This window comes from Hemitrygon akajei, chromosome 9 (genome assembly GCF_048418815.1).
Source record: "Hemitrygon akajei chromosome 9, sHemAka1.3, whole genome shotgun sequence".
Classification (NCBI taxonomy): Eukaryota; Metazoa; Chordata; class Chondrichthyes; order Myliobatiformes; family Dasyatidae; genus Hemitrygon; species Hemitrygon akajei.
The window spans coordinates 61350745-61622134 of record NC_133132.1 but is presented as its reverse complement, the minus strand read 5'-3'; the positions used below and the strand labels follow the sequence as shown (position 1 = coordinate 61622134).

Below are 271390 nucleotides of genomic sequence, written 5' to 3'. Positions count from 1 at the left end.
TGTCATAAGGTGGGCGTTGATGCCGGACCCAAATACAAGACACAGGCACTGAAGTACTGAGAACTGGACTAGGTTTATTGAGAAAGCAAGGGAAGTCGGGAGGAAACGATGCTGGACATGGACACAGGCCCTGGATGAGACAAGGACACCGGGCCTGGGCAAGGACTGAGGCTAGGAAAGTGGGACCTGGACGAGTAATGTGGAATTAGGAGCCTAGACTAGGACTGCAAGCCAGAGACTGGACAGGGACCCGGAATATGGTCTTGACTCAGGCACGGAACCCAAATCCAGGCGAGGACTTGGGACTAGGAACAGACTAGACACAAGATAGTACTGGGAATACGAAGCCTTGACTTGGACTGGATGAGGTTCTAGGACTAGGCTTGGATGGGATGAGGTACAGGGATGTGGCTTGGAATTGTACGAGGTTCTTGTATGTGGCTGGGAACTGGACAAGGTTCTCCAGCACAGGACAAGGAATCTCCAGCACCGGGCTGGGTGAGGTACTCCTGAGCTGGGCGAGGCACCAGAACTGGATGAGGACACGAAGCTCAGACTTGGATAGGGCTGGAACTCAGCGCCTGGACTAGGTCGTGGAACACAGGGACACAGACCCTTGGTCTGGGAGCACAGGGACACAGAACACAGAGCCAGGACCCCTCCTTGGGAACAGGACCTAGGGCCGGGACTCTTCTTTGACACGGACACTAAACACAGGGGCACAAAGAGACAGTTCCAAGCTCAACGATAGACAGTTCCTTCTGTTGGCGTGGCAAGGCTCTGGGCTCACTCCAGCAGTTGAACTTGATGGCGATACAGGCAAGGTAGCAGGTGAAAATAACAGATGAAGACCACAGACAAAGATTAGTGCCAAAGTAACTGCCAGGGATTCAGAAGTGAGGGGAGAGAGAGATGAGAAAACAGTCCAGCAGGGAATCCCTGGTTTGCTGAGGTATTTATGTGCCAGTCCAAAATGAGAATCGGGTGTTTCAATTAAGGCACCCAACGGAACAAGGGAAAAAGACAAAAACCCCAGAATACTGAATCAACGTACCGGACCGTGAACTGGAATGCAGATTTCACGGACCGGCCCATGACAGGAGGAACTCAGCAGGTCAGGCGGCATCTATAGAAATGAATAAACAGAAACGTTTTGTGTCACCAGATTCAGATAAGGCACAAGTGTGGAGCAAGAGACACGGAAGCTGGTTGATAGTTCACAGACATTATGCGACCAGAGTTAAAGGGAAAAGAAAACAGTAAATGCTAGGCCAAACAGGGCTGTTAATTAAAACTCTGAAATGGAAAATGAAGCCTACACTGCAGCTGAAAGGAATAACCAAATATAAAACAAATACCGCTAGTCTAATTTCTCAGGCAAGGCCAACTGCAAGCAGGCAGCAAAGCGTTGCTGTGCTGGGTTCAAGTCTTGATGAGCACCACGATGGAAAGAATGGAGTTGAATACTACCACAATGAAATAATAATTAGCTGACTCATGCATATTCATGAGCACAATCGCTGTACCTGCTGCGCTGCCGAATCCATGGTTGTGACATATTGAGCCGAGACCCTTCATCTGTACTGAAAAGGAAGGGGGTAGATGTCAGAGTAACAAGATGGGTGATGGGGAGGAGTACAAGCTAGAAAGTGATAGGTGAAGCCAGGTGGGTGGGGAGGGGGGATGAAGTAAGAAGCTGGATTGTAATAGGTGGAAAAGGTAACAGGCTGGAGAAGAAGGAATCCAACAGGAAAGGAGAGTGGCATATGAGAAAGAGAAGAAGCAAGGGCACCAAGTGGAGGTGATAAGTAGGTGAGGAAAAGAGGTAAGAGACTGGGGTGGGGAGGGGGAAAAAAGAGAATAAAAAATTACCAGAAAGAGAAATCAGGTTGGAAGCTACCCAGACGGAATACAAGTTGTTGCTTCTCAACCTGACCAAAAGATTTGCAGGCGAAGTGTTGCCTCTCCTGGATGGACTGTTTGAGGCTCTGAATGGAGGCAAGGGAGGGGGTGAATGGACAGGTGTAGCATTTCTACAGTGCCAGGAGGGAGATTAGTGGAGAGGGACGAATGGACAAGTGAAATCGTGGAGGGAGCGATCCCTGTGGGAAGTGGAGAGTGGGCGGGGAGAGGTAAGGATGAGTATGGAAGGGGAGTCCCATTGAAGATAGTGGAAATTGTGGAATAAATTGTTACATTTATGGAGAAAGTGCAGTCCAAGCAATAGCAAGGAGGATAATTGTGAAATCAAGAATCCATACTAGGGGACTGTTTGATGGACTTATAACAGCAGGATAGAAGCTGTCCTTGAGATTGCTGGTACGTGCCTTTGGGATTTTGTATCTTCTACCTGCTGGGAGGGGGAAGAAGTTATGGTAATTCATAAGTGAAATATTATTGTATAACACAGGAAGGCGGATAGAATCTCATAAGCTGGCCAATGCCTATCAATTCTGTAGTGCAAATGTTACTTATACTGAATTGAGTTATGATTGAACATGAACAACATTATTACCTGTAAACACACTCACTACTAATGTCCAAAAGCAAAATACTGTAGATGTTGAAAATTGAAAACAAACACAAAACTGCTAGGTGTAACCTGGTAGGTTAAGAATGTGTCATAACTTGGAAGAAGAATCCATGTCAGTTGTTTCTCTGTATCCATATGCTGCCTACATTGTTGAGTATTTCCAGTATTGCCATGACTTGAGGGACTGAGTTATAGGGAGAGATTGGACGAGCCAGGACTTTATTCCTTGGAACACAGGACTCAGAGAAGAGATCTTATAGAGGTGTAAGCAATCATGAGGGGCATAGATAGGTTGAATGCACTCAGTCTTCATCCAGTATTGGGGAATCAAAAACAAGAGGGCATAGCTTTAAAGTGAGAGTGGAGAGGTTTAATAAGAACTCAGGGGGCAGCTTTATAACACAGAGTGTGATGTGTGTATAGAATAAGCTGCCAGAGGAAGTGGTTTGGTCAGGTACAATGACAACGTCTAAAAAACTGTTGGATAGGTACATAGATTGGAAAGGTTTAGAAGGTTATGGGCCAAATGCTGGCAAATGGACTTAGCTTGGACCAGCATAATGGTTGACATGGACCAGTTGGACAAGGGGCCTGCTTCCAAGCTGTATGACTCTATCACTATGATTTATTCTCTCATCCTAACTTTTCAACATGGTGGAAGACTGTTGATGAAGCTGCTGAAGATGGTTGGACATAGATCACTGACATGATTAGCTCTTGTAGTGATCTGATATCCTGAAGCTGACATAATTGATCTCCAGCAACCAGAACTATTGTCCTTTATATGCGATGGAGAGAGATTTCCTCCCAATTCCCATTGACTTGTTGACGTGTTGTAAAGTGTTCGGATGAAGGTTCATGGCCATGATGAAGGTTGGTGGAACACAGACTAAGTATCATTGAGCAGGTCAAGTCATATTTATTGTCACATGCACAAGTACATGTGTGCATAGGTGCAATGAAAAAATTACTTGTAGGGGTATCTCAGGTGCATAACATCAGTTAAACAACATGCACAAGAAAATCACAAATTATAGTCTTGATGAGAAACAACACAATTATGACAAATAAAAGCAAGGTCTATTTTAGTGCAAAATGGTCAAAATGTCAGTGTTGGCTACTGAGGTAGTGATTAAGCTTGTGTTGGTTGGTTCAAAAGCCGAATGCTTCAAGGGAAGTAGCTGTGTTTGAATCTGGTGATGTGGGACGTCAGGCTCCTGTACTGCTTGCCCGATGGCAGATGTGAGAAGATGGCCTGGTTGGTGGAGATTTTTGATGATGGATGTTTCATTCTTGAGACAGTGTCTTCTGTACATACTGGTGATGGTGAGGAGCATGGACCCATGATGTATTGGGCTAAGTCCACTACCCTCTATAGCTTCTTACATTCCAGCACATTCTGATTACCATACAAGACCATGTTTCAACTAGTCGGGATACTTCCAACAGTACATCTATAGAAGTTTGTCAGTGTATGGTAGTAGTGGTAGTCCTTCGGATTCAAAGAAGACATGCTGTTGTTCAGTTCATCTGTGAACACAGAGGTGGCTCTGCAGTCCCAGTTTGGAAGCGCAGAGTCTAGCACAATGGGGGCAGTGGAAGTCTGTTGTTGTAGTAATTGTGACTGCTGTTCTGTGATGCCGCTCACGGTTTTCCATCAGTTTTTGGCAGTGCCCGTCTTCAAAACTGGTGTAGGCTTCATAGCACAGGGCTCGCCAGTGGGTTCTGCCAGCAGCCACAGCTTCTAGTTCCCTTGGCTGGATGTCACAGTAGCGTAGGGTTTCCTTCACAGCGTCTTTGTAGTACTTGCGTGCACGACCTTGAAGTCTCTTTCCATTCTCCAGTTCACCATAGAGCAGCTGGAGAGGCATACGGTGGTCGTCCATTCTGATGACGTGTCCCACCCACCGCATCTGGGCTGTGATGATCAGGGAATCAATACTGGTGGACTCCGCGCAATCCAAGACCTCCAGTTTAGAGACACAGTCTTGCCAATGAATGCCAAGGATGAAGCGAAGGGCGCATGTGAAATTTCTCCAGCTGTTTGATGTGTGATTGATACAGAATCCAGGTCTCACATCCATATAGGACAGAAGGGATAACCACAGCTCTGTAGACTTTCAGCTTTGTGGAGATGCGGATGTTGTGTTGATTGAGCACTCTGGTATGCATTCTCCCCAGAGCCTGGCTGGCCTTGCCGATCCTGGAGTCAATTTCTTTTTCCAAAGACCCATCACGCGAGATGATGCTTCCTAAGTATTTGAAGCTGTTTACATTTGTCGGCTGGGTGTCGTCAACAGTGATTTTTGGTTCTATGGGGTTGGTGTTTGGCATGGGTTGGTGAAGTACTTCAGTCTTGTTCAGGCTGATAGTCAGTCCAAAGGGTGTAGCAGTGTCTGAGAATTTGTTCAATATCAACTGTAGATCACTGTCTTTGTGTGCCAGGACTTAAGAACTTTTTTAAAAGCTATTATTAATGCTTTTTGAGATAGTGATTTAGATGCATATCATATTTTTTACTGAGTTAAGTATTGTATGTAATTAGTTTTGCTACAACAAGTGTATGGGACATTGGAAAAAAAAAGTTGAATTTCCCCATGGGGATGAATAAAGTATCTATCTATCTATCTATCTATCACAGTCATCAGCAAAGAGGGTTTCTTGAATGACTGTATGGAGGCACTTCGTCCATGCATTCAAGCGACGAAGGTCAAAGAGAGAGCCGTCCAATCGGTACCTGATGTACACTCCCTCCTTCAGACCTTGGACATGACGTGACAACATGCAAGTGAAGAACAGATTGAACAGAACTGGGGCCAGTACAGAGCCCTGCTTCACCCCATTGGACATGGCAAATGGAGCTGACGTATCACCACTGCAAAGGACCTGACCTGTCATTCCATCGTGGAGCAGCTGAATCATCTTCACGAATTTCCTCGGGCATCCGTAATGACTCAGAATGATCCAGAGAGCCTCCCTGTTTACAGTGTCAAATGCCTTTGTCAGGTCAATGAAGACCGAGTAAAGAGGCTTGTTCTGCTCGATGCACTTCTCCTGGACTTGCCTCACTGTACTCCATCCTGGCCGAAAGCCACATTGCGCCTCCGGGAGGTTCTTTTCCGAGATAGTGACAAGTCTGCTCAGGAGAATGCGGGCAAAAATCTAGCCTGCAATGGACACCAGAGAGATACCCCTGTAGTTTCTGCAGTCTGATTTGCTTCCCTTGTTGTTGTAGAGAGCCACAATGAGGGCATCGCAGAAGTCATCAGGCATCTCCCCTGTGATCCAGATGTCTTGGAACACCTGTAAGGTGTTTGGGCCTAATGCTTTGTAGATCTTGGCAGGAATGCCATCCTGCCCTGTTACTTTATTTTGAGTTCATCTGCAAGATCGCTTTCTTGAACTCATCAGTAGAGGGTGGCAGGTCTAGGCCGTCCAGGACTGGCTGCTGAGGGATCTGCTGTAAGAGTCAGGATCAACTGTGGACAGCCTATTGAGTAGGTTGGAAAAGTGTTCAACCCAGCAGTTTTTCAGTCCTTTCTGGTCTTTGATCAGGCTCGAACCGTCAGATGACGGCAAGGGGGAGCATCCTGATTTAGGAGGACCATAAATTGACCTTATGGCGCTGAAGAACTCTCTGGTGGCATGCATTTCTGCATAGCGTTCCACCTGCTCAGCCTTTCTCTGCCACCACTCGTTCTGCATTTCTCGCAGCTCCTGCTGTACTTTGGACTGCAGGTGTTTAAACTTGTCTTTCTTTGAGAAAGATGACAGGTCATTCTGCCAACACATACAAACAAGCTGGATGAACTCAGCAGGTCGGGCAGCATCCGTTGAAATGAGCAGTCAACGTTTCGGGCCGAGACCCTTCGTCAGGACTGAAGAAGGAGGGGGCAGGGGCCCCATAAAGAAGGTGGGGAGAAGGTGGAAAACCAATCAGAGGAAAGGTCAAGGGGTGGGGGAGGGGAAGCAGGGAGGGGATAGGCAGGAGAGGTGAAGAAGGAATCTAAGGGGAAAGCACTATGGATAGTAGGAGAAGGCAGAGTCATGAGAGAACAGTCATCAGCAAAGAGGGTTTCTTGAATGACTGTATGGAGGCACTTCGTCCATGCGTTCAGGCGGCGAAGGTCAAAGAGAGAGCCGTCCAGTCGTACCTGATGTACACTCCCTCCTTCAGACCTTGGACAGCATGTGACAACATGCAAGCGAAGAACAGATTGAACAGGACTGGGGCTAGTCATGATTCTGCCTTCTCTCATCTTCTGCCATCTCTCATGATTCTGCATTCTTCTACTACCCATAGTGCTTTCCCCTTAGATTCCTTCTTCACCTTTCCTGCCTATCCCCTCCCTGCTTCCCCTCCCTCACCCCTTGACCTTTCCTCTGATTGGTTTTCCACCCTCCCCCCACCTTCTTTATAGGGCCCCTGCCTCCTCCTCCTTCAGTCCTGACGAAGGGTCTCGGCCCGAAACGTTGACTGCTCATTTCAACGGATGCTGCCCGACCTGCTGAGTTCATCCAGCTTGTTTGTATGTGTTGATTTGACCACAGCATCACCAGTATATTTTGTGTTTAGGGTCATTCTGCCAGTCTGCATACGCCTTGTTCTTGGCTGGAGGAGCTGCTGAAATGGTCTCATGGTTTTCACCAGTCTTGATACACTCGGGTTTTCAGTCTGAGTACAGTTGTTGCAGTCTGCATGATAACATCATTGAACTGTGTCCACTTTTCAGAACAGGTTCCCACAAGCGGTGAATTGCCCGAGAGTTTTTCATTAAGTACATCTTGAAAACATTGGATTTGACCTGGGTCTTGCAGTCTGCCGATGTTGAATGACACTGTGACAGTCTTTGGTTGCTTACGATGCAAAGGGGCTATGTGCAGGTTGAGGACCGACCGAACCAGCCTGTGACCTGTCCAACACTCAGCACCTCGCATAGGCCGGGTGATGGTGATATTTTGAAGGTCACACTGGCGTACAATGACATAGTTGAGTAGGTGCCAATGTTTGAATCCAGGTTGTTTTGTACTTGTTTACAAGTCTGAACATCGTGTTAGTGATGCACAGGTTGTGCTCGGCACACTTGGTCAGAAGCAGCAGGCCGTTACTGTTTAGTTTTCCCACCCCATGTCTCCCAAGGACTCTGTCCCAGTTGCTGCTGTCTGTCCCCGCCCTGGTGTTGAGGTCGCCTAAGATGAAGCGTTTGTCACTGGCGGGGGTTATCCGAATAGTCTGGTCCAGGTCCTCATGGAAACTTTCCTTGTCTTCGTCTGGACTCACAAGAGTTGGCGCATCGACACTGACAATGGTGATATACCGGGACATGCTGAGAGGAAAGCGGAACTTCATGATGCGTTCATTTATTCCAGTGGGTAGAATAGGGATCTTCTTCAGCAGAGCAGTTTTGGTTGTCCCTGGATCCCGTCGTCAGTCTGTGGTTTCCCTTTCCAAAAGAATGCATATCCACTCACTGCTTCCTGTAATGAACCCTCGTCTGCAAGCCTGGTCTCACTGAGTGCAGTGATGTCAATGCGATAACGGCGAAGTTCAGCTGCTATGAGTGCTGTTCGTCTTTCAGGCCTTGCCACCTTGTCTCTATCCATCAAGGTGTGGACGTTCCAGGCTCCAAAGATGAGTTTTCTTTGATTTGTTTTTCTCGATGCATGTCAACCGCTAAGGAGATGATCCACCAGCCGTGGTTAGCTACCCAGATGTTGTGGGGCAGGCAATATTTAGGGTACCTTTTCTAACCCCCTCCCTCATGCGAGGGTGAGCAGTGCTGTCCTAAAAAGGGCTGCCCAGTTGCCCTGGATGCTGCCGGACATCTCTGCTGCCCCCGGTACAGAGACGAACAACCGCTGGTCCAAAGGCCGCCTACGTGCAGGTTTGTGACTACAACTGCCAGTGGTCATCTCCACCTGTTGCTTCACCACTCCCCCATTCGCGCAGACTTGACGAGGTGAGTTTGGACTGAGATGAAACCTGTGTGTGATGGAGTTTTAAGTTGAACAGCCATTGCACAGGGACAATCCTACTCTCTCAGCAGAAGAGACCTTGATCCAGTAGTGTGGACAACCGTTACAGCTGGAGACCTCTTCTGCTGTAGTGGATGACCAGGATGTCTAAGTGTCTTGTCATGCTCTTAGTGCTCCACAACGCCTCCCGGGCCTGCCTTCTTGACTTTTGGACCATTAATCGGTCTCCTCCGCTCAATCTGCTAGGGCCAGACTTCACATGCTGGGACAGACAGATCCCCTACCTCACCGAGGGTCGAAGACCCATCGGCAACCCTCACCTGGTTTGGCCAGTCTGCCGAGATGGTTTACCGGGGTGTGGCCGCTGCGCGTGTTACAGCTACTTGGAGCCACGGGTGAGAGCTGAGTGCCAGGTGGGGACCAAAAAGTGGATGAGCTGCCCTGAGAAAGGGCACGGTAGGCCCCCCCTACCAGAGGTGCTACCCCTCCCTAGACACCCCATACACCCCAGTGTATGATAGACAAGCTGAATTTACTTAACCTTCTATGAAAGAAATGGCACTGCTGTGCCTTCCTTGTGATCTTTAATGCTGCTATATAATCCCTTCCATTGCTGATCAGCAAAGCTTTGATTTCTTTGTGGATGGATGTACCCAGGCAACTTTCCCAGTGTCAATAGGTCCCGCTGCTGTGGATGTTATGGAACAACTCAGCTAGAAAGGCAGCTTGTCATGGAGAGCACCGCTTTGGTGATACAGCTGGAGTGGTGCTGAGACTGGTAAACTTTGCTTTATTCCACGGTGTGGAGACTGATAAACTTCGTTTATTCCATGGTGCAGAGATTGATAAACTTCGCTTTATTCCATGGTACGGAGATTGATAAACTTTGCATTATTCCATGGTATGGAGATTGATAAACTTTGCATTATTCCATGGTACGGAGATTGATAAACTTCATTTATTCCATGGTGCAGAGATTGATAAACTTCACTTTATTCCATGGTACGGAGATTGATAAACTTCGCATTATTCCATGGTACGGAGATTGATAAACTTCGTTTATTCCATGGTGCAGAGATTGATAAACTTCATTTATTCCACTGTGCGGAGACTGGTAAGCTTTGCATTATTCCATGGAGCGGAGACTGATAAACTTCGCTTTATTCCATGGTGCGGAGACTGGTAAACTTAATTTATTCCATGGTGCAGAGATTGATAAACTTTGTTTATTCCACTGTGTGGAGACTGGTAAGCTTTGCATTATTTCATGGAGCGGAGACTGATAAACTTCGCTTTATTCCATGCAATCAACCTTGAATCAAAGTGCCTGAAGCTGTCATCAGGATTGCTGAGGAACCGGATCTTGAGAAGAGCCTGAAGTGAACCAATAACTTTCTATCAGCACCTTAATTCAGGCCATATTCCTTTACTTGAATAATCTGTGTTCTTTTGAGCATGTAGTTCCATCCTTTGTAATAGCAAAACCAACCAATATATTTGATCTGCACACAAAAATTTAACACAAAGACATGGAATCCTTATCCCACCCCAACACATTGTGATCCTCAGCAACACACTAAGCACAATCACAGAGATATACAATCCTTCACAAACTCAAAACCCACCACACAGTCGTACAACCTTCACCAAGCCCACAACAGTCACACAACCTTCACAAAAGCCACAACACAGTCATATAACCTTCACAAACCCAACATGGTCATATAATATTCACTACACAGACAACACAGAGTCACACAACCTGCATAAACCCCACAACACAGAGTCACACAACTTTCACCAAACCCACACGCAAGTACACAACCTTCACCAAAGCCAACACACAGGCATGCAGCCTTCACCAAACACAATACGCAGACAAGACAACCTTCACCAAATCCCAAGTACAGACAAAACAACATCATACTATACCCAACATACAGGTGTACAACCCTCACACAATTCACCAGATGCATGCAAGTCTTCAACACACAGGAACAAACACGTGCATCACCACCTCTGATGGCTCACTTAAGTACCAGGTTTTCAACCGGAATGTGACCATTCATCTTATCTGCAGTCTATAAACCATTGATCCAATCCAGCTTTACTCTGTCTGAACCCACAAGAACAATCATGGGATCCCAATTTCCAAACCCGGTACTTTTTTTCTGAATTATCAAGTGAATTGAAATGCTATTGCCATGAGTAACCTACCTCAATATCCATTAACAACAGAGAAACAGGAGTCAGAATAATCCCATTCAGCTCCAACATTTTGGATGAAGTTTTTATGGTTAGATACATAGAGTCATACAACACTGAAACAGGCTATTCAGCCACTATATCCATGCCAACCAGTGGGCGTTCATCTATATTAATCCATCTTCCCAGTACTTGGCCTGTAGCATCTATGTCTAGGTGATTTAATGCTCACCTTGACATTTTCTACAAGTGTCCGTGGCTCTGCTTCCACCTCTCTCTCCAATACTGCATTTCAGCTATTCACCACTCTTTGGGTAAACCTCTCTAAATCTCCTACCACTTACCTTAAATCTTGCCTTCTACTTTTATTCAGCTCTGAAAAGGAGGAAAGCTTTCTGTAATATATCCTGTATGTACCCCTCATAATTTAGTATACATTAATCATGCACCCCTTTAACCTCCTCTGCTCCAAGGAATACAGATACAGCCCCATCTACCTCTCCTCATGACTTAAACTCTCCTGCCAGGCACCATCTGGTGAATCTCCTCTGCACCTTCTCCAGTGTTAGTTGCCTGTTAGTATGTGGTCCACCAAAGCAAAGGTTGACACATGGCTGTTTTTGGCATGTGTGCTTGGGTTTGCTGGACATGCATTACGTCTTGGTCTTGGGTTGGGTCCCAATGAAAACCATCTGCCGATCCTTTACCTCTTTCCTGATTGATACCTGCTGCAGGATTCTGGGAACCAAATCTGGCCTTCCTCATTGGCAGAACTTGGGGCCCAGTGAAGTCTATATTCAGGGTGTTTCAGATGCCTCTGTACGGGAATACAGGGGAACAAAGACCCAAGAGAAAGCCCAAAGCTAATCAAAGTCACAAGACCTTGAAGCATTGCAACTGAAGCAATGCTATGCAGAAGTTGTTTGCCTTTTGTCTGAAGGGATGGCTTGGTGATGGAGATATGACGTAACGGATCAGAGCTTGCAACCTCCCACCAACCCTGCCAAGGCCACATCTTTGCTAAAAATTTACCTCTCTGAAAGAACTCATACCAGGCATGCCAGCACTTCAACCTTGGTAGGAAAATCAAACAACCCAGGTAGCAAGGTGATAACAGATGTATTAACACTGGTCTGCTCAACAATAAATAACTGATAAATGTCCCAGGTCACACCAAAGGGAATTTGTGGTTCTCCTTCTTTGTCACAAGGTGATTTGATGTGTGATCAATCAACCACCTTCACTTTATTCCCACCTGACACTTACGCAACAGGGGCTACTGATATTTATCACCATACAAAGTCTGGCACTATTTAAATGCACTTTGTCTGCAGTTGCCAAGCTGGTGACTGTCACAAGATGCTGATAAATAAAGTTGCAATAGAAAAGTTATCATTTCAAGAAAGCAACTCTGAGACATGACAGGCATGTCTTACTCACGTGAACTGCTGAGGACCCTGTTAAACCTGTGTGTAATGTGTGAAAGTATTTCATCTTGATTTTTCCTTTTGATCTATTGTAAGAGTCAGTTGCCAGTAGAAAGTAACATTTTACACAGTCTGGGTGTGGGAAGTATGGGGAGAGACAGTGTGTGACACATTGTATTCCTCAGTCCTGGGGGAAAAGATAGTGTGTGACACACTGTACCCCCTGTCCTAGGGGAAGAGATAATGTCTGACACACTGTAACCTCAGTCGGGGAGTGGGGTTGATAGTTTGTGACATTCTGTACCCTAGGTCTCGGGGGAGAGAACAGTCTGTGATACAAAACAGAAAATTGTTTTGAATTTTTTGCAAAGTATGTGTGAAAAGATAGTTTTAGTTTATTTAAGTTTATACACAAGGGTATCACAGCTATAGGCTGATTACCAGAAATATCCTCTGAAGATTTAACCCTTTATGTGATGGTAATAGTCATAGATTCTTAGAGTCATAGGCCTTTAAGCCCAACTCATCCATGTGAACCAAGGTTCACATCTAACCTGTCCCATTTGCCTGTTTAGCCATATCCCTTTGAACCTTTCATGTCTATGTACTGTACCTGCCCAAGTGCCCTTTAAACATTGTAATTGCACCGACTTCTGTCTCTTCTTAAGGCAGCTCATTCCACAAATGCACCACTCTCTGTGAAAAAGATTCCCCCGCCCTCAGGACCCTTTAAAATTTATCCCATATCACCTTAACCTGATGCCCTCTAGTTTTAGACTGCCCTACCCTAAAAAAAAGAATGACTATCCATTTTATTAATGTCCCTCGTAATCCTATAAGCCTCCATATGGCCACTCCTCGGCTTCCTTTACTGCAGGGAAAACAATCCCAACCTATCCACCCTCAAGCCCTCCAGCCCTGGTAACATCCTCGTGAATCCTTTCTGTACCCTTTCCAGCTTTAATGATATTCCATCTATAACAGGATGACCTGAACTATACCCAGTACTCCAAGTGTTGTCCCTTCAACATATTGTACAGTTTCAACACCATGTCCCAATTCCTGTGAGCCTTGCCCTGATTAATAGCACAGCCATTCATTTCATTTATTTTTGCTGTATTTTTACATTGATGTTGCTTAGCCTTAAAGAATTGCAGTATAAAACGTTTTTATTTAAACAGGTAAGGAAGGAATCGACACATAACTTGGCAATTTATTTAAAAGCTTATGAATAGAGTTCATATGGGATATTCTTGAGAAATTCTCATGCATCTGGCATTCACCTATTGCCAATGGAAGCTGGATAGCTGAGAGAAAACTGTAAATCAAAGTGGAGTTTATTGTCATATGTACAACTACATGTATACACAGGTGCAATGAAAAACTTATTTGCAGCAGCACCACAGACACAGAGCATCAGAGAGGCAGTATTGGCAAGAAAATCTTAAATAAGAATACAGCTTTTATAAGAAAGGGCACAATTGAAACAAAAGGAAAACAAAATCCATTGGAGTGCAAAGTGATCAAAGTGGTCATAGTATTGTTATACTGAGGCAGGGATTAGAATTGTGCTGGTTGGTTTGGGAACTGAATGGTTGAAGGGAAATAGCTGTTCTTGAACCTGACAATGTAGGACTTCCGGATTTTGTACCTCCTGTACTTCCATCTTTCAGAGTTGGGTGGGTCTGTCATTATGAAGCAGTAGAAACTACAGAGAAGTATTAACCGTAGCCTTTCTAACCACTTAACAGTGATCTACCCCTCAACACCTCTTCCCCAGGATTCCACTGGTTGCCACAGATGGTAGCAACAGGGTGAAGGGGAGAAAAAAGTCTATTGTAGAGGTATAATGAGGCAGTGACAAGGGTTATGCATGTTGGTTCAAGAGCCAAATGGTTGAAGGGAAGTAACTGTTCTTGAAACTGGTGATGTGGGCCTTCAGGCTTCTGCCCCTTCTGTTCAGTGGTATCTGCAAGAAGATGGCTTGGCCCAGACAGTGGGGGTCCTTGATGATGGATGTTGCACTTCTTGTAGATCCTGTGCGTGGTGGAGAGGATGTGCCCGTGATGTATTGGGTGTCATCTGTATCATGCTTTTCTTGTGTTTAGGATTTCATGAAGAACTTTGCTTTTGAAATGTAGACGCTGTTGTACTCTAATAAGATAATACAGGTGGTGTTATGGTAATGCAACCTGGCTGTGATGAATGAGGATTAACCATTAGGTGGGATACTGTTGTATGTTTTCACAAATAAAATGGTGGAGGCATATTATGTTTTAAGAAAAATCATAGCAACTTATCTATTGAACACCAAAAACAGAACACAAAGTGTGGTAAAAGTCCTTTATGTAATTACCTCATCACATCAGACCAGCCTCTTTAAGTGAACTCCAACCCAGTGTCGGTGGTTGTGAATTCTGTACATTTCCACCAATTATGTTACCCTACGCAGGTCCCAGCAGAATTCATTAAAACCGACATCCCTCAATCCTCCATGTTGTAAAGAATAAACTCCTAGCTTGCCCAACCTGTCCTTGTAACTCATGTCCTCAGGTCCTGGCAGCATCCTCATAAATCTTGTCTGGATTCTTCAGGATACTGATGTCTTTCTTGTAACAAACAAGAAACCAACAACCTTTGACTGCCCTGTAGCCCATCTAATTTTGCTTTGAGCTACTTTAATCATTTAGCCTTTGTAAATCTCCGACACAGAAAATTTAAAAGATTTACAACTGTTTGTGAGATAAAAATGCCTCTATTCAATTCCACCTTAAATGAGCAAACTGTTCAATTATTCATCTGATCTAGTCCCGTTCTTAAAATACTGACTTCCTGTGTAGGAAGGCTTGCTCTGTTAGAGAACTCAAGGTCCCTCCAATTCAGAGCTCTGCCAACACAATCCTTACTATGCTATCAGTCCGGTAGGGACTTTATTCCCTGGAACGTGGGAGAACAAAGGGAGATGTGATAGAGGCACACAAAATTATGAGGGGTATAGATAGGGAAATGCAAGCAGGCTTTTTCCACTGAGGTTGGGTGAGACTAGAACTGCGGTCATAGATGAAGGGTGAAAGATGAACTACGTATGGGAATCTGAGGGGGATCTTCTTCACCCAGAGGTGATGTGAGTGTGGAACAAGCTGCAGCGGAAATAGTGGATATGGGTTCGATTGCAACATTTCATAGAAAATTGGATTATTACATGGAAGGGAGGGGTATGGTGGGCAGAAACACAGCCCGGCACCCACTGGATGGGCTGCAGTGGAAGTGGTGGATACAGGCATGTTTATGTGCTGTGGTGCTCTGTGACTGTGTAGAACAGAACAGTACATGAATAAGGTCTAACACGAGGAAATCTGCAGATGCTGGAAATTCAAACAACAACAACACACACAAAATGCTGGTGGAACACAGCAGGCCAGGCAGCATCTAGGCAGCATCTAGATGCTGCCTGGCCTGCTGTGTTCCACCAGCATTTTGGATGAATAAGGTCTTGGGCCCACAATGTCTTCACTGAACACAATGCCAAATAAAACCAAATCCCTTCATGCAGATACACAGTATATGATATAATACCACTACTATTTAAAGACATCCCCAGCATAGTAATTTTTAAATTGTCCTATTCAGGCCTGAACAATTAATCGCTGTGGAGGATTTCTTACTCTTGTGGGATAATGCCTTTCCTGACAAGGGGGGCTACCCTGCTTGGCAGGTGAGGCTTGTGGCTTTGAAACAACCTCAGGTTCTGGGGCCTTCTCTGGTGGTGGTAGGAGTTGACTCTGAGCCCCTGGAGGTGGTTCTGACAGCCATAGCTACCTCCTTCTCTAACAAGTGACTCTGCTGTCCTCAAATGATTGATGTGTTGTCTCCAGATGATATCAGAAATCTCCACTGCATTGGAGAGTGATCCAGTTCTGTCCTTAATCTTTCCGCGTATCCACTTCTGATCACCACTGTAGTCCCCCTTCTGAGTTTGGGTTTGAGGAGCATTCTATGCTTTAGCAATTTGAGTACTTTGGACTCCAGGTGCATTGGGCTCTGGGCTAAGATCTGATCCCATTGACCTTCTGACACAGATTCTGAGAACTGACTGGTTTCATATTTTAACAACAGCTGCAGCATTCACATGTACAGTATATATATATATATATAAAAAACAAAGGCACCGCAACACAGACTGCTGCATGAGCCTGAAATCAACTCGGACACTCAACAGTGCAGCTTACCACAGAAGGTTCTTTCCAGGAGCCTGCAACAATGGGCTCTGATGTTTGTCATGGAAAATCCAGAACATCGCAGACTCACAACATGAGCTGCAATCTGTGGTCAGTAAATCCTTCCAGTACTCAACCCTTTGGACAGCATGCTGCTGAGTCATCTCCTCCAGGAGATTAATGAAGACTTGGAAGCCTTCCTAACTGTACGTGCATCCTGGCTTATAGATCACAGTGTCTTTTGATGTACAGCTGCTCTGGATAAATTCGAAATCAGAATGTTAATCACAATCAGGTTTATTATCAGTGACATACTGTATGTCATGAAATTTAGTGTTTTGTGGCAGCAGCACAGTGCAAGGCATCAAATTACTGCAAGTGACAATAAAAACAAAACAATAGTGCAAAAGACGAATGGTGAGGTAGTTTTCCTGGGTTCATTGACCGTTCAGGTGACAGAGGGGCAGTTGTTTCTAAAATATTGGGTGTGATTTTTCAGTCAGCTGTACCTAGGTTCCCGCTGGTAATAATGCGAAGGGGGCACATCCAGGGTGGTGAGGGCCCTGAACGATGGATTCCGCCTTCCTGAGACACTGCCTTTGAAGATGTCCTCGATAGGGGGAGGGCAGTTCCTGTGATGGAGATGGTTGAATCCACAACCCTCTGCAGCCTCTTGTGATCCTGTGCATTGGAGCCTCCATAGCAGATTAGAATGCTCTCCACTGTCCACGTTAGAGTCTTTGGTAACACGTTGAATCTCAAACTCCTGATGAAGTATAATAAAGTTGTCAATGAAGTTTCTATGAATAGTATGACATATTGAAGCTGTTATTTTACCTTCTAATGACTAAACACAGTAAACTGATACGACTAACACACACAAAATGCTGGTGGAACACAGCAGGCCAGGCAGCATCTATAAGGAGAAGCACTGTCGACGTTTCGGGCCAAGACCCTTCGTCAGGACTAACTGAAAGGAAAGATAGTAAGAGATTTGAAAGTAGTGGTGAAGGGGGAAATACAAAATGATAGGAGAAGACCGAAGGGGGTGGGATGAAGCTAAGAGCTGGAAAGGTGATTGGCAAAAGTGATACAGAGCTGGAGAAGGGAAAGGATCATGGGACAATAGGCCTCGGGAGAAAGAAGGTTGGGGGAGGGGGAGCACCAGAGGGAGATGGAGAACAGGCAAGCAACTAAATATGTCAGGGATGGGGTAAGAAGGGGAGGAGGGGCATTAACGGAAGTTAGAGAAGTCAATGCTCATGCCATCAGGTTGGAGGCTATCCAGCCGGTATATAAGGTGTTGTTCCTCCAACCTGAGTTTGGATTCATTTTGACAGTAGAGGAGGCCATAGATAGACATATCAGAATGGGAATGGGACTTGGAATTAAAATGTGTGGCCACTGGGAGATCCTGCTTTCTCTGGCGGACCGAGCGTAGGTGTTCAGCGAAAGGGTCTCCCAGTCTGCGTCGGGTCTCACCAATATATAAAAGTCCACACCGGGAGCACTGGACCCAGTATACCACACCAGCCGACTCACAGGTGAAGTGTCGCCTCACCTGGAAGGACTGTCTGGGGCCCTGAATGGTGGTGAGGGAAGAAGTGTAAGGGCAGGTGTAGCACTTGTTCCACTTACAAGGATAAGTGCCAGGAGGGAGATTGATGGGAAGGGATGGGGGGGACGAGTGGACAAGGGAGTCACGTAGGGAGCGATCTCTGCGGAAAGCAGAAAGAGAGGGGGAGGGAAAGATGTGCTTGGTAGTAGGATCCCGTTGGAGGTGGTGAAAGTTACGGAGAATTATACGTTGGACCTGGAGGCTGGTGGGGTGGTAGGTGAGGACAAGGGGAACCCTATCCCGAGTGGGGTGGCGGGCAGATGGGGTGAGGGCAGATGTGCGGGAAATGGGAGAGATGCGTTTGAGAGCAGAGTTGATGGTGGAAGAAGGGAAGCCCCTTTGTTTAAAAAAGGAAGACATCTCCTTTGTCCTGGAATGAAAAGCCTCATCCTGAGAGCAGATGCGGTGGAGACGGAGGAATTGTGAGAAGGGGATAGCATTTTTGCAAGAGACAGGGTAGGAAGAGGAATAGTCCAGGTAGCTGTGAGAGTCTGTAGGCTTATAGTAGATATTAGTAGATAAGCCGTCTCCAGAGATGGAGAAAGAAAGATCAAGAAAGGGGAGGGAGGTGTTGGAAATGGACCAGGTAAATTTGAGGGCAGGGTGAAAGTTGGAGGCAAAGTTAATGAAATCAACGAGCTCAGCATGCGTGCAGGAGGCAGCGCCAATGCAGTCGTCGATGTAGCAAAGGAAAAGAGGGGGATGGATACCTGTATAGACTTGGAACATGGACTGTTCCACAAAGCCAACAAAAAGGCAGGCATAACTGGGACCCATACGGGTGCCCATGGCTACACCCTTGGTTTGGAGGAAGTGGGAGGAGCCAAAGGAGAAATTATTGAGAGTAAGAACTAATTCCGCTAGACGGAGGAGAGTGGTGGTAGAGGGGAATTGGTTAGGTCTGAAATCCAAAAAGAAGCGAAGAGCTTTGAGACCATCCGGGTGGGGGATGGAGGTATATAGGGACTGGACGTCCATGGTGAAAATAAGGCGGTGGGGGCCAGGGAACTTAAAATCATTGAAAAAATTCAAAGCATGAGAAGTGTCACAAACATAGGTGGGAAGAGATTGATCAAGGGGGGATAAGACAGTGTCAAGGTATGCAGAAATGAGTTCAGTGGGGCAGGAGCAAGCTGAGACAATAGGTCTACCTGGACAGGCAGGTTTGTGGATCTTGGGTAGGAGGTAGAAATAGGAAGTGCGGGGTGTGGGAACTATGAGTTTGGTGGCAGTGGATGAGAGATCCCCAGAGCTGATAAGGTTGGTGATGGTATAGGAGACAATGGCCTGGTGCTCCTCAGTGGGGTCATGATCAAGGGGTAAATAAGAGGAGGTATCAGAGAGTTGTCGTTGTGCCTCGGCCAGGTAGAGGTCAGTACGCCAGACAACAACAGCTCCCCACTTATCAGCAGGTTTTATAGTGAGGTTGGGATTGGTGTGGAGGGAGCGGAGAGCAAAGCGTTCGGAAAGAGTTAGGTTGGAATTGGAACAGGGTGCAGTGAAGTCGAGACGGTTGATGTCCCTTCAGCAATTAGCAATAAAGAGATCCAGAGCAGGCAGAAGACCAGAGTGGGGTGTCCATGAAGAGGAGGAGGATTGAAGATGGGAGAAGGGGTCATCGGTGGGGGTAGGAGAGTCCTTGTCAAAGAAGTAAGCTCGCAGACGGAGCTGGCGGAAGAAGAGTTCAGCGTCATGGCATACGCGGAACTCAGTGAGGTGTGGGCGAAGGGGGACAAAGCTGAGACCCTTACTGAGGACAGAGCGCTCTGCCTCAGAGAGTTGAAGGTCGGAGGGAATGGTAAAGACCTGGCACAGATGAGAGATGGGATTGGGGGGGGGGGGGAGGGAGGCTGGTAGTGTCAGTGGAGAGGGAAGGGTTGGAGTGAGAGGAAGATGGAGCCTCTGAGGGCCCAGGAGCTGACGATGGGATCTGAGAGAGAGGGGATTGCAGAGTGGTGGTGGGGGAAGGGGAGACGGGAGTCACAATCGCAGCATGTGAAGACCCGGCCTGGAGTTCAAGGCTGGAGTCGCAGTCGGTGGTCCCATGATCCTTTCCCTTCTCCAGCTCTGTATCACTTTCACCAATCACCTTTCCAGCTCTTAGCTTCATCCCACCCCCTCCGGTCTTCTCCTATCATTTCACATTTCCCCCTCCCCCCACTACTTTCAAATCTCTTACTATCTTTCCTTTCAGTTAGTCCTGACGAAGGGTCTCGGCCTGAAACATCGACAGTGCTTCTCCTTATAGATGCTGCCTGGTCTGCTGTGTTCCACCAGCATTTTGTGTGTGTTGTTTGAATTTCCAGCATCTGCAGATTTCCTCATGTTTGCTCTTTAAACTGATACGACTGCTTTTTAAGGCAAACAATATGTAACCTGAAGAATTGTGTTCCATCAAAATATTAGTGAATTAATGTTTTGAACGAGCTAATTCTGCCTGAGTAGTAACAAAGTATTAACATAGTTTTTGATGATTCCTTCGCTCACTAGCTGTGGATCACCTGGTTTCCATTTGACTGTCGAGCAAGGTCCAGCAGACAGACATTCTCTTGAGATGAAGGATGGAAAAATGATTGCCTCCTGCTACAGGGGTGGTCTGGTGAGTGGGGCGTAGAAAAATGCAGTGGCTGGTAATGGATTACTCATGCAGCTTGGCTGATGGCTGCGAGGAGTCAGAACCAGGGTCAGGAACCACTTTAATATCACTGCTCATGTTGTGAAACTGGTTGTAATGTGGAGGCAGTATAATGCAACGATGATGATAAAAACTGTGAACTCCAGTAATTTTATATATATAAAATAGTTACATTAAATAAGTAGTGCAAAAACATTAGTGGGGTAATGTTCATGGGTTCAACGTCCATTCAGAAATCTGATGGCAGAGGAGAAGAAGCTCTTTCTGCATTGTTGCGTGTGTGCCTTCAGGCTTTTTTACCTCCTTCCTCATGGTAGCAATAAGAAGCAGGCATGACCTATGTGGTGAGGGCGAGGGTCCTTAATGATGGACGCTGCCGTTTTGAAGCATCGCTCCTTGAAGATGTCCTGGATGCTATGAAGGCTAGTGCCCACGATGGAGCTAATTTCACAACTTTCTGCAGCTTCTTTCAATACCAGACGGTGATGCAGCCAGTTAGAATGTTTTCCATGGTACATCTGTAGAAATTTGGAAGTGAGGAAGGAGTCCAGCATTCCACTGACAGTGCAGTCTTCTTGCTGAGATGGACAATAGTTGCAGGACTTCCTTGCCTGTATTGGATTTATAGTGCACTGGTTATCCTGCACTCCTCCACCCTTGTCTCACACTGGTGACACAGCCGTGTTTCAGATTCTTCCCATGAATACATGGGTTTCCCCAGTTGCTTTTATTCCCTCCCTTTGACGTGCTGGTAGGTCAGTGAACAGGTTGCAAGTCATTAATTAGGCCATATTTGGGTATTACGTGCAGCTCCGCTTGCCTTGCTTGTGATGAAGCTAGAGAGCATGCAGAAAAGATTCACAACAAAGTGGAGGACTTGAGTTATAAGGAATGACTGAATAAACTGGTAAATTGATAAATTGGTGTATTATTATCACATATACTGAGAGGTATAGTGAAAAACATGCCTTGTTTATCTTTAGTAATGATCAATTCATTACTGTTGTGCTTTGACGTAGTACTAGGCAAAACAAGACAGTGCAGAATAAAGTGTAATAATTTCTGATAAAGAGCTGTGTAGGAAATAAAGTACAAAGTTATAGTGATGTCAAGTGTCCATCTTATTGTTCACCATTATTGTTCAATAGTCTTGACAACAGTGGGATAGATACTGTCCTTGAGCCTGGGGATATGTGTTTTCACGCTTTTGTATCTTTAGTTCAGTGGGGGGGGGGGGACAGAACGTCCAGGGTGGATGGCACCTTTGATCACACTGGGTACTTTGCTGAGGCAGTGAGAAGTATCAGTGGAGGGGAGGCTAGCTTCCATGATGTGTTGAGCAGTGTCCACAACTCTCTGTAGTTTCTTATGGTTATGGGCAGAGCGGTTGCCATAACAAGCCATGGTGCATCCAGATAGAATGGTTTCTTTAGTGAATTGATTAAAACTTGGTGTGGATCTAAAGGGGCATGCTAAATTTATTTAGCTTCCAGAGGAAGTAGAGGCAATGGTGAGCTTTTTTACCCATGGTGTCAACGTGTTTGGGCCAGGACAGGCTATCGGTGATGTTCATTCCTAAGAACTTGAATCTCTCAACCTTCTCAGTCTCAGCGCTGTTGCTGTAATCAGGATAGGCTGGGAATGTCTTCCCTAAAGTGAAGGACGGAAAGGGGTAAAATATAAAGACTTACAATGTTATGAGAGGCATAGATTGGGTTGTAATCATAGCTGTTTGCCTAGGATCGAGGAGTTTAAAACTATAACATATACCATAGGCTTAAGATTAGGAGGAATAGATTTAAGGGGAACCTAGGGAAAGGTTTTTCACTTGAAGGGGTAGCCAGAGGAAGGGGTGGGGTGGATAAAATTGCAACATTTAAAATTACATTTGGAGAGTTACAGTATATGGATAGGAAATGTTTAGAGAGGAGAGATATGGGCTAAAGGCAGGCAAATGAGATTAGCTCAGGATGACTGCTCAATGTCCTCTGAAAGCCATTCAGTTCAGGGGTAACTTGGATGAGTGAAAACCACTGGTCCAGACAACTGCCCACACCCCTCAGGTTCGGACAACTGCCCACACCCCCTGGTCCAGACAACTGCCCACACCCCTCAGGTTCGGACAACTGCCCACACCCCCTGGTCCAGACAACTGCCCACACCCCTCCGGTTCAGACAACTGCCCACACCCCCTCGTCCAGACAACTGACCACACCCCCTGGTCCAGACAACTGCCCACACCCCTCAGGTTCGGACAACTGCCCACACCCCCTGGTCCAGACAACTGCCCACACCCCTCAGGTTCGGACAACTGCCCACACCCCCTGGTCCAGACAACTGCCCACACCCCTCCGGTTCAGACAACTGCCCACACCCCCTCGTCCAGACAACTGACCACACCCCCTGGTCCAGACAACTGCCCACACCCCTCAGGTTCGGACAACTGCCCACACCCCCTGGTCCAGACAACTGCCCACACCCCTCAGGTTCGGACAACTGCCCACACCCCCTGGTCCAGACAACTGACCACACCCCCTGGTCCAGACAACTGCCCACACCCCTCCGGTTCAGACAACTGCCCACACCCCCTCGTCCAGAGAACTGACCACACCCCCTGGTTCAGACAACTGCCCACACCCCTCCGGTTCGGACAACTGCCCACACCCCCTGGTCCAGACAACTGACCACACCCCCTGGTTCGGACAACTGCACACACCCCCTGGTTCAGACAACTGCCCACACCCCTCCGGTTCAGACAACTGCACACACCCCTCCAGTTCAGACAACTACCCACACCCCCTGGTCCAGACAACTGCCCACACCCCTCCAGTCCAGACAATTGCCCACATAATCTTGGTCCAGACAACTGCCTACACCCACTCCCAGTCCAGACAATTCCCCACATACCCTGGTCCAGACTACTGCCCATACCCCTCTGGTCCAGACAATTGCCCACATATCTTGGTCCAGACAACTGCCAATACCCCTGATGCACCATCAATAACTCTGAGACGTGGGTTAAGGTAGGCTTTTATTGTCTGGAAGAAAGAACAAGCAGCAAGTGACCATCACACAACATCCTGGAGACTGAGGAAGGGGCTGTGCCTCCAATCGCCTTTATACCGGGGTCTGTGGGAGGAGCCACAGGAGCAGTCAGCAGGGGGGGCGTGTCCAGACAGGTATATGTAGTTCACCACAACCCCTCCAGTCCAGACAATTGCCCACATACCCTGGTCCAGACAACTGTCCATACTCCCCAGTCCAGAAAACCACCCATATTTCCCAGTCCAGACAATTGCCCACACCCCCCAGTCCGGACAACTGGCCACACCCCTCCGGTTCAGACAACTGCCCACACTGCCAAGCAAAAACAACCTATGGACGGGTGAAACACTAAGGAGACAGTTATACAGGAGAAACCTCTCATAGCTTGATTCAGCTAGAGGTAGAAATTTCCCTTTGCCCCCACAGAGGGTTCCTACCCTCTGTGAAAACCAGTGGAATCCTGAGGAAAAGGTGTTGTGTGGATGGGCCACTGGCAAGCGGTTAGGAAGGCTACAGATAGCACATCTCTGTTGTCTCTGCTGCTTCACAATGAAAGACCCATCCAACTGTGATTGATAGAGCTACAGGAAATACAGAAACCTGAACTCCCTCACCACCAGGTTCAAGAACAGCAACTTCTCTCCAACCATTCAGTCTTGAGCCAACTGGCACAACCATAACCTCTACGTCAGTATAGCATCAGTATGACTGATGGATCGCTTTGCACAGAGATGGATTTCAGTTTTTTGTTCTAATTGTGTTCACTCTTGTAAAAATGTCAGTTTAATTTCTGTTTTTCTTATGAATCCTGCTCTTACGATGTTACATGTTTGTAAGCAGGTTTTTAATTGCGCTGACGCACACATAATCGTACGTATGACAATAAACTCATTTTTAACTTTGAAAAGAGGTCGTGAGGTTGTGCTCCCCTCCACTCTATCCAGCGTCAGACCACCATGCACTCAGCAGGGGTGTGACTTTTTTCTACAAGCTATCTTGTAAGACATGTTTTCCTGAAGATGGCGGTCAAGATGGTGCCAGCAAATGACTCCTCGGGCGACATCTACCAGATAGTCAATCATTTCAATTTTTCTACGTCTTCTACTTATTCTTTTTATCATGATTTTGTTTATGGAATTGTTGGAGCCTGTGACCTACAGTCCACAGTTCGATGGAGTGAGCTGTCTCCGAGAAAACTCCAGGAGAGCAGCGCGAGCATAAGCTACTGCAAGAAGCTGAGAGAGGAGGTGACGGGCCATAATTGACTGCACGTCTCACCAATTAAAGTGAGGCAAATGCCGAGGTAGGTGAGCAGTCGCTCTCCTCGGAGTCTTGGCAGGACCCCTGGATTCAATTTGCTCTTCTTAGAAAAGGCCTCTGGATTCGAGTCGCTCTTCTCCAGGAGGCTGCTGTGTTCATTCGCTTCCGTTGGAGGGTCCGCTGGGTTCAAATATAAGACACAAGAGCAGAATTACACCATTCAGCCCATCAAGTCTCTCTCCGCTATTTCATCATGGCTGATCCTGGATCCCACTCAACCCCGTACATTTGATGCTCTGACCAATCAGGAAACTTTAAATGTATCCATGGACTTGGCCTCCACTACAGTCTGTGGCAGAGCATTCCACAGATTCACTACTCTCTGGTTGTTAAAATTCCTCCTCACCTCTGTTCTAAAAGATCGCTGCTCACTTTTGAGGCTGTGCCCTCTAGTTCTGGACACCCCTACCATAGGAAATATCCTCTCTGCATCTACCTTATGTAGTCCTTTCAACATTCGGTAAGTCTCAATGAGATCTCCTCACATTCTTCCAAATTTCAGTGAATACAGGCCCAAAGCTGCCAAATGCTCCTCATTCCTGGAATCATTATCGTGAATCTCCTCTGGACTCTCTGCAATGACAACACATCCTTTCTGAGATATAGGGCCCAAAACTACTGACAATACTTCAAGTGCACCTGACTGGTGACTTAGAAAGTCTCAGCATTATCTCCTTGCTTTTATATTCTATTCCCCTTGAAATAAATGCCAACATTGCATTTGCCGCCTTTATCACAGACTCAACCTGTAAATTAATCTTACGGAGTCTTGCACGAGGACTCCTAAATCCCTCTACAGCTCTGATGTATGAACCTTCTCCCCGTTTAGATAATAGTCTGCACTGTTGTTCCTTTTACCAAAATATCATACATTTCCCAACACTGTATTCCACCTGCCACTTTTTTGCCCATTCTTCCAATTTGTCTAAGTCCTGCTGCAATTCCTCAGCACTACCTACCCCTCCACCTATCTTCATATCATCCACAAACTTTGCCACAAAACTATCAATTCCATTATCCAGATCATTGACAAACAATGTAAAAAGCAGCGGTCTCAATACTGACCCTGAGGAACACCACTAGTCACTGGCAGCCAATCAGAAAAGGCTCCTTTAATCTCCACTCACTGCCTCCTGGCTGTCAGTCATTCCTCTACTCATGCCAGTATCTTTCTCTGGAGCAGCTGAGGCTGAGAGGGGACCTGATAAAATTTTATGAATGGCATAGTTAGAGTAGAGACTAGTATCTTTTTTTCCTATGATTGAAATGTCTAACACAGGAGGGCATTTAAGCTAGAGGGGCTTAAGGCTAAAGGAGATGTGGAGGGCAAGTGTTTTACACAGAGAGATGTGTACTTGGAGTACCCTGCCAGGGATAGTAGTGGAGGCAAATCTGACAGAGGCCTTTAAGATGCTCTTAGCTAGGCATATGACTGTGCAGAGAATGAAGGAATATGGGGATTTAGTAAGTAGAAGCAATTAGCTTAGTTAGACATTTAATTACCAGTTTAACTACCAGCATTTTGTGTGTGTTGTTTGAATTTCCAGCATCTGCAGATTTCCTTGTGTTTGTTAATTAGTTCAGTACAAAATTATGGGCCAAAGCTGCACATACAAGTCAAGTCAAGTTTATTGTCATTTTGACTATAAACTGCTGGTACAGTACACAGTAAAAGCAAAATAACATTCCTCCAGGACCCTGGTGCTACATGAAACAACACAAAACTACACTAGACTATGTGAGACAGCACAAGGCTACACTAGACTACAGACCTGCACAGGACTACATAAAGTGTACAAAACAGTGCAGGGCAGTACAATAATTAACAAACAAGACAATGGGCACAGTAGAGGACAAATTACAATGTCAGTCTAGACTCTGAGTATTGAGAAGTCTGATGGCTTGGAGGGAAGAAACTGTTACCTAGTCTGGTTGTGAGAGCCCAGATGCTTTGGTGCCTTTTCCCAGAAGGCAGGAGGGAGAAGAGTTTGTGTGAGGTGTGTTGGGTCCTTCAAAATACTGTTAGCTTTGCGGTTGCAGCATGTGGTGTAAATGTCTGTAATAGCGGGGAAGAGAGACCCCGATGATCTTCTCAGCTGACCTCACTATCTGCTGCAGGGTCTTGCGATCTGAGATGGTGCAATTCCCGAACCAGGCAGTGATGCAGCTGCTCAATACAACCTCTGTAGAATGTGGTGAGGATGGGGGGTGGGATTGGGAGATGGACTTTCCTCAGCCTTCGCAGAAAGTAGAGACGCTGCTGGGCTTTCTTGGCTATGGAGCTGGTGTTGAGGGACCACAAAATGCTGGAGGAAATCAGCAGGCCAGGCAGCATCTCTGGAAAAGAGTAAACAGTTGATGTTTCAGGCCAAGACCCTTCAGCAGCACTGGTAAGAAAGAGAAGTCACAATAGGGGGTGGGAAGGGGAGGAAGAAGTACAAGGTGGTAGGTGAAGCTGGGAGAGGCGGAGGGGTGAAGTAAAGAGCTGGGAAGTTGATTGGCAAAAGAGATAAAGGACTGGAGAAGGGTAAATCTAATAGGAGAGGATAGAAGGCCACGGAAGAAAGAGAAGGAGGATGAGCACCAGTGGGAGGTGATGGGCAGGTAAGTAGATAAGGTGAGAGAGAAACAGGAATAGAGAATGGTGAAGGGGAGGGGCAATTGCGGGAAGTTTGAGAGATCAATGTTCATGCTGGTTGGAGGCTATCCAACTTGAATATTATTCATGAGGGGAATAGATAGGGTGAACGCACACATTTTTTGCAGAGAAGGGGAACTAAAAAGCAAAGGATCCAGGTTTAAGATGAGAAGTGAAAGATTTAAAAGAGACCAGAATGGGCAATTTCTAAACACAGAGGATAGTAAGTATATGGAACGAGCTTCCAGGCAGAGTATACAATAACAATGTAGAGAAAATATTTGGCTAAGTATATGAATAGGAGGAGTTCAGATGTATATGGTCCAAATGTGATACAATCTTCGTGGGGCACTATGCCTGAGCCATCTGGGCCAACAATCCTGTTTCTAAGCTGAGAAACTGAGAGGGATTTGTGGCCTGAAGTGGGTCTGCAATTGAAGGGTGTTGTGCACTAGGCTGGATCTACAGCTGAAGGGGTTTATGTTCTGAGATGGATCTGAAGTAGAAGGGGTTTGTGCCCTGGGGTGTATCTACAGTAGAAGGGGATCGTGCCCTGGGATAGATCTACAGTTGAAAGGGTTTGTACCCTGGAGTGGGTCTGCAATAGAAGGGGTTTCTGCCCTGGGGTGGATCTGCAGTAGAAGGGGTTTCTGCCCTGGGATGTATCTGCAGTAGAAGGGGTTTCTGCCCTGGGGTGGATCTGCAGTAGAAGGGGTTTCTGCCCTGGGATGTATCTACAGTAGAAGGGGTTTCTGCCCTGGGGTGGATCTGCAGTAGAAGGGGTTTGTGCTCTGGGGTGGATCTGTGGTCGAAGAGGTTTGTACCCTGAGGTGTATCTACAGTAGAAGGGGATCGTGCCCTGGGATAGATCTACAGTTGAAAGGGTTTGTGGCCTGGAGTGGGTCTGCAATAGAAGGGGTTTGCACCCTGGGGTGAATCTGCAGTTGCAGGGGTTTGTACCCTGGGGTGGATCTGCAGTAGAAGGGGTTTGTACCCTGGGATGTATCTGCAGTCGAAGGGGTTTCTGCCCTGGGGTGTATCTGTGATGGAAGGGGTTTCTGCCCTGGGGTGGATCTGCAGTAGAAGGGGTTTCTGCCCTGGGGTGGATCTGCAGTAGAAGGGGTTTGTACCCTGGGATGTATCTGCAGTCGAAGGGGTTTCTGCCCTGGGGTGGATCTGCAGTAGAAGGGGTTTGTACCCTGGGATGTATCTGCAGTTGAAGGGGTTTCTACCCTGGGGTGTATCTGCACTACCCGCTCCTGCTCCTATTTTCTTGCATGCGATCTCATCCTGCAAAGATCCTGTGTGTGAGCACGTTCAATTTCAGAATGTGAACGTGTTTGCACACAGGATGTTTGCCTGTTCCTGCACAATGCTCTCTTCAATGAACATTGTTGTGCTTGGAATCCAGTGGGAGTGCTGTTGACACTGTATTATATCGCCAAGGTCTCTGGTGAAAGGCACGTCTAACCTTCTCCCTGAGCTCGATCACGTAGCTGTCCTCGGCTGCTCATGCCTTTCCTGCAGCCCCTATCCATTTCTCATCTGACCTGACCGGGGGAGAAGATGAAATTCTGTTCCTCAAACTTATGGTATATTGTGTATTCATGGAGTCATTTGGGAGTTCAGAGACCTACAGAGTGTGATTTAACATGACAAGTGACAAGAACTGCAGGTTTGGACAGAATGGAGATGTACTTCAAAGGGAAACCCAGTATGCATTTGGCTTCTCTAGGTTAGGTGAGGCCACATTGGGAGCACATTTTTGGCAAAGATTTTATGGCTACTGATGTAGAAAATGAGATTTAGACTGAGAATTACTCAAAGAGGCCAGAAACAGTGCTGATGATTACCAAATAAATTAATGGAGTTATAGTTGTCCATCACAGAAACAGGCCCTTCTGCCCAACTCATCCATGCTAACCAAGGTACCTATCTATGCTAATCCCATTGCCTGTGCTGGGCCCAGATTCTAAACGCTTTCCAATCCATGAACCAGTTCAAATGTACCTTCCTTTAACCCCTCGTTCCACATACCCACCACCCTCAGGGTGAAAAAGCTGCCCCTCAGATCTCCTTTAAATCTTTCCCCTCTCACCTTAGATCTATGCCCTGGGGATGGGACTGTGACCAGGGGCAAGGAAAAGAGTGAGAGAAGGGAAATTAATATTAAATTTTGAGTGCAAAGACTGAAAGAAGATATAATCCTGATCAAATTTATCCATCCTGTTTTCTTATCCCTATACCTCAAATGGTCCAGCTCAGGCCACAGGAAGGACATGATTACCCCAGAGAAGGTGCAAAAAGGTCTGGAGGGCTTGAGAGACTAGATGAGCTGGAATTGTTTTCCTAGGAGCAGGGTGACCTACCTGATAGACATATCTAATAATCAGAGGCATAGAGAGGCTGAATGGTCAGTCTTTTCCTCAGGACAGAGGAGTCTAAAACCAGAGGATATGGATTTAAGCTGAGAGAGGAGAGATTTAAAGGGGAATTGAAGGGCTAGTTTTTCACACAAACTGTGGTGGGTTTGTGGAATGAGCTGCCAGATGAAGTGAAGAGGTATGGGTACAGTGACAATGTTTAAAGTCTTTTGAACATGTGTGTGGATGGGAAAGATTTAGAAAGATATGGGTCAAATGGGATTGGCACACTGGTCACCATGTGGAGCCTATTTCCATTCTCTGTAGGTCTGTAATTCTATGAGCCTATCTCTACTAAACACACCTTTATATCAGATTGAAGGAAGTAATTGGAGATCTCCTTAAAGAGCCAGTCCAGGCCTGATGGGCTTAATGCTCTCATAGAACTCTACCGGAACAGGTAATTCAGCCCCCGATATCTGTGCCAATTATAATGTCAATTCAGATGGCACATCAGCTGGCACATAGGTCTGTAATCTCTCCAGTCCCTTCTTGTTCATGTGTTTGTCTAAATGCCTCTTAAATGTTGCTGTCATATCTGCTTCTACCCCCTAACCCCCTCCTTTCACTCTCCCTCAAACCCCTTGCCTCAGCAAAGTGGACGGCCTCATCCAAAATGGAAAATAGCAGCACAAAGACACATGAGATTTCAGCTGTTGCAATCCGGAGCAAATGACCAAGCTGCTGGGGAGACTCTGCAAGTCAGGCAGCATCTGTGGAAGCAGAGGGATGGTCAAAATTTTGGGTTTAGTCCCTGCACCAGGATTGATTATTTTGCTCAGTCCTGACACCAAATGTTGACCATCTTTCTGCCTGTCAGAGAAGGGTATCAACTTGCTGATTGGGATATTTTCGGGCTGAGCTCTTGTCCATCAGCCAAGGTTGAGGCTGTAACTGAGAGAATCCCTTGGAGAATTTCTCCCGTCACAGAAATTCCTCCTTGTTGCTCATCTACACTTGTCTACAGTTGGGTTTGACCCATATCCCTCTAAACTCTCCCATCCATGTACCCGTTCAAAAGTCTTCTAAACATTGTCATTGTTCCTGCCACTATCCAAGAGAGTGCTTTAAAAAAGGACCCAACAGTGTGGTGCGAACAAGTCAAGTTTATTGTAATTTGCACAAATATATGTGTGCACAGGCACAGTGAAAACTTACCTGCAACAGCATTAGAGGAACATAGCAACAGGTCTGCAACATTCACAAGAAAATTATGATATAAATATAATTTATCCACAATTTTTACAAGAAAGAACGCTATTAGAGCAGTAAGACCATAAGACATAAGAATGCTTGAAAGGAAATAAGCATATGTTCTTGATCCTTGTTTTGTGTTACTTCAGGCTTCTGTATCTGCTGTCTGATGGTGTGAGTCAGACAGTGGGGATTTTGTTAATGGATGCTGTTTTCCTAAGGCAGTATCTCCTCTAGATACTACCAATGTTGAGCAGGGATGTGCCTGTGACGCGTTGGCTGGAATTTACCACACTGCCATTTCTTACAGATGCAGTTTCTCTGCAGCTCTCTGAAGCTTCTTACATACAATAGGATCTTCAGAAGGGAAATCGATCAAGAAATGTGAGAATAATTTGCAGGGGGTCGGGGGGGGGGGATGATAAAGGGACAGAATGAATTACTCTGCTGAGAGCTGAATGAATTAGATGGGCCAAGTGATGCTGTGTTAAGGAAGTAACTGGTGTGGAGGGTTCAAGCAGCACCAGCCCAGGCTTGTCCAAGGCCAGAGTCTGAGAGTGGGGTGGAGGGGTTTCATAGTGTGGATGGAACCCCTCCCCGATGCATTGAAATCTCTGGTCAGGAACAACCAGCAGAGCATCAAAAGGAGCAGGTGGGTGGAGGTACGTAGAGGCCTTGATAAAGCAGGGGCAGATCAAAGGGTGGAGATAGTGGAGGTGGGAGAGAGTTGTGCCAGAAAGCTGGAATTACTGGAGCCAGCGAAGGCTGAGGTAAACAGCAGCTTTGTAAGCATTCAGACCGGCTGCAGAGCTACAATCAGCACATCTGCGCAGGTACACAGATGGCATCAGTGGGAGCGGTGTTAGTGTGTTGCAAATTGCCTTATAGAATCAGAGAGTCATACAGGCTCTTCAGCCCAAATTATCCTTGTTTACCATCCAAGTTAGTCTCACGCCCGTGTTGGTCAATACCTTTATAAAACTTTCCTAATCCGTGTACCTGCTCATCTCCCTTTTAAAAGATGTTAATGAACCAGCTTCAGCCACTTCCTCTGACAACTTGTTCCATATACGCACCACCCTCTGTGGAAAATGTTGCCATTCAAGTTCCTTTTGAACTCTCCCCCCCATTTTAAACCAATACCCTCTAGTTCTTGATTCCCCAAACCTGAGAAAAAGGCTGAGAGCATCCACCCTTTCTTTGTCCCTCAGACTTTGGACACACGTGATGTGTTGCAGTTTGTAAGTTAAAACAGGGCAGGATTTGCATAGTAAATAGCAGGGTCCTGAAAAATAGGGACACACAGTGGTACAGGTACTTTGTCCCTTGAGAGTGGTGACAAAGTGGGCAGACAGGGTGGTGAAGAAGGTGCTTGATCCTCTTGCCTTCATCTGTCAGGACAGTGAGTACAGGAAATGGGACAAGATATTGTAACTGTCCAAGTGGTTGATGAGGCCACACTTGGAGTACTGCCTGCAGTCCTAGTCACCTGGGATTAGGAAGGATTTTGAGCTAGGAAAGGTGCAGAAAAGATAATACAAGGATGTTACTGGGAATGGAGGACCTGAGTTATAAGGATGGGTTAGTTCAGATGGGACATTTTACTCTGGAGCATAGCAGACAAATGGGTGATAATTATGAGTGGAGTGGATAAGGGGCATGGTCACGGTTTCTTTTCTCATGGCTATAGTTGTCTAAAGGTAATGGACACAGATTGAAGGTGAGACGAGAAGAAGGGCCTAAGGGTAATTCTTTTTCATAGCAGCATGTGGTGGTGTATATAGAATGAGCTGCCAGCGGAAGTGGAAGAGGTAGGTACATTAACAACTTTAAAAGACATTTAGACAGGTTACATGAAAAGGGAAATGGGACCAGCTCAGGTAGATAAATTGGTAGGCATAAACTGGGCCAAATGGCCTGCTTTTGTGCTCTCAAACTCGGTGACTCAGTGGAAACGTGTCAGACATTGTCTCATTGGAGTTCTATATAATTGGAACAAGATGTCCCTAGTCTGGGACTGAAACCTTCTATGTAATAAAACTTCTGATTTATTTTTCCTAAGATGGTTTATTCAACAATTACAGTATCACTGGAATACAATATTACAGTATTTCAAAATATGCAATGTTTATATTTTATAATTATAAATCACATATTACTATCCAAACACACTCGAGCCCCTAGAATTCCCACCAGTCCTGGAAATCCTCCAGTGAACCTGGTGTTTCCTCGAAGAGGAGCTGGCAATCAGCTCAAGCAAAAGCCTTAACTGCCCATTGCTTGGACCAGTGAATGGCCACCTTGGTCAGGCCCAGGAGCAAACTGACCAGGAGATCGCAACGTGACCCACCCCGTCTGCTGGGTGACCGAGGATCAGGAGCATGGGGCTGAAATGCAACCAGAACTTGAGGAGCAGCCCCTTCAGATGCAACAACATTTTGTTATTTTCTTTGCCTGCATATTACAGGTTTGAAGCTGTTGGAGCCTGAGACTTAAAGTTTGTAGTTCGATTGAGTGAGCTAGCACTCTGATGTCCCCAAGAAAACTCCAGGAGAGAAATGCGAGCACTTGCTACCACGAGGAGAAGCTCATGAAGACTAGACAAAGGGCCACGATCAACTACATTTCTCACGAGTTACACGAGGAGAAGCTAATAAAGACTAGACAAAGGGCCACGATCAACTACATTTCTTATTGATTAAAGCATTGAGGAAGATTGAAACATTGAGATAAATGCAGAGGAGAACAAGCAGTTCTCAGAGAGGCTGCTGGGTTCGAGTCACTGCCCTTGGAGGGGCTGCTGGTTCAAGTCACTGCCCTTGGAGGGGCTGCTGGTTCGAGTCACTGCCCTTGGAGGGGCTGCTGGTTCGAGTCACTGCTCTTGGAGGGGCTGTTGGTTTGAGTTGCTGCCCTTGGAGGGGCTGCTGGTCTTTTTCTCTGCCCTCAGAGAGGCTGCTGGTTCGGGTCAATCCCCGTGGAAAGACTGCTGATTCTTGGCGGGCTGGGGGCTTGGGGTTTGATGTCCTTGTTGTTTCTCCACATGGGTGATCTGTTTTTGTGTGAGGGAGGAGTTGTGAATAGTTTGAGGTTTCCGAGTTTTTGTTTCTTTTTCTTAGTATGCAAGGGGAGTCAGCATACAGAGAGGAGGTACAGTGGCTAACGGACTGGTGCAGAGTTGACTCTGCATACCTAATGATGGTTGTTGATTTCAGGAGGGCACGGAGCGACCACTCCCCGCTGAACATCGACGGCTCCTCGGTAGAGATTGTTAAGAGCACCAAATTTCTTTGTGTTCACCTGGCGGAGAATCTCACCTGGTCCCTCAACACCAGCTCCATAGCAAAGAAAGCCCAGCAGCGTCTCTACTTTCTGCGAAGGCTGAGAAAAGTCCATCTCCCACCCCCCCCATCCTCATCATATTCTACAGGGGTTGTATTGAGAGCATCCTGAGCAGCTGCATCACTGCCTGGTTTGGAAATTGCACTGTCTTGGATCGCAAGACCCTGCAGCTGATAGTGAGGTCAGCTGAGAAGATCATCGGAGTCTCTCTTCCCACCATTACAGACATTTACACTACACGCTGCATCCGCAAAGCAAACAGCATTATGAAGTACCCCACGCACCCCTCATACAAATTCTTCTCCCACCTGCCATCTGGGAAAAGGCACCGAAACATTCGGGCTCTTACGACCAGACTATGTAATGGTTTCTTCCCCCAAGCCATCAGACTCCTCAATACCCAGAGTCTGGACTGACACCAACCTACTGTCCTCTACTGTGCCTATTGTCTTGTTTATTATTTATTGTAATGCCTGCACTGTTTTGTGCACTTTATGCAGTCCTGGGTAGGTCTGTAGTCTAGTGTAGTTTTTTTTGTGTTGTTTTACGTAGTTCAGTGTAGTTTTTGTACCGTTTCATGTAGCATCATGGTCCTGAAACGCGTTGTCTGGGTTTTACTGTGTACTGTACCAGCAGTGATGGTTGAAATAACAATAAAAAGTGACTTGACTTGACTTGAGAAGATTACAACTAGAGGACACGGGGCGGTGGGTGGGGGGGGGGGGGGATTGATGCCTTTCTTTCAAATGCTATGTTTTTCTGTAAAGACAAATTTCAGAGTTGTATTCTGCATACATTCTTTGATAATTAACTGAACCTTTGAACTTTAACTTTTGTGAATTTTGTACCAAGACATGAAGGTCTCACTGAACATGAGCTCTTTGCGATCTCTCACCATCTTTCTCTTTCTTCTACTGTAGCAGATGGCCTCAGTTCTTTCTATATCTGCAACTTCCCATTTATTCACTTAACCCGTTTATATGCTCCCTGCATCCTTCTCACAACCCACACTGCCATCCACGTCTGTACCATTAGAATACTTGATGAGCTTCAAAGTCTAAAGTCAAAGTCAAGTGCATTGCCACATGCACAAGTGCATGCACTGTATATACAGGTATCAGCATCACAGGCACATTGCATTACAGACACAACATTCAGAAGGAAAACATACATTAGAACCAAAGCAAAGTCCACTGTGTCCACAGCGTTGCTATACTGAGGTAGAGATTACGATTATGCAGGTTACTTAAACGAGTGGTTGAAGGGACGTTGCTTGAACATGGTGGTCTGGAACTTCAGGCTTTTGTACCTCCTGGCCCATGGTAGCTGTGAAAAGATGAATGGAGTGGGTCTTTGATGATGGATGTTGCATTCTTGAGGAATGCCTCATGTAGGATGCTACCAATGGTGGGGGAGGGATGCACACATGACGTACTGAACAGACCACTACTCATGTTCCTGCCCATTTGAAGTGCCGGACCAGAGCATGATGCAACCAGTCAATGTAGAAGCGTGTAAGTGGACAAATAAAGTGCAAGGGCCACGATGAGGTAGACTGGGAGATTAAGAATTATCTTAGGACAGAGAACGAGGCCATTCAGCCCACCGGATTTATGCTGGACACAGGGCAATATCATTTGCTTGTTAGTTCTCTCCACATTTCTATCAGCTGCCCACAGAAACTGCCCCTCACCTTCACACTGATGGCAATTTATAGTAGGTAAGTAAGCTACCCATGCTTCCTCTTTGCGATTTGTGAGGAACTGGAACACTCAGAGGTAACTCATTTGGTTTCAGGGAGATTGAGCAAACTCCACACAGACGCAGCTGAGGTCAGGATGGAACCTAGATCTCTGGTGCAGTGGGACAGTGGCTCTTCTCCTGCCAGGGTGCTATGCCACAGGCTTTGCTAATACTCTCCCTAAATCCTGAAACTTTGCTCATTCGGGCAAGTTTCCATATGGGAAAAGGACCTAGAGTGGAATTGGAATTGGTTTATTTTTGTTCTATGCACCAAGATACTGGGAAAAACTTTTGTTTGCATGATGTCGAGATAAATCATTCCATACATAAGTACATTAAAGTGTAAAGAGAAGAAAAAAATAACAGAATGCAGAATATAATGTTACAGGTACGGAGAAAGTGCAGTGAAAGTCAGCGAAGTGAAAGGGCCAGAAAAGGGCATATTGGGAGATCTCAGGAGTTCAGTTTTGAGTGTATGACGATTCCCTTCAAGAGTCTGTTAGTGGAATGGAGGCTGTCCTCGAGCTTGGTGATACGAGCTCTCAAGCTGTTAAATATTGGGATGGAAGCTATCCTCGAGCTCGGTGATTGGTGTTCTCAAACCTTTAAATCTGCCCAATGGGAGAGAATGTTTGGGTGGGAGGAGGTCTTGATTAAGCTGGCAGTTTTTCCTGACATAGATCAAGCCTCAGATTCCCTGTGCTTGGAATTACACATGCTGCTCTCTCGCCTGACTTCAGGGGGCGCTAATAGCTCATTTCTCGAGTGAATTGCTTCAGGTCAAAGATCAGCCTGAATGAAGGGAAAGCACACGATAGTTAATTACTCTCTAATCACCAACGATAGCAGAGATACTTGCCCGTATCTGCCAGCTGTTCAGCAGTCTGAGAAGCAACTGGAGACCTCGCTGTTGCCAGGGTGAAATGGTGAGTGAGTGGAGTGAAGCTGACAGCAATTCCTATTGAAATCTGATGAAAAGCAGGTAAAAAAAAACACAGTGCATCTCTGAGAACCGCTTCCCATACCACTAATTACCTGAAATGCTGCTCCCCCTGATATGTGGGTGAATATGGCGACCATCTTGTGCACACATAGATCCCAGGGCAATTCGTGCTCTTGGTGGCGACCGATGAAAGAAAACTGGCTATCAGGGACAAAGGAGACCGCAACAGCTTGCATTTATATGGCAGCCTTCACATGGTAATACATGCCAGGATTCTAGGAAGTCTGATCCTGAGCCTTGGATGAGTATGCAGGCAGGTTTTCTGAAGCTTGGCCAGAGAGATTTGGTTTCAAGCGATGTGTGTTGAATGTTGAGGAAGAGGCTGTGGGGCTGAGGTATTCGCGATGGAATGCTGGAGTCAGACCACAGCCCAGTGCAGGGATGATGGAGCAAGACCAGTTGGGTTCAGGCTGAGATATCAGAGGCTGTAGGGCTGCATGATTTGAGGGACAGAGAGCACCTCTGAACAGGTTGTGGAAAGATGTCATTAACCGGAAAGAGTGCAGAGGAGATTTCTGAGTGTTCTGCCAACGCTCAAGGGACTGAGTTACAGGGAGAGGTAGGGACTTCACTCCTTGGAGCACTGGAGAATGAGAGGTGATCTTAGAGAGGTGCATAAAACTACTGTAGACAGAGCAATTCCCAGAGTTGTGGGATCTAAAACTAGAGGGCATAGGTTTAAGGTTTAACAGGAAACTGAGGGGCAGCTTTTCACACAGAGGCTGGTAAGTGTATGGAATAAGCTGCCAAAGGAAGTGGGTGAGGATTTTCAAAATGGGTGAACAACACACAAAATGCTAGAGGAACTCATCAGGTCAGGCAGTTGGTATAGAAGGGAACACACAATTGACATTTTGGGCCAAGGCCCTTCATCAGGACTGGAAAGGAAGGGGAAGAAGCCAGAATAAGAAGATGGGGGTGGGGGGAGGGGGAACAGGCTAAGGAATACAAGCTACAAACTAGGTGAAGCCAGATGAGAAGAAAGGTGTGTGGGGGAGGGTGATGAAATGAGAAGCTGGGAGGTGATAGGTGGGAAAGGTGAAGGACTGAGTAAGAAGGAATCTGATAGGTGAGGAGAATAGACCATGTGAGAAAGAGGAGGGGGGGCACCAGAGGGAGGTGATGAGCAGATGAGAAAAGAAGGGGTAAGAGGGGAGACAGAATGAGGAATGGAAAAAGAGAAAAGGGGGAGGGGTTTGAAATTATTGAGTGTTAGAGAAATCAATGTTCAGGCCATCAGGTTGGAGGCTGCACACACATAATATGAGGTGCTGTTCTTTCAACTTCAGAGTGGTCTCATCGTTTCAGTAGAGGAGGCCATGGACCTACATGTTGGAACGAGGACGGGAAGTAGAATTAAAATGGGTGACCACCAGGAAATCATACTTGTGGCATGACGAAGGTGATCGACAAAGCCGGCCCCCAATCAAGGTCAGGTCTCACCAATGCAGAGGAGGTCGTACCGCGAGTGGCTGAGACAGTAGATGACCCTGACAGATCGGCAGGTGAAATATTGCCTCACGTGGAAGGGCAGAATGGCGGTGACTCCCTTGTCCATTCATCCCTCCCCACTAATCTCTCTCCTGGCACTTATCCCTGCAAGTGGTACAAGTGCTACCCCTGACCCTTCACCTCCATCCAGAGCCCAAGTGCTGAAAGGAAGAGGAAGGACCATGAGACCATTAGATTCTGGAGCAGAGTGAGGCCGTTCAGTTCATCGAGCCTGCTCAGTTACTCAATCATGGCTTTTTCAACCCCATTCTTCTTTCCATAATCGTTGCTAATCAAGAACCTATCAATATCTGCCTTAAATACACCCAATGAATTGGCCTCCACAGCCCTCTGTGGCAACGGATTCCACAGAATCAGCACCCTGGCAGAAGAAATTCTTCCTCATCTCAGTTCTAAAGGGACGTCCTGTTATTCTGAGGCTGTACATCAGAGTCTCCTTCTATTGGAAACATTGTCCACTCCATCCAGACCTTTCAGTATCAGCTGGTGTTTTAAACGGGACCTGAGTGGTTTGGGTGGTGAAAAAGGTGATTAGCACGCTGACCGTCATCAGTCAGGACACTGAGTATGGGAGTTGGGAAGTTTTGTTGCAGTTATACAAGACATTGGTTATGCTGCACTTTTGAGTATTGTGCTCAGTTTTGGTCACCGTGTTATAGGAAAGATGTTATTAAACTAGAAAGGGTGCAGGAAAGATTTACCAGGATTTTGCCTGGACCTGGGGGAGCTGAGTTACAAGAAGAGGTTGCATAGACTTTATTCCCTGCAAGGTAGGAAATTGAGGGGTGACCTGATGGGGTCATAAGATCGTGAGGGTATTAGACAAGGTGAAAGCACAGTTTTTTTCCCCCCAGGGAAGGGATGCTAAAAAGAAGGCAGCACAGGTTTAAGACCAGAGGGGAAGAATTTAAAAGGAACACCAGGAGCAGCTTCTTCATGCAAAGGTGGTGTGTATTTGAAAGGAGCTGCCAGAAATAGTGGTACTGTACATTAACAGCATTTAAAAGCCACCTGCAGTAGATGGACAGGAGAGGTTTAAAGGGCTATGGGTCAAGCGAGGGCAGTTGGGCAGAAGGGCCTGTTTCTGCACTCTATGTCTGACTCGATGACATTTAGGCAGTCACTTAAGGTGTTGAAGGATTAATGCAAAAGAGTCAGCATGGCTAGGATGGGCCAAAAGGCCTGCTTCTGCGCTGAATGACCCCAAGAGAGGAGGAGGGCGGCTACAGATTTCACACGGAAGGTTGCAGATACATCTCAGCCACAAAGTGATGAATGAGGCAGTGCTGAATAATTAATGAGGTGGCATGAATAATGAATGGCGGTTGAGAACCACAAGCGAGACTGAGTTGATGAAGCGCTCTCTCTCTCTCTCTCTCTCTCGTTCCCGTTGTATGTGCAAAGCCGCTGCCTCCCTGCACTACATGTCAGGCTGCACGTTGGCTCCTATTGACTCTGTTAGTCATTTAGCCCGTGGGCTCCGTGCCACCTCCTGTCAGCTGCTTATTGGATCTTCACATATGTGGGTCAAGGTCACGCAGACTAAGGCTGGGACAATGAATTAAAATCTGCAGACAGAATTGCCTGATTGGAGCTAACCGAGCGTCCCCCCCCCCCACCCCGTCCACGTAGCTGAATCCTTCACCCCCTCTTCCCATTTCAATCCATTACCTGCCTTTCCCTCTGACTGGGCACACGCTGCCTCTTCCAAGCATGCACAGAATTTTTCAAATACCAGTTCGCTTTTTTTTGAAAGATATTTTAAATGCCCTAGCCTATCTCGTGAGTCAAGGGGTGGGGGTGGGCAGAGATGCCCACAAACACTTTAGACTGTACGCTGAAGAATAGGAATTCACACCCATCAACTTCTACATTTAAGGGCAACAAAAATGGGATTAGTATGCATAGTTGCTAGCATGGATATAGTGGGCTGAAGGGCCCGATTTCGTGCCCGATTCCGAAAAGCCCAGCAGGATCTTGACCGAGGGGCGGTGGTGTTGGGGATGGGACCTCAGGGGTGAGTTTGAAAGGAGAGGAGAAGGCGTCTGCAGAGAGAGAGGGAGAGAACCCCCGACACTAGCTTCATCCCGACTCTGGCCCAGATATCAAATCATGATTTCCATTACTATACCTCGGTGCAGTGATTCGAAACAGAATCTGTCCATTGTGCAGTGTGTGTGAGACTGGTGAAGGCACTGCTCCTACAATCACATCAATGGGGTCTGCTTTCAAGAGCAGAATCTGTGGTCATGGCAACGTGGATTTTTTTTGAGTCCTCCAAAACTGCAGAGGTTTTTTCTTTCATTGACAAAAATGGTATTTTACTAACAGCAGCCCCTGTCCAGCATTTAGATGCCATTTTAGTGACAACATCTACTTAACTGCAGCAAAAATACCCTTTGTTGAATATTCCTTTGTCAGCTGTCGAGTCTCATGATCTGTTGGACAGCCGCCAGGTCTGAGTACGTGTGGACTGCGGTGAGTGCAAGGCAGCTCTGAGCAGGCTGCCACTGCGCCAGCGCCCAGCAGAGGGCACTCTCGGTCAACAATTTAGGACCCGTCCCAGAGTTGGTCACACAGGGCGGGAAGTTTGACCGCTGAGCCGTGAAAGGGTTTTTATTTCCATGTACATAACCCAGGGCGTTAATGACTGGGAATGAGCTGCAATGTTGAGGGGGCTTTTGGACAGGTATCTTCCCTATACAGCCAGGGCACAAAGCCCAGAACGGGCTCTGACCTCATGCCACTTGGAACGTGTGATTCTTTAACCTGTTACCCCATCAAGCCGCTTGTCCTCTGCATTCTCCACTGCCTATAATTTATACTTTCTACATGCCGCTGATGCTGCCACAGGCAAGTGTTTCATTGTACCTGTACCTCACCCTACCAGTACACCTGACAATAAACTGGATTTGATTTGACTGGGTATCGACATCTTTGAGAATCTCTCCGGGGCCCAACACATTGATGCAGTCATGAAGCCCATGCCAATGGTTCTATTTCATAAGGAGTTTGAGGAGATTTAATATGCTACCAAAGATGCTTGCAAATTTCTATAGATGTATGGTGGAGCACGCTTTGACTGGTTGCATCATTGCCTGGCGTGGTGGCTCCAGTGCACAAGATTGCAAGGGACTCCAGAGAGTTGTAGACTCAGCCAGCTCCATCTCAGACACGAACCTCCGCACCAAGAAGGACATCTTCAAGAGGTGGTGCCTCAAGAAAGTGACTGCCTCCACGAAGAACCCTCACCATCCAGGACGTGCTCTCTTCCTGTTATTACCATCTGGGCAGAGGTATAGGAGCCTAAAGACCCACACTCAACAGCTTCTTCCCCTCCGCCATCTGATTTCTAAACAGTCCATGAATCCATTAATTGCTTTGCTATTCCTCTTTCACTCCATTTATTTTTGTAACTGATGATAATTTTTATGTCTTGCACTGTACTGCTGCTGCAAACCAACAAATTTTGTGATGTACTCTGTGTCAGTGATAATAAACCTGATTCTGACTTCACTGACAATATGTCAGGTTCCACCATTCTGACCTCTGGGTCTGCAGTGTCCCCACTGGACACAATGCTGTACAAGAGGCAGGCAGAGGTCTCGGGAATTCTCAACATTGACTTCCAGATCCTGGGAAGCTTTGGGTCAAAGATGGGCAAGGTAACCTCCCGATTACCACCCACTGAGCTTAATCAGCTGTGGAAACTGTTCCTCCATGTTGAATCATAAATTGAAGGCAGCAAGTTGCACGTACTGTGGGTGGGGGCTTCAGGGTCCAGCACCCAGAGTCTTGGTAGCACCATCACTGCTCTAGCTCACTGATGGTCAAGCACAGGAGCTGTATCGGTTAGTGAGTGAAGCAAACTGAGGGATAAGCGTACTTAACCCCATCCTCAACAACCTATCTGTGGGAGATACACCTGTCTAGGACAGTACTGGTGGACTGACCAGTGTTCAGTCTTTGTGGAGACAGCATCCTGTCTTAGAACATAGAACAGAACAGCATAGGAGCAGACTCTTTGGTTCACAATGTTGTGCCAACTAATCACTTCTGCCTGCACATGGTTCATATCCCTCCATTCTCTGAACAGCTTAAATACCTCTATCATTTCTGCCTCCATCACAACCCTTGGCAGTGCATTCGAGACACCCACCACTCTCTGTAAAAGACCTTCACTGTACATCTCCTTTGAACTTACCACCTTTCACCTTAAATGCATGCCCTTTAATATTAGACATTTTGACCTGGGAAAGGCTACAGGCTGTTTACTCTATGTTCTTGTAATCTTATTACCCTCTACCGGGTCTCCCCTTGGCCCCCACCGCTCCAAAGAAAACAGCCAAGTTTGTCCAACTTCTTGTAGTACCTTGCAGCATCCTGGTGAACCCTTTCTATAGTCGTCCCACCGTCCCTACAAAAAACAGTCTTTGAAGCTGCAAGATAGCTCCTAACTCTCGACCTCAATGCCTCGACTAACAAAGGCAAGCACACCAAACACCATCCTTACTACCCTGTTGGCTAATGCAGCCACTTTCAGGGAACCGTGAATTTGGACCCTAAGATCCCTCGTTTCACATGGACCACTTGCTTGTCCTGTAATTCAGGGACGTGACTGTAACTTGCCATGCCCGAAAGTTGCCTTGGTCTTGCTGCAGGCAGTTATGAGCCACTTCATTTACCGAGGAGTAGCCGATAGAACTGAACATCAGTGAACATCTCACTTCTGGTCTTATGATTGAAGGAAGAGCAGGTATCGGTAATTGGTTAATTTTTGTCACATGTACTGAAAATCTGTTTTGCATGCTATCCAGACAGATCATTTGAAAACTTAGAGTACGAACTTTGAGGTAATCCAAGGAAAAACCAGTAACAGAATGCAGTATCTAGAGCTACAGTCGCAGAGAAATGTCTCCACCCAGCTCACTCCTTTCCAAATCATCACCTGCAGCCCATTTAAACCCAGCTCTCACCCACAGTCCTCATTCATGGAGGGCAGTGGGTTTGATATTGGAACAGGGTCCGGGGGTCAGACGCAGACCAAAGGACTGGGCCTGCTGTTGGCAGCTTCTCTCAGGCAGAAAGCGATGGAGAAGATGGAGGTAATGAATGGGAGATGGTATTGGCTTATTGGAGATTCATGGAGGAAGGCAAAGGGCAGGTTTCTGGGGAACGGGAAATAAGCTACCAATTGAGGATTGTAGTGGCTTATCATTCAATGATGGAGGCAGTAGACAAGATTGAAATTAAAAAGGAAGGAAGAGTTTAAAGCTTTGTTGAATTTTGACTATGATCCTATTTCTGATATCAATCCAACTAGACTAAGGACTTGGAAAAAAAACATTATGAGATATTGTGGGCACAAAGCCATACGAGATGGGGCATTCTTAGTACTTTGTAAAGATAGTAAGCAACGTGAGAAAGCCTGGGGGTTAAAAGCTATGGAAGGAAGGAAAGTAACATCAAGGAATTACATTGAACAACAGTGGCTTTGGGGAGTAATCCCTGGAGTGCCGCTAGATGAATCCATGGACCGAGTTAAAATAGATTGAGTTGAGTAATAATACCTTGTGCTCTGTACTCAACTCAGTAGCTAAGGAATCAGTTCCCAGATTTTTGGGAGACAATAAAAGGTAAGCTGTTCAGTTGAGAGCAGATGACTGTAAAAGAGCTGTGAAGGAGTGGAATAGAGTTTTTAGGAAAGTTAGGCAGTGTTACTCCTACTCATCTTTCATACATTTCCCTCCATCCCTCTCAGTCCTGAAGAATGGTCTTGGCCTGAAATGTCAACTATTTACTCTTTTCCATAGATGCTGCCGGACCTGCTGAGTTCCTCCAGCATTTTGAAGTCTGGTTAAAAATGTAGTGAGAAGTGTAATGAAAATGTATTGGAAAACATACAGTAATAGCTTTGGGAAGCAATCTAGGTAGGGGAAGTTTGGGGTATGATACAGAAAATGGGGGGAGTTAGGTGCATTACTGGTTTTGTATCGCAGACAAAAGCAGCATTTACTGACAAAGCAGAATTATTAGCAAAAACATATGATAGTGTACATATATCAGCCAATTTAAGTAGAGAGGTCTTGTAGAGAAACAGTTTTGGCAAGCAATGCTCAGTTTGCTGAGAAATGTTTCAGTTCCTGTTTGGATGGTGAATTTACATTGTCTGAACTTAAAAGGGCTATTAATGGTGCTGGTCAGACACCACCTGGGAAAGTTAATGTTTGTTGTTTACACGGTTTTCAGATTCAAAACCTATGCTGGCTTTAAAATTCATTAATATAATAAAGGTAGAATGGCAACTTCCTGCTTCCTGGAAATTGACAATTGTTAAGCCTATATTGAAACCTGTTAAGATCAATCAGATCAATCCAGTTACAGACCTATTTCACTAACTTCACATGTATGTAAGATAATGGAATGAATGGTTATAGCAAAGCTTTTCTTATTTTGTGGAAAATTAGCTGTATGCCAATCTGGATTTTGTATATGGAGAATGACCATGGACTCTGTGTTAGGTTTGGAATCTGATATTTGTAAGGCCCAAGTTAATAAAGAATCAATAGTAGCAGTTTTCTTTGATGCAGAGAAAGCTTATGACATGTTATGGACACAGGGTTGCTGCTTAAACTGGAAAAGATGGGAATAGGTGGTAGAATGTTCAATTGGATTCAAGATTTTTTTGTGATAGGAAGATACAAGTTAGAGTGGGATCAACATTCTTTAAGGATATCGGATAGAGAATGGGACTCCACTGGGGAGTGTGTGTTGCCCAGTCCTCTTTAATATTAAGGTCAATGACAGGTTCTTAAATGTTGGCTCAGACATTTCCAAATCATTACATGCTGATGATGGTGTAGTATAGAAGAGAGGCAGGAATTCAAATTATATAATTAGGAAAATGCAGGCAGCTATTGATGAGGTAGAGGAATGGGAATGTAGATGGGAATTTAAATTTTCTGTTGCAAACACTCAACTTCGTTGTTTTTCTAAAAGGAACATTATATCTACAATTGATCTCAAGTTTTATGGTAAACGAGTCAGTGGTAAAGTTTCTAGGTATGTGGATGGTCACAACGCTATCATGGAAGGTGCATGTGAATTAAAATCTAGAGAAGTGTAAAAAAAAAAGCCCTCAATGTGCTCAAGTGTTTAGTGGAGTGTGATTGGGTTGTGATATTGCTTTAATCAAATTTGTCTTTAATTTTGGATGTGTAACTTCTGGGTCAGCCTCACCAGCAGTCTTAAAGCCCCTAGATAAAATTCAAGCTCAGGCATTGAGATTATGTTGTGATGCTATTAAATCATCTCTAGTTTGTTTATTACTGATAGAAATGGATGAAGTACCTTTACATCTACACAGTAATGGTTTATTGGGTTAACATAAGAGGACATAAAGTTGGTCATCCAATATTGGCAACTTTAGTAGAGTGTTGGGAGCACTGTATTCGTAAGGTCTTCAGTTTTGGGTAGATGGAAAATTAATGGGCACAAAATCTTGGGTCGTTTTATGTGAATTACGGTTCCAGTGTTCCCCTATCTGCCATCCCTCCATTTTTTTTCCCTTTGCCTGTGGTTGATTTGGGCCTTCAGGAAAAGATCAAGATGAGGAGTGATTGTTTATTAGTGGCACAGGAAGTTCGGCAATATATGCAAGGTAGACATTATGGCTTCTTACATGTCTACACAGATGGTTCAAATGATCCAGTGACAGGTCATTCAGGTGTTTCCATTTATGTTCCAGAGTTTCAGGTACTATTAAGAAAAGAGTATCAGATAAAGTATTGGTATTCACATCTGAGATAGTCACTATCAATGTAGCCTTGGAATTGGTCAATGAGATACACCCTGGTTATGTATTTCTGTGCTCTGATTTGTTCTTGGTTGTGACATCTATTAAAACAAGTAGTTCAAATTGTAGGCCAGACATTCTTCTTGAGATTGGACAAACATCTGTTGAGGCTGCAGGGTCTAGGCTTGTGTATACATTTCATACGGGCTCCTGCCCATGTTGGGGTTGAAGGAAATGAGGTGACAGACACTCTTGCCAAGCAATCACCTAAAACGAAGGCTATAAAAATAGTGGTGCCTTTGCATAAAGGAGAGGTAAAAGCCATAATTAATAAATTCTATTCAATAACTGTAGCAACAAAGTTAGGATAAGGAAAAGAAAGAATGGGATTTATATAAAATCAGAGGATGGTAAGAACTCAACTGGGAGATGGGTTTAAAAGGAGGGAGAAAGTTATACTTACATGTTTATGTACTGGACATACTAGGTTAAATAATTCCTTGTTCAGAATTAATATGCATGTTACAGGCATTTGTGGGAAGTGCACTTGTCAAGAAAAGGTGCAGCGTAAATTGTTTGAGTGCAGATCCTATGAGTTGCAAAGGAAACATAATTGCTAAATTGAGATCTTTGGGACAGACACTGTTTAACATTGAAAGTTTGTTAGGATATCACTGCCATTGTAATGTATAGAAGTGTGAACTTGACTTTCTGAAAAGCTTTAGACTTCTGAATTTTTCTTTTGAGGGGGGATTTAGTGGGTATACTCCCTGTCTCTTTGCTCCACCTTCCAACTCAGTAGGTGGCGGTAATGTACTTTATGTTAGTCTGCCAACTGCCATTAGATGTTGCAAGAAGAACAAACCTTGTTCACTCATCCAGTTGTTCCTAGCCATCAGTTACCTTGTTGCTTTGTCATGTTAGATATCTGCCCTTGCTTGTTTTGTGTCTCCTTGTGACTTGTTAGTTTGCAGTTTATTATTAAAGTCATCACTCACTGAAATCGCTTCCACTGCTCTGCATGTGGTCAAGTCTCTGCTGCTTTTCCTGACAGAAAGTGCAGTGAAGGTAGACAATAAAGTGCAGGGCCACGACGACGTAGTTTGTCAGATTAAGAGTTCATCTTTAACGTACAAGGAGTCTTACAGCAGTGGGATAGAAGCTGTCCTTGAGCTATCCATGTGTTTTCAAACTTTTGTATCTTCTGTCTGATGGGAAGGGGAGAAAAGAGAATGTCTTTGATTATGCTGTCTGCTTTCTTGAGATGGTGTGCAGTGTAGACAGTGTCTGTGGAGGGGAGCCGGTGATGGACTGTCTGTGTCCATAACTCTTTGCGATTTCTTGCACTCTTGGGCAGAGTAATTGCCATACAAAGCTATGATCCATCCAGACAGGATACTCGCAAAGGTGCACCTGTAAAAATTGGTGAAGGCCAATCAGGACACGTTGAATTTTCCTAGCTTTTTGAGGAAGTAGAGGAGCTGGCATACTTTCTTGGCAATGGTGTCTACGTTCTTGGACCAGTCGAAGGTATTAGTGATATTTACTCTTGAAACTCTCATTCATATCCACCTCAGCACTGTTGATACATACAGTGGGGTGTTCTCCACTTCGCTTCCTGGGATGAAACAGCTGAGGATGGTTAGTCCAAGTACGAAGTAAAGAGCTGAGTTTCAGAGGTGAGATGGGACTGACTGCCCTTGACATCAAGGTCGCATTTGACCATGTGTGGTATCAGGGAGACCCGTAAAACTGAAGCTCGTGGGCTTTATAGGGAAAATTCCTGTGATTCGAGCAATGGAGACTCAGAGGAATGCAGATGCTGGAATCTGGAATTCAGTGAGCCGGGTAGCATCTATAGAGAGAAATTCAGTGCAGGTGAAGGGAATTGTCTTGAAATTTCCATTCTCCATGTCCCTTCATAGATGCTGAGCGGCCTGTTGAGTTCAACCAGTGTTTTGTGTTCCAGCATCTGCAGTCTAGTGTAGCCCTGTTTCCTTTCCCTGGGAAAAAGACTGTGTGCATTCACCCTGTCAATGCCCCTCGTGGTTCTATGAGAAGAACCCTCGGTCTCAAAGCGATTAAACCCGAGCCTGCCCAATCTGTCTCTATAACTTAGGCACTAGAGTCTTGCGACATTCAACCTACCTATGCACAGCAAGATCCCAGAAGCGGAAGAGAGATGAAGAGCAGGTGAGCTGCCTCCTACCGATAGTTACTGTGGGATAAGCACTGCCTTGGCCACAGCGGACACTGCAGGTGTCTTTTGGTAAACATTTCTACAGAGGGTAATGGTCACCTCAAACTGACCTGGCTATTAGGAGTGAGAGCACAGGTGAATAATGACAGATGGAGACCATTTGACCCATCCTTTCCGCAGCAGCCCCTGTGGCCCATTCCACACCCCCCGGCTTCTCCCTCAGAGCTCCACAAACATTTTCCCTTAACTTCCAATGGTAAAGAGAACTGCGGGGAATATTGTAGAACAGAGAGACCCAGGCATTCGCAGCTAGGCTGGGTAGTGTAATAGAAGTTTTGGTACGCTGGCCTTCATCTGGTGAGCGTAGGAGTATCAAAGTCATGTTGCTGTTGAACAAGATGTTAGTGAGTTCACACTTGGAGAGCTGTGTGCACTTTGAGTTGCCCAGCTTTTGGAAGGATGTGTTTAAGCTGTAAAAGGTACAGAAAAGTTTTGTGAAGATGTTATTAGGACTGGAGACCGGATAGGTGGATAGGCTAAGATTTTTTTCCCTGGAGCATTGGAGGCCGAGGGGTGACCATACGGAGGTTTACTCAGTCATGAGGTGTGTAAATAGTCAGCCTTTATCCAAGGACTGGGGGCTCTAAAACCAGAGGGTATACTTTTAAAGTGAAAATGGAAAGATTTAAAGAGGATTTCTAAAGGAGCAGGCTTTTCAGAGGGTGGTAGGTAAATGGAATGAGCTGCTAGAGGAAGTGGTCAAGGCAGGTATAATTACAATGTTTAAATGGCATTTTGGACAAGTGCATGGATAGGAAAGGTTCAGAGGGATATCAGCCAAATGGAAATTAGCTCAGGTTGACATCTCGGTTGGCATGGATGTTGGGTTTGTGACCATGCTGTAGAAAGCTATGACTCTGTGATTGTAACTCTCATTAAGTAATGAATCTGCTTTTAGAGATCATTAAGTGACTTTTGGGCCATGCAGATCGATAAGACAGATCACTGACTAGATTGGGCGGTAATCAGTTTACTAAGGGAGATTACTGTGTGGTATCGATTGTTAAGGAAAGTACAAGCTGAGATAAATGGGAATATTTTAGACTGGACAGGATTTAAACACATGATTCCAAGTTGTTATTTTGCTTCATATTTTTTCTGAAGCAAAATAAGAATTTGGAATAATTATTTTAAATCTCAAATCTTCCCTCATTCCCTTCATTCTATATGTTCATTTCAAACTCAGTCTTTCTCATGTTTGCTGATTGCTTAATGTATTTGTTACCTGACTATTTTGAGACTCTGATATTGCTGAGCTTTGCCTTATCATGTTTATCCTTTCCTATTTTTAAACCGATGTTATGGTTGTTATTTTCCATATATTCAGCACAGGAGGCAGTGCTGAAGAACTAGACAAAGTCCTTTGTGGAGGTGACCAGAAGAATGTAATGCAGGTGGTGGGAGTGTGGACTTCAAAATGCCCATGAACGGAAAAGCTGACATTCAGTCCAGTCCATCATAGTTAAAGCCCTTCCCACCACTGAGAACACCCACAAGAAAGCAGTGTCCATCATCAAGGACACCCACCATCCAGGCCATCCCCTCTTCTTGCTGCTGCCATCAGGAATGAGGTACTGGAGCTTCAGGTCCCACACGCCCAGGTTCAGGAACAGTTATTACCCCTCAGCCTTCAGGCTCCTGAACCAGCATGAATAACTTCACTCAACTCAACACTGAACTGATTCCATAATTTATGGACTTACTTTCAAGGACTCTAAACTCCCGTTCTCAATATTATTTATTTATCATTGTTTTTTTTTTCCTTTTGTATTTGCACGGCCTGTCTTCTTTTGCACATTGGTTGTTTGACTGTCTTTGTGTGGAGTCTTTCATTGATTCTATTGTATTTCTTTGTATATACTGTGAATGCCTGCAAGAAAATTATTCTCACGGTGACATGACGTACTTTGATAATAAATTTACTTTGAACTTTGCTCTTGTACATGGCCAAATATTTGTTAAACTTTGTTATTGTATCTGCTCACACCATTGGTAGACCATCCTAGGCTCCATCCACTCTCAGTATAAAAGAGCTTGCCTTGTAAATCTCCTTTAAACTTTCCCCCCTCACTTTAAAGCTGAACTGTCTGGTATTTGACCCTTCCACCTGGGGAAAAAGATTGACTATTTACCTTATCTACGTATGCCTCTCATAATTTTATATGCTTTTATCAGATTGACCCCCTCAGCATCGATGCTGTGCAGAAAACTATCCAAGTTTTCTTGAGAGCTAATGCTCTCTAATCCAGGCAAAAGCCCGTTGAATCTCTTCTGCAGCCTCTCCAAAGCCTCCATTATAATATGGTGACCAAATTGCACACAATACTCCAAATATGGCCAAAATTTTATACAGTTGCAGATTATCTTGTTAACCTTTATATTTAACGTTCTGATTAATGAAGGCAAGCATACCATAGGCCTTCTTTGCCCTCTCTACTTGTGTTGCCACATTCAGGGAGCTATGGACTTCTACCCTGAGATCCCTCTGCATATAAATGTTCCCAATTGTCCTCCATGTACTGTATACTTTCCCCTTACATCTGACCTTGCAAAGTGCAACACCTCAAACTTGTCCAGATTAAATTCCATCTGCCATTTCTCTGCCCAAATTTCCAGCTGGCCTATGTGATGCTGAGTCCTGTGCCATCCACAACTATCCCTCACTATCCACAACTTCACCAGATAGGATCTAACTAAAGTTTTACAAATTGAAGGAAATGTGCAGATGCTGGGAATTTCAAAGTAATACACACAAGATGCTGGAGGAACACAGCAGGCCAGGCAGCATCCATGGAAAAGGGTAAACAGTTGGCATTTCGGCCTGGGATCCTTCATCAGGTCTGGAAAAAAAGAGATGAGAAGTCAGGATAAGAAGGTGGGGGCGGGGGGGGGAAGAAGTACAAGGTGGTAGGTGATGGATGAAACCAGGAGAGGGGCTGGGGTGAAGTAAAGAGCTGGGAAGTTGATTTGTGAAAGAGATACAGGGTTGGAGAAGGGGGAATCTGATAGGAGAGATCAGAAAGCCATGGAAGAAAGGGAAGGGGAGGGGCACCAGAGGGAGATGATGGGTAGGTAAGGAGATAAGATGAGAGAGGGAAATGATAATGGTGAATGGTGAAGTGGGGGGGGGGGCAATTATCAGAAGTTGGAGAAATCGATGTTCATGCCATCAGGTTGGAGGCTACGCAGACAGAATATAAGGTGTTGCTCCTCCAACCTGAGTGTGGTCTCATCGTGGCAGTAATGGACTGACGTGTCTGAATGGGAATAGGAAGTAGAACTGAAATGGGCGAGTATCGGGAGATCCTGTTTTGTCTGGCAGACGGAGCATACACGCTCAGCAAAGCGTTCTCCCAATCTATGTCAGGTCTCACTTATATACAGGAGGCCACACCGGGAGTATCGGATACAGTGGAAGACTCACAGGTGGAGTGTCGACTGTTTGCGTGTATGACTAAGGTTTGATGCAATATGACTTCATAAGTTTTATACTTAATGCCTCAATCGATGAAGGCTAGAATGCCGTATACCTTTTTAACTACCCATTCTGCTTATGTTGCCACCTTCAGGGAGCTACGGGCTTGCCTGTTCATTAAGCGTAGGAAGTACAACAGTTAGAAGAAAGAAGAGAATGGAGGATAATTTATGTGTGGTTCGTTAGAGTATTTGGTACTGGATAATGGTGTCTTAGGGTTCCTTCTGTTCTGTTCACATCAATGATACAAGGCTGAAGCCAGAGGCAGAGAGGAAATCTGCAGCCAGTACAAAACAGACAATTTAAGTCCTGGGTAAAAATGGCACAGAAATATTTCTTGTCTGCAAACTTGAAGTGCAGCATTTCTGTCAAACCACTGCAAGTGCTTGGGTAGTGGGAATGCTAGTGGAAGGTAAAGGCTGGGAGAGAGACATCATTATAAAACATAAATTATATACAAGTTTTGCATGAATGAACACAATTAGAGTGAAGAAAGTCTGTCCGTTTTAATGCAAAGTTATCAAAGTGGTCATAGTCTTGCTATACTGTGGTAATTTGGGTTTTGAATAGCGAAGGGAAGTAGCTGTTCTTGAACCTGGTGGCGTGGGGCATCGGGCTTCTGTAGCTGCTGCCCGATGTTCACTGTGAGAAGATGGCAGAGCTGATATTCGAACTGCAGTTGGGATTCCCCCAGCTTGAAGACATCTCTTCACACTCGCTGGCGAGCTAGCAGGGGGCAGGGGGCAGGGATGTGAGGCTGTGGGTGGGGCAGGAACTAATTATTGTCAGTCAACTCTGAGAACTGAGTGGAGACCAACGGCAAATTAATTCCACAAAGCAGCCTTTGTGAAACCTTCATCATCCACAGCTGGGCTGGAATTGAACGAAGGCCTGGTTGATGAAAGGGTGGTGTGCACCCGTATAGCACCACCCAATTCCCTTCCATCACAGCTCATAAACCTTTCCCAAGCATTTCCCTTCCTAGCGTGCAGGGTTAGGTTCCACTGACCCACAGCCCAGTTCCTGGTGCTAATTTGCATCAGGCAGACTGGTGAAACTTTAGACTTTGCTTCAATAGTGCACATTCTCTGTGACTGCAGCTACAGAGAGACAGTTCGGAGAGGCAGAGAGTTCTAAAGGTGGACTGCGATGTTCAAGGAGCACAGTCCAAAAGCCTGGGAGGCAACAACCGCAAACACGCAGCCAACTGTTTATGAGATGTGATCATTTGACTCAGAGAGTCATACAGCACAGAAATGGGCCCCTATATCCATGGCAACCATTCTGTCCATTCTACCCTCGTCCAGGTTGCTTGTATCCTGCTCTGCCTTACCTAGTTAACTTCCTGTCTCATTTCCTCTGAGATGTAGTGAATGTACCTGATTCTATCAGCTCCTTTGACAGTGAGTTCCAGGTATCAGCTATTCTCTGTCTAAAAACTCAGATCCCCTTTAAAAACTACTTCCTCTCACCTTAAACCTGGCCTCACCACCCCACACACAGGGCAGCAGGTGTATAGAACAAGCTGCCAGAATAAGTGGCAGAAGTGTGCACAATTACTACCTATTAGGGCATCTACATGGATAGGAAAGATTTAGAAGATTGGGGATCAAACACTGGCCAGTGGGACCAGCTCAAATAGGTAACTTGGTAGCGTAGGCAAGATGGATCAAAGGGCCTGTTTCCATTCTGATTCTATGCCTTCTGGTGTTTGAATTGTCTTCTCTAAGCCGAAAGATGTGTACTTCACGATGTTAGGGTAACCTGCAAACCAGTGTACAGCTGCAGAGAGGAGCTCTAAAATGTGATGCCGTTTATGGCAACCAGTCAGAACAGGAATTTGTTCATTCCTGGGCTTTGATCAGTGTAGTAAACTCACATCTGCTCTTATCCTACTGACTAAAATCAAGTGGTATGAGTTGTGTGGTCTGGGGGGAGATCTCATGGTGTGAAGCAAAATGCTTTGAGCTTTGGTGGTGCTGGACTGGCAGAGCTTCTGGACTCTGACATAGAACAGGAAAGGCCCTTTGGCCCGCAATGTTGTGCCATCTTTATAACCTACTCTAAGATTAATCTAACCCTCCCATTTTCCCATCGTCATCTAAGTGTTTCTTAAATGTCCCCGATGTATCTGCATCTTCTACCACCCTGGGTAGGGTGTTCCACACACCTACAACTCTGTGTACGAAACTTATCTCTGATACCTCCCTAAACTTTTCTCCAATCACCTTTCAGATTAGTCCCTGTTGCATTCACTCGGGTGTTATTTCACTTTAAATTGCCTCTTTTTAGATGTCACATCATATAGTAATGATCTTCTCCAGTGCAGGTCGGATGGGAGCACTGTGAGCATTTGGAGTACTGCGTACAGTTCTGGTTGCCCTGCTGTGCGGGGTGGTGGGCGGGGGGAGAATGTCACTAAACTGGAAAAGATATTTGAAGATGTTACTGAGACTGTAGGGCTTAAGTTTTAAGAAGAGGCTGACAGGCCAGGTCTTTTTTCTTGGAGTGGAGACTGTGGGGTGATCTTTAGAGGTTTATAAGATCATGAGTGGCGTAGATGGGCACAGTATCTTCCCCAGAGTAGGAGAGTCTAAAACTAGAGGGTGTAGGTTTAAAGTTAAGAGCGGAAGGATTTAAAAGGGACCTGAGGGGCAGAGGGTTTTCATACAGAGGGAGGTGGAGAGTCGGTGGAATTAGCTGCCAAAGGAAGTGTAGAGGAAGGTCCAGTTGCAAAGTTGTAAAAGACACCTAGACAGGAACATGGATAAGAAAGGTTTAGAGCAAGGGTTCCCAACACTTTTTATATCATGGACCCCTATCATTAACCAGGTTGGGAATCCTGGTTTAGAGGAATATGAGCCAACTGCAGGCAAACTAGCTCCGTTAGCTGGGTTGGTATGGGCAAGCTGGGCTGAAGGGCCTGTTTCTGTGCTCTATCACTCTGCGACTTCTGACTCTTTTTAGATGTCATACTGTATAATAATGCTATTTTCCAGTGAGCCAGGCAAGCTGAATGGAAGTGAGGGAATTGGTGCCCCATGGAGGGGGACAGGAGACAAGGAACTGGGCTGGGAGTGTGAACAACATTATCTGGAAACCCATCCGCATCGTGGATTATCCATGTTTTACCGGCACTTCTTATGCAAACCTTCCCACTAATAGTGAGTCTGATGTGTGGCCTTTGATAATTGGGGGGGGGGGGGGTGAGGGGTGAAATGGAGACATATCTTTCCCTTCCTTCTCCTCCGGGCTGCTCCTCTTGGTCCTCAGGCTCAACAGATCCATGCTCAATTGGGCTGCAGTAATTCCCTTGGCATTACTGCAGCCCAATGGCAATGCACACTTAACCTTCCCAATCCAAGTACCTTTTTAATATTGTTAATATTAATCCCACCTCCTCTGCCAGCTCATTCCATAAAGTTGCTGTCAGATTACAATTAATTCTTTCACCTCTCACCCTAACTGTATGCTCTCTAGCTCTTAATTCCCCAACTCTGGGAAACAACTGTGCGCATTTACCCTATCTATGATCTCGTGATTTTATATAGCTCCATAAGATCACCCTTGATTCTCCTACGTTCCAGTGAAGAAGGTCCCAACCTGCTTAACTTCTCTACATAACTCAGTACCCTGAGTGCCAGCAATATCCTTGTAAATCTCCGCAATCTCTCCAGCTTAATGGCATTTTTTCACAGCAGGATGACCAAAACTGCACACGCTGGAAATCAGAAATAGAAACAGATGGTGCTAGAAATATTCAGCAGGTTGAGCAGCATCCGTAGAGATGGAAGTAGTTAACATTTCAGAGCAAAGACCCTAGATATGTTAATTGTTTCTTTCTTCACAAATGCTGTTGAATGTCCCAGAATCTTTTATTTCTATTTCTGACTTTTTAGCACCTGCAATTTTTTTGATTTTTTTTTCTTTTCAGTTACTCCCCAATCCTTCTTGAGACCCAGAGCTGAATCTACCTCCACTGCCTTCCCAGTCCTGTCTTGAACCATCATCTAAGTTAAAAAGCTAGGCCTTATGCTATCTTTAGTCATAAGGCAAAGCATCCAGTCTGTCTCTTCATCATTCCAGGAGACTTCAACCTGAAGGACATTTTACCCAAATTCCACCAACACGTCACCATGGCCACGGGGAACAAACAGACTGGTCCATGTTTATACAAACAGATGCGGTACTTACAAGGTCACCCCACACCCTCATCTTGGTCTCTCTGACCACATCTCCCTTATGTTAATCCCAGCATACTGACTGTTGCTGAAAATGGAGAAACCAGTCAGGAGGACCATCACTGTATGGCGAATGAGGCAGTCTCCTTGCTTCAGGGTTGCTTTGGATGGACTAAATGACAGATGTTCAAGGAGGCTACCACAAAGGAGAAGACACACACCTTGAGGAACACCGTATGCCTCATCTGTCACTGGCTACATCTGTTGATGTGTAGACACTGTTGGTACCTCAAGGACGGTTATCTCATGATCTGACCAGAAGCCCTTGCTGAATGCAGGAGTGCGCTCCCTACTAAAATCCTGGGATGCTGCCTTCAAGTCTGGAGCCAGAACAGCTTGCAGAGCAGCAAGGGGAAACCTTATTTTAGGTATCAAGTGGGCAAAAATCACCTGCGTACAAAGAATTCAGGAACACCTGTCTGATAATGACCCCTGGCATACGTGGCTGGGCATCAAGACCATTATACAAGGTAAAACAGCATCAACTGTAGCAGTGGCACCTTCTTCCCTGACTTTAATGCACGGTTCGAGGCATGCAACAAAACACTACCCCCTTCCAGGTAAGGGCAGCCTCCATAACAGCAGCTGATGTGAGAAGGAATCTGCAGAGAGTCAGGCACGGTAAGGACACCAGCTCAGACAACATCACCAGGCCAAGTACCCAGGGAATGTGCACACCAGATCACTGACATCTTTACAGACATACTTAACACTTCACTCATCCAGGTTACTGGACCCACACGCTTCAAATCCGCCACCATCATCACACTACCAAAGAACTCTACACCAAAATTAAACAACTACTGCCTGTGTGGCTCAGCATAGCTTAAATACCATCTATAAATTTACTGACCATTGTTGGCAGAATCTCAGATGGACATGAGAGGGTGAACAGGATTGAGATATGCCAACTAGTGGAATGGTGCTGCAGCAACAACCAGTAAGACGAAAGAGCTGATTGTGGACTTCAGGAAGGGTAAGACGAAGGAACACATACCAATCCTCATAGAGGGATCAGAAGTGGAAAGAGTGAGCAGTTTCAAGTTCCTGGGTGTCAAGATCTCTGAGGACCTAACCTGGTCCCAACATATTGTTACAGTTATAAAGAACGCAAGACAGCGACTATACTTCATTAGGAGTTTGAAGAGATTTGGCATGTCAACAAATACACTCTAAAACTTCTATAGATGTACCATGGGGAACATTCTGACAGGCTGCATCACTGTCTGGTATGGAGGTGGGGGTGCTACTGCTCAGGACCAAAATAAGCTGCAGAGGGTTGTAAATTTAGTTGGCTCCATCTTGGGCATGAGCCTACAATGTACCCAGAACATCTTCAAGGAACAGTGTCTCAGAAAGGCAGCGTCCATTATTAAAGACCTCCAGCACCCAGAGCATGCCCTTTTCTCACTGTTACCATCAGGTAGGAGATACAGAAGCCTGAAGGCACACACTCAGTGATTCAGGAACAGCTTCTTCCCCTCTGCCATCTGATTCCTAAATGGACATTGAACCCTGAACAACACCTCACTTTTTAATATATATTATTTCAGTTTTTTGCATGATTTTTAATCTATTCAATATACGTATAATTACATATACTGTAATTGATTAACTTATTTTTTTCTTCTTCTGTATTATGCATTGCGTTGAACTGCTGTTGCTAAGTTAACAAATTTCATGACACATGCCAGTGATAATAAACCTGATTCTGATTCTGGTGGCCTGATGCCAATCATCATAAAGTGCTTTTGTAACACTTACCCAAAAGGCTGGGATATGTCTAGGGGAAAAGGAGATCCAGCCACTCACCAACCCACCTCTCGTACACACAGGTGCTGTGAGAATCGAGTTTATGCCTCGCGCCCGCCAACAGTATCAAACCCACAACAAATACCGTTATGAAATACACTTTAAAGAGTTTACTAAAATTAAAAGAGTATTAGGCAATACAATATATATATATATACAAGGAAAAAAACAAAAGACGCCAACTTATCAAAGTTCAGTCAGTTTAGTGCACTCGTTGGAGCTCAACCATCGAACCATTCAACCACTCGTCGCTTGCCTCCGACTTCCACGTCTTCCACCTCGGACTCCCCGGTGGTCTTCCGAGCACACGCCCACCTTCCTCGGCGTCTTCCTCCCGACTACCTTCACACCACAAGCCCGCACAACCCCTCCCCCAAGTTCCCAGCCTCACAAAACACAATAACATTCCCCATTGATTAACAAATGAATACAATTACCATATCAGCCATTCTAAAGCGAAACAACGGCGAGAGAAACACTTATCAGACAAAGAAGCATTCCTACTCGTAACCAACCAAAGAAGCCACTTTGAGTAACATACACAGGACATTGTACACTTTGAACGGCTGGTAATGGTAAATATCATAAACTCCATTCCTGCCACCCTAGACATTCACCAATATGCTTCCTGATAGAACCACTCTAGGACAGATGCCACAGCTTCTGTCATGCACCTGGCCCTCACACACCTAGAAAACAAGGACATTTATGTCAGAATGCTGTTTCTGGTTTGCAGTTCAGCATTCAACACCACCGCACTGTAGTGTCAAAATGCACCACTCTGCAACCGGGTGATGGACTTCCTAACTAACAGGACTTCAGACAGTCAGGATGCACAACCGCTCCTCCCTCCCCATCATCAACACAGGTGCCTCCCAGGGCTGTGTGCTGAGTCCTCTGCTGCACACTATTCTCACACACAATTGCATGGCCAAACAACCAATTAATTACTTTGTCAAGTTTGCCAATGACACGACAGTGGTGGGGCTCATCACCAACAGCGAAGAGTGAGCCTACAGAGAGGACATTAACTCCTGAAGCCTTCCCCACAAGTGGGTATAGCCATAGGCAGCAGAGGTTAGAGATCAGAGTTTTTCCTTCTTCTAGATAAGCTGCAACCGTGGCTGACAAATCCCATCTGCCTGAAGCGACTGGTTTTAAGTTGCCAGTAAAATGCCTTTGCCCCTTCAGTAGAAATGGTTCTGCCGGGCTTAGTGACTCAGCCACACATGAAGGCTAGGAGCTAGATCTGGTTGTCAGAGGCTATTTGAGATTCACACCGTTTAACAGGTAGTGGGAGCTTGTCTGCACTACCTGCCCCAGCTATGACAATCTTAAGGAACACATTCTACGCAATTAAGAATGTTTGCCTCTACTTTCTGAGGAGGCTGAAGAGAGCTGAACTATCTCATGACCTTCTACAGAGGTGCAGTAGAGAGCATCCTAACATGCTGCATCACTACATGGTACAGAAGCTGCAGTATGGTGGACAGGTAGCCAAAACTGCCCAGTGCATCATTGGCACCAGCCTACCTGCCCGCAAGGAGATATATACAGAAAGGTGTCATCAAAAGGCCAGCAATATCATGAAGAATCTCACAAACCCTGCTCATGGACTGTTTGTCTCACTCCCATCAGGGAGGAGGCTACAGTAGCATCCACACCAGGACCCCAAACTCAAAAACAGTTACTTTCCCCAAGCAGTAAAGCTGGTCAACACCTTCACACACTCACACCCAACACCACAACTACTTTATCATTTCCTTTCAAAGTCACTTTGTGTATGGACGCTCTTGTACCTAGCATTAGTTTATGGACATACAACTTACCTGTGTATATAAGCTATCTTACATATTTATTGTGGTCTTTATTATTGCGTTCTTTATCTCATTGTGTTTTATTTTGTGCTGCACTGGATCCACAGTAACAATGATTTCATTCTTCATTACACTTGTGTACTGGAAATGACATTAAACAATCTTGAATCTTGAACACAGTGAGGCACTTTGTCTTCAACCCCCTGGTTCTTGACTCTTCTGCCATTGGGAGCAGTTTCTCCGCAGTACAGCTTCGGCCGCACTGTTACAGAAAAAAATGTTATTAAACTGGAAAGAATGCAGAAAATATTTACCAGGATTTTGCCTGAACTTGTGGCCTGAGTTACAGGAAGAGGTTGTATGGACTAGGACTTTAATCCCTGCAACACAGGGTCTGAGAGGTGATCTGATAGAGGAACACATGTCATGAGGAGCGTTGACAATGTGAAAGCATATAGTTTGTTTCCCCAGGAAGGGAGTACTAAAAACAAAAGAGCGCAGCTTGAAGATCAGAGACAAGTGATTTAAAGGGGACGTCAGAGCAGCTTCTTCATGTAAAGGGCAAAGCATATTTGGAAAGAGCTGCCAGAAACAGTAGCTGAGCTGGTCACGTTAACAAGATTTAAGAGCCATCTAGCCAAATGCATGAAAAAGAGGGATGTAGAGAACGATGGACAAATGGAACCAGCTTACTGGGCAACACAGTAAACGTGGCCGAGTTGGGCCGAAGGGCCTGTTCCTCTGCTGTTTGAGAGTCTTCGACTGTTTCTTTAGTAATGAGAGTCCCTCATCCCTGGAATTCATTAGCATGGATCACCTCTGCACCCTCTCCCAGTACTTTATTTATTAAAGTCTATTTCTCAGGAAGGAATGAAGTGATCCTGTCACGTTCAAACCAATGTTAAGACCAAAAGACATAGGAACAGAATTAGGCCACTTGGTCCATCGAGTCTGCTCCATCATTCCATCCTGGCTGATTTATTAACCCTCTCAACCCCATTCTCCTGCCTTCTCCCAGTAACATTTATTGCCCCAACTAACCAAAAGCCCATCAGCCTTCACTTTAAATATACTCAATGACTTGCCCTGCACAGCCATCTATGGAAATTAGTTCTACAGATTCACCACCCTCTGGCTAAAGAAATTCTTTCTCCTTTCTGTTCTAAATGGACACTTCACATTTGGAGAGACTGGGACTATGGAATTAGGACAGAGGGGACATCTTTGAAAGGATATGAGGCCCTGTATTGGACTTTCTTACGGGGTGAGGACTGAGGTTTTTTGGTGTGGTGCACCTCTGCTGTGTATGTTCACTTTTTGCCTTTATATATTTTTTTCTCTTTTGCTGCTCAATATTTAATTTGATTTTGCTACGGTTGTGGTTTTTGTGGATGTGCTGTATTTTTTGTTTGTTTTTTCCAAGTCTGTTCTCATAAAATAATAAAATACATTAATTAAGAAAGGACATTCCTGTATTCTGAGGCTGCACCCTTTGGTTCTAGACTCACCGACTATAGGAAACATACTCTGCATATCCACTCTATCAAGGCTTTCCACATTCGATAGGTTTCAATGAGATCCTACCCCCCCCCCCCCCCCCATTCTTCTAAACTCCAGTGAATACAGCTCCAGAGCCATCACACACACCTCATATAATACCCTTTCATTTCTGGAATCATTCTCATGAACCTCTTCTGGACCCTATCCAATGCTAGCACATCTTTTATTAGATAAAGGGTCCAAAGCTGCTCACAATACTCCAAGCCTGATGTGACCAATGCCTTATAAAGCCTCAACACATCCTTGCTGTAATATTCTAGTCACCTCCTTCCTCTATCTCCAATCTGTTAACTAATCCTCCTCTCCCCTCTCCATCTCCAGTCCATTAACTCATCCTTTTTCCATCCACATCCAGGCCCTGAAGTCATCCCCTCACCCTCCAACTCCATCCCCTGAACCCATTATGTCCTCATCCATATCCAGTCCATGAACTCATTGTCTTCATACACCAACTCTAGTCCATGAACTCATCCTTTCTCACTCCATATCCAGTCTATAATCTCATCCTCCCTCTCTCCATCTTCAGTCCATTAACTCATTCTCTCTCTCTACATCTCCAATCCATGAACTCATCTTCTCCTCTCCTTGTCCATCTCTAGTCCATTATCTCATCCTCTCCCCCTTCTTCTCCAATCCATGAACTAATTTTCTTTCACTGTGTCCATCTTCAGTCCAATAACTCATCCTCTCCCCTCTTCAATCCATGAATTAATCTTCTCCACCTTGTCCATCTCCAAACCATGAACTCACCCTCTCCCCTTGGATCTCCAATCCATGAACTCATCCTCCCCTCTCCAACCCATGTCTGAACTCAGTCTCTCCCTCTCTGACCCCAGACCATGACCTCATCCTCTCCTCTTCCATCTCCAGTCTATAAACTCTCCCTCTCCACCTTCACCTCCAATCCAAAAATTCATCCTCTCTTCTCCATTAATTCATTCTTTCCCCTAATCTCCAATCCATGAACTCATTGTCTTCCACTCCATCATGTTTATTAATCACCCTCTCCCCTTCCATCTCCAGTCCATAAACTCTCCCTCTCCCCTCCATCTCTAATCCATGAAGTCATCCTCACCCCTTATCTCCAATCCACAAACTCATCCTTTCCATCCTTTCCATCTCCAGTCCATTAATGCTTCCTTTCCCTCTTTGATTACAGTCCATGAACTCATTCCTCCCCCCTCTAGCTCGTCCATTAACTCATCCTCTTCTTCCTACATGTTCCTATCCATGAAGTTATCCCCTACTCCTTCAACTAAAGTCCCTGAGCTCAGCCCTTCCCCTTTCGATTCCAGTCCATAAACCCATTGTCTCCCCTCTCCATCTCCAGTCCATGAAGGCATCCTGTCTTCCTCCATTTACAGTCTATGAACTCATTCTCTCCCCTCTCCATCTCCATTCCACGAACTCATCCTCTCTCCCCCTTGGACTCCATTCCATGAACTTATCTATTAAGCTACTTCGGTGAATTTGAAGATTTTATAGAACAACAACAATAAAACATAAATCAAGACAATTTTAGATCTGTTTCAGTGTAATGAAACTAGTTAATTAGTAACCCCAATTAAGCTAATTACAACTGTAATCTTGAAGAATCTCCTGAGGCAGAGTGATAATAGCATCCAAGAATTTTAAATTAACCTTGATAGTTAGGTCGTTATGACTAAAGTCAGATATTTGATTTAAGATAAGCAATCAGACAGGTAGGAGTTGAATGGAAAGTAGAACAAAGGATATAACTATATACACAATGTATCGTTATGTGGCAGCAGTACAATGTAATACATAATAATATAGAAAAAATAAATACTGTAAGTAAACCAATTACAGTAAGTACAGTATATATATCTGTATATTAAAAATAGTGCAAAGCAGAAATAATAGAAAGTAGTGAGGTAGTGTTCATGGACTAAATTTCCATTTAGGAAGCAGATGGCAGGGGGAAGAAGCTGTTCCTGAACCACTGAGTGTGTGCCTTCAGGCTTCTGTACCGCCTTCCTGATGGTAACAATGAGAAGAGGGTATATCCTGGGTGATGGGGGGTCCTTAATAATGGATGCCACCTTCTGAGGCACTGCTCCTTGACGATATCTTGGATGCTACAGAGGCTGGTACTGTACCTAAGATGAAGCTGACTAATTTAACAACTTTCTGTAGCTTCCTTCGATCCTGTGAAGTAGCTCCAACCACCCCCCCATACCAGTGATGCAGCCTGTCAGAATGCCTCCACATTACATCTCCAGAAGTTTTTGAGTGTTTTAGGTGAAAAACCAGATCTCATCAAACTCCTAATGAAGTATAGTCGCTGTCTTGCCTTCTTTATATCTGCATTGATATGTTGGGACCAGGTTAGATCCTTAGAGATCTTGAGACCCATCCACTTCTGATCCCTCTATGAGGATTGGCATGTCCTACCCGTTCTGAAGTCCATGATCAGCTCTTTGTTCTTACTAATGTTGCTAAGGACACAATTTCAGAATCAGGATCAGATTTATTATCAGTACAGAGCAACAACATAATAATTACCATAAATTGCAAAATAAATCAATAATGCTAAAAATGAGTAACAAGGTAGAGTTGATGGGTTCACGGACTGTTCATAAATCTGATTGCAGAGGGGTAGAAGATGTTCCTGAATCATTGAATGTGGATTTTCATGCTCCTGTACCTCCTCCCTGATGGTAATAATGAGAAGAGGGTGTGTCCAGAGTAATGATAGTCCTTAGTGATGGAGACAACACCTCTTGAAGACATCCTCAATGGTGGGGAGAATTGTGCTCTTTTTGGAGTTTGCATATTCTACAACCCACGGCAGCCTCTTGTGATCCTGTACACTGGAGCCTCCATACTACTGTACTTCTATAGAAATTTGCCAGATTTCTATTTTTTTTGTACATAATATACAAAATCCCTTCAAACTCATGAAGAAGAGCTTCATGCCTGCTTTCTTCATGATTGCATCAATGTGTTGGCCCAAGTGAGATCCCCGGAGATGTTGACACCCAGCAACTTGAAGTTGCTGAGCCTTTTCACTGTTGACCCCTTGGGTGTTTTTCTGACCTCTCCTTCCTGAAGTCCACAATCAATTCCTTGGTCTTGCTGATATTGAGTGAGACGATGCCGTTGCTACTCAATCAGCTGGTCTGTCTCACTCTTGTACACTGCTTCTTTGCCATCTGAGATTCTACCAACAACAGTAGTATCATTAGTTAATTATACGTAGATGGCACTTGAGCTGTGCCTAGCCATATAGTCACGAGTGTAGAGGGAGTAGAGCAGTGGGCTAAGCACGTATTAGTAAGGTCTGCCTGTGTTGATTATCAGCGAGACATATGTCAACAAAATAATTCACAAATTTTAATCATACAATCCTTCAGCAAGGCAATAGGGCCTTCTGCCCATTGACTCTGTGCTGACCATCAGCCACCACTTACACTAATTCCATTTTATTCTCTCAATGTTCACTCCCCCTAGATTCTACCTACTCCTACACACTAATGACAACTTCCAGCAGCCAATTAATTCAGCAACGCACGTCTTTGGGACGTAGGTTGAAACTGGAACACTCAATGGAAACCCACGTGGTCACGGATAAAAATGACTGGCATGTCAGGATTGAACTGTGACCTGTGAGGCAGCAGCTCTAATAGGAAGAAGTTAAAATGTTAGGTAGCTAGTTTGCACATCCCCTCCATGAACTCTGTCTATTCTTGCTGCCTCAGTGAAGTAGCCAACATAATCAAAGACCCACAAAATGCTGGAGGAACTCTGCAGATCAGACAGCATCTAAGAAAATGAATAAACAGTTAACCTTTTGGGCCAAGACCCTTAATCAGGACAAGTGTGTTGCTCTGGGTTTCCAGCATCTGAAGAACCTCTTGTGTTTATGATCAAAGACCCCCCCACCCACTCCAGACATTCTTTATTCTCTCCCCTCCCATCGGTCAGAAGATACAAAAGCCTGAAACCACATACCATCAGGCTCAAGGACAGCTTCAATACCACTGTTACCAGTCTTGTGAATGGACCTCTTGTATGATCGGTTGGATCCTTGGCCTTACAGTCTACCTCATTATGACCTTGCACTTTATTGTTCACCTGCACTGCACTTTTCAGTAGGTTTTATACTTTATTCTGCATTGTTATTGTTTTACCTTATTCTAGCTAAATGCATTGTGTAATTATTTGATCTATTTGAGCAAACTTTTCATTGTAGCTTGATACATCAGACAATAATAAACCAATACCGATACTGATATCAATACCAATACCAATACCAATAATGAAATGACCTGTATGGATGGCATGCAGAACAAAATTTATCATTGTACTTTAGTACCTGTAAACCAATTAACTGATTGATTGATTAATTAATTTTATTTATCAATGCTGCTTCTGCTTCTGCTTGGTACTGTACAAGCTCTGCCGGGCGGCTGTTTAATCATAATTTCCATGGCCTTTGCATATCTCAGAACATAAAATGAGGTCACCATAGGCCATCCAGTTAAAGCTGGCTCTGAGCACGTCCACCCACTGACTTGATTTCACTGTAATCTATTCTCTTTCACATTGCCATCATTTCCCCAGCCCCAGCTTCTGCCTGTCACCTACAGATTAAGTAAAGGTTGAAACAGCCAATTAACCTGCCTTTAGGACGTGAAAGGAAATCAGAACACTGGGGAAAGCCCATGTGGTCACAGGGAGAATGTGTAAACTCCATACAGGCACTGCCCAGGGTCAGGATCGAACCTACATCCTTGAAGTTGTGATGCAGAGGTTCTATTACCTTGTGCACCAGCTGGCTCTCCAGTGGCCAGAAATCCATGTGGCCTGTTAAATGAATCTTCAGTGGCATCAGCATCCTGATCAATCCTTTAAAAACACGAAATGCTGAATTACCCCAGTACAAAATGGATAGGTATACGTATAGAAAAGATTTAGATGTTTACATGCCAAACATGGACAAATAGGACTAGCTTAGTGGGCCGGAATGGATGCATTGGGCCAAAGGGCCTGTTTTTGTGCTGTATGACTCCAATGAATGAGAAGGTCCAGAGGAATTTTGAACAATGAGACCAAATTTTGGAAGGTGACAATACTGGTGAAGAAGGACATGGGATGCATGCCCTTATTCGCTGGGGTCTACAATATAAGACCGGGGCAACTTTACACAGGCTATCACTGGATTAATCCATATAGTTCTAGGTGCCACACTTTAGGAAGTATGTGATCTCACTGGAATGGAGATTCACTGGGATATTGCCTAGCATGGAGCATTTCAGTTTTGATGAGAGTGGAGAGGCTGGATCTGTTTTCCTTGGAGCGGAGGAAGCTGAGGGTGGACCTGACAGAGATCTACAAAATTATGTGGCTGATAGATAAGGTAAATTATCCTGCAGCAGAAGCATCTAAATGTAGGGGAGATAGGTTTAATGAATGGAGTAGATTTTCATAGGATTTGGAATAGATTTCTTTTTAACAAGAGGATGGTTGGAATCTGGTATATGCTTCCTGAGGGGGATAGTGAAGGCAGAGACTTTCATAGCATCTAGGTGAAGACTTGAATCACCAAGTCATAGAAGACCATGGACCCTATGGGGCTAGTATGGATGGGTAAGGACCAACATGCATTTGGTGGGCTGAATTGCCTGTTTCTTTGCTGTGTGACTCTGGGACACCGTATACACTAATCCTGCAGTAATCCCTCATTCCCATCGTCTCCAGGTTCTACCACATACTGTACCTACCCACAATGACCAATGTGCAATGAAGCAGAGTCAAAGTTTAGGAAACTTTGATTTGGTTGTCTGGAAACAAGAGTCATGCTTTCAGCATAAGTGGTTGATCCTGAATCACCTCACCCAGAGGAAAATTTGACTCTGCGACTACCTTGTAAAACCCAGTAAGGATTTTGTACTGTACATTTTTTAATGGAATTGCCTCACAATCTTCTAAACTGAAGAAAGTATAGACTCAAAAACAAAAGGCTGGAGGAACTCAGTGGGTCGGGCTGCATCTGTGGAGGGAAATGGACAGCTGACATTTTGGTTGAGACCCCTCACTTGGATTGAAAGATAAGGTGAGATCCTCAGTACAAAGAGGTGGGGGAAGGAACGGGGAAAAAGCTGCCAGATAACAGGAGGAACTGGGTGAGGAGGGGGAGACAGGCAGATGGAAGAGGGAAGGGTGGAGGTGCAGAGGCTGGGATGCGATAGAGGAATGTGCCAAGGGACTACAGATGATGCAATCTGATAGACAATGGAACAAGTAGACGGGACTAGCTCGGTGGATAACACTGTCAGCATGGAACTGTTGGGTCGAAGGTCCTTTTCCATGCTATAAGATTCTCTGACTTGATGGCTGTGACAGAAAGATGTTATCTCATTATCACCTCCACCTCCCACTTCCCAGCCCATCTCACTAAGTTCACTCTTCCCTCCCCCGTCTTCTGTACCTATCACCCATATCCATTCATTGCTGCCAGCTCTTACCCCACCACACCCTCTCACCTTTTCATACTGACTGCAGTCCAGATGAGAGGCCTTGACTATCCATTTCCCTTTACAGATGTTACCTGACCTGCTAATTTCCTCCAGCACTTTATTTTTTTTTGGATCCAGTCTCCAGAGTCTTCGGTCTGCTCAGTTTCTCTTCATGTAATAAACACTATCTCCTCCCACTCTCTGTCACAAGAATCAATCTGGTGAAACTTTGACCAAATACAGCACAAAAACAGGCTCATTGGGTCCCTGCCAACCATCAACCATTCATTTACGTAAACTTTAATTTATCCTCCCCACATTGCCATCGACTGCCCCCTAGAGGCTAACACAGGTGCAATTTACAGTGGCCAATTAACCAACCAACTCATTCATCTTTGGGACGTGACAGGGGAAAGCCATGTGGTCAATGTGAGAACATGCAAACTCCATGCAGAGAGTGCCCGAGGCCAGGATCGAATCCAGTTCTCCCAACGCAGCAACTCTACCAGGAAAGGCAGCTTGAGCAGGTGATAACAGCTAACATCACCATATTCGGTAAAGGATAGTGTGTCAAACTCTCACCCCTCCCTTGCCTCATCCCTGAGCCGGGGTAGAGAGCATAGGTACAGTCCAAGAGCCCAGAGCAAACTCTCTGTTTACACCCACTTCTTCTCCATATTTGGAAAAGCACGTCCATCTTGTGCAATTCAGACCCAATTAGATCAAACAGCTGGGGCCAATTCAGCAAGGAGATAGCAGGCTCAATCAGAACAAAGTACCACAGGGCAAAGGGACTGAAAAAAAATACAGCAGAGAGTTTCATAGTACAGGGTTTGACTGATACTCGCCTGGCTGAAGTCACATTAACCTAGAGCTTACTTGCTAACTCTACTGTCAGGCTGGTGAGCCAGTCAGCTACATAACAACAATTTGGCTGCTTTTGGGGGTTATTAGATGACTAAGACTTGGATGCTGGTGGGTTAAGTTACTCTTTGTCACAGGGTCGTAGGGTCATTGAGAGATACAGCATGGAGTCTGGCGCCTAACAACCGTCAACACACAAGGGGCAAGTAACAATAGCCATTTAACACATTAACCTGTCTGTACTTTGGAAATGTACTGAGATACAGTGTGAAATTTAATCTTGGAAGTGATCCATGCAGTACGTTACGGCAGTATGAGGGAAAAAGCAATAACAGAATGGAAACTATCGTGTTACAGTTACGGAGAGGGTGCAGTGCAGATAGCCAAATAAGGTGCAAAAGCTACAGTGAGCTAGACTGAGAGAATAAGAGTTCATCCTTATTGTCCAAGGGGCTTTTTCAAGAGCCTTGTAGCGGTGGAAGAGACGTTGTGCTTGAGCCTGCTGGAGCATATTTCCTTGCATCTTCTGTGTGATGGATGGTGGGAAAGAGATTGACCGGGGTGGGAGGGGTCTCTGATAGGGTTGGTTGCTTTCCTGAGGCAGCAGGAGATGTAGACAAAATCAATGGAAGGGACACAAGAAATTCTGCAGATGCTGGAAATCTCGAGCAACTCACACAAAATGCCGGAGGAACTCAGTAAATCAGGCAGTGGAATAAATAGTCAACATTTTAGACTGAGATCCTTCATCAGACGAGAATGGAAGGGGACAGAAACCTCCCAGTAGAAGCATTGATGCTGCCTGACTTACTGAATTCCTCCTGCACATTGTGTGTCAGTGGAGGGAAGACTGGACTATGTCAACAACTCTCCGCATTTTCTTGCCTTCCCTTGGTGAAACTTGCCTTCCTTGGCTGGGACATTCAGTATAGAAGCTGGGATATCATGTAAGAATTGTATAAATCACATTCCTTTTCCCAGATTGGTTAGAGTAGGTAATCACATTCCTTTTCCCAGGTTAGAGTAGGTAAACACTTTCCTTTTCCAGATTGGTTAGAGTAGGTAATCACATTCCTTTTGCCAGGTTAACAGAGTATAAACGTGAGAGGGCATGTGACAGCGGCTACACCCCAGTACAGCACTTCGATAGGTCAGCTAAGCCAGGTGAGAGTAGCCAGCGGCCTCATATCCCAGTGAGATAGGGATGTGCCTGTCGGAGCAGCTCCAGCGGACTGGGGTACAGTAAGATCAAACGGCTGCAAAGGACGTACTGCCATGCTCTGTGGAGAGCGAAGGGCTTGACAAGACACAGGAGACATCAAGGTCATCCTCTGCAACCAAGGAAGAATGCAGTTTGTGATGCCTGTTCGTATCTCTGGACCCAGACTTCTGAGGTACAGTGAGTGGAATTGCCCTGGTGCAATGGCCTTTCCACTTTAAAAACTCTCCCGTACTCCTCTCATCGTCATACGTAATGGACAACCACCACGTGTAAGGTGGGGGTGGGGAGGAAGATTTAAAGGGGACCTGAGGGGCCAGGTTTTCACTCAGAAGGCGGTAGTTATATTGAAGGAGCTGCCAGAGGTGGTAGTAGAGTCAGGTACAATTACAATACTTAATAGTGTTTTGGACAGGTAGATGGTTAGGAAAGATTCAGTGGGGTGTAGGATACATAGGCACCTTGGTTGGTATGGCCGAATGGCCTGAGGATCCTATATCCATGCTGTATACGTTGATGGATCTATGAATCTTGAATGTCTTACAACAGCTGGATAGAAGCTGTCCTCAACCCTGGTGGCGTCTGCTTTCAGGCTTTTGTATCCTCTGCCCGATGAGAGAAGGGAGAAAGAAAATTACCCGGGTGGGAGGAGTCTTTTCCCAAGGCAGCAAGAAATGTAGACCGATTCTATGGAGCAGAGGCTGTTTCTGTGATAGACTGGGCTGTGTTCACAGCTCTGCAGTATTGTGATCTTGGGCAGAGCAGTTGCCGTACAATGCTGTTATACATCTGTACAGGATACCTAGTCTGGAAAATCTGCTGGTCTGGCAGCCAATGTCCCAAGTGTGGAGGATAATTGGAGTTTTTATAGTAGTATTCTAAATACATGGGCTAAAAATGCTGAATTCAAATCCCACCACGGCAACAAAGACCTTAAATTCATTTGATAATCAGGAGGGAGAAGACACAGATGACCACAAAATTATTCATATTGCTGTAAAACCCCTTCTTTTTCACTAATGTCCTTTGAGGGGAGAAATCTGCCTTCCTCACCCAAACTGATCAAAATGTGGAGAGAATTAAATTGATTGAGAAAGCAAAAAAAAAACCAGTATAAGTTGGAGATTTGAAATGAAGGAAAGTGCTGGAAGTATTCAATGGCTCAGGCAGATTCTGTGGAAAGAGAAACACATAGTGTTTCAGGTCCAGGAGAATGGAGAAGCATTGTGTTCAATGTAATGGGTAAGAGACGTAGAGCTGTTTCTGCAGTGAAACTTTGTTTATTCAGGGGATAGGTGGAATCTGGAATGCACTGTCTGAGAAGGTGGTATTGGTATTGGTACTGACATTGGTTTATCGTTGATACATGTATCAAGATACAATGACAAGCTTGCCTTGCATACTGTTCATACAGATCAAAGCGTTACACAGTGCATTGAGTTAGAATGTAAAGCAATAACAATAGCGATAAAGGGTAAAAGCTGTTGAAAAGGTGCAGTGCAGGTAAATGATAAAGTACAAGATCTTAACATTGTGAGGTCAAAAATCCATTTTATCATAAAAGCAGACCGTTCAGGAGTCCAATAACAGTGGGTGGAGGCCGAGACTCTCACCAACACATAAGAATTATCTTGGCAAACATTTAAATTGCCAAGTCTTAGAGGTTCATGGATCAAGAGTCATAGAGTCAGAGAGTCATAGAGCATGGAAACTGGCCTGTTGGCCCAACTTGTACACACCGACCATGGCGCTGACCAAGCAAGTCCCATTTGCCCTCAGTTGGCCCACGTCTCTCTAAACTTTTCCTTTCAAGGTACTTGTCTAAGTGCCTTTGAATGTTGATATTGTACCTACCTCAACCACTTCCTTTGGCAGCTTGTTCCACATACCCACCCTCAGTGTAAAGAAGTTGCTCTTCAGGTCCCTTTTAAATCTTCCACTTCTCACTTTAAACCCTTGCCATCTCATTTTTAAATCCTTGTTCCTGGGAAAGGGAATGCTATGTGCATTTATTCTTAGCCTCTCATGATTTTATGCACATGTTCTGATAAATGGGATAACCATAGATGGATGATTGCTGATCAGCTTAGGCATGGTGGGCGAAGGACCTGTTCCAAAACTCTGTATCATTCTGTGACTCTGGTCCATTTGCCAAACACTCTAGAATAATGGTCTATAGCTTCCTGTACTCTGCAGAAATGGGCCAGGGAAAGGAGTGGGAAAGAAATGGATCACACCCAGTGCTCTGGTTGAGAGATCTCAATTACAGTGGATCTGATCCAAAACATCCAGGCCTTCTCCTTTTATGTTAACATTATAAATATCAGACTTGGCCAAGGAATGTCATTTTTGGTCTAAAAGATGAAATTATAGTTGACTTGGGAATGCAAGGAAACAAACCTATTGAATGTCTCACTGGAGAGGAGGAGTAGGGAGGGGTGGTGTATTGCCTTTGTTGTATCATTCCCTCAGTGACCTTAAACAATTGCTTCTGATTAGACCATCTTTAGCCATTTCTTTCAAATCCAGCTCAAAACCACACCTCCTTTTTCCAATCCCCAGTAGAATGGTACAACAGAGCATAGAATGGTACAACACAGAAACAGGCCCTTTAGCCCACCATATCTTTTCAAAGTTCAAAGGAAATTTATGATCAAATTATGCACTGTATATGTCAGTATTTACTACCCCAAGATTAATTTTCTTCCGGGCATTAACACTGGTTACAAAGAAACACAATAGAATCAATGAATAACTACACACAAACAAAGACAGACAAATAACCAATGTGTAAAAGAAGACAAACTATGCAATACAAAAAGAATATAATACTGAGAAAAGTATAATATATAATACTGTAGAGTCCTTGAAACTGAGTCCATAGATTGTGGAATCAGTTCAGTGTTGAAATGAATGAATTTATCCATGCTGGTTCAGGAGCCTGATAGATTAAAGAATCATAACAGTTCCTGAACCTGGTGGTGTGGGACCTAGGACTCCTGTACCTCATCTGAGAGAAGAGATGGTGGGGGTCCTTGATAATTGATGCTGCTTTCTTGCGGCAGTGCTCCTAGTGGATGTGCTGAACGGTGGGGTGGGCTGTATCTGCGATGGACTCTGTACCCACTATGTTTTGCTGGCTTTTTCATTCATGGACATTGGTACTTCTATAGCAGGCCATGAGGCAATCTGTCAGGATACTCTTCACTGAGCACCTAGAGAAGTTTGTCAAAAGTTTAGGTGCCATGTGGAATCTGCATACACTTCAAAGACAATAGAGGTGCTGCTGAGCGTTCTTTGTAATGGCACTTACGTGCTGGTCCTAGAGCATGTGCTGCCATATTCTCCTTGGGTACTGGTATGATTGAAACCTGCTTGAAGCAGATGGGTATTTCAGACTACCAAAGTGAGAGATTAAAGATGTCAGTGAACACTTCAGCCAGTTAATTAACACTTATTTTTAGTACTCTGCCAGGTACGCCACCCGGGCCAGATGCTCTCCTTGGGTTTGCCTTCCTGAAGGATGCTCTCACATTGGCCCCAGAGACTGTGAGTGTTTGTGAAGGTGCCTCCACATTCTGTCAGTGCCAATCATGATCCCAAATTAGATTAATTCCATCTGACAGGGAATGAAAGTTTGCAAACCTCTATTCCCTGCCTGTTCAAGTGTCTAAATGCCTCTTAAACATTCTTAACATATTTTCCTGGCGGCATATTCCAGGCACCTCCCATTCTCTGTGTAAATCTCCATTAAACTTTCCCTCTCTCACATTAAACCTATGCCCTCTAATGCTTGACATCTCCCCTGGGGCAGGAAGACGCTAAACTATGTCTCTCATAATTTTGAAAACCTCTAGCAGGTCTCCGCTCAGCCATCGATGCGCCAGAGAAAACAATCCAAGTTGGTCCAACCTCTCCTTAGTCAGTAGACTCTAATCCAGGCAACATCCCGGTGAAGCTCTACTATACCCATTCTAAAAGCTCCCATTTCTTCCTGTCATGTGATGTTCAGAACTGTACACTCTACTTCAAATGTTGCCAAATACAACTGCAACACCACTTCCCAAATTTCATGCTCAACGCCCAGACCACTGAAGACACGCATGGTCGATTCCTTCTTTACCACCCTATCCAATTGTGTTGCCATTTACAGTCACCCTTGCTCCAAGATCTCAAATTTCTGTGGGCAATCAAGCAGGCCTGCAGACCATTTGTCCATCTTAACGGCCTCTTACTCTTCTCACCTCCTGAACTTAGACCCCCGTCTCTGTCTTTGTTGGCACATTTGTGTGTGGACAGACTTATTACACTGATCAGTGGAAGAAACCACTGGAGTCCTGGATGCACTGACCTATACAGACAGTAGAGAGGAGGATGTCTGATCTCTTTGCTGGAGTTGAACTGCCTTCCCGTCACTGGTTAATACCTCAGCACCAGAAGCGGCATGCACACTAGGCCAACCTTGCATCAGAGAAGTCCGCAGAGGCATAATGCAGCCTTAACTCAGGAACGGCAGCTTCAGAACGGGCTACTCAATCTTCCAAACCTTCTCCATCTCACCCTATCTGCCTAATCTCCTCTGTCTGCAACCAACTCAGATTTTCCTTAACCACATCTACACTATACGCCCTGATCTCTTCCCGTGGCAGTGAGTTCCACGTTCCCACTGATCTTTGGATAAAGGATGCTTCTCCTGAACTAATTAGTGTCTGCCTTATGTTTGTGGATTGCACTTTGTTACATCAATCAGGATTTATAGGGCAGGGTAACGCTAGCCTGAGGGCTCACCACACGACAGCCTGGTCAACCACTCTTCTTGCTGTTTGTTGTGTTGGTGCTTGTTTGTCTTCTGGGGAAGAGACTTGCTGCCAGCAGCTGGTGGTTAGGAGAGCTTTGGGAGACACTGAGCTCCCTGTGATGCTTGCATCCAAGCTTTGTGGCATCCTTAAGAGGAGGCTGAAGCCCTCTGCTGTCCTGAGATTAGAGAGGAGAGAGTGTCTTTCCCCGACAGATGAACACAGGGACCTCTGTGATCTGAGAGACAGGAGGCATCTTGGAGAAGGACACTGAGTCATGCCACGTCGGAGACTGCTTGGTGGAGACAAAGTCAAGGAGTTGGGAAAGGAACCTCTGCTTCGATGGAGACGTGGGCACTGAGTTGAGCCTAAGAGAACGCCGGACATATTGTTCAGTTGAAGTATTAAAAGCAAGACCCTTCCTGCTCCCCCATGGAGATTCCATGATGCTTTGAGAAGAACCGAATTCAGTTATGAGCATAAACTAGAGAGCTTACACATAGGAGACTGCAGACATTGGAATCTTCAACAACAAACTATGTTCTGGAGGAACACTGTGGGTCAGGCAGCACCCATGGAGGGGGGAGGAATTGTTGACTTTTTGGATCGACAGTCCTTCTCCACCCCTCCACAGAAGCTACTTGACCTGCTGAGTTCCTCCAGCAGATTTTTTATTGACTAGGGAGACTGAGTCAGTTTTCCCTGGAGTGGAGGTGGTTAAGAGGGAACTTGACTGAAGTGTGTAACATAATGATGGCTCTAGATAGGATAGACTGCTGGAGACTTATCCCCCATATCGCAGACAGATAAAAGCAAAGCCCGAACGCATGTACCACCAGGCTCAAGGACTGTTCTATCCCACTAATATAAGCCTACCAAATGGACCTCTTGTATGATAAGATGGACTCTTGTTCTCATATTCTGCTTTGTCGTGGCCTTGTCTGTCTGCACTGCACTTTCTCTGTAACTGTAATGCTATAATCTGCATTCTGTTGTTCCTCGATGCACTGAGGTGATGAAATGATCTGTATGGAAGGCATGCAAAACAAGGTTTTTCACTGTAGTTCAGTACATGTGACAATAATAAACCAATTTGCCAATCTACCAACTCGAGGACATGGACGTAGGGCGAGGTGGAAGAGATGTAGAGGGGATCTGAGGAGGATCTTTTCCACCCAGTGGATGAGTACCTGGAATACACTGCTGGAGAGAGTGGCAGAAGCTGATGGTGACTAGACAAACACTCAAACTACCCAGCTCTAAAAGGTCAAGTGCTGGAAAATGGGGTTAATACAGATAAGTGTCATTGGTTTTGATGGGCTGAGTAGCTTCTTCAATGTTCTAGGAGTCTATACCAATGACTCTGTTTCCCAGTAGTTTCTTTTATATAATTTTCACTTTTGGTGAGACGTGGCAAGGGCAGCGTTGATTGCCAATCCCCAATTACCCCTGAGACGGTGGGGTGAGCTACCACCTTCAGTTGTTACAGTCCTTATGGTGAAGGTGCTTTTGGGGAGGAGGTTTCACTTTGTAAACTCCAAGATGAAGGTACAGCGATAGATTTCCAAGTTAGGATGGTTCGTGACTTGGATGGAATCTGTGGGTGGTGTTCTTGTGCGCTTACTGCCCTTGTCCCTGGAGGCTGAGAGTTGGGAAGGCCTTGGTGAGATGGAGTTGGAAGACCCATATTGGTACAAAGTCTAATGTCACCTTTCCCAAAATCTCCAATCACCTCTATCATTTCCCTCTACCTCTGGAAAGCAACCATCATAGTCAAAGCTCCCACCCACTCCAGCTATTCTCTCTTCTCCACCCCTCCCATCGCATAAAAGATACACAAGATTGAAGACACATACCATCAGGCTCAAGGACAGCTTTGATTCCATTATTATCACACTCTTCAATGGAACCCTTGATACAATAAATTATTTGTCTACCTGTCTCTGTAACTGTAACATTATATTCTGCATTCTTTTGTTCCCCATTTTGCTATCTTGATGTACTTATTTATGGAAATATGTGTCAGGACAGCATGCAAGCAAATCTTTTTGTCAGTTTTATTCTAATTGTCAGGGCATGTAATGCAAATTGGTTTATGATTGTTGCATGTACTGAGGTATAATGAAAAGCTCTGTTTCGTATGCCATCCAGACACATCATTTCACCATGTCTGTACGTCAAGGCAGTACAATAACAGATACAAAACACAGTGTTACAGTACAGGAAAAGATGCCAGGCCATGACAAGGGAGATTGTGTGATCAAGAGTCCATCTTCTGATAGAAGGGATCTGTTGAATAGTAAACACGAGAAAATCTGAAGATGCTGGAAATTCAAGCAACACACAAAATGCTGGTGGAATGCAGCAGGCCAGGCAGCATCTATAGGGAGAAGCACTGTCGACATTTCAGGCAGAGACCCTTCATCAGGACTAATTGAAAGGAAAGATAGTAAGAGATTTGAAAGTAGGAGGGGGAGGGGGAAATGCGAAATGATAGGAGAAGACCGGAGGGGGTGGGATGAAGCTAAGAGCTGGAAAGGTGATTGGCAAAAGGGATGCAGAGCTGGAGAAGGGAAAGGATCATGGGGCGGGAGGCCTATGGAGAAAGAAATGGGGAGGGGAGCACCAGAGGGAGATGGAGAACAGGCAGAGTGATGGGCAGAGAGAGAAAAAATCCATGACCTCCTCTACTGTCAAGATGAAGCCACACTCAGGTTGGAGGAACAACACCTTATATACCGGCTGGGTAGCCTCCAACCTGATGGCATGAACATTGACTTCTCTAACTTCTGTTAATGCCCTTCTTCCCCTTCTTACCCCGTCCCTGATTTATTTATTTCCCCCCTCCCCTATTTTTGTTTTCTCTCTGCCCATCACTCTGCCTGTTCTCCATCTCCCTCTGGTGCTCCCATCCCCCTTTCTTTCTCCCTGGGCCTCCCATCCCATGATCCTTTCCCTTCTCCAGCTCTGTATCACTTTTGCCAATCACCTTTCCAGCTCTTAGCTTCATCCCATCCCCTCTGGTCTTCTCCTATCATTTCGCATTTTCCCCTCCCCCTCCTACTTTCAAATCTCTTACTACCTTTCCTTTCAGTTAGTCCTGACAAAGGGTCTCGGCCCGAAACGTCAACAGTGATTCTTCCTATAGATGCTGCCTGGCCTGTTGAACAGTGTTATCATAATAAACCAATTACCAATGTCCTCACTTCTCAGCCCTTTACTTTAACAGCTCTGCCACTACTTTCATCTGCCAAGTCTCCAAAGCTCTGCAATTCCCTCCCTAAATTCCCCAGATGGCCCTCCTCCTTCAAACCTGTCCCCTCATGTGGCTTGTGTCACACTTCATTGGCTGCAGCACAGGTGAAAGGCATTGAGAAGTTTCACTGCACCTCAGGGACGATGGGGCAAGTTAATTGAGTGTGAAGCACTTTGGGACATCCTGATATTATAAGAGGCCTTGTGTAAATCCAAGTCTGGGCTTTAGCGCTCTGCTAACTTTAGCATGGAAGGCACTGTCCAGCATACTCAACTAACCCAACATCTGGGGCACAGAGCCAACAGCAGCAGTCTCACGTGATTTACTTCTAACCCATGAGGGAGGTGTTTACTTAAAATGTTCTGCGCGTCCACTTGTTTATTTATCATGCTGACAATAACTGATCACTGACTGTGTATTTGTGAGTGTGTATATTCTAAGGTCTGACTAATTTGGGTTATTTATTTACATATTTGCATATATGTCTGCTTCCAGGTCTGAATTAGAGGATGGGTTTATTTGCAAGCTCAGAGTCCAGTTCTTATTTACCCAGGCTGTTTATTTTTGTACCCTGCTGTTGCATTATGTGTCCAACCAGTGTTGGGTGTCAGTGGTTGGAAGTTAGGATCCTTCCTCACATTTTTTTGGCCCATGGAGCACTTGAAGTTGGACAGAGACCAAAACTTGGGGCTTTCGCTATAGGACAGGAGGAAAGTCTTAATAAGACACAGTTCACCTTCTTGGAATAGCTGAAGGGGACCAGAGTGGAAACAGTTGGCCGATCTGTTTAAAGCGATGAATGGTGGTGGACAGGAGAACAGCTGGACCGCAAGAAACTGCAGAGAGTTGTGGACACAGCACAAGACATCACGGAAGCCAGTCTTCCCAACCATGGACTCTGTCTACACTTCTCACTACCTTACTTCTTGCAGCCAACATAATCAATGAGACAACTTACCCAGGATATTCTCTCTTCTCCCTATTCCACAGGGCAGAAGATATAAAAGCATGAAAACATCTATCACTAAGCTCAAGGGCAGCTTCTATCCTACTTTATAAGATTTTTGAATGGTCCCCTAGTACACTAAGTGGCCTCTTGGCTAAGTCTGAATTGATGAGTCTAAGCCCAAAGATTGAAGACTGGAATTAGGAAGTCCAGAGGTCAAGGTTCCAATAGCAAAGCCCCTGAGCAAGTGTATCTGGAGATCAGAGGCAGGCCTCTGGGTTCGGGCCAGGGACCGGATGTTGTAGACCCAATGTTTGCGAGTCTGAGAGCCAGGGCCAAGGACTAAATTGGGCCTGTTGTTGTTTCTCATCTTTATTAGTGATTAAGATGATAATGTGGTAAACTAGAACAGCAGATTTGTAGATGGCACCAAGACTGGGGCTAGTGGACAGTGAGGAAGGCTATTGAAGCTTGCATCATTTTCTGGACCAGCTTCAAAAATGGGCTGAAAATGGCAGCTGAAAGATAATGCAGACAAGTGGCAGGACAAACCAGGGTAGGACTTATACAGTGAATGGTAGGGCATTGAGGTGTGCGGTAGAACAAATGATATGCAAGGCAAATGTCTTTCAGCCACTTGGGTCCATGACATAACATCATCTACTTGACAACTGAGGTCCATGACAAGAGTTCAGAAGATGAGAATCACTTCCCACTTCTCAGGAATTTGGATTGGAAAGGCTTAAAAGGGATATGGACCCAGTGAAGGCTGAGGAAGACAACTTGGTCATTGGCCCAAATTGTCCATGCCAACCAAGATGCCCATCTAAACTAGTTCTACTTGCCTGTATTTGACCATATCCCTCTGGACCTTTCTTGTCCATGTACCCATTCAAATGTCTTTTTAATATTGTTATTGTATCTGCTTTAACTACTTCCACCATACTGACCACCTTCCAAGTGAAAAAGTTACCCCTCAGGATCCTATTAATCTCTTCCTCATCATACTAAACCTATGACCTCAAGTTGTTGGTTCTTAGGGCCTGGGAAAAATAATGAGTGCATTCATTTACCACGGAGTAAATGAATACCGGTATATATTTTCTGCACTCTGTCCTGCTTAATGACATCTTTCTTATAACAGGGTGCCAAAATTGTACACAAAAAGCATGGCCTCACCAGTCTCTCGGACAACTGCAACATAATGTTCCAATTTCTATATCAATGTCCTGAATGGCATAGGCCAGCATGCCAAATGGCTTGTCCAAGACCACTCAAAGTGATGGGAAATGTCCAGAAAGGAACCGAGCCTGCTGAATCTTTAATGAAAGTGCATGGGCACAAAAATTATGGTACTGGAGAGAGGTGTCATTGTGCAGATGGTACAGGACATACTTATATATTCCATCCTGAACTTTGCACATTCACAATTTGAATTTTTATGTTAATTTTTTGAACTTTTAGAGGCCAAAGATTAGAGGCTGGCAAATGCTATTCCTTTGTTTAAGAAAGGTAATAGGGATAATTCTGAGAGTTATAGATCAGTGAGTCTCACATCAGTGGTGGGAAAACTATTGAAGATTTAATAGATAGGATTTCTGTGCATTTAGAGAAACATACAGTATTCTGATTAGGGATAGTCAGCGTGGCTTTGTGATGGGCAGGTCATGCCTCATGAGACTGACTGGCTTTTTTGAGAAAGTGACAAAACAAAATGATGGCATTAGAACAAAAATGGAATTTACTAAGGCATTTGATAAGGTACTGCATGGTAGGCTCATTGAGAAAGACAGGAGGCTTGGGATCTAGGGAAGCTTGGTTGTATGGATTCAGAATTGGCTTGTCCACAGGAGGAAGAGGGCGGTAGCAAATGGAGCATATTCTGTCTGGTGGTCCATGACTACTGGTGTTCCACAAGGATCTGTCCTGGGACTCCTTAACCCTTGAGATTTTGATAAATGGCTTAGATGAGGGTGTGGAAGGGTGGATTAGTAGTCTGCAGTTGACATAAAGTTGATGGTGTTGCGAATAGTGTAGAAGGTTGTTGTAAGTTGCAAGGACATTGATAGGATGCAGAGCTGGGCTGTAAATGGCCAATGAAGTTCATTTTGGAAAAGTCTGAAGTGATACACTTGGGAAGGTCAAACTTGAGGCAAAGTACAAGGTTAACGACAGGATTCTTAGCAGTACAGAGCAACAGCAGGATCTTGAAGTCCTGTCCATAGATCCCTCAAATTTGCCGCACAAGTTGATAGGGTGGTTAAGAAAGTGTTGAGTGTGTTTGCCTTCATTAGTTGGGGGTTTGAGTTCAGCAGCCACAAGATAATGTTGCAGCTCTATAAAATATTGGTTAGACCACACTTGGAGTATTGTGTTCAGTTCTGGTCACCTCATTATACAAAGGATATGGAAGCTTTAGAGAGGGTGCAGAGGAGATTTCCCAGGATACTATCTAGATTATGAGGAAAGGTTGAGTGAGCTAAGGCTTTGCTCTTTGGAGTGAAGGAGAATGAGAGGTGACTTAATGAGGTATATAAGATGATAAGAAGCATAGATAGAATGGACAGCCAGTGCCTTTTCCCTTCTGCAGAAATGGTTAATATAAGAGGACATAATTTTAACGTGATTGGAGGAAAGTATGGGAGGATGTAAGAGATAAGTTTCTTGTTTTTTACACAGAGAGTAGAAAATGCCAGGAATACACTACCAGAGGTGATGGTAGAGTTGAAAACATTAGGGAGATTTAGGAGATTCTTACATAGGCACATGGATGAAAGAAAAATGGAGCGCTATGTAGGAGGGAGGATTAGATTGATCTTGGAGTAGGTTAAAAGGCTGGCATAACATCTTCGGCCAAAGATCCTATGCAGTGCTGTTCTACATTTTAAGTTCCATGTTCTATTGAAGTTAACTTTATTGTCATGTGCACAAGTACATATAGCACAGGTGCAATGAAGAACTTACCCACAGCAGTATCCCAGACACAGCTTTATATAAGCAGCATTCACAAGAAAAACAATATAAATTATACACAATTCTTACAGGAAAAATGCAACTAGATCTTAAAAAAAAGAAACAAAGGCATTTTTGTGCATTGAGTCTGCAGCCAGAAATACTGCAGTAATAAGTGGGCTTTTTTTGGCTGTGTCTTTTTTGTGCACTAAGTTCTTGTTTCTGTACAGTCTTTTCTTTCTCTCTTTCTTCACTGACTTATATAATTTTTGTACTGTTCTATGTGTTGTCTTTAGCTATGTGCCTGTTGTGCTGCTGCAAGCAAGTTTTTAATTGTACCTGTATCTCACCGTACCTGTGCTCAGGACAATAAACTTGGCTTGACTTGAAAAGTGGCAGTCAGCAGGAGAAAGAATGTGGAACAACTCAAAACACTGACCTGAGAACCTCCTGCCCCACCTGTGGCAGAGTCTGCAGGGCCCACATTGGTTTCATCAATCACCTGAGCACCCACAGAACCAGAGGTGAAGGAAGTCCTCTCCAGCCCAGAGGGACTGTCTAAGAACAAGTAAGAGTCATACAGCCATACATCACAGGAATGGGCCTTCATCTCATCACAAGCATGCTGTGGTTTGTACCTAGAGCAATCTCATGCATCTGAATTTGGACTGCAACCCTCTAGTGGTAGTAGTAGAGCATTCACTCGAGTCAAATGAGGTGTTTGCCCAAGGGGTTATTCACTTACTGGAGAACGTCTGTGTGTGACTTTGTCTAACATAAGGAGGCTGATGCACAGGCAGCCACTACATGACCCTGACAGATCGGGGTCACGGTCCAGTGGCATGGAGTGCATGATGACTGGGGACCCGTCACTCTGCAGCTTTCCTCTGCCTTCGCTGTCATTGTGATGTGTTATGGTTGGATCGCTCTTTGTCTGGAACTTCCCATTTGACCATGGGTGACCCTACCAGGAACTAAGCTCCAGATGGTCCTCTATGCCTTGGTGGTTCAAATGTTTATCTGGGTATGTCTGAATAGAATTTGTGATAGTCTGTCCCTCCACCAACCCATCAGGGAGCAAGTTCAAAATTCTGACCACTCTCGATGCAGGAAATTTCCCTCACAGATTCCCTCTAAACCTCCTCTCTCTCACTTCACTCTTCTTGCTGCCTCAGTAAAGCAGCCAGCATAATCAAATACCCCACATAACACACACATTCCCTCTTCCACTTCGGCCCACCCACATATGGCAAAAGGTACGAAATCCTGAAAGCACATTCCACCAGGCTCGATGACTCCTTCCATCTGGCTGTTTTAAGACTCTTGAACAATAGGAAGGACTTCGGCCTCACGATGTACTTTGTTATGGCCTAGTGCCTTACCTGCCTGCACTGCACTTTCTCTGTAACTGTAACACTATTCTCTGCATTCTGATTCTGCTTTTCTCTTTTGTTACCTCAATGCACTGTTGGGATGAAGTGAGCCATATGGATGAGATGCAAAACAAAGTTTTGCACTGTATCTTAGTATATGTGATAATAATAATAAACCAATTTATGAATAATAAATTTATTTATACAGACCTTCCCCGGGTCATGAATAGGTTCTATTTTACAGCTGTCCACTGTATTTTATCTGTCAGTCAGATTGCACAAACCCACTCATTATGGTAACCATATCTTCACTGTGTTTTAATGAAAGGGGTCAAAAGCACATTAATACTGATAAGCAAAAACAAATACTAAAACTGGAGAGAAAGAGAGAGAATTAGAATCAGGTTTATTATCATTGACTGATATGATGAAGTTTGTTTAACAACAGAAATACGGTGCAAGTACATAACATTACTATAAATTACAAAAAACTGTACAAAATAAGAGTATTGAGGTAGTGTTTGTGGGTTCATGGACCGTTTAGAAATCTGATGACAGAGGGAAAGAAGCTGTTTCTGAATCATTGAATGTTGTTCTTCAGGCTCTGTATCTCTTCTCTGATGGTAGGAATGTCCTGGATAGGGAGAGTCCTTAGTGATGCATGCCATCTCTTGAAGATATCCTCAATGGTGGGGAGGGTGGTACCTGTGATGGAGCTGGCTGAGTCTACAGCATGCTGCATTCTCTTGCATTCTTGCACATTGGAGCTTCCATATCATACTGTGAGACAGCCAGTCATGATGCACCTGTAGAAATTTGCGAGACTCTTTGGTGACATACCAAGTCTGCTCAAACTGCTGTGGAAGCAATGTCAGCAGCAAGCCTTCTCCATCACTGCATCAATATGTTGTGTTTAGTTCTGGTGTTTGTAGGAAGGAACGTATATATGTATGTTGGACATTTGAATTTAATCATCTAATGGCACCCTCCTGATCTTCTATCTCTCCATGTGGGAGAGATAAGGCAAGAGCAGCTCACCAGCACGTAAGTATAGGGACACTGTGTTGTACGTGGTACGTCTTTCTTCTGGACCAGGGTTCCCACCTGCTTGATCTTCAGGAAGATGTACAACTTTGAGGCTGTGATACTGGGTTGGACAATCTCTAACGGACTCAAACTGTGGTGAGACCGGAGTGATCACAATTCATGCCCAACCAGAGATACATTAATGGAAGGTTGGGAGGGGAGTTCTTGAATTGCCATGTCAAATAAAGCCATGGATCCAAGGACACAGCCTCAGAATAAAGGTATGTTCCTTTAAAACTAAGGTGAGGAGGAATTTCTTCAGCCAGAGTGTGTTGATTCTGTGGAAGTAATTTCCACAGAGCCTCTTGGTTGATGGGGGATTAAGAGTTAAAAGGAGAAGTTAACATAAGGGTGTTGAAAAATCAGCTGTGACTGAATAGCGGAATAGTCCTGATGGACCAGATGGCCCAATTCTGCTCCTTTATCTTATGGACCAAGGGCTGGTACACGTGAGGATTGTAGATTGGCTCTTGATGATCAGAATGAACATGGTGAGCTGACAGGCCACTTCCCATATGTCACCTACGAAAGCTCGTGTATATGTACACGTGTCCAACTGGCGGTTGTTTATAACCCGCAGACAGCCTGTGCCCCTGTCCTCTTGTGCAATAGATCTCTGCCAGGAGAATTTCTCACACTCGTATCTATAACCCTCAGGGAAGGCTTTTGTCTGCAATGTTCATCTGTAGGTTTCAAAACTGGCCTCCCCAACTCCAATGTAGAATGGTAGAGTCCTCCCTGTAAGTTCTGGCAGTACGCAAAAAAGCAGCCTTTCATAAGCATGTGCTGGTTTCCCACTCTCAGCCAATTTCTATCAATGTCGCCACTAACTGGTTTATTTAGTTTTGTTAATAAGCTTAATGTGTGTTGAATCAGATGGAAACAATACCTTTTGGGGCTGTTGTGGTGAGAATGCATTTCCTCTTTAAGAGACTTGGGTAGCAAGTCTATGTGTCCAACATCGGAATGTTTCCTATTTAATCAAAGCCATGGTTTAATCTTTGGTGGGACTTGTAGACGCCAAAATTCTGTTCAGCGTTTTTCTCGAGCAAATAAATCTTGGTTTACAAACCAAGAGTAGTCTCGGTAAAATATGCAATACCTTCTTCACTCTCCCCTCACCCGCAATAACTCTGCCAACATTCACAGTCTGAGTGGAGGTGTAAAGGATATTGCAAAGAGTTGCTGGCTCAGTGAAGTGGTGGGTAGGGTAAATCCTTCGCTGTCCGGAGAAGTTGAGTTCAGCATTCCGAGTTTTAGAAAGGTGAAGATTAAAAGTCAGTGTTGGTGAAAGTGAGATGTGAGATGGTTGTTCAAAGAGTAACTGCTATCCTTTGGGAAAGGATGCATGTTTTATTTTGAGAATATGCGGCATAGAAGATTGTTCAGCCCATCGTGTAGTTGGTAATCGTTACTTTGTTTGATATTGTTACATGTACCAAGATGCAGTGAAAAACTCTGGCAGCACACACAAACTGCTGCAGGAAATCAGCAGGTCAGGCTGTGGAAAAGAGTGCACAGTCAATGTTTCTGGGCCAGACCCTTCATCAGTGAATAAATTTGTTTGCATGCCATCTAGATAGGTCATTTCATACATAAGCCCCAGTGTAGTCCAAAAGGGCAAAACAACATAGAATAGTTACAGAGAAAGGGCAGTGCAGGCAGATAAACAAAATGCAAGGGCCACGATAGACTTGGTCAAGAATTCATCTTTATTGTATTAGGGGTTCATTCAACAATCTGATAACAGTGGGATAGAAACACCCCTTGAGACTGGTGGTTTTTCATCTTTTGTATCTTCTGATGATGGGAAGGGAGAAGAGAGAATGTCTGGGTTGGGGGTAGTTTTGATTATGTTGTCTGTATTGGTTAAGGACCCTCAGCTCATCCACATTTCAGCACGGAGCCTGTCATTCAGCATCCAGCTACTTTTAAGAATGGCCAGGCTTTCTGCAACTTTTACACGTGAGGACGGAAAATGTTGGGGAAAAAAGCAGCATCTGTGGAGAGGGGAGGTAACCGCTGAAAATTCTAATGAAGGCTCACAGATCTTAGACTTTCTCCACAGATGCAGCCTGACCTGCTGACTTTCTTCAGTATTTTCTATTTTCCTTTCATATTTCCAGCATCCATGTGTCTTTTGTTGGACTTTCAGCAAGTTCAAGATCTCACCTACTCACTGTTGGTAACTTTCTCACTTTCTCAAATCCTGCCATTATTTGAAGCCGATGAGCAAGTGTGTTGACGTCTCTGCTAAGGGAAGCAGAATCCTTCCAATTTATTTTATCTGGAGCCCTCGTTACTTTATATTCCTCAATAAATTCTCCACTATCACTTCCATGCATCACAGCTCGGTATGGCTGCTGATCTGGTGGAGACTAAGAAACTGCAGAGAGTTGTGGACACAACTCGGCACATTACAGAAAACAAGCCTCCCCTCCACGGACTCTGCCTACGCTTCTCTCTTCTTCAGTATAGCATCCAGCTTAATCAAAGATCCCCCCCCCACTACCCCAGTCTTTCTCTCTTCTCCTCCTTTCCATTGGGCAGAAGATGCAAAAGCTAGAAATCACACACCACCAGACATGGATAGATTCTATCCCACTGTTACGAGACTATTGACAGACCCTTGTATAATAAGATGGACTCTTAATATCACAATCTACCTTGTCATGGCCTTGTAGCTTATTGTCTACCTGCACTGTACTTTCCTGTAACTGCAACATTATTGTCTGCATGTTGTTATTGCCTTTCCCTTGAACTACCTCAATGTACGGATTGATGAAATGATCTTTATTGATTGCATGCAAAACAAAGTTTTTCCATGTGTACCTCGGTGCATGTGACAATAATAAACTAAATTACTCTGTTTTAAAGAAGAAAGAAGCAACCTTTCCCATCTTTCCTCACGTCTAAAATGCTCCAACACTGGCAACTTATTCAGAAATCAGAATATGCTGGATAGGTCTATGGAAAGAGAAACAGAGTTGGTGTTTCTAGTCAAAGACCCTTTATCAGAACTGGGAAAGGAAGAGAAACAAGTTCTGACTCATCAAATGTTTCCAGCAAATTTTGCTTTAATCTCATGTTTTCAGCATCTGCAGCTGATTTGGGTTTTTATTTTTGTAAACGTACACTTTAAACATTTTGTTCCAGCATTATGCACAATACTTTAGCTGTAATATACAGTTAACTAATGTTGCACACAGCTCTTTTATCCTCTGCCTTGTCTAATAAATAAAATATATAAATGAAAATATCCCAGTTACCTTTACCTTAAATACAGTATCTCCGGTTTTTTTTTTGAGAATTTGTTTTCTAATTTGCTCCACAGTGCCCCCTTTTCTTGTATATCCCTTGTCCTTGTTTTATTTCTCCAGTGCATCAACTTGCAATTCTCTGGGTTAACTCAATTTTCCATTTCCCTCCCCACTATCACTACATGTCCAGGCGCTAGAAATGGGCAACCCAGCATTGGCCCAGCAGGTAGAGTTGCTGCTTCACAGCTCCAGGGCTCTGGATTTGATCCAGACCTCCAGTGTTATTTGGGTGGAGTTGGCATGTTCTCCCTGTAACCAGTCATGATGCAGTATCTCAGTCCAAAATGTTGACTGTCCCTTGGCGTTGACAGATGCCACTTGAATTCCCCAAGTAATTTGTTCTTGGCTCCAGATTCCAGCATCTGCAGTCTCTTTTCACTTCCTGTGACCTTGTGGGTTTTCCCCAGGTGCTCCAGTTTCATAGAACTTACAGCAGTACAGTACAAAGACAGGCCATTCGGCCCACGATGTCTGTACTCAACACAATGGCAAATTAGACAAAATCTCTTCTACCTACACATGATCCAGACCTATATCATTAATATATTCAACCAGCTCACTAAAGCACCAATGAAACCAGTTTCCTGCCATGAATCAACTTTTCCAACTCATCCTTGGATCCCATTGGTTTCTACTGCCATTTTGTCCAGTGTTCTGTCAAATCTATGTAGGTGACATAAAATGTACTGCCCTTATCAACCCTCCTAGTCAATGCTGACTAGCCCAGATAGATCTGCACCTTTCCAAATGAAGGATTATACTGTTCCTTTTGGTTGCAGTGGTTTATCTTTGACTGCATTGATCTGGTTTATTCCTCCCTTTCCTTTTAAGTAAAGTTATAAATAGAACCATGCTCCAGTCCTCTGGCACCCCTTTTATACTGTGGAGGTTGCAGCATGGCAAAGGTTAAGATGACATCCAGGCAAGGCCAGTTAATGGATAGTGTGCAATCATAGGGTTAGCTACTTTACTGATGCTGCATTATTACTGGCCTTTAACAAGTAGACTCTATTGCTATTAATACCTGTATTATCATTGTGATTGGTGATTGTTTATGCAAATAAGGAATTTGAACATCCTCAAGGTTATTAAATGGTCAATACCCGTATCCAGCTAGTCCATTTCTGCAACAAAAGGTATTTATTTATTCACACTTCAGAATAGTTTGGTGACAGGGGCCATCCTGTTCCCCTTGTGCACAAGTAGATGAAGTGTAACTGAGGAATGAGCTCAGGTTGTTAATCTGTGATGATTATTCACAGTGGGAATACGTATGATGTCACAGCCTCTGCATTTTGCTCTTTTGCTTCTTTTAACAGCAAGGAATATATGGCATCTGAGTCTAGCAACAAATCACTTTGAAAAAGATTAAACTCCTTCAATTCTGCTCCTTTATCATGCTATCCCATCAAATATCTCATACACCTGGGCCATGGAGACAACAATGTCATTTTTTTCTGGATTTCATCTATCATTTCTTACTTGTAAATACCTCTTTCTTTCTGAGTTTCCTTTTTAATTTCATCCCAATATTTTCCACAGACTTCTAAGCTTTCTGAAGAGAGATGATTTGGTCATATGGAAGCTTTTCCAATTACCCAGCCTGGCCAATGAGAGATTTCCTTCTTTACCCAGCCTGACCAATGAGAGACAGCTTCCTTTATAACAGTCTGGCCAGTGTGGCCAAAGTGAAACAGATCCTTTCATCCAGGTGTATAGCTTTTTCTTGCTGTTTCTACTGGACAGGAGGTACAGAAGTCAAGGTTCATGTACAACTGCTGGCAAGTTTGTATATCTATAGAATAAGTGTGGAATCCCCTTTAAGGTCAGTCTTTCCTTCAACATTGAGGACCACCACCATCTACCCCCCCCCCCCCCACCACTACAATCAATGTGCCCAAGTGGGGCGATTGTTAATTTTCATGATATCAGGGATTCTGGATTGTTCTAAGTTTTGTTAATTCTTGCTTTGGGTTGGCGGATCCAAAGAGGATTTTAACTGGATTCCGAAATGTTTGCACATTGAACCTAAATGGTTTAACACTTCTTATCCTCTGCTTATGAATTGTTTTGGAAAGGAGGCCTCCCAAACATCCATCACTGAGCTGGCATGAAACTGTTTCGGTGAATCAGATTACTATTTCATAGGACAACAACATTTCACAGGTGGCGTGGCGGGGGTGTGGGGAGAGAGAAAGAGAGAGAATGTGTGGGGGGGGAACAAATTGGGAAAGATAGAATGGGAGGGAGAAGGAAAAGAGGGAATGGGGAGAGGGGGAGAAGGGGTGAGAGGGATACATCATCAACACAATGGCCAAATGACTTTGTTTTGTGTGGTTACAGGATATGAAGTGACTACACATGTAGTTGATACACTGGGTATGACAACCTGCAAGTAATGGAATCAGAGTGACACAGGACAGGAACAGGTCCTTCAGGCCATCATGTCCATCCTGACCCTTTCGATCATGTGCACCAATCCCATTTGCCTGCATTGGGGCTCTATCCTTCCACATCTTGCTTATTCTAGTGTCATTTAACCATGGTGATTGTATCCAATTCCACTCCCTCCTGTGGCAGAATGTTCCAGATATTGCCCACTCTGTGTAAAAAAAAAATTAACCTCCAAATCCCATTTAAACCTCTGCCTTCTCATCTCAAACTACTTGCTTTTGAATCTTACCATGGCAAAGAGATTCTGACTAACTATTCTCTCTCTGCCTCTCATACTTTTAAATCCTGCTATCAGGTCATCCTTCAGCCCCCTTCACTCCAGGGAAAATAAGCTCAACTGATCCAGTCTTTTCCCCAAGCTAAAATCCTCCAATACAGGCAAAATTCTGGTGAATCTCCTCTTCTGTATTCAGCACCACCATACCCTACCCTCTCGAAGGCAATCACATCCTTCCAAGGATTAGATCGGGAAACAGCATGTAACAATGCTATCCAGAACTGAGGTTAACTGGCCATCAGGTCTAGTTTTCAACACCAGTTGGGGAAATGTAAGGATTCATTATAAAGAAGCTGATAATAAAGTTCTTTTTGAAAAGTATAACATGGTTAGGCAGAGTCAATATGGATTAATGGGAAGGAAGCAGAGGTTTACAAAGGTATTAATTATTTGAGAATGGAACCAACTAAGTAAATAAGAGAGAATTAAGTATATTTGTATTTCTAAGAGTAAAATGTCAGCTAAAACTTTACTGTAGGAGTTATGGGCTCATTGGATTACGAATTACATATGACATTAGTTAGGAGATTGGTTAGCAGAGAGCTGGAATAAATGGGTCATTTATGAGTTAGAATTTTCAAGCTTCAAGTGGAGTGCCTCGGGATGAGCTGGGATCCTCAGTGATTTACAACCTAGATTAATGACAGATGAAGGATCTAAGTGAAATGTGGCCATGTTGGCTGATGACACCAAGAAAAGCAGGGTAGCAAGTTGTGAGGAGGATACAGAGAGCCCACAAGGGTCAGTAAGGTTGAATTGGTGGAGACTTGGAGTACAATGTACAGAAATGAGAGGAGTTTCACTTTGGTGGATAAATAAGGACAAAATGTGTTACTTGAATGATGCAAGACTATGAAATGTTAATATAGAACACAGAGGAGTACAGCACAGGAACATGCTCTTTGGCTCACAATGTTAAGCCCGCTAGTTAAAATAATCCTTTCCACATGCATGTGGTCCCTACTCCTCCACTCTCTGATCATAGGCCATTTGGCCCATGAAGTCTGCTCTGCCATTCAATCCTAGCTAAATTTTTTTTCAATCCCATTCTGCTGTCTTCTCCACATAACTGAACCACTACTCCCTCCCCAGCATCAGTCTCTGCCTTAAGTATGCCCAATGACCTGGCCTCCATAGCCCTCTGTGATAACAAATTCTAAAGGTTGACCCTCTGGCTGAAGAAATTCCTCATCATCTGAGTTTTAAAGGGACACCCCTTTATTGTGAGGCTGTGTGCCCTCAGATTCCAGATTCTCCTCTATCTAGAATCTAGAATCCTCTCCACGTCCACTCTATCTAGGCCTTTTAGTATTTGGTAAGTTTTGGTGAGATCCCCTGAGTACAGGCCCAGAGACATCAAATGCTCCTCTTCATGTGCCTGGCTAACATCCTCATTAACACTTCAGTTACATCTGCCTCTATCACCACCCCGGCCGTGCACCCACCCCTTCTCACTTTTAATGCAAGCCCTCTGGTATTAGACTAGAGCAGTGTTCTGTATCTATTATCTTATAAGCTTCTATCAGATCTCCCCCAACACCCAGCCTCCACAGTTCCAGAGAAAACAACCTTAATTTGTCTGAGCTCTCTGCACAGCACGTGCCTCCCAATCCTCGTGTGTGCTGGAACAAGCAGTATGCAATATTTGTATGAAAACACAGCAGATAATTAAGCTGGCAAGTGAAATGTGGGGCTTTGTTGCCACAGCAATGGGAAGTAAAATGAAACATAAGATTCAGAAGAGGCTTGACAGGTTGGATGCTGAATGGGTATCAAAGTAACTTCTGCAGTACTAATACAAATAGGAGGCACAACAATCCTGTTCCCAAATTTAACAAGCTTGAAGACAGCTTCTATTCCACTGTTGTCAGATTCTTGAACAGACATCTAGTACGATAAAGATGACTCCTGATATCACAATCTACCTCGTTGTAACCCTTGTCCTTTGGCTTTTCTTGGACTGCACTTTCTCTGTAACTCTGCATTCTGTTATTGCTTCTCCTTTTGAACTACCTCATGTTAGGAATGATCCGTCTGGATGAATTTTCACTGTATCTCATACATAGAGTCATAGAAAAACACTGCACCCAAACGGGGCCTTCGGCCCATCTAGACCATATCAAACCATCTAAACTGCCTACTCCCATTGACCTGCATCGAAACCACAGCCCTCCATACCCCTACTATCCACGTGCCAGTCCGAGCTTCTCTTAAACATTGAAATCGAGATTGCATGCACCGCTTGTTCCACACTCTCATAACCCTCTGAATGAAGATGTTCCCCTTAAACATTTCACCTTTTAACCTTAACCCATGACCTCTAGTTGCAGTCCCACCCAACCTCAGTGGAAAAAGCCTGCTTGCATTTACCCTATCTATACTCATAATTTTATCTACCTCTATCAAATCTCCCCTCAATCTTGTACATTCCAAGAAATAAAATCCAAACCTGTTCAATCTTTCCTTATAAGTCAGGTCCTCCAGTCCTGGCCACGTCCCTGTAACTTTTCTCTGTAATCTTTCAACTTTGTTTACGTCTTTCCTCTAGTAGGTGACCAAATCTGTACACAGTACTTCAAATTAGACCTCACCGATGTCTTATACAACTTCAACAGAACATCCCATCTCCTACTTTCAATACTTTGACTTAATGCCAAAAGCTTTCTTTACAGCCCTATCTACCTGTGCCGCCACTTTTAATGAATTACTGTATAGACCTGTATCCCCAGATCTGTTTGTCCTAATGTTCACTGTGTAAGACCTACCCTGGTTGGTCCTACCAAAGTGCAACAGCTTGCACTTGTCTGCATTAAATTTCATTTGCCATTTTTCAGTCTATTTTTCCAGACCCCGCTGCAAGCTCTGATACTCTTCCTCGCTATCCACTACAGCCCCAGTCTTGGTTTCATTTGCAAATTTGCTGATCCAGTTAACCATGTTATTATCCAGATCGTTGATATAGATGAAAACAACAACGGACTCAGCACCGATTGCCATGGCATACTATTAGTTACAAGCCTCTTGTCAGAGAGGCAACTATCTACTACCACTCTCTGGCTTCTCACTCAAAGCCAATGTCTAATCCAATTTACTATCTCATCTTGAATGCCAAGTGACTGAACCTTCCTGACCAACCTCTCAAATGCCTTGCTGCAGTCATTGTAGACAACATCCACTGCCTTGCCTTCATCATCAACATCCTCACACGAAGCCATGCTGACTATCCCTAATCAGTCCCTGTCTATCCAATTACTGACATATCTGGTCCCTTATTATACTTTCCAATAACTTCGCACTACTGATGTCAGGCTCACTGACCTATACTTCCCTAGTTTATTTTTAGAGCTTTTTTTAACGTGTGATACTAATAAACCAATTTCCAATTCCCTATAACCTATTCAGTTTCAGATTCATTTTATTTTACATGTGTACATTGAAACATAGTGAAATGTGTTGTCTGCATTAACAACCAACACAACCCAGGGACCCGCTGGGGGCATCTCGTGAGCGTCGCCACACATTCTGATGCCAACGTAGCTTGCCCACAGTGCTCGGCACAACAAAACTGAATACAAAAAACAGCAAAACAACAACAGCAAGACAAGCCCCATTCCCCATTCCTTCCTCCCACGCACTTCCGCAGTCCTCCAACCTCAGGACAGCCAGTCTCCATCCAGCCTCCAGTGAACTCATGGGCTCACAGATATTGCATTTCCACTCCCCCAGTGGGCGTGTAGACTCAGGACTCCCTCTCATCTTCCCTCTGATTTTCCTGGCACCCATCTACATATTAAGAGTCATTTACAGTGGCCAGTGTTGGGTTAGCCACCTCCAATGCCCCAGTCCTCGTAGCCCTGCTAATCTTTATCCAATTGACCATTGATTGTTGAAATGGCTCCACCAACCTGGTACAGGATGCACACTGGTTGGGCCTGGCCTATTAGGTGGGATCTGGGATTTCCTTGTGCATGTCCATCAACTTGGAGACGGTGCATTCCTTCGATCACAAGGACTTGCGTGTGCCAGTGCCCTGTGGGGATGTGGCCAGAACAAGCCCACCCACAACACTGTTATTGAAACCTTTGAAGGATCCACCCTAAATTAGGCATCTGTCAAAACTGTATAAATTTCTGCACACACGAACACCATTGCCAAAGTATAAAGGTGATAACAATATAAACAACATTAAAGAAAAATAGTTAAAAAAATTAAGTAGTTAGCACAATTATCACAACAGTAAAAATGTAACATTCTCTCCTTTTACATTTCGTTCTTTCTTTTTCCACCTTATTCTTTTTACCTCCTTATCCCTATTTAATTCTTCTCTCTTTCCTGATTTCTAACATATTCTACTTCATTTTCAGTTTTCCTTCCCACCTAATTCCCAGACTTTCCAGCACCTATCCAGTTTTCCTTTACGATTCCTAATTCATCCCACCCAGTTCTTGTTTTATTCCCAGCTAATTTTAAAGCAAATAGGCATTAGGTAAAACGTGGCACTGGAGATTTGAATGTATTCCAGTGTGGACTGCAGCATTGAATTGTCAGTGCGTCACAACCAACCAGATTCTGATATTGGCATTCTGAAAAGTTCTAGAAATTATTGGATATTATGAATATGAATGTCGATAGATAATGCTGTTGGAATCTAGCAGAATACAACCACAAAATATTAAGAACACAAAAGATTCTGCAGATGCTGGAAATCCACATCAACATACACAAAATGATGGAGGAGCTCAACAGATTAGACAGCATCTATCAAAGGGGATAAACAGATGACATTTTGGGCCAAGACCCTTCTCAGGACTGGAGAGGAAGGGGGAAGAAGTGAGAATAAGAAGGTGGGGGAAGGGAAGGAGTACAAGCTAGAAGGTGATAGGTGAAAGAGATACAGGGCTGAAGAAGAAGGAATCTGATAGGAGAGGAGAGTGGACCAGGGGAAAGGTTAAGGGTGGCATAGTAACACAATGGTGCCAGAACTTTGTTTATATCCGGCCATGCTAACTACTAGATAAAGCTGGAAAGGTGACTGAGGAACTGGTAGGTGTGTGCATGAATCCACCTGTTTCACTGGAAGGAAATCTACCTTTACCCATTCTGACTGATTCGTGAGCCACAACACCCTGGTGGTCTTGGAATGCCTTATAATACTTTTCTAGTAGAAACACTGCTTCACAGCTTCAGTGACCCTGTTTGATCCTGACCTCCAGTGCTGTCTGTGTGGAGTTGGCACGTTCTCCCTGTGATGGTGTGGGCTTCCCCAGGTGCTGTCTGTGTGGAGTTGGCACGATCTCCCTGTGATGGTGTGGGCTTCCCCAGGTGCTGTCTGTGTGGAGTTGGCATGTTCTCCCTGTGATGGTGTGGGCTTCCCCAGATGCTGTCTGTGTGGAGTTGGCACGTTCTCCCTGTGATGGTGTGGGTTTCCCCAGGTGCTGTCTGTGTGGAGTTGGCACGTTCTCACTGTGATGGTGTGGGCTTCCCCAGGTGCTGTCTGTGTGGAGTTGGCACGTTCTCCCTGTGATGGTGTGGGCTTGCCCAGGTGCTGTCTGTGTGGAGTTGTGATGTTCTCCCTGTGATGGTGTGGGCTTCTCCAGGTGCTGTCTGTGTGGAGTTGGCATGTTCTCCCTGTGATGGTGTGGGCTTCTCCAGGTGCTGTCTGTGTGGAGTTGGGATGTTCTCCCTGTGATGGTGTGGGCGGGCTTGCCCAGGTGCTGTCTGTGTGGAGTTGGCATGTTCTCCCTGTGATGGTGTGGGCTTCTCCAGGTGCTGTCTGTGTGGAGTTGGCACGTTCTCCCTGTGTTGGTGTGGGCTTGCCCAGGTGCTGTCTGTGTGGAGTTGGCACGTTCTCCCTGTGATGGTGTGGGCTTCCCCAGGTGCTGTCTGTGTGGAGTTGGCACGTTCTCCCTGTGATGGTGTGGGCTTGCCCAGGTCCTGTCTGTGTGGAGTTGGCACGTTCTCCCTGTGATGGTGTGGGCTTGCCCAGGTGCTGTCTGTGTGGAGTTGGCACGTTCTCCCTGTGATGGTGTGGGTTTCCCCAGGTGCTGTCTGTGTGGAGTTGGCACGTTCTCCCTGTGATGGTGTGGGCTTGCCCAGGTGCTGTCTGTGTGGAGTTGGCACGTTCTCCCTGTGATGGTGTGGGTTTCCCCAGGTGCTGTCTGTGTGGAGTTGGCACGTTCTCCCTGTGATGGTGTGGGCTTGCCCAGGTCCTGTCTGTGTGGAGTTGGCATGTTCTCCCTGTGATGGTGTGGCTCGCCCAGGTGCTGTCTGTGTGGAGTTGGCATGTTCTCCCTGTGATGGTGTGGGTTTCCCCAGGTGCTGTCTGTGTGGAGTTGGCACGTTCTCCCTGTGATGGTGTGGGCTTGCCCAGGTGCTGTCTGTGTGGAGTTGGGATGTTCTCCCTGTGATGGTGTGGGTTTCCCCAGGTGCTGTCTGTGTGGAGTTGGCACGTTCTCCCTGTGATGGTGTGGGCTTGCCCAGGTGCTGTCTGTGTGGAGTTGGCACGTTCTCCCTGTGATGGTGTGGGCTTGCCCAGGTGCTGTCTGTGTGGAGTTGGGATGTTCTCCCTGTGATGGTGTGGGTTTCCCCAGGAGCTGTCTGTGTGGAGTTGGCACGTTCTCCCTGTGATGGTGTGGGCTTGCCCAGGTGCTGTCTGTGTGGAGTTGGCACGTTCTCCCTGTGATGGTGTGGGTTTCCCCAGGTGCTGTCTGTGTGGAGTTGGCACGTTCTCCCTGTGATGGTGTGGGCTTGCCCAGGTGCTGTCTGTGTGGAGTTGGGATGTTCTCCCTGTGATGGTGTGGGTTTCCCCAGGAGCTGTCTGTGTGGAGTTGGCACGTTCTCCCTGTGATGGTGTGGGCTTGCCCAGGTGCTGTCTGTGTGGAGTTGGCACGTTCTCCCTGTGATGGTGTGGGCTTCCCCAGGTGCTGTCTGTGTGGAGTTGGCACGTTCTCCCTGTGATGGTGTGGGTTTCCCCAGGAGCTGTCTGTGTGGAGTTGGCACGTTCTCCCTGTGATGGTGTGGGCTTCTCCAGGTGCTGTCTGTGTGGAGTTGGCACGTTCTCCCTGTGATGGTGTGGGCGGGCTTGCCCAGGTGCTGTCTGTGTGGAGTTGGCACGTTCTCCCTGTGATGGTGTGGGTTTCCCCAGGTGCTGTCTGTGTGGAGTTGGGATGTTCTCCCTGTGATGGTGTGGGCTTCCCCAGGTGCTGTCTGTGTGCAGTTGGCACGTTCTCCCTGTGATGGTGTGGGCTTGCCCAGGTGCTGTCTGTGTGGAGTTGGCACGTTCTCCCTGTGATGGTGTGGGCTTGCCCAGGTGCTGTCTGTGTGGAGTTGGGATGTTCTCCCTGTGATGGTGTGGGCTTCTCCAGGTGCTGTCTGTGTGGAGTTGGCACGTTCTCCCTGTGATGGTGTGGGCTTGCCCAGGTGCTGTCTGTGTGGAGTTGGCACGTTCTCCCTGTGATGGTGTGGGCTTCTCCAGGTGCTGTCTGTGTGGAGTTGGCACGTTCTCCCTGTGATGGTGTGGGCTTGCCCAGGTGCTGTCTGTGTGGAGTTGGCACGTTCTCCCTGTGATGGTGTGGGCGGGCTTGCCCAGGTGCTGTCTGTGTGGAGTTGGCACGTTCTCCCTGTGATGGTGTGGGCTTCTCCAGGTGCTGTCTGTGTGGAGTTGGCACGTTCTCCCTTTGATGGTGTGGGCTTCTCCAGGTGCTGTCTGTGTGGAGTTGGCACGTTCTCCCTGTGATGGTGTGGGCTTCTCCAGGTGCGGTCTGTGTGGAGTTGGGATATTCTCCCTGTGATGGTGTGGGCTTCTCCAGGTGCTGTCTGTGTGGAGTTGGTACGTTCTCCCTGTGATGGTGTGGGCTTCCCCAGGTGCTGTCTGTGTGGAGTTGGCACGTTCTCCCTGTGATGGTGTGGGCTTGCCCAGGTGCTGTCTGTGTGGAGTTGGCACGTTCTCCCTGTGATGGTGTGGGCTTGCCCAGGTCCTGTCTGTGTGGAGTTGGCACGTTCTCCCTGTGATGGTGTGGGCTTGCCCAGGTGCTGTCTGTGTGGAGTTGGCACGTTCTCCCTGTGATGGTGTGGGCTTGCCCAGGTCCTGTCTGTGTGGAGTTGGCACGTTCTCCCTGTGATGGTGTGGGCTTCCCCAGGTGCTGTCTGTGTGGAGTTGGCACGTTCTCCCTGTGATGGTGTGGGCTTGCCCAGGTCCTGTCTGTGTGGAGTTGGCACGTTCTCCCTGTGATGGTGTGGGCTTGCCCAGGTGCTGTCTGTGTGGAGTTGGCACGTTCTCCCTGTGATGGTGTGGGTTTCCCCAGGTGCTGTCTGTGTGGAGTTGGCACGTTCTCCCTGTGATAGTGTGGGTTTCCCCAGGTGCTGTCTGTGTGGAGTTGGCACATTCTCCCTGTGATGGTGTGGGTTTCCCCAGGTGCTGTCTGTGTGGAGTTGGGATGTTCTCCCTGTGATGGTGTGGGCTTCCCCAGGTGCTGTCTGTGTGGAGTTGGCACGTTCTCCCTGTGATGGTGTGGGTTTCCCCAGGTGCTGTCTGTGTGGAGTTGGCACGTTCTCACTGTGATGGTGTGGGCTTGCCCAGGTGCTGTCTGTGTGGAGTTGGCACGTTCTCCCTGTGATGGTGTGGGCTTGCCCAGGTGCTGTCTGTGTGGAGTTGTGATGTTCTCCCTGTGATGGTGTGGGCTTCTCCAGGTGCTGTCTGTGTGGAGTTGGCACGTTCTCCCTGTGATGGTGTGGGCTTGCCCAGGTGCTGTCTGTGTGGAGTTGGCACGTTCTCCCTGTGATGGTGTGGGCTTCCCCAGCTGCTGTCTGTGTGGAGTTGGCACGTTCTCCCTGTGATGGTGTGGGCTTCCCCAGGTGCTGTCTGTGTGGAGTTGGCACGTTCTCCCTGTGATGGTGTGGGTTTCCCCCCAGGTGCTGTCTGTGTGGAGTTGGCACGTTCTCCCTGTGATGGTGTGGGCTTCTCCAGGTGCTGTCTGTGTGGAGTTGGCACGTTCTCCCTGTAATGGTGTGGGTTTCCCCCCCAGGTGCTGTCTGTGTGGAGTTGGCACGTTCTCCCTGTGATGGTGTGGGCTTGCCCAGGTGCTGTCTGTGTGGAGTTGGCACGTTCTCCCTGTGATGGTGTGGGCTTGCCCAGGTGCTGTCTGTGTGGAGTTGGCACATTCTCCCTGTGATGGTGTGGGCTTCCCCAGGTGCTGTCTGTGTGGAGTTGGCACGTTCTCCCTGTGATGGTGTGGGCTTCCCCAGGTGCTGTCTGTGTAGAGTTGGCACGTTCTCCCTGTGATGGTGTGGGCTTGCCCAGGTGCTGTCTGTGTGGAGTTGGCACGTTCTCCCTGTGATGGTGTGGGCTTGCCCAGGTGCTGTCTGTGTGGAGTTGGCACGTTCTCCCTGTGATGGTGTGGGCTTCCCCAGCTGCTGTCTGTGTGGAGTTGGCACGTTCTCCCTGTGATGGTGTGGGCTTCCCCAGGTGCTGTCTGTGTGGAGTTGGCACGTTCTCCCTGTGATGGTGTGGGCTTCCCCAGGTGCTGTCTGTGTGGAGTTGGCACGTTCTCCGTGTGATGGTGTGGGTTTCCCCCCCCCCCAGGTCCTGTCTGTGTGGAGTTGGCACGTTCTCCCTTTGATGGTGTGGGCTTCTCCAGGTGCTGTCTGTGTGGAGTTGGCACGTTCTCCCTGTGATGGTGTGGGCTTCTCCAGGTGCTGTCTGTGTGGAGTTGGGATGTTCTCCCTGTGATGGTGTGGGCTTCCCCAGGTGCTGTCTGTGTGGAGTTGGCACGTTCTCCCTGTGATGGTGTGGGCTTCTCCAGGTGCTGTCTGTGTGGAGTTGGCATGTTCTCCCTGTGATGGTGTGGGCTTCCCCAGGTGCTGTCTGTGTGGAGTTGGCACGTTCTCCCTGTGATGGTGTGGACTTCCCCAGGTGCTCTGGTTTCCTCCTACATCCCAAAAATGTGGCGAATTTGTAGGTCCATTGACTGATGTAAATTGTCCATGGTGTGTAGGTGAGCGGCAGAGGGCTGATGGGAACGTGGAGACTATGAACTGGGATTTGCATAGGTTTAGTGTAAGTAGATGGTAGATCTTTTGCTACTAGTACACAAAGAAATTTAAACTGCACACAAAATGTTGTCACCCTCTACCTCGTGGGCATGTTAAATATATTTCACAATTGTACACAATCACATTTCCTTTCCCGGTTTCTGATGTGGACCGTGTGACAACATGGAGTTTGTGATGATTTGCCTGCAGATTTTAGAAGTGGCTTATTTATACTTTTTTAAAAATTGAAGCAATTATTGCTTCACTACATAGAAATCCAAAGAAGCATAGTGCATGAAGTGCAAAAGAACTGCGAGCTCATTTAAAGCAGAATGGCTTAATGAAACAGTAGAAACTGCTACACTGACATGAGGTCATGGAGCATGCGGCTATAAAAAATATTTATGTACAATACAGAAGCTGGTGTTCACTGCGTGAACTGCCGCGGTGCAAATGTTACTGTAGAATTTTCAAGTGGGAAAAAGTGGAGTGATATTTAGAAACTTTACATTTTAATGCAAATCACATATGGACAGTGTACAAAAGCACTGGTGAGAAAATTCTTCATTACCTGCTATAGGCCTGCTATGTGTGTTTTGTGAGAGTGCAGATGAACAAGAGTGAAAACAATCAAATCCAGGGGAGATCAAAATTCTTATTGACAATTACCTTATTTCTTTTAAACAATGAACAACAAACTGGACACAAAGTACACTGCAGATGCTGTGGTCAAATCAAGATGTACAAAATCGCTGGATGAACTCAACAGGTTGGGCAGCTGCTTCTTCCAACGGATGCTGCCCGACCTGCTGAGTTCATCCAGCTTTTTTGTACGTCTTGAACAACAAACTGGACTTGGTAGTTTATTATCCTTAGAATAGCTTCAGGTTTGCTTCCACTTAAAAATTCAGTGCACACACATTGTTGTCACAGCGTGAGATGAATTGTTTTTGAAATGAAAGGACCCTGTGATTAGTGCTAATTGGGAGTCCACATTAAATAATCACAGTACATGGAAAACCTATGCCAGACAAGATAAACTTGACAAGGTTAAACAGAAAACACACGGCTTAATGACTCCAGATAAGACAACAAATATCAAATACGGGTGCACAGGCCCGCAGGGTTCATGACAGTACCTCCCTCCCTAAGGCCAGGGTGTCCTGGGGAACATGGCACTGGTACACTTGAGACAGACCTGATGGTCTTGCGACAGGGCTGGTAAACTTGAGACAGATCTAGTGCTCTCGAGACTGGGTTGGTAAATGCAAGACAGACCTGATGCTCTTGAGACAAGGCTGGTAAACTCAGGAACATTGCATAGAACTTGAGAACATAAAGTCAAACTCAGGAACATGGAATAGCCCTTGGAAACCTGGAGGGCTGTGGGAGTTCCAGGAAACCTTGACAACCTTGAACATAAGCTAGAGGAGCTCGGAATGTGGACTTGAGAAACTCAGAATGTAGCCTTGGGAAACTTGAAATGTAGCCTCGGGACAAGCACTGAAAATGGAAGACCTCCTTGTCTCCAGCTGACTGACATCCAACTCGCTGTTGAACCTCCACTGGGTCCATTTACGCCAGGGTCCTACTGTCATGGTGTGCACTAAAAGATGACTGAACCTAGGTTTGGAGGAATGACAGACTCCCATGTAGAGACAGAAACAAAAGTTTATGTATAGGAATTCCAACAGAACATCAGTGGCTCAAATGAGTAACACTGTGAGACGAATCATTCTGAAAACACAAGGACCTCATGATAAGAGCTAATTGGGAGTCTGCTTTAAGTAAACACAGTACGCAGAAAACCCATGCCAGTCAAAATAAACTTGACACCGTTAAACAAAATTAACAAATACAGGTGCAATGGGCCCCAGGGCTTATGACAGTTATCCTTGCCTTTTATTCTGACAGAACATACAAACTCTGTGCTTGCAAAATTTCACTTTTGAAGGCCTCCCACTTACTACCTACGTTTTTGCCGAACAAAAATCTGTCCCAATCCACACTTCACAAATCCTTTCTGATACATCAGAATTGGCCTTTCTCCAACCTAGAATCTCAACCCAAAGACCAGACCTATACTTTTCCATAATTACTTTGAATCTAATGGTATTATGATCACTAGATGCCAAGCATTCCCCTTGATATACTTCTGTCACTTGCCCTGTCTCGTACCCTAATAGGAGATCTAATATCGCACTCTCTCCAGTTGGGACTTCCGTGTACTGATTAAGGAAACTTACTGAATACAGGGGCAGCACGCATGCATAGTAGTTAGTACAGCGCTTTACAGTACCAGTGACCCGGGTTCAATTCCTGCTGCTGCTTGTAAGAAGTTTGTACGTTCTCACCGTGACCACATGGATTTCCTCCGGGTGCTCTGGTTTCCTCCCACAGTCCAAAGACATAGTGGTTAGTGGGTTAATTGGTCATTGTAAATTCTCCCATAATTAGGCTAGGGTTAAATAGGTGGGTTGCTGTGTGGTGTGGCTTGAAGAGCCTATTCTGCACTGTATCTCAATAAATAATAAATATGTAAACAAACTCTATCCCATCCAATCCTTTTACAGTACCGGAGTCCCAGTCAATATGTGGAAAGTTAAAAAATACCTACTATCACAACCTTGCAACAGTCTGCGATCTCTCTACAAATTTGCTCTTCTAAATCCTGTGGACTGCTGGGTGGTCTATAAGATAATCCCATTAATGTGGTCATGCCTTTCTTATTCTTCAGTTTTACCCTTAAAGCCTCACTAGACAAGCTCTCCAGTCTGTTCTGTCTGAGCACTGTTGTGACATTATCCCTGACCAGTAAAGCCACTCCTCTCCCTTTAATCCCTCCCATTCTATCATGTCTAAGACAGCAGAACCCAGAAAATTGAGCTGCCAGTTCTGCCCCTTCTGTAACCAACTCTCACTAATGGCTACATTGTCATAAATCCACTCCACTATGAGTTCTGGTGTTTTGGTTCCCATTCCCTTGCAACTCCAGTTTAAACTCCCCAAATTACCACCCACCTCCACCCTCACTTTGAGTCAGCAGGGAGAGGGAACCTCTTTAAGGCAAACTGGTCAAAGAAAGGGAGCAGAATTTGGGACTTTTTCCCAGGGTTAGGAAGTAAAGACCTAGAGACCATAGTTTTAAGGTGAGAGGAGAAAGATTTAATAGGGACCTGAATGTCAACTCAGTTGTTAATATATGAAATGAGCTGCTGGTGGAATTGGTTAAGGCAAATGCGTTACCATTTCAAAGGCACTTGGATAGGTAGCAGAAAGTTCAGAGTTATATGGGCCAAGCACAGACAGAAGGGACTAGCCTAGATGGGATAGCCTGGACCAGCTGGGCCAAAGGGCTGATTCCATGCTGTATGCCTGTACATACTGTCTGGAGGGTGAATGAGTACTAACTGAACAGGAGCCTTCACATAAGATTGAGAATATATTGCAGAGATGGCTACAGGGAATCCTGCTAACTGGATTGTTCTTGAGCTGATGACAAGCAGCCTTCCCCCATGCTAACCTGACAAGCTGCCAGTTTTCACTCTTGGCAAAAGCACCCTTGCCAAACCAGAGCCGACCAGAATTAATATTATGCTTAATTACACAATGTGGGATTTCAGCTCTCTGAGTTGTTAGCCTAGCATCATAACCACCAGGCTAAGTCATTCACACCCTGACCTGAATGCATTTTCTGTGTGGTGTGTCTATGGGTTCTGGTGGCAGAGCTGGTTTCTACCATTGCCTTCAGCGTTAACCCAACTCACTAAAGGATGCCTGTGTGGCCCATCAGAAGTTCCCAGAAGTAGGGTAAAGGCTGTCTACCTCCCTGAGGGTGTGGGAAGCTCACCCATACAGTCTGTATCCCAGAAGGACAAGGAATCATTATAACAAATGGCACTGCTCCCAATGCCACTCAGAGAATCTTGGCTTGGAGCAGCAGCTTAGAGGCTGGATGGCATGGTGGTGCGGTGAGTAGAGCCACTCCCTCTCTGCACCAGAGATCTGATTCGATTCTGTCCTCAGGTGCTGTCTGTGTGGAGTTTGCATGTTTTCCCTGTGACTGTATATGTTATCTCCAGGTGCTCCAGTTTACTCCCACATCCCAAAGACATGCATAGTGAGTTAGCTGTTGTAAATTATCCTTCAATGTAAGTAAATTGCAAAAGAATTTAATGGGAGCTGTCGATATAGGTGAGAGAAAGGATGTACTTTAAGCGTATAGGGAAATAGAACTAATGCAATTGCTCTGTTAGCAACTGGCATAGACCCACTAGACAGAATGGTCTTTTCATTACATGCTTTGTGCACCACTTGTGATAATGTCAGGCCATAACTCTTTTTGCATCCCATCACAGGGAATTATCAGGGAACCTTTTTAGAAATTAGATTTACTGACCCCGCTGTACATCTTCTAAATGATGACTCCCCACCATTCCCTTACAACAAAAACATGCAAATTCTGGCTGGCAGGCTTGACTGCAGCTAAGAAGATTGTAGTCCAGCATTGGAAACCTCCCCATGATATTTCAAGTACTCACTGGCTTGGGAGCTTTTTGGACATTTCTTACCTGGAATCAGCAAGAATAAATGATGCACGACCAAATACAATCTTAATGTGGACAAATTTGATATCTAACTTAAAAGATCTTCTGTTAAAATAGGAATGCTCTGTGTATGCACAACTATTCAGTTGGTTGGTGGAGGGGAGAGGAATGGGGGGTGGAAAGAGGGGTGGAGTAGGGGTTGGGGATGAGGATGAGGGGTGGAGGGGGGATGGTGATGAAGGTTGGGGGGTGGCTGGGTTAAACAGTCAAAATGTAATCGGCAACTGGTTGTATTGAATGTAATTTGTTGGTATTGCAATAAAAATTAGTGATAAAAAAAGCAATTAGGTTTACTCACATTTGAAAAACAAGGACTAATTAGGAACAGTCAGTATGGCTTAGTGCAGGGACGGTCATGTCTTAAAACGTGATTGAGTTTTTGAAGGAGCTCGTGAATTCAGAGAGTAATATCATTTGGAAACAGGCTCTTTGGCATAATTTATCCATGGTAACCAAACTGTTCAAAAGGAAGTGACGAAGATGATTTCTGCAGCTAGGTCAGTGGATATTGTCTACGTGGACTTTAGTAAAGCTTTTGACATAACTGATTGATCCAAAAGTGTAAGGCACATGGGATCCATGGAGATTTGGTAGATTGGATTCAAAATTGTTTGGCCATAGAAGACAGTTGAAAGTGTAGGTGAATTGATTGTTGTTTGTAGAGAACAAAAAAAAAATGGCGGATTTGTGAATAGTGAAGAAGGTTATCAAAAATAAACATGTTTCAAATATGGTGGACAAATGACAAATGGAATTTAATCTGGACAAGTGTGAGGTGTTGCACTATGGGAATTCAAAGAGGAAAGTGTAATGTAAATGGCAGGACGCTCAGGAGCATTGATGTACAGAGGGATCTTGAGGTGCAAGACAATAACTCTCTGAAAGTGGCAAGACAAGTAGTGAGGCTGGTAAAGGAGCCCTGTGGCATGTTTGCAGAGTTTTAACCAGATGGTCAACAATTCCTTACCTCCCACAGATACTGCACGGTCCGTTGATTCCTCAGAAGATTGTTGATCTTTATGTTTGCCTTCATCATTTGGGGTATTGAGTATAAAAATGGGGAAATCATGATGCGGGTGGATGGAAGCTCGGTTAGGCTGCATTTAGAGGATTATGTGAAGTTCTGGTAGCCACATTATAGGAAGATGTGGAGGGTTTGGAGAGAGTGCAGAAGAGATTCTCCAGGGTGTTGCTTGAATTGGAGAACATTATCTATAAGGAAAGTTTGGACAAATTTGGATTGCTTTCTGTGGAATGTTGGAGGCTATTCGTGAACTGATAGAAGTGGATAAAGTATGAGAGATGTAAATAGTCAGAGGAGTTTTCCCAGGATATAATTGTCAAAGACTAGAGGGCCTGTGTTTAAGGTGTAAAGGAGTAACATTGGGGCAAGTTTTTATTTATGCAGAGAGTGGTAGGTGCCTGGAATGGGATGCTAAGGATAATGGTGGAGGCAGATATGATAGTGGTATTTAAGAGGCTTTTAGACAGGCTCATGGAAGGATATAGGTCATGTGCAAGCAGAAGAGATGAGTTTAAGCTGGTGTCATGATCTGTGCAGTCAAGAGGGCTGAAGGGTCTGTTCCTGCGTTGTACTGTTATATGTTCTATGATATTTCATGTCAAAACCAGTCCTGATGCAGGTTTTCAACCTGGGGCAGGATCCTATCTTCCATCTTGGTGTGTTATAGCACCTTGAAACCACCACTGACTTCAATTAAATTGGAGACACTATTTCAGATAAAAAGCCTTTCCAGTTTGTGCTAGAACAGGCAAATTCCAATCAACTTGTAAAGTTTTCTCAGTTACTCTCCTTCCACAGATACCGTGAGGCAAGCTGGGTATTTCCTTTTATTTCAACACATGCTGTGCCTGTGCCCGCTATTTCTACTCTCTCATTCATCACCCTTTATGTTCACTTACATCAGACAGTTCAACAGTAATTAAACATCCTCACTCAGCCAGCATCACTTGTATCATTCAGCTTCTCTTCATCTGCTTTTGATCACCCTCACTTTGGTTTCGGTCTGTAATCATTTGTGTATCCATTATTCCATATTTAAATTTGCAGAGCCCCTCAGTTAGAAGCAAGAATGTAGAACAGTAGAGCACAGGAACAGGCTTCTTGGTATACTGTGTTGTGCTGAACTAATGACATCTAATCCCTTCTGCCTACACATGGTCCATATCCCTCCATTCTCTGCAAATTAATATGCCTATCTAGAAGTCTCTTAGACTCCTCTGTCATAGCTGACTCCATCACCATCCCTGGCAGTGCATTCCAGGCACCTACACCTCATTTGCCCCACACATCTCTTTGAACTTTCTCCCTCTCACCTTTAATGCAAGCCCTCTCGTATTAGACATTTTGATCCTGGGAAAAGTATACTGGCTGAGTACTCTATCTGTGTCTCTTATAATTTTATGAACTACTATTAGGTCTCGCCTCAGCTCTGTTGTTCCAGAGAAAACGTTTGTCCAATGACTCCTTACATCACACACCCTCTAGTCAGCAACCTGGTAAACCTCTTCTGCACCCTCTGCATAGCCTCCACATTCTTCCTATAATGGGTCAACCAGATTAAATTCTGATCTGTAATCACTCCCAGGTATCCAGTATTCTAGGAATAAGCTCCCTAACTGTTGTGTCTGTGTAGAACTACATATCAATTAAATAAAAGCATGCATGTGGGAGATGGCTTTAACTGGTGTATTCACGTTGCAGCGAGAGAGAGAGAGAGAGAGAGAAAACAATGTGAATGTGTAGACAACAGCGCATGTGCACACAATAGATCAATACATTGTGCTGTGGGGGGAGGGGTCATTGCTCTAAAAGAAATAGATCCATACATTACACTTCCTCTCCCTCTAGATTTATGTACATGTATAAGCATTTCAATTTCCCTTCAATAATGCACATTCCAAATAAGCGTGCTTTCACAATAACAGTCTATAACTAACTTCACAGTTCTAAAGATTCTGTCTTTTGGGTGATGCTCTGTTTCTTTCAGGGTGGCACCTCTAATCCCGTGGAGTGGCATCAGATTTGGCAGGTGTCTTGTCTAAGACCACCTTCTCAGTTGCTGGTGTCATGTTGCTGTCAGTGATGTAAATCTGGTGACTGTAATGCGTCCGTGTTGGATGCTATCGACTCAGGTGCGTTCTTTGGTTGAGCATCCAGTATCTGGTCCACATGATGTCTCCATGTCTGATCTCCAACATCCACTGTGAACATCAGTGGTCCAGTTCTTGCAGCTATCCTATCGGTATCCACTTGTCTTGGTAATCACAAGTTAGGACTTCCTGTCCAATCTCGAAGTTCCTTGCTGCTTCGCTTGGCAACCGGCTGAATTATTTATTCTGCATTTCTCTCTGTTGGCCTGCTTTCAGGAGGTCCATGCAATATCTCAGATTCCTGCTCATCAACAGCATTGCAAGTGCTTGATTTCTCATCAGAGTTCTGATACACAAAAAGGAAGTTATCCGTCTTGTGCTGTAGAGAAATGTCCTCCTTGTCCATGGCTTTAAAGGACTTCTTGAGGATTTGGGTAAATCTTTCAGCAAACCCATTCATTGCTGGGTGTGATGAGCTGATTTGAAATGTCTGATGCTATTTTTCTTCATGAACTGTCAGAATTATTCTGGCATGTTTTGTGGTCTGGTGTCACACACAATTTGTTCTGGGAAGCTGTTTCTGGTGAAGATAGTCCTCAGAGTGGAGTGGGTCTTTGCTGAGGTGGTTAACTTCATTGGTATAACCTCCGGCCACTTCAAATCTGCAGCAATCAGAAACATGGAGTCCATGAATGGCCCAGCAAAGCCAATATACAGTACACTCTTTGCCATGGTGAAGATGGCACCTCATGGTTGTAACAGTGCCTTTCGGGGTGCATTTTGAACTTCTTGGCATCCCAAACAGCTTTTGGCCAAGTCTTCAATCTGCTTATTAATTTCTGGTCACCACACGTAGCTCCGGGTGAGACTCTTCATCTTGACTCTACCCAGGTGTCCTCCATGCAGATTCTCTAAAATTCTGGTGTGCAGTTTAGAAGGAACCACACTCAAGAACCACACATCAGCATTCTTTGACATACTGACAGTTAGCCTCGTCTAACTGAGAACTCTGGAAATGAGCTGGCCATCCTTGCATGGTGATTTCAGACTTTTGACAATGTTGGGTTATTCCTTGTTACCCTTTGTATTTTGGAATTTGTTACCGGCAACAGGTCCACCAGTGCGGTGTGGAACACTTCTGTTGGGTCACAGTATGAAGGCTTTTCTTCTTCAGTTGCCAATAGTGGAAGATGTGACAAGCTGTCAGCTTTGCTGTGTTGTTTGGTACTCGAACTCTACGTCATAAGAGTGGGCTCCTTCCTGGGATTGAAGATGGACACAAGGGGCTGGTGATCTGTCACTAGACTAAACTTGTGTCACAGAGGTAGTGGTGGAACTTCTTTATTCCCCATACTAGACTAAGGGCCTCTCGGTTGAGATGTGTGTAGTTGCATTCTGCGCTTGTCAGTGATCTTGAAGCAAACACAATTAGGCATTAAGATCCATCTTTCATAATGTGTGACAAAATGCCATAAGGGGAAGTATCACATGCCAGTCTGACGGGCAGGAATGGGTCATAATGGGTGAGCTGTTCATCGAATGTTATTAGTCTTTTTGTTTCCTTGAATGCTTTTTCACATCTTTCCGACCACTCCTACTTTGCTCCTGTCTGTAACAGTATGTTCAATGGGTGCAGCACTGTAGCAATGTTTGGGAGAAACCAGTGATAGTAGTTTACAAGACCCACGTATGACCTGAGTTGTGACACATTTTCCGGTTTGGGTGCCTGTAGCTCTGCTTCAATCTTCTCTTGTGACTTATGTAAGCCATGCTGTCAATGACGTGTCCACAATATGAGATTTCATTCTTGGAAAACTCACATTTCTCTCTCTCTGTGCACTGACTATGCTCACTCAGTCGAGTAAGCACTCCACCGAGGTTCTGGAGGTGCTCTTCATCATTTTTGCCAATCACAATGATGTCATCAAGTGTGTTCCTGAGGTATCTTGGAGCACCTGGTCCATTGCTCTTTGCCAAATTGCTGGAGCTGATGAAATTGCAAAAACAAGATGATTATCCCAGAACAGTCCCTTGTGAGTGTTGATTGTGAGGAACTTCCTGCTTGAATCCTCAGTCTCCATTTGCAGATATGCTTGTGACAAGTAATTCTTTGAAAACTACTCCCCACCTGCCAAAGATGGGAAATGTCTTCCATTCGTGGCAGGGGACACTCCACAGTACGCAACACCGGGTTGATGCTCACCTTGAAATCCCCACATATGCGAACGGCTCCGGCCTTCCCTTTCTTGATCACCTGGGCAATGGGCGCGGTCCAGTCGCTCCACTCAACCGCGGAGAGAGTTCCAGATTGCTCCAAGCTCTGCAGTCAGCATCCACTTTAAGACATGGTGCGTAAGGCACTGGACACGCTTAATAGAATTTTGGTGTTGCTGTTTCATCCAGTTCAATTCTGGCCTTCATGCCTTTGAATTTACCAATCCCCTTTTCAAACACCTTCTCATTAGCATTAAGCAGCTGTGACAGTCTCTGGTTTGTGCTACCATATAGGCTGCATTACCTATTGATGTCACACTGAGAAATTAGATTGGGTGCCAGTCTATTGGATTTTTCTCAACCACCCACATTTGAAAAGTGTTGGCCCTCCACTCTTTCAGTACATAAAGCTCTAACTGTTGTGTTTGGCCTCCATACGTCACATTTACTTTCAGTTTGCCTTTGGCAGACATTTTATTGCTTGTGTAAGTCTGCAGCATCACTGAGGTCTTCTCTGTTGGTATCTTAGAAAACAATCTGTTGTAGTCAGCCTCTGGAATTATGGACAAAGCTGACCCTGTATCCAGCTCCATTTTCATTTTTACACCAGACACATCTATTGTGATCCAGATGATTTTGTGACCTGCTTCAGCTATACTATGCAGTTCTAGGCATGGCAGTTCACCTTTGTCAGACTCTGTGTTGTCTGATTCTGTTTTACATTCGGTAACTTTATGCAGTTACTTAGTTTTGTGTTGGAGACTTTTCATTGGGTTGTGTTTTTTGTCGGCCTTGCACACTCTCTGTGTGACACTTTCTGTAGACTTTCTCTTTGAACCGACAGTCATTTGCATCATTTGCCACATTGATAACATCTTTGGCTTTTTGCACCATTCAGGGACATTTTGTGCATTTCACATTCGAACCTCCTTTTCAGTACTTCTGTTGCATCCTTTGCTGCAGTCTCCAATGATATTGCAATGGTCAATGCCCATTCTAAGGTTTGGTCTCTTTCAGATAGTAGCCTCATTTGAGTGCTTTGACTATGCATGCCACATAAAAGCCTGTTTCAGAAAGTCCATCTCTATAGTCACGGTACTGGGAAAGTTTGCATAGTTCTACAATGTATTCAGAAATTCTTTATCTTTTGACTGGTTCCTTTTATTAAATCTAAATCTCTCAGCTGCAACCAGTAGTTTAGGGCTGAAGTGATTTTGTAAAATTGTAAGAATTTTGTCGAACATCTTGCTTGCTGGCTTTTCAGAGATTACCAGGTTGTGTAAGAGATTGTACGTCCTTGCACTGAATAAGCTAAGAAGTGTAGGGGCTTTCTTTTGCTTCTCCAGGTTGTTCGCATTACAATACAGCTCAACCCTCTCGATATACAACTCACAGTGTTCATTAGTGCTATCAGATTCATCATCTTTCCTGACTGAAACCATTGCCACGTCATTTTCACTTTAAATTCAGTATGTCTTTCACTGTTAATAGGCACTGTACTCATGCGTTTGTTAGCGTTTGTGAAGGCCTTCTCGTGCTGTTTAACTCTCCCTGTTTTGTCCCACAACTGTCAGTGATATTCTCTGACATTCAGGTTCGTACTCGTCACCAGTTTGTTGTGTCTGTGCACAACTACATATCAATTAAATAAAAGCACGCACGTGTGTGATGGCTTTAACTGATGAATTCACATTGCAGTGAGAGAGCGAGGGAGAGAGAGAGCAATGTGCATGGCGTAGACAATAGCACATGCACAGACCACAGATCAATACGTAGTGTTAACATGGCATGGGGGGTTCATTGCTCTAAAAGAAATAGATCCATACATTACACTAACCACTTGATCTGTTCTTGTTCTGTATTGACTCCTGCTATTCCATATATGAACCACCTGATTCCCTTCACTAATCACTTCCATATGTCTTGTTTTACATCCTCTATTACTGAATAAATCTACTTAAACCAAAGGTATTACCGATTTACTAGTAAATCTCCTTCTGACTGGTTTTACTTTCTCTTGGTAGAAATTCCTTTGACATTGCAGTCAATGATGTGATGTGTGCCTGGGCCATGTGGTCTGGGATAGATTCTGCTTTCCTGGATAAATAAATCCCACATGGATAAATGTCTAGTAATACTTTTCCTGGCAGTGAGCTTGTAATTTGACCCACAAAACTCATGGTTACTCTTTGGAGAACCTTACACATTTTCTTGGCTCCCCTTGCATTGCTGCATGTTTGAATTAACTGAGAAAAAAAATTCCCACTTTGGAAATATTGTGTATAAATTGGAAATGTGTAAGCTGTGAATTAACTCAGTTTGCTAAGTACCTGTCGCCAACACGTCTAATCTATCCAGTAAACCAGCAGCAAGGGAACGGTATGCAACAAGAATGTACCCTACTAAATGCTAATACAATAATAGCTTCCTAATAAGAATTAGGGGCATCACGGTAGCATAGTGGTTAGCACAATGCTTTACAGTGCCAGCCCAGTAACTTGGGTTCAATTCCCGCTGCTGGAGTTTGGAAGGAGTTTGTATGTTCTCCCTGAGACTGCATGGGTTTCCTTCAGTTTTATCCCACAGTCCAAAGACCTACAGTTAGTAGGTTAATTGGTCATTGTAAATTATCCTGTGATTAGGCTCCCATTAACCTGGGGTTTGCTGGGCAGCCTGTCTCGAGAAGCCAGAACATCTTATTCTGTGCCGTATCTCAATAAATAAACTAAATAAATCCATATACCTGTCTGAATGTCCAAGAAAGAAAGAGCAAGAGGAGTCCGCTCAACCCCCTCAAGGCTATTCTGTGTTTCAATACGATCATGACTGTGACCTGAGATCATAACCTGTGACAGAATTGTAAAAGAACCTGAGATTGTAACATGGTAACAAATGGCGATGAAAGAAGGTTTTGGAAAGAGATGGTCATCATTGAGGTCCTGTATAAGCAGGAAGAACGTTAACAGAAAGACAGAGCCCCCATTGTGGAGGAAAGGAGTGAGAGAGACAATATGGATTATTGAGATGTTAGCCTGCAAACATAGTTGGAGAATATTGGAATCTATGATTCTGGGAAGTCAAACAGGGGTTGTACAGTAAATATAAAGGAAGTACAGAATGATGATGAATAGATAGACTGAGGTTTCCAAACCCATTGTTCCCTGAGAGGAGAAACACAGAAAAACAGGGTGGTGATGAAAGCATATCTGTTTATTTTATTTATTGAGACACAGTGCAGATCAGGCTCTTCCAGCCCCAAGAGCCACACCACCCAGCAACCCACCTGTTTAACCTACGTAGTCTAGTTACAGGATAACTTACAATGACCAGTTAACTTACTAACCAGTACGTCTTTGGACTGTGAGAGGAAACTGCAGCACCCCAAGGAAACTCACGAGGTCACGGGGAGAACATAGAAGCTCCTTACAGATGGCGCCACAATTGAACTCTGAACCCTGGAACTCCCCAGGCTGTATTAGTGGTGTGTTAACTCCTTTGCTGCCATGGTGCCCACATGGCAGGCTTGTCTTTATAAATCGGGCAATCCGTTTCTGGGGCATTATATTGCAACTTCACAAAAGAGGCTGAATATTCAGAAGTTCAATGTTCAAAGTAAATTTATTATCAAAGTGTATGCAGTAGATGTCACCATATACTACCCTGAGATACATTTCAGCTTTACACATGTGGACCATTGTGTGTAGTTCTGGTCACCTTATTGTAGGAAGGATGTCACAGCAGAGGAGATTAACCAAGATGTTGCCTGGGTCATCAGTATCTTGACAGCATGAACATTGAATTTTCCAATTACAGGTAAACTGCTCCCTCCTGTCCCTCTTCTCTCTCTTCCTGATCGATCCAGTTCCTCCAATCCCCCACCCTCCAATGCCCATCACCCGGCTTCTTTCCCCTCCACCGCCTCCTCCTTCTGCCCCATCACCCACACACTCCTCTTAGTGCGTGCCCTCCCCCAATGGTCCTATCTGCCCATCCCATCTCCTTAATTTGTATCCAGGCTCTACCTTTATTTCCTATCAAATTCCATCTTCTGCAATCCTTTGTTGCCACCATTGTCATCTCTCCCATCTGGCAATGTCCCCTCCTCACAAGGAGCCATTTATTGCTTGGTAGTTCTTGCCCACTGCATGTCTTCACACCTTTACTCTTGTGTATCTCTCTAAAGCAGGGGTTCCCAACATTTTTTATGCTACAGACCCCTACCATTAACGAAAGAGTCCATGGACCCCAGGTTGGGATCCCCTGCTCTAATGCTTTCCTCTATGATTTAGTCCAGATTAAGAGTCTTAGCCTGAAATGCTGACTACCCACTTCTCCCCTCTAGATGCTGCTCAACCTGCTGAGTTCCTCCAGCGCTTTTTGTGTTACTCCACGTTCTTGCATTTGCTCTCTCCTGTGTCTCTGTGTTGCCTGGATTGGAGGACTGTACTATGGGGAATGATAGGATGGATGTTTGTTTTCCTAAAGGATGGCAGTGGTTCAGGAAGGCAACTAGTGATGGGTAATCACTGCTGGTTCAGCCTGGAAGATCATGTCCCTGCAAAGAACACGAGAAAAGTGCTGAGGGAAAGTTAACTGAGTAGGGAAAGCATAGCAAAAGGGGAACAGTGTGAGATTATCCCCCTTCAGGTAGTTCAAACAGAAATGGTTATTTGTTAAATTAGGGAAGACTGGGAAATGTATCCCTGTACATAAATGACTGCGAGCTAACTTGCAGGCACAGCAAGTAATTAAGAAGACAGATGATATGTTACTATTACACAGCATAAAAAGTCATCCATGGTGACCAAATTGTCTATCAGAGCTAGTAATCCAATCACAAACACGAGAGATTCTGCAGATGCTGGAAATCCAAGCAACACACACAAGATGCTGGAGGAACTCAGCAGGACAGTCAGAAGGTCACTGCCTGAAATGTGGACTGTACTCCTTTCCACGGATGCTGCCTGGCCTGCTGAGTTCCTCCAGCATTTTGTATGTGTTTATCAGAGCTGGTCCCATTTGCCTGCACTTGCCTCATATCCCTCTAAACATTTCTTATCCATATGCCTGTCCAAGTCTCTTTTGAGTGTAATTGTCCCCACCTTTACCACTTGTTCCATATACACACCACTCTCTGTGTGAAGAAATTGCTTCTCAGGTCCCCTTGACATCTTTCCTCTCTCACCTTAAACTAATCTCCTCTCGTTTTATGTTCCCCTGCAGAGAAAGACGGTGACCTTATCGATGACCCTTATGATCTTATGATTTGTAAAACCTTTATAAGACCACTCCTTAGCCTCCTGCACGCCAAGATAAACAGTCCCACTCTGTTCAAAACAACACACGCAAAATACTGGAGGAACTCAGCAGGTCAGGCAGCATCTATGGAAATGGGCCAAGGCGCTTCATCAGGACTGGAAAGGAAGAGGGAAGATGACAGAATAAAAAGTTGGTGGGAGGAGAAGGACAATAGCTAGGTGATAGGTGAAGCCAGGTAGGTTGGAAAGGTAAAGGGCTGAACAGAAAGGAATTTAATAAGAGAGGAGAGTGGACCATAGGAGAAAGGGAAGGAGGAGGGAACCCAGGGGGAAGTGATAAGCAGGTGAGAAGAGGTAAGGGGCCAAGGTGGGGAATAGAAGAAGAGGTGAGGGGGGGGGGGAGGGAATTTTTTTTACAGGAAGGAGAAATTGAGAGATTGATTAGACTGTGTCGGTCCTTATCACAAAAGAAATGAGATCTCATTGAAACTTACAAAATATGGAAGTGCTTGAGACTCATCCGACCTTATCAATCTGGGCATTGACTAGAAGTTGCAATGTTGCAGTTGTACAAGAAGTTGGTGAGAAGTTGGACCACTATGTTCAGTTCTGGTCACCCTGCTATAGCAGTGATGTCATTAAGCTGTAAAGAGTGAAATGGAGATTTATGAAGATGGTGCTTGGGCTCAAAGGACTGAATTATGGAGAGACATTGAGCAGGTTGGCTTATTTTTTCTTGGAGCGCAGGAGAATGAGGGGTGAACATATATAAGTGTGTTAAATCATGAGGGCATAGATTGAGTGAATGGGCACAGTCTTTTTCCCAGAGTTGGAGAATCTAGAACTAGAGGTCATAGATTTAATGTGAGAGGGTAAAGATTTAATAGGAACCTGAGGGGCAACTTTTTCACCCAGAGTGTGGTGAGTATATGGAATTAGCTGCCAGAAGTCATCGAGGCAAGTACATTGACAATGTTTTAAAGATACTTAGACAGGGACATGGAAGGGAAAGATTTAGAGGGATATAGGCCAAACCCAAGCAAATCAAATTCAATTTCACGTTCAAGCTTATTGTAATTTAACTGTACGCATGTATACAACTAAACAAAACAACATTCCTCTGAGACCAAGGTGTAAACTCAGTACATATTTCACATACAGCACCTCAAATAATATTAACATAAAATGAAAAAAATTCTTTAAGTGTATAAGTTGACATAAAGTACTTGTATGGCATTAGTTAGATATAAAACATGTATAATGATACTGGTGCTGGATTAATAGTATGTACTGGGTGGTAGCAGGGTGTCTCACAGCCTTGGGGGAGAAGCTGTTACCCAGCCTAACTTCTGTCTGATGGTACAAGGTCAAAGAGGGACAATTGGGTGGGGCCTTTGATAATGCTGAGGCCTCTGTGAACACAGCACTTCTGCTAAATATCCTGGATGGATAGGTGAGAGACCCCAGTGATTCTCTCACCAGTCCTCACAATCTGTCTAGAGGTGTAGCTTAAATGGAAATCTTGATTGGCATGGGCCAGTTGGGCTGAAGGGCTTGTTACCATGCTGTACGACTGTACGATTCTATGACTGGATGAAGGGAGAGCATTGTCAGTAGCTGGCGTCCAGAACCAGGATTCACAATCTTAGAATAAGAAGATAGCTACTTAGGATGGAGTTGAGGCCACAAAGGATATAGAGAATTCTTTATTTCAGAAATCTGTGGAGGCACAGTCACTGAGTTCATTTAAAACAAAAGTGAATAGATTTCAGAATATTAGGGGAATCGAAAGATACGGAAATAGGTAGGAAATTGATGTTCACCATGATTTTGATGAATGGTGGAGGAGGCTCAATGGACCAAATGGCTTACTTCTTCTCCTATTTCTTATGTTCTGCTATTTATTCATTAACAGGGTGTGAACATCACTGGAAAAAGGCATCTTGTACTGCACAATGCAATAGGCCACAGCTTGGAGTCACATATAGGCTAGACTAGGTAAGGATGGCAACTTTCTTTCTTTGAATCTTTTACAACAAGCCTGCAGTTCCATTTTTTATGTGAAGATATGCTGAATGTCTTATTTCTGTCTGTTGAAGCTTATTCAATCCAGGTGAACTTAATTTACTCGGTACTAGCTGTAGCTTAGATTGGCAACTTGGTTGGCATGGATGAGTTGTGCTGAAGGGTTGTTGCCATGGCTGAGTGACTCTGTGACTATATCTTTCATTGATCAGTTGGAGAGGCAATGCCGGCTAACCATAAGAAATTCTTGGCAGTTGATGTTATCTTTATGCCTTGGTACCGGTGGATGGCAATTGGGTCACCATTCACAGGGGTGGGACTCTTAATGAGCACTGCTGGGTTAATTTTTATTCAATGGTCTGGTATAAAATGCATTAATTGTCAGCCAGTTTCACAGCTCTTCCCCAAACTTAAACCCATTGAATCTATGCACAGTTAAAATCTATGCCATTACCTCTAACTAGACATAATTCATACTCAGACATTATAATCCTTTTGAAATGCATTAACGTGAATCTTAAAATCTGCATCACTTGCCAGTGCAGTGCAAAATCCAAGTGACCTAATCTTCACTGAATCTGGACTACTGTACATAATTTAATCAAAACTGGCAGTCAGCTTTGATTGTGCAGAATTATCTAATGTAACAAAGATGTTAATTAGTGGTTACACTGCAGTCCTGTGAGTTGGAGGTGTGGAGGGGTCCTGGAGCCAACATTTGCTCTCTTCCTGGGTGAACCTCTGCCCAGCTCACAATACGCTCTGTACAGGAATGTTCTGCAGCAGGACAGACAACACATTACTCTAAATTTCCTGTCCTCATGCAAACTCTAAACTCAAGGCAAGAGAGAGGCTTTGGGATGTCTTATATCTCCAGTGCAGTAGTGTTCAAAGCTTCAACTCTAGCACACCAGTGCCTCTACTTCTTTGGAAGGTTAACAGAATTTGGCACATCCCTGATGGCCTTCACCAATTTTTACAGATACATCATAGAAAACATCCTATCCAGCTGCTTCACAGCTTGGTCAGACAATTGCTCTGTTCAAGACTGCAAGGAATTGCAGAGAGCTGTGAACATAGTCCAGTCCAACTTCCTCCCAATTGACTCTGTCTACACTTCTCGCAGCCCAAGGAAAGCAGCCAACATGATCTACAAGTTTGTAGATCCTCTCCCATCTGATTATTCTCTCTTCACCCCCTCCCATCCTGATCTTCCTCACTTCTCCCCCTCCTGTCCTGATCTTCCTCACTTCTCCCCCTCCCATCCTGATCTCTCTCTCTCCCCCTCCCATCCTGATCTCTCTCTCCCCCTCTCATCCTGATCTCTCTCTCTCCCTCTCCCATCCTGATCTTCCTCTCTTCACCCCTCTCCCATCCTGATTTTCCTCTGTCTCCCCCTCCCATCCTGATCTTCCTCTCTTCACCCCTCTCCCATCCTGATCTTCCTCTGTCTCCCCCTCCCATCCTGATCTTCCTCTCTTCACCCCTCTCCCATCCTGATCTTCCTCTCTTCACCCCTCTCCCATCCTGATCTTTCTCTCTTCTTCCCTCTCCCATCTGACAGAAGATACAAACGTGTGTGAGCATGTGCCACTGGACTTGAGGACAGTTTCAATCCCACTGTTACAGGATGTTTGGAAAGATCTCTCATATGCTGAAACTCTTGATCTCTCAATCTACTCAATTGTTGTCATTCCATTTTACTTCTCTGCCCTTTCTGTGACATTGTGTTCTAAATACTGTTTTCTTCTTGCTACCTTGATTTATTGGAACGACCTGCCTGGAAGGCACACAAAACAAAAGGTTTTCACTGTATCTGGGGCAGCAGGTAGCACAGTGCTTTACAGTACCAGTGACCCAGGCTCAATTCCTGCTGCTGTCTGTAAGGAGTTTGTATGTTCTCCCTCTGTCTGCATTGGTTTCCTCCCACAGTCCAAACATGTACTGTTGCTAGGTTGATTGGTCATTGTAAATTGTCCTGTGATTAGGCTAGGGTTAAATCAGGGGTTACTGGGTGGCAGGGCTCAAAGAGCTGGAAGGACCTATTCTGCACTTTTATCTCAATAAATCTCAGCACGTCAATAATAAAACAATAACCAAGATTGTCCTGCTTCAGGGGATCACTGAGCCTAACAATGGTGTAGCATGGATTTGGTTGGTAAGCCCTCTCTTCAGATGGTTCTCACTGAGAGTCAAATGGTGGAAAAATGTAAAAATCGACATTGCAAACCTTGCAGTGTGTGTGGGTCAGGTGCAGAAATGTGCTGGGTGAGCGACTGGTTGGAGAATGTGGGAGGAGAGGGGCACCTTGATCAGGGTGAGTAGGGAGGTGGGACTGACCGCTGCCAAGCATTCCAATAGATCCATTCCCCTCTCTACACTGCCACTGTCACTGGCTTAAGTGCTCCTGCCATAAGGATCTGGATGGTATTTCACACTGTGCCCACACACATACACACAAACAAAGCAGCCAGAGAGGCGAATGTGTAACGACTTCAGTCTGCACAGTGATCTGCCTTACAAGACGGCTTTCAGCAGACACGCTCAGAACTGCACGTACTCACCTCATCTGCAGCCTCAACAACTTTGGAACCTAAAGATTAAGATTCATTAAAACAAAACAAGCTTTAAGTATCTTGCTCATGTAACAGTTTTAGTTTCATTCTCCTGGAACAGTTTACCACAGCAATTTTTTTTCATGGGACACTGTGTAGTTACTGATAACTCATTTTTTCTTTGTCTTTCCCCTATCTTTCTCGCTTTCAAACTGTCTCCACGCGGACACACTCTCTCTCTCTCCCCTCCCTTTTTCTGTCCCTTTGTCCTTTCCTCAGTCTCTCTCTCTCTCCCCCTCCCTTTTTTCCATCCCTCTGTCCTTTCCTCAATCTCTCTCTCTCCTCCCTTTGTTTTTCTGTCAGTCCTTTCCTGTCTCTCTCTCTCCCCCCTCCCTTTTTTCCGTCCCTCTGTCCTTTCCTCAATCTCTCTCTCTCCTCCCTTTGTTTTTCTGTCAGTCCTTTCCTGTCTCTCTCTCTCCCCCCTCCCTTTTTCCATTCCCCTGTCCTTTCCTGTCTCTCTTTCTCTCTCCCTCCCTGTCTCCCTTTTTCTGTCCCTATGTCCTTTCCTCAGTCTCTCTCTCTCCCCCCTCCCTTTTTTCCATCCCTCTGTCCTTTCCTCAATCTCTCTCTCTCTCTCCTTCCTCTCTTTTCCTGTCCGTCCTTTCCAGTCTCTCTCTCTCCCTCCCTTTTTCAATTCCTCTGTCCTTTCCTGTCTCTCCCCCTCTCCCCTCTCTCCCTTTTCTGTCCCTCTGTCTTTTCCTCAGTCTCTCTCTCCCCTCCCTTTTCCCATCCTTCTGTTCTTCTGTCCTTTCCTCAGTGTCTCACTTTCTCTCTCTCTATATATTTTGTCTATTCCTTCTATCCCATACCCTCTGTCTATCCCTCTCCACTGGCTGTGATTCTCTCTCTCTTACTATCTCTTTTCTCCTCTTCCCTCTCTCTCTCTCTCTCTCTCACTCTCCCTCTCTTTCTTAATGTGTGTCTCTCACCCCTTGTGCCTTGAAACGGGTTATGGAGATGACATTGACTTTTGATTACCTCAGACTCGGAACACCTGTTCTTCAAGGCGAGTTTTCAACATAGATGCAATGGGAACTGATAGCATGTAAACACACTGGAGAGGAGTCTTGGCCTCTTTTGTAATTCAGAAACATTCCTGGCAAGGCCCCTTGCTTTCTCTCAACTGTTCATTAGTCGCCTCCTCATCTCCGCCCGCTCCTGCCTCAACCTCTTTATACTGGCTTCAAGTTCTAAAACAAGTCCTGACCTGAAATGTGGACCATCCCTCTGCCTCCACAGCTGCTGCCCGACCTGCTGGGTACCTTTAGCTCTTTGTTTTTACCAGCAAGACTTATTCATTGCCATTGCCAATTAATCTTGAAGAAACTCTTACTCTGTAGGGGTGTGGGAGTGGGTGAGGAGTCACTCCGACTAGTGGGTTTGAAGTCCCACTAAGGCTGGCCAGCTTTCTTCTCTAAAAAGTAGTGAATGAGTGAACCAGATTAGTTTTTACAGATACGTGGTCATTTTGTGGTTACCATTGCTGAGTGTAGCTGCATTAGTTAAAAGCTTAGTTAGTTTTTTGATGTTTATTTCCCACTTTGGTGCTATTTCAGTTTATAGCTTCAGATCAATGGTCCAAGTCTTTGGCTAGACACCAGGCAACTTATCCATTGCATCAGAGACTGGGGGAGTCCTGAGGTATCAGCCATTCCTCTGCCTCCACAGACACTGGTCGTCCTGCTCAGTTCCTTCAATTATTTGTGTATTGCTCCAGATTCCCGTGTCTGCATTCTCTGACTTAACCAGTGCTTTGCTAAGGAGATGAATTGGGCTGGCTTAAAAATGAGAGCCGGGCCTTTCAGCCCCAAGGTCCAGGGTGTATGACTATTTCAACAACTCCCCCTGGCAGCACCTTCCATGTACTGACCACCGACTGAGTCAACAACTTGCCCCTCAGATCCTCTTTAATTCTTCCCCTCTCACCTTAAATTATGTCCTCTGGTTTTAGACTTTCCTACCCTTTAGAAAAACTGTGACCATCCACCTTCTCTACACCCCTCATGTTTTACAAGGTGATTTCTCAGCCCCCTATGCTCCAGTGGAAATTATCCGCTGCCTATCCAGGATATCCTTGTAAGTCAAGTACTCCAGTTCCTCCAGATAATGGGTGCATTGGACATGACATCACAAATCACTTGATTCAGGCATGGTCCTGGAGGACTGGACCACTCCATTCCACTCTTTAAGAAGGGAGGAAGACAAAAGAGAGTAAGTTCTAGGCCAGTTAGCCTAACCTCAGAGGGTGGGAATATGTTGGAGTCCATTATTAAGGATGAGGTTTCAGGTTACATGGAGACTAATGCTAAAATAAGTCAAAATCAGCATGGCTTTTGTGAAGAGAAATCTTGCCTGACAAATCTGTTAGAGTTCTTTGAGGAAGTAACAAGCAGGGTGGACAAAGGAGAGGCAGTGGATGTCATTTACTTGGATTTCCAGAGGGCATTTGATAAGGTGCTTCACATGAAGCTGCTTAACACGATAAAATCCTATGGTGTTACAGGAAAGATACTGGCCTGGATAGAGGAATGGCTGACAGCCAGGAGGCAGCAAGTGGGAATAAAGGGGACCTTTTCCAGTTGGCTGCCAGTGACTAGTGGTGTTCCTCAGGGGTCAGTATTGGGACAGCTACTTTTCACATTATTTGTCAATGATTTAGATAATGGAATTGTTGGCTTTGTGGCAAAGTTTGTGGATGATATGAAGATAGGTGGAGGGGTAGGCAATGCTGAGGAAGCAATGCAATTGCAGCAGAACTTAGACAAATTGGAAGAATGGGCAAAAAAGTGGCAGATGGAATACAGTGTTGGGAAATGTATGTTAATGCATTTTGTAAAAGGAACAATAGTGCAGACTATTACGTAAATGGGGAGAAAATTCAAACATCAGAAGTGCAAAGGGACTTGGCAGTCCTCATGCAAGACTCCCAAAAGGTTAATTCATAGGTTGAGTCAGTTGTAAAGAAGGCAAATGCAATGTTGGCATTTATTTCAAGGGGAATAGAATATAAAAACTAGGAGATAATGCTGAGATTTTGTAAGACACTCGTCAGGCTGCACTTGGAGTACTGCCAACAGTTTTGGGTCCCTTGTCTGAGAAATTGGAGAGAGTCCGGGGAGGTTCACGAGGATGATTCCGAGAATGAGGGGGTTAACATATGATGAGCGTTTGGCAGCTTTGGGCCTGTACTCACTGGAATTTAGAAGAATGAGGGGTGAATCTCATTGAAGCCCACTGAATGTTGAAAGGACCAGAGAGGGTGGATGTGGAGAGATGTTTCCTCTGGTGGGGGTATCCAGAACTAGAAGGCACAGCCTCAAGATTGGGGGGGGGGTGATCTTTTAGAACAGAAGTAAGGAGGAACTTTTTTTGCCTGGGAATGGTGAATCTGTGGAATGCTCTGCCACAGACTGCAGTGGAGGCCAAGTCCATGGGTATATTTAAAGCGGAAGTTGATCAATTCCTGATTGGTCGGGGCATCAAGGGATATGATGAAAGGGCAGGTGTATAGGGTTGAGTGGGATCCAGGATCAGCCATGATGAAATGGTGGAGCAGACTCGATGGGCTGAATGGCCTAATTCTGCTCCTATATCTTATGGTCTTAAGGTCCTATGTTCCCGATAACATCTTTGTAAATCCTTCCTGCACCATCTTTTGCCTTATCATATTCTTCCTGTAGAATGGTGACCAGAACTGCGCACAACATTGCAGATGTGTTCTCACCAATGTTCTGTGCAGCTCCAATGTGATGCATCTCCTGTTCTTTCCATCATAGAAAGCAGCCAATACTGATGTACCCCAGCATGGTCCAGTCGCTGTTCTGCACGTGAGAGCAGAAGAGTTATGGATACAGCTCAGGACATTGGGGAAAACAGCTTCCTCTCTAGACTTCTTGCTGCCTCAGTAAAGCATTCAACATAATCAAAGACCCCTTCCACCTTGGACATTGTCTCTTCACTCCCCTCCCAATGGAGAGAAGCTACAAAAGCCTGAAAGCATAGGCCACCACGCTTGAGGAGAGCTTCTACCTCACAATTATATGAGTATTGAAATATTCCTAGTATGATAAGGTGGACGACCTTACTGTTTATCTGGTTATGGCCTTGCATCTTCTTGTCTGTAATGCACTTTCTCTGTAACTAACACTTTCCTGTATTCGGTTATTGTTTGCCCTTTCACTATCTGGTACTGAGGTAATGAAATGATTTGTATGCAAAACAAAGTTTTTCATTGTACCTGTGACAATAATAATCCAATAAATTAACTCTCCTTGTCCTCCCCGATGTTTGCCATACAGTGGTGGAGAAGGTGTATGACATTTTCATGGAACTCTGTACTTGTACCCCCAGCACTCTCTGTTCTACAACACTGCCCATGACTTTGCCTTTCAAGGCATATGTCCTGCTCTGCTTTAGCTTGACAAAATGCATCACTTGTTTGCACTTGTCCAACTTAAATTCCATCCGCATTCCTTGGCCTATTTTCCCAGTTGATTCTCTATCTTCCCGCATTCAAGGAATAAAGGTTAATGGGAGCACTTTGCCTTCCTGATCGTTCGCCTCTTTGCTTTCAGTGACTTGTGTGCAAGGATGCTCGTATATCATTATGAGGGAGAGGTTGTGTTGCAGAGGCAGAGGGTCTGGACAGGTTACACTGGGCAAAGAAGTGGCAGGTGGAATACGATGTAGGGACATGTAGGGTTCTGCACTTTGGTAGGAAGAATAAAAGTGTCAGCTATTTTCAAGTTCAGCGTTAATATTTTGAGAGGACTCGGGCATAAATGCAAGGATGTGCTATGGAGCTTTAGAAGACATTGGTCAGACCACATTTCAAATATTGTGAATAATTGTGGGCCCCTACCTAGGCTGTGGAGAGGATCCAGAGGAGGTTTACAGAATCAGAATCAGGTTTAATATCACTGGCATATGTTGTGAAATTTGTTGTAATGCAGCAACAGTACATTGCAATACATAATAATACTGTAAATTAGAGCAAGAAGTATATATGTTTTTAAAAGTTTAATTAAATAAGTAGTAAAAAAAAGGGAAAAAATAGTGAGGTAGTGTTCATGAGTTCAATGTGGGGAAGAAGCTGTTCCTAAATCATTGAGTGTGAGTCTTCAAGTTCCTGCCCCTCCTTCCTAATGGTAGCAATGAGAAGTGGGCATGTCCTGGGTGATGGGGGTCCTTAATGATGGGTGTTGTCTTTTTGAGACATTGCTTCCTGAAGATATCTTGAATTCCGGGGAGCTAGTGCCTATAATGGAGCTGGCTGAGTTTATAGCTTTCTGCAGCTTATTTCAATCCTGTGCAGTGCCCCCTCCCCAAACCAGATGGTGATGCAGCTGGTTAGAATGCTCTCCATGGCACATCTATAGAAATTTGCAAGTGTCTTTGGTGACATAACCAAATCTCCTTAAACTCCTGATGAAAAATAGCTGCTGTTGTGCCTTCATTATAACTTCATCAATATGTTGGGCCTAGGATAGATTCTCAGGGATGTTAACACCCAGGAACTTGAAATTGCTCGCCCTTTCCACTTCTGATCTCTCGACGAGGACCAATTTGTGTTCCCTCATTTTACCCTTTCTGAAGTCCAAAATCAATTCCTTGGTCTTACTGACACTGAGTGCCAGGTTGTTGCTGCGACACCACTCAACCAGCAGATCTACCTCGCTCCTGTACGCCTCGTCACCATCTGGGAATTCTGCCAACAATAGTTGTGTCATCAGCAAATTTATAGATGGCATTTGCGCTGTGCCTAGTCAGGGATGTAGAGAGAGTGTGCAGTGGGCTAAGCACACATCCTTGATGTGTGCCAGTGTTGACTATCAGTGAGTGAAGATGTTATTTCCAATCTACACAGACTGTGGTCTTCCAGTTGCAGAGGGAGCTACAGAGGCCCAGGTTTTGGAGCTTTTCAATCAGAACTGTAGGAACGATTGTGTGAAACGCTGAGCTGTAGTCAATAAACAGCAGCCTGACATGAGTATTAGTATTATCTGGGTGATCTAAGGCCACATGAAGAGTTAATGAGATTGCATCTGCTCCAGGCTATTGTGGCGATAGGCAAATTGCAGTGGATCCAGGTCCTTGCTGAGACAGGAATTGATTCTGGCTATGACCAACCTCTCAAAGCATTTCATCACCGTAGATGTGTGTGCTACTGGATGATGGTCGTTAAGGCAGCTCACCCTGCTCTTCTTGGGCACTGGTATAATTGTTGCCCTTTTGAAGCAGGTGGGAACTTCTGACTGTAGCAATGAGAGATTGAAAATATCTTCGAAAACCCCACCAGCTGGCTGGCAAAGGTTTTCAGAGCACTACCAGGTGCACCATTGGGGCCTATCGCCTAGCGAGGGTTCTGGCTCCTCTTGAATGTTGGCCGCCGAGACAGAGGTCACAGGGTCACTGGGTGCTTCAGGGATCCTCATAGCTGTAGTTTTATTCTCCCTTTCAAAGTGAGAATAAAAGGCGTTGAGGTCATCAGGAGTGGTGCATCACAGCCATTCATGATGATAGGTTTCGCTTTGTAGGAAGTAATGGCCTGCAAACCCTGCCAGAGCAGATGTGCATCTGATTCCATCTCTAACCTCAATCAGAATTGTTCTTTTGCTCTTGGAATAGTGTTTCATTAGTCATACCTGGACTTCTTGTATAGTCCTGGATCACCAGACTTGAATGCCACAGGTCTAGCCCTCAACATACTGTGAATCTCCTGGTTCATCCACGGCTTTGGTTCAGTTATGAATGGTATGTTGTTGTAGGCACACACTCATCCACACAGGGTTTAATGAAGTCAATGTCAACTGTGGTGTATTCATTCAGACTTGAAGATGATTTCATGAATACTGTCCAATCCACTGACTCAAAACGGTCCTGTAAATTCTGCTCCATCTCCCTTGTTCATGCCCACTCAGTCCTCACTACTGGCGCTGCAGTCTTTAATCTCTGCCTATACTCAGGGAGCAGAAGTGCAGCCAGGTGACCAGACTTCCCAAAATGGTGGTATGACAGTGATCCGGTGTGTTGGTTTCTCTGGTTCCACAAGTTATATGTTAGTGATAATTAATTAGAGACTTTTTCATGCTGGCTTGGTTAAAATCTCCCAAAATGATGGGGAAGGCATCAGGAAGTGCTGTTGATTACATCGCTCTGTTCATCTAGAGCCTATTTGACATGGGCCTGAGGAGGGATTATACACTCTTTCTAAGATGACGGTTGAAAACTCCCCTGGCAGATAAAATGGATGACTCTTGACCGTTAGATGTTCCAGGTCGGGTGAGCAGGACTGGGACAGAACCGCCACGTTTGTGCACCACAAGGAGTTCATTATAAAGCATACTGCACCTCATGGCTGATCTATTTCCTTCTCAGCCCCAATCTCCTGCCTTCTCCCCATATACCTTCAGGCCCTGTTGACAAGACCCCCAGAGCTGCTTGTGGCACCAAATTCCACATATTCACCACTCTCTGGCTAAAGGAATTACTCCTCACCTCCATTCTAAATGAATGTCCCTCTATTCTGAGGCTGTGTCCACTGCTCTTGGACTCCCCCACAATAGGGAACATTCTTCACATCCACTCTATCAAGGTCTTTCAACATTTGATGGGTTTCAATGAGATCCCCCCCCCCCCCCATTCCTCTGAATTCGAGTGAGTACAGGTCCAGAGCCATCAAATGCTCCTCATGTGATGAACCTTCAATCCTGGAATCATTTTTGTGAACCCTCTCCAATGTCAGCACATCATTTCTTAGATAATGGGCCCAAAACTCTTCACAATACTCCAAGTGAGGCCTCACCAGTGCATTATAAAGCCTCAACATTACATCCTTGTTTTCATATTCTAGGTCTGTTGAAACGAATGTTAACATCATATTTGCCTTTCTCACCACCAACTCAACTTGCAAATTAACCTTTAGGGAATCCTGCACAAGGACTCACAAGTCCCTTTGCTCTTCAGCTTTTTTTTGTATTTTCTCTCCATTTAGAAAATAAACCTTTTCATTTCTTCTACCAAAGTGCATAACCATACACTTTCCAACACTGTATTCCGTCTGCTATTTCTTTGCCTATTCTCCTAATCAATCTATGTCCTTCTGTAGCCTCTCCACTTCCTGCCGCTCCACCTATCTTCATATTGTCTGCAAGCTTTGCAACAAAGCCATCAATTCTTTCATCAACATATAATGTAAAAAGAAATGGTTCAAACACAGACCCCTGTGGAACACCTGCAGCCAATCAGAGAAGACTCTCTTTATTCCCACTCTTTGCCTCCTACTGATCAGTCACTGCTTTATCCATGCTAGAATCTTTCCTGTAATACCATGGGCTCATAGCTTGTTAAGCAGTATCACATGTGGCACCTTGTCAAAGGCCTTCTGAAAATCCAAGTACACAACATTCTCCTTTGTCTGCCCTGCTTGTTACTTTTTTCAGAGAATTCCAACAGGTTTGTCAGGCAAGATTTTCCCTTGAGGAAACCATGCTGACTACAGCCTATTTTATCATGAGACCTCATCCTTAATAATTGACTCCAATATCTTCCAACAAGTGAATCAGCTGTGATGAGTTGGGTCAAAGGGCCTGTTTCTGTGCTGTATAGCTCTATAACTCAGATCATAATATATATGCTATTGACTGTTAATCATTCCTTTCAGTCTTTCCTTTTCTCACCAAGACATGATTCTTGATGGAAGTTTCTAAAGAGAGACATACAAAGGTAAATGATCAGAACTGACAATTCCTTGGGAAGACTGGATTGAGGAGGCGTTCGAGTGTGAGAAAGCCAAATACCAAGAGCTGATAGAGCAGTGCCAGAGACAGGGGTGGAGGGCAGGTGTGAACCTATAGAAATGGGGTGTCGAGGTTTTGCTCACTGTGTACAACCTACTCCCTCATGGGCATTACGGGGGCTGCAAAGAAAAGAGTCGTCAGGACCGTCACAGAGGCTGCTGAGAGAGTCTCCAGATGGCTGTGGATCAAGAGGTGTGACCCATGGACCAGTGCTGCTGGGACACAGGCCAGGGCCAGATCAACCCTGCTGGGTCGGCTGGGCAAGAGTGTCTGATGTTGAAAGACCTGAAACACCTGATGACCACAGGTTACATCATCGATGATGTGTCCCAGCGCATCCTAACATCAAATACTAGAGAACATACATTTAAGGTGTGAGGAAGAAAGTTTAAAGAGAGGTGCGTGGGGCGAGATTTTACATAGAGTGCTGGATACCTGGTACGGTCTACCAGGTGTAGTGGTGGAAGCCAATACAGTAATTGTTTTTAAGAGGCTGTTAGACAGATATATGACTATACAGGGAGTGGAGGGATATTGAATATGTGCAGACAGAAGAGATTTAGTTTAATTTGGCAAGCATCATGGGCCAATGGGCCTGTTGTAGTGCTGGACTGATCTAGGTTCGATGACATCAAAGCTCATGCACACCTAGTTGTGCAGGTGTAATCTCCTCACCAATGATTTGCACAATTAAGCTCTGTTCCCTTCCACCGAGGGTCTCCCTTGGGATTTATTTATCTGTCTAAGCTTTGTGAGTGATTCTTTCTCAGCCTCTGGCCTTAGAAACCACTGATATCCATCACATGACAGGCCCCAGCCAGACAAGAACTGCTTGTGGAGAAAGGGGGGAAAAAAAAGGTTGGAAGAAAGCAGCAAGTGTTTAAACAATATTTACCAGGTCAATGGGTGAGAAGATTGACGACTTAACAGCTGCGAAGAGGTCCATGGAGAAGGAATTCACCAAAGCAGAAGGAAATGGCTATCCAAGCTATAAGCTTCCAGGCAACTGTGAACACTGCCCCCACCCTCGGACCCAAACACCTGCAGGAAGACCTATTGTGTGCTGTTAGATCTGGTCCACAGCTGTGTGCTGGAACTCAGGGGAGTGGGGAAGCTGTTGTCCGTTTGGATTAGTTCAGACACCAGCCTGACAATGTGGACCATCCCAGTCTGCAGTTCTTGGCTCAGATGACCCAGAGTGAACCATGGCTAGAGGTTAGGACAATACAGTTTAATCCCTTCCCATTAAAGGTCCTTGCTGATTTATGGGCCACAGATGTTTGAGACAATAAATCAATGAGAACACCACTCAAAGAGTCTTCAAGAAAGCTGCAGACATTGAGTATTACTAAAGAAATGAACTGTGTACAGCAGAGACCGTGTTTTTGATCATCTCCAAATGATTAGCCACCTAACTAATTGATTGTCACCAACAATCTGCTGGAGCAACTCAATGGGTCGAACTACATCAGTGAGAGGAAAGGAATTATGAATGTTTCAGGCCAAGACTGCGAGTCGAGAGAGGAGTACGTGGTATACAGTGCTGAGCATTTTCTTCCGCCAGACAGCCACGGATTGTTTTCCCAGATTCCAGCTCCTGGTTAATACTTATGGAGATGCAGCGTAGAAATAGGCCCTTCAGCCCACTGAGTCTGTGCTCACACATTTACAGTAATCCTACACTAAACCCATTTTATTCTCCTCACATCCTCATCAACTTCCCCCAAAATTCTTCTACTCACCCACATTCGAGGGGCCATTTATAATGGCCAATTAACCATGCATGCCTTTGGCACATGGGCGTAAGCCCCAAGAAAAGGCAGGTGGTCACAGGGAGAATGTGCAAGACAGCACCCGAGGTTAGGACTGAACTCAGTTCACTGGAGCTCTGCAGTTCTACTAGCTGGAGAACTGTAACCTAATCACCTCGCCTCATTTTTAAGATGTCTGTTTCCATGGAGTCATTCAGCATAGAAACAAGGCTTTGGACCAACGTGTCCATGCTGACCGTCAGGAACCTATTTTTAGTTCAAAGTTCATTTACTATCTAATTATGTACGTGATATACAGTGCTGAGCGTTTTCTTCTGCCAGACAGCCATGAAACAAAGAAACACATTGGAACCCGTTCAAAGAAAAACATCAAACACCCAATGCACAAAATACAAACAAATCGTGCAAATGGCAAAAAAATGAGTGAAAAGCACAGAGAATATAAAACATCAAACCAGAAAGTCCTTCCCAGTATTTGGTCCATAATCTTCTAAGCCTTGACGATCATCTACTGAGGCCAGATGATTAGAATTTAAAACCAAGAAGGAGATGGTCATTTTGACAGGACTTTATTCCTGGCTCCCCAATAGATAACAAAAATTAGAACAACAGATAAGTAGAGAGATTACATATAGTTGTAAGAATAATAGTGTAGTATTTGTGAAACATTTTAAGTTTCCTAATATTTCCAGTTAAATTCAATCCACTGCAATTTGCCTAGTACCAAAACAGGTCTATGGCACATGCTATCTCCTCAGCACCTGGACAGTAGAGACACCTATGTGCAAGTATTACTCTAACCTTTAAGAAGGGAGGAAGGCAAAAGAAAGAAAATTATAGACCAGTAGGCCTAACCTCAGAGGTTGGGAAAGTGTTGGAGTCTAGTATTAAGGATGAGGTTTCAGGGTACTTGGAGACTAATGATAAAATAAGTCAAAGTCAGCATGGTTTCTGTAAAGTGAAATCTTGCGTGACAACTCTGTTGGAGTTCTTTGAGGAAGTAACAAACAGGGTGGACAAAGAAGAGGCAGTGGATGTCATTTACTTGGATTTTCAAAGGCATTTGATAAGGTGCCCCACATGAGGCTGCTTAACAGGATAAAATTCTATGGCGTCACAGGAAAGATACTGGCTTGGATAGAGGAATGGCTGACAGGCAGGGGGCAGTGAGTGGGAATAAAGGGGGTCTTTATTGGTTGGCTGCCAATGACTAGTGGTGTTCCTCAGGGATCAATATTGGGATCACCACTTTTCACATTGTTTGTCAATGATTTGGATAATGGAATTGATGACTTTGTGTTAAAGTTTGCGGATGATACAAAAATAGGTGGAGGAGTAGGTAGTGCTGAGGAAGCAATGAAATTTCAGCAGGACTTAGACAAATTGGAAGAATGGGCAAAAAAGTGGCAGATAGAATGCAATGTTGGGAAATGTATGATAATGCATTTTGGTAAAAGGAACAATAGTGCGGACTATTGTCTAAATGGGGAGAAGGTTCAAGCATCATAGGTGCAGAGGGACTTGGGAGTCCTCGTGCAAGACTCCCAGAAGGTTAATTTACAGGTTGAGTCTGTGGTGAAGAAGGCAAATGCAATGTTGGCATTTATTTCAAGGGGAATAGAATATAAAAACTAGGAGATAATGCTGAGATTTTGTAAGACACTAGTCAGGCTGCACTTAGAGTACTGCCAACAATTTTGGGCCAAATATCTCAGAAAGGATGTGTTGCCATTGGAGAGAGGTTCACGAGGATAATTCTGGAGCATTTGAGGAACATTTGGCAGACTTGGGCCTGTACTCACTGGAATTTTGAAGAATGTGTGGGGGGGTGGATCTCTTTGAAACCTACCAAATGTTGAAAGGACTAGATAGGATGCATATGAAGACAATTTTCCTATGTGGGGGTATCGAGAACTAAAGGGCACAACCTCAAAATTGAGGGGTGACCTTTTAGAACAGAGGTAAGGAGGAATTTTTTAGCCAGAGAGTATTGAATCTGTGGAATGCTTTGCCACAGACTGTGGTGGAGGCCAAGACCATGGGTATATTTAAAGTGGAAGTTGATAGTTTCCTGATCAGTCAGGGCATCAAAGGATATGGCGAGGAGGCAGGTGTATGGGGTTGAGTGGGATCCGGGATCATCATGATGGAATGGCGGAGCAGACTCAATGGGCTGAATGGCCTAATTCTGCTCTTATGTCTTATGGTTTTATATCCAACGATTGTTTATTGAATATATTTCCATCTTCAGTACTATGATACCAAGCAAGCTCATCTCCAAATTCCTTGAGCTAGGACTCAACACCTCTCTTTCTGACCAGCAGACTGCAATCAGTAAGAATAGGCAGCAACACCTCCACCACAATTATCCTCAGCACTGATGCTCCATAAGGCTGTGCCCTCAGCGCCCTACTCAATAGACATTATCCTCACAACTGAGTAGGCAGAACTTGCTCAAACTTTATCTATGACCTTTATGCAGATGACATCACCACTGCAGTCTACATCTCCAATGATGCTGAGTCAAAGTACAGGATAGGGAGCTTGTCATGGTGTCCTGACAACAACCATTCCATCAATATCTGAAAAACAAAAGAGCTTCTCGTTGACTTCAAAGTGTTGGGTGGTGCATATATTCCTGTTCACATCAATGGTGCTGAGTTTAAGAGGGTTGAAAACGTAAAGTTCTTGGAATAAACATCAATACCCTGTACTGGTCCAACCAAATACTCTCAAGAAAATACATCAACACCCTTACTTCCTCTGGAAGCTAATGAAATTTGGCATTTCTCCTTTGACCCTCACCTATTTTTATCTATGCAGCAAAGAAAGCACTTTATCTGGATACATCATGGCTTTCTATGGCAATTGCTCTGCCCAAGATCATAACAGAGTGTAGACCGTTGTGGACACAGAAACCAGCCACCCCTCCATGGTCTTTGTGTACGCTGCCTGCTGCCCTGGTAAAACTTCCAGCATAATCAAAGACTCCACTCACCCTGGACATTCTCCCTTTCTCCCCCTCCCATTGGGCAGAAGATACAAAAGCCTGAAAGCACGTACTACCAGGATCCAGGGCAGTTTATACGCCACTGTTATAAAACTATTGAACGGTCAGGGACTCTTGACCCCAGAGTCTATCTTGCTATGACCTTGCAGTTAATTGTCTGCCTGCATTGCACTTTCTCAGTAACTGTAGCACTACATTCTGTGACTGTTCTCTCTTGTACTATCTCAATGCACTGTTGTACTGAATTAATCTGTATGGCTGTAAGTTTTTCACAGTTTCTGTACCTGTGGCAATAATAAAGTAATAACTTACTAAATTATGTCTTTGAAGAGGCTTTTACTAGGTTGCTGCCTGGATTACAGTATGGGTGCTATGAGAGAGGAAGGTTATGAGCACATGAGAATAGAGACGTAGTAACTTTTTCCAGATTAGTAATGTCTAAAAGTCTATATTATGTCCATAGCCCTCCTCTTTCTGCACAGTCATATGTCTGTCTAACAGCCTCTTAAATGCCTCTATGATATCTGCTTCCATCATATCCCTGACAACATGTACTCACCATCCTTTGTTTTTAAAAAAATTGCTGCGCACATTTCCTTTGACCCTTTCCTGCTGTCATCTTAAATGTATTAAACATTTCAACTTTGGGAAAAAGATATTGGCTGTCTACCCCATCTATGCCTCGGGTTCCCCCTCAGCCCCCACTGCTCCAGAGAAAACAAGTCAAGTTTGTCCACCCTCTCCTCATAGCATGTGCCCTTTAATCCCGGCAGCTTCCTGATATACCTTTCTTGCGCACTCTCCAAATCCTCCACGTCCTTCCTATAATGGGTGACCATAAATTGAATGCAAAGGAGAGCAGGGAAGTACACTTTCTCCATCATCATGTGTTTCCCTTAGAAGATCGAGTGCCATAGACCACAGAAATGGGCCTTTTGGTCCACTATGTCTATTCCATCTATCAAACACCCTTCTAGACTAATGCCATCTACCAGCATTTCTTCCAGGGTTCCGGACCAAACTCTTCTCCCAATCTTGCTCCATTTGTTTTTACCCCTCCTTTTTCCTTTCTGCTTCCAGCTCTCCTTCACCTACCAATGTCTCCCAGCTCCTCTTCCCCCACCTGGCACACCTGTCTGCCATCTTACACCCTGCCTCAGTCCGCCAGTCATCTCGGGCTGCTATCTCACCACTCTCCTTCTCTTTAAACTGGTCATCTCACCTCACCACACTCAATCCTGCCTGAACCATCGTCAATCTCTTTTCTCCCACAGATGCTGCTCAACCCTTTTTTTCCAGCACGTTGTTTGTTGCATCTCAGGCAGTGTGTTCCAAAGTCCAACAGCACTCTGGATGGAAACAAATACTCATATCTTATTAAACCTGAGCTCTCTGCTTATGGACACACAAAAAAATAATTGCCTCCGTCTACATTACCTACTCCTCACACACCTCAGCCAGGTCTCCCCTCTGCTTCCTCCGCTTCAATCTACCCTCATAAGAAGGGGAGAATGTGATTGAGATCCTTAATGAATTCCACCAGCTGCTTCTTTCCTCAGCCAGCCAGCCACCTGTACTTGCCTTCCTCAAATGATCTCCTAGACCAAGTATTGGTAAATTGGTAAAGTGGTTTATTATTGTCATGTGTGCCAAGATACAGTGAAAAATGTTCATTTTTTATCGTTGCATCACATCAATACATTGAGGTGATACTGTGTTGTTACAACAATAACAACATGCAGAATAGTGTTACGAGAATCAGAATCAGATTTATTAATACCGGCAGATGATGTGAAGTTTGCTGAATTTCATGTTACCTAAGTCACTGATAATACATTTGATTCTGGTCCTGATTTTGACATTTGGGGTGGGTGGGGACTTTGATTACATTGGATGCTTTACTGAGGCAGTGAGAATAATAGACAGAGTCGATGGAGAAAGGCTGGTTTCTGTGATGTGCTGAACCATGTTCACAATCCTCCACAGTTCTTGCACGTCTGAACAGAGTACCAACCAGCCACAGTGACAATTCACTGTAACTCCAGTTCTGTGGGACCTGTGGCATCTGATAAACCCACTGGTGGGGTGAAGCGGAAGCAGCGGGCGGTGACCTGGGGGGTGTTTCACTACCTTGCTCCTGTGGGATTTTGCTCTACAGAGACTGGCTGCTGTTTTTTTGACAATGACTTGGAAATGAAATTGGCCTGCACAGGGCTGGTGCAGTCAGTAGAATAATGCAAGTACAAACAAGCTGGATGAACTCAGCAGGTCGGGCAGCATCTGTTGAAATGAGCAGTCAACGTTTTGGGCCGAGACCCTCCTTCAGCCCTGATGAAGGGTCATTTCAACGGATGCTGCCCGACCTGCTGAGTTCATCCAGCTTTTGTACGTGTTGATTTGACCACAGCAACTGCAGTGTACTTTGTGTTTAGTATAATAATGCAAGCTTCTCTTAAGCACAAAATGCTTTGGGGTTATAGTTCTTTATGCTAGAGAGTATGTTTGGCGTTTATATGAGATCAGGTTCAGGTGGGATAACTGTGTTGGAGTTAGAGGTGTTGCAACATCTCACCTCATAGATTTAGACACAATGCACCTCCTGGACTGTTTCCTGCCGTCTGGTTGAGCAAGTTTGAGGAACCATCACAGGAAGGAGGAGGCAAGAGTACAAAACAAATAAAACTTGGAAGGAGAAAGAATGTATAAGCATTAACTCCCTGTTCATTCCTTCACTGACTTCTAAGGCATGTTTTTTTTCTTCTGGCCGTGGCTGAAGGTAACTCCTCCCCTCCTTATAGACCATTTCAGGCCAGAATCACAACAAACATGTAGCTAAAAGTTAGTTCTTGGCTGAGTTTGAGTCATGGGAAAAAGCAGACCTTTAGATATTGGTGCCCTGAAATGTTTGGAACAAGATACTTTGTTCCATAGACAACCAGGCCAGCAACATGCAGTCCTTAGATGAAGGACCAAGTGAGTGAAGGAGGTTGTGATTGGAGATAAAGCCTTGAGGGCAGTGCTGTCCTTAGGCATTATCTTCCAAGGTAGTCATGGGAACCAGAGTTCGAGAGCCTTGGTGGAGGAGGAAGTGCGGTAACTCAATGGAAAGGGCTGGCTTTTTAGAACTGAGAAACTTACTTAATTGAGGCACCGTCAAGGAATGCCTAGGAATCTGGGAAATGGGGACCAAGGGGAGGAAATGGATGAGGCTCCGGGTCGAGCACCAGAAAGACAGAGTAGTTTAATTTATTGTCAAGGTCGAAGTTGTGTTTATTGGCAGATGCACGAGTACAATATGTGTATGCACAGGTGCAATGGAAAACTTAACTTGCTGCAGCATCACCGACGTATAGCATGATATAAACAGCATTCACAGGAAACATAAATTAAGCACGTTTTGCAAAAATGAACATAATTAGAGCAAAAAGAAACCAATGTTCATTTTAGTGCAAAGTGACCAAAGTGTTGCAAAATGCGTAGAGATTAGAGTTTTACTGGTTGGTTTAAGAACTGAACGGTTGGAGGGAATTAACTGTTTTTGAACCTGGTAATGTGGGACTTCAGAATTCAGTATCTCCTGCCAAATGTTAGCTGCAATTATATGGCATGGTTCAAATGGTGAGGATCTTTGATAGTAGGTGTTGAGGTTGTGCTCCTCTGTAGATGCTTCGTGGTGGTGGGACATACCCCTGAAGAACTGGACAGAGTCCATTACTCTCTGCAGCTTCTTACCTTCTTGTGCATCCAAATTGCCAAAATAGACCATGTGCTTGCATACGGTGAGGTGCAGTAGAGTTGCAGCAGCATTATAGTTACATAACACACAGGATATAAATTATGCACAGTATTATACCATATTGTAAAGAGCAATACCTTAATGCAACAAAAAAATAAAGGCACAATCAGAGACAAGTCTATGGCGCTACAAAAGGTGGCCCATAGGGTCCCATTGCTGAAATAGAATCAGGCTTGTGCAGGCTGGTTCAGAAACCTGGTGGTTGTAGGAAAGTGGCTGTTTGTGAACCTGGTGGTATGGGAGTTCAGGCTTTTGTACCTTCTGCTTGATGGTAGCAGTGAGAGGAGGGCATAGCCCAAACAGCAGAAATCCTTGACGATAGCTGTTGACTTCTCGAGGCAGTGCCTCCTGAAGATGCTGCCGGTGGTGGGGAAGGCTGTGCCTGGGATGGACTGAGCAGTGCCTGCGGCTCACAGCTGCCTATTTGCTTCCTGTGAATTCCACTTGCCATGCCAGACCATGATGCAGCCAGTCAAGATACTTTCAACCGGTGCTTCTGTTGAAGTTTATTAAAGGATTTGGTGACATGCCAAATCTCCTTACGCTGCTAAGAAAGTAGAGGGTTTCTTCATGATGACATCAGTGCTCTGTGCCCAAGAAAGGTCATCAAAGATCTCAACAGCCAGGAATATGAAGCTGCTTACCTCTCCACCTCTGATCCACCAATGAGAACTGGCACCTCTGAGATCTTTGCCTGCCCTACTCCACATTACAGTATTCCACATTGAAGCAGGACAGCCACTCAGAGGCATGTGGTCACAACTACAGGAGACCATCGCACCAGCTGAGGGTGTTGGCACTCACACAAGGGAGGAGATGCACACTCTCTGGGGTGACTAGACCATTCCTACATGAATCCAGCTATTTCTATTCTTTCCACATCCCTTCAGTACTTCACAGATTTACCCCTCACTCTCACATGTGGGGCAATTATCCCATTGACCTGTATGTCTTTGGGAGGAAACTGGAACACCTTTGGGGACACCCCCGTGGTCCCAGGGCAAGTATGCAATCTTCACACAGACAGCGCTGGAGATGAAGATTGAAATGGGGTCTCTGGGACTGAGAGGCAGCAGTTCTACCTGCTGTTATTTGTAGAAGCAGAGAACATCTGAGCCTGTCCCAGACTGGTGCCTGATATTTTAATTATTCCCTGGGCTTCGACTTACCCAAGATATTTGCTCTTGTGCCATGATGATCTCTAATTGCCTCTTGCACTAGGTGTTTGAGTGAGAGTTTATGTCTATGGCAATGTCAGACTGACTACTCTCTGTGTGTGCCTGTGTGCACGTATGCAAGAGTCTGTGTGAGTGTATGGCTGTGTAGAGTGCCAATAGCTACGTGCCTATGCACCAGTCAGTATCCTTGATAAGTTGCAGTTTGCTTGTGAGTGGATGTATCTGGCTGTGATCTCGTCCAGCCCTTAATCACATGGCACTCACTACACTAAGTTCTTCTTCTTCTCTAACCCACCCCATCCGCTGCTCCAAATCTTCATACCCTCCACTCTGCCCCATCACCTTTCCCCTGCTCCTTGTGGTTTCTGAGTTGCAGTGGGACTTCTATGCAGATGGAGTGTGAGCAGTGAATGGCCCCAGGGCATTGGACAGCATGGGGCATTTCAATGAGGCTTGCTCCTACCTCTCCCCATGTCCAAGCTGAGAAGGTCGCTGCAGCGGATGACCTGATGCCGGGTGATCTAACCTTAACTCCAAAGTATCGGCAGCAATACATTATTCAAACTTTCCATGAGCTCTTGCTCTCCCATGACTCTTTCCATTTACCCCTCATTCTCTCTTGATTTTTCTTTCCCTCAGTCTTTGTCTCTTTCTCTCTGCTCTCTCTTTCATTCTCTCAGATATTTTCTCTCTCACTCTCTCATTTTCTCTTGTTTCTCATCTCTCATTTGCACTTTCTCTCCCTATTGTTCTGCACTTTCACTTCTCCCACTCATTCTCATTTGCTCTTTCAGTGCTGACATCTCCCTCTTTCTCTCATTCTTGCTCTCTCTATTTTGCACTTGTTTTCTCTCCTCTCACATTCCTTTCCTCTTGTTCTATCTCGCTCTGTCTCACTCTCACTCTCTCCTTTCTGCATTCACCTCTCTGCTCTCTATTTCTCTCCCTCTCTTTCCCTCATTTTTACACATCTGTTCTCCACCACACTCCTTCATTCAACCCCTTCCTCGCTCTCTCCTTGAGCTCTCATTCACATCTTCCTCTCATTCCTCATGCTGTCTCATTTTTCCCTTTCCCCCTCAGTCTCTTGCTCTCTCATTCTCTTGTAAACTCTCCTTCAATCCTCTCCCTCATTCTCTTGTAAACTCTCCTTCAATCCTCTCTCTCATTTTCTCTCACTTACTTGCTCTCTCTAGCACTCTCTTTCTCTCTCTCTATCTCTCTCTAGCACACTCAATTCTCTACCTCTCTCTCTAGCACTCAATTCTCTCACTCTCTCTCTCATTTTCTGCTTTCCTTTTTTTGGCCTCACACTCTCCCTTCCTCCCTTTTGCTGTCTCACACTCGCTCTCTCTTGTTTGCTTTCTTTCTCCCCGTCCCTCATTGTTCAAAATTAACTCTGCTTCATGAATTTCTTCATGTGATGAATACACTTATTCTACTAACCAGTGACTGCACTGACCATCGATACCACTAACCATTAACTGCACTGTCCAGTAAGTCACTAACCAGTGATTGCACTGACTAGTATTTCACTAACCAGTGACTGCACTGACCAGCAATGCCACTAACCAGTGACTGCACCAACCAATGATTCACTAACCAGTGACTGTACTGACTAGTGAGGCCACTAATCAGTGACCACACTGACCAGTGATGCCGCTAACCCAACCTGGGGTTCTCGACCCCTCGGTTAATGGTAAGTCTCAATGGCATAAAAAAGGTTGGGAACCTGTTGAAGGTTGGATCACAGAGAGGCCAGAACACAAGAAGTTCTGGAGATGCTGGGAAAGCAAAGCAACACACACAAAATGCTGGAGGTCAGGCGGCATCCATGGGAGTGAGCAGTCCTGAGGAAGGGTCTTGGCCTAAAACGTTGACTGTTGGTTCATTTCCATGGATGCTGCCTGACCTGCTGAGTTCTTCCAGCATTTTGGGTGTGTTGCTTCAGATATCAGAGGTCCCAGCCTCTGCCCTGTGTTCAGCGCTCCCCACCCTCCCAACCTAATTCCTGCATGGTATCTTGCCAACAACCCTTCCCTCAATGTCCGCAGAGCAAAAGAACAGGTCAATAACTACAGGAAGGGGAAGGGGCAGTGCACACCTGTCTACATCAACAGGGCTCGGGTTGAGAGCTTCAAGTTCCTCGGAGTGAACATCCCCAATAGCCTGTCCCAGTCCAACTATGTAGATACCGTGGCCATGAAGGCTCACCAGGGTCTTTACTTCCTCATGAACCTAAAGAAAATTGGCATGTTGCCGCTGACTCTCACTCGTTCTATTGATGCACCAGAGAATACATTGTATCCAGATTCATCACCGTTTGGAATGGAAACTGCTCTGACCGTGACCACAAGAAATTGCAGAGAGTTGCAGCACAACTAAACACATTGTGAAAACCAGCTTCCCCTCCATGGACTCTCACTGACTCAGTAAAGCAGTCAGTATAATCAAAGATCCCACCCACACCAGATACTCCCTCTTCAGGCAGAGGATACAAAAGCTCAAGGATAGCTTCTATCCTGCCTTTGTAAAGCAACGGAACCATCCCCAAGTACGATAAGATAGACTCTTCACCTGATGATTGATCTCACAATGGTTCTTGTATCTTATTGATGCCTTCTTCCCTCTAATTGTAACACATTCTGTTATTGTTTTCCCTTGTACTACCTCAATACACTATTCTAATGAAATCATCTCTAAGGATGGGATGCAAGATGAAGCTTTTCCACTGTACCTTGGTAGAGGTGACAATAATAAACCAATTTTACAATCTCACAGTGACGTACTGTAGCTTTCTGTGGCACTCGCCATCCATGGCCATCTCACAAGGTGAGCAGGCACTAAGCCTCACGAGGTGGAGGCAGAGATTCTGCCCACAAACTGATGTCTGTCTGACAGCACGTGCTGGCAAAGGTCAGCTCACCCTTATCCCTTTGTGAGGATCAAAAGCTTCCAGTCAATTAGAAGTGATTGATGTAGGATTTAAGAATTTTAAAACATTGAAATTAAAACCAAAGATAATTAATGTCAAGTGTCAAACACAAACCTCTATTATTTGATGCATAAATAATCCTGTTTATTTCTTAAAAGACAGTTGCACAGGTGCAGGGACTGGAAAGGTGTAGAGGGATATGATTCATGTGTAAGCATCTGGTAACGACATTGAAACGTCCCTTGTAGCTGGTAATCACTTTGAAACATACCCCGTAGCTGACAACTGCATTGACACATCCCCTGTAGCTGATGTGTATTGACATGTCCCCTATCACTGACTCATCCCCTATAGCTGAAAACCACTTTGACATGTACCCTGTTGCTGGTAACAGCATTGATACATCCCCTGTTGTTGGTAACCGCAGGGACACATCCCCTCTAGAGGGCATCTGTGTGGACAAATCGCTTGTAACTGTTAACCACAATGACATGTACCCTGTAACTGGTAACAGTATTAACGTGTCCCCTGTAGATGGTAACCGTGTTGTTATGTCCCTTGCAGTTGGTAATCACATTGATACATCCCTGTAACTAGTAAAATCGTTCACACGTCCTCTGAAACTGGTAACTGCATTGAATCATCATGAGCGTATTTTAAGCCGAAAACAATAAGTAGCACTGGCCACTGGGAATGCTGGGACGAGTCGTCAACCGTGGCCCTGGAGTGCCACACTAACCCCGCTTGAGGGGTCAGCCATCCCTGGCAACCCCAGAGTCCACAACAAAGTCCAAAAGCCCGGGTGGTAGACGACGGCATCACCTGGGGCCCTGATGGCTGTCTGTAGCCTCTACCCCCCCAAGGGGTGGTACTGTTCGGTGAGGGCACCCAGAGTGTTGCTTCCTTCCCTCAGCCTCGCTGGGCCAACCGGTCCCGGTGCAGCATGACTGCCTTCTGCTGCTCAGGCAGTGGCACCCAAAATACCACATCGAAGGTGTGGTTGAACAACTCTCCTGCCCTTCCAGTGGCTTCCAAGCTTGGGGGGATAGTCCGTCCTTCTGGGTGGGGCAGTAGACCCATACTCCGTCCCCCACAGTAAAGTCCTGTCTTTGGCTGTGGCCATCTTCAGCCCATTTTTGGTGGCTGCTGTTTGTGCTTTGGTCCTGCTGAGCCACATCATAAACAGCCCGCTGGCTCCCCAAGGTGCCGTAGGCACTCTAACCCAGCCTTCCCAAGAACCTCTGCACCCAGAACCAAAAGTTTTTTCAGATTAGCAAAGTGTAAAAGAGAGGTGAGGGTAGATATTGGACCACTGGAAAATAGTGCTGGAGAGGCAGTAATGGGGAACAAGGAAATGGTTGACAAACAGAATAAGTATTTTGCATCAGTCTTCACTGTGGAAGATACTAGCAGTATGCTGGAAGTTCAAGAGTGACAGGGGTAGAAGTGAGTCAAGTTGCCATTACTAGAGAGAAGGTTCTTTGGAAACTGAAAGGTCTGAAGGTAGATAAGTCACCTGGACCAGATGGTCTACACTCCAGTGTTCTGAAAGCGGTGGCTGAAGAGACTGTGGAGGCATCAGTTATTATTAGATCCTGGCATGGTTTTGGAGGACTGGAAAATTGCAAATGCCACTTCACTCTTCAAAAAGAGAGAGAGGCCGGAGAACTGAAATGATAGATCCGTTAGTCTGACGTCAGTTGTTGGGAAGATGTTGGATTGTTAAGGATATGGTTTTGGGGTACTTGGAAGTCATAGTCAGCATGGTTTCCTTAAGGGAAAATTTTACCTGACAAATCTGTTGGAATCCTTTGAAGAAATAACAAGCAGGTTAGACAAAGGAATATTGGTGGATGTTGTGCACTTGGATTTTCAGAAGTCCTTTGTCAAGGTGCCACGTACACGCTGCTTAGCAACTTAAGAGCCCGTGGCATTATAGGAAAGATTCTAGCATGCGTAGAGCATTGGCTGATTGGCAGGAGGTGAAGAGTGGTAAGAAAGGGAGCCTTTTCTGGTTGCCGGTGACTAGTGGTGTTCCACAGGAGTCTGAGTTGGGACCGATTCTTTTTATATTATATGTCAGTGATCTGGATGATGGAATTGATGACTTGGTGGCTATGTTTGCGGATGATACAAAGGTAGGTGGGGGAAGGTTGTGTTGAGGAAGCAGGGAGGCTACAGAAGGACTTAAGACAGATTAGGAGAATAGGCAAAGAATAGGCCAACATATCCTGCAAGCTAATCTTTAAGGAATCTTGCACAAGGACTCCCAAGTCCCTTTGCACCCTGATTTTTGTATTTTCTCCCTGTTTAGAAAATGGTCTACGGCCTTAATCCTTTTACTCTTCCTTACACTGCATTCATACCCTCCACTTTTCTTCCTTATGGGCTTTTTAGCTACTTTTTGTTGTTTTTTAAAAACTTACCAACCTGCTGACTTCCCATAATATATGCCCTCTCCTTTTTTGCTTTTATGTTGTCTTTGACTTCCCTTGTCAGCCACAGTTCTGTCAGCCTCCCTTTAGAATACTTCTTCACCTTTGGGATGTGCTTTCTGGGAGTGCCTGCAGGAACTCCAGCCATTGCTGTTCTGTCATCATCCCTGACAGTGTCCCCTCCCAATTAACTCTGGCCAGCTCCTCTCTCATGCCTCTGTAATTCCCCTTACTCCACTGTAATACTGATACATCTGACTCTGTCTTCTTCTCAAACTGCAGAGTAAATTCTATCATACTATGATCACTGTTTCCTAAGGATTCCTTTACCTAAGGTCCCTCATCAAATCTGGTTCATTACACAATGCTTAATCCAGAATAGCCTTTCCCCTAGTGGGCTCAACCACAAGCTGCTCTATAAAACCATCATTGGCATTCTATAAATTCTCTTCCTTGGGTTTCAGTTACAGCCTGATCTTCCCAATCTACTTGTGTATTGAAATCCCCATGCCTGTTTTTGAATTCCCCATGACCATTGGCTTTTTTGCATGCCTTTTTCTATCTCCCATTGTAATTTGTAGCCTACTGTTTGGAAGCCTGTATATAACTCCCATCAGGGTCTTTTAACCCTTGCAATTTCTTAACTCTACCCACAAAGTTTCCACATCTTCCAATCCCATGTTATCCTATATATCCTACATATACCTCTTCCTAAGGATTTGATTTCATTTTTTACCAATAGAGCCAGCTCACCCTACTTCCTGCCTACCTCCCTGGCCTAAGCTCCCACCTATGATCTTCTTTTAGCCACAACTCGCTGATGCTCACGTCATACCTGGCCGTCTCTGCACTGGAAAATCATCTACCTTATTCTGAATTCTGTGTGCATTCAAATATAACACCTTCAGTTTTCTATTCATCATCCTTTTTAATTTTGCTCCCATGTGACACTTGAACTCATCCCACTGACTGCACTTTTGCCTTGTCATCTGCCTGTCCTTCCTCACAGTCTCACTACACACTGCATCCAGCTGTATACCAACTGCCCCATCCTCAACCCGATCACTCTGGTTCCCATCCCTCTGTCCAGTTAGTTTAAACCCTCCTCAACAGTGCTAACAAACCTGCCCACAGGGATATTGGTCCCCGTTGTGTTCAGGTGTAACCCATCCTTTTTGTACAGGTCATACCTTCCCCAGGAGAGATCCCAATGATCCAAAAATCTGAAACCCTGCCCCCTGCACCAGTTCCTCAGCCACATATTCATCTGCCAAATCATCCTATTCTTACCCTCACTGGTACCTGGCATAAGCAGCAATCCAGGGATTAGTATCCTCCAGGTCCTGCTTTTCAGCTTTATCCCTAACTCCCTATATCCTCTCTTCAGTACTTCATCACTTTTCCTAACTATGTTGTTGGTACGAATATATACCATGACTCCAGCTGCGCACTCCCCTCCCTTTAGAGTGCTGCGGACCTGTTCCGAAACATCTCTGACCCTGGCACCATACCATCATGTGTCTCTTTCACATCCACAGAATCTTCCTTCTGCTCTTCCAAATGAGGAATCCCCTAGCACTACTGCACTCCCTCCCCCCACTTTCCTTCTGAGCCACAGACTGGGTCATTGGTGGCTGTGGTTCCCCCCAGTAAAGTTGTTCCTCCAATAGTATCCAAAATAGTATACTTATTATTCAGCAGAATGGCCACATGGGAACTCTACACTGGCTGCCTAAACTATTTCCCTCTCCTGACAGTCACCCAGCTACCTGCTTCCTGCAACTTAGGGGAAACTACCTCCCGGTAGCTCCTATTGATCACCTCCTCATTCCCCCATATAGGTCATCGGGCTGCAGCTTCAGCTCCTTAACACTGTCTCTAAAATGTTGCAGCTGGATGCACTTTGTGCAGATGCAGTTATCAGGGAGACTGGTTAGTCTTCCTGAGTTCACACTTCTCACATAAAGACACCGCGAGTCCTGGATCTTTCCTCAGTGCACTAGCTATGTACTAATAAAGAGAAAAAAGCACTTAGAGCCTCCACCTGTTCTTTCCAAAGCTTGTTCAGCCAAGATCTCCCACTATAACCCCTGGCCCACTCCAACACTGACTACTCCATGATGGCCACTCCACTTACACCTCGCTACTTTTTGTTGGTCTTTGCTAAGTTGCTAATAACCCAACCAATCTCCCACTCGGCAGACAAGTCCCGACAGGCCACATTTGCTTTTGAAAACTCAAACAGTGTTGCCACTTCCCCCTGTAACTGGTAATCACATTGACAAAGCCCCTGTATCTGATAATGGAATTGACATGTCCCCTTTAGCAGCTTCTCATTCCCTGCAGCAGCTGAGGGTGTGCTAACCATGGCTGAGGCGATACCGAAGCTGTCATTGTTCCCTTGGATCTGACAGCAACTTCATGGTCTCTGTCCGTAGTAGGTAAACAGTGATCTCCCGGTGCTGCTGCTATTGACTTCTACCCTCCACCATTAACAAGAGTTATTGAGCCATAGATTCATACAGCAAGGAAACAGGTCCTTCACCCCAAATGGGGCGTGCCAACCAAGATTCCCATCTGAGCTCATCATATTTGTCCATGACCCTCTAAACCTTTCCTATCCATCTAAGTACCTGTAAATGTTGATACTGTACAAGTACCTGCCTCAAACACTTTCTCTGGCAGCTCATTCCATCCACTAACCGCACTCTGGGTGAAAAAGTTGTCCCTCAGATTCCTATTAAATTATTCCACTCTCAACTTCAACCTATGCCCTCTAGTTCTTGATTCCCCAACCTGTAGAAAAAGACCTATCTATGCCTCATGATTTTATACAGAAAGTATAAGGGAGCATCCCTCATTCCACTGTGCTCCAGTTGGAAAAGTCCCAACCTGCTCCACCTCTCTTCATAACTCGTAGAACATGGAACAACACAACACAATATGTTTGTGACAGCATTTTAATCTACACCAAGAACAATCTAACCTTCCCTCCTACATAGCCCTCCATTTTTCTTTCATCCACGAGCTTCTTAACTATCCCTAAATTATCTGCCTCTTCCACCATCCCTGCAGTGCGTTCCACACACCCTCCACACTCTGCATAAAAAATCTACCTCTCTCACCCCCCCATACTTCCCTCCAATCACCTTAAAATTATGCCCTCTTGTATTAGCCATTTCAGCCCTGGGAAAAATTGCTGGTTGTCCACTCTATTAATGCCTCTTATCATCCTGTACACCTCTATCAAGTAGCCTCTCATATCCTTCACTCCAAAGAGAAAAATCCTAGCTCACTCAACCTTTCCTCATAACAATGCTCTCTGGTAAATCGCTGCACTGTCTCTAACGTTTCCACAACTTTTCTCTAGTGACTCATTAGTCTATAATACCCAAGATTATCCCTATTATCTTTCTTGAACGAAAGAACAACATTTGTCACTCTTCAGTCTTTGGGAACGACTGCTGTCGCCAGTGAGGCTGGTCAATCCCTTGAGTCCGAGCAACATCTTTGTAAATCTCCACTGGACTCTTTTCTATAGACTGTGCCCAAAGCTGAAACGAATATTCCAAATGCATCCTCACCAAAGTCACGAGTAACTGCAATACTTAACTTCCTAACCATTGCTCAACATCTTCACTATCGCTGAGTGTATTTTCCTCACGTAATGTAAATTATGGATTTACATGTGGTAATAAAAAGTAAATTACTGTAGAAATTCAGCGGCTGAGGAAGGATCTGTAGAGGGAAGTGGACAGTCATATCTTGGGGCAGGACCCTTCACCTCGGATGAAAGGTAAGAGGGGAGATAGCGAGTAGATAGAGATGGAGGGAAGGGGTGGGGCAGGAGCTGGCAGGCCACAGGTGGATCCACGTTGGGGCAGGGATGATTTATTTCTTGAGATGCAGCATGGAATAGGTCCTCTGGCCCTTCGAGTTGCAGCACCCGATCCTAGCCTAATCATAAGGCAATTTACAATGACTAATTAACCTATGAACTTGTACTTCTTCAGGTTGTGGGAGGAAACCAGAGCACCCAGAGGAAACCCACGTGGTCATGGGGAGATGGTTCAAACTCCTTACAGGCAGCAGCGGGAATTGAACCTGGTACTGTAAAGTGTTGTGCCAACCACTATGCTACCGTGCCACCCCATTAGGCAGATGGAGGAGGGAAGAATGGATTTGCAAGTAATTAATAAGCCATTTTAAGTGTTTATTAATGATATTTCAGTTTATAACCTGTGAATAAAATGTTATGGAGTCATAGACTGGGACAGCATAGAAACAGGATCTTCAGCTTCCCACATCCACGCCAAGTCACGATCTATACTTCTCTTTATCAGCACTTGGTCCGTAGTCGTCAGTACCTTGCTCTGATTCTTCTTAACCATTGTGAGAATCTCGGCCTCCATTGCCCCTTCAAGCAGTGAGTTACAGATTCCAACCATGCTCTGGGAGATAAAAATCCTTCTCGGATCCCCTCACCCCGAACCTATTCAACATGTCTATAATTGGGAAAAATTTACAAGTAATCTCATTCACAGTTTGTTTCCACAGATTTTACACTAAGCACCCATTTACACTAATCTCATTCCTATTAACCACAACTTTCATTCACCTACATCCTCGGGCCACTTTACAGCGAACCATTAAACTATGAACCCGCAGGTCTTTTGGATGTGGGGAGAAACCAGAGCACCCAGAGGAAACCTGTGCAGTAACAAGGAGAGCGTGAAACTCCACACCGACAGCATTGAACCTGGGTCCGCAGTGTGCGAAGCAGTGGCTGCAGCTGATGTCCACTCTGCAGTGAAACCCTATACAATCAGTGGTTTTAAATGTGCACTCTTCTGACCCTAGTTGTGCTTTATTCATATGAAAGGTCAGGATCGAACCTGCAGCTCTAGAGCTGTGAAGGAGCATCACCACCTGCTGAGCTTTTGCCTGTTAGATCCTCGGATGTTTATTACTGCCGAAAGCCGCCCTTTGTCAGGTTAGTAGAGAACAGTGTTGTCAGGTCAAAATTCAGGCCAGTCATTTCTTTCTCTTGTGCCAGACTGATACCAGGCAGGATGGGGTTAACTCGCATCCCTCTCATTCGTCTCTCTATCCAGCAGGTGGCAGCACAGGCCGCCAGGTTGCGAGCTCCCTGTCTTTCTGAGAGGAGCCTCATGAGGGAACGAGTTCTTTCTCAGCAGTAATGACTTTGCTGCTTTGCCTTTGGCCAATCACATTTGCAGCAAGCACACACCCCCTGGAACCCAGCCAATCGGCATGGCAGTGAAATCACCCCGAGTGATTACATCAGTCACTGAGGCCAACACCAGTACCCCCACCCCCATACACACAGAGAGACTTAAAAACACCCCTACACACTCACACACACACAGACTTACAAACAGCCCTACACACACACACACACACATACATACACCCACACACAGACACAAACACACACATACACTTCCACACACAGACACAAATACATCCACACACACACAGACACACTTACAAACACCCCTACACACACACACACACACACACACACACACACACACACACACACACACACCTACAAACAACCCCCACATACACACCCAGACACACTCATACACACACATAAACACACCAACAAACACCCCTCCACACACACACAAAATCAGAATCAGGTTTATTATCACCGGCATGTAATGTGAAATTTGTTAACTTAGCGCACACACACACACACACACACACACACACACACACACACACACACACACACACACACACACACACACACACAAACACACACACACACACACACACACCTACAAACAACCCCCACATACACACCCAGACACACTCATACACACACATAAACACACCAACAAACACCCCTCCACACACACACAAAATCAGAATCAGGTTTATTATCACCGGCATGTAATGTGAAATTTGTTAACTTAGCGCACACACAAACACACACACACACACACACACACACACACACACACACACACACACACACACACACACACACACACACACACACACATGCTACAACACTCAAACTCATACAGATAGCCCTCACACACAGTCCTACATTCACACACGTACACACTTGTACACACCTCATACACACATACCACACATGCACATGCACTAATTTACACACACTCATATGGGTACTCACACAGTCACACACCTGCATACAGTCCTTCATCACACATGTAATTGTATACGCTCAGAATCACATGTTCCTACAGCTCTGTGAGTGGGAGTGAGTGTGTGTGTCCTGAGGGGCTATGTGCGTGTGTTTCTGATTCTGATATCTGTCCTGCCATGCTCCCTTAGGATCCTGATGTAGAATTTCAACCTGAAATTCTTTCCCCCAGATGCTGCTCAGATTTTTCCGGTAGATTGTTTGTTGGTCTAGATTCCACTGTATGCCGTCTCTGTGACTCCCTCAGGAACCTGTTTTAAAAAGATCACCCTTCATTCTTCCAAACTCCATAGAGTATCACTTGCCTTATGATTAATGCAGAGATAGTGGGCAGAAGGGTCTGATTCTATGCGGCAATGTTTTATTTCCAACTTTAACTACAGTAATCGGACAATTCTCTGATCCCAGGAATTAGCATAGTGAATCTCTTTTGGATGCCTCTGGTGTCAGAATATCTTCTCTTAAATAAGGAGACCAAAATGCGGCCCAAACTGAGTTTAAGGTGAGAGAGAGAGAGAGAGAGAGAGAGAAGGTTGAAAGGAGGTATTTGGAGCAGTTTCTTCACACAGAGAATGGTGGATACATGGAATATGCTGCCGAGGGTGGTGGTGTTGGTAGGTACAATAGAAGTGTTTAAGAGGCTCTTGGGCACAGTACTGTGCATGGAACGGAGGGGTAGGGACCGTGAGCAGGCAGAAAGGTTAGCTTAATTAAACATCATTAGTTTAATTGGTTTGGCACAACATCGTGGACCAAAGGGTTTGTCCCTGCACTGTACTGTAAATGTTCAAAACTGCATACAAAATCTTGGAGAATACTTCCCTCTTGCAGCAACATTGCCTCCCTGCCTACTTGCTGTGTTTGCTTTCTGACGGTTTTGGTTTGTGCAGCAGAACACCTGGTGGCCTCTCATCTTCAACCTCTCCCCATTTGGATAGCTTGTCAGGGTGGGAATATCACATACTTGATGGCAAGGCTTTAAGGTGAGGGGGTAAAGTTTAATGACATGAGGAGCAGTTTCTTATACAGAGAGTGCTGTGCGCATGGAATACGCTGCCAGGGGGAGCGGTGAAATGAAAGTGATATATGCTTTAAAGGCATTTTGATAGAAACATTGTCAAGCAGGAACAGGAATATAGGCCTTGTGTAGGCAAATGGGATTAGTTTAGTAGCAAGCAGTCCGATAGAAGACTGATTCAGGGTGTTGCCCAGTCCCTTTCCTCCCACAGAGGCTGATCATCACACTGAGTTCCTCCAACCAATTAGCTGTTGCTCCATATTCCAGCACCTGCGGTCTCTTATGTCTTCATGGGATTATTTTAGATTGGCAACATGGTTGGTCCAGCCAGAATGGACAGAAGGGCCTGTCCCGGTTTTGTACTGTTCTGTGTTCTAGAACAGAGGTTCCCAACCTGGTGCCCATGGACCCCTCAGTTAATGATAATCACAGCAAAGGTTGGGTAACCCTGTTCTGAATGGCCCCTATTTTTTGTGCTTCATATACAAACCATCCGATCCCCTTGAAGAAGTACTAGTCATTTATTATAAGGCAGGTCAGTGAGTTAGATGATATCTACTGTAAGTAAGAAAACGAGCACTATGCAGGAATTACTCAGTTGACAGTGGCCCTATGTTGCAATAGGTAATGCCCCTTGAGTTGTGAAAATGAGGATGTGATGTCAAGAGGCAGATGCCAGGTTGAATGGTTGCATTTGTTCAACAGTGTTGCAATACTGGCAAGTACTTGGGTTTGGGACAATGAGCTGATTGCCATCAGAAATCAGCACGATTGAGGGAAAGATCTCATTACTTTCCCCAAGGACAGACTTCCTTATATAATTCATGGCCAATGGTCACCTTGTTTTGAAGTGTACTCCCAGTGTGGTGAGATGAAGAGCTTGGCATTTTGCTCAACCAGAAATGAGGGTGGTGTGGAGGGAATATTCATGAGCCAGTGATTCAGAGGATTTACGTTCAAGGTTGGATGGTTGGAGGAGTTTAATTCAAATGAAAGTGAGCATCAAACTTGTGAGATTGTTGTAAAAAGCAAATTGATTCTTGAAGGAGATTGATAGGAGACCTTATAGAGGCATATAAAATTATGAAGGATACAGATATCTTCGACATTAAGAACGTTTTTTTTCTGTGGTGAAGGTATTGAACAGACGTTTAAGGTGAAAGTTAGGAGCTGTGGGGGGAGGGTGTAGTCTGAGAGGAAATACTTCCACCCATAGGTTGGTTGGAATCTAGAACACGCTGCCTGAGGGTTGGTTTTCTGGCCTGTTTTTGGTAACATAATGCCATAGTTGATAGAGATGCTGCCACAGCTTCGGTGAACTGGGTTTAATCCTGACCGTTGCTGCCGTCAGTATAGAGTTTGCACGCTCTCCTTGTGATCGTGAAGTTTTGCCTCCGTCACTCCTCAGGCAGCATTGTCTTAGCGAAAAAATCACCCCTCAGATGCCCTCTACAACCCCTAACTCTCACCTTAAACCTATTACACATAGTCACCATGGGAATTTGTTTAATTGTCTATCCCATCTACAGAGGCATGCAGAAGTTTGGGCATCCCTGTTCAAAACTTTTGTTACTGTGAATAGCTAAGCGAGTAAAAGATGACTTGATTTCCAAAAGGCATAAAGTTAAAGATGACACATTTCTTTAATATTTTAAGCAAGATTACTTTTTTATTTCCATCTTTTACAGTTTCAAAATAACAAAAAAGAAAAAGGGCCCGAAGCAAAAGTTTAATGACAAGGGCCCGAAAGCACCCTGCATGGTCAGTACTTAGTAACACCCCTCTTGGTAAGTATCACAGCTTGTGAACACTTTCTGTAGCCAGCTAAGAGTCTTTCAGTTCTTGTTTGGGGGATTTTCACCCATTCTTCCTTGCAAAAGGCTTCTAGTTCTGTGAGTAAAATTTGGGCAAGACTTGGGCAGTCTTGCATGTACTGCTCTTTTGAGGTCTATCCACAGATTTTCGACGATGTTTAGGTCGGGGGACTGTGAGGGCCATGGCAAAACCTTCAGCTTGCGCCTCTTGAGGTAGTCCATTGTGGATTTTGAGGTGTGTTTAGGATCGTTATTCTGTTGTAGAAGTCATCCTCTTTTAATCTTCAGCTTTTTTTTTTACAGACGGTGTGATGTTTGCTTGCAGAATTTGCTGGTATTTAATTGAATTAATTCTTCCCTCTACCTGTGAAATGTTTCTTGTGCCACTGGCTGCAACACAAGCCCAAAGCATGATCGATCCACCCCCGTGCGTAACAGTTGGAGAGGTGTTCATTTCATAAAATTATGCACCATTTTTTCTCCAAACATACCTTTGCTCATTGTGGCCAAAAGTTCTATTTTAACTTAATCAGTCCACAGGACTCGTTTCCAAAATGCATCAGGCTTGTTTAGATGTTCCTTTGCAAACTTCTGATGCTGAATTTTGTGGTAAGGACGCAGGAAAGGTTTTCTTCCAATGACTCTTCCATGAAGGTCATATTTGTGCAGGTGTTGCTGCACAGTAGAACAGTGCACCACCACTCCAGAGTCCCTACGAGCAGTTCTCTCGGAAAGTTTTCTTAGTCTTCAGACCTCAACTTGACCTCCACCGTTCCTGTTAACTGCCATTTCTTAACGAACTGATGAAACGGCTACCTGAAAATGCTTTGCTATCTTCTTATAGCCTTCTCCTGCTTTGTGGGTGTCATTTATTTTAATTTTCAGAGTGCTAGGCAGCTGCTTAGAGGAGCCCATGGCTGCTAATTGTTGGGACAAGGTTTGAGGAGTCAGGGTATTTATAAAGCTTTGAAATTTGCATCACCTGGCCTTTCCTAATGATGACTGTGCCCTAAGATCTGAGACCTTAGGTAAAAGTTATCTGAGAGCTCAAATCTCTTGGGGTGCCCAAACTTTTGCATAGTGCTCCTTTCCTTTTTGTTACACTCTAAAATTGTACAAAACAAAAATAATACACTAATCTTGCTTAAAATGTTGAAAAGAATGTTTCATCTTTAACTTTATGACTTTTGGAGATCAGTTCATCTTCTACTCACTTAACTATTCACAGTAACAGAAATTTTGACCAGAGGTGCCCAAACTTTTGCATGCCACTGTATATGCCTCCTCATCTTTCTCCTCTCCAGGACTCCAGTTTCTTATTATAATTGAAATGGGGCAATCAAGGCAGTATCCTGGTGGATCTCCTCTGCACCCTCTGCAGTGTTGGTGGGAAGCAGGTTCTGGGGACCAATACCGGGGGCATGTGAATACTCTCTGAACCAACATTGAATTGGTGGGCCACAATGCCCTCTTTCAACATTGTGAGGAAATATGTCGCAGGCAGATCACCTACTTGTAGTAGTGACTGGAAGGCTACCTTTCTGGTCTGAACTACTTCACTCCATTAGGTTTAAAAGAGAGAGACTTATGCTAGACCTCATTCATGCTGGGATTCCTGATGGGACTCTTTCACTTACCGAGCTTCAGCCGATACAGAATAGGGGACATGCAACATGGAACGTACAACATAGATCATAGAACATGGAGCATACAACATGGAACATGGAACACACAACATAGACCATAGAACATAGAACAATCTCCAGCGCTGGATCAGGCCCTTCAATCAACAATGTTGTGTCAAGCTAATTAAACTAGTAATTGAGCTCCAAACTGAACTACTTCCTTCTGATTACACAAGGTCTGTATCTCTCCATTCTTTGTACATTCATGTGCTTATTTAAGATCATATTTGCCTCCAATATTCCTGGCGGCACATTCCAGGCACCCACAACTTTCTGTAAAAAAATCTTGCCCCTCACAACCCCTTTGAACTTATTCCCTCTCAACTAAAATGCATGCCTTCTGGTATTAGACATTTCAACCCTGTGAAAGAGATAATGGCTGTCTATCTATAAACACAAGGAAGTCTGCAAATGCTGGAAATCGAAAGCAACACACAGCCAATGCTGGAGGAACTCAGCAAGTCAGGTAGCATCTATGTAGAGGAATAAATAGCTGACTTTTCAGGCTGAGACCCTTCTTCAGGACTGGAAAGGAGGGGGGAGGATGCCAGAATAAAAAGGTGGGGGTGAGGAAGGAGGATAGCTAGAAGGTGATGGGTGAAGCCAGGTGGGTGGGAAAGGTCAAAGGCTGGAGAGGAAGGAATCTGATAGGAGAGGTAAGTTGACCATAGGAGAAAGAGAAGGAGGAGGGGATCCAGGGAGATATGATAGGCAGGTGAGAAGGCAAGAATGAGGAATGGAAGGCGAGGGGAAGGGGAGGGAATTTCTTAAACTGATCTGTCTCTGCCTCTCATAAGTTTCACAAGGTCTCCTCTCAGCTTCTACCATTCCAGAGAAAACAACCCAAGTTTGTCTAACCTCTACTTTTAGCACAAGGCCTCTAATCCAGACAGCATCCTGATAAACCTCTTCTGCATCCTATCCAAAGCTTCCACATCTTTCCTGTAATGAGGTGACTGGAATTGCGTGCAATAGTCTAGAGACAGACTAACCAGAGGTTTATAAAGCTATGACATAGATCCTTGACTCTTGAACACAGTGCTTCGATGAACAAAGGCAAGGATGGTCTATGCCTATACCACCCTATCATTTTCAATGTGGGATCCCTCAGTATATCAACACTGCTAAAGGTCCTGCCATTAACTGTGTAATTTCCCTTTACATTTGATATTCCAAAGTACAAACCTGATACCTGAACTGTGTACAGAGTCCTTTCATCAGCCAAACACCCATTCATGTTGCAGAACGGATCTTTCACACAGCGCTCCCTGCTAACATAGCTGTCTCATGGTTTGCACCTTTGGCAAACATGCAAATAAATTATAATGTGGCCAAGTGTACATAATATTTCTAGAGAAAGTGGAGCACAGTGGGATGAGTGCGTACTCTAGGCAACAGGGTTCATCACATCCTATTCCTCCTATGCTATTCTGGCAGCATCTACGTTCTTCACCTTGGCCTCTCCCTGTGTGGTTAACACCACACTCACACCACACTCACACCACACTCACACCACTCTCTATATAATGACTCTTTGGAATTACTCATGGATCCATTGTTGACTCACTTATGTTTATGGCTGCTGGTTCTATTCTCTCCCACAATTGAAAATGTCAGGTCAAAAGAAAAACACTGAATGCTGGAAGAGCTCGGCAGGTCATACAGCATCTGTGAAGGCAGAAACTGTATTTCAATGTTTCGGCATAAGGGAGTGCATCGGTGATATGGAAAAGTGTTATACTATCCACTCTTTCTATGGCTTCTGTAACTTCCATCTACCTCTATCTGTCCCCCTTCAGCAGGGAAAATAAATTCATCCTATCTAGTCTGGATAGTGAGGATGACAAGTAAAAAAAGGCCTTTAGAATGCTTCAAATTACCTCATACCCAATGAAACTGTTTGGAAATGGGTGCCAGAGGTAAGCACGTTGACTTCTTTCTGCAAAGCAAGACCTAACCAGCAGCCAAGAAAGTAGACTGCCAGGCCAGCTAATTTATGCTTCATCTGATGGTGGCTGGATGAGGAGATAATTCTCTCTCTCTCTCTCTCTCTCTCTCTCTCTCTCACTCACACTCTCAATTCTCTAGCACTCTCAATTCTCTCACTCTCTCACTCACTCTCTCTCTCACTCTCAATTCTCTAGCACTCTCAATTCTCTCACTCTCTCACTCACTCTCTCTCTCTCACTCTCAATTCTCTAGCACTCTCAATTCTCTCGCTCTCTCTCTCTCTCCAACACTCTCAATTCTCTCACTCTCTATCTCTAGCACTGTCAATTCTCTCACTCTCTATCTCTCTCAAGCACTCTTTATTCTCTTTATTTCTCTCTCTCACTCTCACTTAGTCTCTCTATCTCTTTCTTCCACTTTCTCTCTCTCTCTCTCTCCCTCCCCCTTCCTCTCTCTGTCTCTCTCCTCCCCCCAATTCGCACCAACCCTGACACACTTTTCACTACACCAATCTGAAGTGCAACAAGGAACTATGCATCTGGTAGAAGAGTCCAGCTCCAAATGCCAGGATCACTGTTCCCTTTAAACTGTGCCAGTGTGTGGCCGCATGGTGACTGAAATGGTCTCTCGCATGGTGACTGAAATGGTCTCTCGCACGTAGCCTTATCTGCCACGCAGCTGGAATTTTCTTTCATATAATGTTAATTTAAAAATGCCACGCGGTGTTCAGGCTGTGTAAAGATTTCCTGCTCCGAGAAAGTTTGGTCTGTGGAGTTGTAAAAGAACGTAGAGGGAATGTTGGGATAAAAGTGATTACAGGTTCCTCCCAGGCTGATTCAGACTGTGCCCTGACACGTTTAAAAACCACCTCTCTCAGGTCGCTGCATCTGAGCTTTGACTTCCTCGAAGTTTATAAACTGCTGGCCCCCGTCCAAGAAAACTTAAATGCACTTCCCTAAACCATTAAATTTTCCTTTAATCGTTCTGGCAAATGATCAGCTGTCTTGGTTTTATCGGAGCTACAAACTTTCCCTTCCCATTGTCATTGTTGTCAGAAGGGCTGGTTCCTGTCCAATCTTTCACAGCGAGGTAAGGATACAATTCGCACTTCTGCTCTGAGCTTGCATTAACTAGCAATGGCGCAATGAGGTGAGGTGAATTGAGGGCTGCTTCCTACCCTGTGCTTCCCTCCTCCCAACAATTTTTAAGTTGACAGGCTGTGACTTTAGTTGCTGCCTCATGGCACCAGTCACTCAGGTTTATTCCTGACCTTGGACACTGTCTGTACAGGGTTTAAATGTTCTCTCTGAGACTGCGTGGGTTTCATAGGTTCATTCAGCACAGAAAAGGGCCCTTCAGCCCATTTCCTCCATGCCAGCCAAGATCCAAGCCAGTCCAATTTATCCATATTCCTCTAACCACCTAATCACCTCTAAAATCCTGATGCCCCCTGTGGTGATATATAATTCTTATTATTCAAAAAGTGAACTCCTATTCACCTGGAGGAAGCCTAAAAGACCATTAACTTGGTTTAAACAAGCTTCCAAAGAACATGGCATTCATGAAAGAGAAAAATAAAAGAACCAAAGGACTGTTAAAGTTCTGAGGAAGAAATTACTAAGAAATTGTAAAAAAAAAGAACATTAAGTGATATTAAAATAATAATAATAAATAAATAAAACAATGCCGATTCGTTTCTACAGCATACAAAGACAGATACACCGTTTAAAAGAGATGACGCAATGTACACACCTGCACACCACCAAGAACCGAAAGCTACTGCAAAAAGCAGCATTGGCGCGACCTCGTACGAGTTTCTTACGCGTTTGGACTTGTTCATTCGTTCCTTCCTACATCAGTCAATTCATTAATTTAATTATGAAAGCCATTTGATGGTTGTAATGATGGTGATACACTATATATACAGTACATACGCAATTACACATGTACACACACACAAGTATTTTTATGTATGCATACTGTATATACACATATGTATTAACTCGCACACACACTCATACTCACACAGACTTACTAGAAAAAATTCACTGTTAATAACTCATTCTCGAATTGCCCCCCTTAAAAATCAAATTACCCCCCTGTGGGGCGAATGCCCCACGTTGGGAACCACTGCTCTAAACCTTTCCTATCCATGTATTTTCCAAGTGGCTTTTAAAATGCTGTTATTGTACCTGCCTCAACCACTTCCTTTGTTTCATATGCATTCCACCCTTCAGGTGAAGAAAATCCTTTTAAAATCTTTTCCCTCTCACCTGAAGCCTAAGCCCACTGATTTTAGATTCTCTTTTCCTGGGTAAAATAAAGACTGTGTACAGTCACCCTGTGATTGTAACTAGTGATGTTATACTCCTCTATCAGGTCACCACTTCAGTCTGTTACACTCCAAAAGAATAAAGTCTTAGCTTGGCCAACCTCTCCCTATAACTCAGCCACTGTAGTCTTCCCAGTGTAATGGTACATTTCCTATAGCCAGGTGACCACATCATGACTTCTCAACTTCTATACTCAGTGCTCTGACTGATGAAGGCCAGTGTGTCAAACCACTTCCAGGGAACCTCGTACTTGACAATTGTATTGTGCTCGACTACAGACTCTTGCAACATTCATGGACTCAGGGTCTTGGATTCTATTTTTGGTGTGTAACTGTATTTTACTGACATCTTATATATATGTGTTACTATACGTGCCTTGTGCTGTGTTTGACTGTTGATGTTGTGTTTTGTGCCTTGGCCCTGGAGTAACACTGCTTTGTTTGGCTGTATTCATGGGTATTTATGTATGGTTGAATGATAATTAAACTTGAACTTGAACTTTAACGTCCCTTTATTTTTCCACACTCTCCAGGGCTCTATTGTTCACCATGAGAGTCTTATCTTGATTTGACTTTCCAAAATGCAAAACCTTGCATTTAAACAACACACACAAAATGCTGGTGGAACACAGCAGGCCAAGCAGCATCTATAGGGAGAAGCACTGTTGACGTTTCAGGCCGAGACCCTTCGCCAGGACTAACTGAAAGGAAAGATAGTAAGAGATTTGAAAGTAGTGGGGGGGGGGGGGGGAAGGGGGAAATGCGAAATGATAGGAGAAGACCTGAGGGGGTGGGGTGAAGCTGAGAGCCGGAAAGGTGATTGGTGAAAGTGATACAGAGCTGGAGGAGGGAAAGGATCATGGGACGGGAGGCCTCGGGAGAAAGAGGTGGGGGGGGGAGCACCAGAGGGAGATGGAGAACAGGCAGAGTGATGGGCAGAGAGAGAGAGAAAAAAAACAACTAAATATGTCAGGGATGGGGTAAGAAGAGGAGGAGGGGCATTAATGGAAGTTAGAGAAGTCAATGTTCATGCCATCAGTTTGGAGGCTACCCAGCCGGTATATAAGGTGTTCCTCCAACCTGAGTGTGGCTTCATCTTGACAGTAGAGGAGGCCATGGATAGACATATCAGAATGGGAATGGGACATGGAATTAAAATGTGTGGCCACTGGGAGATCCTGCTTTCTCTGGCGGACCGAGCGTAGGTGTTCAGTGAAACGGTCTCTCAGTCTGTGTCGGTCTCACCAATATATAAAAGGCCACACCGGGAGCACCGGACGCAGTATATCACACTAGCCGACTCACAGGTGAAGTGTCGCCTCACCTGGAAGGACTGTCTGGGGCCCTGAATGGTAGTGAAGGAGGAAGTGTAAGGGCAGGTGTAGCACTTGTTCGGCTTACAAGGATAAGTGCCAGGAGGGAGATCGGTAGGAAGGGATGGGGGGGGGACGAGTGGACAAGAGAGTCGCGTAGGGAGCGATCCCTGCAGAACGCAGAAAGAGAGGGGGAGGGAAAGATGTGCTTGGTAGCGGGATCCCGTTGGTGGTGGCGGAAGTTACGGAGAACTATACATTGGACCTGGAGGCTGGTGGGGTGGTAGGTGAGGACAAGGGGAACCCTATCCCGAGTGGGGTGGCGGGCGGATGGGGTGAGGGCAGATGTGCGGGAAATGGGAGAGATGCATTTGAGAGCAGAGTTGATGGTGGAAGAAGGGAAGCCCCTTTGTTTAAAAAAGGAAAACATCTCCTTCGTCCTGGAATGAAAAGCCTCATCCTGAGAGCAGATGCGGCGGAGATGGAGGAATTGTGAGAGCGGGATAGCATTTTTGCAAGAGACAGGGTGGGAAGAGGAATAGTCCAGGTAGCTGTGAGAGTCTGCATTTAGCTTTATTTGCTATTCATAAACATGAGAAAGTCTGCAGATGCTGTAAATCCAAAGCAGCACATACAAAATGCTGGAGAAACTGAGCAGATCAGGCAGCGTCTGTGAAAATGAATAGATAGTCGATGTTTCAGGCTAAGACTCTTTTTCAGGACCCCTTGGCCCATTTACCCAACTGATCAAGATCCTCTTATAATTTTTGATAGCCTTCTTCACTCTCCGCTGTTTTAGTGTCATCTGAAATATTGAGCACTCAAATCTCCTCCCACCATCCCAATAGATGTGAATTGGTAGGCTAATTGGCTACTGTAGTGTCCGTCATGTGCAGGTGAGTGGTAGAACTTGGGGAGAGTTGAACATGATGTGAGAGAGAATTGAATGCAATACTCTGCTTGGTGGGCCCTATATCATACAGAAAAAGTGAGTGAAATTAAAATATTACAACAACAACAACTTGCATTGCTTTCTCAGCTTTGCGTAGTAAAAGGATGCAAGGATATGCACTGAAAACAAGACTAACTCAGAGGAGGTGCTTTTTGCTGAGTGTTGAAGAGGTGAGGAGAAGGGGTTATAGAGCAATACAGGTAGACGTCGCAGAGACAGGATCTGCACTTATCCCAGCCACCAAGATTTGGTCTGTAACCTTCTATGTCTTGGCAATTGAAATGTTCATCCAGATACCTATGGTGTTGGAGTTTTGATCACCCTATATAGGAAAGATGTCATTAAGCTGCACGGAATGCAGAGGAAATTCATGAGAAGGTTCGCAGGACTTGAGGGCCTAAGCTATAGGAAGAGGTAGGCCAGGCGAGTAAAGAGTAAGCCTTTATTTCCTTAGAATGTAGGAGAGTGAGATATGATCTGATAGAAGTCTGCAAATTCATGAGGTGCATACATTAGGGTGAATATCCTCTCTTTTTCCCAGAGATAGGAAACCAAAAACTAAGGGGAAGAGGTTTAAATTAGGAGGAGGGAGATTTAAAAGGATTTACAAGGGAAACTTCTTCACACAGAGGATGGTGGGTTTATTGGGACGAGCTGCTGAGAAAGTAGTTGAGGCAGGAGCAATGATAACATTTAAAGCACATTTGGATAAGTACATTGATTGGAAAGGTTTAGATGAATTGGCCAAATACAAGCAAATAGGACTGGCTTAGTGGACAGATTTGTCACACAGCCTGCTTCCACTCTGTATGATCTAAGTATTGTGAGAGTTAAAGCCTTCATCAGCTCCTCAGTCGGTGTGACTGAAGAGTAAAAGGCACTGCCTTATATTCACTCTAAACCCATCTTGAACCTAAGCCCCTTGGTTCTGGACAGCTCACTATAGGAAATAGTTTGTATTGTCTATCCTGTCTAGAGCACTCATAATTGTGTGCCTCTTTCTCAGGCCGTTCTCTCTTGGACTCTCTTTGCTCCGAGGAAAATAATCACAGCCCATCCAGGCTCTCCTCAGTTCCTGGAATGCTGGGGCAAGCCACGTGGAGCTCTTTGGGAGCATCCTCATCTGCTGGGAGCATTCTGGATGGTTGTATCGCTGTCCGGTACGGAGGCTCCAATGTACAGGATCATATGAGACCACAACGGTTGTAAACTCAGCCAGCCCCATCACCAGACTTCTGAATAACATATGAACCCATGAGCACTACCTCACTAGTCCTCTTTTGTAGTATTTATTTATTTTCTTTCTTATTGTAATTAATAGCATTATTGAGATGCAACATTGGGTAGGTCTTTCTGGCCCTTAGCAACCCTCCAATTTAAGCAATTTTATAATGACCAATTAGCCTACCAGCCGGTATGTCTTTGGACTGTGGGAGGAAAGCGGAACCCCCAGGGGAAAGCCATGCGGTCATGGGAAGAACGCACAAACTCCTTACAGGCTGTGTCGGGAATTGAACCTGGCTCGCCTGTGCAGTAAAGCATTGCGCTAACCGCTACGCTACCATTTATATCTTGTACTGTACACTGCTGCAAAACAACAAGCTAAGAGGCTCTGAGATAAAGTAAGGGTCAATTGTGGAAGAGGAATTAGATTAACTAGGAGTCATTGGTTTAATTCCTTTGGTACAATGTCATGGGCCTGTCCTGTCCTGTACTGTTCTACGTTCCACACAGGTTGCTGAAGCTGTGACACCGTGGCTCCACTGATTGTGCTCTCAAACCCAAATCTGCTTGCAACTAAACACAACGTGGCATTGCCTTCCTAGTTGCCTGTGTCAGAGTTACCCAAAGGGGCAGGAACAACAAGAACACTACCAGCTAGACTGGTTTTAGCATGCCTTCTGTGTAACTCTGTTAGAGGTACCCTGTAAAATGAAGGATCAATATATTGTGACAATGACAAGAGTGGGGGCGGGGGGCAGCATAGTGGGTAGTGGCACTATTTCACAACTGCAGTGATATGAATTTGACCCTGATATCCAGGGCTGTCTGCATGGGGTTTACACGTTCTCACTGTGACCCTCAGCAGGTCAGGCAGCATGTGTGGAGAAGGAGAGGGCGAGTTAAGAGTTCAGTCTAAAGATGCTTCATTGGAGCTGGGAAAGAGCGATTAAAAAAGTGGGATGTTAAGATGCGGAGTGCAGACTAGGTGATGGGAGGGTTTAAAAGGACAGAGGATATGAAAGAATATGCCTGGACTCTTTTGATTTTGTGTTATATATTCTGAGCTTTTCGCTTGTTTTTTTGTTGCCCTTGGCCAGTTTGTTTTTTTTTGCTCGTGGGTGAGGGAGGAGGTTTGATGTTTTTCTTTGAAAGGGTTCCATGGTTTTCTTTGTTTCACAGCTGTCTGTGGGGAGGATGAATCTTAGGGTTATATCCTGCGTACATAATTTGATAATAACTACTTTGAATCTTTGAGCTTCCTGGTCCTCGCCTCCCTAATTGCCCATCCATTCTCACTCTAACCCACTTGTCTATGGCCTTCTACACTATTACAACATGTCTCGACACAAGCTTGAGAGGGCCATACCTCTTTTTCCATCTGGGACTTGGTTGGCACAGTGACACAATTAGTAAAGCCACTGCCTTGGCCTGCCCAAGATGCAGGTTCAGTCCTGACCTTGGGTGCTGTTCCTGTTCAGAGTTTGCTTGTGTCTGCATCAGCTTGCTCCGAGGACCCTGCTTTCCACCTACTTCTCAAAGGCATTTGCAGGGTGCTAGTTTAAATGGCTGCTGTAAACTGACCTGAGTGTGCAGGTGAGCTGTTGAACCTGGTAACAGGGAATATCAGTGGAGAATGGGATGATTCTGCAATCTGGCATAGACACTCCAGGCCAAATGTTTTCCTCTCTATACGTAATGATTTATGGAAAGCAAGACAGCTACAGCAGGACTCACAGATTTATCACACCGTTCCAGCCTGCAGCTAGAGCACTCGTGAAGTACATTCACCAGGCAGGTAATTAGTGAGCTCCATGTGGCACGCAACAAGATGCATCATTCCTCAAAGTGCACAAAGTGGTGAATGTGAATCAGCACGGAGAATGAAGCAATCCCGGCTGATGCAACAGCCACAGCTCCCTCACTGGGAAGTAGCCCATCACATGAGCAGAACTTGCCCTCGTGCCAGAAATACTTTTCACTAAACTGCGTAAGGGTGACGAAGTTTGGAATGTTTCTTTTCATTAACATGTGAAATAGTATTGTTATGCTTTGTGATGTCTTTCCATAGCAAATGCTGTATTTACTTCACCTTTAAGGTTTTTGAACGGTTGAAAGGGCTATTCATGCTCTACTTTAAAACTGGTTATTGGGTCTGGTGTTCTTATACAGGGGCTCCCCAGATTTCAGATCATCTGAGATTCTCCCATACCTTTATAAAACATGTTTCAGGTTCATAATAATAACAATGAAATGTGTTGCTGGATTTGTTAATGACTATATACACTACATATTCCATTAGTTTAATTATGGGTAGTATTGGAATGATTATCCCAAGAAATGAGTGTATGTAGAGTGATTCAATCTGTGTAGTTACACAGAAAAATCTGTTTATTTAGTGGTTGGTTTATTGTTGTTGCATGTACCGAGGTACAGTGATAAACCTTGTTTTGCGTGCCACCCATGCAGATTATTTCATTACATCAGCACATTGAGGTGGTACAAGGGAAAACAATCACAGAATGCAGAATAGCATGTTACAGTCACAGTGGAAGAGCGGCATGGACTATTCAATTCTCTCATTACAGATGGACAGAGGCTGCCTTTGAACTTGGTGGTACGTGTTTCTGAAGTTTGTAACTTCTGTACAATTGGAGTGAGGAGGGAATAAGAGAAAATGTCCAGAGTTGGAGGGGTCTTGGATTATGTTGGCTGCTTTACCAAGGCGGTGAGAAGTGTAGACAGAGTCCATGGAAGGGAGGCTAGATTCTGTGATGTGTTGAGCTGTGTCCACAACTATAGTTTTTTGCAGTCATGGACGGATTAGTTGCTGTACCAAACTGTGATGTGTCAAGATAGGATGCTTTCAGATGCTGCATTTATAACAATTGGTGAGGGCCAGTGGGGACATGCTACATTTGTTTTGGCCTCCTGAGGAAGGAGAGGCGATTCTCAGTAACTGAAACCTTGCGTAACTGGGGGACTGCCTGTATTAAACATGTGTGGGGATATTACAACGGTTACATTAACCATAACTCACCTGTAACTCCTAAACAGCCCACATATCTGATCCATCACCTGCCCCCAAAGTACATTTAATTTCATCATTATGACCCTCAAGCTAATTACCTTTTACAAACTTAACAATTAGCTTGAACAATCAGCATTAAGAATATTAATGCTTTTTGAGATAGTGATTTAGATGCATATCATATTTTTTACTGAGTTAAGTATTGTATGTAATTAGTTTTGCTACAACAAGTGTATGGGACATTGGAAAAAAAAGTTGAATTTCCCCATGGGGATGAATAAAGTATCTATCTATCTATCTATCTATCTATTATGCTTCAATTATGTAAACATTGGTGTGACAACAACTAGAGAACTGTGTGCAGTATTAGTCTTATTGAATAAAGGAGGTACATTTATTTGAAGCAGTTCAGAGAAGATTTATGAGACAAAAGGGGCAGGTTTACTTACGAGGAAAGGTTGGACAGCCTTGGCTCCTGTGATTTTCCAAAACTGAAGGATCTTGAGAGGGTGGATGTGGAAAGGATATTCCTTGTTGGACATTTTAAAATTAAGTGCCAATAGTCACCTATTAAGTCAAGGAGAGGGGTACATTTTGTTTTCTTTCTTTAGGTCATCAGACAGTGACCCTTTCTACTCATAAGCAGTTAAACTCTGTTTAAGACATAGATCTGTGACAAACAGAGATGAAAGGTTACCAGGGTTAATTTGTTTTGTGAAGCTTCAAGCAGATAATATGAGAACTTACTAAGTGGTAGCACAGGCTCGAGGGTCCATGTGGCTTCACCCTGCCCCTAATTCATATGTTTGTGTATATATTTGTATGTTAATATTTAAAATGTAGTAGCTAGAACACAAAGACAACCAGGAGAAGATCATGAACCAACTGCAATCGAATCCACTGACTAAACCCAAACCTTAACGCTGATGGTGACATTAACTCTAACCCACAGTTGATGAAGGCCAATGCACCGTATGCCTTCTTAACCACACAGTGAACCTCCTCAATAGCTTTGAGTGTCCTATGGACTCGGACCCCAAGATCCCTCTGATCCTCCATACTGCCAAGAGTCTTTACATTAATACTATATTCTGCCATCATATTTGACCTACCAAAATGAACCACCTCATACTTATCTGGGTTGAACTCCATCTGCCACTTCTCAGCCCAGTTTTGCAACCTATCGACATCCTGCTGTAACCTCTGACAGTCCTCCATACTATCCACAACACCCCCAACCTTTGTGGCATCAGCAAATTTACTAACCCATCCGTCCACTTCCTCATCCAGGTCATTTATAAAAATCACAAGAGGAGGGTACCAGAACAGATCCTTGAGGCACCCCACTGGTCTTTGACCATCCTGCAGAATATGACCCGTCTACAACCACAGTTTGCCTTCTGTGGACAAGCCAATTCTGGATCCACAAAGCAAGGTCCCTTTGGATCCCATGCCTCCTTACTTTCTCAATAAGCCTTGCATGGGGTACCTTATCAAATGCCTTGCTGAAATCCATATACACTACATCTACTACTCTACCTTCATCAATGTGTTTAGTCATATCCTCAAAATATTCAATCAAGCTTGTCAAGCACGAGCTTCCCTTGACAAATCCATGCTGACTATTCCTAATCATATTATGCCTCTACAGATGTTCATAAATCCTACCTCTCAGGATCTTCTCCATCGACTTACTAACCACTGAAGTAAGACTCACTGGTCTATAGTTTCTTGGGCTATTTCTACTCCCTTTCTTGAATAAAGGAACAACATCTGCAACCCTCCAATCCTCCGGAACCTCTCTTGTCCTCATTGATGATGCAAAGATCATTGCCAGAGGCTCAGCAATTTCCTCCTTTGCCTCCCACAGTAGCCTGGGGTATATCTCATCTGGTCCCAGTGACTTATCCAACTTGATGCTTTCCAAAATCTCCAGCACATCCTCTTTCTTAAGGTCTACTCAAGCTTTTCTGTCCACTATAAGTCATCTCTACAATCGTCAAGTTCCTTTTTTGTAGTGAATACTGAAGCAAAGTATTCATTAAGTACTTCAGCTACCTCCTCCAGTTCCATACACACTTTTCCACTGTCTCACTTGATTGGTCCTATTCTCTCACGGCTTATCCTCTTACTCTTTACATACTTGCTGAATGACTTGGGATTTTCTTTAATCCTGCTCGCCAAGACCTTCTCATGGCTCCTTCTGGCTCTCCTAATTTCATTCTTAAACTCCTTCCTGCTAGACTTATAATTTTAGAGGTCTCTATCATTACCTAGATTTTTGAACCTTTCATAAGCTTTTCTTTTCTTTTTGACTATATTTTCGACAGCCTTTGTACACCATGGTTCCTGTATTCTACCTGTCTCATTGGAATGTAGCTATGCAGAATGCCATGGAAATATCCCCTGAACATTTGCCACATTTCTGCCGTACATTTCCCTGAGAACATCTGCTCCCAATTTATGCTTCCAAACTTCCTGCCTGATAGCTTCATATTTCCCCTTACACCCATTAAACATTTCCTGACTTGTCTGCTCCTATCGCTTTTCAATGCTATGGTGAAAGAGATAGAATTGTGATCACTATCTCCAAAATGCTCTCCCACTGAGAGATCTAACACCTGACGAGGTTCATTTCCCAATACCAGATCAAGTACAGCCTCTCCTCTTGTAGGCTTAATACATATTATGTACAGATTTTTCTTGACTTTACTCGATCTATACCTATGATTATGTGGCTAAGTACAGCTCCGGGACTGTATTTACATTTGCTGGCAACACCACAGTTGCTGAAAAAATCAAAGGTAGCGATGAATCACCATTTAGGAGGGAGACTGGATACCTGGTTGAATGGTGCCATGACAACAACCTCTCACTCAATGTCAGCAAAACTAAAGAGCTGATTAATGAGTACAGGAGGAAGAAGCTGAACATCTATTAGTCAGTTTTCATGAGGGGATTGGAGGTAGAGACGGTCAGTAACTTTAAATGACTTGGCATGATCATAACAGAGGATCTGTGCTGGGACCAACATGAAAGTGGCATCACAAAGGTGGTACAACAGCACCTCTACTTTCTTAGAAATTTGCTACTTTCTATAGATGCACAGTGGAGTGTGTCCTGACTGGGTGCATCACTGTCTGGTATGGAAACACCAAAGACCAGGAACAGAAAAGTCTGCAGAAAGTGGTGGATACAGGCCACAGCAAAGCGCTTCCCTTCACTGGACAAAGAGCTGGCACGAGAAAGTGACATCCGTCATCAAAGACTCCCATCCAGGCTATGTTCTCTTCTCACTACCACCATCAGGCAGAAGACACAGGTGCTACACCACCAGTTCAGGGACAATTACTACCCTTCAACCATCAGGCTCCTAAACCAGCTTGGATAACTTCTCTCACCTCAACATAAACTGGATTCCACAACCTGCAGACCCACTTTTAACATGTTCTCAGTATTATTTCTTGTTTAATTTATTTGCACATTTGTCTTCCTTTGTACATTAGTTGTTTGTCAGCCTTTACGTTTAGGTTTTCATAAATTCTATTGCAGCTTGTTTCACACTCTCATGGCCCTCTAAGTGAAGAGGTTTCCCTTCATGTTCACTTTAAACTTTTCACCTTCCACCCTTATAACCATATAACAATTACAGCACGGAAACAGTTGCTTCTCCTTCATTCAGCACAGAGCTAGAAAGGACAGGGAGGGAGGGAGAGAGAGAGGGAGTGTGTATTTGTGCCTGAGAATGAGTGTATGTGTGTGTACTAAATTTAGTACAACTGCAAGGCTGTGAATGAGAGAGCATGGGAAATCCAGCTGGCTGCTGGCGGAACCTCCTCAGTACACAGTGTTGAAACATAAACATTATTTACCTGTTCAGGTAAAGCTGTCCTAGCCTTTGCCTTTAATAAATATACATAGTTTCTTTGGACTTCCATTTTGTTCCATCTTCTATAAACACCCCCAGGGCTCAGAGGCAGACAGAGGTGTGACAAGTGTTGAGTAGTTTCCTGGAACTACTGTTGTAATAACATTGAGATGATATTTGGATAAGTAAGTACAGATGGTATTTGGGCCAGATATGAGAAAATATCAATCAATCAATAGACAGATAGATAAATGGTTAGCATGGAGAAGTTGGGCCAAAGGGCCTGTTCCTATGCTGTATTACTCTGAAGGACGGTGTTGTGTGTCAACAGCTTATTTTTAATTGTGGAATCTCTGTAAATCTTCACTGTACCACCACACTCTTCTCTGGGTGATATATGCTAGGACTTACACAGGTCAATGTGGCTTGTACACGTGGTTATGGATAAAAGGTGAGGATTCCAGTTGAGTTGTCCTCGACACTGCCCATTCATTGTCATCTCTGATGCTTGTTCAGAGTTCAGAATTCCTCCATCTCTACCTCTATGTCAGCTCACCCCAGTCTGACTGGCAGGGATAGGTGGGCAGGGGTGCGGGTAACATGACTGCCTTTGAGAATCTTGGAGGAGCTACACCAAATATGGTGATGAGTAACCGAGGTTCAGAGTGTATTGAACTAGAATTCCTTCAATCCCCCTCAGTCCCTACAGCTCTTCAGTAACCTCCATCCCCAAATCTCTGTCCCACTCTCTCTCAACCTGACGTGACTGAGAAGGGGCTCGCACGCATTACCAGCTACATGGGCTATTTTTACAGCCTTATCATGTTTCAAAGCCCCCCTCAGACAACGTGAAGGAATGAAAGATCAAATGGGTCCTCAGACTCAGTTCTTCCATGGAACTCCCATCCCACGGTAATTTCAGGGAAGAGAGAAGCTCAGGAGAAACTCAGTTGGGATGGTCTTCTTCCATTCAGAAATGAGAGATCAGTGAGAAGGACTAGGGAGTATTAGGTCATGGTCTGTTCATTCCCCCCCCCCCTCCTGTTCACCAGGATGACCCCTCATCCATTGAACATTATTTGGCCCTTTGAATTCATGCCAACTCTCAACAGAGGAATCAGTGCCATTCCATTTATTTTCCTTTATTCCTGCAATATGCACTTCTATCCATTCTCTTACAACCCATGTACTCTGGAGGCAACTAACATTGCCTAACATGAATGTTGGGGCAACCCAAACACTTACCATGGAATGATGCAGCCCATGATGTAGTGCTAAGCTAATTAATCTAAGTAAGTAAAATCCCTTCTGCTTTCAAAAGTCCACATTCCACCATTCACCATCTAATAAATATTAAATGTTTCTATTTTATCTGCCTCCAGCACCACCCCTGGGACGGCCTTCCAGCCACCAACCCCTCTCTGTGTAAAAAAAACTCACTCGCACATCTCTTTTGAACTTACCCCTCTCACCTTAAATGCATGACCTCTATTATTAGCTGTTTTGACCCTGGGGAAAAGATACCAGCTGTCTGCTTTATCATTGCCTCCCATATTAAAAAAAAAATAAATTCTGGTCTTCCTTAGCCTCCAGTGCTCCAGAATAAACAATCCAAGTTTGTCCAACTCCACGTTATAGCACAAGCTCTCTAATGCAAGCAATACAGGCTGGTGAACCTCATCTGCATCCTCTCCACACCTTCCACATCCTTCTTATAATGGGGCAGACAGACAGACAGACATACTTTATTGATCCCGAGGGAAATTGAGTTTCATTACAGTTGCACCAACCAAGAATAGTGTAGAAAGGTAGCAATATAAAACCATAAATAATTAAATAATAATAAGTAAATTATGCCGAGTGGAAATAAGTCCAGGACCAGCCTATTGGCTCAGGGTGTCTGACACTCCGAGGGAGGAGTTGTAAAGTTTGATGGCCACAGGCAGGAATGACTTCCTATGACGCTCAGTGTTGCATCTTGGTGGAATGAGTCTCTGGCTGAACGTACTCCTGTGCCTAACCAGTACATTATGGAGTGGATGGGAGACATTGTCCAAGATGGCATGCAACTTGGACAGCATCCTCTTTTCATACACCACCGTCAGAAAGTCCAGTTCCACCCCCACAACATCACTGGCCTTACGAATGAGTTTGTTGATTCTGTTGGTGTCTGCTACCCTCAGCCTGCTGCCCCAGCACACAACAGCAAACCTGATAGCACTGGCCACCACAGACTCGTAGAACATCCTCAGCATTGTCCGGCAGATGTTAAAGGACCTCAGTCTCCTCAGGAAGTAAAGACAGCTCTGACCCTTCTTGTAGACAGCCTCAGTGTTCTTTGACCAGTCCAGTTTATTGTCAATTTGTAACTCCAGGTATTTGTAATCCTCGACCATGTCCACACTGACCCCTTGGATGGAAACAGGGGTCACCGGTGCCTTAGCCCTCTTCCGGTCCACCACTAGCTCCTTAGTCTTTTTCACATTAAGCTGCAGATGATTCTGCTCACACCATGTGACTGAAATGTAATACTCCAAGTGTGGGCTATCCAGTTTTTATAAAACTCAAAACATAATGTTTTGCCCCTTGAACTCAATGCTCAACTAATAAAGGTAGTTTTCTTTACCACTCCATCAACCAGTGCAACCACTTTTTGGGAATGATATACTCGGAACCAAAAATTCCTCTGTACATCAGCTCTGTTAAGGGTACTGCCATTAACTGTGTACTGTCTCTGAACATTTAATCATGATAGGCTTCATATTTAGATATTTACTTAATGAGATACATTGTAGTGTAGGCCTTCTGGCTCTTTGAGCCACACTGCCCAGAAATCCCCCAGTTCAATCCTAGCCTAATGACTGGACAATTTACAATGACCTATTATCCTGCCAACCGGCACATCTTTGGAGTGTGGGAGGAAACCGACGAGGTCGGAGGGAGAACACACTCTGCTTACAGCAGCAGTGAGAATTGAACCCGGGTTGCCTATACCATTAAGTGTTGCCACTCATTGTCTGGATTAAACTCCATTTGAAATTTTGCAAATGACCGATATCCTGTTGTATCCCATGGCAGCTTTCTGCATTATCCACGATGGCACCAATCTTTGTGTCACCTTGTGCCAGTTACAGGGAGACCAGAAGAAATCTACATTGACGATAGCAGAAGTCAACACCAAGGCAGTGGCACAATGTGGCTCATGCTGCCTGTGAGAGAGAGGGTCACCATTTCAGGACACATCTAGAGTAATTCATTGCATCCAATAGTGAATGGTGACACACATCAGATGGGCTGCCTTGACAATGGTGTTAAACTGAGCTCCTTTGGTCCTCCAAGATAATGACATGATGAGGCCAGACCTAGGATGGAGGTGCAACACCTTATATTCCTCCAACCTGACGGCATGAACATCGATTCCTCTAACATCCAGTAATTTCTCCCCCTCCAACTGCTCTTTTACCATTCCCCATTCTGGTTACCCTGTCACCCCTTCGCTTCCCCTCACCTGCCCATCACCTCCCTCTGAGACCCTCCTCCTTCCCTTTCTTCCATGGTCCATTGTCCTCTCCTACTAGATTCCTTCTTCTTCAACCCTTTACCTCTTCCACCTTTCACCTCTTAGCTTCCTCCTTCACCCCTTCACCCAGCCACCTTTCATCTCACTTAGTCTCAGCCCAGAATGTCGACTCTTTATTCCCTTCTGCTGCCTGAAATTGCTGAGCTTTTCCTGGTTTTGTGTATGTTGCTCAAAATTTCCAGCACCTGCAGTTGATTCCTGTGTTTATGAGTTACTGGAGTATCCCAGTAAATGAGGAATTAATGACCCAGTAAGTAGCTCAATAGGAGATATTCACAGAAAATGGATGATTAGGGACATGCCACAAGAATTGGGAATTAGAGCAAGCACCTCTAAACTAAATTCCTTCTGGCACAGTTATTCAGGATCTAGTTTTCATCTTGGATAACTTCCTTCACTGTCTATTCTTCAGCCCACTGGAGCAATTGATCTTGATCCCATTGTAAACTTTGATAACACTTCCTTCACTGTCTACTTTAAAATTCACTGGTAGGCGTAGTTTAAATAAATGCAATTACAGTGAACTGGAAAATATAGATTACAGACAACCTGGTAAATCAGAGTGGCAGACACAAGGGCATTTCTCAGCAAAGATGTATTTAAATGAAAGATAAATGCTCAACACTATGCATGAGTCATTAAGGAGTTAATTAAAGAAGCTCTTCTTTTTTTTGGATCTTCTTCCCACCTTCCTTAAGTCTCTTCTGAGCATCTGGCCTCTTTTGTGGAATTCTTGGGATTACTTATTATCTCACTCTCGCCATCTTCAGGTCTTGTCTGTTAAGAGTGTGGGAACTTTTCTTTTCACTGCTCACCTGTGGTTATACGTTTATATTTATTTATCTCCATCTCCTGAGGCCAATTTAAGTTCCGCTCCACCTACATTCAAAACTTTGTGACTCATTCATTTCAAATAAGATCAACTCAATTACAGCCTCAAAAAGTGGAGCAAGACTTGGGCTGACATATGCTGAGTAATATTCCTGACATAGAAGTGATGTATATTATCTATCTTCAATCTACACATGATATTTATCTACATTTCCACCTGTTCCTACCGTGCATGACTAGAAGCTACAAAAGTGGGAGCTGGGTATCCTGTGGTGATTAGTTCATCTGCAGACAATCAGGACCTGAGCACGAGGCCCAGGCCCAGGCATGTGGGTGATTGCAGTTCAAAGGCTCTGAAGAACTCAGCGCCATTCAAGACAAAGCAATCACTTGATGTGCAACCAATGCACCATCCTACACACTCAAGTATCTTCTGGGAGAGGGGAGAAGAGAGAATGTGTAGGGTGAGTGAGGTCTTTGACTATGTTGGCTAATTTACCAAGACCATGAGAAGTGTAGACAGACTATGTAGAGGGGATGCTGTGTCCATTACTCTCTGCAGCTTCTTGCAGTCTCGGCCACAGCATCTGTCATACCAAACTGTCACACATCTGCATAGGATGTTTTCTATTGATGCACCCATAAAGATTGGTGAGGGACAAAGGGGACATGCACTCTGCTTTCTTGGCCATGGCATCTACATATCTAGACCAAGACAGGCCTATAGGTACTGTTCACTTATAGAAACTTGATAATTAGTCATAAGGGTAGGCTCTAAAGATCATCAGAAGAGATGTAGAGAATCAGGATATAGAGTCATAGGGTTACCCAGCATGGAAACGGACTCTTTGCCTAACTTATCCATGATGCCTACTGAGCTGGCCCATTTGCCTGACTTTATCCAGATAGATTCATGGGAAAGTACAACACCAAGAACAGGCATTTCAGCTCATCGAGCCCAGGACAAACCAGTTAAACTTCCAACTCCCTCATTATCTTTTCTTATTCATATACATGAGCAAATGTCTCTTAAACCTTGTAATGTCACCTGTCTCTACCACTTTGTCTGACAGTTTTATTTTCCATACACTGACCACACTCTTGGTGAAAAAGTTAACCTCAGGTCTCCTTTAATTTTAACCCCTCTCACCTTCAATTGGTGCCTTCTAGTTTTAGATTCTCCTTCCCTGGGAAAGGACTGGAACCATCCACCTCATCTATGGTCCACATGATTTCATAAACCTCTCAGCTAAAGTAATTTCTCAGCTCCAGAAACATCCTTTCTGCACCCTCTCCAACTTAATGCCATCCTTCCTGTAGCTGGGTGATCGGAACTAGATACAATACACCAAGTGTCTAAGCGTAGTCTATGTGTACTCCATACGCTCGGTGGCCACTTTATTAGGTGCTAATAAGGTAGCCACTGACTGTATGTTCATGGTCTTCTGCTGTAGCCCATCCACTTCAAGTTTCAATGTGTTGTGCATTCAGAGATGCTCTTCTGTACACCACTGTTGTTACATGTGGTTATTTGAGTTACTGTCACCTTCCTGATGGACTGAACCAATCTGGCTGTTCTCCTCTGACCGGTCTCGTTAACAAGGCATTTTTGTCCACAGAACTGCTGCTCACAGGACATTCTTGTTTATTGCACCATCCTCTGTAAACTCTAAATATCATTGTGTGTGAAAGATTCTGAGATACTCAAAGCACCACGCTTGGCACCAACAATCATTCCATGGCCAAAGTCACTTAGGTCACATTTCTTCCAATTTCTGATGCTTGTTCTGACCAACAACTGCATCTCTTGACCATGCATTGAGTTGCTGCCCCAAGATTGGCTGATTATATATTTGCATTAACGAGCAGGTGTACAGGAGTACCTAATAAAGTGGCTTCTGAGTGAATGTTGTTAAATTACTGTGCTAGCCAGCATTGTCATGGTTTCAAATCCCACCAGGGTAGCTGTTAAATTTAAACTCAAGCAATTAAATTTTTGAAGCAACGTAATGGTACAGTTGGTAAAGGAGGTGCCACATATCTCAAGTGATTTGGTTTTCATCTAACCTCCGGTGTTGTCTGTTTACTTTACTCCCTGTGCTCTTGTGGGTTTTCACCGGTAGTTTAATTAACAACTGTGTCTAGCTGAGTGGCAGAGTCTGGGTGGGAATTGATGAGAATATGTGGAGAATAGATTACAGGGAAAATTAACAGAGGAGTGGCATCATATAAAACTTTGCTTAGGTCACATTTGGAGTTTTGTGTTCAGTTCAGGTGGGGAAAAGGTTCCTTGGACAAACGTGGGTTGTTTTCTCAGGAAAGTTGGAGGTTAAAGGGTGATCTGATCTAAATGTATAAAACTATGAAAGGACAGCTAACTCCGTGACCCCACTGTAAACGTTGACACTCTCCCGGTGACCCACGGTAAATATAAACGCTATCCCTGTGAGCACAAACAACTGCTAGCAAAGCTGTCATGACACAGCATGGGAAGTGGTGACCAGCTTTGGAACACAATATGAATAACCAAGGTCTGCACTCCGCATCGTCTTGGGAAAGTAGCCAGCATATTCAAAGACCCCTCCCACCTTGATCATCCCCTCTCATCTCAGTCAGAAACTTGAGAATCCACACCATCAAGCTCAAGGACAGCTATTCTCACCAGCTGGAGCCCACACTCTCCTTGTATTCTAACTAGATGTTCCTACACCCAGCAGCCTACACGTCCCATCACCATTTCTTTTCCTCCATCTACACACATCCCACTGTCTCCTCCCCTACCATTCCCATGCTTACCCTCCCTCTCCTACCATCATCTGCAACCCTTTGTTACCTTCACCCACACCTCTCACCCTTTGCCATTCTGCTCATCCTTCCCATCCTCATCTGTCCATCCCCATTCCTCAGCTGAATCCACTTGCCACCTGCCAGCTCTTGCTCCACCCCTTAATACTGGCTAGCTCCCCTCTACTCTTCCAGTCCAGACTGCGGACCGTAAGACGTAGGATCAGAATTAGGCCATTCAGCCCATTGTGTCTGCTCTGCCATTTCATCATGGCTGACCCCTGATCCCACTCAACCTCATACACCCGCCTTCCGGCCATATCCTTTGATGCCAATCAGGGAACTATCAACTTCTGCTTTAAATATACCCATGGACTTGGCCTCCATCACAGTCTGTGGCAGAACATTCCATGGATTCACTACTCTCTAGCTAAAAAAGTTCCTCACCTCTGTCCTAAAAGGTTGCCCCTAAATTTTGAGGCGGTGCCCTCTAGTTCTGGATATCCCCACCATAGGAAGCATCCTCTCCACCATCCACCCTATCTAGTCCTTTCAACATTTGGTAGGTTTCAATGAGATCTCCTCACATTCTTCTAAATTCCAGTGAGTACAGGCCCAAAGCTGCCAAATGCTCATATGTTAACCCCTTCATTCTCAGAATCACCCTCGTAAACCTCATTTGGACTCTCCCCAATGACAACACACCCATTCTAAGATAACGGGCCCAAAACTGCTGATAATACTCCAAGTGCGGCCTGACTAGTGTCTTATAAAGCCTCAGCATTATCTCCTTGCTTTTATATTCTATTCCCATTGAAATAAATGCCAACATTGCATTTGCCTTCTTTACCACAGACTCAACCTGTGAATTAACCTTCAGGGAGTCTTGCACAAGGACTCCAAAGTCCCTCTGCACCTCTGATGTTTGAAGGGTGATGAAGGGTCTGTTTTGAAACCTCTAATGTCCATTTCCCTCCACAGCTGACGCCTAATTCGTGAAGTTCCTCCAACAGCTGTGGAGTAGATGCCTAAAGCAGTTGAGGAAATTGTAAAACAAAATTTCCCAACAGTATTTCTTTGATCAATGAAAGTTACCATGCTGATCCTGAGAGAACTAATGTAAGTGCAGGAGCTGCAGCTATATTCAGGGCTGACTGGGTTTGAATTGCTTATTCTTGAGGGATCTAGTGTCAGTACTGGAGTGGTGGTTGCACATGAGCTACATTAGTGTTATATCGCTCTTCTGTCCTGACTTGAAAGTCACACAGCGGTGGGGCTAAAAATACTGTCTGTGGATGCCCGGGTAAGGAAAGCTGGAGGGATCTTTGCTTACACCAAGCAACGTGTCTTAATGTACTTCACAGCCGTCTAGAAGGGACTGGCAACTGGATGCAAAAACACGGCAGTGGGTCAGAGGTTCACCTTTCAAGGAATTATTTAAACGTGAAATTTAACAGAGAAACAAGTCTTGACAATGTTAGTCACAAAACTTAGTGTTGTAAAAACCAAGGTGGTTCTAATGGTGAGGAGATCACAGAATGATAGAGCACGGGAACAAATCCTTTGACAAACTGAGTCTTTACGATCAAGCACACACTTTCACTAGTCCTACACTGGTCTGATCCAACTTCACTCTCCCTGCCTTTCATTACCTCTCCTATGCCTACCGATCACATAGACACTAGTGGCAGTTTACAGCAGCCGGTTAGCCTGTCTTTGGTAAATGGGAGGACGCCAGGTCAGCTGAGCAAAACCCATGCAGGCAGAAGGAGAACATGCAAACTCCAGGGAGACAGCGTCCGTGGTCCAGATTGATCTGACTCTTTGCAGTGATAGAAATTCTGATGCAGGGAATGATGGAAGGGAGTGATGTTTGGAGTAACAGATGTCGAAGGTGTGAGGAGACAGATTATACCTAGGAAAAGGGTTGAGGTCCTGAAGAGAGAATATCGGAAGTTCGCTAGAAAACTGAATAGCAGAACCTCTTTAAGTATTCTTAAGGCAGAATGACTCATCCGTGGTTGACAAGAGAAGTGACAACCAACATAATAGCAAAAGAGAGGGCACATATGACAGCAAACCTTAATGGGAAGTTAGTGGATCGGAAAGCTTTTAAACACCAACAGAAGGCGACTAACAGAAGATAAAATATCAAGGTAAGCTAGCTAATAATATCAAAGAGGATACTAAAAGTTTTTTTCAGATATACAAAGAGTAAAAGAGAGGTGAGGGTAGATATCAGACTGTTAGAAAATGACACTGGAGAGGTGGTAATTGGGGACAAGGAAATGGTGGATGAACTGAATAAGTATTTTGCATCAGTCTTTACTGTGGAAGACATTAGAAGTAGTCAGAAGTTTGAGAGTGTCAGGGGGCAGAAGTGACTGCAGCTACAATTACTAGGGAGAAGGAGCTTGGGAAACTGAAAGGTCTGAAGGCAGATATTTCATTTGGAGCAGATGGACTACACCCCAGGGCTCTGAAATTGGTAGCCAAAGAGATTGTGGAGGCATTAGTAATGATCTTTCAATAATCATTAGATTCAGGCATGGTTCTGGAGGACTAGAAAATTGCAAATGTCACTCCACTCTTCAAGAAGGGAGAGAAGCAGAAGAAAGGAAATTTTAGGCCAGTTAGCCTGACCTCGGTGGTTGGGAAGATGTTAGAATCGATTGTTAAGGATGTGCTTTCGGGGTACTTGGAGACACATGATAAAATAGGCCAAAGTCAGCATTGGTTCCTTAAGGGAAAATCTTGCCTGACAAATCTGTTGAAATTCTTTGAAGAACTAATAAGCAGGATAGACAAAAGAGAATTAGTGGATGTTGTGTACTTGGATTTTCAGAAGACATTTGATAAGGTGGCACTCTGGAGGCTGCTTAATAAGTTAAGAACCCTTGGTTTTTTCAGGAAAGATGCTGGCATGGAAAGAGCACTGGCTGGTTGGCAAGAGGCAAAGAATGGGAATAAAGGGAGCCCTTTCTGATAGTAAACACAAAGTCCTGATGAAGGGTTTTGACCCAAAACGTTGACTGCTTCTTTCAACGGATGCTGCCCGACCTGCTGAGTTCATCCAGCTTTTTTGTATGCCCTTTCTGATTGGCTGCCGGCGACTAGTGGTGCTCTGGAGGGGTTAATGTTGTGATCAAATCTTTTTACATTATATGTCAATGATTTAGATGATGAACTTAATGGTTTTGCAGATAATACAAAGATAGGTGGAGGGACAGGTATTGTTGAGGAAGCAGGAAGGCTGCAGAAAGACTTAGATAGATTATAAGAATGGGCAAAGAAGTAGCAGATGGTGTACAGTGTCGGGAAGTGTATAGTCATGCACTTTGGTAGAAGGAATAAGTGTAGACTGTTTTCTAAGCAAGGAGAAAATTCATAAATCTGAAGTGCAAAGGAAATTGGGAGTCCTGGTGCAGGATTCCCTAAGGGTTAACTTGCAGGTTGAGTTGGTGGTGAGGATGGTAAATGTATTCGTTTAGAGAGGACTAGAATACAAAGTCAAGGATATAATGCTGAGGTTTTATAGGGCACTGGTGAGGCCTCACCTGGAACATTGTGAGCAGCTTTGGGCCCTAAGGAAGGCTGTGCTGACGTTCAAGAGGAGGTTCATAGAAATCATTCTGGGAATGAAAGGGTTATCATATGAGGAGCATTTGATGGCTCTGGGCCTGTATTCGCTGGTACTTAGAAGAATGAAAGAGGATCTCATTGAAACATTGCATGTTGAATGGCCTAGAGAGAATGGATGCAGAGGATGCTTCCCATGGTGGGGGAGTCTAGGACCAACAGGCACAGCCTCAGAATGGAGGAATGTTCATTTAGATCAGAGATGAGGAGGAAGTTCTTTAATCCGAACGTGGTGAATCAGTGGCGTTCATTGCCAGAGGCAGCTGTGGAGGCCAAGACATTGTGTGTATTTAAGGTGAAGGATGATAGATTCTAGGGAGTGAAAGGTTAAGGGGAGAAGGCAGAAGAATGGGGTTGAGAGGGCAATGGAACAGCCATGATTAAATGGAATAGCAGATTAGAAGGGCCAAATGACCTAATTCTGCTCTTAAGTTTTATGATATATATTTTTATTAATTGTTTGTTAGTTTGGATGAATGGGTAGGGATTGGTGTGAATTAGTGTGGATGGGTGGGGGATCGGTGTGGATGAGAGGGGATTGGTGTGGATGGGTGGGTTGGGATTGCTGTGGATGGGTGGTGATTGGTGTTGGGGGGGTGGAGACTGGGGTGGATGGGGATTGTTGTAGATGAGGGTGGTTTCGATGTAGATGAACAGGTGATGACATTGTCGGAGCTACCTGCACTCCATTTCTCAGGTGACCCTGGAGACGGAAACAGAACCTGGAATTTTGTTCTTACTAAGATTCAAAGATTCAGACATTCAAAGTACATTTATTATGAAAGTATGTGTGCAAAACAAAGATAATCATGGAACCCTTTCAAAGAAAAACATCAAGCCCTCAACATATATAAAAAAAGAACAAATCAACCATTGAAAAAGAACCATTGGACACTTAAAGAATGTAGACTAGTTTAGCTGGAGTCCTAGAATCTGATAGCATGGAAACAGGTTCTCCAGCCCATTTGTTCCATGCCAACCAAGATTCCCATCTAAGTTAATTTATTCCCATTGGCCTCTAAACCTTTCCTATCCATTTATTTGTCCACGTTTAAAATGATGTTAATGTACCTGCCCCAACCACTTCCTCTGACAACTCCTCCCATATACTGACCATCCTCTCGGAAAAAGTTGACTCTCAGTTTCCTATTAAATCTCTCCGCTGTCACCCTAAACGGTCCTTGATTCCACAACTCTGGGAAACAACTGTGAGTCTTGATGCTAAGATGGGTTCTTATGTTGGAATGGATAAGTTGGGCTGAAGGCCCTGTTGCTGTGCTCTGTTGCTCTATGACTGTTTCTCTGTGAGGTAGTCCCTCATTCTTCTAACTCTTTGAAGTGCACGGCTGGGAAATGGGAGGTTCAGAGGCTTCATTCAGAATAGTTGGCGGGAATGTCAGATGGTGCTGGGAGGCAGGGTGGTGTGTAATTACTATTGGTAATAATGTTGTCATTGATGAATAGAGTGGAATTTAACACCTTCCTGTCATATTGAAGGGAAGGGCACTTGATTGAAGGATTTGCTGTGGACGTATTACATGTTAGGAGTGATAGGGCTCGGCCAGCTAATACTACTGTGGTATTGCATCAGACAGTCCTAGCACACACGCAGCTGTGCGTGACCTATTTAGCCACTTAACCCACACAGCTGTATCTTGTACTACCTTGTACTCAGGCACCATGTATTTCACCTGAAGACAATATAGGTGTGAGTCACACTTCTCACTCTGTCCCAGTGTGCCCCAGTTCCTTCATCTTTCTCCCTTTCCCACCCTCCACCACTCAAACTGCCACCAGCCTGGCTAAGTAGGTTCTGGATAGAGTAGATGTGGAGATGGTGCTTCCATTAGCAGAAGAGTCTCAGACCCGGGGGCCTCAGAATAGAATACAGAACAGAACAGCAGAGGAACAGGCCCTGTGGCCCATGATGTTGTGTAAAACTAATCATACTATCAACTAAAAGCTGACTAAACTAGTTCCTCCCACCTACCCAATGTCCAGTCCCTTGCTGTGTGTGTGCAATGTCCAGTCTGCATATTCTTGAGTCTATCTAAGATCCTCTAAAATCTTCTATCATATTTCCCTCCACCTTCACCCCAAGCAGTCCACTCCAAACATCTCCTTTGAACTTCCCCCTCATCTTAAATGTAGGAAAAGCATTTCAAACCTGGGAAAAAGAAACCTATGCCCCTTATAATCTTTGAAGTTTCTATCAGGTCTCCCGTCAGCTTCCACCACTTCAGAGAAAGCAGCCGAAGTCTGTCCAGCCTCCCTTCCTAGAATGTGCCTCCTTATCTAGGCAGCATCCTGGCACCTATCCAAAATAACCAAATCTGTTCCTATGATGGGGCGGGTATAAAAATCTTTAAAAATGAGGAGAGAAAGAATTTCTTCTGACAGAGGGTGTCAGAATTGTGGATCTGCCTCACAGGGTTGTGGAGATTCTTGATTGGTAAGGTGGCTGATGCAAAGGAATGTGCTCAGTCCCTTTCTGACTACTGAGCACATTCATATTTTGAACAGAAAAGAACGGGCATATCACCAGCTGTCTCCAGTGCACTTGAATCTATATTCACTGTAAGATCAGTCTTCTGGAGGGTGAAACTGCGGAAGGTACCAGACCCAGGTTGTGTCCCTGGTCATGTCCTTAGGCCCTGTGTAGATCAGCTGGCAGGGGTACTTGCAGACATTTTTAACCTCAGCTTCAGGCTGTGGTTACAAACTACTTTAGACCACTATCACCCTGGTACCCAAAATAACGTGCTTTAATGACTACCACCTAAGAGAGGTTGGCTTGGTGCCAGGCTACAGGTTGGTGCACTTTTAGGGAAAGGTGAGAGAGGGAACTAGATGTAGTGAAAATGTCAGGAGTGGGGTGGGGAGGGAAGAAGGGGAGTTACAAAACAGATGAAGGGAGGTGATCTGTGATATGTGGTTGCACATTATCTCTCTCTCTTGCTCTTTCTCTCTGAAGATGCTGCTCGACCAGCTGATCAGTTTTTGGGTTTCGTGCAGCTGCAGAACTTCTGGATTTGGAAGGTTAGTGAAGGGGAGAGGGAGGGAGGGATAAGCTCTGGCCATGTTGGATTTGCCCTGATCTCTCTCAGCTGTACGAGATGACACCATCTCCAGCGAGTTCTTTAGTGTGGCCCTTTTAAGAAGCAAGGCAGTCTCTTCATGAATGAGCAGGTCCTGTTAAAACTTAACAGGTATGTGACAAGTGTCTGGAATTTCATCCTTACTCTGTGGAGTATTCTTTATTTAGAGTAATTTAAGCTTATTTATTTATTGTGATGAATTTTTCAAATCCTGGTTTACGATTTCCTCTTGCTTGATAGTGCCAATGTTTGGCAAACAATGCACATTAAAGGTCAGACATTAGATGCTGACCGGTCCAAGGTCAATGTGTGAAAGGGCGTTTGAAGGTGACTTGGCACAAAACCCTGTCGTGCTATAACCTTTTGAGACAGTGGATGATGGGATCCTGTGGAATGGAGATGACCGAGCATGATTTCACAAGCAGGTAGAGTGGTGAGGAAGAGATTTGACACACTGGCATTGAGCATAGGAGTTGGGAAATTATGTTGCAGCTGCACAGAATGCTGTGCACAGTATTGGTTGCCTTGTTATGGGAAAGATGTTATTAGAATGTACTACGTGAAGGTTTACATGATATCGCCCGGACTTGGGGATCTGAGTTACAAGGAGACGTTGCACAGACTGGGGCTTTATTTGCTGCAGTGTAGGAGATTGAGAAGTGTCCTGATAGAGGTATATACGATCATGAGAGGCACAGACAGGGTGAAAGGACACAGTCTTTCTCCCGGGAAGAAACTGCTAAAAACAAGAGGAAATAGACTTAAGATCAGAGACAAGAAATTTAAAAGGGATATCAGGGGCAGCTTCTTCACAGAAAGAGAGGTGTATGGGAATAAGCTTCCAGGAATATTGATTGAGGTGGGCACATCAAGGTAAGTACATAGATAAGAGAGGTTAATAGAGCTGTGGGCCAAATGTGGGCAGATGGGACTAGCTCACTGAGCAACACAGCCAGTATGGACCATTTGGGCTGAAGGGCCTGTTTTCATGCTGTATGTCTATATGAGACCAGAATTACTGGGAGCATCTCCATGTACTGGAAAGGTACTACCAATGCTCTTCCCATAAAATCCTCCAAATCTGCTGATTTCTCCCTAGCGTTGAGGCACAAGAAACTGTAGATGCTGTGACCTGGAGTGAAAAACAAAGTGCTGGAGGAACTCAGCAGCCCAGGCAGCATCTGTGGAGGGAAATGGACATTCAATGTTTTCAGTCAAGAATATTCATCTGGACTGAAAGATAGAGGGGGATAACCAGCATAAAGGGGTGTGCAAGAGGGGTGGGGTAAGAATGAGATACCTTAAAGAAGCTTCCAGATCATGGACTTTATGTCAAGCTGGAGAAATCCAAATTTCATGTAACTACCATTTAATTTTTGAGTTTTATCATCTCTAATAACAATCTCAAGATGGACCCTACTAAGACCTTGGCAGTCAGAGATTGTCCAGAACCATCCAATGTGAAACAAATCCAGTGATTCCTGGGATTTGCCAACTTTTTCAGGAAGTTTATTAGGAACTTCAGCTCAGTGGAGGCTCTGCTGACAGCACTAGCTGAGAAATCCATGTGCCCTTTTGCTTGGACTATTGAAATGAGGCTGTTTTGGCAGAGCTCAAACAGTGGTTTACGACTGTTCCCATTTTGGTTTCATTAAACCTGGACCTTCCCTTCATCATGGAGGTGGACGCTCGGACATCGGAGTGGGTGGAATGTTGTCTCAATGACACCTTTGGACAATAAACTGCAGTCATGTGCATTCTCCTCCACGTGGCTATCTCCAGCAGAGGTGAACTATGATATTGGAAATACAGAGCTGCTCGTGCTCAAGTTGGCAGTGGAGGAATGGTGTCATTGACTTGAGAGGGCCAAGAACCCTTTTACTGTATGAACAGACCACAAAAAACCTTGCTTATATTCAGGAGGCCAAAAGTCTGAATTCCAGGCAAGCCAGGTGGTCTCTTCTTTAACCGGTTTAGTTTTGTTCTGACCTGTCAACCAGGTCAAAGAATCAAAAACCAGATGCCTTCTCTCTTCAGTTTGATGAACACAAGAGAGCAGCCTACCACCATTTTGCCCCAAGCTAAGATGATAGTGCCCAGTCATTGGTGAATTGACACATTTGTTCTCAAGGTCCAGGCGCAAGAAGGGATTCTCAGGAATGGTGCTCCAGGTCAACAGTTCATCCCAAGTTCTGTCAGGACTAAGGTACTTCAATGGGGGGGGGGAGGGGGGGGGGGAGGGGCACATCTGGGATGACGGCTCACCCAGGGTTTGCTGGAACCATTGAGTCATTAAGAAAAGTTACTGGTGGCCTGGAATGGCTAAAGAGGTCTGACAATAAGTGCAGGCATGCAAGGTATCACCCGGAACAAGGAACTTCACACCAAAGCCTCCTTCACCCTCTACCTGTTCCAGACACACCAGGGTCCACAACTCGCGTCACATTTTTGGAGGATGTTTTGTACACTGATAGGGATTACGGCAAGTCTTTCCTCTGGGTTTCACTCACAGCCCAATGGCCAGATGGAGTGAGTGAGGATAGGGAATGAACTCTGATATGCCTGGTCTCAGTAAAAACAGATGAGAGGTGTGACCATTTGGTGTGGGCAGAGGTCACCCACAACACTTTACTGCACTCTACGCACAAGATGACCTGGTTTGAATGCTGATTTGGGTATTCTCCACCACTCTTCCCTGTAGTAGTAGTAGTTCCTGCGGCTGAAGATCTCATCTAAATTACAAGGAAAATGGACTAGAGCAAGGGAGATTTTGTTGGCCTCTACCCAGAAGGCTGAAATGAAGGCTAACTGCAAGAGAAGACAGAAAACAGCTTTTCAGCCTGGGCAGCAGGTCTGGCTGTCTACTCAGGATTTGTCTCTTCAGGTGGAGTCTAGGAAATTGGTGCCCAAGTTCATCAAATGCTTAAAGATTCTCAGGGAAGTAAACCTGGTGGCTTACAACTCGCAACTCCCCAAGACCCTCAAGATCAATCCAACTTTCCACATTTCCAAATTGAATCCTGAAAGAACAGTCCTTTAGTCCCACCACCATCAGCCACACTGTCACCCAGGTTTGTCAATGGAGAACAGGTTTCCACCATAAAAAGAATTCTGGATTCAGGAACTGTTTGGGGTATTCAGCATTTCCCTGTGGACTGGGATGGACTTGGACCAGATGAATGATGCTGGTTTCCTGAAAGGGACATCTTGGATCTGCTCTCATCCATGACTACCACTATCGTCTCTCTAGGGGCGTCAGGAGTTGGCGATAGGTGAGGGGATCCTGTTACAATATGTGCCCGACTATGCCAGCTTCTGGCGTTTAGACACTCTGACTCTTCAGAATGTGGATAGCTGGCATGCCCCTTTGAAGATTCGGGAGGTGTGGTGGGCAGGTGGGAGGAATGCTTGGATAATGGTCTATATCTGCCCATCTGCTTCTCATTCTGACAATTCTCTCTATCTGTGCCTCTTATTATTTTATAACCTTCTTCCAGCTCTTTCCTCACACTGCATCGCCCTAGAGAAAACAGTCCAAGTTTGTCATATCTCCTTACATCACGTGCATTCTAATCCGGGCAGCTTCCTCTTCTGCACCCTCTCTGAAGCCTTCACATCTTTCCTGAAATGAGGCAACCAGAACTGCACACAATTCTTCAATACTCATGAATGCCTTTCCTCTCATTGGGTAATTTCCATCATCCGCCCCCTCGTTACCTTCCCGTCCCCATTTCTGTCCTTTGAGACTGAGAATGAGACAAACTATAAACCCATTTAAACTAGTATTGGCTTTGAGCAGTGATACATTCCAAGAAATAGATGATGTTTTAAAACCATATATAAACTTCCAACTGAGACAGATTGGACAAGTTTACTGCAATAATTAACTTTGTGTTCAAATGTTTGTTATTTATATTTGCACTTTGCGAACACTGACAAAGTGTGGTGGTGACAATCATTATGTTGCTAAGAGTCAAGGTTAACTCTTTAAGAGTTATGCTTCTACTTGAAGAAAATCTTTTAGGTTATTGAGGAAGCGATAGAGGATAGGACGAATGGAGATGGCTGAATGGGCTTCAATTCTCTAATATAACTTAAGGGGGCAGAACTGTGGTCAAACAAAATAGAAAACAGGCCCTTTGTATCAACTGGTCCATGCTCACAAGCATGCCTGTCTAAGCTGGTTTCATTTTCCTGTGTTTCGTCCATTGCACCAATCCATTTTTAAAAAAATGTTGCTGCTATTTTACCTGCCTCAACCATTTCCTCTGGTAGCTTGCTTCATAGATGTCCCACCCTCTGGGTGAAAAAATTGCCCCTCAGGTCATTTTTCAGTCTTACCCCTCTCACCTTAGACAAATGCTCTCTAGTATATTGAATGATTTCCTTTCCCTGGGTAGAAGATTGTGTGAATTCACTCTATCTATGCTCTCGTGATTTTACATAAGGTCACCCCTTCTGTCTCCTACACTCCAAGGAGTAAAACTTAGCCTGCCCGACGCCTCAAGTCCGAGCAAAATTCAGGAAAATCTTTGTGCTCTTTCCAGTTTAATGACATCTTTTTTAAAAAAAATTTTAAAAACATTTTTTTATTAGTTTTTCAAAACATTTTACAAATTAAAACCCCCAAATCCCAATGAGGAGCATTAATACAGTGCAAAATTAAGCGTACAATAACAATATGCTACAAAGGAAGAGAATTTAACAAAAAAGCATCTAAATTAAAGACAAGTAAGCTTAGTGTGCTCCCCAAGCCCCACAACACAAAATAAAAAACAACAACAACTCCAGACCGACCACAACACAGTATAAAGAGTATAGGTCAGGACAGTCAAACTCCCAGACTGTGAATACACTTAGCAACAGAGGAAAATAATGCCTACTACCAGAAAAAAAAGGAAGCTGAAAGCAAGGGACCGAAAAGAAGAAAAAAAAAGAAAAAAAAACCCTAGTCAAGAGGAAGGTTATGAAAGTACTCGATAAAAGGTCCCCAGACCTTATGGAACTTTAGATCCGAATTAAGAACTGAATAATGAATTTTTTGAGGTCCAAGCAGGCCATAATGTTGTTAAGCCATTGCGCATGAGTGGGCGGGGCAACATCTCTCCATCTGAGGAGGATCAAGCGTCTAGCCAGGAGAGAGGCAAAGGATAGTATTCGGCATTTGGTCGGACCCAGACATAAATCTGTCTCGCCCCAAAAACCGAACAGAGCAATTAAGGGGTTTGGTTCTAGGTGCTGATTCAGAATACCCGATAATGTAGTGAAGACATCTTTCCAGAATTTCTCCAAGCTAGGACAGAGCCAGTACATATGGATGAGAGAGGCCACGCCCCTCTTGCATTTATCACAGAGCGGACTAATGCCAGGGTAGAATCGAGATAGTTTAGATTTAGACATATGGGCTCTATGAACAATCTTAAACTGTAAAAGGCAATGGCGAGCACAAGGAGAGGTTGAGTTAACCGATTTGAGAACTGAGTCCCAGCTCTCCTCGGATAAGGAGATATTTAAATCCTGCTCCCAGGCCATTTTAATTTTATCCACAGGGGCCCGTCGTAAGGCTGCTAGTTTATCTCGGATAATTGATATTAAACCTTTACCTAGTGGATTAATGGAAAGAAATAGGTCCATAGCATTTTTCGCAGGCATTTCAGGAAAGTTAGGAACTAAAGGAGCAATAAAGTGTCAGATTTGGAGATATCTGAAAAAGTGAGAGTTAGGCAGGTTGAACTTAACAGAGAGCTGCTGAAAAGAAGCGAAGCGATTATCAATGAAAAGATCTTCAAAATGTCTAATGCCCTTCCTATACCAAACATGGAATGCTGAATCGTACGTAGTAGGTAAAAAAAAAGGTGATTATGTGCGACAGGGCTAGAAACGGAAAACCCCTGGAAACCATAGCATTTCCTGAACTGAGCCCATATACGCAAAGTGTGTCTAACAAGAGGATTAGCTATTGATCTGGGCAGACTGCTAGGGAGTGCAGAGCCAAGAAGTGCAGATATAGATAATTCTTTACTGGAGCTCAACTCCATTGCCACCCAGTTAGGGCACTCGGGTTGGCCGTGGAAGAAAGACCAGAAGGTAGCACAACGTATATTAGCTGCCCAATAATATAAGCGAAAGTTAGGTAAAGCCATGCCACCCTCTTTTTTAGATTTTTGGAGGTGGATTTTATTAATTCTAGAGCGCTTATTCTGCCACAGATATGACAAAATAATAGAGTCTAAGGAATCAAAAAAAGATTTAGGAATAAAAATTGGGATAGATTGAAATAAGTATAAAAATTTGGGGAGAACATACATTTTAACAACATTAATACGACCTACCAAAGACATAGATAGAGGTGACCATTGTACCAGACTCTGTTTTATAGCATATGAAAGGTTGACAAAGTTTTCACGAAAGAGATCTTTAAACTTCCTTGTGACTGTAATTCCAAGATAAGTAAATTGATTATGGACTACTTTAAAAGGGAGATCACGGAATATTAGTTCTTGTGCTTCTTTATTTATTGGGAAAAGTTCACTCTTATGTAAATTAAGTTTATAGCCAGAGATCTGGCTAAACTGGTCAAGAAGTGAAAACATTAGAGGTAAGGATGTAGACGGATTTGAGAGAAAGAGTAATAAGTCATCAGCATAGAGAGAAACTTTATGCTCAACACCCCCTCTCCAAATCCCGGTCAATTCAGGACAGTTTCGAAATGCTATCGCCAGAGGTTCTATAGCCAAATCAAAGAGAAAGGGACTTAAGGGGCATCCCTGACGGGTGCCACGTTTAAAATTAAATACTTGGGATTTCTGAAAATTAGTTAAAACAGAAGCAATAGGACACAGGTACAGCAATTGGATCCAAGAGATGAAACTTTGGCCGAGGTCAAATTTTTCTAAGACTGCAAAAAGGTAGTTCCACTCTATACGATCAAATGCTTTCTCCGCATCAAGGGAAATAACACATTCAGGAGTCCCAGTTGGAGCTGAGTATAAAATATTAAATAGACGCCGAATGTTAAAAAAAGGGAGACAGTTTTTAATAAAGCCTGTTTGGTCATCAGAGATAATGGAGGGAATAACAGTTTCTAATCTATGAGCCAACACTTTAGCTAAGATCTTTACATCAACATTGAGCAGAGCGATCGGCCTGTACGAGGAACACTCTATTGGGTCTTTGCCCTTTTTTAAAAGAAGAATAATAGATGCCTCATTGAAAGAGGGTGGCAATTTGCCATAATTAAACGAGTCAGATAATACTGAAAGTAACTGAGGAGAAAGAAGTGAGGAAAATGATTTATAAAATTCTACAGGGAACCCATCAGGTCCAGGAGATTTCCCTGAGGACAGTGCAGAAATTGCAAAAGATATTTCTTCTGATGATATAGGCGCATTGAGTTTGGCTTTGAAATCAGATGAGAGTGAGGGGATATTCAGATTCTGTAAAAATTGATCAACAGAGATATTGTCATTCAGAGATTCAGAGGAATAAAGCCGAGAATAAAAATTTTTAAATGCGTCATTAATTTCTAAATGATCCGATGTAAAGTTTCCGTTCTCCTTCCGGATCTTTGTAATATGTTGTTTGGCTTTGGAGCGCCTCAGCTGATTGGCTAGGAATTTACCAGACTTATCCCCATGAATGTAAAAGAGACTCTTGCTTTTGAGAAGTTGGCATTCGATAGGTTGAGTGGACAGAAGGTTAAATTTAGTTTGGAGTTCAATGCGCTTCTTGTATAATTCAGGATTCTTAGTTTGGGCATATATTTGATCCAGATCTTTAATCTGGTTAATGAGGTCTGATCGATCTGCACGGGATCTTCTGTTGAGATTTGCTGTGTAAGAGATTATTTGACTCCTCAGATATGCTTTCATGGCATCCCAGACAATCTGGGATGGCACTTCAGGTGATGTATTAGTGTTAAAATAAAAGGTTATCTGATTGTTAATAAATTTTACAAAATCATCATCCGATAATAAAGTTGAATCAAACCATCAGTGTTTATTCCTCTGAGGGAGACCAGGAAAGTTCAGAGGGAGGGTAATTGGGGCATGGTCAGAAATCAGTATACTCTGATAGTCACAAGAGTGGGCAAATGGGATAAGTTGGTTATCGAGTAAGAAATAGTCAATTCTAGTGAAGGTATGGTGAACATGTGAGAAAAAAGAATAATCTCTCTCCGTATGATGGAGGAAACGCCATATATCAGAGATACCAAAATTAGAGAGAAATGATTGGATAGCTAAGGCAGGTTTAGTAGGTGATCTGGTAACAGAGGACGATCGATCCAGTTTAGGATCCAACCAACAGTTGAAGTCACCACCCAGTATAAGAGAGTATGAGTTTAAGTCTGGTAGTGAGGAAAAAAACCGTTCAAAAAAGTTAACATCATCAAAGTTGGGACCATACAGGTTTGCTAGTGCAACTTTAGTGTTATATAGTTTACCAGAAACAATAATAAAACGGCCATTTGTATCAGATATTTTATTATGGAGTTCAAAAGGAATATTTGAGTTAATAAGAATGGAGACTCCCCTAGCTTTAGCGGCAAAGGATGAATGAAAATACTGACCCGCCCACTTTGACAGAAGCCGGGAGTTATCAAAACAATGAATATGAGTTTCTTGAAGGAAAGCAATGTCAGCTTTGAGTTGTTTGATATGCAAGAATACCTTCCTCCTTTTAACAGGGTGATTCAATCCCTTTACATTCCAGCTCACGAATTTAAGTGCACTAACCATTATCAATTACTAATGCATAAAAGGCAGCAGGCATATAAAAAGTCAAGCAGTACACTAGCAGTCTGGGAGCAGAGATGTAAACATAGATTCGTAAAATCAAAACATATACGTGTCCTGAGCAATAAAGAGAAACAATAAATACAGTGAGTGATGTTGGAACTGGAAAATCCACCCCATCCACACAACCCAAAACTAGACAGCTACCAAAACAAGTAGCTAGCTCTACCAAAAAAATTAACCCAAATACAACTTCCAGATCTGTGTCATTGACAACAGTTCCGTATAAATACTATAGCAAATAGTAACTAGTTTATGCACTGGAAAACATAACTACAGATTAGAACACTTTCTGCAGAAATATAAAACTTAATACAGAGAAAATCGGAAGAAAACCAAAACTAACCTACCCGCGAAAAATTATAGAATAAAGTAAGAGAAAGGAAAAAAAAGTTAAAAAAAAAGGAGAGGAAGGGGAAAATTATAAATTCAAGATGAGTATTTATCAACCATTTACAGAGAGGAGAGAAAAAAATTCAGAGATTAGAAAAAAGGGGCGAAGAAAGGAAAAAAAGATAAAATAAATAAATATAAAAAAAGGGAAAAATAAATCAGCAATTAAACTATGAACCAACAAACAGGGAGGCCTTCACTAAAGACTTCGAACCTCCAAAACAAGTTAGAGTCAGTTGTAAAACTCTGTAGGTAAAGTTATACAAGAGTAAAAATAGATTACACACACACCAAATCCCGGGAGAGATTGTCAACAGCCCTTAGAGTTTCAATGAATAATGTCTGAGTGATTCAAGTGAAGTCTGAGTCCAGAAAAAGTAATTTTACTACGAGGAGTACTTATCCACCATTTTAGGAGGTCTGATCAAATTCCGAAGATGACTGGATAGCCGGAAGACTTGCCACAAATGCTTCAGCTTCCTTCACCGACCTGAGCCACTTGTACTTTCCAGTATTAAGCTTGATTCGTAGATCAGCAGGGTTGCGAAGGGAGGGTTTAAAACCACGATCAAACAGCACTTTCATTACGCCTTTAAACTCAGCGCGCATCTTTAAAGTTTGGGGGGCAAAATCTTCCACAAAGCGAATGGTTGTATCCTGGAAAGGCAGAGACCCCCTGCGACGTGCCTCCACAATCAGACTATGTTTTACCTGGTATTGATGGAAACACAAGATTACTGGTCGCGGACGGGAGCCCAGAATTCCGGGGGGAACGTAAACTCTGTGTGCCCGTTCGAGCTTGGGCGGGTTCGGAAGCAAATCTTTCCCGAATATCTCACAGAGAAACTTGGCGAAAAACTTCACGGTTGATCCCTGTTCGGTCGCCTCTGGCAATCCAAGAATTCTGAGGTTGCAGCGTCTGCTGCGATTTTCGAGATCCACCATTTTGGAAAGGAGTTTGTTAGATTTTTCCTCTAAGCTGGAACAGAGAGTCTCCAAGTATCGAACACGACTTTCTAAATCTTCAGAAGCTGAATCGATGCGAGATAAGTGTTCAGCATGCTTGTCCACTTTATCGTTGATCCGATCCAGTTTGTCTTCCAACTGTTTGAAAGCGGTTTTAAATTCCTTTAAAATTTCGTCTCGGAGCTTTCCGAGCGCAACCAAAGTCTCGTCCGAGGGAGTGATAGCCTCCTTTCTCCCGGATTTAGAACTTTTGCTAGACATTGTAAGTTAGATATGTTCACAGGCAAGTAAGAGATACCAAAAATATTCCTAACTAAGGTTTAAAAAATGGAGACATTTAGTGCAAAGATAGCGACATTAACGGAACAAAAGTTCGGAGCAGCTAAACAATCGCCATCTTACTGGAAGTCCCAGTTTAATGACATCTTATAACAAATTGTCCAAAATTGTACTCAATATTCCAGGTGTAGCCTCATCAGTGTCTTATACAATTCTGACAAAACTTCCCAACTCCCATACTCAGTGCCCTGACTGATGAAAGATTCCTTCACCATCCTGTGATGCCACTTTCAGGAAAACACGTACTTGTCCCTCTGTTCTACAGCACTGCTCAGGGCCCTGACTGATGAAAGATTCCTTCACCATCCTGTGATGCCACTTTCAGGAAAACATGTACTTGTCCCTCTGTTCTACAGCACTGCTCAGGGCCCTGCAAGTCCTGTCCTGGCTGAACTTACTGCAAGTCCTTGCACTTACCTAGATTAAACAAGCTAGAACTGCTCTGATGCCATGGAAAAACCCAACTGCCTCACTAAGAATGAGGAAAGGAGATCCTCACTGTCCTCACTCCTAGTGTGGTCACTAGTTGACTCCTATCCCATCTGTGAAACTGACCTTCAATTATGAAATGAGTGGTGGACAATAAATGTTAGCAACAGTTCCTAGCCAATAAATGGCTAAAAAATGTCCAGATGTGCACAGACTGTATTTGATTGGATAACCTACACCATAACTGGATGTACATAGTCAGTCTCTCCAAGAAATGAAAGTAAACTGCTTTGCCAATATTTATTCACTGCTTTTCACTGTATTTTATTGCATGGAATCAGAGCACAGAAACAGGCCCTTTGTCTCAAATAGTCCATGACTAACAAGGTTCCCATCTAAGCTAGTCCCATTTGCTGGCAATTGACTCAGATCCTTATAAACCTCTCCTATTAATGTACCCATCCAACTACCTTTTAAAGAGTATTATTGTGCCATTTCCTCTGACAGTTCATTCCATTTATAAATCACCCGCTGGGCAAAAAGGTTTCCTTTTAAAGTAATATCTCACTTTAAACCTATGGTCTCTAGTTCCTGATTTCCAAACCCTGGGAAAAAGACTGTGCTTATTCACTCTATCTATGCCCGTCCTGAATTTATGCACCTCTGTAAGGTAAAGCACTCATTCTCCTATAAAGTTCCAGCCTTCCCCAGTAACCCAGTCTCTCAAGTCCTGAACTTCTCTGTACATGCAGCAATAATAAGCCAACTGCCAGTTTATTACTGAGTCCCAGTGTACTTGTTCAGACAAATTGGTACAGAGATTGTAAATATGAGAGTTTTCACCTCAAGGACAAACACATACTTGACTCAGCCGAGAAAGACTGGTGCTGTTTCTGAGGTTTGGAGTTCAAGGCCTGCCAGCCACTGACATCGAGATACCAACAGCAGGAGAAAACGGGAAGAGTTAGTGAGCACAGCGAGAACTGGCCTGAATGACCGTGAGCACACGTGGGTGTGGGACAGTTTACTGTCTATATGCTCAGCCTGGCAGTAGCAATGAGGGTAGTGCTCCCATTCTAATGGAGAAGCTGGTGTGACCAGAGGAGTGATGTCAGGCATGCCTGCACGTCCATATCTGTGTGTGAATTATGTATTTGCATGAATGTGCATTTATTGCCAGTGTGCATGTGTCAATACATGTCTATGTGACTGCATCCATGTAAATGCATGTGAATATTTGTGCGCGTGTATGTGTTTGTGTGTGATACTGTTCATATGCATGTGTTTGTGCCAATGTTTTCACATGTGTAATAGTGAGCATGTGTATGTGTGTACCTGTGAATGTATGTGAGTGAGCACATGCATAAGTGTGTGTGTGCATGCACATACATGTACATGTAACTGTACCTCCGGCCTGCCATGACCATGTCAGCACCTGGAATATAAGATCTGGGATGCCCTGTTATAACGTTTCTAACTGCTTGGTGCTTGTATGTAGTTCTGATCACCGCACTGGAGGAAGGATGTCTGTGCTGCAGGTGGTGTAGACCAGGGTGTTGACGGGATTGGGGGCTTTTAGTTATGGGGAGAGATTGTATAGGCTAGACTTGTTTGGTGGCTGAAGATTAATACAGAATTATAGGAAGCATCGATAAAGTAGACCTTTATGCCCATTTACACTAATCCCATTTTCCTGCATTAGGACCACATCTGTCCGTGTCCTCCCTATTGAATTGCCTGTTAAGCATAGTAATGATAGCTGATTCCACCACCTCCTCTGGCAATGAATTGCAGATATCAACCACTCTCAGGGTAAAAAGCTTTCCCCTCAAATCCCCTTTGAAACTCCTTCCAGCACCTTTTACCTATGTCCTCTTGTTATTGATGCCTTTACAGTGGGAAAAAGATTATAATTATCGATGCTTCCTATAATTTTGTATTCCTCTTCAGCTTCCAAACAAGTCTAGCCTATACAATCTCTCCCCATAATTAAAGGCCCCCAATCCCATCAACACCCTGGTCTGCACTATCTCCAGCACTACATACAAGTGGCAAGTGGTTAGAAAAATTATAACGGAGCATCCCAGATCTTATATTCCATGTGCTGACCTATGAAAGCAAGAATGCTATGTGCTTTTTCACTTTTCAAGGAACTATGGACTTAGACCCCAAGTCTCTCAGTAGAGTGTTGAGATGTGTCCACAACTCTCCGAGGTTCCTTACAGTCTTGGGCAGAGCAGTTGCCATACTAACCCATGATGCACCTGGACATGATGTTTTCTGTAGTGCATCCATATTCGATTCCACAATTCAATTCCATTTGCACTTCCTCAACAAATGGAGTAGTCTGTACCTACATAATATACAGTAACTAGACAACATTCAGGCATAGATATAACATGACATTAGTTTTGTGCCACAGAAATACCATGCAGTGTCCATTCCTAATGAGGATGAGTCTAACTACCTACTCTTACCAATTCAATGGAATGTATTATTGCAAATAGTGTGCTTAGCTCTTTATTTATACAATTTGTTTAGTCCGAACAACAGCTAAGAGTTAGTTCCTAATCCAATGCTGACAAACATTCTGTACCTAATGAAATAGGTGGTTAATAGAACTTCCATTGTTGGTCAATGCCAATATTCATGTCTGTGTAACTTCATGTCAACTTTTATCATCCGAAGTCCTGTGGAGCAGCTGAATGATCAATCAAAAATTGAGAGAATGAAATACTGCTGGCTTTTTCAATTGTCTCCAGGAAAGATTATTTGGCAATCTTACAGTATGTTGGAATAGCCTTGTTGCGTTTAACAGCATAAGGTACATTCTAGCCAGACTCCCATTAAAAGAATTTGAAGAACAAGACTGAGTTCAGTGTGACCAAACCTTACTCATAAAAGTGTCAGAGGTGCTATTACACTCACATTACACTAAAAAATTGCTCACTGATGATTCGGTCCGAACATTGAGATTCCTATAACAAAATGATGGCAGGCAAACGGAACTTGACATGTTTGATACCGTTTGTGATTCTGGAAAGTGTGTTGTCAAAATTGCTAATAAAATCAGTAACCATCTGGCTCCAATGAGAAATATACACACTCTGTGCATACATGGCTCCTCCATAGAGAGAGTTAAGCGCACCAAGTTCCTGGGAGTTCACATCACGGATGACCTCACTTGGCCCTGCAATATCACCTCCCTGAACAAGAAGGCACGACAACGCTTCCACTTCCTAAGAAGATTGAGGCAAGCAAGGTTCTCCTCCATATCCCCCACCCCCATCTTAATAGTGTTTTACAGGAGCAAGTTGCATCTCCATCTGGTATGGGAGCAGCAGAGCCTCTGACCTGTGAAAACAGCCGAGAAGATCATAGGGGTCTCCCTACTATCCATTGTGGACATTTACCAGGAACGCTGCATACACAGGGCTCTTAGTATTATCAAGGATCCCACCCTTCCCCCCAGCATCCTCTTTAACTTTCTACCATCAGGCAGGAGACTCCGATGCTCAAAGACAAGAACGGTCAGGATGAGGAACAAATTCTTTCCTTAGGCTGTTAGGCTTCTGAACTCCCTGTCGCATTGCTTTCAAAGTGTCAACAGTTAGTACCTTACAAGGTTTAATTTATGCACTTTACTTTGTTTATTTAGGCTTAATTCATTTGTAGATTGTATTCTGACTTTCCTAAGTTATTGGGTGTTATATCTACTACTGTGCTTTACACCTTAGTCTGGAGAAACATTGTCTCGTTTGACGGTATACAAGTATATCGTTCAAAGACAATAAATTTGACTTTACTTGGCCAATATATAGGATGCAACAAACTGCTTCAAACTGATGCTAGGACAACATGCCAATGGTCAGAGCCCTCGCTGCCTACAACACCGCCAACTGAACTACAGGATGTGCTGTGCCTCAGGAGAATGAGTCTGTTGAACAGGATTGTGCAAAGTAATTGGGAAGTCAGAGCATCTGTGAGAAGATAAATCAATATCTTCAAACCTTTGGCATTAAGTGAACCTAGTGTTTGCTGGTTAATTATAAAAGTAAATTAGTTTTTGGAATGACTGGAATAAACCCACATACGAGGGGTGATTGATATGTTTGTGGCCTAAGGTAGAAGGAGTCAATTTTAGAAAACCTAGCATATTGAATTTTCAACATAGTGCCCTCCTACATTTACATACTTAGTCCAGCGGTTGTGAAGCATACGGATCTTGGACCTCCAGAAAGTGTCCACAGCAGGGGTGATTGATAATTTTGTAGTCTAAGGTAGGAGGAGATGAGTTATATAACTCTCTTTACATACACATGCGGTTCAACTCTTTGAGTGATCATGCAGAAAGTTTGAAGTTACTAACTCATCAGTTAATAACTCTTCAGGGGTGAATGATAAGTTTGTGGCCTAAGGTAGAAGGAGATGAGTTATTAAGTTCAAACTTTCTGGACTAAGTGTGTAAATGTAGGAGGGGACTATGTTGAAAAGTAAATGTGCTAGGTTTTCTAAAATTGACTCCTTCTACCTTAGGCCACAAACCCATCAATCACCCCTCGTATAACCCCGGTTAGATAGCAGTAAAAGTTGGTGGCGTGTTTTCATTTTTTGGATGCACTAGATTTGATTGGATGAACTCATGTGTCATTCTGCTGGATCCAAACAACCAAGGGAATCACTCCCAGAAGCTGGACGTCTCCATATTTCAACGCAGGACCTTTGTAAATAAACCATAGCTTGTTATTTTTTTTTGTTTTCTGAGTCCTAATGTATTCATTAAGGTTAAAATATAAAAATAACTCTAGAAATCTGAAATAAAAATGGAAAATGCTTCAAAAACTGATTAGACTGCATCCATCACTAAGGACACCCACCATCTGGGACATGCCCTCTTCTCATTACTAACCTGAAGATCCACCCTCAATGATTTAAGAAACAGCTTTCCTTCGGATTTCTGAATGCTCCATGAGCCCATGAACACTAACTCATTATCCCTTTCCTTGAACTATTTACTTGAAGTGATTTTATGCCTTTGCACTGTACTGTTCCAGGAAAGCAACAAGTTTGACAACATATGCAAGTCAACAATAATAAATCTGATTTGATTCAGAGTCTAGGCAGCATTTATGGAAAGAGAAAAGGTGTTAATGTTTCAGTACAAAGACGTTTCTTAGAACTGTAGTTAGTTTCATTTGCATAGATGGTGGAGAGGAATAGGTAGGACAATGGAGGTATACCTCTGATAGAGAGAGACCAAGTAGGTTAAAGTTGTGGTTACAAACAGATTATGCTAGTTTTGATTGTGTTGTTTTATGAGAATGAAAGTGAGCCAGAATCACAGATAGATGACAGACAAATTGTGATGCAGCTGGAAAGAGGTAGTGAGACACCTAAAACTGAAGACTTTGACATTGAGTGCAGCCAACTTCAACATGCCTGGACAGAAGAAGAAACTTTGGTCCTCATTGTAACATTGCAGGAGGTCACAGGCAGAAAGGTCAGTGGGGGTGGCTGGTAGAAGTGGGATGCTAGACATAAGAACACACTGTAGAAAGTATCCTGACCGTTTGTATCATGGCCTGGTATGGCAATTCCAACACCCAAGAGGCTGCAGAATGTATGGACACAACTTAGGCCATGACAGGCCAGCCCTCTCTGCCACTGACAACATCTACAGGAGGTGCTGCATCACCATACTGATGCACATGACAATAAACTCAATTTGACTTCCCTTGCCAGTTCTTGTAATGCCCCTTCCTCTCACCTGTTTCTGCTAGCTCTCTCCCCTCTATCAAGACTATAAGACCATAAAATATAGGAGCAGAATTAGGCCATTTTGGCCCATCGTGCCTGCTCTGCTATTTCATCATGGCTGATCCATTTTCCCTCTCAGTCCCAGTCTCCTGGCTTCTCCCCGTATCCCTTTATGCCCTGTTCTTTCAGTCCAAATGAGAGGTTTTGACCTGGAATGTTAACTGTCCATTTCAGATTTTTTCCCCAGAATTTACTGCTTTAATTTCAGATTTCCAATGTCTTCCTTTTTAACCTCTATTTTCAAAATCCTATTGACCCTCCGTGTGTGGAAGAAGCTGGAAGCCGGTTTCTGGAACTTGCTAATATGATTGTAGATTGGGAAGCCCTGACCTGACCACAGTTCATTACTTTTACTGGACCAATACCACAAGAGACATTTATAACATGATGGGAAATCTAACAATAAAAGTTATGAGAAATTAAAGGAAGAGAAACCAGGTGTTTCCTGATGTTTCTGTTGGATTAGTACCAAGGCAGAGAGTAGATTCTTTCATTCTTCTCTAAATGTAGATTACATTTTCCTCAACAAATACATTTACCCTCCAAAGGACACCAGTCCTTCTCCAAAGGGTGAGCAGAAGAAGGTGAAAATACTGGAAAGCCGAAAGAAAAGCGGAGTAACAGAATCAGAATCAGGTTTATTATCGCTGACGTATATGGTGAAATTTGTAGTTCTGCGGCAGGAGTACAATGCAATACATAAAAAGTTATTATAAATTACAATAAAACATAAAAAATAGATAAATAATGCAAAAAGAGCAAAATAGTGATGTTTTCATGAGCCTGCGGACCATTCAGAAATCTGATGGCAGAGGGAAGGAAGCTGTTCCTGAAATGTTAAGTGTGGGTCTTCAGGCTCCTGTACCTCGTCAGTGATCTGAGTACAAAGAGGGTATTTCCTAGGCGGTGAGGTTCCTTAATAATGGATGCAGCCCCCTCGACGACCACTGTTAGATGTCCTCAATGCTGGGAGGCTTGTGCCCATGATCGAGCTGGCCAAGTCTACAACCTTCTCGAGCCTCTTTCGATCCTGTGCATTGGAGCCTCTAAAGCAGACAGTGATGCAACCAGTCTCAATGCTCCCCACCATACATTTGTAGAAATTTGCTGGAGTCTACGATGATATACCAAGTCTCCTCAAGCTCCTAATAGAGTATAGCTGCTGGCATGCCAACATCAATACACTGGGCCCAGGATGGATCCCCTGAGCTGTTGATGCCCAGGAGTTTGAAACTGCTCACCCTTTCCACTGCTGATCCCTCGACGAGGACTGGTGTGTCTTCTGCTGACCTCCCCTTCACAACCAATTCCTTGGTCTTGCTGATTCTGCAAACAGCTCTGGTGCAATCAGTGAATTTATGGATGGAGTTTGAGCTGTACCTTGCCAGGCAGTCATGAGCGTGGAAGGATTAGAGCAGTGGGCTAAGCACAATTCCTTGGTCTTGCTGATTCTGCAAACAGCTCTGGTGCAATCAGTGAATTTATGGATGGAGTTTGAGCTGTACCTTGTCAGGCAGTCATGAGCGTGGAAGGATTAGAGCAGTGGGCTAAGCACAATTCCTTGATGAGTGCCTGGGCTGATTGTCGGCGAGGAGGAGATATCACCTCCGATCCAACTGACTGTGGGCTATCAATGAGGAAGTCAGGATCCAGTGGCAGAAGAAGGTACAGATGGCTAGGTTTTGGAGTTTGTTGATTAGTACTGAGTGGTTGTTGGTATTAAATGTCAAGCTGTATTCAACAAGTAGCACTCTGACATGTGTATTCCTGTTGTCCAGGTGCTCCAAAGCTAAGTGGAGAGCCAGTGATATTGCATCCTCTGTAGACCTGTAGTGGAAGTAGGAAAATTGCCATGGGTCCAGCTCCTTTCTTAGGCAGGAGTGAATTCTAGCCATGACCAACTCTCAAAGCACTTCATCACAGAGTGATACTGGGCACCAGCCCAGCAGGCAGCTCACCCTGCTCCTCTTGGTCACTGGTATGATCGATGCCTTTTTGAAGCAGGTGACTGCAGCAGTGAGAGGTAGAAGATGTGTTTAAACACGCCAAGCAAATGATCAGCACAGGCCTTCAATACCCTACCAGGAACACCATCAGCGGCCCTTTGAAGTTCACCCTCCTGACAGTGACACCCAAGACAAAGATTATAGGGTCACTAGATGCTGTGTATTCAAAGGTTAAAAGGTTCAATTTAATGTCAGAGAAATGTATACAATATTCATCCTGAAATGCTTTTCCTTCGCAAAACATCCACGAAAACAGAGAATTGCCCCAAAGAATGAACGACGGTTAAACGTGAGAACCACAAAGCTCCCCCCAGCTGCCCCCTCCTGCGTGTAAGCGGCAGCGAGCAATAACCCCCCCTTCCCCCTGCTGGCAAATCAAAAAGCGCATCTGCTACTGAGCACAAGCATGAGCTAAGCGATAGCAAAGTCACAGACCTTGCAGTTACCCCAGAGACTATCGCAATTCATCTGGCATTCGGCAACTCACAGGTTCTCTCTCTCCCTGGCCAGGGAGAGGGAGGTGTCCCCCATTGTCACAGCCAGCGGAAGACATAACAACAACCCGTTGATTTCCGATATTATATCTCCTCCTCTGTTTCGTCGCTTTTTACTTCATAAAAAGTATGGAGACCATTGTGGAATTGTAATGATGAATAAGTTTCGTGGGTCCTGCTAGTGAGACAGAAAACACGACTGTGAGTAAGTATATTAATCATTTATTTACACACGGTAAAAATTCGACCAAACATTGATGTTCCTCAAGTTGCAGAAGCTATAAAGCTGAATATTCAACAAGCATTCATTCAACAAACTCACTTAGCTTAAAGCATGCTTGGAGCATACCTTCCCAAAGGTCATGTGCACCTCTTGCCTTAACAGAGAGAGAGAGAGAGAGGGAGGGAGGGAGGGAGGGAGGGAGGGAGGGAGGAGAGGGAGAGAGAGAGAGAGAGAGAGAGAGAGAGAGAGAGAGAGAGAGAGAGAGAGAGAGAGAGAGAGAGAGAGAGAGAGAGAGAGAGAGAGAGAGAGAGAGAGAGAGAGAGAGAAAAAAGAAAAAAGAAAAAAAACACACCTCCCACATGTGCTCTCCATATACCCAGGATATTTGAAACTGGTCACCAGGCAACTAACCAATGGGAAAAGCAGCTGCAGTTTCTAAACTAACCAACCATGACAAAACGACTTTCAACATTCAGAGTAAGCAATGCCCCCACAGGACACACCACCCCTCAAAAATTGCAAATGCAATGATCCAATCCACAGACTCTTGCAAACTCCCTAAGTTACATATAAAGCACAAAAGTACAATACCCAGTACTGTAAACCCAATAGTCTCCTTCCATTGTACCACAGTAGTCGATCAGCCTCTCTGCGCCCCAAAAGGCCACCAGCCCCACCCCGGAGTGTATTAGCTAATGAGCTGGACCCCAGCAGGCTCCCTCTCTTGCTTCTCCTGACAGTACTTCCTCCACGTTGCATAGAAGGTGATGAGTGGGGACCCCTTTGCCTGCTCCTCTGGGAGCCCAGTTTTAAGCAACGCTAAAAACTTTTTTTTACGGGATATGTGGGATCCCACACTCCATATACGACTTCCATACCAGGCTGTGTACACCCTTTTCTACATACTCTAAACCTTGTAATAATTGAATCGCTGTACTTACACGATGACCAGCAGCTGGTGAGATTAAAGACATCACAACCTCTTTTATTGGAAAAACTGCTTCCATAACCATGTGTCCTATCATTCCAGAAGTTAATTCAATATCCTCTGGTGGGCTACCACTATCGTGATATAATTCTGTGATAAGAGTCCACTGACGTAGAACTTTGGTACCCTCCTCTACTGTACTCCATTCCATTTGGGGTTTTAAATTCCATTCAGTAAGAGTGGGATACCTAAGAGCCATTGCTTGAACCCATAGTGATGCATTCTGCTCAGAGAAAGCAAGCAGTATTCTCAAGGCATTATTGACTGTGTGCTGGGACGATAGGCTCCCTAAGGCACCCACCTCTCTCTTAGGCTCACACCTGTAACCCCCTCATCCCATTTCCTCAATAACCACACAGCCAAAGAGTCCTCAGACTTCTGTCTGTACCTATCTCCTAACTTCGCTAAGCAGAGATTTCTTTGATCTCTGTTGTCCTAAAGATGCCCATTGTACTATCCCCACACATCCTCTTCCCCCTCCCCCTCCTGAGAGGAAGAACAGTCTGATGGCAGGTGTGGGAATGCGTGATCGCTGGCCTAGCCCATACTGTTTTGGGTACAGAAGGGAGAGGGTGATCATTTCGAGAGATAAATCATGCTAACCTCTCTCCCTCATTTTCATCATCCTGCCAGACATCTGCATTCCCCAGCCCTACAGTAGGATCATTGCCCCGCCGCTTCATGGGTCAAACAACAGGGTCAGGCTGCCAATCACCTAGGCGTGCAGTGGCTAGGTGCTGTAGCTTAATTAGCAGACAAGCTATCTCTGTATTCTTATCCCCCAACTTTGAGCCCTACCCTGTGCCGTCAACAGAACAATACAGCACTGACTGAGAATGTGCAATTGATTTTTCAGACTGGCAATAGTTTTATGCTGATGTCTTACAATTGCCGCAAACAGCCAGAAAGCATCCAGCCGGCTATTCTTTCTCCTGGGAAAACCCAACGCTGTCAGTATGGAAACAGTGCGGCATCCCATTTCAACCCCGGGAAAATCTAACTGGTCTGACCAAACTACCAGCATTCCATAATCCATCAGTAGGCTAGCGAGACTTCTGAAGCCTGCACTGTTACCTGTCCACCCTGGGACTCCGCATCTCTCAAACAGAGGGTCCACTCTTTAAAATAAACTTCTGAAGATATGCATCTCTGCTTAAAAAGCTGGACTCTGCTCGTTCGCTGTGCCAAAATGTAATGTTTAATAAGATTTGCAGGCCTGGCAAGTGAGTCAGAAAGCACTGACTACAAATAAGTATGGTATATTAATCATTTATTTACAAACAGTAAAAATTCAACCAAACTTTCACGTTTTCCAGGTTACAGAAACTACAAAACTGTTTATTCAACAAACATACTTTGCTAAAAATGCACACAGCATACCTTCCAAATGGTCATGTGCACTGCTTGCCTTAAACAAAGGAAGAGAGAGAGAGAGAGAATCTCACACACATGCTCTCTATATACCCAGGATATTCAAAACTGGACACCAGGCAGCTAACCAATGGGAAAAGCAGCTGCAGTTTCTAAACTAATCAACCATGGCAAAATGACTTTGGACAGTCAGAATAAGACTTCCCCCCACCCCAATGGAACAGGAGTGAAGCATCACAGCCATTTATGCTGTTGGATTTCACCTTATAGGACGTAGTGGCATGCAAACTGTCGCAGTTGTTGTGCATCCAATTTTATTTCTAACTTTACACAGAATTGCTTTTTATCTCTTACGATGGACTTCCATGGGTCATAGCTGGACTTCTTGTATGATTCTGGATTGCCAGTCTTGAACACCACTGATCTAGCCCTTAGCAGACCGTGAATCCCCTGCCTCATTCACAGATTTTGGTTTGGTCTGTTAGTCTGGTATGTTCTTGAAGGCACACACTGTTCCACACAGGTCTTGATGAAGTTGGTGATGAATATGGCATGTCCATTGAGATCTGAAGATGAATGTGGTTCAATCCACTGATTCAGAGCGGTTCTGTAAGCACTACTCCGCCTCTCTTGACTGTACCACTGGTGCTGCAGTCACAATTTCTGCCTCAGTGCTGGGTGGTCGCACTTACCAAAGTGTGACATGGGATGCCACGGTAAGCATTCTTCTTTGTGGTGCAACCGTGATCTTTTTGTACACAGGTGGCATGTTGGAGACTTCTTCAAGCTGCTCTGGAATGATCGGGAAGGATCAGCATGTGCTGTCTTGTGTTTGCTGATCACGATGCTCAGCTCCTTCAGGGACCTTGGCCAGGGCTGGAAAGTACACTGCACCAGGAAGATGGCGGAGTGAGAACTCTCTCAACCGAGAGAATAATAACACTTGCCTACCTGATGTTCCAAGTCAGGAGAGCAGGACTGAGACAAAAACACCACAGTGAGTTAATCATGAAGCAAGCACCACCATCTCTGCCTTTACCTGCCACTGCTGTTTGATCCATGTGTGTTGGAAGGTGGAGCCCCTGAGCTAACACGCTGTGTCTAGGTGCTGGGGGTGAGCTATGAGCCCATGAAGTGAAGTACACAGCAGTCCCTGATGTGCCTCTGCTACTTGCTCTGAGGTCTTCAATTTTAATTTCCAGAACTGTACTTTGGCTGGGAAGACAGCAGGGAGGCTCCTGTGTTTCAATTTGTCTGCAGCCTGGTAGCCACCTTCTCTGAGACAATGAAGGCTTCCCTTAGCTTTCAATGGCTGTTCTCACTCCCTGGCTGGTCCGTAGTCCCAAGTGTGCCGACTTTATAAAATCATAGTTTCTTTAAATAACTTGAAACAATGTTACTACTTCAATATCTGCGACTACACATTTCAGCTACAGTAATTCTGAATGGGAATACAGTACTTAATGATTAATTCCCTTGGGATGGCAAATGGAATGTTGGCCTTCATTGCTAGTGGTTGAATTTAAGAGCAGGGAGGTTATGCTGCAACTGGATAGGGTACTGGTAAGGACACACCTGGAGTTCCTGCATGCAGTTCTGGTCTCCTTACTTGAGAAGGATATACTGGCTTTGGAGGCAGTGCAGAGGAGGTTCACCAGGTTGATTCTAGAGATGAGGGGTTTAGACTACGAGGCGAGATTGAGTCGCCTGGTACTGAACTCGCTGGAATTCAGAAGAATGAGAGGAGATCTTATAGAAACATAAAATTATGAAAGGGATAGATAATATAGAGGCAGGGAAGTTGTTTCCACTGGCAGGTGAGACTAGAACTTGTAGACATAGCCTCAAGATTCGGGGGAGTAGATTTAGGATGGAGATAAGGACGAATTGCTTTTCCCAGAGAGTGGTGAATCTGTGGAATTCTCTGCCCAATAAAGTAGTGGAGGCTACCTCAATAAATATATTTAAGACAAGGTTGGATAGACAAGGGAGGGGAATTAAGGATTATGGGGAAAAGACAGGTAGTGGAGATGAGTCCATGGCCAGATCAGCTATGATCTTATTGAATGGTGGAGCAGATTTGACAGGCCAGATGGCCTACTCCTGCTCCTAATTCTTATGTTATGTTGGGAACTGCACTCTGCCACTATTTTTTCCTTGTGCTAGAAACTCTGCAGGTCAGACAGCATCTGAAGAGAGAAATATAGTTCATGTTTTAGCTCAGAGACCCTTCATCAGAACTGGGAAAAAGAAGTTTAAAACGTTGTAATGTTATGGCCATTAGGATCTCAGAAATTCACTCTTGAATTCACAAATCACTTCCAAAATGTTTGAGGTACTAAATAAAAAATTGCTCTTTTTGAAAACAAACACAAGATGTATTGGAACTGAACTAGTTTGAACTGAACAGGGTGCCAGTTCATAGTGTGCCACTTCAGGGATTTGCTTTGGGAGGAAACAAGACCATCACTTTGATACTTGCACAAGGTTAATTTATTAATCATCTAGTTAATTTAACCAGTTTGCCTATCAATCACACATCCATGGGGGCAATTCTGTTGAAAGAAAAATTTCCTGTAGGAATGTGTCTGTATGTAGAACAGGAGATCAAATGGAATAAAAGTTTGTAATATGAAAAATTCTGATAGATACGGTTTTCTAGGAACGCAACCTCTTCATGACATAGGAGTACATTGTAACAGTAAGTTGTAGAGAAGATGGTGAGAAGGATTGAAAGGCTAAAGGTGAAGTAAGATAAAATGGGTGAATGAGAATTTCTGAGGTAGAACGAGATCGAATAGGTTGGTGGTGCAATTATGAGTTGATTATGCTTTTCTCTATGGTTCCAGCCCCCCTGTATACTTCCATTGTCTCCACAGCCTTCGGCAACACTCACATCTGATATGAAGTCTGCCTCTCCGCCTGGCCAAAACTGAAGATATCCAATGTGATTTTATTGGTGAAAAGGAAGTTCTTGCTCTCTGTCTGGTATGATCACTCAAGTGGGCTTCACTTTGCTTGCTGATTTAATCTAGCTGTAATACCTATTCTGTATTTTAGATGCACAGTTTAAGAAGCAGTGAGTTACAAATCGTTAGCATATAGGTAAGTAACTAATTACAAAGACAAGTATCTTTTTGGCCTTGAATGCAAGAAGGTCCTTGAACCAACTGGCACAACTCTAATCATTAGAGTTCAGCAACACTATGATCACTTTGCACTAAAATGGACATTTTTTTCTAATTGTGTTCTTTCCTGAGAAAACTAATTTATGTTTTTCTTGTGAATGCTGCTTATATGGGTTTGTGACGCTGCTGCAGGTATGTTTTTCACTGCGTCTGTCCTTACACGTGTACTTGTGCATGTGATAGTGAACTCGGCTTTGAATTAGATTTTGGGACGTTGTAAATAGAGAAGCTTTATTATAATTGTACAGGGTGTTGTACAATGTATTCACCATCCACTACCCTAACATTCACTCATTCCATCAACATCTCACCAACCCACAGTGTGCACCACCTATAACATACACTCTGACAGCACCTCCCAAACCCACCACCTCTACCCCCAAGGAAAAATGCAGGGGGACACCACCACCTGCAGATTCCCCTCCAAATTGCGCACCACCTTATTTTTGAAAGCTATCACGGTTCTTTCACCATCACTAGGTCTAAATGCTGGAACTCCCTCCTCAACATCACCAAGGGTGCACCTTTACTAGAAGGACCTCAGTGCTCCAAGGACGTGATCACTTCTGACCATTCAAGAGCAACTGGGATAGACAATGCTTACAACACACACATCCAGTGAAGGAATAGATAATCAAAAAGGCCCACATTTCGTCCCCATGGTGGGGAATAATTCAGATGCTAATTCATTAACAATCAGAATGTTAGCCTACTACTACTTTTGCATCTCTGTCAACTCCGTCAGAGCCATCAGAACTTCAGAGTTATTGAATAGCAGACAGCAGATAGTGGATTATTGGAGTTTTTCATGCAACTTTAAAGGGATTGGTACCTGCTTCATAAGAGACTGTATTTCATATAACCGGCTGTAGAATGAATTCTGGCACATTTCCTTCTGTGAAGGGGTACGGTATTTTGTTCAATAGAACTTGACTCCAATGACTGACCTTGCTTAAAAAGCTCAGGAAATTCTGAAAAGTGTTGCAAAATCAGGGAAATCACGTCTCAGAAAGACCTGGCACCTGGCTCTGATACTCACTTTTGGGAATAACCTAAGGGTACTTTTTCCAATCCTCAATCAATGTCTGAAGCTGTGGCTTCTGTAAGCTCCCACCTTCTTTTAGTAAATGGCTTGCTACGTGCCAGAATTGTACTCTTTGTCTGGAATCTGCTCGTGCCTCACATCCTGTGGGGATTTTCTTGTTATCGCCAGCCAGGCAGCCATATCTTGGTGGCTATTGAAAGAGACCCAGACATTTTGGCATCAAGAGATAGACAGATAAAAATTTATTTCCTCTTCTCAGTTAGGCCTAGCATAATAGTGAAGTCATCAAATTGGTCATTGGTTTATTATTGTCATATGTGCCGAGGTTCAGTGAGAAGCTTTGTTTTGCATGTTATTTCATCACATCGGTACTTCAGAGTAGTAGAAGGGAGAGTAGTACAGAATGTCGAATAAAGTGTTGCTGTTACAGAGAAAGTGCAGTGCAAGGCCATATTGAGGTAGACTGTGAGGTCAAATCCACCTTATTTTTCAATAATTAGATAGAAGCTTGGTGCTATGTGCTTTCGGGCTTTTGTATCTTCTTCCCCAATGGGGTGGGGAGGGGGGAGGAAGAAGAGAGAATCTCCAGGGCTGGGTGGGCTTTTCGATTGTGTTAGCTGCTTTACTGAGGGGGTGACAAGTGTAGACAGAGTCCATGGATGGGAGGTTGGTTTTTGTGATGTGTTGTGCTGTGTCCATTTCTTGCAGTCTAGGAAGAACAGTTGCCATACCAAGCTGTAATGCATCCGAATAGACTGTTTTCTGTGGTGCATCTCTGCGAATTGGTGAAGGTCAATGGAGACGTGCCAATCTCCCTTAGTCTCCTAAGGAAGTAGAGGCACTATTGTAACTTGTTGGCCATGGTGTCTATGTGACTAGACTAGGATGGGGCTATCGGTGGTGTTCACTACCAGTAACTTGAAGCTCTCAGCCATCTGAACCTTGGCACTGTTGATGTAAACAGAAACATGTGTAACGCTCCCGCACGCACCTTTCGGAAGCCAATGACCAGCCCTTTTGTATTGCTGACTTTGAGGAAAGATTGTTGTTGCCGTGCTTGGCACCAGGCTCTCTTCCTCCTTCTTGTACTCTGACGCATCATTATTTCAGATTTATAACATTACAGTGGCCTCATCTGCAGGCTTGTAGATGAAGATAGGAGTAAATCAAAGCAGCAAGAAAGAGAAATCTTTTATAAATCCTCATGGAGGGGTAATAAATGTGAGCAACACGTATCTCCTGAGAAAAAAGGAAGTTTGAAAGGAAAGATTGAATTTAAATTCCCCAGCTCCAGCATTGGAATGTAAAACTTGTAATGGCAGATCACCAAGTACAAAGAAAGCAATTCAATCTGCAACACTAACTTTTTCTCTCCACAGATGCTGCCCGGCCAGTCCTTCCCCAACCGTCAGGCAGGAAGTACAGAGGCCTGAAAAGGCTCACCACCAGGCTCAAGAAGAGCTTCTATTGACTGTGTACGACTTTTGAATGGACTTCTTCTATGATAAAGATAAACTCTCGATCTTTCAATCTACCTCCTTGCAGCTGATTTGTCTGCCTGCACTGCACTTTCTCTGTAACCATAAGACCATATTCTGCATTCTGTTATTTGATTTTCCTTTAACGCTACCACGTGTACATATTTGTATAAATATCATGCAAGCCGAAGTTTTTCTCTGTACCTCTGTACATAGCACAATAATAAATCTATTATCAATTAATCATCATCATCAAGCACTACGCTGTTTGATGTGGATGAACATGGTTTTCCATCTGCCGGGGCAGATGCTTCTACAGAAGTGGCTTGCCATTGCCTTCTTCTGGGACAGTGTCCTTACAAGATGGACAACCCCAGCCATTATCAATACTTTTCAGAGGTTGCATAAGCAGGACTTGTGATACCAGTTAGTACCAGAGCCAATCAGGACAGAAACTGGCCATTTGGCCCTTTGTGTCCATGCTGATCATCAAGTATACTTTTACTCCCAATTTCACTGGTCCACAGCCTTTCATGCCTTAGTGACTTAAATGCTTGTCCAGATACTCCTTAAATGTTTTTAATTGATTTATATATAGAGTTTTATAATTTGAAAGCAGGCTCATTGTCTCCACTGGTCCATGCCGACCAAAGTAATCCCATTTGCCAACATTTGGCTGATATCACTCCGAACCTTTTCTACCCATGTGTCCTCCTGAATGTTACTTAAACGTTGTAATCGAGCTTGCCTCTCCAGCTTTCTCTGGCAGTGTGTTGCATATGGCAGCCTCTGTGTGAAAAACCTGCCCTTCAGCTCTCATTTAAATTTTAACCCTCTCAATTTAAACCAATCTCCTCTACCCTGAATAAGACTATGACCATTTACTTTATTTATGCGCCTCATGATTTTATGAGAGGTCACCGCTCATCCTCCTTCATTGCAGGGAAAAACAGTCTCAGTTTATCCAGCCTCTCCTCATTATTCAAACCCTCCATTCCTGGCAACATCATCCTTTCTGCACCCCTTCTAGCTTCATCACATCCTTTCTATAGCACAGCAACCAGAACTGCAGACAATACTCCAAGCTGTGGAAGTCTGTATCTCCACCACCCACTCAAGTAATGTATTTTAGATTACAACTACCGTTTGAGTGAGAAAAAATCCTTTGGATTCTCTCTGGATCTCATACCTCCCACAGTAAACTTATTCCCTATAGATTTTGACAACTTTGTCAATAGGAAAAGTTTTCCACTATATATCCTGTCTATGCCCCTGCACCTTATTTGTCCATCAACACTGCACCTTCTCTGTCATCGGAACACCATATTCTGCATTCTGTTGTTTGCTTTTCCCTTTTCTGGCAAACCATCACCGTGAACAATAGCCTGTAACTTCCTTTTGGACTTGGAGGCGATTCAATGCAGCAGAACTGAGGTGAGGCGAGGCAAGGCAGCAGGAAAGACCTGAGGTTCGATTGATTAAAGTGCCAGTCCAAGTTGGAAAGATCAGGTACAGGCTGATTCCAGGCGGCGGGGTCCAGGCCCTGAGCATATCGAAGCAACAGAACCCAATGTTTGGATGACAATTTAAGCACTGGGATAAATTGGGAAGGTTGATACAGGCCGAATTGAGGTAGTGGGGTCCAGGCCCCTGAGCATATCGAAGCAACAGAACCCAATGTTTGGATGACAATTTAAGCACTGAGATAAATTGGGAAGGTTGATACAGGCCGAATTGAGGTAGTGGGGTCCAGGCCCCAGAGCATATTGAAGCAACAGAAACCAATGTTTTGGACAATGTTTTAAGCACCAGGCCAGATTGCAAAGGTCAGGATGTTGGGGCCTGAGGTGAGAGATGGGCCGGTTCAGCTCGCTGCTCTGTGATATTTACTCAGCTCTGTGCTGAGCTGAGGGTCTGTGGACAGAATTTCTTTCATGAACTTCAGTTCTGAACCCCATTTGCTTGCTTTTATTTGTGCGATCTGTTTTTTTTTCCTGTCTTTGCATATTGGGTGTTTGATGGTCTTTTCCTAATGAGTTCTTTTGGGTTTCTTTGTTTTCTGGCTGTCTGTGAGGAGATAAATCTCAAGGTTATATAATAAGTACATACCTTGATAATAGACGTACTTTGAACTTTGAACGCAGTACACTTGACCCAGGTAACATCCTGATCAAACTTCCCTGCACTCTCTCCAGTAATAGATGAAGCAATGGAAGATCAATTCAACTATGTACAAAATTGCAATGGAAACCAGTTGATACACGTAGGAAGCATGAACTTGCCAATAAAAAGTGGTTGATAAAAGCAACCTAAAATAGCTAAACAAAGATGTAGTAACTGGAACAAATCCTGGCATAGGCAGCAGATACGACAGTTGATGAAATGAACAGTGGAAAGGGATAGTGAAATCAATGCATAACTATTTACAATCAGATAAGGTTTAAACAGATTCCTTAAAAATTGTGAACAGTGATACAGTATGTGCAAAAAAAGGAAATGGTAAACAAATTGAAAAATTGTTTTGCATTGGTATTTTTAGAAAAGGATGAAAGTGTTTTGAAGAAAGCTAATATTGAACAAGTGACTCATCAAAACTAGTGTAAGCAAGTTCCCATAATTGTATGGTAAGTGTCCATTTTGCTTAGAGTGCTTGTAACACTATATTGCCTTCTTCCAAATCAAACGTTTACTCATTGTTGCATGAGGAAGGCAACAGAGGAGAGGAAATTGCACTCATGACTGAGTTTGAATGGAGAGGAGCCAAGGGAATGCAGATAGAGATAGAGACTGTGGGACAAGGTAAAATTGGAAACAAAATGGCAATAGAAGGTTAATAAAAGCTAGAGAGCATATATCTTTTTAACATCTGTGCATGCTGAAAAAGGATCTAGTGCTTTCCCGGTGTACATGATGAATAAACTCTTTTCGGGCTTCCAGCCAGGTACAGGTATCGATTATAACTGATGTTTTGACGACAAACTCTGCCATCTTTTTCAGGGATGATGCCTGGACATGTTTAGTTTGGTGGGTTGAGATTCTAAGTTGGACTAGACATGCCCAGGCATCATCTCTGAAGAAGATGGCAGAGTTTGTTATTGAAACGTTGGTTATAGTCGAAACCTGTACCTGGCTGGAAGCCAGAGAAGAGTTTATTCATCTACATATGCTTTCTCAAAGCATTGTGGTGGACGTGCAAACAAAGACCATTACTTCAAGAGCAAGTGTCACTTTATGTGCACCAAATATCATTTAACTCCTAGTACGATAAGATGGACTCTTGACCTCCCAATCTGCCTTGCACCTTATTGTCTGCTTGCACTGCACTGTCTCTGCAACTGTAAGACTTAATGCCACGTTCTATTATTAATTTTATTTTAGGGATATCTACAGTGCAGAATAGGCCCTTCTGGCCTTCGAACTGCACTGCCCCTGCAAACCCCTGACAACCCGATTTAACCCTGACTTAATCACGGGACAATTTACTCTGACAAATTTACCTAGCTGACTTGTCTTTGAACTGTGGCAGGAAACTGGAGCACCCTGGGAAAACCCACACATTCCATGGGAAAGAAGTACAGAGGCTCTTTACAGAGGGTACTGGAATTGAACTCTGAAATCCAACACCCCTGAGCTGTAATAGTGTTGTGTAAACCACAATGCTACTGTGGCGCTGTGTTATAGTTTCCCTTGTATAACCTCAATGCACTGTTGTAATGAATGGGTCTGTGTGCAGGGCATGCAAGACAAATCGGTAAAGTACCTTACCAAACAACAGCTTGGTGTCTTGCATCACAGTCATGTCCAGGTGATGGGGTTAACAGTTCTGGATTTGTATTGTGCTAAATCATATAACTCATTCATACATACTACCAATACAAGCTGTTTGTGGCAGGAAATTGTTTACCAATTGGCAGGCTGAACCACTAAATGCCTCATACTGGAAGAGGAGAATTATGACGGCTCTCTGCTGAGGATAGGAAAGGTCCACAGGGAATGGGCCAGACACAGAGACATGTTACTGGATCTCATATTAGGGAATGAGACAGGGCAGGCAACAGAAGATTCTATAAGAGAACACTTTGGATCTGATGATCATAATGCCATTAGTTTGAAGTCAATTATGGAGAAGGATAGGTCTGGACCCTGGGTTGAGATTCTAAATTGGAAAAAGGCCAGTTTTGATAGCATCAGAGAGGATCACCTCCCTAACCATTCACTCCCACACATCTGGTGTACAGTGTGCGCAGTCTGATCCATCTGCACGATGAACTACAATTACTCACCCAGGCTATTCTAGCACCTCCCAAGCCTGCATTCTCTCTCAGGCAGGACAAGGAAATAGAGGCAAGGTAACACCACCACCTGCAGGTTCCCCTCCAAGTCCCACACTATCTTGACTTGGGAATTCATTGCCATTCCCTCATCTTTATTGGGACCAAATTCTGGAACCCCTTCCCCAACAGCACTGTAGAAACACCTTCACCAGAAGGACTGCTGTGATTCACCACCACCATTGAATTGCAAAGAGATGATTAACAGACTTTAAAAAGGATGGAAAATATTTAAAAGTGAAAGGCTAAAAGCAATAGCAGCCTTTGTGCCTTCTGCAGATAGATCATTCAAGTGTTATGGACCAGAACTGAACGTAACATAAGGAGAGTGAAGCCCAGAATGTGGCAGAGTGGTAGCGATGCTGCCTCCCAGCTGCAGAAGCTCAGGTTTGATCTTGACCTTGGCTGCTGTCTGTGGATGGGTAATCAATGCTTGCCTTACTCGCATCAAATAAATTTTTAAAAAAATTGCATTTCCAGCATTTTCTGAAACAGATTCCCAGCATCTGAATTGTTTGTTTGATAGATTGGGGAAGGCAAGTGCTTATTCTGGCATTTCTTCAAAGGCATTTGCCAGGGTTTTTATTATTGCATCTGTTTATTTTATCTGACTAGCAAGCATACACATGCAGTCCTAGACACTCTATCCTCCCAGAATCATGGGTTTTACTGCAGGGAACTGTGAAGAGGTACATTTTAGCTTAGGAATGAGTGATTCTACAGACTAAATAACACAGTCCTACATCTGTGCAGAAGAGGGACCCAGGTATGTCTAATCCATAAACCTGTGAAAGGAGCAGGGCATGTTGACAGATTAGTTAGTAAACTCAAGCCCCACTTATTCAGACAGGCTGGAGTATCAGTAGTTTAATTGGGATTTGGGTGTTCTTGGTCTGGATTCCCTCACGGTTAACTCAGTCTGAGTCGGTAGTAAAGAAGGCAAATGTAGTGTTTCTCTTTGCTTCAAGAGGACTGGATATATTAAAGATATACTGCTTAGCTGCATAGGCATTGGCCAGACTGCAGTTGGAATACTGAGAGCAAATTTGGGCCCATTATCTGAGGAAGGATGTGCTGGCCCAGGACGGGGTCCGGAATTGATTCACGCGAATGATTCCAGGAAGGAAAGGTTTTCTTGCATGAGGAGCATTTGATGGCTCTGGGCATGTACTTGTTGGAATTCAGGACAAGGGGGATCTTATTGAAACTATTCTGACACTGGAAGTCCTGGATAGAGTGGATATGGAGAGCATGTTTCCATTAGTAGGAGAGTCTAGGGTCTGATGTCGCTTCAGAACTGAGATGAGGAAGAATTTCTTTAGTCAAGAGGTGGTGAATATATGGAATTCATTGTTACAGTGGGCTATGGAGACCAAGTCATTTGGGTGTATTTAAGGCAGAGATTGATAGGCTCTTGACTGGTAAAGGGATTGAGGTTCAAATTCAAAGTGGCCTTTATTGTCAATTGCAGAAGTACATGTACGCACAGGTACAGTGAAAACCGCACTTGCAGCAGCACCACAGGAACATAGCATCATGTGTTGTGACTGCGATCAGTCACCGGAGAGACACTGAAACTGGTGATAGAGAAATCTTTATTCATCATGACAAATGGGCATATAACTCCAGAATATTCCCTAGCAACGGGGAGAAGACAGGATAATGGGGTTAAGATTAGAAAAACAGCCATGATGGAATGGTGTAGCTGACTCAGTGGACCGGATGGTCTAATTTTACTCCTATAGCTTATGAAATAAAAATATAAAATCTGATAATGGACACTGACATGATCTTGAAAGGAAACATTCATGAAAAGCTTGCTGAGTGTTGCTGCTATGGTAACCACCCAGATGAGTGTCCAGCTTCTGACTGCAGCACCAATCCAACACTGGTGGACCAGCTGAGGACTAACAGCAATTCCCTTGTGCTCCGTCTCTTCCATTGTCTCAGTGCGGATGCAGCTGTTCCACTTGACCAGGGCACAATGACAGTATAGCTGAGACTTCTCTTTGAGAAGTTCCTGACTAAGGGCAGGTCATTTAATACTGAGGTATGTAGGACTTTCTTCTCACATAGCGATGAGAATCTCTGGAGGGTTGTGGAGACTGGATTATAGAGGGTGTTAAAAAAGTATAGGTAGATAATCTTTTGAAAGAATAGGAGATTGAGGAGAGGTGAGGAACTGGCACAGATAAAGTATCTTGGGCAGATCAGTCATTGTCATATTGAATGGCAAGGCAGTTTTGAGGGGCTGTTCCTATTCTCTTGTGTTCCTGAGAATATCCTGCCATATCTTCCTAACTGATTCACAAGTTGTAGGCAGCGTTTCTCATCCATAAATATCCCTGAAGTGGTTAAGGGAGCAGGAAAAAGTCAACCATATTGGCAGGTGTGGAGGCATATTTTGTGGACTAGGTCAGGATGGCTTCTTTCCTTCCCTGAAGGACAGTACTGAACCACATGGGTGAAAATGACAATCCGATAATTTAGTTGCTGCTGTTTCTGAGTCTGGCCATTTTAAAATCCCCTAGCTGTGTAATTACTGGAATTTAAATTCTCCAGTTGCCATGTGGAATTTGAACTTACGCACATGGAATTCAAACCTACTGCAGATTTCATTTATTAACTAATTTCAAATTCTGCAATAAAATCTCTGGATAAGTTACCCCATTGCTTTAGCCGAGTCCTGTGTGGGCTGAGTGAATGTTCCTTTGTTTCTGGAGGACCTTAAGCTCCTCTTATCCCTAAGATTAGGGCAAAGGCCTTCATCAAAACTCGAACAGAGAGAACACAAGGTAATATTAAGTTACAGAGAAGGTAGGAAGGGATGAATAGAACAGGATTACTACCTATGAGAAAGTGAGACCAGGGCTGCTGTGGGTATAAATTGTAGGGAAGAAATGCCCAAATGGCTTTGCTGAGCATCTGGAGAAACTCAGCAGGTCAGGCAGCATCCATGGAGGGAAATGAACAGTCAATATTCAGGCCGAAACCTTTCATCAGACATCAGGGCTTCACCAGAGTCAAGTGTTTACTGCTCTTCATAAATGCTGCCTGACCTGCACATTTCTTTCTGCATTTTGTGTGTGTTGCTCAAGATTCCAGACATCTGCAGAATATCTTGTGTCTCCATCCATCATGGCCTTCTCCTCCCACAGGATACCCTCTGCTTACTGTTTGCTGTTGCCCACCACTTCCCTTATTTGGTGCTTGTCCCACCTTAGACAGAAATCAAAGGTTTGTACGTGATAGAAATGTTCTCAGGTGCATCTATTTCAATGCAAGGAGTATTGTAGGTAAGGCAGATGAGCTTAGGTCGTGGATTGGCACGTGGGATTACAACATTATTGCTATTAGTGAGACTTGGTTGAAGGGGGGCAGGACTGGCAGCTTAATGTTCTGGGGTTCCATTGTTTTAGACGTGATAGAGGGGGAGGGATGAAAGGGGGAGGAGTGGCATTACTAGTCAGGGAAAATATCACAGCTGTGCATAGACAGGACAGCCTGGAGGGCTTGTCTACAGAGGCCGTATGGGTAGAGCTGAGGAATGGGAAAGGTGTGACCACACTAATAGGGTTGTATTATAGACCGCCCAATAGTCAGAGAGAATTGGAGGAGCAAATCTGTAGAGAGATAGCAGACCAATGTAAGAAACAGAAAGTTCTAATAGTAGGGGATTTTAACTTTCTACATATTGACTGGGATTCCCACACTGTGAAAGGACTAGATGGCTTGGAGTTCGTCAAATGTGTTCAGGGAAGTTTTCTAAATCAATGTATAGAGGTACCTACGAGAGAGGATGCAATTCTTGATCTCATATTAGGGAACCAGACAGGTCAGGTGACAGAAGTATGTGTAGGTGAACATTTTGGGTCCAGTGAACATAATGTCATTAGTTTCAAGTTAATTATGGATAAGGATAGGTCTGGTCCTCGAGATGAGGTTCTGAATTGGAGAAGGGCCAATTTTGTGGAAATGATAAAGGACCTAGGAAGAGTAGATTGGGATAAGTTGTTTTCTGGCAAGGATGTGTTCAGTAAGTGGAAGGCCTTCAAAGGCAAAATTTTGAGAGTGCAGAGTTTACATGTTCCTGCCAGGATTAAAGACAAAGTTAACAGGCATAGGGAACGTTGGTGATCTGGTTAAGAAAAAGAGAGAGGTGTATAGCAGGTATAGGCAACAAGGAACAAATGATGTACTTGAAGAGTATAGAAAATGTAAGAAAATACTAAAGAAGGAAATCAGGAAGGCAAAAAGAAGACACGAGGTTGCTTTGGCAGATAATGTGAAGGTAAATTCAAAGGGTTTCTACAAGTATATTAAGAGTAAAAGGATAGTAAGGGACAAAATTGGTCCCCTAGAAGATCAGAGTGGTCATCTATGTGTGGAGCCTCAGGAGATGGGGGAGGTCTTAAACAGTTTTTTTGCATCAGTATTTACTCAGGAAACTGGCATATCATATATGGAAGGAAGGGAAAGAAGCAGTAGTGTCATGGAACATAGAGAGATTAAAGAGGAGGAGGTGCTTGCTGCCTTACAGCGAATAAAGGTAGATAAATCCCTCAGGCCTGACATGATATTTCCTTGGACCTTGAGAAACACTAGTGTAGAAATTGCAGGGGCCCTGGCAGAAATATTTAAAATGTCCTTAGTCTCTGGTGCGGTGCCGGAGGTTTGGAGGGTAGCTCATGTTGTTTCGTTGTTTAAAAAAGGCTCTAAAAGTAAACCAGGTAATTACAGGCTGGTGAACCTGATATCAGTAGTAGGTAACTTATTGAAAGGTGTGCTGTGACATCGTATATACAAGTATTTGGACAGCCAAGGGCTGATTAAGGATAGTCAGCATGGCTCTGTGCGTGGTAGATTGTGTTTAACGAACCTTGTAGAGTTTTTCAAGGAGGTTACCAAGAAAGTAGATGAAGGAAAGACTGTGGATGTTGTCTACATCGACTTTAGTAAAGCCTTTGACAAGGTCCCACATGGGAGGTTAGTTCAGAAGTTTCAGACACTAGGTATCCATGGAGAGGTTGTAACTGGATTCAAAATTGGCTGTGTGGGAGAAGACAGAGTGGTAGTGGATGATTGCTTCTCAGACTGCAGGCCTGTGACTAGTGGTGTGCCTCAGGGATCTGTGCTGGGACCATTGTTGTCTGTTGTGTATATCAATGATCTAGATGATAATGTGATGAATTAGATCAGCAAGATTGGAGGCGTTGTGGACAGCGAGGAAGGCTTTCAAAGCTTGCAGAGGGATCTGGACCAACTGGTAAAATGGGCCAGAAAATGGCAGATGGAATTTAATGCAGACAAGTGTGAGGTGTTGCATTTTGGAAGGACAAATCAAAATAGGACATACACAGTAAATGGTAGGGCACTGAGGAGTGTGGAGGAACAAAGGGATCTGGGAGTTCAGATACATAATTCCCTGAAAGTGGCGTCACAGGTAGACAGGGTTGTAAAGAAGGCTTTTGGCATCCTGGCATTCATAAATCAAAGAATCGAGTATAGGAGTTGGGATGTTATGGTGAGGTTGTATAAGGCATTGGTGAGGCCAAATTTGGAGTATTGTGTGCAGTTCTGGTCACCTAATTATAGGAAGCATATCAATAAGATTGAAAGAGTGTAGAGAAGATTTACTAGGATGTTGCTGGGTCATAGAAACATAGAAAATAAGTGCAGGAGTAGGCCATTTGGCCCTTCGAGCCAGCACCGCCATTCAGTATGATCATGGCTGATCATCCATAGGGTCTTCAGGAGTTGAGTTACGGGGAAAGATTGAACAGGTTAGGACTTTATTCCTTGGAGCATAGAAGAATGATGGGGGATATGATAGAGGTTTACAAAATTATGAGGGGTATAGACAGAGTAAGTGTGAGTAGGCTCTTTCCACTTAGATTAGGAGAGATAAATATGAGAGGACATGGCTTTAGGGTGAAAGGGGAAAGGTTTGGGGGCACATTAGGAGGAACCACTCAGAGAGTGGTGGGAGTGTGGAACAAGCTGCCATCTGACGTGGTAAATGCAGGCTCACTCAAGTTTTAAGAATAAATTGGATAGATACATGGATGGGAGAGATCTGGAGGGTTATGGACTGGGTGCAGGTCACTGGGACTAGCGGAATAAAGTTTTGGCACAGACTAGAAAGGCCGAATGGCCTGTTTTCTGTGCCGTAGTGTTCTATGGTTCTATCTTCTATGTCCCCAACTCAAACAGATTGAGGGCGAGGGCAGTTTGAGGAAGATAAACGTGTTGCTAATCACAGGGCTGTGGGATGTACCTACAAGGTCAGAGGGAGGACCTGAACCAACTATCACAGGGGGATGCCTTACTTCAGAAATGACTGTTCTGGTACAGAGAGAGAACGCGAGGTCCCTGAAGCAGGAAAGTCAATACTATGTCTGGGAAAGATGAGGTTTTTTTAAAGCTTAGCTTTATTTGTCACATGCAGGCTGAAACGTTAGACTGTACAGTGAAATGTGTCATTTGCTTAATGACCAATGCAATCCGAGGATGCACTGGAACAGCCCGCAAGAGCCAACATAGTCTGTCCACAACTTACTAACCTTAACCCATATACTTTTGGAATATGCGAGGAAATTGGAGCACACCATAGGGTCACACAGAGAACGTACAAACTCCTTACGGGCAGCGGTGGGAATTGAACCCTGATCGTTGAAACTGTGAAGTATTATGCTAACTGCTATACTGCCATGGCTGCCTGTCCTGACAGATGATGAGCTGTTGTCCCTCAGGCCTGTACTGAGTGTTGTTGTAATGGGGTACGAGACCATGGACAAGGAGAGTAAAGTGAGAGTGGGGTGAGGAACCATTCTGGCCGGGAACAAGAAGATTGAGGAGCATTTGGTTTGAGTCAACCTGAGAGACACTGGTCACGATGCCCTGAACTAGTGATACTTTAGCCACTTTTCTTCACATTTTTCCTCTCAGGTGTGGCAGCCATCTCCAAACTACACAATGGCTGTGTCCGTGTTTTGTTGCAAATGATCATTGCTCTTGTATTATTATCATAAAGCCTAGGAGCATGTATACATTTGAACCACTTTCTCAATCTTTAACACCACTTTCAAGAGACTAAAATTATGAAATTGTTTTATTATTATCACATACACCGAGGTACAGTTTGGTATGTGATCCAAGTCAGTGCATCGAGGTGGTACAAGGGAAAAGCAAGAACAGATTGCAGAATATCATGTTACTGTCACAGGGAAAGTGCAGTGCAGGGAGACATGAGGTGCTAGGCCATGATGAGGTAGATTATGAGGTCGAGAATCCATATTATCTTACTAAGGACTGTTCAATAGTCCTACAACAGTGGGGTGGAAACTGCACTTCTGGCTGGATGTACGTCTCTCAGGCTTTCTGACGCAGAAGCTGGAAACCTGACAGAGAATCAGACACTGCTGGAAATTACCCCAAAAGCTGAGCAGCATCTGTAGAGGGTGAAACAGTCAGCATTTCAGGCCTCTATCCTGTCCTTCCTATGGTCAATGTATTAGTCTTGCGGTACTGAATCCTGGGCTTAAACTGCACTCGGAGGGGGAGAAGATAGTGTCACCGTAGACATCAAACAGACCCAACACTAGCTCAGATTATATTTTCTTTCCTCCACCACAATTAGCACTAGTGTTGTTATGTTTATTTTGTCATGTGAGTAATGTATAATTTATGTTAATTTAAGCTCATGTTAAGTTATGTTTGTTTTAATGTTCTGTGCTGCTGCTGCATAAAGCTAAATTTCTTGGTGTTTATAGCCCAGGTCTGTATGCCCATGACAATACACTTGGACTTGAACTTGATGGTTGTGAGCAGCCTAAAGTGGATTCTGGGCATCATCGGCATTCCTGAAACACAAAATGCAATTTAACAATCCCAGCATCATACCAAGGAAAGATCATCAGCCTGAAATGTAAATTCTGTCCACCCCCCACACCACCCCACAGATGCTGTCTGACCTGCTGAGCATTTCTAGTATTTTCATTGTCTATTTGAGTCTTTGGCAGAATAATTCCAGGTTTTTTGGATGAGGTAGGGCCCCATATAAATGCACATACTTGGTTTATCAATGGCTTAACATGGCAAACCTAGACTATTGGACCATACTGTACTGTGCAAAGGTCTTAGACACAAATATGTAGCTAGCTGCCTAACACTTTTCCACAGTACTGTAGTAATTTTGTTGCACTGTCCTGCTGCCACAAAAAGAAAACAAATTTCTTGACATATGTGAGTGATGATAAACCTGATTCTGATAGGGTCTCTATTGTGGACTGAGAGTGGGAAGGGGGCAGGGAGACATTCTGTAATGATCGTAAACTAATTGTTTGGAATCAAATGACCTTGCCTGGTGTCTCGGGGCTGGGTTTATCAACACTTGCACTACCCTGTGCCCCGGCATTCCTTCTCTGCCACCTGTCACACACCACTCCACCATCGCCATTCTCAACATCCTTTGCTCCCACTAGATTTAGAAACTCGCTCTTTGCCCCACATTGACAATTACGGTGAAGTGCAAGAAGTGTTAAGAGCCCTAACTATATATATGTGCCTAAGACTTTTGCACAGTACTGTACACTTAAAAATACCTTAGCATATGGTAAAGGGAGAAAAGGGTTAATGTTTGACTGGGATCTATTATCTAGAGCTTCCAGTAAATGGAGACATGTGGTTTAGGGGACCAATGGGCAGATGCTTAACAGATTCAAGGCTGACTCAGCCACCCTTCCCAGTAGGAAGGAAATATGGAGTGACTTTTGAAAATTTTAGAAAAGTTACTTCATTCTTTGGTGGAAATCATTGTGTCATGCAGCTTCTTTTTCACATATGGATGTTCCAAGCTTTCTTTAGGACCAATATAGTTTTGAATTACACTGTTCCGACATGGTCCTCTGAAAGTGGAGTCACAGGTAGACAGGCAGCGAAAAAGGCGCTGGGCACACTGTCAGCTGTGCAAGACATTGGTGAGGCTCTACCTGGAGCACTCTGTACAGTTTGGTTACCTCCTATGGGAAGGATGTCATTAAGCTGTCATTGTTTCCGATGTTGGGGAAGTCCAGAACGCGGGGTCACAGTTTAAGGATAAAGGGGAAGCCTTTTAGGACCGAGATGAGGAAAAATTTCTTCACACAGAGAGTGGTCAATCTGTGGAATTCTCTGCCACGGGAAACAATTGAGGCCGGTTCATTGGCTATATTTAAGAGGACGTTAGATATGGCCCTTGTGGCTAAAGGGATCAGGGGGTATGGAGAGAAAGCAGGTACAGGGTTCTGAGTTGGATGATCAGGCATGATCATACTGAATGGCAGTGCAGGCTCGAAGGGCCGAATGGCCTACTCCTGCACCTATTTTCTATGTTTCTATGTTTCTAAGCTGAAGAGTGTGGAAAGAAGAGTTAAGAGAAGGTTGCCGGGATTCAAGGGGGTGAGTTATAAGGAGAGGTTGGGCAAACTAAATCTTTATTAATAAGGTTGAAAGAGTGCAGAGAAGGTTTACAAGGATGTTGCCAGGACTTGAGAAACTGAGTTACAGAGAAAGGTTGAATAGGTTAGGACTTTATTCCCTGGAGCGTAAAAGAATGAGGGGAGATTTGATAGAGGTGTATAAAATTATGATGGGTATAGATAGAGTGAATGCAAGCAGGCTTTTTCCACTGAGGCTAGGGGAGAAAAAAAAACCAGAGGACATGGGTTAAGGGTGAAGGGGGAAAAGTTTAATGGCTTCTTCACACAGGGAGTGGTGGGAGTGTGGAATGAACTGCCAGATGAAGTGGTAAATGCCGGCTCACTTTTAACATTTAAGAAAAACTTGGACAAGTACAAGGATGAGAGGGGTATGGAGGGATATGGTCCAGGTGCAGGTCCGTGAGACTAGGCAAAAAATGGTTTGGCACAGCTAAGAAGGGCCAAAAGGCCTGTTTCTGTGCTGTAATGTTCTATGGTTCTATGGTTCCTTGGAGAATAGGAGACTCAGGAGTAACCTTAGAGAGAGAAAAACATAACATCATGAGAGGCCTAGATTTGGATCAATGCACGCAGTCTTTCTCTCAGGGAAATGGAACCAAAGAGTAAATCTGTAAGACCATAAGACATTGGAGCAGAATTAGGTCACTTGGCCCATCGAGTCTGCTCCTCAATTCCATCATACTGAATTAATTATCCCTCTCAGCCCCAATCCTGATTAATCAGGAACCTATCAGCCTCCTCTTTAAACATACTCCATGACTTGGCCTCCAGAGATTCACCACCTTCTAGCTAAAGAAATTCCTCCTCAGCTCTGTTCCAATGGACATCCCCCTACTCTCTGGTCCTAGACTCAACCACTATGTGAAACATCCTCTCCACATCCACGCTACTTAGATCTTTCACTATTTGATAGGGTTCAATGTGATTCCCCCTTCATTCTGCTAAATTCCAGTGAGTACAGGCCCAGAGCCATCAAACACTCCTTATATGTTAAAGCCTTCATTCCTGGAATCATTCTTGCAAACCTCCTCTGGAGCCTCTCCAATGCCAGCACATCTGTTCTTAGCTAAGGGACCCAAAACTGCTCACAATACTCCAGGTGTGGCCTGACTAATGCCTTATAAAGCCTCAAGATCACATCCTTGCTCTTACATTCTCATCCTCTCAAAATGAATGCTAACATTATATTTGTCTGCCTTATCAGCGAATCAACCTGCAAGTTAAACTTTGGGGAATCCTGCACGAGGACTCCCAAAGCCCCTTGCACCTCTGATGTTTGAATTTTGACCTTGTTTAGAAAATAGTCTTTGCCTTTATTTCTTCTACCAATGTGAATGATCATACACTTTCCTGCTTTATATTCCATTGTTACTTCTTTGCCTATTCTTTTAACTTGTGCAATCCTTCTGCAGAATCCTTGTTTTCCTCAACATTACCAGCCCCTCCACCTATCTTTGTATCGTCTATAAACTTAGCCACAAAGCCATCAATTTTGTCATCTAAATCATTGACACGTAATGTAAAAAGAAGCAATCCCGGTACCAACCCCTGTAGAACACGATTAGTCATCAGCAGCCAACCAGAAAAGGCTGCCTTTATTCCCACACTTCGCCTCCTGTCAATCAACCAATCTTCTATTCGTCCTGTAATACCACGTGCTCTTGTCTTCTTAGGCAGCCTCATGTGCAGCACCTTGTCAAAGGCCTTTTGAAAATCCAAGTATACAACATCCACTGACTTTCCTTTGTCTATCCTGCCTGTTATTTTCTCAAAGTATTCCAACTAGTTTGTCGGGCAAGATTTTTCCTTAAGGAAACCATGCTGACTTTGGCCTACATTTTCACGCCTCCCAGCACCCTGAAGCCTTATGCTTAATAATGGACTCCAACATCTTCCCAACCATTAAAGTCAGGTTAACTGGCCTGCATTTTTCTTTCTTCTGCCTTCCTCCCTTTTTAAAGACTGGAGTGATATTTGCAATTTTATAGCCCTTCCGAACCATTCCAGAATCTAATAATTCTTGAAAGATCATTAATTATGCTTCTACAATCTCTTCAGCAACTCTTTCAGAACCCTGGGGTGTAGTCCATCTGATCAGATTTATCTACCTTCAGATCTTCCAGCTTCCCAATCACCTTCTCTTTACTAATAACAACCACACTAACCTCTCAGCTCTGACACTCTCGAATTTCTGGTATTCTGCTAGTGACTTCCACAGTGAAGATTCATTCATAATCTTATGATGTTCATCTGCTGTTTTTTGTCCCCTATTACTACCTCTCCAGCATCATTTTCCAGCGGTCCAATATCCACTTTTGCCCCCTTTCTACTTTTTATTTATCTGAGAAAAACTTTTGGTATCCTCTTTGATATTTCTGACTAGATTACCTTTATATTTAATCCTTTCCCTCCTAGTTGATTTTTGTTGGTTTTTAAAAGCTTCCCAATCCTCTAACTTCCCACTAATTTCTGTTATATTATATGCCCTCTCTTTTGTTCTTGTGCTGTCTTTGTCTTCCCTTGTCAGCCATGGTTGCCTCATCCTCCCTTTAGAATACTTCTTCACCTTTGGAATATATCTATCTGCGCCTTCCAAATTGCCCCCAGAAACTCCAGCCATTGCTGTTCTACTGTCATCCCTGCTGGTGTCCCCTTTCAATCAACTTTGGCCTGCTCCTCTCTCATGTCTCTTTAATTTCCTTTATTCCACTGTAATACTAAAACATCTGACTTTGTCTGCTCCCTCTCAAACTGCAGGGTGAATTCTATCACATTATGATCACTGCCTCCTAAGAGTTCCTTTGCCTTAAGTTCCTTAATCAAATCTGAATCATGACACAAAACCCTATCCAGTTTTGCCTTTCCCTTAGTGAGCTCAATCACAAGTGGCCATAAAAAGCCGTTTCATACACATTCTGCAGATTCCCTCTCCTGGGATCCAGCACAAACTTGATTTTCCCCAGCTACCTGCATATTGAAATCCCCCCATGACAATCATGGGAAATGAACCTGGTCAGGAGTCAGATCTCTCAGTGGGAGAGCATTTTGGAGATAATGATCATAATGATATCCTTTACCATAGCATTGGAGAGAGATAGGAACAGACAAGTTAGAAAAGCGTTTAATTGGAGTAAGGGGAATTATGAGGCTATCAGGTAGGAAATTGGAAGCTTAAATTGGAAACAGATGTTCTCAAGGATAAGTACAGAAGAAATGTGGCAAATGTTCAGGAAATATTTGTGTCAAGTTCTGCATAGGTACATTCCAATGAGACAGGGAAGTTATGGTAGGGTGCAGGAACCATGGAGTACAAAGGCTGTAATAAATCTGGTCAAGAAGAAAAGAAATGCTTACAAAGGGTTCAGAGAGCTAGGTAATGTTAGAGATCTAGAAGATTATAGGACTAACAGGAAGGAGCTTAAGAAGGAAATCAGGAGAGCCAGAAGGGGCCTTGAGAAGGCCTTGGCAGGCAGGATTAAGGAAAACCCCTAGGCATTCTACAAGTATGTGAAGAGCAAGAGGATAAGACTTGAAAGAATAGGACCTATCAAATGTTATAATGTGAAAGTGTGTATGAAACCGGAGGAAATAGCAGTGGTACTTAATGAATACTTCACTTCAGTATTCAGTATGGAAAAGGCTCTTGGTGATAATAGTGATGACTTGCAGCAGATTGAAAAGCTTGGGCATGTAGATATTAAGAAATAGGATACGCTGGAGCTTTTGGAAAGCATCAAGTTGGATAAGTTGCCGGGCCCGGAGGAGATTGCTGAGCCTCTGGTGATGATCTTTGCATCATCAATGGGGACAGGAGAGGTTCCAGAGGATTGGAAGATTGCGAATGTTGTTCCCTTATTCAAGAAAGGGAGTAGAGATAGACCAGGAAATTATAGATCAGTGAGTCTTACCTCAGTGGTTGGTAAATTGAGGGAGAAGATCCTGAGAGGCAGGATTTATGAACATTTCAAGAGGTATAATATGATTAAGAATAGTCAGCATGGCTTTGTCAAGAGCAGGTCATGCCTTACGAGCCTGATTGAATTTTTTGAGGGTGTGACTAAACATATTGATGAAGGAAGAGCAGATGTAGCGTATATGGATTTCAGCAAGGCATTTGATAAGGTACCCCATGCAAGGCTTATTAAGAAAGTAAGGAGGCATGGGATTCATGGGGACATTGCTTTGTGGATCAAGAACTGGCTTGCCCACAGAAGGCAAAGAGTGGTTGTAGATGGGTCATATTCTGCATGGAGGTTGGTCACCAGTGGAGTGTGTCAGGGATCTGTTCTGGGACTCTTACTCTTTGTGAGTTTTATAAATGACCTGGATGAGAAAGTGGAGGGATGGGTTAGTAAATTTGCTGATGACACAAAGGTTGGAGGTGTTGTGGATAGTGTGGAGGGCTGTCAGTGGTTACAGCGGGACATTGATAGGATGCAAAACTGGGCTGAGAAGTGGCAGATGGAGTTCAACCCAGATAAGTGTGAGGTGGTTCATTTTGGTAGGTCGAATATGATGGCAGAATATAGTATTAATGGTAAGACTCTTGGCAGTGTAGAGGATCAGAGGGATCTTGTGGTCCGAGTTCATAGGACGCTCAAAGCAACTGTGCAGGTTGACTCAGTGGTTAAGAAGGCGTACAGTGTATTGGCCTTCATCAATCGTGGAACTGAATTTAGGAGCCGAGAGGTAATGTTGCAGCTATATTGGACCCTGGTCAGACCCCACTTGGAGTACTGTGCTCAGTTTTGGTCGCCTCACTACAGGAAAGATGTGGAAGCCACTGAAAGGGTGCAGAGGAGATTTACAAAGATGTTGCCTGGATTGGGGAGCATGCCTTATGAAGACAGGTTGAGTGAACTCTGCCTTTTCTCCTTGGAGTGACGGAGGATGAGAGTTGACCTGATAGAGGTGTATAAGATGTTGAGAGGTGTTGATCATGTGGATAGTCAGAGGCTTTTTCCCCAGGGCTGAAATGGTTGCCACAAGAGGACACAGGTTTAAGGTGCTGGGGAGTAGGTACAGTGGAGATGTCAGGGGTAAGTTTTCTACTCAGTGAGTGGTGAGTGTGTGGAATGGGCTGCCAGCAAAGGTGGTGGAAGCAGATACGATAGGGTCTTTTAAGAGACTTTTTGGATAGGTACATGGAGCTTAGAAAAATAGAGGGCTATAGGTAAGCCTAGTAATTTCTAGGGTAGGGGTATGTTTGGCACAACCTTGTGGGTCGAAGGGCCTGTATTGTGCTATAGGTTTTCTGTGTTTCTATAACATTTCCCTTATTACGTGCTTTTTCTATCTCCTGTTGTATCCCACATCCTCGCTACTTTTTGGAGGCCTGTATATAACTCCCTTCGGGGTCTTTTTACCCCTGCTGTTTAATACAATGCAAAGAACTTTACATCTTCCATTCCTAAGTCATCTCTTTCTAAGGATTTGATTTCTCTTTTTTACCAACAGAGCCACCCCATCCCCTCTGCCGACATGCCTGTCCTTTCAATACAATGTGCGTTCTTAGATGTTAAGCTCCCAACTATCATCTTCCTTCAGCCATGACTCAATGGCATACCTGCCAATCCCTAACTGCGTTACAATATCATCTACCTAATCCCGTATACAGAGTGTGTTCAAATATAACACCTTCAGTCCGGCACTCATCACTCTTTTTGATTTTGCCCCAATACTACACCAGCTCATCGCACTGACTGCAATTTTGCTCTATCATCTTCCTCACAGCCTCACTACACTGTGCATTGGCTTGCACACCGACTGCCCCATCCTCAGCCCTATCACTCCAGTTCCCATCCCCCTGCCAAGTTAGTTTAAACTCTCCCAAACAGTTCTAGCAGCCTTGCCCACAAGGATATCAGTCCTCCTCGGGTTCAGGTGTAACCCATCCTTTTTGTATGGGTCATACCTTCCCCAGAAGAGATCCCAGTGATCCAGAAATTTGAACCCCTGCCCCCTGCACCACTTCCTCAGCCGTTCATTCATCTGTACTGTCATTCTGACTGGCACGTGGTACTGGGATTAATGCAGAGATTCGGACCTTGGAGGTCCTGTTCTTCAGCCTTTTCCTTAACTCCCTGTGCTCACTGTTCAGGAGTTACTGTGTACAGATACATGCCACTCTACCCACTGAATCCCAGAGCAGCAACCCTGTCAGTGTCCTCTGCTCCTCTTAATTTACTCTAAACTTTTCTTTCACCTGGCCATCAACTGACTCTTCATTCCTTTTTCACTTATAGTCGTAGAGAGATACAGCATGGAAATGAGGCATTCAACCCACTGAGTCTGTGCTGCCCATCAACCATCCATCCACTTACACTAACCCTCCTCAAATTCTCACCCCCTAATTCTACACACTGGGGGGGGGGGCAATTTACTCAGCCAGTTAACCTAGCAACCAACCTGCACACCTCTGGGATGTGGGAGGAAAGCCAGGCAGTAACAGGGAGAATGCGTTAACTCCACGCCAACAGTGGTAGGGGTCAGGATCGGACACGCATGTTCTGCGCTGTGAATCAGCGGCTCTACCCGCTGTGCCACTATGCAGTATTTGATGTCTTTATGTGTCGGTTTATCCCTAGTTTTGCATTCTCCATACAGAAGGGCTCTCCTTATAACGTTGGGTAGCCAGGAGTCTACTGTCTAGTTGAAAACACTGTTTCCAGGACTGATTTACTCTCCTCACAGCATATTACTGCTGTAGTCAGTGGGCAAAGCTGTGGGGCCAAATGGTGGATCGAGGATATGCGTCCACAGATTGAGCATGCCAACAGGTTGGCTGTCCTCCGAGAAAGAATACAAGGAAAGGCTTCATTCGTCTTGGGAGGGGAGAGAGAATTGCCCTCATAAAAGGAAAAGCTGTTATACAAAGCCGGTGCTTCAGAAATGTATAATTCTGTGCCATTAAACAAGACCTGGAAAGGTTAAGGAGGTGAACTTTGAACAGGAATTTCGAATACCCCCATGTTTATACACAAGGGCCTGTAATGGTTGCAGTCCTTTATACCATGCACATAAGCTAACATTTGTCTTAGCCTGCACTAGAAATCTATTAGCTTTTGTAAATAAAGGCCATTCTGTGTTTATTTAGAGAATGTATGGGAATATTTGCTCAGTGGGAGTCCATTGTCCAGATCATGAAGCTTCAGGCTGCAGGCTGTCTCTTTATATCTTTTTTGCTTGAGACCATGACCAAACAGCAATATGTCTCAGCGTTACGTAAACTAGACTTGACAGATAGACTACCCATTCTGCAGCCTTCTACTTGTCCAACACGTCTCTGAATTGCCTTTTTGTCAGGTTAGCTGTCAGCTCCAGATAAACGAGCCAGGGTAATTTTTTTTTCTTCAAAAAGGATTCATTCCCACTACAAAAACCTTTTCTTATCGGGAAAACCTCTCCATCTGGACCTCTTTAGTGAAATAATATCGGTGTTAGGAATCCCATTTAAGGTCACACATCAGACAACCTTTAAAATGGTTGGATCATCGTCATAGAACATACTACACAGAATCAGGCCTTTTGGCTCATGATGTTGTTTTGAACCAATTAAACTAGTAACTAAAAACCTACTAAAGTAATCCTTACTGCCTTCACATAGTCCATATCCCTCCATTTTCCACACATTCCCAGGCCTTTCTAAGAGCCTCTTAATTGCATTTTTCATATTTGCCTCCAGCACCACCTCTGGCAGTTCATCCCAGGTAACCACCAACCTCTGTGTAAAAAATAACTGGACATCTTCTTTGAACTTCCCTGTCTTATCTTAAATGCATGTTAGACATTTTTGATACTGAAGGAAAAGCTGTCTATTCTAATTATAATCCCCCATAAGCTTAAAAACTTCTTACAGGTCTCTCCTCAGCTTCTGCCACTCCAGAGAAAACACCCAAGTTTGTCCAACCTCTCATTATAGAACATGTCCTCTAGTCCAGCTAGCATTATGGTAAACTTCTTCTGCACCCTCTCCAAAACCTCCACATCCTTCCTTTGATGCAGTGATCAGGATCTCCCTAATTATCCTTTATAATTTAATTTCAACAACAGTATGCCCATTTCTGATGGTTATGCAGCAGCTAGAGCTGTTTCTTCACAGTTCCAATGACAGAGATCCGATTCTGGCCTCAGGTGCTGTCTACACATGGAGTTGGCACAATTCTCTCTGTGACCTCATGGGGGAAAATGGTTTCCTCACACATCCCAAAGATGTGCAGGTGGGTTAATTGTCCCTAGTGAAGCTGTCCCAAAAGAGGAAGTCGATGGGATTATGCTGGGGAGAACAAGTTACAGAGAGTGGAGAGGGAGAAGTGGATTAATGAGAATGTCTTTTGGACCGTAGGCTGAATTTCTGTGTTGTAATGCATTGTAGAGCCAGAGAGTAGGGAACCCTTCAGCCCAACAATCAAGCATTAATTCTATCAGGTTTATAACATTATGAAGTATATCAATTGGCAGGAAACTTTTCTCCTGATAAGAGGCATCTAAAACTAGAAGGCATGGATTTAGCATAAAAGTTAGGAGGTTTATAAAGTTCATAGAGGTTTAGCGTTTTAATATCATCATTGAGTTGTACTGCATGGTAACAGGTCTTTCAGCCCAACTGATGCATGCCTATCAACATGCCTCATCCAAGCTAGTCTCATTTCAAAGTTCAAAATAAATTTATTATCAAAGTACATATATGTCACCCGATACAACTCAGCGATTCATTTCCTTGTGGGAAATCACAGTAAGTATAAGAAACACGACAGAATCAATGAATGACTACACCCATCAGGACGGACAACAACCAATGTGCAAAACACCCCAACAAACTGTGCAAATACAAAAAAAAGAGGGGAAAAAATAATAATAATAAATAAACAATAAAAATCGAGAATGTGAGATGAAGAGTCCTTGAAAGTGAGCCCATGGATTGTGGGAACAGTTCAGTGATGGGGCAAGTGAAGTTATCCCCTTTGGTTGTCAAGATTGAGGGGTAATAACTGTTTCTGAACCTTCTTGCCACTGAAGAGAGCATGGCCTGGATGGTAGGGGTCCTTGCTGATGGATGCTGCGTTCCTGCAACAACACTTTGTGTAGATGTCCTCAATAGTGGGGAGGGCGGGCGTTGGTGTTTCCATGCCAGGCCATGATACAACCAGACTCTCCAACACACATCTATAGAAGTTTGTCCAAGTTTTAGATAACATGCCGAACCTTCATAGACTTCTAAGAAAGAAGAGGTGCTGCCATGCTTTCTTCATAATGGCACTTACGTGCTGGACCAGGACAGATTGTCTGAAATGATAACACTGAGGAATTTTAAAGTCGCTGACCCTCTCCAGCTCTTGTCTCCCCATAAAGACTGACTCATAGTTCTTTGGTTTTCCCCTCCCGAAGTCAATAATCATCTCCTTGGTCTTGCTGACATTGAGAGAGAGGATGTTGTTGTAGCTTCACTTGGCCAGATTTTTAATCTTCCTATATGCTGATTTGTCACCACCTTTGAGTCAGCCAATGATAATGGTGTTGTCATCAAACTTAAATATGACATTGGAGCTGAGCTTAGCCGCACAATCATAAGTGTAAAGCGAATAAAACAGCGGGCTAAGCACACAGCCTTGTGGTGCACTTGCATTGAGGGAGATTGTGGAAGGTATATTGCTGCCAATCAGAATGGACTGGGGTGAGGAAATCGAGGATCCAGTTGCACAGGGAGGTACTGAGGCCTAGGGCTTGAACATTACTGATTACTTTTGAGGGGATACTTTTTAGCATTGAATGCCAAGCACTCGGCTTGAGGGAGTCGTAGAGGCAGAGATTCTCATAACATTTAACTATCTAGATGATCATTTGAAATGCCAAGGCATAGAAGGCTGCAGACCAAGTTCAAAGTAAATTTATTATCAAAGTGCAGATATGTCACCATATGCAACCCTGAGATTTGTTTTCCTGTCGGCAGACTCGATAAATCCAAGAAACATAATAGAATCAATGGAATACTGCACTCAACAGGCCGGCCAAACAACCAATGTTCAAAGGGGACAGACTGTGCAAATACAAAAGAAGAAAAAGACAACAATATAAGCAATAAATATCAAGAATAAGAGATGAAAAGTCTTTGAACATGTGTCCATAGGTTGTGAGAACATTTCAGTGATGGGGAATGTGAAGTTATCCCCATTGGTTCAAGAGCCTAATGGTTGAGAGGTGATAATTGTTGAAGTCCTGGGCTTGTGATGTATAGCGTGGATATGGTGCCTCTATGGCCAGTTTCTGAGCTCTACAACTCTGTGACTGATCCCATTGGATTTTCCTTGCATTCTCTTCAACTCTGCCCTGATCCTACTACCCACCCACACACTCACTAAAAACACTTTACAGTGGCCAGGCACCCAGCAACCAGAGCACATGGAGGAGTTAAGTGAGAAGTATCCCAAAGCACTCAGTGGAACAAGGAACTTGATGCTGAGCGATATTAGAGCTGCTGACTGGTGACCAAAGTATTTCAAAGGAGGCAAGTGGTCAATGAATAGAGGAAGTTTTCAAAGTCAGAGAATCTTAAAATAATTTTGTTTTATTCCAATGCCCTGTACTCCCTCTGGGCCTAAGAATTTCTGTTTCTCACTGCCCTCAATGTGAATGGTGACTTCACCTCCCGAGGATTTGCACAAAATGTTGGTAAGGTCGCACTGGGAGTATTGTGAACAGTTTCAATCACCCTGCTATAGGAAAGACATCATTAAGCCTGGAAGAGCCCAGAGAAAATTCACAGAATGATGCCTAATCTCGAGGGTCTGAATTACAGGAAGCGGTTCGGCTGGCTAGGTCTTTATTCCTTGGAGCCTAGGAGTGACCTTATAAAATTATGAGGGGTATAGATAGGGTGAATACACAGTTTATTATCCTCTAAGGAAAGGGAATCAAAAATCAGAGGGCCTAGCTTTAGGATGTGAGGGTAACGGGACCTGAGGGGCTCCATTTTCACCTGGAGGATATTTAGGATATGCAATGAGCTGCCAGAGGAATTTGTTGAGGCAAGTACATTAACAACATTTAAAAAATACTTGGACAGGTACATGGATAGGAAAGGTTGAGGGATATGAGCCAGACATGGGCAACTGAGGCTGGCTTTTTGGTCACTTTGGACGGCACAGACAAGCTGGGCCAAAGGGTCTGATTTATAGCTATGGTACTCCATGTTTATGAATCGCCTGGCTCTGACTTCCCCAGCTGCTCTATATCTACCTTCCAATCCCTTTATTATCGTAAAGAGCTCTATTACTTCAGTCTCAGCAGTGCCCTGCAGTATGGACCCTGCCCTTTCATTTTCCTACTGAATCACACAAAAGAAAGTTAGGTAGAAGATAACCCCTGGAGTAAGTGAAGAATGGAGGATCAAGGGTGGACAGGTGACCCACTCCAGCTTCAGTTTCTATGTTCTCACTGCCTGTAAGGTTCCCCACGCTGAAGAAGTCCTGGATCAGGACTGAAGGATTCTGACCCACAAGGTTATTGACTGAGAGCGGTGTTCCGGCAGTCGTTTCAACAGCTCTTTTTCAGCTGCTGAAAGGGCAAACAAACATGAGAAATGGCAGCAGGGACCAGCTCTTGAACTCTTTGACCTCAAGTCAACTTTACAGCTGCCATGGAACTTCACAAGGAGACCACTTTCCAGAACATGCCAATTTAGCATTATTCTGAGTCAAACAACACAGGAAACATACCCATTGCACCAGCATTATCTTGCTGACCATCAATACTAATCCTACATTAATCTCTATTTATTCTGCCCAACAACTCTCCCCTGATTTTACCCTCACTCACATACTAGGGGCAATTAACAGTGGCCAATCAACCTACCAACCCACCCGTCTTTGGGATGTGGGAGAAAACCAGAGCATCCAGGGAAAACTCATGCAGCCGGAGGGAGAACATGCAAACTCCACACAGACAGCATCCAAAGTCAGGATTAAACCCAGACTGCCAGCGCCAATAGACAATGCCCAGAGTCTCTAATCATTTGTTCCTTGAATTCTTAGCCTCCTTCTCACTTTGGCTTCCCTGTCTGCAGCCCTTTCCATTGCTTCAACACTTCATCTTCATTCTGGGCATCTTATACACAGCCTTCCTGACTCAATATTGAATTCACCAGAGCACAAAGGGAACACGCACAGTCACTTGAAGAAGATGGCAGCTCCCAAACTCAGGATTGAACCTGGATCTCTGGAGCTAGGAGGGAGGGGTTTTACTGTTGGCTTTAAATACCACCCTATCATAACTCACAATCGTGGCTGTCAATCCAATTCCCTCTGCAAATGCCCAACAAAGCCAATCAATTCAAGGCAATAAATACAGGCCAAAACCTTGTCCCTGCACGGCACATCAGCTGCACAGCGTAAGCTGAGAAAGAGATACCCTGTTATAAAAAGGAATCATTACGCTAGAAAGAGTGCAACAAAGATTCATGAGAGTGCTCCCAGGGCATGAGGGCTCAGATTATAGAGAGGGATAGGGCAGGCTAGAACTTCATTCCTTGGAGTGTATGAGTTTGAGGTGTGATCTTAAAGAGCTGTATAAAATCATAAAGGGCATAGATAGGGTGAATGCACAGTCTTTTATCCAGGAAAAGGGAATTAAAATAAATAGAAGGTATAGGTTGAAAATGAAAGGGTAATAATTTAAATGGGACCTGAGGGGCAACGTCTTTACGTGGAGGGTGGTGCATATATGGAAGAGGCTGCCAGATGAAATGGTTGGGCCAGGTACAGTAAATAACATTACAAAGGCACATGGACAGGTATATGGATAGGAAAGATTTAAAATTAGTAAAATTATGAGAGGCACAGATAGGGTGGACATTCAGAATCTTTTCCCTATGGTAGAAATGTCAAGTACTAGAGGGCTTGCATTTCAGATAAGGGGGGAAAGTTAAAGGTGATGAGTATGACAAGTTTTTTACACAGAGAGTGAAGCTAGGGCTGGTGGTGGAAGTGAAAATGATAGTGGTGTTTAGGAGGCTAACAGAGAGCCAGACAAATGTGTTGTGAATGGAAGCCTGTGGATTACATACAGGCAGAGAATTAATTCAACAATTGGCTCAGTGCAGCTGTCTGTCATTGCTGTGTTGCAGTTTTCTATGTTCTAAGGATATATGCCAATCATGGACAGATGGTATTAGTTTAGATGGCATATGTTTGGCATGTAAGAGTTGGCTCCAAGAGTCTGTTTCCGAACCATAACGGCAGAAAACATGATAGCAGAATTATTTCATTCAGCCCATTAAGTCTGCACAACTACTCAATTATGGCTGTTTTTATTTTCAAGCCCATTCACGCCCCTTCTCCTTGTAACTCTTAACCCTTTCACCAACCTATCAATCTTTGCCTTAAACACACCCAATGACCGAACCTCCACAGCCCTCTGTAGCAATGGATCCTATGGATTCGCCACCCTCTGGCTGAAGAAATTCCTTCTCTTCTCAATTTTAAAGGGTCGTCCCTTTAGTCTGAGGCTGTGCCCTTGGACCGAGACTCTCCTACTACTGGAAACATTTTCTCCATGTCCACTCTATCTAAGCCTTCCAGTATCTGGTAGGTTTCAGTGAGGTCCCCACCACCTCCCATCCTCCCAGCAAACTTTAAACTTTAGAAGTTGTGGGGTTTGCCTTAATAAAAGAAAAAGAGGAATTGGGCAAATGAGTTCACTGATGACGGACACTGGAATTGGAAGGGGATAGGGACCTTGTAGAGCTGGAAGAAGCTTTGGAGATGGTGAGAGATGAAGACTTGTAAAATAAGAATGCTAGCCTACTTCACTGGGACTGAGTGGGCAGGGGCGTTGGGCGAGTGGGGCACGGTACAGCTAAATGTATAGGACAGCGGCATGTTGGACAAGCTTAAGGCCACTGAGGAGTAGAACAAAAGTGGTTGTCTGTGAGTGTGGAAATAGCCAGGTAATAAAGACAAGAGTTATTAATCAGAAAGGGAAGAAAGCAACAGAAGTGGAAGAGCTGATTCAACAAATCCCCAAACAAGTTTGCATGCAAAAGCTAAAAACTGAGTGAAATTTCAGTTGCAAACAGACCCAAGCCAAAGGGCAACGTACACTTCACAGAGTGAATGATTGAACCGGAATTTAGCAACTTCTCTGACTTGTCCAAATCCCAGGAAACTTGTAAACAGAGTTCAGGTTCACTGTGAATAGAAGGTAGACCACAGCACACCCCAGAGCAGTGTTGGGTTATTGGTCACTGTGGTAAGATAACCCTTAGAGAGGTTAGGTAGCAAGAGAATCAAAGGGAAGCTGATAAGATGTGAGACATAGGAGGGCGACGGGAAAATAAGGAGAGAAGAATGCAACTCATGGGATTGCATTTAGTGTATAGATCTGATGGGCGGAATGGCCCTCTGTGTTGTAATTTAGTAAATAGGGGAAGGAGTACAGATTGGAGATGTGCTTGCAATAATAGGGTGATCAAGCTGAGAATGAATGTCTTTATTTATTTATTTATTTAGAGATACGGCACTGGGCAGGCCCTTCCCGTCCAATAAACCCCACTACTCAGTGACCTGCCCATTTAACTTAGCCTAATCACAGGATAGTTTACACTGACCAATTAGCCTACTAATTAGTGTGTCCTTGGACTTGAGCGGAAACCGGAGTACCCGGACTAAACCAATGCAGCCATGAATAGAACGTACAAACACCATACCAACAGCGTGGGACTTGAACTCTTAACTCCGACTCCCTGAGCTGTAATATTGGGTACCACAGTGTTGAAGAATAAAAGATGAATAAAGGTTTTAATGGTGGTGAGGTCGTGGGTGAGACACTATAGTTGCAGAAATGAGGGTGTCCATAGTTGGCTCTCTACAGCCATCAGTATCACCGTCCACATTAACAGGTGAGAAACTGAGAGATGTCTGGCATCACGCTCAATGTCAGCAAGGTCGTGGACTTCAGGAAGGGGAAGTCGAGTGAACACACACCAGTTCTCATTGAAGGGTTCATAGTGGAAAGGATGAGGAGCTTCTTATTCCGAAGCATGAACATCGAGGAGCAACTGTGCTGAGTCCAGCACTTTGATGTAATCATGCAGAAAGCACACCAGCAGCTCTACTTCACTCGGAGTTTGAAGAGATTTGGTATGTTACAGATTTCTATAGAAACACAGTGGAGAACATTCCGACTGGTTGCATCACAGCCTGGTGTGGTGTCTCCAATGCACAGGATCTCAAGAGGCTGCAGAGGGTTGTAGACTCCACCAGATTCATCACAGGCACAACCCTTCCCATATTGAGGACATCTTCAAGAGGTAGTGGCTGAGGAAGGCAGCATCCATCACCTTCAGGAGCATGTTCTCCTCTCATTACTACCATTGGGGAGGAGGTCCAGGAACCAGTGGACCCAAACTCAAATGACTCAAGGTTAGCTCCTTCTCTTCCGCCATCAGATTTCTGAACGGTCCGTGAACACTGTTCAGTTATTCCTTTTTCACTGCCCAATTTATTTGTTTTTGTAAGTTGTAGCAATTTGGTGTCTTTGCACTACACTGCTGCAAAACAACAAGTTTCATATCATATGACTCAGTGATAATAAATCTGATTATGGTTTATCTGGCACCAGACAAGGCTGTATTCTGTCCTCTGCAATGCGTGTGTGTTACTTTATTGCACTTGATGACTCCATCAGGAAGGACTATGGGCTTAATTGAGCAGACACGCAAGTCAGAATCTTGCTGAACATGGATTTCATCGCTTGCCTTGTGGTTTGGACCTACTCGTCCAAAGGCTGTTGAACATCTGCAGCCTATATGACCTGGTCTTGGCAAACAAAGTCAAGCAAACTAGCAGTAAAGCCATCTCCTTCGGCAGCTGGTATGACCGAAAGATAATACGTTCCCTTCAATGCCAGATCTATTTCCTGGAAATACTGGGAATGAAGTTCAGAGGAACAGGGACATCAGCAATGATTGGGTGGATGGTTAGTCAAGACAAAACAGAAACTGGGAAGATAGGGGTGGTATTCTCTCTGCCGTGGACATAACTTGGTAATACATTTCAGATTCCAACTATCCTTTGGATGAAAGACATTCCACCTCAGAAGCAGAGTTTTCTGGTTCTGCATAGGCTTTCCTTCAGATTTCTGGTTTCCTTTCGCATCCCAAAGACATGCAGATTGATAAGTTAACGGGCCACTGCAATTTGCCTCTAGTGTGTCAGTGAGGAATAGAATCTTGGAGGAGCTGTCAGGAACATAGGAAGAATAGAATAGCTTGTGTATGATTTTGTGTGCTTACATAATTTATTCAAGAATTATACTCAAGAAGGCAACATCTGTCATCAAAGATGCCCACCATGTGGGCCATGCCATCCTTTCACAGCTACCTTTGGGCAGGAAGTACAGAAGCCTGAAGTCCCACATCACCAGGTTCAAGAACAGCTAATTCCCTCCAACCAATCATCTCTCGAATGAACTGGCAAACCTCTAATCACCACAACCTTTGGAAGGGTTTTCACTCGAAACATCAACCATTCTCTTTTCCATCCTATTGAGCTCCTCCAGCATTTTGTGCATGTTGCTCGGATTTCCAGCATCTGCAGATTTCCTCTTGTCTCTAATCACCACTACAGTTTAGCAGCATTATGAACACCTTGCACAAAAATGAACAATTTTGTTCTGCTTATGTTCTTTCTTGAAAAATTGTGTATGATTAATGTATAATTTATGTTTTTCTTGTGAACACTGCTTGCATGACACTGTCTGTGATGCTGCTGAAAGTAAGATTTTCATTGCACTGAAGCATACGTGTGGTTGTGCATTTGACAAGAACCTCAACAGTGATGTTGTCAAAAAAGTGCACAATTAGATAAAATACCTCTTTGCATCCACTGAGTTATAGTGTCAGCATTCTATGGATAGGCACTAACAAGTACAAGGCACCACAACCACTTGTGCGCTTCTTGGATGATTCAAAGTTCAGCTGTTTGAGAGACTTGTTTCCATGCTCTGCCATGGGATCAGTTGGTTAGAAGCATCTTGCCAACACCCTTTTATTTATGGCAAGTAGCAAAGTCTATTGTTGTAAATCCATGACATTGAATGTCTCCCCTGCCAGGAACAGATGAGTAAACTTTTGTTTCGAAGTGAGGAGTAAATTATATCAGGGTGCCTACACGTGTCAAAGGTGTTCTTTGTCCCTGACCTGCAGGCAGCAAGTGATGCTCTAGCCTTGGCAGCTTTAATGTTTGTTGCTGCTATCTGCTAACAGAGCTTTGGACAAACAGTTTGTACAATGTGTGTTTTCAATCTTCACCTGCTGTTTTTGTAAATGATGCTATCAGAAAGAATTTTGATCTGGGAGTTAACAGGAGGACAACGTGAAACAACATCTGCTGGCATTTAATACTGAATTCAGAAGACTTGCATTTCCATAGTGTCACTCACCCTACTTTCAAGGTGTGAAGTGCTTTCAATCTGCAATCACTATTGTTTGCAAACAATTGTTTTGTGCATAGCTAGCTCCACCAATAGTTATATTTACTGGTGTTTTTTTCATAAAAGATGGCTAAACTATCAGGACAACTATCTTCAAATTAGAATCAGATTTGTTACCACTGATACATTTTTCAGTGGCAGCAGTGCAGTTTAAAGAGATAAAATTACTATAAATTACAAAAATAAATAGTGCAGAAAAAGTTAGTAGTCATGGGTCTATGGCCTGTTCAGAAATCTGATGCCAAAGGGAAAAGGATGTTTCTGAATTGTTGAGTATGGGCCTTCAAACTCTGTACCTTCTCTCTGTTGGTAGTAATGAGAAGAGGGCATGAAAGGACTGGATAAGGTGGATGTGGAGAGGATGTTTCCTATGGTGGGGGTATTCAAAACAAGAGGGCACAGATTCAAAATCAAGGGGGCAACCCTTTAGAACAGAGGTAAGGAGGAATTTTTTAGCCAGAGAGTAGTGAATCTGAGACGGCGGTGGAAGCCAAGTCCATGGATATATTTAAGGTGGAAGTTGATCATTTCCTGATTGGTCAGGGCATCTAGATATATGGCAAGAAAGTAGGAGTATGGGGTTGAGTGGGACCCGGAATCAGCCATGATGGAGTAGCAAAGCAGACTCGATGGGATGAATAGCCTAATTCTGTTCCTTTGTCTTATGGTCTTAGGGCATTTTTTTCTCCATTAGAGTGCCAGGCAATGATCATCTCCAACATGGGGCCAACAACAGCCCCTTGACGTTCAATACTGGCATTGGTTTATTGTTGTCCCATACAGGGATACAGGGAAAAGCTTTTGTCTGTGTGCCATCCAAACAGATCATTCGTGACATTACACCAAAATAGCTGAAAGAAAGCAGAATGCAGAAATAGTGTTACAGTTACAGAAAAAGTGCAGTGCAGTGCAGGCAGACAGACAAATAAAGTGCAACGGCCACAGTGAGGCAGACTGGGAGATCACAAGTTCACTTTTATTTGTATGAGAGGTCCATTCAAGAGTATGATAACAGAGGATAACATTGTCCTTGTGTCTGGTGGTGCATGCTCTCAGCATTGTGTACCTTCTACCTGACGGAGAGGGGCGTAGAGACAATGACCAGAGTGGGGCGAGTTATTTGATTATGTTTGTTTCTTTAACAGGACAGTGGTAAATGTAGACAGACCATGGGGGAGAGACTGGTTTGCATGATAGTTCGAGTTATCCACAAGTCTCTGCAACTTCTTGTGGTCTCAGACAGAGCAGATGTGGTACCAAGATTCTTTAATGTCATTTCCTGTACGTGAGTGTAAATGAGAACCAAATAATTGTTACTCCGGATCTGATGCAGCACAAAAAAACACACAAAGGATAAAGAACACAATAGTAATAAAACACACAATAAATACAAATACATAAAATGGCTGATGTACACAGTTTGATTATATGTCCATAAAGTGATGTTAAGCTGTATGTAAGGTCATTGTCAGGAAATAATAAACAATTGATGGAATTAGTGGGTGGAGGTGTTGATTAGCCTTACTGCTTGGGGAAAATAACTGGTTTTGAGTCTGGTAGTCCTGGAAGCTGTGTAACTTTCCTCTTGATAGGAGTGGGATAATCAATCCATGATGTTACTGGCCCTCTTCCAGAACATATATACAGAGATGTATATATGTTCTCGATGGCAAGAAGGCTGGTGCTGGTCTTGCATTGGACATTTTTGACCATCCATTATGGAATTTTGCTGTCTGCTGCATTGCATGCAGCTTGTCAGGATGCCCTCTAACAGCACATCTGTAGAATGACGTGTGTAGCCCCTCCAGATGTGAGAAGGTCTCTGCAGAGAGTTAACCCTCTATAAGGCGGCTGGGCCAGACAACATCCCAGGCCGAGTACTCAGGGAGTGTGCACACCAGCTCACTGACATCTGCACCAACAACTTCAACATTTCACTCATCCAGGCTGCTGTTTCCACATGCTTCAAATCAACACCATCATCCATGTACCAAAGAACTCTACACCTTCAGAATTACATGACTACTGCCCGATGGCACTGATATCAATCATCATGAAATACTTTGAATGGCTGGTAATGGCTCATATGAAAAACTCCATTCGTCCCACATTAGACACAAGCCAATATGCTTCCTGACAGAACCACTCTACAACAGATGTCATAGCATTTGTCGTGTGCCTGGCCCTGACACACCTAGAACACAAGGACACTTATGTCAGAATGCTGCTTCTGGATTTCAGTTCAACATTCAACACCATTGTCCCACAGACCCTGGTGAATGAACCCCTACTCCTCAGTCTAAATACACCACCGTGCAACTGGGTGTTGAACTTCCTAGCAGACCTAAGACAGTCAGGGTGCACAATCACTCCTCCCTCCCCTTCATCCTCAATAACGGTGCCCCCCAGGGCTGAGTGCTGAGCCCACTGCTGTACACTCTGCTCACACACGACTGCACAACCAAACACCCGAGTAATCACATTGTCAAGTTCAATAATGACTCCACAGTGGTGGGGCTCATCACCAACAACGATGAGACAGCCGACAGAGAGAGGGTGGAAGAGCTTGAGACCAGGTGCCTGGCAAGTAACCTCTTCCTCAATGTCAACTAGACAAGGGTGATGGCTATCGACTTCAGAAGACTCGCACCACTCTCATCCCTCTTTACATTGATGGCACAGCAGTGGAAGCAATGAACAGTTTCAGTCTCCTGGGAGTGCACATCACACACAATCCCTCATGGTCCCAGAACACATCCTACGCAGCCAAGAAACCTCATCAATGCCTGTGCTTTCTGAGGAAGCTGAAGAGAGCTGGACTTTGCACATCCATACAGTGGCTGCTCACCATTCATGGCCGGTGTTACATTGCGTTCCTCAAAGTGTTCGCAAGAGTTGTTTAGAGCATCGATGCCCAGCCGCACATGCTGGGGATCAATATCGGACTGGTGTTCTGGACTTTTTGTGCGCAGACCGTCTTTGCCCTCTTGATGCCTCAGATGAGGTTTCCCCTGCTACCCTGAGAGCGGTTCTGTCACTGGACTTGAAGGCAGCATCCTGGACTCAATAGTGAGCGTACCTTTGCGTTCCACCAGAGCTTCTGGTTGGGGTTGTGAGATGACTGTTCTTAAAATAGCAACACATTTACTGGTGTAGCTGAAGACAGGTGAGATGTATCTGAATAGGATGCTTATGTGAGGGCCAATAGGGATATGCCAAAATTCTTTCATCTCCTGAGGAAATAGAGGTGCTGGTGAGCTTTTTTAGCTGTGGTGTTGGACTAGGACAAATTGTTAGTGACGTTTACACACAGGAACCTAAAGTTCTCCATCATCTTCATTTTAGCACCATTGATACAGATAGGGTTTGTATTTCATTGAGCTCCACCCGCACCATCTCACCATCAACATCCTGGAGGCTACTATTGGCCAGAAGGTCTGTTGTATCAACTACACAATACCATGGGTATACAGGCAGCTCAAAGGTGGGCAGCCTTTGGTGTGAGACTCACCTTCTGACACCCCAAGGCCTTTCTACCATCTCCATGGCTCAAGTCTGAAATGATTTGGGATATTCTCCACTTGCTAGGATGGGTGCAGCTCAGAAACTCCCAGGAAGCTTGACTCCATCTAGGGCAAGTTGATGTTTGAATGGCATGCCGTCCACCACTCTACACATTCACTCTCTCCATCACCAGCCCACAGTGGCTGCAGTGTGAACCATCTGCAAAACGCAAAGCAGTCACTCACCCAGGCAGATCCCAAACCCACCACCTCTACCATCAAGGACAAGGGCAGGAGGTGCAGGGGAATGACATTACCCACAGGTTCAACTCTAAATCATACACTGTCCTGGCCTAGAAATCTACTCCCATTGCTGAACTGTCAATGGATCCACTCCGTCCCCAAGAGCATCAGGGGAGCATCTTCACCAGAAGGACCTCAAGACCACGCCTGTCACGTCCGTTCAGTCCTTCAGTGTCTCCTCACAAACAAACTCTGCTATTAAGTATCTGTTCTCTCTTGTTTTGTGGCCCCTTGTGTCTTGTTATTTTTCAGTTTATTAGCAAAATAAAATTTACTGCTAAATTGTCTCTATTGCTCTGCTTTTGAGTTAAGCCTCTTCTACATTTCCTGGCAGTCCATTTATGCCCCTCCTAACTTTAGAAACTTCTGTTAGGCCTCTTTTCAGCCTCTGGCACTCTAGAAAAAAAAAACAAGTTTATCCAACTTCTCTTTTCAATTCAAACCCTCTTAAACTAGACAGCATCCTGGTAAACCTCCCTGGTATGCTTTTCAAAGCCTGTACGTCCTCTTTGTAATTGTGCAACCAGATCTGCACACAATACTCCACGTACAGCCTAATTAAAGTTTTATATAACTGCAACACGACTTGCTTACTTTTATGTTCAATGCCCTGACTGATGAAGGTGCAAAGGGACTTGAGTGTCCCTGTGCAGGATTCCCTAAAAGTTCACTTGCAGGTTGAATTGGTTGTCAGGAAGGCAAGTGGAATGTTAGCATTCATTTTGAGAGGACTAGAATATTCAAAAATTCAAAATACATTTAGTATCAAAGAATGCATAAATCAAACAATCTTGAGATTTGACTGCTTACAGGCAGCCACAAAGCAAGAGACTCAAAAGATACCAATTAAAAAAGGTCACCCCCCCAATGCACAGAGAAAGAGAGAAAAAAACCCGAAACATACCAACAATAGAAGCGAGCAACAGCTTGATGAACCAAATTGAGTCCTTAGATCCAAATCCCCGGATCAGCCTGGAGTAGGCCCAAAGCCTTGATATCAGTTTATCATATTAGCAGGGCAAGTCACTGCGAAGCTCGCAGACATGAAGCACAGCAGCTGGGGGCAGTCTCGGCACCACAGTGAGAGAAACGAACATCGCAGAAGAGCGAGCAGAGTCAGCCTAACTCTTGCCTCTCATCCCGACACCCGGCCTTTCCAGTTTATCTGGACTGGCACTTAAATTGACCAAACAGCAGATCCCATGTTCGGATCCGGGCCCCAATGCAGCAAAATGCACTGGTGTGATGCAGAGGATTTATAAGGCATTGGTCAGACTGCACTTTGAGTATTGTGAGTAGCTTTGGGCCCCTTACCTAAAAAAAGATGTGCTGGCATTGGAGAGGGTCCAGAGGAGGTTTGCGAGAATGATTCTGGGAATGAAAGGTTTAATATATGAAGAGATTTTGTTGGCTCTGGGCCTGTACTCACTTGTGTTTAGAAGAATGAGGGGGATCTCTTTGAAACCTATCAAATATTGAAAGACCAAGATAGAGTGGATGTGGAGATGATGTGTCCTGTAGTGTGAGAGTCTAGGACCAGAAGGTACAGCCTTTGAATAGATGGATGCCCATTTAGAACATAGATGAGGAGGAATTTCTTTAGCCAGAGAGTGGTGAATCTGTGGAATTCATTTGCCATGGATCGCTGTGGAGGCCAAGTCATTGAGAATATTTAAAGTGGAGGTTGATAGGTTCTTGATTAGTCAGGGTGTCAAAAGTTACAGGGAGAAGGCAGCAGAATGGGGTTGATAGATAGATAGATAGATAGATACTTTATTCATCCCCATGGGGAAATTCAACTTTTTTTCCAATGTCCCATACACTTGTTGTAGCAAAACTAATTACATACAATATGATATGCATCTAAATCAATATCTCAAAAATGCATTTATAATAGCTTTTAAAAAGTTCTTAAGTCCTGGCGGTTGAATTGTAAAGCCTAATGGCATTGACCTCTTCATCCTGTCTGAGGAGCATTGCATCGATAGTAACCTGTCGCTGAAACTGCTTCTCTGTCTCTGGATGGTGCTATGTAGAGGATGTTCAGAGTTTTCCATAATTGACCGTAGCCTACTCAGCGCCCTTCGCTCAGCTACCGATGTTAAACTCTCCAGTACTTTGCCCACGACAGAGCCCGCCTTCCTTACCAGCTTATTAAGACGTGAGGCGTCCCTCTTCTTAATGCTTCCTCCCCGAAGGATAATAAATCAGCCATGGTGGAATGGCAGAGCAGAGTGGATGGGCTGAGTGGCCTAATTCTGTTCCTATGCCTTCTTTACTCTTCTATCGACCTGTGCAGCCATTTTCAGGGAGTTTTGGACTTTCACTTCAAGATCCCTGTGTATATCAAAGTCATCTTGGTCAAATAGGAATGTTTTACAGAACATTTGAAAAAAAGTTCAAGGAGCTAGAGAGGGTTGGGGATGGATTTTGAGCGTCTAAGGTCTTTGCCTGTTAGTAGTGGGGTCAGCAGGAAATAAAGGGAGCAGATCTTGGGAATTGTAGGTCTGGAAGATGTCCGTTGAAGGAGTGTAAGTCCAACCCATGGAAAGATTCCAACCCTTCACCAAAGCTGTGTGAAATAAAGAAGGATCAGGCTGAAAAATCTTGGTCCACTAATTAGGCGAAGGCGGCTGGCGCTCGGTCAGGGCTTGGCGGATTCAGCAACTGACCTAATGCAAGCTTTAAACCAGGAGAGAGAGGGCTCAGAGGCTGAGCAGACCGGAGGCTGACCCTCAGTAAGAGGATAACGATGGGAAAAGTGGACGGTTCAGAGCAGATAATAGGGTTTGGCATTGGCTGTGAGCCAGAGTTCAGTGAATAGGAAGCATTTAGAAGACCAAGGTATGTCAGATTCACATGGTGTAAATGGAGCCAGATTATGTTAATTAATTGGGTCTCATTATCTCTGGACTTTGCGCTTATTCGCGCCTCCTGTGCCAAAGGATTTTACTAGCTGCTTAACGGATGACTACACAGGTTAGACACATAAGAATAATCACTCTGATTCAGCTACTAAAATGCCCAAAACTCCTAACATTCATTACTCCTAATTTGTGTTTTAAATCATCTCTCTAAATCAATCTGATGATTAAAGCAGTTAATAAGTTAATAAGAACAATTAAAAGCTTATGAGCTAATGGAATAAAATTATTGTGTACAAACACGAGGAAATCTGCAGATGCTGGAAATTCAAACAACACACAATAAAATGCTGGTGGAACACAGCAGGCCAGGCAGCATCTATAAGGAGAAGCACTGTCGACGTTTCCGGCCGAGACCGAAACGTCGACAGTGCTTCTCCTTATAGATGCTGCCTGGCCTGCTGTGTTCCACCAGCATTTTATTGTGTGTGAAATTGCTTTTTCCTATTTGCTTCAATGGGAATGTTGTCCTTGTAACCAACTGCTGAAGGAAGAATTCCCAGAGGTGGGGTGTGTGCTTCCCTGTTGAATTCTACGAGGAGTCGGCTCACCTGGTGCAGGTATTCCGGATCTGGCACTTGCCAAGGCTGGAAGGCTGTTATAGAATAGCTCAGCATGGAAGCAGTCCCTTTCTCCCAATGGTCCATGATGACCAAACTGCCCATTTGGCCTATATCCCTCTAAACCTTTTCTGTTCAAGTCCCATTTCATTGTTGTTCATGTACCTGCCTCTGTCACTTTCACTGGTAATTCATTCCATACACAGACCACTCTCTGGGTAAAGATTTTGCATCTTGATTTCCTATTAAATCTCTCCCTTCTCACCTTAAACCCTTTCTATTCTGGTATAAAGACTCTCACATGCCTCTCAGAATTTTGTACTAATAATGTAGCCCCTCATTCCTCTACACCTAGTCTGTTCCACCTATAACTATAACTCAGTCCTTTTGGCAACTTTCAGAAACCAAAGTTTTAGCATGGGTTTGACTGTTCTTTACAGAGCTGATATACTGCTTATTCAGTTTACCCTTTCTAGCATTTACCTTGTTATGTCCTTTAAGAACTTTGTTTTTTTATGAGATCACCCCTTATTCTTCTAAACTCTACAGAGTACAGGACTCACTTTACCATAAAATAATCCCACCTTGCCTAGGATCTTAAACATGAGAAAGTCTGCAGATGCTGGAAGTGCAAAGCAACACACACTAAGTTCTGGAATGTTTGTCTTTTCGTGTCGTCCCCCCCCCCCCACTAATCTCCCTCTCGGCACTGCAAGTGGCCACACCTCTCCATTCACCTCCTCCCTAATCTCCATTCAAGTCCTAAGCAATCCTTCCAGTTGAGGCAACACTCCACCTGTGAATCTGCTGGGGTTGTCTATTGAGCTTGGAGTTCCCAATGCAGTCTCCTCTACGTTGTAAATTGTTGCCCATCGTAAATTGGGGGACCACTTTGTCAAACACCTCCGCTCCAAAAAGCTCAACTTCCTGGTGGCCAAACTTTTTAATTCTAATTCCCATTCCTCTTCTGCCATGTCGGTCCATGGCCTCCTCTTGTGCCACTATGAGGCCACTGTCAGAGTGGAGGAGCAACATCTTATATTCTGTCTGGTCAGCCTCCAACCTGATGGCATGTATATCAATTTCTCCTTCCAGTAATAAAGAATTTCCCTCTCCTACACTCTTCTTCTATTCCCCACTCTGGCCTTTTCTCACCCGCCTATCCTCTCCTTCTTCCCTTTCTCCAATGATCCACTCTGTTCTCCTATAAGATTCCTTCCTCTCCAGCCCTTCATCTTTCCTACACACCTGGCTCCACCTCTCAGCTTCTAGCTATCCTCCTTCCCTCACCCCACCTTTTTACTCTGGCATCTTCCCCCTTCCATTCCTGTCCTGAAGAAGGATCTTGGCCCAAAGCATTGACTGTTTACTCATTTCCATAGATGCTGCCTGGCCTGCTGAGTTCCTCCAGTACTTTGAGTGTGTTACCTAGGATCATGCCAGAGAGCCTTCTCTGAATTGCTTCGATAATAATACCTGTCCTTAGTGAGTTCACAGTACACTAGATGTGGTGTCATTATTACCTCGCAAAGTTTTAGTAAGATGTTCCAACTATTCCACTCCAAATCCTTCAAAATAAGAGAGAAGCTAAACAACAGATACTTGCACCTGCAGTGACAAACAATCTGCTGACGGAACTCAATGGGGGAAAAGAATTGTCTGTTTATCAAAGTCACGTTGCAGCTGTATAAAACTTTGATTAGACTGCACTTGGAGTGTTGTACATGTTCCTGGCTGACCCATGATAGGAAGGATTTGAAACCTTTGGAAAGGACACAGGAGTGGATAATCAGGTTTCTTCCTGGATTAGAGGGTATGAGCTGCAAGAAGAGGTTGGAAAATTTTGGTTGTTTTTTGTGAGGTTTTGAAGGCTAAGGAGAGACTGATAGAAGTTTATACAATTATGAGAGCCATAGATATGGTAGACAATCAGAATGATTTTGTTCACCTTTCAGCCTCTGCTCCAGCCTCTCTAGTATCTTCTCAGAACCAAAGTGTTTATCGCAGACAACGTCCTATTGAATCATTCTGCTTCCTCTCTGGTCGAGTCACATCCTTCCTATACTGTAGTGTGCACACTGCATTCCACGGCTGTAATAAGTGGTGGCATGACCGCGCTGCTGTTACTCCATTCTCCGGTTATTGAAAGCAAGTCTCTCGTGTGGCCTGGGTCACTATTATCCTCCTGGGGAGCAGATCGGGGCCTCACAACAGTGTTCCCTTTGGGGGATACAGTCTGGTTGGGCACTGACAGCAGAGACTGAATGAAATGGGTCGTTTGACTTTATGCACTGCTGCAGAAAAGGCTGCTTATTCCTTTCCTGCTAGAAGCCATGCCCTCAGATACTAGAGAAGATGTGGAACATAGAACAGTACAAGCTCAGGCCCTTCCGCCTATCATGTCTGTTCCAAACGCAATGCTAAATTAAACTAATCTCTTCTGCTTGAACGTGACTCGTAGCTCTCCATTCCCTGTGTCTACCTGATAGCCTCTTTTAAATGCCACTGCCATATCTGCTTCCAATACTTCTGACGGCAGCCTATTCCAGACACCCACCTCCCTCTATGTGGAACACTTCCTTCACGTATTTCCCTTAAACTTTCCCCTCTAACTTTAAAGCTATACCCTCTAGTATCTGACATTTCTACCCTGGGAAAAATATACTGACTGCCTATCTTATCGATGCCTTCATAATTTTATAAACTACAGGCAGCTCTCCCCACAGCCTCTGATGCTTCAAAGGAAACAGAACAAGTTTGTCTCCTTAAACCTCATCCCTTCTCTTCTGGGCGGCATCCTGGTAAACCTCTTCTGCACCCTCTCCAAAGCCTCCACATCAGTCTGTAAAGGGGAGAACAGTACTGTACACAATTCTCAAAACATGACTTAACCGAAGTTCTATACAACTGTAACATACTGTAGCTTCCTAACCCATATACTGTACTTAATGCTCCTAGTGATGAAGTCAAGCAAACCAAGCACCTTCTTCATCATTCTGTCTACTTGCATTGCCACTTCCAGGGACTTGTGGACTTAGAAATTGTGACCCTTATGTAAAGAGGGCACAGCTTCAAATACCAGAGAGCATAGATTTTCGATGAGAGCGGAAAAATTAACAGAGGTTTATGAGGCAAGTTTTTACAGAGAGTAGGAGGTACCTGGAACGGGCTGTCGGGGGGGGGGGGGTGGTGGCAAGATACAATAGCAATGTTTAGGAGGCACTTAGGCAGGTACAGGAACGTGCTGGAAGGCAGAGACATCACACACGTGTAGCAGATGTGCAGTGCAAGTTGCATTATGTCTGGCACAGACATGGTGCAAGTGGAAATGGAATTGGTTTATTAATGTCACATGTACTGAGGTACAGTGAAAATCTTGTCTTGCATATTGTTCATTCACATCAATTCATTGCACAGTGGACTGGCTGCTTCACTGCGTTCAACCCTGACCTTAGCTGCTTTGTATATGGAGTTTGCATGTTCTCCCTCTAATCACATGGGCTTACCGCGGGAGCTCCGGTTCCCACCCACATCACAAAGACATGTGGACTGGCAGCTATAAATTGCCCCGACGTGTAAGTGAGCAGTAGGATCTTGAGGAAGTTGATGGGGTTATCGCTTCCACCCATCCAAGGTATCTATCAGGAGTGCTGCATAGGCAGGGCCTTTAGCATTGTCAAGGATCCTTCCCAGCTGTTCCCAACATTTTTTATGACATGGACCAATATCAGTGAGCAAGGGGTCCATGGACCTCAGATTGGGAAACTCTGATTCATCCCACAATCTCTTTGACCTCCTATCATCTGGCAGGAGGTACCGTAGCATTCGGACAAGAATTGTTAGGATGGGAAATAGCTTCTTTCCCCAGGCCGTGAGACTACTGAACTCCCTACCACCACCCAGGTCTCATCACGTATGAAGCGCCTGTAGCGTAAAACTGTTTACTTTTTAACGTATTGTATATGCACCCTATGATACATGCTGATCTTCTGGAATATACTTTATTATTTGTTAACTTATTTGTGATAATTATGTTTTATGTGTGTGAGTTATTTGTAGTGTTGTGCACCCCGGTCTGGAGGAGCATTGTTTCATTTGGCGGTATACATGTGTACAGTTTCATGACAATAAACTTGAACTCGACTTGACTTGGAAAGTGGGGGGAATAAAACAGGATTAGTGTAAGTGGGTGTTTGAAGGTCAATGCAGAATGCATGGGCCTATTTTTGTAGCAGTTAGTGAAATGCTATTACAGTGCCCATTGTAAAATTGAGGTTCAATTTCTGCCACTGTCTGTACGTGTGGATTTCCTCTGCATACTCTGGTTTCCTCCCACATTCTAAAGACATAATAGTTCATCTCAGTGAGTTTTTGGCATGCTATGTTGGCGCCAGAGTGTGGTGACACTTGTGACCTACCCAGCACAATCCTCACTGATTCGATTTGACACAAACATTTCACTCCATGTTTCGATGTACATGCAACAAATAAGGCTAATCTTGTCTCTAAAGAATAACTCTTCTGCTTAACATGGATGAGGGACGTTGAATTGCGGAAGCTTTAGAGAGGGTGCAGAGAGGTTTATCAGGATGCCACCTCTGCTATAAGGAGAGATTGGACAAACTTGGACTATTCCTCCTGGAGTGGCAGAGGCTGAGGGGAGAACTATTGGAAGTTTGTAAGATTATGAGGGACATAGAAAGGGCCAGCCAGTGACTTTTTTCCCAGGATCCAAATGTCCAATACTGTAGGCCTCCGTTAGACCATGGATTTGCGCCTTGGAAGGTTTTTTTTATGGAAGACCAGTAAGCTGCAAGTCTCCCCTCTCCACGCCACCGATGTTGTCCAAGGGAAGGGCATTAGGACCCATACAGCTTGGCACCGGTGTCGTCACAGAGCAATGTGTGCTTAAGTGCCTTGCTCAAGGACACACACACAGCCTCAGTCAAGGCTTGAACTAGCGACCTTCAGATCACTAGACAAACGCCTTTACCACTTGGCCACGTGCCAACGTCCAATACTAGAAGGCATACATTTAATTTGAGAGGGCCAAGTTCAAAAGAGATGTTAGGGCAAGCTTTTTACACAGACAGTGGGGGGTGCCTGGAATATGCTGGAGGCAGATATGATATGAGTGTGTAAGAGGCTCTTAGATAGACAGAGAATAGAGGGATATGGATATTGTGTAGGCAGAAGGGATTAGTTTGGTTTGGTGTTTAATTACTGGTTTAATCTGTTTGCCACAACTTTGTAGGCCTAGTGGCCTTTTCCTGTGCTACAATTCTCAGTGGTACTGGGTGAGCTCCTACCCTTCTCAAGTTGGAGATATATGGTCTGCACATTGGAAAAGGTGGGACAGTATAGTCTGGGGATGTGAAGAATGATTCAGGAATGTGTCAGCTCTGCAAGGCAGCTGCAAATTCAGAAGTCGACGGACCCTTGCTTTTGCAGGGATCTCTGATGGTGAGGGTGACCGCCCAAGAGCCTCTCTTGGCGAATGAGTTGCCAATTGTAATTGGAAGTTTTTCTGGTTGCTTGACACTTCCAAGTTGCAAAAGGATTAAAAGTTCCCAACCCCAAAAATACACATGCCTACATGAGTGCTACAGCAGAGCAGCCTAATCGGTTTATAGCCCTCTGATTTCAAACATCGCCAAGCTGTGTATGTTCCATCAATCTGTTTAGGGCTGCCTCTTAATCTGAACTCAATAGGATTAGTTTGTTGTTTGTTCATTCCATTCTTGGGAATGGGTGTTGTTGTGTTGGCTGCTGTGTATCCTCAATGCTAATCTGGTGCCGTCTGAACTGAGGGGGTTGCAGAAGGTGGTCATGAGGCACATGTACTAACAGTCTCGAAAACAAGTGTGGGCCAAGTCAGGTAAGCCAAAACCCCGCAGATGCTGGACATCTGAAATAAAAACAGAGAAGGCTGAGAATGCTCAGCTAGTCAGGCAGCAGCTGTGGAGGGACAAACAGAGTTGGCTTTTCAAGCCTCTCTGCAGAATAACATTATAAGATAGGGTAAACAGCCAGAATTTTTCACCCAGCATAGAAATGTCAAATACTAGAGGGTATGTATTTAAAGTGGGATGGGATTTTTAGAGGCGATGTGCAGGACAAGTTATTTTTACTGAGAGGGTAGTGGGTGCCTGGAATGTGCTGCCAGGTTGGTGGTGAAAGCAGGCACCACAGCAATGTTCAAGAGGCTGCAGGAATATGCAGGGAATAGAGGGATACAGATTACGTGCAGGAAGAAGGGATTTAGTTTAACTTGGCACAGGGCCTATTCCTGTGTTGTGTCATTCTGCGTTCGATGTTGAAGATGTTAGCTGGCCTGCTGAGTATTTCTGATAGTGTCAGATTTGATTTATTGCAAAAGGGTTGTGGTGGCAAAATATAGAAGTTCTGATGAGGTCGCAGCTGGACTAATGTGTGCAGATGTGATCTCCATACCTTGTTGATCGTAGAACACTACAGCACTGGAAGAGGCCCTGATATCTCTGCTGAACATGATGTCAAATCTAAACTGAGTACTTTCTGTCCGTTCCCTGTCTATTCATTTGTCTCTCTAAAAGCCTTTTAAATGCCACTACCATATCTGCTTCCACTAATACTAAATAAATAATGTATTTAATGTATTTAAGTAAACTACTTAAGAACTTTTTAAAAGCTATTATTAATGCTTTTTGAGAGAGTGATTTAGATGCATATCATATTTTTACTGAGTTAAGTATTGTATGTAATTAGTTTTGCTACAACAAGTGTATGGGACATTGGAAAAAATGTTGAATTTCCCCATGGGGATGAATAAAGTATCTATCTATCTATCTATCTATCTATCTATCTATCTATCTATCTATCTATCTATCTATCTACCCTGGGCAGCCCCTTTCACCTCATTTAATTGCCTGGCAGACTGTGTGATCTAGGTTCACGACACTGACTCCCAGGATAAGGGATTGTCAAATGAGGCAATATTAAAGTTGACCCTCATTGGTTCAGAGAAGTGAGAGGTAATCATACTGGATCCTGGGATGATCATGGGGGTGGGGAAGAAGTTGTGAGCTAACAACCCTGACTGGTAAAGCAAAACTGTTACAGAAACAGCAATGAAGTGTACAACGGTATTCCTGAGACTCCACCCAGAACTTGCATGACTGACAGTAGTGAAAACTGAGAGGAAGCTACTGACATGATGAAGGAAGCCCTGAATACCGCCAGAGATGGAGGGTCTTCATTGCTGCCCTAACCGCCAGCAGCGTAATTGGCAGTAATGTAACAAAACAGATGGTTGTGAATACAACATAGAACAGTACAGAATCATGTCCTTTGGCCCACAACATCTGTGCTGAACTTGAGGCCAATTTAAGCCTAGTATCTGGCATTTCTGCTCTTGGAAACAGGTTCTCTCTGTGTATGATGCTCATGATTTGATAAGCTTCTGTCGGGTCACCCCTTACCCTCCAGCACTCTGGAGAAACCAACCCATGAAAGTTTAATATTAGTGGCGGAGGGGAGGCCGGGTTGTAGCGGCTTCCCAGCCTATCGTGTGAGCAGCTCAGCGCTGACCTCTGCCATGTCAGAGTCATACCCCACAGAAACAGACCCTTCGGCCCAGCTGCTTGAAACTGACCACAATTCCCAGCTGTGCTAGTCCCATTTACTCATGTATGGCCCACATTACTCTAAGCTAGGGGTTCCCAACCCAGGGTTAATGGGAGGAGTCCATAGCATAAAAAAGGTTGGGAACTCCTGCTCTAAGCTTTTCCTCTCCATGTATCTGTCTAACTACCTTTTAAAAACTGTTGATGTGCCTGCCTCCACATTCCATATATTGAGCACTCTCTAGGAGAAAAAGTTGCCCCTCTGATTCATATTAAATCTCTTCCCTCTCACCCTCTAATTCTTGATTCCCCTCCTGTGTGCATTGTGTGCCTCTCATGATTTTGTACGTCTCTGTAAGATGACCCCCCCTCATTCTCTGACATTACAGTAAATAAAATTGCAGCCCGACAATCTGTCTCCATAATTCAGCCCCTTGAGTCCTGACAAAATCCTCATCAAATCTCCTCTGCACTCCTTACAGCTTAATGACATCTTTCCTACAGCAGGGTGACCGAAACTAAATGCGATATTCCAAATGCAGCCTCACCAACTGGCCTGAGGAGCAGGGAGTCTGCAGTACCCTGGCCTTGCAGCACGTGAGGCGTTAGTAGAGCAGCTGAAGGCCTGCAGGGTCTATTTTTGCACGTCCCAAGGTCTAGAATGGAGCTACGTAAATGTAGGGCTCTATTTTTAAAATCGTAGCCGTTTTCTGCCTTTACATTCTTGTGCCAGGAATATAAGTTTAGTTAGATCTATTCAGATTAAATGTATAGGCAGCGTAGTGGTACAGCAGGTGGTACTGCTGCCTCACAACTTCAGTGGCCTTGGTTGAATCCTGATCTCTGGTACAGTTTGTGTGGAGTGTTCAGTTTCTCCCTCTGTGGGTTTCCTTGTGGTGCTCAGGTTTCCTCCCACACCTCAAAGATGTGTGTGTGGGTGGGTTCACTGACTTCTGTAAACTGCTGCTAGTTCATGGGTGGGTGGTAGAATCTGAAAGGGGATGGTGAGTGTAGGTTACACAGAAATAAATGGGGTGTTGGAACGAATGGGATTGCTCTGTGAGTCAACATAAGTTCAGAAGGCTAATTAGCCCCATTCCATGTCATCAGGAGGTCAGAGAAATATGAAACCTCCTATATGTGCTCCAAGAACACCTTTGAAATATTGACCCTCTCTCCTGTGCCAATAAAAAAACATCATTTCGTCCTTTAATAAGCATGCACACCTGAAAAATAAAAATCACCTCATGAAATCATCAGCTGTTATCTGAATGTCTAATTTTTTGCACCAATGATACTTTCAGTAGCTTGAGAGCATTCATTAAACAAACTGATCTATTCCCCAAGAAAAGGGAAACCAAATCATTGCTGTTGTTTTAAACAGTGTTGGAGATGATAAGTGCACAAAATGGCATTGTTAATAAATGGCTTCACTTACTCGAAATGAAGCTTGCAAGATGCAGTTTTGGATTTCAAAGCCAGTCTGTCACATCCTCCAAGGACCAGGCAGCTGTCTGCCTTTCCACCTTCCATTGTAGCATGGACTACAGGCAAGAGAACCCACCAGTTGCACAGCCCACCATCAAATCACTGGGGTAAAATTGGTAGAATGGTTTATTGTTGTCATGTGTATTGAGACACAGTAAAGGATCCTTTGCTTTCCGTGCTATCCATACAGTTCATTTCATCACATCAGTGCATTGAAGTCGTACAAGGGGAGAAGATAATCAGAATGCAGAATAAAATGTTAAACTGTGATCAAGTGTTAATTACACAGAGAAAGTGGAATGCAGGCAAGCAGTGAGATAGAGTCCATCTTATCGTAGTAGGTGACTGTTCAATAGTCTTATAACAGTGGGATGGAAGCTGTCCTTGAGCCTGCTGGTATGTGCTTACAGGCTTTGTATCTTCTGCCCCAACAGGAGGGGTGAGAATAGAGAATGGGTGGGTTGTTTGATTGTGTTGGCTGCTTTACTGAGGCAGTGAGACAGGATCTATTAGGGAGGCTGGTTTCCATGATGGTGTCCACAATTGTGTGGTTTCTTGTGGTCTTGGGAAGAGCAGTTGCCATCCCATCTGGATCAGATGTTTTCTGTGGTGCCTCCATAAAGATTGGTGAGGGTCAAAGGGGACATGCTGAACTTCTTCAGGCTCCTGAGGAAGCAACGGCACTGGTGCATTTTCTTGGACCAGGACAGGCTATTGGTGAAGTTGGCTCCTGAAGCTCTCCCGACTTAAGCACTGTTGATGTAAACAGGAGTGTATGTACAACTCCCCCCTCCTGAAGTCAATGACCAGTTCGTAGTTTGTGACAAAGTGATGAGGATAATACACCTGCTTTCTCTAAGCAGCAGGGGTTCTTTTCTGACCTGTGAATGTAGTTTGCATGTTCCTCCTGTGAGGGTATATATATTACTCTTGTTTTCTAGTTTACACCCGTGCCAAAATTATGCGCGAGTGTTTACGTTAATTGTAAATGGCCCCCAGTGTGCAGGTGAGAGGTAGAATCAGAGGGGAATTGATGGGAATTTGGGAGAATAAAATGGAATTAGTGCAAATGACTGCTGCATGGTCCATGTGAACTTAGTGGACCGAAGGGCCTGTTTATGTGCTGTTTGACCCTATAATCTCATGAACCATTATTAATAACTCCAAATGAGGTATAAAAAGGTAGTTATAAACATCAATCATAATCTTGTGACAATATAAAAAGTGAAATTATATTTATTTAAAATAATTTGTAGATTTAATTTTTACTTCATGAGGAAAATGTGATGGATTAATTTTGTTCTAACAACCATAATTAGATAAACCCAGCTGTGTCTAATTAAGATAATAACTATTGAGTTAGTCTTGGGATCTATGTTTTGGGGGTGAGTGTTCTGGATTTCTGCAATCCTTTCTGTGGTAAATTGCTCCTTGATTTTACCCTTGAACGGTCCATTCTTTCATGTTACCCCTCTGGTCAAAACAGCTTCTTGCTTAGCCCAGCCTAATTAATCATGTTCAGCACTGTTCAGTAACATCATTAGCCAGAGCAAACGGCTGCAGAGAGCTCTGTGGTGCTGTTAATAAGCAGAAACTGTGTGTGTGTAGAATGGTATGTGAATGTGTTTTGTTGTTTTATTCAGTTTTCAGGATTTTGCCAGCATTTATTGCCCATCCCTTGTTGCCCTTCAGAGAGTGGTGACGAGCTTTTGTTGATCATTGCAGTTTTTCTGGTAGGTAGATAGGTAGGGTGTGTGTGTGTGTGTGTGTGTGTGTGTGTGTGTGTGTGTGTGTGTGTGTGTGTGTGTGTGTGTGTGTGTGTGTGTGTGTGTGTGTGTGTGTGTGTGTGTGTGTGTGTGTGTGTGTGGTTTTTCTGAGAGGGTGAATGAGTGTTAGAATGAACATGTATATATTTCTGTGTGTTTACATGAGTGTTGTGTGTATATGTGCACATGTGTGAGGATGTGTGTTGGTGCATTTATGTGTGCATTGTTCTATTTGCATATTTAAATGTATTTATATTGATATGCACATGCTACTTGTTTGACATCAGACTGTATGGAAATCAGAATCAGAATCAAAATCAGGTTTAATATCATTGGCATATGCTGTGAAATTCTTTGTTCTGTGGCAGTATTACAGGGTGCAATACATAATTTTAAAACTATAATAACATTAAGAAATATATATACATATATAGAATGGATTCTGGTTGATCGGGCTATTAGTTAATCAGGGCAGCTGTTTATTTAGGACAACTCTTAAAGATTAAAAACTAATCAAGAAAATAGCCTGGATTCCCTTCATTTATTTGGGACACTCTGCTGCTTAATTGGGACAAGGGATTGTTACCGAAGAGTTTCTAACTAGTGTCAGTCACGTGCACTTGTCGTGGCTGTTCTGTGCTTAGAGTGAGCAGTTTAAATTGTAAACTCTTGCCAGTTCCACTATGGCCATTAATTCCACCCCCCCCACCCCCCAGGACATATTCGAAAGGCGATGCCTCAAAAAGTTGGCACCCATCATTAAGGACCCCCATTACTTAGGATATGCTCTTTTCTGATTGCTACCATCAACGAGGAGGGTCAGCTGGCTGAAGTCACACACTCAATGATTCAGCAACAGCTTCTTCCCCTCCACCATCAGATTTATGAACAGACGATGAACCCATTAACACTTCCTCAGTACCTTTCCCCTCACTGTTTGCATGACTTATTTAATTTCACTTTCTTTTTTTATATGTGCTTATCGTAATTTATAGTTTTATTATGCACTGTACTGCTGCTGCAATAAACAAATTTCATGACATTAAACCTGATTCTGATTCTGTAGCTGCCTTTGCATTGGTGATTTAAGTGCCCACTGAGCTACGATTTAAATGCACGTTCTCTGTAACTGGAAGATGCATTCTGTTATTGCCTCTGCCTTGTACTCTCTCAATGTGAAATGATATGTGTGGACTTTCCCTGTACTTTGGTATATGTGACAATAATAAAGCAATTGGTCAAATGTTGGTAGAAGATCAGAGGTATTGGGGTGAACTCACTGGGAGCCAGGGAGGCATGTCTGAAACGGTGCAGGCTCTGCTTGGCATGGTTCCGCAGGATCTTCCCCATAATGAGGCCCACCAGTGACCGTCACCCTGGTAAGCTGGAGGCCCAGCCGTCCTTGGAGGGCTTTTAGCTTCACAAGTCCGAAGAAGAACACCAATATTGCAGGCTTAAAGCAGGAGCTAGCATGAGAAGTTTATAGTGAATCAAACCGGAAGAAAGGCTTGAGTGGAATTTAAAAATAAGTGAGGATGAGAAGATTACAGAAAAAATCATGAGCAGAGAACAGGGCTGGCCCCATGCTGAAAACAAAGATGCTTTTAGACATGACTCACTTAGTAAAGTGTACCAGAAGAAAGATTAATTGTAGGCACATCAACCACTGAGAAAGGGAGCTTGACATTTAGCCTGAACTGTCTGACCTTCCTAGTTCCGGATATCTAGGCCTGGGAGTACTTTAGGACTCTGGCTGGGAGCAGCTTTGGGGAGGGGGGGGGGTGAGTTAGTGAGGGCCAGGTTTAGCTGCTAGTTTTCACCTATCGAAACCGACCTGCATTGGTATACCTGCCACTGGACATAAGGGCTTTCAGCTTGTTTATGATCTTTGGCAATGCTCTTTTGTTTATGTTGCAAGGGAACATAGAACATCAAAGATACATATGAAACATCAAACATGAACCTAGAACACCTAACATGGACATTAAGCTTCAAACATAAAATATGGGCTATCAAACATAGGACATGGAATGTCAAACAAAAGACAGAGAACATTAAACTAAGGACAGGGACCATGAAACATAGACAGAGAATATCAAACTTAGGACACGTAACATTAAACATGGGACATGGAACATGAAATATGGACATTGAACATCGAACATAGACATAGAACAGCACATGTAGGACATGGAACATCAAACATAGATATACAGCATCAAACATAGACGTAACATCAGACATAGACATGGAACAACAAACATTGACATAGAACATAGACATGGAACATCACATGTAGGACATGAAGCATCAATCATAGACATGGGACATCAAACATAGGACATGGAACATCACACATAGACATAGAATGTCAAACATAGGCATAGAACATTAAACAGGAGATAGAACATCAAATACGGGGATGGAACATCAACTTAGACATAGAACATTAAACATACACATGGAATATCAAAAGTAGACATGGAATGTCAAATATAGGACATAAAACATCAAACAGACATAGAACATCTGTCTAATAACCTCTTATGCCAACTGTCAGTAGTATTCAAAGACATTTTCAATCTCTCACTGCTAGTCGGAAGTTCCCAACTGCTTCAAAAGGACAACAATTATACCACTGTCCACGAAGAATAGTGTGAGCTGCCTTACTGCCTATCGTCCAGTAGCACTCACATCTGCGGTGATTAAATGCTTTGAGAGGTTGCTTATAGCTAGAATCGACTCCTACCTCAGCCAGCAGCTGGATCCACTGCAATTTGCCTATCACCACAGTAAGTGTACAGCAGATGCAATCTCAATAACTCTTCACCTGGCCTTAGATCACTTGGACAACTTCTGGACAATACAAATACCTTTGTCAGGATGCTGTGCATTGACTATAGCTCCATGTTTCATACCATCATTCCCAGAGTCCTGATTGAAGAGCAACAGAACCTGGGTCTCTGTACCTCCCTCTGCAATTGATTCTTAACTTCCTAACCAGAAGACCATAATCTGTGAAGAATGGTAATATCTTCTTCTCGCTGATGATAAACACTGGTGCATCTCAGGGATAAGGTGTTCCACTGTTCTACTCTCTATAAACCCATGGCTAGACATAGCTCAAAGGCCATCTGTAAATTTGTTGATGATACAAACCATTATTAGCAGAATCTCAAATGGAGACATGAAGGCATACAGGAGTGAGATATACCAGTTAGTGGAGTGGTGCCGCAGCAACAACCTGGCACTCGTCGTCAGTAAGACCAAAGAGCTGATTGTGGACTTCAGAAAGGGTAAGATGAGAGAACATGAACCAACCCTTACAGAGGGATCAGAAGTGGAAGGAGTGAGTAAATTCAAGTCCCTGGGTGTCAAGATCTCTGAGGATCTAACCTGATCCCAACTTATCAAAGCAGCTATAAAGAAAGTAAGGCACTGGCTATATTTCATTAGCAGCTTGAAGAGATTTGTTTTGTCACCTAAGATACTCAAAAACTTCTACAGACGTAATGTGGAGAGCATTCTGACAGGCTGTGTCACTGCCTGGTATGGGGGAGGAGGGGGGGGGGGGGGTGGTGGTAACTACACAGGATCAGAAGTAGCTACAGAAAGTTGTAACATTCATCAGCTCCACCATGGGTACTAGCCTCTGTTAGTGTCCAAGACATCTTCGAGGAGCGGTGTCTCAGAAAGGCAGCGTCCATTATTAAGGACCCCAGCACTCAGGGCATGCCCTCTTCTCACTGTTACCATCAGGTAGGAGATACAGAAGCCTGAAGGCACACACTCAGCGATTCAGGAACAGTTTCTTCCCCTCTGCCATCTGATTCCTAAATGGACATTGAACCCATGAACACTACCTCACTTGTTAAAAATTATTTCTGTTTTTGCACTATTATTTAATTTAGCTGCTTAATTTATATATATTGGCTTCCACCACCACTATCTCTGGCAACCAATTCCATATCTCTACCCATATTTGTGTAAAAAAAAAAATGGCCCACACATCTCCATTAAAATTTCTCCCTCTCACCTTAAATACATCTTCTCTAGTACTTGACATTTCTACCCTGGGGAAAAGATTCTGCCCTTAGCCCCTTGTTATATTAACCCATCTGCCATTTACTAAATTCAATTGTTACATAAATAGTGCAAAATACCTTACATTATGTAAAGAACTTTTCTAATTCATTTGGAAATATTTATTTCATTGTAACATTTAACCCTGTTTTGTTAGTTGCAACTGTATCACAAAATTAGTCATGATCTTGAGCTTTGTACCAAGTATGAGCCTTTTCCCCAGTCGATCAAGGTCTGTGTTACTGCATTGAAGACAATGGTGAATTTGATAATATCTACATGAAACACTGTTGTAGGAAAGCAGTATTCATCATCGATGACCCTCACCACCCAGGCCATCCTCTCTTCTCACTGCTGCCATCAGGTAGGAGGTACAAGAGCCTCAGGACTCGTACCACCAGGTTCAAGAACAGTTACTACCCCTCAACCATCAGGCTCTTGACCAAAATGAGATAACTCACTTGCCCCATCATTAGGATGTTCCCACAACCAATCATCTCTTGGCCAAGGACTCCTTATCTTGTGTTCTCATTATTTATTCTATTTATTTATATTTACATTTGCAGTTTGTTGTCTTCTGCACTCTGGTTGATCTTTCATTGATCCTGTTAAAGTTACTATTCTACAGATTTGCTGAATATGCCCCCAAGAAAGTGAACCTCTGGGTTGTATATGGTGACATATATGAGATTTGACAATAAAACTTTGAACTTTGGTCTCTAAGAGGTGGATGCTGAGATATTGGAAATGATCCTCATTTTCTGGGTTTTGTTGATTGCCTATATACACCTTCAGTGTGTAATGATGCTGCGAGACACCACTGGCCAATGATTGGGCAAACATTTGATGCCTGTTTTCTCCCTTGGCCGAATGGGTTACTGAAAGGCTTGGATCCTCTGAGTGAGATCTTGTCATGTTAAACCTTAACCTTGAACTTCAAGTAAAAATCTTCAAGTACTTGAAGTGCAAGATTAAGATTGAATATGACAAAAAAAGATCATAGAGGCCTGAGGCCCAAGATACAGAGAGATGATCTTGATGGGTCAAGCAGAAGCCTTCTTTTGTCTTCTTGTCATGGGCAAGAGGGGCTGAATGGCCTTCACTTTCTCCAGGTTCAAAAGTACAGCTCAAAACAGGCTCTTAATCCCAATGTGTCTGTGTCTACCATCAACCAACGCTTTTGACTAATCCCATCAAACTATTAATTATCCTTCCCTATTCTTATCATTACTATCACTCACCTACATATTAGGGTCAATTTACAGCAGCCAATTAACCTACCAAACTGCTTGTTTTTGGGATGTGGTAGGAAATTGGAGCACTTGGGGACTGCCGAACGGTCAAACGGAGAGTGTGCGAACTCCACACACAGACAGTGCTCTATGTCAGGATTGAACTTGGACCTCTGGAACTATGAGGCAGCAGTACTCGTGTACCTTCTAAAGCAGAGAATAACACTTAAACTAAGTCTTCCTGTTTGATTTCTGGCTGCCAATGTAGTTGCCCCAACATGGTCTCTGTGGACTCCATTCTGCCTTCTATACCTCCTTTGTCTTCCTGTTCCTTCACCTTCAGGAAGCTGGACGTGCACTCTTGAGTTCTTCAGCCATGTCTGCAGCTGCCTTGGTCCTTGAGAGAGAAAGGAAGTGTGGTTTCTCTGAGCTTCAAGAATCATACATACAGTACTTGGGAGTCTCCTTAATCCTACTTGCAATAATATTTCATGGTTCCCTTTTGACCTCTTAATTTCCTTCTTAAGTACAGGATAGGAAATGTTTGAAGGGATATGGGCCAATGTGGGTAAGTAGGACTAGCATAGATGGGTATCTTGGTTTGCATAGATGAGTTGGGCTGTTTTCATGCAGTATTATTCTGTGACTCTTTAATTATATTCCTCACGGGTCTTTCTTGAGTTGACTGACCAAGGAAATCATTGTGGACTTCTAGAAGGTGCAGGTGAACCATTCCCCTTTGTGAGTACATGGCTCCTCCATAGGGAGAGTTAAGAACACCAAGTGCCTGGGTGTTGGCATCACAGATTACCTCACCTGGTCCCTTAATATCACCTCCCTGAACAAGAAGACAGAGTGTTTCCACTTCCTAAGGAGACTGAGGCGAACCACACCCCACCCTCCACCACCCACTGTCTTAACTGTATTTTACAAGAGCACCGTTGAGAGGTCCTGTCAAGTTGTATCTCCATCAGGTATGGATTCAGCCGAGCATCTGACCGGAAGTCCCTGCAAAGGACTGTGAGAACAGCTGAGAGGATCATAGGTTTCCCTGTCATCCATCAGGAGCGCAGCGTACACAGGGCCCACACCTCCATCCAGCATCCTCCTTGACTTTCTACCATCAGACAGGAGAATCTGATGCATAAAAACAAAAATGGTCAGAATGGGAAACAGTTTCTTCCCTCAGGCTGTTCAGCTTCTAGAACGCCCTGCCACATCACTTTCGAAGTGTCACTGGTTAATCTGTTCCATACCTTACAATATTTAATATCTGTGCACTTTGGTTTGTTTATGTGTAATCCATGCCTAGATTTGATCCTTACTTTCATAAGTTATTTTGTGTTATGTGTGTTATGTACACTACAGTGCTTTACACCCTGATTCGGAGAAATGTCTCCTTTTACGGTATACATGTATATAGTTAAATGATAATAAACTTGCCTTGTCTATACCAGCCTTGCTTCCTTTTTTCCCTGATAAATCTATCATCCAAATTTCCTTAATCTTGCCATCTTTTCCTTTCAGTCTTACTGGAATTTGCTGTAGTTGAACTCTTAACTCTCTTTTGAAAGACTCCTATTTCCCAGTTGTTGTTTATTTAAACTTGTAACCAAAGTTCCACTGTTCCTGAATACTTCCTAGGGTTCTACCATTCATTGTTATAAGGATCATAGAATTATACAGAAAGAAACTATCCCTTCATCCACATTGACCTTAACACCTATTAATCCCATTCTCCCACATCAGGATCATATCTCTCTGTGTCCTGCTTATCCAATTATCTCTCTAAATGCCTCATATCTGATTCCACCACTTGCTTTAGCAGTGCTTGGCAGATATCGACCACTTTCTGTGTAAAATCGTATATTTAAGAATCTCTTTCATTCTTCTGCCTTTCATCCTAAGACTATGCCCTCCTTTTTTGTTTAGGAACTGTCATTGGATGAATTGCCTCACCTCACATTGATAATACTAAAGAAGAGATTTATGAGAAGCAAAAAACAATTTGCTGCAGGAACTCAGAGGGTTGAGGTGGCGGTCAGTGGGGGGGGGGGGTTGTTGGTGGAGAAAATCTCATTGTTTTGGGTTGAGACACTGTTTCGGAAACTCTCAATCCAAAACACTGATGATTCCTTTCTTCCTACGCACATTCTTCTCAACCCACTGTGTGCATGGGTCCAGATTCCAGCATCTGCAGTTTCTTCAGTCTCCATTTATGAGGAGTTGTTCTTCACAACACCTCATAAAATGTTATTTATCATGGATAAAATTATAAGGGATGTGTAGAGGAACAACCCCCACCCCATAGCTGGCCGTCTATGGGTCAGGATTATCCGGATAGGTCCAATGGAACTTATCGATGAGGAATGGATCCAGGATGTAAGTGGACGGCGACCAAGACTTCTCCTCTGGGCCGTACCCATGTCAGTTGATCAGTCACTGCACAATGACGTGAATCCATCAGCCAGCGAACTGTGTACACCGGACCACCTTCCACCATCGTAGGTTCCAGAGGAGCAGGATCAGGTGGGTTGACTCGTCCATGGACAATGGGCTTGAGGCGGGACACGTGCAAGTTGGTTTGATCCTGAGGGATGCTGGCAGCAGGTGAGGGAAATGAGGGGATTGATGCAATGGGCGATCTTGAAGGGACCACTAAACAGGGCAAGAGCTTACAGGAGTCAGAGTGCGCGGGCAAACCTTAGGTGGCAGCCAGACACATTCCTCCGGCTGGGCACCAACGGTGGGTGGTCTGGCGGCAGAAGGTGCGGTGAGCTGACAGGTTGGCCCTTCCTGCCCTCCTCCAAGCATTACAGCAGTGGTAAACTAAGGCCCTGGTGCACGGGACCTCCACCTTGGGCTCCTCTATAGAGAACAATGGGGAATTGTAGCTGTAAAGCACTTCAAAAGGTGACAGAGGAGATGTGCAGATTGTGAGACACATTGGTCCAGAGCAGATACATCTTCCATGTGGAAGGATCAGAGGCAGTGAAACATTGCAGAAACTTCTCTACTTGCTCTTTCTGATTGACTGTTGGTCTGCGGACGATGGCCAGAGGGCAAACACACTGAGGTACGGAGAAGGGAGCAGAAGGCTTGCTAGAAGTGGGAAATGAATTGTGGGCCCCAGTCCAACACACCTGAGGGAAGCTTGGGGAGGGCAATGAAGTGGGGTGCTTTGGAGGACTGGTCCAGCACTGCCATGATTACCATAGCCCCATCAGTAGGTGACAAACCCACGATGGAATCCATGGCAATGTGTGACCACCAGCATCAAGGGACTAGTAAGGGCTGCTGGAGCACAGAGTGTCACTGGTTGGAGGAACTGGGCCACTACACTGAAGGCAGGCAGCGGTAAACTGATGTACGGCTGCGATCATAGTATTCTGCCAACAGAACAAGCATCGCAGAAAATCCAGAGTCTGTCGTGCACCTGGGTGGCTGAAGAGGGGTGAAGAATGGGCCCACCAGAGAGCATCAGAGCACGTGGCTGCCGGCACGTACATACAATTGTCAGGTATGTTGGCCAGAGCAGCTTCGTACTAAAAGACCTGGCGGATCTGGTTCTCAACTTCCCAGAGGATCTGAGAGTACGGAATAATGGGATTGAGTGTCAGTGTCCATTTAGGCTGTTGTGACAGGGTGTTCATCTTACTGTTCTTGGAGCCAGGTCAGTAGGAGTTGGTGAAGTTGAATTGCTCGGCGGAGAGGGCCAGTAAGCCTGTCGTGGGTTGAGTTGGTGGGTATGTTGTATGGATAAGAGGTTCTGGAGGTTAGTCCAGATCAGGAAGAGCTCAGTGTTTCTCATAAGTTGATGTCTCCATTCCTCCAAGGCCCATTAAATAGTGAGTACCTTGGGTGTCCTACTCCATAACGTTATTGTGCAGAGTTGAACTTGAACAAGAAGGCACAAGTGTCTTCTCGTACACCTCTTGCCGGGAGAGAATGGCCCCAGTGCCCATGTCAGATGTGTCCACCTCTAACAAAAAGGTCTGGTGGGGTTCAGATGGCAGAGAATGGGTGCAGTGGTATAGTGCCTCTTTAGCTCTTTGATAGCATGGTCCATGGCAGTCACCAGGTTATCCGTGAGGTAGGTGATTTGGTGAGGGAGGTAAAAGGAGCGATGATTTGCTCATTTGGGGCCACTCAACATTGGCACACATTTTCTCTGGGTTCATGGTTTTGCCTTGGGGTGTAATCCAGGAAGGAGATGAATGGAATGTGGAATTGACATTTTTCTAATTTGCAGTACAGTTGGTTTTCAAGGAGGTGCTGAAGGAGTGAATGGACATGATAGATTTGTCATGAGGTTCTTGAAGAAGCTGAGGATGCCAAAGTCAAAGTCAAATTTATGATCAGAGTACAAACATGTCATCACATGAAACCCTGAGATTTGTTTTCTGTGGGCATACTTAGCAAATCTATGGAACAGTAACTGTAAACTGTAAACATCAGCAACTATTACCTGTAAACAAACTCTGCAAATGCAGATATAAATAAATAGTAATAAATAATGAGCATAAAATAACAAAATAACAGAGTCCTTAAATGAGTGTAGCTATCCCTTTTTGTTCAAGTGCCGAATGGTTGAGGGATAGTAACTGGTCTTGAACCTGGTGGTGTGAGTTCTGAGGCTCCTGTACCTTCTACCTGATGGCAGCAGTGAGAAAAGAGCATGGTCTAGGTGGTGAGGATCTTTGATGACTGATGCTGCAATGTTTCATGTGTATGTGTCCAATGGTTGGGAGAGTTTTACCGGTGATATACAGGGCTGAATCCACTACCTTTTGTAGGATTTTCCACTCAAAGGCATTGGAGTTCCCAGACCAGACCGTAATGCAGCCAGTCAGCACACTCTCCTCCACACATCTATATAAATTTGCCAAGGCTTTTGATGACATGCCAAACCTCCACAGCTTTCTGAGGAAGTACAGGCACTGTTGTACTTTCTTCACAATAATATTTATATGGGACTTCAGGAAGGGTAAGATGAAAGAACACATACCAATCCTCACAGAGGGATCAGAAGTGGAGAGAGTGAGCAGCTTCAAGTTCCTGGGTGTCAAGATCTCTGAAGATCTAACCTGGTCCCAACATATCAATGTAGTTATAAAGAAGGCAAGACAGTGGCTATACTTAATTAGGAGTTTGAAGAGATTTGGCACATCAACAAAT

General features: G+C 44.3%; 2 long non-coding RNA genes across 2 annotated transcripts; one reads left to right on the top strand and one right to left on the bottom strand.

Moving 5' to 3' along the window:
- The first annotated feature begins 37121 nt into the window (after positions 1-37121).
- On the top strand, positions 37122-211650 carry LOC140733163 (uncharacterized). Its single transcript, XR_012100236.1, has 4 exons — positions 37122-37239; positions 117951-118033; positions 183797-183861; positions 211354-211650. It is a non-coding gene; the product is annotated as an uncharacterized lncRNA (long non-coding RNA).
- LOC140732790 (uncharacterized) lies at positions 60285-68431 on the bottom strand. The gene is made up of 3 exons (XR_012100133.1): positions 68298-68431; positions 66575-66660; positions 60285-60490 (listed from the first exon to the last, which is right to left on the bottom strand). It is a non-coding gene; the product is annotated as an uncharacterized lncRNA (long non-coding RNA).
- Positions 211651-271390: the final 59740 nt, after the last annotated feature.